At 53.8% G+C, this 259706-nt stretch overlaps 72 protein-coding genes and 1 non-coding gene across 73 annotated transcripts; 43 read left to right on the plus strand and 30 right to left on the minus strand.

Annotated features, from left to right (window-relative positions):
- Positions 1–332: 332 nt before the first annotated feature.
- MYCTH_2297450 (uncharacterized protein) lies at positions 333–2441 on the plus strand. The gene has a single exon (XM_003659853.1). The coding sequence runs from the start codon at positions 520–522 to the stop codon at positions 2215–2217; it is 1698 nt and encodes a 565-aa protein (XP_003659901.1). The 5' UTR covers positions 333–519; the 3' UTR covers positions 2218–2441.
- Positions 2442–3411: 970 nt separating this feature from the next.
- MYCTH_87116 (uncharacterized protein) lies at positions 3412–4083 on the minus strand. The gene has a single exon (XM_003659854.1). The coding sequence runs from the start codon at positions 3988–3990 to the stop codon at positions 3832–3834; it is 159 nt and encodes a 52-aa protein (XP_003659902.1). The 5' UTR covers positions 3991–4083; the 3' UTR covers positions 3412–3831.
- A 118-nt stretch (positions 4084–4201) lies between these two features.
- MYCTH_2055988 (uncharacterized protein) lies at positions 4202–4372 on the plus strand (the record flags this gene model as incomplete). The annotated part of the gene is made up of 1 exon (XM_003659855.1): positions 4202–4372. The coding sequence occupies one exon, from the start codon at positions 4202–4204 to the stop codon at positions 4370–4372; it is 171 nt and encodes a 56-aa protein (XP_003659903.1).
- Positions 4373–4675: 303 nt separating this feature from the next.
- Positions 4676–6423, minus strand: MYCTH_2297454 (uncharacterized protein). Its single transcript, XM_003659856.1, has 2 exons — positions 6097–6423; positions 4676–6022 (listed from the first exon to the last, which is right to left on the minus strand). Exon 2 carries the CDS (start codon positions 5977–5979, stop codon positions 4786–4788), a length of 1194 nt encoding a protein of 397 aa, XP_003659904.1. The 5' UTR covers positions 5980–6022; positions 6097–6423; the 3' UTR covers positions 4676–4785.
- A 956-nt stretch (positions 6424–7379) lies between these two features.
- Positions 7380–8773, plus strand: MYCTH_2297460 (uncharacterized protein). Its single transcript, XM_003659857.1, has 3 exons — positions 7380–7548; positions 7638–8630; positions 8728–8773. The coding sequence occupies exons 1-3, from the start codon at positions 7521–7523 to the stop codon at positions 8751–8753; spliced, it is 1047 nt and encodes a 348-aa protein (XP_003659905.1). The 5' UTR covers positions 7380–7520; the 3' UTR covers positions 8754–8773.
- Positions 8774–9912: 1139 nt separating this feature from the next.
- On the plus strand, positions 9913–12852 carry MYCTH_2297462 (uncharacterized protein). The gene is made up of 7 exons (XM_003659858.1): positions 9913–10223; positions 10299–10352; positions 10419–11037; positions 11104–11294; positions 11349–12108; positions 12165–12314; positions 12381–12852. Exons 1-7 carry the CDS (start codon positions 10095–10097, stop codon positions 12659–12661), a joined length of 2184 nt encoding a protein of 727 aa, XP_003659906.1. The 5' UTR covers positions 9913–10094; the 3' UTR covers positions 12662–12852.
- A 383-nt stretch (positions 12853–13235) lies between these two features.
- MYCTH_t35 lies at positions 13236–13309 on the minus strand. Its single transcript has one exon. It is a non-coding gene; the product is annotated as a tRNA-Asn (tRNA).
- Positions 13310–13404: 95 nt separating this feature from the next.
- MYCTH_2297465 (uncharacterized protein) lies at positions 13405–17200 on the minus strand. Its single transcript, XM_003659859.1, has 2 exons — positions 13854–17200; positions 13405–13717 (listed from the first exon to the last, which is right to left on the minus strand). Exons 1-2 carry the CDS (start codon positions 16836–16838, stop codon positions 13673–13675), a joined length of 3030 nt encoding a protein of 1009 aa, XP_003659907.1. The 5' UTR covers positions 16839–17200; the 3' UTR covers positions 13405–13672.
- A 608-nt stretch (positions 17201–17808) lies between these two features.
- Positions 17809–19940, minus strand: MYCTH_2297467 (uncharacterized protein). Its single transcript, XM_003659860.1, has 2 exons — positions 19282–19940; positions 17809–19190 (listed from the first exon to the last, which is right to left on the minus strand). The coding sequence occupies exons 1-2, from the start codon at positions 19821–19823 to the stop codon at positions 17849–17851; spliced, it is 1884 nt and encodes a 627-aa protein (XP_003659908.1). The 5' UTR covers positions 19824–19940; the 3' UTR covers positions 17809–17848.
- Positions 19941–21105: 1165 nt separating this feature from the next.
- Positions 21106–22955, minus strand: MYCTH_2107377 (uncharacterized protein; the record flags this gene model as incomplete). The annotated part of the gene is made up of 2 exons (XM_003659861.1): positions 21106–22691; positions 22940–22955. The coding sequence occupies 2 exons, from the start codon at positions 22953–22955 to the stop codon at positions 21106–21108; spliced, it is 1602 nt and encodes a 533-aa protein (XP_003659909.1).
- A 1124-nt stretch (positions 22956–24079) lies between these two features.
- MYCTH_2297469 (uncharacterized protein) lies at positions 24080–25212 on the minus strand. Its single transcript, XM_003659862.1, has 2 exons — positions 24636–25212; positions 24080–24524 (listed from the first exon to the last, which is right to left on the minus strand). Exons 1-2 carry the CDS (start codon positions 24909–24911, stop codon positions 24153–24155), a joined length of 648 nt encoding a protein of 215 aa, XP_003659910.1. The 5' UTR covers positions 24912–25212; the 3' UTR covers positions 24080–24152.
- Positions 25213–25332: 120 nt separating this feature from the next.
- On the minus strand, positions 25333–27499 carry MYCTH_2107379 (uncharacterized protein; the record flags this gene model as incomplete). Its single annotated transcript, XM_003659863.1, has 3 exons — positions 25333–25685; positions 25965–26431; positions 26493–27499. 3 exons carry the CDS (start codon positions 27497–27499, stop codon positions 25333–25335), a joined length of 1827 nt encoding a protein of 608 aa, XP_003659911.1.
- Positions 27500–28435: 936 nt separating this feature from the next.
- On the plus strand, positions 28436–29788 carry MYCTH_2123570 (uncharacterized protein; the record flags this gene model as incomplete). Its single annotated transcript, XM_003659864.1, has 4 exons — positions 28436–28622; positions 28652–28844; positions 28989–29397; positions 29603–29788. 4 exons carry the CDS (start codon positions 28436–28438, stop codon positions 29786–29788), a joined length of 975 nt encoding a protein of 324 aa, XP_003659912.1.
- A 396-nt stretch (positions 29789–30184) lies between these two features.
- On the minus strand, positions 30185–32389 carry MYCTH_2297473 (uncharacterized protein). Its single transcript, XM_003659865.1, has 3 exons — positions 31270–32389; positions 31048–31217; positions 30185–30981 (listed from the first exon to the last, which is right to left on the minus strand). Exons 1-3 carry the CDS (start codon positions 32213–32215, stop codon positions 30358–30360), a joined length of 1740 nt encoding a protein of 579 aa, XP_003659913.1. The 5' UTR covers positions 32216–32389; the 3' UTR covers positions 30185–30357.
- Positions 32390–32787: 398 nt separating this feature from the next.
- MYCTH_2297476 (uncharacterized protein) lies at positions 32788–34620 on the plus strand. The gene is made up of 2 exons (XM_003659866.1): positions 32788–33088; positions 33237–34620. The coding sequence occupies exons 1-2, from the start codon at positions 32844–32846 to the stop codon at positions 34483–34485; spliced, it is 1494 nt and encodes a 497-aa protein (XP_003659914.1). The 5' UTR covers positions 32788–32843; the 3' UTR covers positions 34486–34620.
- On the minus strand, positions 34621–36163 carry MYCTH_2297477 (uncharacterized protein). The gene has a single exon (XM_003659867.1). It carries the CDS (start codon positions 35872–35874, stop codon positions 34756–34758), a length of 1119 nt encoding a protein of 372 aa, XP_003659915.1. The 5' UTR covers positions 35875–36163; the 3' UTR covers positions 34621–34755.
- A 675-nt stretch (positions 36164–36838) lies between these two features.
- Positions 36839–38009, minus strand: MYCTH_2313891 (uncharacterized protein). The gene is made up of 3 exons (XM_003659868.1): positions 37894–38009; positions 37570–37632; positions 36839–37504 (listed from the first exon to the last, which is right to left on the minus strand). The coding sequence occupies exons 1-3, from the start codon at positions 37894–37896 to the stop codon at positions 37322–37324; spliced, it is 249 nt and encodes an 82-aa protein (XP_003659916.1). The 5' UTR covers positions 37897–38009; the 3' UTR covers positions 36839–37321.
- Positions 38010–38253: 244 nt separating this feature from the next.
- Positions 38254–39441, plus strand: MYCTH_2297479 (uncharacterized protein). The gene is made up of 2 exons (XM_003659869.1): positions 38254–38538; positions 38601–39441. Exons 1-2 carry the CDS (start codon positions 38474–38476, stop codon positions 39328–39330), a joined length of 795 nt encoding a protein of 264 aa, XP_003659917.1. The 5' UTR covers positions 38254–38473; the 3' UTR covers positions 39331–39441.
- Positions 39442–40000: 559 nt separating this feature from the next.
- Positions 40001–45244, minus strand: MYCTH_2297482 (uncharacterized protein). Its single transcript, XM_003659870.1, has 4 exons — positions 44524–45244; positions 43323–44262; positions 40563–43245; positions 40001–40497 (listed from the first exon to the last, which is right to left on the minus strand). The coding sequence occupies exons 1-4, from the start codon at positions 45106–45108 to the stop codon at positions 40287–40289; spliced, it is 4419 nt and encodes a 1472-aa protein (XP_003659918.1). The 5' UTR covers positions 45109–45244; the 3' UTR covers positions 40001–40286.
- Positions 45245–47757: 2513 nt separating this feature from the next.
- MYCTH_2297483 (uncharacterized protein) lies at positions 47758–52560 on the plus strand. Its single transcript, XM_003659871.1, has 4 exons — positions 47758–48132; positions 48198–48582; positions 48635–48917; positions 48972–52560. The coding sequence occupies exons 1-4, from the start codon at positions 47875–47877 to the stop codon at positions 52510–52512; spliced, it is 4467 nt and encodes a 1488-aa protein (XP_003659919.1). The 5' UTR covers positions 47758–47874; the 3' UTR covers positions 52513–52560.
- A 948-nt stretch (positions 52561–53508) lies between these two features.
- On the minus strand, positions 53509–54449 carry MYCTH_2297485 (uncharacterized protein). The gene is made up of 2 exons (XM_003659872.1): positions 54210–54449; positions 53509–54138 (listed from the first exon to the last, which is right to left on the minus strand). Exons 1-2 carry the CDS (start codon positions 54303–54305, stop codon positions 53530–53532), a joined length of 705 nt encoding a protein of 234 aa, XP_003659920.1. The 5' UTR covers positions 54306–54449; the 3' UTR covers positions 53509–53529.
- A 315-nt stretch (positions 54450–54764) lies between these two features.
- Positions 54765–56354, minus strand: MYCTH_2132318 (uncharacterized protein). Its single transcript, XM_003659873.1, has 3 exons — positions 55895–56354; positions 55293–55820; positions 54765–55230 (listed from the first exon to the last, which is right to left on the minus strand). The coding sequence occupies exons 1-3, from the start codon at positions 56165–56167 to the stop codon at positions 55057–55059; spliced, it is 975 nt and encodes a 324-aa protein (XP_003659921.1). The 5' UTR covers positions 56168–56354; the 3' UTR covers positions 54765–55056.
- Positions 56355–56582: 228 nt separating this feature from the next.
- Positions 56583–59201, plus strand: MYCTH_2297489 (uncharacterized protein). The gene is made up of 4 exons (XM_003659874.1): positions 56583–56912; positions 56980–57937; positions 58120–58646; positions 58707–59201. The coding sequence occupies exons 1-4, from the start codon at positions 56679–56681 to the stop codon at positions 58950–58952; spliced, it is 1965 nt and encodes a 654-aa protein (XP_003659922.1). The 5' UTR covers positions 56583–56678; the 3' UTR covers positions 58953–59201.
- A 128-nt stretch (positions 59202–59329) lies between these two features.
- On the plus strand, positions 59330–67084 carry MYCTH_92074 (phosphatidyl inositol 3-kinase-like protein; the record flags this gene model as incomplete). The annotated part of the gene is made up of 7 exons (XM_003659875.1): positions 59330–59969; positions 60028–60659; positions 60708–61012; positions 61061–63737; positions 63786–64257; positions 64315–64795; positions 64846–67084. The coding sequence occupies 7 exons, from the start codon at positions 59330–59332 to the stop codon at positions 67082–67084; spliced, it is 7446 nt and encodes a 2481-aa protein (XP_003659923.1).
- Positions 67085–67821: 737 nt separating this feature from the next.
- MYCTH_2297494 (uncharacterized protein) lies at positions 67822–69729 on the plus strand. The gene is made up of 6 exons (XM_003659876.1): positions 67822–67940; positions 68157–68298; positions 68373–68477; positions 68548–68623; positions 68686–69503; positions 69558–69729. The coding sequence occupies exons 1-6, from the start codon at positions 67925–67927 to the stop codon at positions 69565–69567; spliced, it is 1167 nt and encodes a 388-aa protein (XP_003659924.1). The 5' UTR covers positions 67822–67924; the 3' UTR covers positions 69568–69729.
- Positions 69730–72026: 2297 nt separating this feature from the next.
- On the plus strand, positions 72027–74691 carry MYCTH_2076744 (uncharacterized protein). The gene is made up of 3 exons (XM_003659877.1): positions 72027–72846; positions 72902–73707; positions 73814–74691. The coding sequence occupies exons 1-3, from the start codon at positions 72294–72296 to the stop codon at positions 74036–74038; spliced, it is 1584 nt and encodes a 527-aa protein (XP_003659925.1). The 5' UTR covers positions 72027–72293; the 3' UTR covers positions 74039–74691.
- Positions 74692–74762: 71 nt separating this feature from the next.
- On the minus strand, positions 74763–77203 carry MYCTH_2142129 (uncharacterized protein). The gene has a single exon (XM_003659878.1). The coding sequence runs from the start codon at positions 77196–77198 to the stop codon at positions 75129–75131; it is 2070 nt and encodes a 689-aa protein (XP_003659926.1). The 5' UTR covers positions 77199–77203; the 3' UTR covers positions 74763–75128.
- An 802-nt stretch (positions 77204–78005) lies between these two features.
- MYCTH_2297503 (uncharacterized protein) lies at positions 78006–81103 on the plus strand. The gene is made up of 3 exons (XM_003659879.1): positions 78006–79250; positions 79339–79806; positions 79866–81103. The coding sequence occupies exons 1-3, from the start codon at positions 78537–78539 to the stop codon at positions 81039–81041; spliced, it is 2358 nt and encodes a 785-aa protein (XP_003659927.1). The 5' UTR covers positions 78006–78536; the 3' UTR covers positions 81042–81103.
- Positions 81104–83209: 2106 nt separating this feature from the next.
- On the plus strand, positions 83210–85395 carry MYCTH_2297507 (uncharacterized protein). The gene is made up of 3 exons (XM_003659880.1): positions 83210–83611; positions 83665–84056; positions 84143–85395. Exons 1-3 carry the CDS (start codon positions 83340–83342, stop codon positions 85078–85080), a joined length of 1602 nt encoding a protein of 533 aa, XP_003659928.1. The 5' UTR covers positions 83210–83339; the 3' UTR covers positions 85081–85395.
- A 576-nt stretch (positions 85396–85971) lies between these two features.
- Positions 85972–90454, minus strand: MYCTH_2297512 (uncharacterized protein). The gene is made up of 6 exons (XM_003659881.1): positions 90032–90454; positions 89934–89969; positions 89613–89871; positions 88318–89518; positions 87771–88256; positions 85972–87709 (listed from the first exon to the last, which is right to left on the minus strand). Exons 1-6 carry the CDS (start codon positions 90252–90254, stop codon positions 86069–86071), a joined length of 3846 nt encoding a protein of 1281 aa, XP_003659929.1. The 5' UTR covers positions 90255–90454; the 3' UTR covers positions 85972–86068.
- A 651-nt stretch (positions 90455–91105) lies between these two features.
- Positions 91106–93814, minus strand: MYCTH_2297515 (uncharacterized protein). The gene is made up of 2 exons (XM_003659882.1): positions 91841–93814; positions 91106–91788 (listed from the first exon to the last, which is right to left on the minus strand). Exons 1-2 carry the CDS (start codon positions 93660–93662, stop codon positions 91331–91333), a joined length of 2280 nt encoding a protein of 759 aa, XP_003659930.1. The 5' UTR covers positions 93663–93814; the 3' UTR covers positions 91106–91330.
- Positions 93815–94058: 244 nt separating this feature from the next.
- On the minus strand, positions 94059–96070 carry MYCTH_2297516 (uncharacterized protein). The gene has a single exon (XM_003659883.1). The coding sequence runs from the start codon at positions 95578–95580 to the stop codon at positions 94351–94353; it is 1230 nt and encodes a 409-aa protein (XP_003659931.1). The 5' UTR covers positions 95581–96070; the 3' UTR covers positions 94059–94350.
- Positions 96071–96641: 571 nt separating this feature from the next.
- On the plus strand, positions 96642–98033 carry MYCTH_2297518 (uncharacterized protein). The gene is made up of 3 exons (XM_003659884.1): positions 96642–96763; positions 96905–97031; positions 97114–98033. Exons 2-3 carry the CDS (start codon positions 96918–96920, stop codon positions 97426–97428), a joined length of 429 nt encoding a protein of 142 aa, XP_003659932.1. The 5' UTR covers positions 96642–96763; positions 96905–96917; the 3' UTR covers positions 97429–98033.
- On the plus strand, positions 97987–99098 carry MYCTH_2313899 (uncharacterized protein). Its single transcript, XM_003659885.1, has 4 exons — positions 97987–98031; positions 98179–98430; positions 98543–98601; positions 98655–99098. The coding sequence occupies exons 2-4, from the start codon at positions 98188–98190 to the stop codon at positions 98950–98952; spliced, it is 600 nt and encodes a 199-aa protein (XP_003659933.1). The 5' UTR covers positions 97987–98031; positions 98179–98187; the 3' UTR covers positions 98953–99098.
- Positions 99099–99450: 352 nt separating this feature from the next.
- MYCTH_2297526 (uncharacterized protein) lies at positions 99451–100547 on the plus strand. The gene is made up of 3 exons (XM_003659886.1): positions 99451–99503; positions 99661–100143; positions 100227–100547. The coding sequence occupies exons 1-3, from the start codon at positions 99495–99497 to the stop codon at positions 100254–100256; spliced, it is 522 nt and encodes a 173-aa protein (XP_003659934.1). The 5' UTR covers positions 99451–99494; the 3' UTR covers positions 100257–100547.
- A 2569-nt stretch (positions 100548–103116) lies between these two features.
- On the plus strand, positions 103117–104669 carry MYCTH_2313902 (uncharacterized protein). Its single transcript, XM_003659887.1, has 2 exons — positions 103117–103545; positions 103640–104669. Exons 1-2 carry the CDS (start codon positions 103279–103281, stop codon positions 103718–103720), a joined length of 348 nt encoding a protein of 115 aa, XP_003659935.1. The 5' UTR covers positions 103117–103278; the 3' UTR covers positions 103721–104669.
- Positions 104670–106955: 2286 nt separating this feature from the next.
- Positions 106956–108457, plus strand: MYCTH_2313903 (uncharacterized protein). The gene has a single exon (XM_003659888.1). The coding sequence runs from the start codon at positions 107086–107088 to the stop codon at positions 107935–107937; it is 852 nt and encodes a 283-aa protein (XP_003659936.1). The 5' UTR covers positions 106956–107085; the 3' UTR covers positions 107938–108457.
- Positions 108458–110647: 2190 nt separating this feature from the next.
- On the minus strand, positions 110648–113512 carry MYCTH_2297532 (uncharacterized protein). Its single transcript, XM_003659889.1, has 2 exons — positions 112944–113512; positions 110648–112826 (listed from the first exon to the last, which is right to left on the minus strand). Exons 1-2 carry the CDS (start codon positions 113201–113203, stop codon positions 111497–111499), a joined length of 1590 nt encoding a protein of 529 aa, XP_003659937.1. The 5' UTR covers positions 113204–113512; the 3' UTR covers positions 110648–111496.
- Positions 113513–113684: 172 nt separating this feature from the next.
- Positions 113685–114250, minus strand: MYCTH_2115472 (uncharacterized protein; the record flags this gene model as incomplete). The annotated part of the gene is made up of 4 exons (XM_003659890.1): positions 113685–113801; positions 113881–113934; positions 114015–114058; positions 114121–114250. The coding sequence occupies 4 exons, from the start codon at positions 114248–114250 to the stop codon at positions 113685–113687; spliced, it is 345 nt and encodes a 114-aa protein (XP_003659938.1).
- An 810-nt stretch (positions 114251–115060) lies between these two features.
- MYCTH_2076770 (uncharacterized protein) lies at positions 115061–116273 on the plus strand. The gene is made up of 3 exons (XM_003659891.1): positions 115061–115156; positions 115278–115607; positions 115780–116273. Exons 1-3 carry the CDS (start codon positions 115145–115147, stop codon positions 115861–115863), a joined length of 426 nt encoding a protein of 141 aa, XP_003659939.1. The 5' UTR covers positions 115061–115144; the 3' UTR covers positions 115864–116273.
- Positions 116274–117003: 730 nt separating this feature from the next.
- MYCTH_92091 (uncharacterized protein) lies at positions 117004–122199 on the plus strand (the record flags this gene model as incomplete). Its single annotated transcript, XM_003659892.1, has 3 exons — positions 117004–120873; positions 120940–121551; positions 121738–122199. 3 exons carry the CDS (start codon positions 117004–117006, stop codon positions 122197–122199), a joined length of 4944 nt encoding a protein of 1647 aa, XP_003659940.1.
- A 719-nt stretch (positions 122200–122918) lies between these two features.
- MYCTH_2297538 (uncharacterized protein) lies at positions 122919–125744 on the minus strand. The gene is made up of 3 exons (XM_003659893.1): positions 125677–125744; positions 123350–125607; positions 122919–123220 (listed from the first exon to the last, which is right to left on the minus strand). The coding sequence occupies exons 2-3, from the start codon at positions 125505–125507 to the stop codon at positions 123087–123089; spliced, it is 2292 nt and encodes a 763-aa protein (XP_003659941.1). The 5' UTR covers positions 125508–125607; positions 125677–125744; the 3' UTR covers positions 122919–123086.
- Positions 125745–128328: 2584 nt separating this feature from the next.
- On the plus strand, positions 128329–129253 carry MYCTH_2297541 (uncharacterized protein). Its single transcript, XM_003659894.1, has 3 exons — positions 128329–128534; positions 128591–128775; positions 128836–129253. Exons 1-3 carry the CDS (start codon positions 128485–128487, stop codon positions 128991–128993), a joined length of 393 nt encoding a protein of 130 aa, XP_003659942.1. The 5' UTR covers positions 128329–128484; the 3' UTR covers positions 128994–129253.
- A 169-nt stretch (positions 129254–129422) lies between these two features.
- On the plus strand, positions 129423–130614 carry MYCTH_110717 (uncharacterized protein). Its single transcript, XM_003659895.1, has 4 exons — positions 129423–129518; positions 129667–129793; positions 129948–130121; positions 130184–130614. The coding sequence occupies exons 2-4, from the start codon at positions 129742–129744 to the stop codon at positions 130411–130413; spliced, it is 456 nt and encodes a 151-aa protein (XP_003659943.1). The 5' UTR covers positions 129423–129518; positions 129667–129741; the 3' UTR covers positions 130414–130614.
- MYCTH_2297544 (uncharacterized protein) lies at positions 130575–132200 on the minus strand. The gene is made up of 3 exons (XM_003659896.1): positions 132124–132200; positions 131765–132039; positions 130575–131683 (listed from the first exon to the last, which is right to left on the minus strand). The coding sequence occupies exons 2-3, from the start codon at positions 132030–132032 to the stop codon at positions 130737–130739; spliced, it is 1215 nt and encodes a 404-aa protein (XP_003659944.1). The 5' UTR covers positions 132033–132039; positions 132124–132200; the 3' UTR covers positions 130575–130736.
- A 506-nt stretch (positions 132201–132706) lies between these two features.
- MYCTH_2297548 (uncharacterized protein) lies at positions 132707–133874 on the plus strand. The gene is made up of 3 exons (XM_003659897.1): positions 132707–132892; positions 133090–133233; positions 133395–133874. Exons 1-3 carry the CDS (start codon positions 132842–132844, stop codon positions 133683–133685), a joined length of 486 nt encoding a protein of 161 aa, XP_003659945.1. The 5' UTR covers positions 132707–132841; the 3' UTR covers positions 133686–133874.
- A 321-nt stretch (positions 133875–134195) lies between these two features.
- On the minus strand, positions 134196–135180 carry MYCTH_2297550 (uncharacterized protein). The gene is made up of 3 exons (XM_003659898.1): positions 134918–135180; positions 134545–134747; positions 134196–134393 (listed from the first exon to the last, which is right to left on the minus strand). The coding sequence occupies exons 1-3, from the start codon at positions 135036–135038 to the stop codon at positions 134217–134219; spliced, it is 501 nt and encodes a 166-aa protein (XP_003659946.1). The 5' UTR covers positions 135039–135180; the 3' UTR covers positions 134196–134216.
- Positions 135181–135701: 521 nt separating this feature from the next.
- On the plus strand, positions 135702–136565 carry MYCTH_2297552 (uncharacterized protein). The gene is made up of 3 exons (XM_003659899.1): positions 135702–135920; positions 135990–136155; positions 136266–136565. The coding sequence occupies exons 1-3, from the start codon at positions 135829–135831 to the stop codon at positions 136470–136472; spliced, it is 465 nt and encodes a 154-aa protein (XP_003659947.1). The 5' UTR covers positions 135702–135828; the 3' UTR covers positions 136473–136565.
- A 739-nt stretch (positions 136566–137304) lies between these two features.
- On the plus strand, positions 137305–139604 carry MYCTH_106442 (inorganic pyrophosphatase-like protein). The gene is made up of 3 exons (XM_003659900.1): positions 137305–138488; positions 138556–138953; positions 139049–139604. Exons 1-3 carry the CDS (start codon positions 137981–137983, stop codon positions 139391–139393), a joined length of 1251 nt encoding a protein of 416 aa, XP_003659948.1. The 5' UTR covers positions 137305–137980; the 3' UTR covers positions 139394–139604.
- A 467-nt stretch (positions 139605–140071) lies between these two features.
- Positions 140072–142065, plus strand: MYCTH_2297559 (uncharacterized protein). The gene is made up of 2 exons (XM_003659901.1): positions 140072–140583; positions 140746–142065. The coding sequence occupies exons 1-2, from the start codon at positions 140254–140256 to the stop codon at positions 142006–142008; spliced, it is 1593 nt and encodes a 530-aa protein (XP_003659949.1). The 5' UTR covers positions 140072–140253; the 3' UTR covers positions 142009–142065.
- A 758-nt stretch (positions 142066–142823) lies between these two features.
- On the minus strand, positions 142824–143589 carry MYCTH_2037236 (uncharacterized protein; the record flags this gene model as incomplete). The annotated part of the gene is made up of 3 exons (XM_003659902.1): positions 142824–142947; positions 143098–143250; positions 143396–143589. Coding segments are annotated over 3 exons (471 nt in total), but the record flags the coding sequence as incomplete, so codon positions are not given.
- Positions 143590–144327: 738 nt separating this feature from the next.
- On the plus strand, positions 144328–144869 carry MYCTH_2297565 (uncharacterized protein). Its single transcript, XM_003659903.1, has 2 exons — positions 144328–144597; positions 144667–144869. The coding sequence occupies exons 1-2, from the start codon at positions 144512–144514 to the stop codon at positions 144827–144829; spliced, it is 249 nt and encodes an 82-aa protein (XP_003659951.1). The 5' UTR covers positions 144328–144511; the 3' UTR covers positions 144830–144869.
- A 772-nt stretch (positions 144870–145641) lies between these two features.
- On the plus strand, positions 145642–145992 carry MYCTH_2107416 (uncharacterized protein; the record flags this gene model as incomplete). The annotated part of the gene is made up of 1 exon (XM_003659904.1): positions 145642–145992. The coding sequence occupies one exon, from the start codon at positions 145642–145644 to the stop codon at positions 145990–145992; it is 351 nt and encodes a 116-aa protein (XP_003659952.1).
- Positions 145993–146066: 74 nt separating this feature from the next.
- On the plus strand, positions 146067–148074 carry MYCTH_2297568 (uncharacterized protein). Its single transcript, XM_003659905.1, has 2 exons — positions 146067–146167; positions 146366–148074. The coding sequence occupies exon 2, from the start codon at positions 146570–146572 to the stop codon at positions 147977–147979; it is 1410 nt and encodes a 469-aa protein (XP_003659953.1). The 5' UTR covers positions 146067–146167; positions 146366–146569; the 3' UTR covers positions 147980–148074.
- Positions 148075–148386: 312 nt separating this feature from the next.
- Positions 148387–150123, plus strand: MYCTH_2297570 (uncharacterized protein). Its single transcript, XM_003659906.1, has one exon. The coding sequence runs from the start codon at positions 148722–148724 to the stop codon at positions 149862–149864; it is 1143 nt and encodes a 380-aa protein (XP_003659954.1). The 5' UTR covers positions 148387–148721; the 3' UTR covers positions 149865–150123.
- Positions 150124–151510: 1387 nt separating this feature from the next.
- Positions 151511–153536, plus strand: MYCTH_2297571 (uncharacterized protein). The gene is made up of 3 exons (XM_003659907.1): positions 151511–151700; positions 151776–152845; positions 153044–153536. Exons 1-3 carry the CDS (start codon positions 151627–151629, stop codon positions 153376–153378), a joined length of 1479 nt encoding a protein of 492 aa, XP_003659955.1. The 5' UTR covers positions 151511–151626; the 3' UTR covers positions 153379–153536.
- Positions 153537–153902: 366 nt separating this feature from the next.
- On the minus strand, positions 153903–156220 carry MYCTH_2031554 (uncharacterized protein; the record flags this gene model as incomplete). The annotated part of the gene is made up of 4 exons (XM_003659908.1): positions 153903–155679; positions 155738–155850; positions 156094–156143; positions 156202–156220. Coding segments are annotated over 4 exons (1959 nt in total), but the record flags the coding sequence as incomplete, so codon positions are not given.
- Positions 156221–157996: 1776 nt separating this feature from the next.
- On the plus strand, positions 157997–160155 carry MYCTH_2297573 (uncharacterized protein). The gene has a single exon (XM_003659909.1). The coding sequence runs from the start codon at positions 158213–158215 to the stop codon at positions 159875–159877; it is 1665 nt and encodes a 554-aa protein (XP_003659957.1). The 5' UTR covers positions 157997–158212; the 3' UTR covers positions 159878–160155.
- A 1-nt stretch (position 160156) lies between these two features.
- Positions 160157–162105, minus strand: MYCTH_2297574 (uncharacterized protein). The gene has a single exon (XM_003659910.1). It carries the CDS (start codon positions 161737–161739, stop codon positions 160258–160260), a length of 1482 nt encoding a protein of 493 aa, XP_003659958.1. The 5' UTR covers positions 161740–162105; the 3' UTR covers positions 160157–160257.
- Positions 162106–162894: 789 nt separating this feature from the next.
- Positions 162895–165771, plus strand: MYCTH_2297575 (uncharacterized protein). The gene is made up of 3 exons (XM_003659911.1): positions 162895–163151; positions 163220–163678; positions 163756–165771. The coding sequence occupies exons 1-3, from the start codon at positions 163112–163114 to the stop codon at positions 165612–165614; spliced, it is 2358 nt and encodes a 785-aa protein (XP_003659959.1). The 5' UTR covers positions 162895–163111; the 3' UTR covers positions 165615–165771.
- A 10855-nt stretch (positions 165772–176626) lies between these two features.
- Positions 176627–177959, plus strand: MYCTH_2297579 (uncharacterized protein). The gene is made up of 2 exons (XM_003659912.1): positions 176627–177406; positions 177465–177959. Exons 1-2 carry the CDS (start codon positions 176747–176749, stop codon positions 177846–177848), a joined length of 1044 nt encoding a protein of 347 aa, XP_003659960.1. The 5' UTR covers positions 176627–176746; the 3' UTR covers positions 177849–177959.
- Positions 177960–183532: 5573 nt separating this feature from the next.
- Positions 183533–183691, plus strand: MYCTH_43545 (uncharacterized protein; the record flags this gene model as incomplete). The annotated part of the gene is made up of 1 exon (XM_003659913.1): positions 183533–183691. A coding segment is annotated over one exon (159 nt), but the record flags the coding sequence as incomplete, so codon positions are not given.
- A 2221-nt stretch (positions 183692–185912) lies between these two features.
- On the minus strand, positions 185913–187800 carry MYCTH_64299 (Lipase, GDSL-like protein). The gene is made up of 7 exons (XM_003659914.1): positions 187583–187800; positions 187148–187522; positions 186937–187094; positions 186700–186878; positions 186540–186631; positions 186240–186482; positions 185913–186172 (listed from the first exon to the last, which is right to left on the minus strand). Exons 1-7 carry the CDS (start codon positions 187789–187791, stop codon positions 186127–186129), a joined length of 1302 nt encoding a protein of 433 aa, XP_003659962.1. The 5' UTR covers positions 187792–187800; the 3' UTR covers positions 185913–186126.
- Positions 187801–189802: 2002 nt separating this feature from the next.
- MYCTH_2297587 (uncharacterized protein) lies at positions 189803–191588 on the plus strand. Its single transcript, XM_003659915.1, has one exon. It carries the CDS (start codon positions 190075–190077, stop codon positions 190624–190626), a length of 552 nt encoding a protein of 183 aa, XP_003659963.1. The 5' UTR covers positions 189803–190074; the 3' UTR covers positions 190627–191588.
- Position 191589: 1 nt separating this feature from the next.
- Positions 191590–193657, minus strand: MYCTH_2297588 (uncharacterized protein). Its single transcript, XM_003659916.1, has one exon. The coding sequence runs from the start codon at positions 193431–193433 to the stop codon at positions 191838–191840; it is 1596 nt and encodes a 531-aa protein (XP_003659964.1). The 5' UTR covers positions 193434–193657; the 3' UTR covers positions 191590–191837.
- Positions 193658–193765: 108 nt separating this feature from the next.
- On the plus strand, positions 193766–195178 carry MYCTH_2297590 (uncharacterized protein). The gene is made up of 3 exons (XM_003659917.1): positions 193766–194151; positions 194223–194432; positions 194503–195178. Exons 1-3 carry the CDS (start codon positions 193927–193929, stop codon positions 194932–194934), a joined length of 867 nt encoding a protein of 288 aa, XP_003659965.1. The 5' UTR covers positions 193766–193926; the 3' UTR covers positions 194935–195178.
- A 352-nt stretch (positions 195179–195530) lies between these two features.
- Positions 195531–198722, plus strand: MYCTH_2297591 (uncharacterized protein). Its single transcript, XM_003659918.1, has 3 exons — positions 195531–195996; positions 196238–197676; positions 197786–198722. The coding sequence occupies exons 1-3, from the start codon at positions 195894–195896 to the stop codon at positions 198569–198571; spliced, it is 2328 nt and encodes a 775-aa protein (XP_003659966.1). The 5' UTR covers positions 195531–195893; the 3' UTR covers positions 198572–198722.
- A 1111-nt stretch (positions 198723–199833) lies between these two features.
- On the plus strand, positions 199834–203192 carry MYCTH_2297594 (uncharacterized protein). The gene is made up of 2 exons (XM_003659919.1): positions 199834–200335; positions 200396–203192. The coding sequence occupies exons 1-2, from the start codon at positions 200245–200247 to the stop codon at positions 203017–203019; spliced, it is 2715 nt and encodes a 904-aa protein (XP_003659967.1). The 5' UTR covers positions 199834–200244; the 3' UTR covers positions 203020–203192.
- Positions 203193–204221: 1029 nt separating this feature from the next.
- MYCTH_2297595 (uncharacterized protein) lies at positions 204222–206330 on the minus strand. Its single transcript, XM_003659920.1, has one exon. It carries the CDS (start codon positions 206026–206028, stop codon positions 204460–204462), a length of 1569 nt encoding a protein of 522 aa, XP_003659968.1. The 5' UTR covers positions 206029–206330; the 3' UTR covers positions 204222–204459.
- Position 206331: 1 nt separating this feature from the next.
- Positions 206332–206903, minus strand: MYCTH_2297596 (uncharacterized protein). Its single transcript, XM_003659921.1, has one exon. It carries the CDS (start codon positions 206573–206575, stop codon positions 206351–206353), a length of 225 nt encoding a protein of 74 aa, XP_003659969.1. The 5' UTR covers positions 206576–206903; the 3' UTR covers positions 206332–206350.
- Positions 206904–211756: 4853 nt separating this feature from the next.
- MYCTH_2142157 (uncharacterized protein) lies at positions 211757–215498 on the plus strand (the record flags this gene model as incomplete). The annotated part of the gene is made up of 3 exons (XM_003659922.1): positions 211757–211779; positions 212113–212123; positions 212295–215498. The coding sequence occupies 3 exons, from the start codon at positions 211757–211759 to the stop codon at positions 214577–214579; spliced, it is 2319 nt and encodes a 772-aa protein (XP_003659970.1). The 3' UTR covers positions 214580–215498.
- A 983-nt stretch (positions 215499–216481) lies between these two features.
- MYCTH_2297601 (uncharacterized protein) lies at positions 216482–218411 on the plus strand. Its single transcript, XM_003659923.1, has 4 exons — positions 216482–216609; positions 216704–216958; positions 217034–217327; positions 217450–218411. The coding sequence occupies exons 1-4, from the start codon at positions 216599–216601 to the stop codon at positions 218369–218371; spliced, it is 1482 nt and encodes a 493-aa protein (XP_003659971.1). The 5' UTR covers positions 216482–216598; the 3' UTR covers positions 218372–218411.
- Positions 218412–222160: 3749 nt separating this feature from the next.
- MYCTH_2052439 (uncharacterized protein) lies at positions 222161–222430 on the plus strand (the record flags this gene model as incomplete). The annotated part of the gene is made up of 1 exon (XM_003659924.1): positions 222161–222430. A coding segment is annotated over one exon (270 nt), but the record flags the coding sequence as incomplete, so codon positions are not given.
- Positions 222431–259706: the final 37276 nt, after the last annotated feature.

Here is a 259706-nt window from a genome sequence, read left to right on the forward strand (position 1 = left end):
TTGACTGGAACGTCCCAAGCAGTTCTCGCCCACCCGTCAATCCCCAGTCCCGCGCGCGCAGCCTTCTGCAAAGCTCCCCTCATCATCCCACACCAAATCTTTCTCCAACCCCCAACCTTTTTTTCCCCCTTCCAGTCATCGTTCATCTTGCGCAGCTCCTAATCTGTACCTGCACCCAAAGTCCTCCGCCCGGTGTCTTATTGCGCCCGCCCCTCAGCGTCGTCAGTTATCCTTCCTACTCGGCTTGGGCTCCCCTGCCGCGCGTTCCAACCGAAGAGCACCGATTCCAACAAAAGCACGGCAAGAGCCCTCATTGCCCTCGCGGTACTTGACATCCTTTCTCCACCAGTTGTCGCGCACTGCTGCGCGTTCCCACTCGTAACCCCCGAACCTCGTCTCCCGATCAGCGCAATCGTCGCAATCGTCGCAATCGTCGCAATCGTCGCAATCGTCGCAATCGTCGCAGCCAACGACACAACCCATTTCCTCCACTGCGCAGCGCTGCATGCGTCGCGAGGCATGAACGGGGATAACAACCCGCCGAGTTCGACCACTGGCGCGCCAGCCAACGGCTCGTTTGCCGCCCTGGCGTCGAGTCGCGCGAGTCCCTTCCCCGCGACCACCGCCGCGACGAAGACCACAATGGCCGTCCCGGCCTATCTTCCCCCGGCGCAGGCCTACCGCCCGCCTGCGTCTTCTCAGCCGGGCTACCCGCCGTCACTTTCCAATGCCAATTCCTTTGATCGCGGCACCAAAAAGTCTCTGGGCACCCTGCAATCCGCGACGCCCCCGACTCTCTCCTCAGCGCTGATTCGTAACCTCCCGCTCAACACGTCGGAGGAGTCACTGCGCTTGATGATGGTTTTTTCCAAGGATTTGGTCGATGTCGAGGTCTTGCCTGTTGAACAATCCGCCGATGCCGGTTTCCGATCCGCGATCCTCAAGTTCAAAAGCCCGGCGGGCGCACAGGAAGCCAAGAACATGCTCGACGGGAAATCCAACATTTCGAACGATGCCGAGATGATTGTCGAGATCCTCGGCAGCTCGAGTCCCACGGCCCTGGGCAAGCGATTTTCCAACGACGCCATCATGTCCGCGGGCGCTCCCAACTCGAACGGCTCCGCGACTCCATCTGCTCCGTCGTCAAGACAGACATCGCGGTTCAACGGGACGTTCCAATCGCTGGACAAGATCACGCCTCCTCTGAACAACAAGTTTGGAGATTTGACCGCGCACGAAGCTAGCGCCCCCTACCATAACATCTTCGGGCCGCAATCGCCGATCGGAAACCATCTCGCCACCGGCACGCAGATGACCAGCAAATCGCTGATCGATTCTGCCGAGGACGATGAGACCAAGGAGCTGCTCAAAGACCCCGTCGGCTTTGCCGAGAACGGTCTGCAGCGTCGACAGACAGCGCCGCAGCTGCCGATATCCCGCATGGCGAACCTGTCACTGAACACCACCCCGAGCCCTGCCGCTACACACACTCCGATGGGGTACTACGGCCACGCCGGCATGGGGACACTTCCTGGAATGCCAAACACGATGTCGCCCACAGCAATGGGCGGCCACGGCACAGGATACAATGCCCCGATGCCCCACCGGATGAATAACTTCCCACCAGCGAACCCGGCCGACCAGAACCCGCCGTGCAACACGCTCTACGTCGGCAACCTGCCCCTTGACACCTCTGAGGAGGAGCTGAAGGCCATGTTCTCGCGGCAGCGTGGATACAAACGCCTCTGCTTCAGGACCAAACAGAATGGGCCCATGTGCTTTGTCGAGTTTGAAGACGTCACCTTTGCGACTAAGGCCTTGCACGAACTCTACGGACAACCGCTCCACAACAGCGTCAAGGGAGGCATCCGCTTGAGCTTCTCCAAGAACCCTCTCGGTGTACGATCAAATCAGAACCAAAACCAAAACGGCGCGGGCGCCATGGGCAGCGGCATGAACGGGATGCACTCCGGGTCCGCCAGCGGATTCACCACAGCCAGCGGCCCTCCACCCGGATTGAGTGCGCCTCCAGGTCTCTCCTCGAATCGTGGTGGATACCCGCCATCGACCGGCCTCGCCACTGGCACCACCAGCATGTACGCCCCTCCCAACATGTCAAACGCACCTGGCAACCCATGGGGCGGTGTGTACAACGGAAACGGCCCTGTGATGGCCGGTAATCCATCGGCATTCCCGCCTTATATGATGGGGCGATAACCTAACGACGCGTGAAAATTCCTCCGTCGTTATAGCTGGCCATTTCCTATCTTCCGGCTTCAGCTGGTCAGGGCCGTTCACTCGATCATTCACCGATCCACCGCCCAGAGGCTTAGGCATTGTTCCCTTGAGATTCAGCTCCAGACCGAGCTTGACTCACTCGATATCCTCGGTCCGAAACTGGGGGTACTTTATCTTGTTTCTTCATCAGTCATTTGTTTTTTTATCTTGTTCTTCTTTTCTTTCCTTTTCTTTTTTCTCTTTTTTTACTCTGCGCACGTAATGATTCCCAGGTTTACGACGATTTGTGGGTCATTTGGTTGGTTGCATTTGTTGGCCTTGTGACGGGGTTTCGCGGCGGGCATCAAAGTCTTAGAGTCTACTTTCGTTGTGATTCCCCTCTGGCATTGGGACGGATCGCAGTGGCCCCCTAACCCTTCGTTGGGTCATGGTCACGCGGCTATCATCTCGGCTTGGTTTCGCACATACACAAATCATGGCAAGCAGGGCGCAAGGTCATGCAGGAAGGCGAAAAGAGGGGGGTTATATTATATGGCCTACGGCGTCTCGTCGGTTTGACATCACTATCATCGTATCAGAGGCGAGCATCGAGCAGCGATACACATCCCTTGGGAGGTTCATCGGGGGTCTGTTGGAGTTTTGGTATCAACCGCAAAAATGGTCGGAGGAGGAGGGAATCTTTTTTTTAGCAGCCGGCAAGCTAACGCACGGTGTCATAACTCCTGACCAACACATACGGACTCGGGTCACCGCGGCTTCCTCCCGGACCTTAATGGTGGTACGTTATGACCATGTCACAACAGCACGTCGGCGAAGGAAGAAAAGGAGAAAAAGAAAAAAAAAGCAACGCCGTAAGGAGTCATCACCACGAGAGGGGCACGCACAGGGACAGGCAACACACATCCGGGATATACCAGCACAAAGATTTGGGAAGGAAGGACTGATACATCACTGGCGCTTTACAAGCTTTCGGCAAAAAGGGATTGCATCGTGGGTTTTCTTACAAGCTGGGCTCGGTTCATTGTTCATCGGGGTCCGGTCAGGTTCGCATTCGGATCTGGGCATTGCACCCCATTCCCTTGTTTTCCTATTTGTTTTTTTGTCCTCCATACCCTCATTCTCCATTACGATCTTCAACAAGGCCGGCTTTTTCTTGTTTTTGTTTTTCCTTGTTGTTGACTTTCAATTTTTCTCCATGCCAGCAAAGCTCCCAGGGTCCGCGAGGTTGGCTCGACACACCTTACCCCTCGCCAGAAGCCCCTCGGCTCCGTTCTGCAGGCCATGGCAATGTACCTGGACGTTGCATGTGCCTGACTGGCGATTCTCTTTTTTTCTTGGTGGGTTTCACAGCGGTGGTGCCTGGTTGGTCCAGTTACTTTATTTCTTGTCATCGTCATTGTGGTTGCTTGCTGATATAAATGGTTCATTGTGGTCGGATCCAATACCTTGAGAATTGCGTGGGCTGTGTTTATTTGGCTGGGTTTAGTGGGATATTCTATGGAGGCGCTGGAGTTCGTTTCCTGACCTTGGATTAACCATCGGCTTGGGGGTTCCGGCTGCTACTACCAGCGCGAAAGCTCCCGGAAGCCGGAATCAGAGTGTATCCGGTGCTGGATGCGTGCATGGATGGCCGAACCATCGCTCGACGTTCTTGTTCTCAAGTGGCTCAAGACATGCTCCTGGAACAGGGTTGGGGGTGGGTCCGTCTGTTGTCGCTCTGCTCGCGCTTGATGCATCACACAAAGCACGCATCGTTTCCTCTTTTGTTTCTCTTGTTATTTTCTCTTTTTGGTCGCATAGTAGCTTACGGAGTGGTTTGAGATTAATCGAGTCTTTGCCGTGCCCAAACACGTCAGCCAAGTGACTTGTTTGACGTCCGTTGGTTTCACGATCAAGGGTCAGTCTAGTCTCAGCGGTGTTTGGCGGACTGCTTTGCCGTGCATGACACGGAACGGTGTCATCCATGGCAGAAGATTGCCAACACCAACCAAACGAGAGAGGGCATGCGAAGACCAACAAGAAGCGCAAAAAGACATACAACACTCGGCATTCGCTGGTCGTCACCGACCCAACTACTACTCGAGCTCTCGCTAGCTTAACTCGGGGAGAGCGGACGGGATCCCGTGCTTCCTAGCGGATATGGTCGTATGTACCAGGGCTGCCGTAGGACAGAGTTGATATGGCAGGCGTTAGAGAGTTTGGAGGGGCTTCTCCGAGGATATGGACCGAGATCTGAGCAACCCGAATCGTCCCCTGAATTCCTAGGAGGTGGAACACAAGTCTGGCCAAGGAATCCATCACACAAGGAATCCCGGTACCTTCATTGAAACCTCAAAAGGAGTTTGCCAAGACCCACGAGATGCGCATTCGAGGACTAACGAAGGGCCCGAATCAACAAGACAAAGCGGACCAAACACAGCCCATGGTGTCAATCAATCAATACGGGAGATCAGGGCGATCTTGAAACTCGCCAAATCCCTAACTGTCGGGAATCATCCGATCTATCTAACCCTGGAAAGAGGCGGCTAAGCAACAGCAGGTGCAGTCTTACTTCCTCCTCTCCCTCGCCCTCCTGCGAAACCAGACCTCCAACAGATCACCGACGAACCCGACCCACCCCCTGACTTGCCTCATCAAGTTCAGCACCGCCAAGTACCTCCAGACGAAGGTCTCGACTCGCGCGTAGTCGTGCCCGTACATCTCCCAGACCGCCTGCCTCCTCTCCCCCGGCTGCTCTCCCAGCCCCTCCACCACCCGCACGCCGGCCCCCCCGAGCCCCCCCTCCTTCCCCTCCCCCGCCTCGCCGCCGCCGCCGTCCGCGTCGACGAGCCTCACCTTGGGTCCCACGCACAGGGCGCGCCCCCTGATCTGCCGGTCGGCGACCAGGCGGGTGGCGGCGTCGACGACGTCGGCCGGGTCGGTCTGGCCCGCGCCGGCGAGCAGGGCGACGGCGGAGCCGGGCAGGATGGGCGTGTCGACGAAGTAGGGCGCCAGCGCGTTGACGCGGACCCCGCGCGTCGCCCAGGCGGTCCCGCGCAGCGCCCGGAACATGCCCACCACCGCGTGCTTCGACGCCGTGTACTCGGTCTGCCCCGGCAGCGGCAGCAGCCCGGCGATGGAGGCGATCAGCAGGAGGTGGCGGTCGCCGTCGCGGTCGCCGTTGTCCCGGCGGCCGTCGTGCTTCTTGCGGGGGAGGTGGTGCAGGGCCAGGTGGGCGGTGTACATGACGCCGGTCAGGTTGACGGCGAGGACGCGGAGCGGGGGAGGCGGGGTGGAGGCGTCGATGGTGGCGGGGGGCGCGTCGAAGAGGGTCGGGGGCGGGGAGGGGTCGAGGAGGTTGGCGGACTCGGCGATGCCGGCGCCGGCGACGACGGCGTCGAGGGAGCCGGTCGGGGAGAGGGAGACGGCGGTCTGGAAGAGGGCGACCTGGTCCGTCCACGAGGTCACGTCGCAGTGCTGGTAGGCGATGACCTGGCCCGGGGCGGCGGACGGCGAGGAGCGCAGCTCGGCGACGAGTTCCTCGCCCAGGCGGTCGTTGATGTCGCCGATGACGATGTGGGCGCCGTGGCCGGCCCAGTGCCGCGCGAAGGCCGCGCCGAGGCCGGACGCGCCCCCCGTGATGAGGATGGTCCTGCCCGCTAGAGCGGACGGGTCATACGGCTTGGAGCAGTCCACGGGAGGTGACTGGCCTACCACGTTGACCACGCTCCAGGGGTCGTCGTCTCTCGGAGGGGTGATCATGATGATGATGTTGGTGTGCTGATCTCGGAGATGTTGTTGCTTTCTGGTTCACTATCAGCGAGCCGAGTTGATGATAGTTTACACTTTTCAAGTGTGTTTGGGGTACTGGATTTCTACCACTTCTTAAGCTGATGGGTTTTCCGAACCTTAATCCGAGGAATCCTCCCGGCCTCGTCATACGCCTTCTTTCGCTGGGCAAATTGGTTGCTCAGCTGAGACACGCGGTATCGCGTGTCCCGTCCCGTGTGTACAGGAAGATCGGATAAACAGGCGCCGGTGCCAGTTCCAGTTGTGAAGCGGACTGGACCTAGATCTAACAACAGCAACAAGACGTTGGTGAAAGTTCAAGTGGGAAGACAACACTGACGAGCGGGCTGGCATGTCGGAGCCGGGGGTCGATTTCGGACTAACTAGGTACTGTACATACATAGTTATATTGTTATGCTGTACATACATACTCCGTACGTACTGTACTGTACATAGTTAATTGCCAATCCTTGCTAGCCCCAACAAGCCAGAATCGATGGGAGCTGAAGTGGCTTGGGAAGCTTCTCGGCGCTGTCTGGGCAGACCAGCGGTATTTGCCGGTCCAGAACACCACACACCCTCGAGTATTGAGTAATTATTGTCTGGCAGCATTGGGAGTCGGGGATTCGTAGCAGTTGTTCGATTCCAATTCGCCGGGTCCCTTTCGCATCGGCATTTGTTGGGTTGCACAGAGGTGGTGGCAGGTCATGCCAACACGCTGCACTATCTTCTCTGCGAAGATCTCAAAAGAGGTTCTGAACAAAGAGGACCAATGAATGGCTCGGTTGGTGGAGCCCGAGTATAAATTGACTTGGCGACCGCACGCTCCTACTACCCCTGACATTATCTGGCCTCCCACGCGGTGTTTTTCACCAGACTCAAAGAGACTGCTGTGGCTACCGTGCAAGGCCAAGACGCGTGGGATCGGTGTCGGAAACGGCTTCGACGACATGGAGAAACCTCGAAATGAACACCGGTATCCCACCTCTCGCGTTCAATAATTTTGCGACGAGCATCCTAAAACCTCTCGATCTCCGGTTCGGTGTGTAGGCTCATTTTGCTTCATTCTCTCTTCCATTCTATTATTATTTTAGCGCCTGTATTCAGCAACGCCGTCATATAAGAAAGGATAGGTAACAACCTGGAACTTGATGGGGCCGGAACCAGATGCGCTGGGAGCGATCGTCCTGGCGGACACTCTGGAGACACCAGCCCTACGGTACCGCGGGTGGACCTCTAGCGTTAGTGTACCCAGGCTCCCCTGCAAGTGTTGGGCTCCTTGGGGCCTTGGAGCGCAACCCCACGGGCTCCACCCCCGGCTCCGATGCCGGGCGGTGGCGGGGCATGAGTGACGCCGAACAAAAAAGTCGGGGACGCACGAAGATCACACATTGGGCAAAGACTGACTCACCTCTATCAAGATATATTCCCTCAGCTCTCCCCGTAGTTGGCAGCTCGTCGCGCGAATACCACGGCAGTCGGTAGAGGAGCCCAACAGACGGACGCACACCAAAATGTCACAATTGCCCGTAAAGAATTGCGGTACGGTGGCCGAGACAGCGACTTTCTTGCCCCGCTAATTATAGTCTATCTTCCCGGCGCAAGTCCGCGCTGACATGCCCCTTTGGCAGGTGTTCTGGGCTGCACCGGCTCGGTAGGGCAGCGCTTCATCCTGCTGCTCCAGCAGCACCCGTCCCTGCGCCTCGTGGCCGTCGGCGCGTCGTCCCGGTCGGCGGGCAAGAAGTACCGCGATGCCGTGCGGTGGAAGCAGGCGAGCCCCATCTCACCCGAAGTCGGCGACCTGGTGGTGCGCGAATGCAAGGCGAGCGAGTTCGCCGACTGCGACATCGTCTTCAGCGGCCTCGACAGCGACGTCGCCGGCGAGATCGAGAAGGAGTTCCGGCAGGCGAACCTGGCCGTCTTTTCCAATGCCAAAAACTACCGCCGCGACCCGCTCGTGCCCCTCGTGGTGCCCACCGTCAACCTCGATCACCTCGCCCTGATCCCGCACCAGCAGAAGACGCTCGGTCTGAGAAAGGGCTTCCTCGTGTGCAACAGCAACTGCGCCGTTATCGGCCTCGTCATCCCCTTCGCCGCGCTGCAGGCCAGGTTCGGCAAGATCGATACCGTCTCGGTCGTCACCATGCAGTCCGTCTCGGGCGCCGGCTATCCCGGGGTGAGCAGCATGGACATCATTGACAACGTGGTGCCCTTCATCCCGGGCGAGGAGGACAAGCTCGAGGCGGAGGCGCGCAAGATCCTGGGCAGCATCAACGCCGACGCCACCGCCTTCGAGGCGCAGGAGACGCTCCGCGTCTCGGCCGCGTGCAACCGCGTGCCCGTGATGGACGGTCACACGGTGTGCGTGTCACTGCGCTTCGCCCAGCGGCCGCCGCCGACGGCCGAGCAGGTCAAGGAGGCCATGCGCAGCTACGTGTCCGAGGCCCAGCGGCTGGGCTGCCCCTCGGCGCCCAACCCGCCCATCAAGGTGTTTGACGAGCCCGACAGGCCGCAGCCCCGGCTGGACCGCGACTTGTCAAACGGCTACACCGTCAGTGTCGGCCGCGTCCGCGAGGACGAGAGCGGCATCTTTGATATCAAGTTTGTTGCCTTGAGCCATAACAGTGAGTATCTCGACCCGCAAACGCCCCGGCGCCCCCCCGCTGACGTTGTGTCTAGCCGTCATCGGTGCTGCTGGCTCATCTATAATCAACGCCGAAGCCGCCATTCTCAAGGGTTTTGTTTAGGGGCCGAGCGTAGGCTCATTGAACGCATCCAGCGCCGGCGTTAGTTGCAAATGCTAAAACTTTGGCGGTCGTATATATTTAAAAAAATGCGCGCAAGGATACGGATAGTTGCTGTGTTGTTCCCAGAATATGTCCAGTTCTTGCAAACAATCTTGGCGTAGTTGTACAGACATACGTCCGTACATACACACATACACACATACATACAGGCTCCGAGAACGGTGCGTTGTCGTGGTCCCCCCACCAACAAAACCCCTGCTTCGTGGACGCCAACAGCAAGGGCCATTTCGAGACATTTACGGACGTATTCCAGACGCTTAGCCCACTCTCGTAGAGTGTCAGACATGGTTGGTTGAATGGCGGCATCCTGCATACTCGCATACTCGGTACCCGAATTTCGGTCAGCCGTTCTCCAAGACGGTTTGCTTTTACTTTTGTAGTAATTAGTTCGCGGACTTACCTGACGATCGGGCTAAGCGAGGTGGACGGAGAATGCGAGACAGCTGCTGTGGATGCTTAGACAGCTCTCTCGACACACGTTCACTCCTTTGCATGCATCAGCTTCCGAGGATGGACTCCGGCATAACGAAGGCGCACTCGCTACCGCCATCCCAGTATAGCCCTTACTAGGGGCGCCAAGTAGAAGCTCCAAAGCAAACTGAATGATCGCTCTTGGAAATCGCATGTTGGCCCGACATAGGAATTATCTTTTTTTTTTTTTTTTTTTTTGGGGGGGGGGTTCAAGAAGAGCCTCAACACAACAATAGCTCGCGCCAAAGAACCGTCCACTTTGTTTTCTCGGGTCTCTCGACCTTCGAGGCACTGTTGAAACCGCAGCTGTTCATGCCAACTCCTGAAACCTCCTGGGGGATAAGACACCGGGGGGGTTGTATTACTGTGTACTGGTATGATTCAAAAATCAGAGTAATGGGCTGGCTAATTGAAGTTTGGTATTTTTGTTGTTCAACTTTACCGGTTCTGGCAGGCGTATGCTTATACAATACATTGGGACAGAGTTAACAAGGAAGCTTGTAAGCTATGGAGCTGTTGTTGTAGTGGAGCCGAAAGCGACTGGAGCAGGTATGTATGTACATACATACATACATACCTTGCTCTAGTGTACGCAGCTCCTTCCCCACTCATCATCCATTGGTCGCGTGGCCCCTGGCTCGTGTAGAGGGGTACGTTAGCACTTCGTTCACCTTGTTAGCCCGTCATGCCCGATCCCGAGCCTGGAAACTCGCGCCCCGGAGCACGACTTCGAACTTTCAGGATTCAACACCAGAACCCCGCGCATTGCAGTCGACGGTAGTCCACCGACTACTCGGGCTTGCGAGCGCCATGTCCACTGCGGAAACGGCGGGGGCGACGACCGCCGTCGCCCCCGAAAATGGAGCCACATCTCAGCCAACACCGGCGCCGTTGAGCGAAGAAACTAGGGCGCAAGTGCAGGAAGTCCTGAGCTCAGAGGTGTGTGCATCTGACTGCATCTGACTCCGACCGATTCCTCCTTCCATGCATGCGCTTACACAAATTGCCTGATAGATTGGCATCTCGGTGATGCTCAACCGCCTCAAACAGAGTATCGCCTCGGCAAAGGTACCGTTCACTCTTCCCAGCTGGTACCCACCCTTCTCTATGCCGCTGCTGACCTCGGGCCGCTAGGAGTTTGCGCAATTCCTCAAGAAGCGGGCGACCCTCGAAGACGAACATGCGAACTCACTCAAGAAGCTATGCCGGTTGTCTCAGGACAACATGCAGCGGGGCGAGCACCGGGGCGGTACCTTCGGCAAGGCGTACGAAGAGATGATGGCGGTCCACGAGCGCATGGCGGAGAACGGGATACAGTTCGCCATGTCACTGCAATCGATGGCCGAGGACCTGACCGAGCTCGCCCTCATGGCCGATAAGTCCAGGAAGGGATGGAAACAGAGCGGCCTGGCCGCTGAGCAACGCGTCGCCGAGCTCGAGGCCGCGATGCGCAAGTCCAAGTTGAAATACGACGGCCTGGCGGAGGAGTACGACCGGGTCCGTACCGGAGATACGGCTGGCCGCCAGGGCGGAAAGATGTTCGGCTTCAAGGCGCACAAGTCGGGTGCTGGGCACGAGGAAGATCTGCTTCGGAAGGCTCAGGCGGCCGACCAAGACTATCAAGGCAAGGTCCAGGTCGCATCGGCGGAGAGGAACGAGCTGGAGACCAAGACCAGGCCGGAAACCGTGCAGGCGCTCCAGGATATTGTGAGGGAATGCGACTCGGGGTTGGCGTTACAGATGCAAAAGTTTGGTATGTCGGTCTCGCATTTTTTTTTTTTTTATGTACGTGATCCGCTGACCAAGCTCTCTCTCTCAGCGTCCTTCAACGAGAAGCTGGTGCTCAGCAACGGTCTCTGCATTAGCCCTCTCAAGCAATCGCCCGACGCGCGGAGCTTACGCGAGAGTGTCCTCGCCATTGACAATGACAAGGACCTGAACGACTATCTGAGCAGCCAGCACTCCAAGATGCCGCCCAGGACAGGCCCGCCCAAATATGAGCGTAACCAAGTAAGTCCCATTATTCCTGTGACGAGCTCTCCCGGCCGTCACTGACATTCCCAGCTCCTCGACTCCGCAAATCGAGCCACGATTCCGGCCGCACCGGCCGGCAGCCATAACCCGTCACAGCAGCAAACTTCGAATGCCGTGCAGCCACCGCCGTCCGGCATCTTTCAGGGCGCTCGATCAAGCACCTTTTCTGACGCGGCTGTTCCTTCGACAAACCAGGGGCCCATGGGCCACAGCTATAACCAGAGCATGGGCTCCCTGCCATTGCTCGGTGGCCCGCCGCCACCCTCTCAGCCGCAGCACGAGAGAAGTTACAGTCACGGAAGCACCATCAACCAGAGCAACGGTCCCGGAAGCCAGCAGTACCGCGGCCCTGGCGCGCAATCACACCAAACTCAGCCTTCCTCCTCAAGGTTCGATGGCTCCTTTGGCTCCGTCACCTCCCAGGGACCGCCGCAACTGGGGGCGTTATCTTTCCAAACCCCCTCTTCTCAGCCATCACAGCAGCCCTCTTACGTACCACTGCCGTCGCAGCAAGGCAGCTCAGCCGCGAGCACGTCTCAGCAGACTTCTGCGATGGTGCCTGCCCAGGCGCACTTGCAATCTCCGCCGCTAACTCCGCACGTTCCTCCGGCCCGCCCCGTATTCGGAGTCAACCTCTCCACGCTCTACGAGAGAGATGGGCTGGCCGTGCCAATGGTCGTCTACCAATGCATTCAGGCAGTCGATCTCTTCGGCTTGAATGTCGAGGGCATCTACCGCTTATCCGGCTCGATGCCGCACGTTAACAAGCTGAAGAATCTCTTCGACACAGGTTCGTCGCGTGTCTCCGTCCCTGCTCGCTGTTCGCACACGGACTAACAGTAGCAGATTCGACTTCTGCCAATCTCGACTTCCGCAATCCCGAAAACTTCTTCCACGATGTCAACAGCGTCGCCGGCCTGCTCAAGCAGTTTTTCCGTGACCTGCCCGACCCTCTGTTGACGAGGGAAAGCTACTTTGCTTTTATCGAAGCAGCTCGTAAGTGCTAGTGCTCGGCCCGCTGCCTCGTCCTGGCGCACGACAGAGCACTAACGAAGGTGACAGAACATGAAGACGACATCGTCCGGCGCGATTCCCTCCACGCCATCATCAACAATCTTCCCGACCCCAACTACGCCACCCTGCGGGCCCTGACGCTGCACCTGCACCGTGTCATGGAGAACGCGTCAACCAACCGGATGAGCTCGCAGAATCTGGCCATCGTGTTTGGCCCCACGCTCATGGGCACCGCGCCCGGGTCCAGCATGTCAGATGCCGGCTGGCAGGTGAGAGTGGTGGATACCATCTTACAGAACACGTTCCAGATCTTCGATGATGATGATTGATTGGCCCAAGTTCCAAAGGAGGAGACATATTGTTGGGTAGCGGCTAGTCTGTAACATGATGACCTGGTTCAAGAGACATGCCGACGAGCCAGAGGGTGTGGGTTACCTAGTCAGGAGCGGGCGGCGGGTTGAAGCTTTCCGTTGGGAACATACAAGGCTTTGGCAGGTATTGCGTGCAATCATCATTTGTTTATTTACCCGGGGGGGGGGGGGGGGGGGGAATAACTTCAAGGGGCGAAGTGGCGATAGTGCGGGAGCTTGTAAGTAAGTAAACTAGTTTACCTCAGTAACCTCCGCGAACCCTCCCAGTCTGGTTGGTGCAGTGCCGAGCTCAGACGACACAGCGATTTTGTCCCTTTACCGCAAGTTGCAAGCGAGGCGTCTAAGCACTGCTCTCTGTTACATTACTGCCTGTAAGTGTCCTTCCAACGAAGCCGACCCAGCGGCGAATTAATCGACAAGCCGGCTAAATGAAAATCAAAAAGAGAAAAAAAAAAAGAACATCAACGAGGATTACGTGCATTCGTGACCCTGATTGTTGTTGCTTTCGGGCAAACAAGAAAAAAAACCGAAGCTCCTCCGGGAAGGCTCGAACTTCCAACCTCCTGATTAACAGTCAGACGCGCTAGCCAATTGCGCCACAGAGGATGCTACCCAATTGCTTGATGATGATCGGCCGGTTCCAGTTTGTTTATCTCCAAAGATCTGTCAACTTTGTCGCATTGCCCTCGCTGCTCGGTTGGGGCCGCTCCGTTTGTTGACATTCCTGGTTGATCGAAGCTCACTCACACTGAAGCATTGATCGGTCACCACGTTAGAGCGACAAATCTAGGGCAAGTGGATGCCCAACCATGGCAGCAGGACTAGCAGAATATTTTGCCCACGGAAAGCATCAAAACACACACACACAAAAAAAAAATGGCGATGTTTTGTATTTCCCACGCGTGCATTATGTCTAAAATAGCAAAGTCCCAATAAGAAAGAGAGAAGATCCTCAGAGATAATGCATTTCTACATTGGGGCCTGCCACCTCAGATTGATCTGTTTCCTCTTCACCTGCGATATCGTTAGCAAACAAAAACATGACACACAACTTGGCCCAGGACACGGGAGACAAAGGGGAAAGAAACCAAAACCAAAAAAATAAAGGACCAAAAGAAGAGAAGAAAAAACCAAAGGAAGGAGGACTTACCACCGGCGCCAGAATGATTACCCCGACCAGCAAGGCCAAGACGGTCCCGACCAGGGCGACCTTGTTGAAGCCCTTGCCTAGGATGTCGAAAAGGAAGCTCGGGGCGACCCTGGTGCCGAAGACGTCGACGCCGTAGGCCAGGACGAGGCTGGTGCTCTCGACGACGGCGGGGGTGGCGATGATGCGGTCGACGCCGAGGACGTCGCGCTCGTGGGTGACGACGGTCTTGGGGTCGACCTCGATGGCCGGGTGGTAGCGGATCAGGCCCTCCTCGGCCTCGGCCGGGGTGGGGTCGCGGCCGACGGGGCGGCGCGGCTCGAGGACGGCGCGGGGGATGCCGACGATGCCGTGCAACTCGGGCAGGTAGGCGAGCACCTGCCGCGACGTGATGCCCTGGCGGGTCTGGGTGACCTGCAGCGCCGAGATGGGCGCGCTCAGGACGTACGACTGGGACGTCACCGCGGGGCGGAGGACGCCGTCCGCCGTGGGGACGTCGACCGGGCCGATGGAGGAGTAGGAGCCGGCGGCGCCGAGCGGGCCGCGGTCGTTGGCCTCGGTGCTCTCGTAGAGGTCGGCGACGAGGATCTGGTAGCCCCTGAGGGACTGGGCGGCGTTGTCGCGCAGCGCGTACTGGCCGAAGTAGGTGCAGACGAACCAGTTCTCGGCCATGGCGCACTCGATGGGCTTGGCGAGGTCGATGCCCTCGTACTGGGCCGAGTAGAGGATCTGGCCTGAGACGGTGTCGAGGAGATAGACGGTCAGCGTCTGGGCCTTGTCGTTGACGGCGGCGGCGACGAGCGTGTTGGGGTTGAGGTACTTGTACTTGACGGTGCGATCGCCGAGGACACGGCCGATGGAGGCGACGACGTCGTGGGCCGGGCGGGTCGCAATGTTTACGATCCTCTGGCCCTGCGGCGGGGAGAAGGTCCACGAGGTCGACTCGTACGAGCTCGTGCCGTTGGCGACAAAGACGACGCCCCTGAGCTCGCCTGCGGCGCCCCGTGTCACCACGGTCTGCCTCGGGGCCTTGTAGACGTGGAGGTCACCAATCTTGCCGTCGCGCCCGATCCGGATGAGTTGCTTGCCAGAATAGGTGTCGACCAGAGCGGTAGCCTGAGTGGTGGCCTCGGGGCTGGGGCTTTTCGCCTCGATGATCTCGCCAGTATCGCCCTTCAAGACGACGAAGTCATTGTTGGAGCCGAGGATGGTGACCTCGCCCGTGGATTCGTGGGCGTAGATTCCCTTGACGTCCCACTTGCTGGCCTTGGGGATCGTAAAGGCCCGCTTGTGCCACACCACTCTGCCGCCGTTGCCGACATCGAGAGCGTAGAGCATCCCGCGCCTCGTGGCCAAGACGGCCAGCTTGTGGAAGCCAAAGCTGTCCCGGGCCAGCTTACCGGTGGTGGAAGGCACATCCTTGCCGAGGACGCTGCTCATGAACCTCGACGGGATGCTGTCGATCCAGGCCGGGAGGTACTGCAAGTCATTGATGTGGCGCTTGACTCGGTGGATGTAAGCCTGCACGGGGTTGCTGTGCGCCTCGACCTCGAGCGACCTAGCCAGGTCCTCGCTCTCGGGGATCTCGGCAAACGTGGCCGCAACTCCCCCGCTCATGCCCTCGTGACGAGTCCAGGCGGACTCGCCGTTGCGAATCAGCACCCAGTCGTCCAGGTCGGTTACCGCCGCTGCCCGCACCGCGTAGCTGTCCCCCGAACCGCCGCCCTTCTTGACCACCTCGGACACTGCGTGGACGACGGCGGCAGCATTCGGGTCACCCGTCTTCAGCGTCCAGCGCCCGAGCACGCCGTGAGACTGCGACGACAGCAGAACCACCTCATCCTCGGTGATGCGGGTGAAGTAGACGTTGGCGCCGTCGGAGCTCGTGGAAAAGGCGCCGGGGCCAGGAAGAAGCGGCAGGCTGTAGGCCTTGGAGACGGCATTCGTCTTCAGATCGACGTGGAAGACCTCGCCGCGGTGGCCGGCGGCCGTCTTGCTGTGGACCAAAAAGTGCGGCTGCGACTGGGCGAGGTGCGGCGCGTGGACCTCGACCTCGACCGTGTCGGCGGGCAGGGGAAACTCGTGGCGCGTCTTGGTACCCAGCACGTTGACCCACAGCGTCCTGCGGGCGTGGTCGGTCCAGGCGACGACCGGCGCGGCCGAGTTGGCGCCGACGAGCACGACGTCCTGCCTGTCGTGCACGTCCGCCCTCGACCCGACCGTCATCTCGTCCAGCTTCCTCCCCGTGACGGGATCGAGCACGGTGACCTTGAGGCTGTACGCTCCGGGGGCCCCCTTCAGGCTGACGACGAACACCTTTTCCAGGTTGGTGCTCACCTGCAGCGGCAGGTCCCCCGTCACCTCCCGAAACTCCCACACCACGCTCCCGTCCTCGGCGCTGAGCCGGCGCGCCACCGTCGCCGCGCGCTCGCCCTCCTCCGACAGCACCAGCACGTCCTTCCTGCCGGGCCCGCTCTCCGTCAACTCCACGACCTCCAGGTCCCTCACCACCTCCACGCCGCCGCCGCCGCCGCCGCCAAGCCGCACCCAGAACTTGTTCCTCCCACTCACCGCGTCCCACGCATGCACGGCGCCGCCGTACGCGCTGACGACCCACCCTTCCCCCTCGCCGGCCCGCATGAAGCCGCGGACGCCCCTGCCGCCGTCTTCCCGAGTCCGGCCGCCCGGGTCCGCGTTCGGTCCGCCGGATCCGGATCCCGATACCGACTGCCGCCAGACGACCTCGCCGGTGCCCGGGTTCACGGCGCCGAGGACGCCGAGGTCGCTGAGGGTGTAGAGCAGGCTGGCGCGGTCATCGCGGCGGGGGCGGTGGAAGAAGGTGGTCTCGCGCTGGGGCAGGCCCAGAAGCTGGTGGTGGTAGTCGATGTGGCCGACCTCGTCGCGGAAGACGGCCTGTGCGCCGGGGGCTTGGAGTAGGAGGAGGGTGCCGAGGGAGCAGAGGGTCGGTAGGAGGTGTGGGGGGCGCATGTTTCCTAGCTATATCTCTCTTCTTTTCTTTTTATTTTTTTCCTTTTTAAATCTTTTCGTTTTCTTCTTCTCCCTTACTTTTGGGATAGGTCTCCTGGGTATTGGCGGCCCCGGGGGGGCGGAGAGGGGGAGGGAGCGCAAGCCGAGGCGCGCTGACGGGCGATTCGAGGTCTTGCAACTACTTTAGGTTTAGGATCGTAATTTTCGTTTCGTGGGCCATTGATCTGCCAAAGCAAGCAATATGGGAGATGATGGTTTTGGTTTTGCGATGTTGAGTGGCCGGCCTTATCGTTGGCGATGGGATGGGAAAGCTCGAGCTTTGGGGAAGCTCCGCTGCGGTGGTAATGGGAGCTCCAGCGAGAAGAGGTGACGTTAAAACAATTGGAAGGCGTTGCCGGTGCAGCGTCTCTGTGCATACTGCAGCGGAAGGAACCCCTGCCCGAAAGATGTCTTGGCATTGCCACCAGCAAGGAACTGATAGTGTTACCCCCGAAACCGACCTTATCCTAGCGTAGTCGCATTCCGTACCACGCAAGGTCCCAAAGTCAAATTTGTTTGAAGGCCACATACAAAAGGAGAGAAGACGCAGGTTTTGAAGCCCAGTAGCTCTCAGGCAGTTGCTTGTCTGGACGATCTCCCCACAGCCGTCGACGCGGAGCTGCGCTCGCTTTTGGAAGAAACGGCCATGAGAGCATTGATTGTTTGAGATAATTAATCACGAACTGCGCAGGACAAACGCGAGACACAACAACCGAGTTCTCTGGATTTTCCAGCATTCACACTTTCATGTACTTTATTATGTACAGTACCTGAGAAACGGGCCCTACACATTACACACAGGATATAATAAGCCCAGGTCCTGTCCATCGCCGTGACAGTATCTAAACGCGCCCGGCGAAGAAATGGCCACCTGAACTCCCTTCGACTCTGGTGAGAAACCAAACTACGGAAAAAGAAAAAAAGAGGCCCACAGCCCTTCATCGGGCCCCTTCCCTGGCCAGCCCTTACACTCAGACCTCCCCTTCCTCTTCCCGCTCCGTCCGGACCTCGCCCACCTTGACAGGCACGCACGCCCACGAGCACGCGACGCGCAGGAACGGCACCAACACCATACCCCCGCCCTCGGCCCCCATCCCCATCCCCATCCCCGCCGCGGCCGACGGAAACCCGGCACCGGCGGCGGCGGCGGCTGCGGCGGAGGCGCCAGCCGTCTCCTCGCCCGCCTCTCTTCCTCCTACTCCTCTCCCCCGCCCCTCCGCCCCGTCGTTGTCGGCGCCCTCGCCGGCGACCGCGGCCGCGGCCGCCGCCCGACCGACGCGGCGAAACTCGACCCACAGCGCCAGCGGCATGGCCGTGTCGCGGCCGCAGACGGCGCAGCTGGCGCCGCCCTCGCGGCGGATGTCGACGGCGCGCTGGACGGCGCGCGCGAAGTAGCGCGGCATCCAGGACGGCACGAGGTCGGCTCGGCGTCCGGCGGGGTGGAGTTGGCAGTCGTGCGCGTGCGCGTGCGCGTCGTCGTCATCGTCATCGTCGCGGCCCGTCGCCGCGATCGAGGCTGTGGCGCACGCGCGGAGGGCGAGCTCGAAGAGGGACCTGGGCCCCCTGGCGCCGCTGCTTCTCCGTCGGTGTGGGTCTGCGGCGAGGAGCATCATGTCGCGGTAGATGGGCTTGGTAGGCGTGGCGAGGGCGGTGAACGGTTCGATCTCCAACAGGGGGGCGGCGGGGTTTTCGCCTTGCTCCCGCGCCTGCGACTTCTCTGGCGAAGGCGCGGGGGGGTTGTAGAGGGATGGAGGAAGGGTGAACGGGGTGCAGGCGTTAAGCGCGCTGTCCAGGAAGTGGACGGGCGTGCGGGCGTAGAGCTCGGTGGTCACGCCGGACCAGGTGGGCTGGGGTTTCGCTTCGGCCGGTCGGCCGGGGAAGGTGAGCCGCTCGTACTCGGCAGCGTGTTGCGGGTTGGCGGCGGCGGCGGTGGCCGCCGTCGCCTGGGGCTGCCAGAAGCGGTTCGGCTCGAATGCGAAGTTCCGCATCTTGCCGCCGCGACGGAGGAGGGCAAGCAGCTCTCCAGGGAGGAAGTTGAGGAAATTCTGGGCGATGTTCAGCGTTTCGAGGTTGACGAGCTTGGCGATCGCCGGGGGGAGGGTCACCAAGCGGTTGGCGCGCAGGCTAAGGACCGTAATGTTCTCGACGTTGACGAGGGCGACGGGGAAGCGGCGCAGGCGGTTGTTGGAGAGAAAAAGCTGGATCTCGGGCTCTCTCTGCTCAAAGGCCACATCCCTTGTCACATGTGGGATGGGCACGATGTTGGAGAGGGACCGGATCTGGTGGTCTGGAATGGTCTCCAAGTCCATGCCGCTACGCACCAACAGGCGTTAGATACCGTTGTCGCTGAGCTAGAGTCCCTCATCAGGGAGAGAGAGGGCGTTGGAACGATGCAATGACTTACGAGAGGTCAACCTGCTCGGTGCCGGTCTCGACGCAAAAGTCGATGGCGTCCTGGACTCTCTGCTCCAGCGGCGAGAGGCGCGGCCGAACCGAAGGAGGCGGCATCGCCGTAACGCGAGGTCGGGGAGCCGCGAGTGGTAGTCTCGCGGCGGCTGGTTCGAGGTCGAAGCCGTCGTCGGTGTCGGTGACGGAGCCTTCGGTACCCATCCAGACGCCGCTGTCGAGCTGCCTTCGGAACTCGCGCTTCTGCGGCTTTGGCGGTTTGGTGCCGCGAGGCGGAGGGTAGCGCGGCTGCGTCTCGTCGCCCAAGGCCGAGTCGGACGATGCGGGCTGCTGGTCATACCAAGTGCCCACGTACCTGCGCTTGCGGCGCCCGAGGGTCTGGTAGTTGTCGATGGCCGGGTCGTCATCGCTGGAGAAGAAGGCAGGATCGCTTGATGAGGAGTGTGGCGGAGGAGGAGGAGAGTCTGGCCGACGGCTCCGTTTCTTTCTGTCGCCCGCCTGCAAAGGGGGAAGAGGAGGGAGCGTGGGTTCGTCAGCCATGGCTGCGTCTCCTCCTCGCCTCTTTCATGTACTTCTTTCTTTCTCTCTATTCCTCTCACAAGTTCTTCCCTTTATGACTGACTGACGATAAACCTGGCACTGTGTGTGGGCCTATGAGAATTCAATAGAAGAATGTAGCCGCTTGCGACTGGTGGTGGGGGATGAACGGATGCACAACGGTGGGACTCGAAGCTTGGGCCGAGATGCAAGCACCTCTCTGCATGCGTGAGATGTGTCAGAAAGGAAAATATGAGTCTGAATGAAACACATCAATTGACAATTGAAACGACAACCTGTATTCCGTACCGACTACACACGTAAGGGTAGTACAGGGACAATTGATGTTCCGGCTGTCAAAAAGTTGAAGAAGAAGAAAAGAACACGCTCGTGGAGATTATTTTCGAAGAAACACCAAAGTCGCGTCAGTCGCGTACTTCGAGGCCAGTTACTCCGTACCTATCGCGACTTGGGTCTCGACCCCACTGGAGCCGTTCTGGTCTTGGCAAAACGACCCCGGCCACTAACTTGGCTCAACCTTGGCGCTGCTTGGCAAGCTGTGTGGGGTCCAAACTGCCAATCCTGGATGCCGGGCCCGAGAGTCTCGCTCGTTGCAACCTGACCATTGCACCTGGCATCTTTAAGCCTATTAATTGCCTTATTCGGTAGCTACTATACGCACGGAACTACTCCGTACACAGGAGTGTATATACTGTACCTCTGTATGTATGTACAACGCTCGCTGATGCAGCACTGCGCAGTACTAGTGATAGAAGTTTACCCCAAGACCTTCTCTCTTCCATTCGGAAGACCTTAATTACAAGCTGGCTTAGCCGCACTACCAGTGAGGGAGCGATAAAAAAACCGTACATGTTCAAGATCCGGCAGGCAATGTTCACGTTAAAGCTCACGCGAAAGCAATGGTGCGAGTTCTTCGGATCAGGCCCAATTCTGCTCTGTTGTAGTGGTAATTTGTTCGTGACGTGTCTGCATCGCTGCATACCAATCTCATGAGCTCTATGCTTCTCTCAACGCGCTCCAGACTAATTACCTAGACTAGACTAATTACCTACGGAACCAGAAAACCGATATCTCTTGATGTAGCAGCGTGAGAGATAGAAAGGACCCGTCGATGAGTAAAACCAACGGAATGAGGCACCGAGAAGCCCAATGCCAGTGACACTTCAACTCCAAAAGACGCCGGTTTTTCATAATCATTTATCTCTTCAGAAAGACCTCATGAATCTTGGGATGCGTAGCCAAGTCGCCGACCATACGGGACGCCTCACATGGAATCTCTGGAGGTTGTTCTGATCCTCGCGGCCCTGGCAGCGGCGCTCTGACCTCTCTCGGTTCTCTCGTAAGCGAGTCGTCCGGCCAGCAGCATCATGTCCGTCTCGTTGTCTCCGCAGGTCTCCTCCTCCTCTTTCTCTTTTTCCTTTCTGCTGTTGTCATCGGTTCTGTGATCAGCGCGGCCGGCCTGTTCGGCGAGCTCGGCGAGCCGGGTGAGCTCCGCGTCGTCGACGGAATCAAAGTCGTCAGGCGCGGTGGCTTCGGGCCCTTGGAGAGACCCAATAGTGACCTCGGCAGTTCTGATTGGTCGCCTCGCGGGCTTGACGGGCGGGGCGGCCTCGTCGTCGCTGCTCACGATGAAGATCGGCGCGTAAGGGCCGACGGCCTCGCCGGCCAGCTCCGGGCGGGCAGGGCGCAGGAGCTCGTCGTCGCTGGTGAGGTCGACGAGGATCTTCTTTCTCTTGGTCTTGGGGTCAGGGGCGGCCATGACGGCCGCGGCGTTGGGGTCGGCCACGGCGCGGGCGCGCTCCTCCATGATGAACTTCTCTTTCTCCTTCCTCTCGCGGGCAAACTGCCGGGCCGAGTTCTTCTTGAGCTGCCGTATCTGTGCTCGAGCGTTGGCCGCCCTCTCGCCCTTGTCCTGGTCGTCGGCGGTAATAATAGCGGCGCCGGCGCCGGCGTCGTCATCGTCGGCCGGCTCGGCGCCGATGTCGACCATGTAGCCGCAGCCGCCCATCGTGTTCTTGCCGTTCCGACCCTTCTCGCAGACCAGGACGGCCTCGGTAAACGGAGCGACGTTCTTGTACTTTTTGAACAGGCGGCCCTGCATGCATTGGGGGCAGCCGAGTCTCTGCTGGGGTGTGTCCCGGCCGGCGCCTCTATCATCATTGGCGCGATTGCTGAAGGCTTCGGAGGCAGTAGTGAGCGGGCGTCGGCGCACCGGCTCGGGGTCTTCTTCATTCTCATTTTCCTCCTCGCTTCTTTCTTCCTCATATTCAATGTCATATTTCCCGTTCCCGCAACTGACAGTACCTCTGCCGATGCCATCACGACTCGCATCCAGGTTCACGCCACCACTGCCACTGGCGCTAGAACCGCGAGTGCGGCCCTGACTCTGTCCCTGACGCCGGTTCCGGATAGCCGCGGACGCGGAGCTGGGGGCTGCCTGCGGGGGAGCAGCCGAATGCTCAAGATAGGACTCCGGGTCCAGAGCGGGATCCGACTCAAGCACCTCGGAATAGCCGCAACCGTGGTTGGCGCGGTCGCTGCAGACGAAGCGGAACTTCCCCCTGTGCACCGACTGGCCGTACGGGTTGAAGCGGGAGCGCACGCGGCGGCCCGTCCCGCAGCGCGGGCAACGGCCATACTTCCCGCCGCCGCGGTTGGTCCTCCCGCGCGGTTGGCCCGGGACGGGAGGGTCGGCACCGGCACCTTCAGCGTGAGTCGTCCCGGCGACCATACGATGCTGATTTTGCTTGTAAGGGCTCTCGCCGTCCGAGCTGCCATCCTCGTTGTTGCGATCGATGCGGCCGGTGAGGACGCCCTGTCGGGGGAGGTGTGGGGAGGGCGGAGAGGTAGCTGGGGGAATAAGGTCAGTTAATTAGCTAGAGGCCTAGTCTGCTTCTTTGGAATAGCACATTGAAAAGAAGAGAAGGGCAAGCTTAGGATAAGCTGCTAAGACCACGAGGACTGGAGGCAGAATATGAAAATCCAGGCTGGAGGAGGAGAAGGAGGAGAAGAGGGAGGAGGAGGAGGAGAAGAGGGAGGAGGAGGAGGAGAAGAGGGAGGAGGAGGAGGAGAAGAAGAAGATCATTGCGAATACTCACGCTTGCGAGAGATCATCGTAAATCGGAATAGACAACCGATCAGGGATACTGGAGAAGTTGAAAGAACGGAAAGGTGCTCGGCCTCTTTGCGAGGTTGATTCGGGGTTTATGTGAGTGATGGAAGATCGAGAACATGTGGTGCGAACGCCCATCCGCTCTGCCACTGTGGCCAGAAGGCGCTTGCCTTTCTGGGGACGTTGGCAACTTGAAACTGTAACAATACCGGATCAAAGTTGTTGAAAATTGCCAACCCTGGACGATGAATGAATGACAATGGAAAGCTGAGCTTGTCGTGTCTGCTGTGCTGCTGTCAAGAAGTGGTTCGAGTACTGAGCAAAGGAGTGGCCAAAACAGAGATTTGTAAACGGCGATTTGGTTGCAGTGTTTGGATGCCTGGGGAGTAAGAGGGGAAGGAGCAAGACTGTGACAACCCCGTGATGTGGGATTCATTGCTAACAAGCTCTTTGGTCCAGCTAAATAATATATATTCTACAGCACATGCCTCTTTTCCTTACATTGTAGCAACAAAGATTCTTCGAGTGATGGACCTCGGTCAAGTCGGTACAGAGAGAGGTGATCAGGCACTGTCCTCATGTTCCAAGCTAATTACTCACCCAATCACATAATGACATTCTTTTAGATGATGATGATGGCTGTGGCGTGAGTCACTGCAAGTAGCCTGAGGATACTGCCATTTTGTCTCATTACCTCGCTAATGACTTGAGGTGGCAGGAGTGGCAATCTAATTAGTGCATGCGTGGCCTAAGTTATAACCCTGGCAACCGCATTTCCTTGCTTCCTTGCCCGGTTTACTTTTTGAAATGGCACAAGTCCCGGACCAAGGCCCCCAGCTTCCTCACCATCCTCCTCCTCTTCTTCTTCTCGTCCGCCGTAGCGTTCCTGTCGTGGCCAGCTTGATGATATCGTCGGAAACCGAGCCGAATTCCTTCCAGACCTCGAGCTACTTGTTCTCGAGATTGCCGGTTCCGATGTTGGCAAAGGCCTTGTCCTCGATCTGGGGCGCCGACTCGCCGTGTGCCAGCGCGGCGCCGATGCGGAAGACGTAGTCGGGCGCCTGGCGATACGGCAGCGAATCCTTGGCGCTCTCGCCGAACTGGTCGCTCGCCGAGCAGAAGATCAGTATCTTTTCCCTCACCCCCTCTCTGATGGCCGCCTCGAGCTCCGTGATGGCAGCGGTTTCCGGGTCCGGCGGCTACCTGGTCGCTCCCAGGTCGCGGTCGTCATGCTGCTCTCTCGGCTTCTTGCTCTTGAAGGTCCACGAGATGGAGATGATGTCCAACCCGCGCCGGATGGCGCCCCGGATCGCCTTGGCCGCGCTCTCGGCAAAGATGGTGCGGTCGCCGTTGGGCAGCCGCTTGCTGTGGACTCTCAGCACCTGGACGGAAACCCAGGGGTTGATGCGCGCGATCATGTTGGCCATGACGGTGCCGTGACCGTCGGCGGAGCGGTGCCACGGATTCTCCGCGTGCCCGCTCGGCGGGTAGTAGCTCCTACCCCTGGCGGTGACGATGCCGTTGTAGGTACGAAGGTGATCGATGTCAACCCCGTCGTCGATCAAAGCGAGCTGTTTCGTGCGAACGCCATATCATCAGTAGACCGTCCAATCTTGCGAGTTCGCTTGCTGCCATGGGCCTCTTGACAATGAACTCGTTATATTTTTTTCCCCCGTGCTTACCTTGATCTTGCTGGGTTCCTCTATTTTGACACCAATCTCTCTGAGTACAATCCCTAGCGATTTTCTAAACCTGTCCATCGTCGTGACCCAGACGTGCTGTCTCTGGGCTATGGTGAGCGGGCTACTTTCGGCTGGGTTACCAGTCGCATCGCTCTGCTCTTCGTTGCCGGTTTGGTTAGCGACCAGCCACTTCAGTCTCCGAGCGACTTTGACATCGATTCTCCCCCTGCTGTTTGAGGCGAGGTCGTTTTTGAATATTTCGATCATCTTATCCATTCTTGCGGCACTCTCTAGTCCCTGAAATCCTCATGAGCATCATCATTTGATACGATCATTGATGTTTATATCATATCTCTAGGAAACCTTCGCAACCACGCGCTTTGGGCGAACTTGGGTCATGAGCATACCGGTGCAGCATAGAACTTGAGGGTCTACAGCTTGGTCAGCCTAGGGAGACCGTTGGCACTTCCCTAGCCCTTTAACATTGTCTGGTTCCCGCTCCAGTACAGGTTGACATGTTCGACTTGCGGCGCGGCGAAGAAAATGACGTCTGAACTCAGGTCGGGCTTCCGCCAGTCCCTGTAAGGCGAGGCCATTGGTAAGTATGCATGTACTCCTGGCCTTGCTAATTATGCTAACCTAACCGGACAAGTAGGCAGAGGTCTTTTCTAGCACCGAAAAGTAAGGAACGGTGCTCTCACCAGTTTTCCACCAGGATCGGCTCCCGGGATTTCTGCCTCTCTTCGGCTGGGGCCTGGTTACGCCACGAGGAGAAAACGATGGCGGTTTCACGACCCTGCGGAAGCTGAAGGGACTCGATACCCTTGAGGGCCAGCTCAATGGCCGCGTCGGTGTGTGCGGGCGGCTTCAGGTCATCGACCTGCAGCCGGAGGATGCGTTTCACACCGCACTTGGACAGTTTGTCAAACACGCTGACCAGGTCGCTGCGGCCCATGTTGGGGTTCTCGCGTGGTTCCTGTGCTTGCTCCGTAAGCCCTCCGTTCCGGGCGCGTCCCGGGGCTGTCGCTGCCGCCCTGGCCATGGTCCAGGCTGGGAATGTAGACGTAGGACAGGGTTTTCTGGAAGCCGCCCGCCGACATGCGCTCAATCAGGGTGATGATGCTGTCGGCCCGACTGTGACCCGATGCGTCGAAGTAGAGATTGATGTCTGGTTCCAACCCAACCAGCACAAAAACGGCCAGGTTAGCGCAACCGGAGCATTCTAAGCACGCTGTATTCTCTTTCGCATGTCGGCCTGGCTCTGGGGCCCTCAGGGGGAGGGGCCCAGGCTCTGCACGAGAGTACAGTGAGAAGGAATGGACAACCCACCAGAAGCATCCTTGCCGTAGATCAAATCGCGGGCTTCCATGTCGGGCCGATTGCGGATGTAGTGCAGCTCGAGAAACTCCTGGATCTTCAGGTAAGCCCCCGGCTGTTTCTTGGTAGCACCGGCTGCTGCGTTGTTTCCCGTGCCAGTCGACTTGACCATGACATTCTTTGCTCCCTTGAGATCTATAGGTTGCTTTTTCTGAGACGTCATTGGGGTCACTGGCGGTGGCGGTGGCATCCTTTTCAAGTCGCTCAGAAACCCTTCTTTGGTCCCGTCAGCTATCGACATGCGACGAGAGTTACGGCCCTCGAGCGTCTTCTTGATATTGCTCTTGCTGGATGACACAGTGCCGCCATCGACGGTTCTATCTCCTCCTCCTCCTCCTCCTCCCTCCAGTCCGGTGTTGGACCGGCCCAGTTTCACGATCCAGTGCGAGCTGTCCTTGGGGTCTTTCCACGTTGTTGGGCTGTCGGTAGGTCTCTCTGTAATTTGTGGGGTAATGGGGGCGCTGCTGGAGCTTCTGGGACTTGAAGTCCGTTGATAAAGCGACCCGTTTTGGGTCCGTGGAGAAGGCGGACGGCGTGATGATGGTGGTGGTGGCTGGTGCTTCTTGGATCCCGTCACGGTCCTTCTTCTCGCGCTTTCTCATCTCCAGAAGGCGGCGCCAGATGCGTTGCGCATATGTTATTGGGGATTCGTCATTGTTGCTGAAGGCTTTGTCGGCCTTCATGAGCGTGTCAGCTTTTTCCACCATCTTCGTGAACAGGTCGACGTAGTCGTCGCCCCGGCAGAGGCACTGTCGGGAGTCGGCCGCATAGTGGATGGGCGTGTTCCCGTCCTTGTCCTTGGCAGCCAGCATTTCGGCCGTCGCCAGGGGGACGAGCTCCTGCGCTCGTGTCAGGACTCTTTTGGCGTCGGCCTCTGTTCTGCTCCTCGGCTTGTCGTCGGGCCAGGTGAAGATGTGGTGCAGAGCGTTTTGCCCGTCGCCGTCTTGGTCGGCGAGGAGAGCTGCCAGGTGTTCTGTTGGGCAGGACTCCCTGATCTGCTGGACAAAGCCGTCATTGTCGCGCAGCTTGATGGCTACCTTCAAGATTGGCTCCTCTTTCCTCTTGTCCTTCTTCTCTTCCTCCGTCTCGGTCTTGTCCCAGGATGCGAGGTACTCTGAGAGGAAATCGCGGATCATGGGCCTTATGATCTCGTCAGGAAACTTGTCGTAGCTGTCGAGTACGTAGTTACTGACCATGATATGCAGCGCCGTTGCTCGGGTGGGCTCCGCACCTCTGCCCATTAACAGTGCCTTCTTCTTGTACGGTTCAAGGGGCTCTACATCGCTTGGCCCTTGGCTGTCGTCCCACGTGCGTAGTTTTCTTTCGAGGAGGTCCATGACGTCTTTTAACTGACGCCCCAGCTCCCACGCGAGCCATACTGCTTGGTCGCTGTCCTGGGCTTGTAAGGCGTGAAAGCCAGCACCGCCGCGGTCGTCTCGCTCCTCTTGATCTGATAAAGACATGTCAAGCTCATCCTCGTCGTCCATATCATAGACGACTTCGTCAACTCGTTCCCCGCCATATTCAGATATGTTTTTTGTTGGCGAAGCGTGCTCCTGTGGATAAGCACAGTTAAAACTGGAGAGAGAGGTGGGAAGGCGGGACGGGATAAGTGAATGCGGGAGTGTATGTACTTGACAGCCAACTCCTCCTTCATGGACCAGGCGAGTAATGGCTAATAAGTTTCAGTGCTGAACGCTTGCTGGGAAGTGGTCGCAGCTGTTCTGCTCCTATTACTGGAAAGGCGCAGGTGCAGATTGCCACCATTGACAACCTATTCCCAGGCGGAGAAACATTCCCTCAACATTCCTTGCCCGATCACCGGAAGCGAAGCGACGGGGCATCGGCCAAAAGTCTGGGTAATCTGGCGGGAAATCGAGTTGGGAGAGGAAGTGGTGGTGGGGGAGGTGTGGGAAGGGGGAAAGGTTGGGGTTCGGTAGGGGGGGGCTAAATACATACATGTACAGTACATACAGTACATCGCCCGTGCATAACATGTATGCATATGCGTGAGAGGGGCGACGGGAAAAGAAGCAAGACCGTGATAGCCACAGCCTAGTGTATGCCCAACCAACACAGTGGCTGTGGGATGTAGCGCTCTGAGGAACTTTCGGGTGTGACAATATGCTTTCCCCCCCCCCCCCCCCCGGGGCAAAAACCCTCTTCCTCCCTTTCAACTTCCCCTGTCAGATCCAGAGCTTTCTGCACCACCACTTATCTGGATGCAGCTGAACGGGAAGCGTGCGTGCTGGGAAGATAAAAGAGACCCTGCCACTTGGCTTACTGGGTTGTCGCCTGCTCCGGAGCAGCTGTCTGAGAATTCGGCCAGACCGCTTGTGCCACTTCTTCTGGGACTGCTCGTGAATAGCCGTGCGTTGGCATGACAGAAATTGTGGACGAGTCCGAGTTTTGGATGAACAGCGATGAAGAGGAAGAATAAGACGACCGCGACGACCAAGGGGCGGCTGCAAGTTCGCCCGATCCTACCTACTTCCGGCTCAATCTGGAACGGATTGGACAAGAAGGAGGTAAGCACGCGTAAATCCGGTCCCTGGCCGGCGGCCCTACCAAGTCCCGAGGGCAACGAGGCTGACGAAAATGGGGCATCCCGTATCACTTCTCCGCGCCCCTCTCCCCAGACTTCCGAACCAGCAACACCTCCGGGAAGAAGCAGCGCGACGTGGTGACGGGATACAGCTCCGGATCCAGGAGACGGCCGGCTTTCTTTGTCGGCTGCGAGGCCAAGGCTATCGTTCACGGCACTCTCAGCCGGGTGTCGGGCACTCGGTCGACGCTGCTCGTCTACGGCTTCTGCTTCTTGTCGTACCCTCGGTGCGGATCAAGAGGGCGCGTATTCACTTTGAGTTTCGGAGCAAGACGGGCGTCGCCGGGGCAGGGCCCCTGGTCCATGAGATAGCCCCCTTCGCCACGCACACAATGATGCAGACGACTGCTTTGGTGACCCGCGCGGGGGAGTTCTTGGGAGGGCTGTCGGGTTGGCGGCGGCGGCATCATTGGTCAGGCGGGCGGCAAGTTCGCGAAGACGATTGAGCAGACCGAGACGTACGCGGCCGAGGTGACGGGCAATCGGCCGCCGGACGAGTGGGGGAACCACTTTGAGGCGTCGTGGTCGCTCAAGGAGAATTCGTCGCAGCCGAGCGGGATCCGCTTCCTGCTCGACCACGCCGCCGTCGTCCGCCTCCTAATCGAGAGCGGTGCCGATGCCCGTGTCGAGTGCGGGCTCTATGACGGAGACAGAGACGCTATTGAGTCTCTCAGCCCGCTGACCCTAGCCCGCCGCAGCAGCTCTGCCTACGAGGTAGTCAGCGCCCTGGAGGTGCTCCTCCAGGACCTCCGCCTGGATAAAGATGATGCCGGCAAGCCTGTTTGTCGATATACGGTTGCTAGCGCTAGATGTGACGTCTGCATGGCTGTAAGTGTCCGCACCCTCCATGGTTCTTCTTCCCATTCGTTCGTCCTTGATCTTCTTTGCTTTTTGTTTCCTCATTTTCTGCTTTCACGGCACTGACGCACACACAAACACCTGCTCACCATCCTCTCCTGCCCAGGACATCCTCGGCTACTGCTAGAAATGCACCTCCTGCCCCGACTTCGACGTCTGTAGCAAGTGCTACCCCACCATAAAGAAATACCACCACGGCGGTATCTCGGACGAGGACTCGCCATACGAGTTCCGTCGCGCTCCCAGGGACGCCAACGGCGAAGGAAAACGGTATTTCGAGTGGCGATGCTTCAAGGGTGAAACTTGGGCCTGAAGTCATAGCTCGGCTATCCTCTGACTCCCCAAGATACACATCGTATCTGGAGTGTTGCATTCTTCTCTTTTTGGCCAAACCTTTAGGCTGGAAAATGCCCATCTTCGCGTCATCCACGGTGACTCACCTTCCTGAGGTTGCGGTGGTCAAAATCTTATGAAAAAACTTGATTACACAAGAGGAAGCTGCTTCTGTGCCATTGTGGCCTAATTAATACCGAGTACTTTCTGAGAACTCTATGAAACTCTCTTCGTCACAAATTAACTGGAAGGAGGAACCGGCCGGCTGGTTTAAGTGCAGTTGGACAAAATGGAATGGTCACCTGCAGCAGGGCTCTTTTGGAAGACTGATTTCAAACATCAGAAACAGAATCTACCACTGACCACACAGGGACGCATTATCTTTGTCCGGTGATAACATGTCACACACAGGAGTCTATTCCTAAGAAGACCTTTATTTACTTCGCACGCTCATCATCACAAGCCATATCACATGACAGACAGATGCGGAGCCTCAGCGGCGTAGCGCTAAAACGGGGACAAGGAATAAGAAGAAACCTAGCCCTTTCCTTACGGGAGCAGCCTCTTCGGCGTCCGGGGGTAGAAAGCCGCGAGATGGACGCTGGGCAGGTTCAGGTACCACGCCACCACGCGGTCCAGGCCGATACCTCCGCCGCCGTGGGCAGGCACGCCCGCCTGCCTGAAGATGTCGACGTACTCCTTGATACCGGGGCTGGCCGGGTCGATGCCCTTGGTGCGGATGCGCGCCTCCAGCTCGACGGGGTCGTTGATACGCTGCCCGCCCGAGCAGATCTCCTGGCCGCGCATGAACAGGTCGTACGCGTTGGTCACCTTGCGGTTGGTCGGGTCCTCCTTGGCGTAGAAGGGCCGGGCGCCCTCGGGGAACTTGTCGAGCACGTAGAAGTCGGTGTTGTATTTCTTGCGAATGATGGCGCCGAGCGCCTTCTCCTGCGGCGTGCTCATGTCCTCGTCGTCGCTGACGTTGCGGAACTCCTCAGGGCCCTCCTCGCGGAGCAGCTTCTGCCCTTCGGCGAAGGTCAGCCGGACCTCCTTGCCCGGCTCCGGGAGGAGGAATTCCTCGGCCGGGTATACGGAGCGGACGAGCGCGATCTCGTCGCGGCAGCGCTCCTTGATCTCGCGGAACATGTACAGCAGGACACCTTCAAGCATGTACTATGCGTTTTGTTTCAGTGGGCCCGCCGAAAAAAAAATGGTGAAGGGGAAAGGTCTCTATCATACCACAACCTCGTGATAATCCTTCTTGATTTCCATCTCCATATCAAGACCAGTGAACTCGGTCATGTGCCTCGGCGTGTTGGAGTTCTCGGCTCTGAAAACAGGGCCAATGCTGAACACCCGCTTTCGCCCGCCCGCGATCTCAATCTGCTTGTAGAACTGTGGAGATTGCGCTTGGGGCGAATCAGCACAAGTCCAGAGAGTGTAAGAACGCAAATCACGTACCCAAGTAGGCGTCCTTTTCGAAGTAGGGCAAGCGGAACACATTGGCGCCGCCCTCGGACGCGGCGCCAATGAGGCACGGGGGCTCAAACTCCTTGAAGCCGTGAGATCTGAGGTAGGAACGGTATAGCTCCTTCATCTCCGCGCGAATGTCGGCAATGGCCTGCTGCACGGCCGATCGCTTATGCATGACAATGTTGTCAAGATGGGTAAGCATGGTGGCAGCCGGGATGCCCGGGCCCTCGCCGGCGATGCTGAGCTTCTCAACCTCCTGCTCGACGGGCGGCTCCTCGTCACTGAAGTTGGCGATCGGTCGGTTCGCCGCGGCAAGCGTCATGCCCAGAACGTTCGGCGCGGCGGCGTGGACGAAGCACTTGGTGATGTGCAGCTCGTAGTTGGAGACGCGGCAGCTCTTGACGGGCTCGAGGGGCTTCTGGACCTTGGCCTCGACGACGACGAAGCTCTCCGGGTTGATAGCGCCCACCCACTTGACCATCTGCCGACTGACGGGAGTGCCCTCCGGGTTGGCCGCCACGACACCCTGGATCGACCAGTTACCCTCCTCGCGCAACTCAACAAAGGCCATCTTGGCGCCCTGCATGCGTGCATTCTGGAGCCAAGCGCGCAGCTCGACCGTCTTGCCCACATGCTCCTCGCCGAGGGTCTTCAGGTTGATCTCGATCACGTCAGGGGAGAGCTTTGTCTCGTGAGTCTCCTGGCCGTAGTTGTCTTTGGCGAGATCTTCAGCCTGGGCCGCCGAACTGGACGCTGCAGCCGCAGCAGCCCGTTCGGCGGCGCGGCGAGCCTTCTCTGCCTCCTTCTTGGCCTTGGCTTCTGCCTTCTTGGCAGCCTTCTTGGAGATGCCGCCTTCCTCACCAACCCCGGCAGCAGGAGCCGCAGCTGGAGTCTCCGCCGGAGGGGGGGTCGCGTTCGCTGCAGGGTCAGCCATTTTTGGGTCGATTGGGGTTTTGAAGGTGCTCGTGGTCTCTCGGACGCGGAATCGGTGGGGAGCGGTAGGGTTCACCAAGAAAGCCGTGTAGTCTTGCACCTCGAACGTTCGTGCGAGTCGAGTTTGACGAGTCACCGAAGATCTCGGCCTGGAACGATACCAGGTTGAGGGGCACGCATCTTTTTGGCGGGGCATCGAGGGGCAGTTTCTCTCGCGTGGTATCAAGCCGAGCAGCGAGAGGAACCCTAACCCTGGGCGCACAAGCGTATGCCTCTGAACACACGCATGTTCAGGCGAATACAATTAAATTGAGCATGTTTCTGGTGTTAATTGACATGCAATGGACATCATTGAAAGCAGCCAAGGTCTGCACTGAGTCAGTTTTTTCAAGAGAGCCAGGTGAAGATATCGCTACCTGCAGCACTTATTTTGTATCCGTACTGCGAGTAGTTTTGAACTAAGCGATAGGGATCTATCGAGGTGCACCACGCGATAACGATATCCTTCTAAGCGATCATGGCGTTGCTCACGAGTCGCGACCCAGCAATCCAGTTTCCCGAAATGGGCCAGAACTTAGATGAACAAAAGTGCATGATCCATCAAAGAGCCTTCGAAGGTATCGCTCATGATGGGGTCGAAGCGCGATCACGATGCCGTCGCTGCTGACGATAGCGAGCCATCGCAGTCGTCGAGCAAGAGGCGACGCGAGCAGCAGAGCTTGAGGCCGAAACAAGTAGAAGGCAAACCCGATCCTACTTACGGTCAGCGTGCAGCATTCCCGGGGCTCGACGACGATGATTCTGCGCAAATATCCGATGACGACTTGGAATTCGAGGAGAACAGCGACGCATTAGCCTATTTGAGAGCTGTCCGGTAAGTCTTACTTCCCCGTGTTGCAACTGCACCCGTCATCAATCCAACATCTGCTAAAACAACAACCATTCTGCCCGCTTCTCAGCAGACTGATGATGAAACAAAAGCGCAGAAATAGACGGGTAAGCTAATGGTAAGTATCTCGCAGACAAGAAGCCAGCGGCGTTCCCCACGTCCTAGTGGCCCCCAAAGTCGGGCCACAGCTTCCTCCCCACCTCCAAGGCGACGACGAGGTCGACCGCAGCATCTACGCCAACGGCGTCGGCGACTCGCGAGGCTACTACCACGACGGCGCCTACACAGCGGCCCCGGATCCCGACCCTTCCGTTGACTCCTCGGACGAAGAAGGCGAGGTCCTCTCCGCCACCGAAGCCGACCGCGTCGCCGCCCGGAAAGCTGCCCTCCGCAAGGCCTACTTTGCCTCCCTCACGCGCCAGTTCCTCGCCCTCCGCGCGCTCCTGCACCGGACCCCGCCGCCCGCCCTCGTCGCCGCCCTCCCGCGCGACCACGGCACCGAGGTTGGCTCCTTCGGCGCCAACTCGTGGACCTTCCGCGTCTGGACCAGGCGCATCCGGCACACGGACCCCCTGCCGGTGCAGATCGCCGCGCTGAACCGGCAGAGCGTGCTGAAGCTGCTGCGCGTCATCCTGGGCGGCAAGTTCATCCGGCGCGGGTACGAGCTGCGCGAGCGGACCAGCAGGTGGATCTGGGCGCTGCTGGCGCGGCTGCCCGACCGCGGCGAGCTGGACTATGCCGAGGTCGGGTGGGTGCGCGAGCTGGGCAAGAGGGCCGTGCTGATGATGATGAGCATCGCACAGATGGAGGCGCTGAAGGAGGAGGTGGACGGGGACCTAGAAGGGACCATTGAGGGGGATGAGGACGATGATGACGATGGCGACAAGGACGACGACAACGGCGGGGAGGGATTCATCGGGGATATGGTGGTTGATGAGGATGGCGAGAGCGGTCTCGCCGGTCCTCTGCCGACCGAGTCCAAGGCACGCGCCAACGTCGCGACTAATAAGGTCGAAGAAAACAAAGATGGAGAGGTGGAAATGAACATAGACGACGGGGAAGTCACCGATGACGACCAGCCAACAACTGCTGGCAACGAGGACCTTGAGGCCGACATCGCTGCAGCCAAGGCCCGACTGTTGGCGCGCCTTGAGGAGGGGAGTCCTGAAGTACAACAGGACGAAGAGCTGCCAACCCCTGCAGATGCAGACGCAGGTCAGCACCAACGGGGCGGGGACGGTGAGAATAAGGCCGCCGTATCTGAAGGGACCGATCCGCAAGTTAACCTGCGGGCGACCCTGAACATGATACTCACGGTGGCTGGTGAGTTTTACGGGCAGAGGGACCTGCTCGAGTTCCGGGACCCATTCCCTGCAGTGTAAGTCAGGAACCACATTTGTAACTCTTTGTCTTTACATCAATATCGCATGTCAGCTGCGGACCACGACCGCATGTACGACCTTTTTTTCTCAAAGGTGATTTATCGTTCATCTAACGTTCAATTCACTTGCCCACGCTATTAGTTTGTAAGCGTACTCGAACAGTAATTAAAATTGAAAGTGCCCTTGCCTTTGCCGTCTTCATACAAGTTAGTTTCGCGAGACAACAACAGAAACGCAATGCTAGAATCCCACCAAACAGCCGCCTCGTAACTATGGTATAATGCAACTTCTTCCCTCCGCCCAATGAGTCGTCCCAACCAAACCAAACAGTAAAACGCCATGTAACGCTGCAAAATGCAACGAGTCCAGATGGGGCCACCGCCAACCAATTCCGTCAGTCGTACCGTACCGCCCAGCCCGGTAATGATCCAGTGAATTTCCCTTCCTCCCTTCCTCCATCTCCATTCTCAGATCCCCAGCCAACCCGTAGTCCAAGAAGGCCGCCTCCTCAAAGTCATTACCGTCCTGGCCCCCTTGCGGCACCGACACCATGACGTTCTCCTGCCCGACATCTCCCGGGCGCTTCCTGCCCGCCAGCTTCTGCTTCGACCGCCTCGGCACGGCCAGCACCCGCGCATTCTCCCACAGCCCCGCCGGCGGCACCAGGCTCCGTGGCGAGATCTCCTCTTCGAGGAGCCACGATTCTTGGCTGTCGCAGCTGAGGCGAGTGGGGCCGCGGTAGGGGAGAGTTGCAGCCTGCGCATCGTCGGCGGCTTCTTCCTCGTCCGAGGTGAAGAAGCGTTTGCGACTTGGTAGTGCGGCGGCGGCCGTGGTGGTGGCAGTCGAGATGTTGAGAGACCTGAAGCCAGCTGTCGTCTGTGACGAGGCTGTGCTGGCGACCGTGTCTTGGCTGCTGGTTAGGCCGGGGACGGAGTCGAGGTCGTTGTCATCGGCAGCAGTTGCGGCGCCGTGATTGTTGCTGTAATAGGCGGGTTGGTAGGCGAGGCCGCCCACTTTGTTGAGGCCGCAAAAAGGCTCGAGTTCGCGTATTGTCGAGGTGAACGTCGTGCTGGGGGTAGTTGTCGTTGAGCGGGAGTTGGCGGAGCCGCTGGTGCTATCTTCGGCCCATAGCGTGAAGGCGCTGTAGGCACCGCCTGTCTTGTAGCCCTCGGGAATGGCTTTGCGGACGCGCATACCGACGTTCAGGAGGTCCGTTTGAATTTGCGGCGGGAGAGTAGGACCACCGAGGGCCCCGTGGCTCACTGGTTTCGAAGCTGCATCGGCAGAGGCGGCCGAGGAAACGGTCCTTGGGAAGAAGGACGTTATGGAACGCTGCGAGGGATCGCTGGCTGCGCCGGCAAATTGCCGCTTTGTGCGAGGACCCGTCATGTTTGGAGTTGCTGGGGTTGTGGGCTCGAAGCTCAGTAGCTTTCTTTCGTATTGGGGAGTGCCCTGGGATCGTAGGGATGCAGAGGTTGTGGATGGGCTAGCTGCGATTGCAGGCTGACGGAAGGAAGCAAAGAGAGGCTGGGGCGAGCTGCACTGAAAGGGAACTGACCAATTTGGGAATTGGGCGCGTTGGGGTCGAGGTGAATTAAGGCGCGAACGACCGTGTTTTGACGCGTTAATTGGATTTCCGTGCAGATGATTGGTTGGTTGTTCAAGAAGCAGGGGGCTGGGGAAAGGCTACACTATACGAGTAGTATAGTATTGCGTGGAGGTACCCGGCAGATCTTGACACCGCAAGGAGCGGAACATGGCCAACTCTCTCAATGCGCAGTTGAAATTCGATTTTGAGCACTACACACCGCCCCAGTACATACATAAGGATTCTTGTTTTCTGAGGGCTATATTCGTAACAACTCCCACATACTGTTACAGTGTGTTGCAATTCTGTTGGCCGAGATTCTGCTGAAACCAACACCGCTGCCCCTTGTCTTAGAGTTTGTACCTGCTTGAGATTGTGCAAACACATACGGATTACGAAAGTGCGGAATTCGACTAGTGCGAGCTTTCGAGACCTCAGACCCCAAACGTGGCCGCTTCCTTGCATGAAACGGACATTCTGGCACAGCTACGGAGTAGTTGGCCCAGAGTTAGCCTGGTCTGTCGCAAAACATTCCCAAAATAAACTCTCCGCCGTCCAACTCTCCACACAAGCGGAGCAAGCTGGGTGCTACGAAACATCAGAACAAGGACGCACTGCTCGTCAAAATCATTTTCCTCCCTCATGAGAGAGGCTTCACACAACGGTCAGCCAGCTCGTCCGGGATCGCTGAGCATCTCTGGGAAAGGGAGAAGCGGTCCAGCTGTGCCGCAAAGTCACTATCATGTCAATCTGACGCTTCGAGAGTGGTCATGGAATCTCGTCAATTTGTCGTCGCGAAGCAACAACGATCCCCCAATTTTGTTTCTGCAAACTGCACCGAGCCTCTCGGCAGCCCTCAGCGATCCACGTCCTCGCGTTTAGAAGAGCCTTGCCACCCGCCCGTGGCACGACAGTCTAAACACTTGTGAAAATGCTTCTGCCAGCGATCCTCCCATGCAGTATCACCTGCCTATACAGCAAGAAGACAAGACGAACGATCGGAAAACGCAGATCGAGAGAAAGTCGAAGAAGTCGATGATGCAAGATATCCGGACCCCAAACGCCCTCCCAGGTTGTTGTGCGGGGTGAATGTTGGCGAATCCATCTTCTATCCGCAAATGAGATTGATTTGACGACCGAGAGTAATGTGTTCTAGACGCCCAACTCGAACCAGCCTTGCAGATACCGAGGTGATCCCATTACCATGTCATGATGCCCAAAGAAAGAAAACAGCCGCGTGCGAACCGCTTACTTCCTCCGGAACGAGCAGCCCTCGGTGAGCCTGGCCTTCCCGCCGGTCGGCTGGCAGAGGACAGTCGTGCAGCCCTGGCAGATGACGACGGTCTGGGCGTGTGAGAAGACGGTGGTGATGGTGAAGCAACCCGGGCACTTGACGTCCATGAAGAAGGAGCGAGGAGAAGGCACAAGGGTCTGTGAAATGGAATTGTCAACATTGCCGGCACAAGGGCATTGCTCTTAACGGGTTTGTCGCGTACCTTGAGCTTGTGCTTGCGGGCCTCGGCGGCCGGGCTGGGGTTCAGGAGGTCAACGGCGAGAACCTTCACAAAATCATCCGTCAGCACGACGCCTCGCTCATGATCGCATTTTTCGTTTGCCCATCGATGCCCCTCTTTCCTCTGCAAAACAATCCGTATCGATCCCAAAACTCAGGCTGTTTGTTGATGGATTCCGATATCCGGCTCCAAGTTCGGCCTTCCAACACTGCATGGTGTAGATGCAGAGCTCGTAGTATCGCGGGGGGGGGGACATCGAACGCGCAGTATCGTGGAAATTCAGCAGAGGACCGGCTCCTTACTTACCATCTTGACTAACTATTTCCGAATGTCGAAAAGACGAGCGGTAGCTTGATTGATGAAATCTGGATGGAGTTGGCGGCAGACTCTGGCTCGTTGATGGTTGCGGAGGGGATTTTCAGGCGGACCCAGCGGGAACGAAGTTCGAGAGGCAAAATTTGGGTCTGTGAGGAGCAAAAGGCAAAATTGGCTACCTTCGAAAGCGGCCTGTTAGGGCTTGCTCGCGTGACCAATGAGATGTGGCTCTACCCCTGCCCTGCCGAGCCAAAGTGGAGTAACCTCTCGGGCAGTGAGCGATTGACTCAAGGTGGGGTTGATCAAGCATGCAAGAATGGGGTAAGTTATCTGCGGCTGGGTAGCGGAGCCATCGTGCCTTACGTACGCCGTACTCACCTTGCAGACGGCGCGAGAGTGTTTTCTGACGACATCTTCAGGCAGCAGGATCCGATAACCTTTGAGCCTGAGCGCCGTTAGGATCCGGAATTGAGAGGCGACCTCAACCCACTTAAGTGCACTTCGACAAACGAGAAGATCCACAAGCCCGGTCCCAGCATAATAACATATTCCTCGAGAGGGGCCCCTCACCATGGCAGCACCCGTAGACCAACGGATCGCCGTTCCCATTGATGACCCCAACGCCGACACTGAATGGTCAGACCGGGCCCGTTCGCGTCTCAGTTGGCTCTCCGATATTGACGCGATCACTCACACAGGAATGACATTCTCCGCAAACACGGCATAATCCCGGAGAAGCCGCCCTCCCCTACCCCGCTCATCGAGGAGGCCATTCTGGAAGCGCGCCGGCTGGCGCACAAGAACCGCCTCGAAGGCAAGGACCTTTCCGACCTCTCGGATCTCGAAGACGAAGAAGACGAGGCCTTTCTCGAGCAATACCGCCAGAAGCGCATCCGGGAGCTCTCGGAGCTCCGGCAAAAGTCGGTCCACGGCTCCGTCTACCCCATCTCCAAGCCCGACTACGCGCGCGAGGTGACCGAGGCGTCGCAGAACGGGCCCGTGCTCGTCAACCTCACTTCGTCGCAGGGCAGCAACGTCGAGTCGCGCGTGCTCTCGGGTCTCTGGCGCCAGGCGGCGCGCGAGTACGGAGACGTCAAGTTCTGCGAGATGCCCGCCGACAAGGCCATCGAGGGCTATCCGGAGCGAAACTGCCCGACAATCCTGGTCTACAACAAAGGTGACATCGTCAAGCAAATCGTCACCCTGGCGACGGTGGGCGGGGTGCGCATGAGCATGCTCGATCTGGACAAGATTCTCGTCGAAGTGGGCGCGGTCAAGGAAGATGACTTGCGAGTGGTCAAGCGGAGGAGGGCAGCGGAGGATGCCGAAGAGGAAAACGCCGCGGGTGGCAGCAGGGGTATCAGGACTAGTAGTAGGGTTGCGGCGAAACGAAATGACGACGATGACGACGACGATGATTGGGACTGAGCAGCCGGCCCGTTGGGACTGGGTGACTCACTCGGCGCGAGCTTACCCCGTAAGATCGCGGGCTCGTTCCAGAGAGCGCAGGGCTAGCCCGGCGCAGTCCAGCCGAAGCGGAGAGGCGGTCTCAACTGTATCAACTGTGTCCATGTGCTCGTTTGACTAGTGGGTTTCTTCCTTCCCGAGTGAGTTACCCTGCTGGGAAGACGTGCGGCAAAGCGATTGGCACTACGAGCTTGTCCAAATTGTCAGGCCGCTCTTCCTGTTGTCAAAAGGGGGGGCGTGTTCGACAAGTTCGCCCCGATACAGCCACGACGGCTTCGCTGAACTGGGATTTAGTCCATCTCCATCCCTGCCACCGTGGCGCTTCGCATGGTATGGTCCGGCCATACTCGGCTCACAAGGATAGCTAGCGAAAGCTAGAGCACAAGCTGGGCGGTCCCGTTTCCACCCAGCTGCGTGACATATCGAAAGGCGTTTGTTAAGTGGAATCGCCTACAATAGCTACCACATTTGTATATCTATTGGAACTAGAAGCCGGTCGCGCCTATTTATAACGTGGCTAAAGCTGGGAAGAGTAAGGTACAACAACTCCGCGCCTTGACATCTACTTAGGACGAGCTAGCATGCCTCAATCTCCAACGTTGACCACCCAACGAAAGACAGAGAGGGATTGTTGAAGGTATTAGATTAGTGGGGGGTCGTAACTGTGTCAGAAATAATGTCACTGTTGAGAATCCGGAAGCCAACCCGAGCATGCTTCCCCTCTCGTTATACCCGAAACGCCTCCAGGTATATATACACATATATATATATATATCCCGCCAGAACCGTGTATCTCCCAAACGCCTGAAGCGAACCAAAGAAGAGCCAAATGAGACTGCGCCCTTGCCAACCTAAAGGATATGGGGAAAGCATGTGATAAGGGAGGAAGAAAGAGAAAAAGTGAAAGAAAGCAGTGCTCAGAACGGCCCAACCCGCTCGTTGCCACAAGTGTACAGGCTGACATGGTTATCGCCGCGGGCGGCACAACCTAGGAGCATACGGTGCGGGTGGAAAGCAGTGGCCGCAAGCGGGGCAGCTTTGTGGCCCAGGAACCCTGAATAGGGCTCTAGGCGAGTGATTTCATGCCCATCAAAGTCGAACACCTTGACGAGGTGCGCAGAAGTACCGCTAATCAAACAGTTAGTCGCCCGAAACTCGTAAGCAGAAGTTCGGTGCTCCATGGTCACACTTACATGGCAAACACAGGTAAATGCTCATGCGTGCTGGCCGTTCGGAGCACGTCCTTGGTTGTCTGGAACGTCTTGAGGGGCTGCTCCATGCGAATATCCCAGAGGTTCACCTTGCCGTTGCGGCTCGCAGACAGTAGCTCACGTTGACCGCCGCGCTGCATATGCACCGAGCGCACCCACTGCCTGTTCTCGTCCTTCCACTTGCGGACCATCGACTCCTGCGGCTTCAAGCGCGTGTCGAAGACGCGGACGGCGCCGTCACCGAAGCCTGCGACGAAGATGTTGCCCGTCATCTGATCCGACGTCAGCGACGTCACGCAGGAGCCCGATCGCGCTGGGATTTCGTGTGTGCACATCTCGTGGCCCGCGTTCCAAATCCGGATGACTCGCTCATCGCCGGCCACCAGCACCTGACCGTTGACCTGCTGCCACTCAAACACCATGCCGGAGTTGACATTGGAAGGAACCATGTGGGTTAATGCGCGCCACGAAGATGCAAGCTCCACGCCCTCATCGCTGTCGTACTTGTTATAAACACGGATGACGCCATCCGATGAACCGGTCATGAGGAGTGCCTGGTCGTCCTCGTTGATGAACCGCATGTCGGAGATCTTGGAACCTTCTGGATTGCCGTTCGAGAAGCGGCTCTTGCGGGTATTGGTCTTCCAATCCAAGATGGTGACAGTGTTCCCATCGTCGGCAACCGCGATGTGGTTTTCAAATTGGTGGAAAGTCATCTTCGACGGCTGTGAGCCAGTTACGATGACTCCCGCCTGACTATTCCATCTGTGTGTCCTGGCGTATGTTTTTTGAGGCTGAGTCTCTCTAAGAACAGCTTCGTTGCGAGACCGCCGCCAGAGCCGCTCATTGTACTCGTTGCTTCCTGGTTCTTCTGCCTCGGGTGCCTTCATTTGAGGTTCTCGGAAGTACTCGGTTGACCATTCCAGAAAAGTGCTGACCAGGGGAAGGGTGGGCGTCTCCTTGGGGTCGCGTTCCTTGTAACCCGCACAGAGCGGCTCGTTCGCAACATGATAGTTTGATGGCGGCGCAGCCTGGTCGTGCTGCTCCGGTGGTGCGTTTTCGAGGCTCGGTCCCTTCCAACTTCGCTGAGAGAATGACCTTTGCAATCCGGGAGTTGCGGGGAGTGTTGGAGCATTGGAGGATGCGTCCAGCGTTCCCATAAGGGGACCAAAAAGGTAGCTTGCGGTCCGCTTGAGAAGTCCGGGAGACGGCATCGGCTGCGCCGCCGCGGTACGGCTGCCCGCCACGGTGGTCCTCTGGCTCGTGTCGCCTCTCGACACTTTCCTAGAGCGGCGAAGGATCTCGTCCATCAGAGACTGCGCTTGAGCGCCCACAGGAGAGTGCAGCAGCGCGTGGTGGACATAGTCCATGATTATGGTGGCGTCCCTTTGTACCTCCGGGTGGGGATCGACGCTCAGGATGTTGATGTGCTTCCAGCATGCTGCAAACACCGAATCGTGGGCCACGCCAAACGCACTGGGCGAGATGGTGCCGTCCCGCTCACGGTTCTCGCGCCGCGCGTAATGGAGACCCATTTTGTGGTCCAATCCGTCCTCCGGGGGAGGGAAGAGCTGGTACTCCTTCTCCTCAAGAAGTTGCTCGTAGGCAGCAACGAGGAACTTATTCTCGTAGCGGAGAACAAAGTGTGAAAAGAAGACAAGTAGTTCTTTCCGAACGATAGGGCTGCTGTCCGTAGCCAGCTCTAGCATGGCCCAAGCAATACCCTCTTCAATCCTGGCCACTTCATCGGTGAGGTCGGGGATGCCAAGAAACGTGGTCATGGCGTGCGCCATCGCGGCGCGAACCTCGGGGCAGTGATCCTTAATGAGGTAGGAAAGCTTATGGTGAGCGTTCTCCCGGATGCCCCTCCACTTCGCATCGGGAAGATCACTCCAAAGCTGACTGATGCAGAGACAGGACCATTGACGTAGTAGAGGATTCTCGGGGTGCTCAATATGATGAAGGCAGTAGGTCATGATGTCGGTTGAGTTGCAGACAATCTGACCGGGCTTGAAGCCCTTGCAGAGCATCGCCAAGATGAACGCGCACATGGCCTTGTGTTCGTCCAGGACGACAACGCCAACGACCGGGAACGTCTCTTGTGGCTTCATTATAGCCGCAAAATAGGTATAGCCGTTATCCTTGATAAGGTCTTGCTGGCACGAGATGTCGACAGCCAGCACGCGAGTCCAGATGAAAACCATGACTGGCTTGAGTTCTTGCGCGGCCGATTGCAGCAATTTGAGCACGTAAGGAAAGATGCCTATGCTCAGTGCCAGCTGTACTGCCCAGGGGCCGAGGTCAAGGAATCTGCCCAAGAGGATCAAGGCTCGTAGTCGATGCTGCTGGCTGAGGAGGACTTGGAGGACCACGGGAAGTTGCTCTGGGGGCTTCTGCGAGACGGCATCCCCCCTTGTCAAGTAGATCTCGAAAGCTGTGAGCTGTTCTGTGAAGAAGGTCGAGTTGACGTACTCGTACGGGATGCCCTCTTGCTCCCTCCGTTCCAGCATGGGGAGTTGCGCGAGCGCCATGTCAACCGCGAGGTCCCAGCTCTCCCAGAGCGGGTGCCGGCGGGTGTCCGGCAGCTCAGGGTAGGACTTGGGAGTACACCCATAGACTGGCATGATGCGCTGTGCCAAGAGGAAGTTGCGGAATAGAGCCGCCACTGCAAAGGCGTTCAACGGAGTTAGGAGAGCACAGGAAAAAAAAAAGAAGGATAACTTGGGAGGAAGAAAGGCTCACCCATCAAGTCTTGTCGGAAGAACTTGCGAAACAGCGGACGCGGGAGAGTTGTCCAGGCTATGGTATCCGTAATGGCCGTGAAGATCCAGTTCAGCTCTCCCAGGGGCGTCCGTCGTTCCTGGAGCCTTCCCGGGAGCTTCCGAGCTCTCTCAGGGGTGATATTGGTTTTGAGCGGGTTCTGTAGTACAAAGAACCAAAGAGCCATCTCAATCGGCGTGGTCAAGCAGCAAGTAAAGAGATCGGCTGGCAGCAGGGGATTCGTCGGTAGGTTCTCCTTGGAGTCGCAGGCCGCCAGATGTATGTAGGGGCGGTAATTCGTCTTCTCATGATTCGGATCCTTGAGCATCTGCTCCTCCTCTTCTTGCTCATGTTTCTCGACGAACTTGTGGTAGTTTCTGAGGATGTTCCCCGCCTCGGAGCAATCCCAAACGAAAATCGTGGGAGCCTGGAGCCACTGCTGAAGGTCATATAGCGAAACCGGGATATACTGGGTATAGTTTTTGTTGAAGACCCAGATCTCGCCAGAAGCGGTCGGCTTGGGCACTCCATGCCCGTTATAGTGGAAGAGAACTCGTTCATCCTTGGCGTTCCGGCGAAGGGATATGCAGAACTTCTTGGTCTCCTCGATCGACGGGTCGAGGTATTGCTTATAGCGAGTTCGGAGGGCGAGGTTCTCGTATTGAGCCTGCAGAGCTTTGCCAATGTTTTCCAACGCTTTGCCGACTGGCGGAACGGTTGGGTCCTGCCAGGCCTCTAGCTTGGCTCCGGGTGTGGTTCGCAGCTGGTCTGGAGGCTCAACGCCAATGTTCAGGCAGACGGCAATGGCAGCCGAAACCGTCTTGAGCCGATCGCGCATTCGCCAGTCCTGAAGTTCGAAGGCCGGTGACTTGGGCTTCCCCGTCGTCTCATGGCGTTTGTCGGTGAAATACATGTACCAATTCTGCAAAGGCATCAGCCCCAAGACTCAGGCTGTTTCCGGATATGTTTTGGGCCGTCGACGTCGGCACCCGCTGCCCTGAGAGGCAAGGCGGGGGAACAGTACCGCGAACCACAGCAGGCATGGAGCGCTCTGGATTCATCCAGAATTCATGCAGGGTTGACGCGGAGTTAAGTATGCACTTGCAGGAGTCAAGGTGCATTGACCGACAAAATAACATCCGCACCCCACGGTCGCGCTCCCGGTAACTGAAATGTCACTTACATTGGCGAGTTGAGCGATGATGTCTTCAGACAGGTAATGGTCCTCGAATCCATGCCTGGCGCCCAGGTCGTAGTACTCTTCCTCAACATTGTCGTCGGCCTCGTCAAAACGCGGGCGGTGCTCACTCTTGGATCGAAGCAAAGGAGGTTTGGCTGGCCTCGTGGCAGCAGAGCGATTTCCTTCGACTGGTCCGGAATCGGCACGGTTGTTTGGGACCGCAACCTGATTGTCCCCAGGGGCGCTGGACGGGCGGTGCGTGGAGGCGGGGGTCGGGGACGTGACCGGTCTGTCATTTGCGAGCGGCTGTCCCGGCCGCGCCGGAGCGAGCGCGGGAGCATGCGCCGAAGAAGCACCATTCATGTTCTTGTTGGATTGCGACGATGATGCCGCTGCCGATGTCGATGCCGACGCTTCGGCGTACTGGGCCTGGAGATACGACATGGCGTGCGTCGTCTGTCGAGAGAAGGAGCCAGGATGTCGGGACGGTGAGGACGCGGCAAGAGTGGCGGCTCTCGAGAATTGAGCCGAGGCCTGCCCTCGGCCGAGTTGGGCAGGCTGCGGCACGTCGAGGGAAATGGCCGTCATGGTTGACTAAAAAAGGCAGGAAATCATGATCCAGCGACAACTCGGCCGTACTTCCTAGGTCGAATATGGTCGCTGGCAGGAGCCGACGACGGGCCCGTCTGTTCGCGGTCGGAAGTGATAGGAGCGGCAGTCGCGGAGCGCCAGAGAAATCAACACACAGGCATGAAGAGCATGGAAAACAACTCGTGCATCATTGCCCAGTCTAAAGGCCTGAAGATGTGGAGTGGATTGCCGGCGCAAGGAACGGCGCGACAAACCGATGCGAACCAAGAATGGGTGGAGAGACTGAGATGGCTCAGGTTGACGTCGTTCAGCGCGCTCGGTCTCGACTCCGGGCACGACAGCTCAGGTGTGCGCGGCCTTGGCTCGCTGCAGCGGGTGTAGTGTAACCCGAGCAGACCGCCCGCTCCTTACCCCAAGGCCCCCCAAAAAGAGTGGACCTCACCAACCCCGCCAGTGCCAACAGCAGGGTCCGTAGTTCCGTACACTGCAGATACTCCGTACGGATTACGGAGATCCCAAAGCCTCGCAAGCGCCCGACCCCAGACAATTAGCAGCACGTGACAACTTAGAAGAAGTCGGTCGCATTCGCCCACCAACTTCAACGACAAGTCCACACTGCATTGGTCGACACGGAGAGGCGGAAAGTTCGCTTACTGCGGTATGTATGAGGAACCTCCCCCAAATGGGCGCGGCTGATGCAGACGGGATGGGAGGGAGCAGCCAATGGGATATACGGATGATGAATGCCCGCACTCGACAAGTACTGTACATACATTATCCGTACTACCGAAACGCTCTGCTCCCCCTTTGTTGTCAAGTTGCCAGCAAAACCTCTAAGGCTGATTGCTGCCTTGATGAGTGCCCACAAGCACATGTTTAGAAACGTATGCATGGTGTAAATGGTCAAGAGGAGGCGAGAGATTTATGTACCTACGGCGCGTGGAAAATATATATAGGAATAGGCGGACGAAAGCAATGGCACAATCAATGAGCTTGGGAGGCCGGAAAAAAAACCTCTTTATGAGACTTTGTTGATAGGCACCTTCGAAGGGATGACGGAGTGATATGTATGTATTGTACGGACGTACATACTGTACATATCGCAGTACAGGTAGTCTCTGGACAATGCTAGGAACACGGATTTCACGTCTACATTATCGGGGCACGCGCGTACTCCGGATGTTCTGTCATTTAAGGTTGCACCACGCATTTCGCTAGCGTGAAACATGAAACAACATGGGGTCGAATGGCACCTTGTTCGGGCTTGCGAGGCAGCAGCACCTGCTGGGCGGGCAAGCGATAGATCAACGCTTGGGCAATGTGGGCGGAAAAAAGGTGAAGATTCCTGCACGGCATCCACAATGCTACGGGGTATGCACCAACTTACTCGTACATTAACTATGTGACCTCTTCGATCCTATATCGTTATTTCCCTTCTCTTTTCCTTTTTCCCCCCCAAGAAGCAGCGAAGTTCATCGTGTTCACCTTCCGGCATCATGTTTCCAGGCGCTTGGATTCTGTTGGGGCGCCACTTTCGCCGTCGCGGATCCTCAAAATGGGGATGATGTGCATGAGCAGTCACATTGAAGGAGAGTCCGTCGCGCTATCAGATGCGTCAACCGAAGACAAAAATTTTATACATGTTCTCGTTCCAGATCATGTGTACGTCCTCCGTAGTCTATACATGAAGTGAAAACGGCACGACATTGCGGATACACAGTGTCTATGTTGTACACCGGTGTGCTTGGGAATCAGCACTTCCAATTATAGAAACTACCTCAGCCGCGCAGTGGCTGCGAGACGGATGTTGCAGAGTGTGTACGGAATACGCAACATCTCAAACTACAAGTATGGTTGTGGTGTCACCCGTAGTATGTTTCAACAGCGCCTCGACTGCGCCGAGATGTTGCTGAATGTGCTGAATGTGCTGGGGAACGCCGAGTGTTGAGTGGCCGGGAGAAGGGTGCTTCTTGGAGAAGCTGTAACCCCTGAATGCTGCTTTCTGCCCCTTTTCGCTCATGCCAGGCGAAGTCTTGAGGCTAAAAAATGCTGTGATTGGCCAGCCGCTCGGTTTTCTATGAGGCGGCAGGTGCTAAGGCTTCATAGTGGTCCGTGGTCTGGGGCCCACCCTTTCCGTGCCCCGAATCCCCCCCATGCCTGCCGCTCTAGTGTAACTTGCTACATTGGCCAAGGGCCTTGAGTGCTGCTGGGCCTTCAGGCTTCCCAGCTCGAAATCTTTCTCGGACAGGGCGCGTTGAGCTTGCCTTCGGCATCCATTTACACTCCCGCGGGACTAGCAGTCGGTGCTCGCGACAGAAACAACCGGCTTTGCGGTTTTGATACCAGCTTCCCTCACGACGTGCGTCATACATACCCGTTTTTTTCCCGTGCTGGTTACTCCCTCTGTGGTCACTGGCCAGGGGATCCCCCTCATCCGAAAAAAAAGACAGGAGGTTGAACACCAAACAAACTCGGACTGCCTTGCTGCTGCGCCGACTCCACCGCGAAACCGATGCTTTCCCAGCCATCGCTATACTCGAGCGCCGAGTCCATTGCCGACATCCCTACGCCTCCCGTGTCGTAGCCGTCTGCACCATCCTGCCATAAGACGTCACTGGGCGGCTTTGCGCTCTCGTACGGTCAGCTGAGGAGCGCGCGCTTTCTCCCAAGGTTCCGCCACCAAGGCCCATCCGACATCGCAAGGAGCCTGCCGTTAGCTCTGCGAGACCCGATTGCCGAGCGAGCAATCCTTTCCGACCCGTCATGGCATTTCTCTTCAAATCCAAGAAGCACCAGGACCGGGGACTCTCGAGCCGAGATGGATCGCAGGGCTCCGGGTCGGCGGGGGGTGCGGCAGGCCGTGTGAGGGAAGAGAAGGGATCTCGATCCACGCCCACCGGCAGTCTCCATTCGCTCGACAACGATGGAAGTATGGGAAGCCCAGATCAAGCGTACGCCCGCCAGAGAGGTCAGAGTCTGGATCGACAGCCGCAACACCAGCAACATCCAAACGAGCCGCCGGTACGGGTCGCTTCTTCCGCCAGGTCTATCGACATGGAACGAATAACTGACATATCATCGTTTAGTATCGCAATGGCACGGCCCCGCAGTTGGCGGCAAACCCGAACGCTTCGTTGTACCCCTGGTCGCAGCGAAGGTTAACCTACACATCATCGCACCCGAGCCCGTTTCCGAGATATGGTGCTGCAGTCAATTCGGTTTCGTCCAAGGAGGGCGACATCTATGTGATGGGCGGCCTGATCAATAGCTCAACGGTGAAGGGCGACTTGTGGCTGATCGAAGCTGGTGCCAACATGGCTTGCTACCCGCTGGCAACCACCGCCGAGGGACCGGGCCCGAGAGTCGGCCATGCAAGCCTGCTGGTGGGCAACGCATTCATTGTGTTCGGAGGAGATACCAAGATCGAAGAAACAGACGTCCTCGACGAGACTCTTTACCTGTTGAACACATGTAAGACACGGTCGCAGTTCCTCGGTGTGACGGACTTGCTAACGCCGCTCAGCGACGCGGCAATGGTCAAGAGCGCTACCTCCCGGGCCACGGCCCTCGGGTCGATACGGCCACTCGTTGAATATTCTTGGCTCGAAAATCTACATCTTCGGTGGCCAAGTGGAAGGATATTTCATGAACGATCTAACCGCCTTTGATTTGAACCAGCTGCAGAACCCCAATAATCGTTGGGAGATGCTGCTTCCCAACAGTGACAGCGGGGTCCAGCCTCCGGGAAAGGTACCGCCAGCAAGGACAAATCATACCATGGTGACTTTCAATGACAAGCTGTACCTGTGAGTATCTTCTGATCACTAATGGTCAAAGGATTGTTGACTAAGATCGGCCAGGTTTGGTGGCACGAATGGGTTCCAGTGGTTCAACGACGTCTGGTCTTACGACCCTGTGACAAATACGTGGTCACTGTTGGATTGTATTGGCTACATTCCGTGTCCACGGGAAGGTCATGCGGCAGCGTTAGTCGACGATGTCATGTACGTCTTTGGAGGCCGCACAGAGGATGGGTCGGATCTCGGCGACCTGGCTGCGTTCAGGATTACCACTCGCCGCTGGTACACTTTCCAGAATATGGGTCCGTCTCCCTCGCCAAGGTCTGGACACAGCATGACTACGGTCGGCAAGACGATCGTAGTCGTCGGGGGGGAACCGAGCTCTGCAACGACCGCGGTCAATGATTTGGCGCTTGTGTATTGCTTGGATACTACCAAGATCCGCTATCCAAACGACTCCGGGGCTGCACCGAGGACCAGGCGACCCAGTGATGTCTCTGCCTCGACATCTGCCAGGAACACGCCCTCACGCGACGTCTCCAACGGCCCGTCCGATACCAGGAGGCAGACTGGAGTTCCCAACGCTCCCAGCGGCTTCCGGTCCCCAACAGGCGATTCCGGTGCACCGAACGGCCAGCCTAACGGCCCTTCCAGGCTTCCGAGATCGACAGGTCCCCCAGCGCCTGCTGGCCCGCCGCCGCAGGGACAGCCACCAAAGCCGAATTCCAATGCGGCGACATCCCGACCGAGGACATCCTCGTTGGACCGTCAAGAGCAATCGCCTACTTCCCCCATAGCATCCGCTGCCCCACAACAGGTCTCAGCGCTCCGTGAGGCTGAGAGCGCCGCGGTAAACGGCAGGCGCACTCCTCCCACACAGAATCCTCCGCGATCTTCCTCGAGGCAAGCAGAAAATCAGCCCGTTGATGCACCTAAAGCGAAATCATCCAAACAGGGACGAAGTCAGGGATCTGTTGACAGCTCGACCGAGCCCACACTCAAACAGGCGGTGCCGCGCCCCTCCTCTCCTCCACCTCCTAATCGGCAACCTAGCAATCCTCTATCTCGAAGATCTTCTACCAGAAACTCCCAGACTGTTGCTCTGCTCAAGGAACTTGATGCCGCCAGAAGTCGAAATGCCTGGTATGCATCAGAGCTGGAGCTGGCTCGCAGGGCTGGGTATGTGCCGAGTACGTCGCTCAGCCCGGTCCTCGACAACCGTGCCATGGAAACGTTTGACGACGAGGATAAGCCACTCATCGAAGCGCTGCTCGCTATGCGGACGGAGCTGGCCAATGTCCAGGCTTCCGTCGACAAACAAGCCGTTCTGGCGGCTAAGCAGATCGCTGAGGCGGAGAGGCAAAGAGACGCCGCGATTCAGGAAGCCGTGTACGCCAAGGCGAAATTGGCCGCACGTGTAGGGGGGAGCGCTAACAGCACGCCGCGGCTTGACGGTGAGCAAGACGTAGACGACAGGGTTAGTGAGATTAGCAAGAAACTTGCGGTCGCGCTCAATGCCCAGAAGGAACTCCAGGATCAGCTGGACCGTCTCAGCACCGAATATGAAGCCGAGAGGAAGGCGCGCAAGTTGGCGGATGAGACGGCCAACGCGGCACACAAGAGGATGGCGGACCTGGAGAACTACAGGCAGCAGAACGCATCTGAACTTGAGCGGCTTAAGGCTGAGCTGCACTTGTCCCAGCGGGAAGCGCGGGAGCAGTCCGTGGCCGCCGCGGAAGCCGCGGCCTCCGCGGAGATGCTTCGAGTTGAGAAGGAGGAGATTGAACAGAAATACAACGAGGCGGTGGGAAGCTCCAAGGAACACGCGGAAACCTTCGCCAGCTTGCGGGGAGCCGTAGCCGCTTCCGCCGAAACCAAGGCGCTGCTGGAGCGGAAACTCGACGAGGAGCGGGCGCTTCGGGAAACGGTTGAAACGAAGCTTAACAAGCTCAAGGCCGAGCACGAAGCGCGGACGGCGGAGCTGGTCGCCGCCACCCAGCGCCTACGAGATGCGGAGGAGCTGGCGGAGCAGCACGCCAACGAGGCGCGGCTGCACCGCGAAGCCGTGATGGCTGGTCTTGAAAAGATCTCGATGAAGGATACGACCAAGTCGGATAAGGGCGAGAGCGAACGGATCCGCACTCTTCAGAGTCAGATTGATGCCGCCAACGCCTTGGTCAGAAAGTATCAGCAGGAAGCGGATGGAGCAGCGGACAAGTTACGGGGCGCGGAAGAACGCATCGCTGGACTGGAAGCATACCAAGAACAGGCCAGCCGTGAGGGCGTGTCGATTCGTCGGCAATTGCAGAACGCCCTGAGGGAAATCCAAAGCCTCCAAGCCGGGAACTCGGAGCTCAAGCAGCAATTGGCCAAGCAACAGCAGGAGACCAATGCGCTGCTGATTCAGTACAACGCCCTGAAAGAGATCCTCGGCGAGAGAGGGATTTCGCCGACCGCAGCCGTGCGATCCCGCAGCAGCCCGCGCAACAGTCCACGCGAGGGGTCTCCTGAGCAGATGCGTCTGCGTGAGCTGGAGCAGCAGCTCACTGCCGCACGGGCAGCGCTTGAGGAGACAAGAAACCAGGCCGCGGCTCAGGCGCAGGAGTCGGAATCAACATACCGCGACAAACTGGCGCAGCTTGAGAACGACTATCAGTCGGCTGTGCATTACGTCAAGGGCACCGAGAAGATGCTGAAGCAGCTCAAGGAGCAGCTCTCGCGCTACAAGGCTGAGAACGCCAAGTTGAAGGAGCAGCTGGTCGAGTTAGAGGAGAGGCTCGAGGCCGAGCCCTCATCCCCTAAAGGCCAGCAGGGCGCCGCAGACTGGGAAACGCAACAGAAGACCTTGAAAGCAGAGGTCGAAAGACTTCAGGCAGAGCTCCACGACACGGCATCCAACCTCGAAGAGCAACTGAAATCGCTTCGGCAGGAACTTGCCGACGCCCAGCGCGAACGCAATGCCACCCTCCAGGACAACGAAGAGGCGAATCGCCGTCTAGAGGCTGCCAAACGCGACCTAGAACAACTTCAGCAAGAAAATGCGCTGCTCGAACGCCGCGCCCAGGACGCTGAACAGAAGGTCAGCACACTCCTTGACCAAGTCGAGCTCTCGGTCGACAACTACCGCCGCCGAAGCCGACAGGCCCCAAGCGTCAATTCGGAAACCACCGGCCTGGGCGGCTCCGGCCCCGCCAACGGCAACGGCGGTAGCAGCGGTGGCAGCAAACACCACCGCATTCCCGGCCACTTGCGCCAGGAGTCCACCGCCAGCGAGTCGGAGAGCCTCTACGACCCCTCCGCTCCCGGCGCCCATGGAGATACCTCTCACCTTAGCCTGGGCGATGCCCGGAACAGTGCGGCGCTGGACAGCCTGGCCAACGAGCTGGAGACTCTGCGCAGCCACTGGGAAGCGACTAATAAGAACTACCGGCTGAGCAACACGTTCGACTTTGACGCCAACCCGGTGACGGCGGCCGCGGCGGCCAACGCGTCGTCCGGGAGGAAAGATGAGAGTGGGGCTGGGCTGGGGCTGAGCGAGAGTCTGGCGGACTGGAGGAAGAGGCTGGATGAGAGCCATCCGGATACTCCTGGTGGGAAATAGGGCGGGCTCTTGTTCGACGACGGGTTTGGCTTGACGAGGGCGTGGCGTCTTTGTGCACACGACGGTGTTTTGCAGCCAGGCTTGAAGAGTGTGTACTACAAACACCTTTTTTGGGGGAGGGGGCCCATCTTGTTTTGACCTCTCGCTGGGGTGGCTGAGGAATATTTTTCGTCTCTTCCTTTTTCATTCTTCTTTCTTTTTCTGACTGAGCCTTGGGCCGTCGACCTGTTTCCATCTCGTCGTCTTGTTTCAACTGACTTGAGACACGCACGCATTTTGTCAGACGCGTTTTTTTTTTTTTTTACCTGGCTTATTTCTCTTTTTCTTCCCCGCCTTTTCTTTCACTCTTTCATTGAGCTTTGCGGGGTGTACACTGTGGAAGCTGGGCTGGTTACCTACAGGAAAATGCTCTTAATTGTACCCATTTAGTGGTTGCTGTGTGTCTGGATATATAGGCGGCCCGTTCTCGCTGTTGCTGTTGGAGACTCGGGCAGTGGGTGAGGAATGCTGGATGAAGTCAATGAGGGCGAAACAAGGTCATATCCACTCGTTGTTCTGGCAGTTGCCAGCAGGCTTTTGCGACGTTCGAGATAATATATACCACTGTCTCTTCCGCTGTGTTTCGGACTTGAGGGTTCTGATGGCTACAAGTCGTTTCGCTCGCAGGTGTACGCTTTGGTCTTAACAGAACAGAGACGGGCTAGAGTTGTGCAATGACTAGAACTACATTAAGAAGACATGCTTACTGTTAACAACTCCGCAGTCTCGGGTCCTTGGATACATTGCCTTCATCTGGTGACTGTCGAGTCAAACAAGTGCGACCCTTTGCTTACGAAAGTCTACGTACATATATATATACATACACACATGACTGATGCACCTGACCGGTTGTGGGTGAACCCTACCCATCCTCTAACCCCACTCAGTACTGCTGCTTTTATAGCATGTTGCAAAACGGCAACGTCCAGACCCTGAGGTTGCACAACCCTTGTCATCTCGTCCCAGATGCGTTTTCAGCTACTGCCCCGTCACCAAGCAGAGGTAGATGCCCCAGCCCAACCCAGCCAGCGCGCCCACCAGGCTCCTCGCCTCCACGCTCGTGACGAAGACGTAATTGACCAGGCTGACCAGCGGCCAGAAGCGCCAGCCGGCCTTGGCCAGGTCCCAGAACTCGCCCTTCGCCTTGGCCCAGACGCTGGCCCACGCGACGTCCCGGTACCGCACCGCGTCGCTGCCGAGCAGGAACCCCAGCCCCAGCCCGCCGAACCTCGCGTCCCCGTCCCCGGCGGCCTCCCTCGCCGCGTAGTGGTGCGCCATGCCCTGCCGGATCCCGTGCATGAACAGGCTGAAGAGCACCGTGTTGGCGGCCATGCCGACCGTCTGGTCGAGCAGCGTCTTGACGACCGTGTTGCGCTTGTTGAGCCGCGGTCTCGCCTCGGCGGCGGCGGGGGCGGCGCCCTTGGCGTCCTTGGACCCCGCAGCAGGCGCAGGCGCTGCTGACGCGGATGGGCCGTAGGCCGGGAAGGTGGACTCGAGAAAGTCCTGCCAGAGGAAGTTGGGAGGCGTGGAGAGCAGGGAGAAGAGGGCGTATTGGAAGACGGGGATGGGGTCGATGATCAGAGGGGTCTGGGTGTGAATGTCAGAAGGGGAATTGGGATTACCGCGGGTTGGATACCAATGCTGGGGAAGAAACTCACGCCGGTCTGGTGGGCTGTGATGGCCTGTGCGAGAATGTTGGAGATGGCGGAGATGATTGCTGTTTGGATTGTAGCGGACACAATTGGGGGCGCCATAGCTGCTTTACTTTAAATGCTTTGAACTCTCTTTTTGGAGAAATCGATTTATTATTCTCTGCTCGACTGTGGTCTTGCTGAAAGTGACACCAGGTAAAAACAGTGCGTGATCAAAAAGGTTGATTGTTGGAAGTGTGTTTCAGCTTGAGACGGGACTGGTGTTGTTTAAACATAGCCCCGCGGGATCACTGTGCTTGTATTATATGTATGTATGTACATACATACATACATACATACATACGTGCAGTACAGTACGTGCCGCACGCAGTAAAGTACCTGACGACAGCGTAACATTGGACCCACCCTGTAGTTTAAGCGGATGTGCGAGTGGTTGAGCCCAAAAATGGTAAGGATTGAACTTGGGACGCCGAAGCAATCTTGCAGTCGCTAGTTGATCACAACCCGAACAAAGGGTAGCCTCGAGAACTCTGGTAGTCGAATAATGAGTTGAACCAGTAATGCAGTTACGGAAATTCTTTTCTTCCTTTATTTGACGAGAGTGGAAACATGATAACATGATGTTTCGATCATCTGCACTTATCCTCTTCATATGCCCCCCTCGGCAAACCGTCATGACAATCGTGGTTAAATCTTTGGTTCAAGTGTGCTTCTAGGCCGTCCATCTCACAGGCAGCAATAGATACTGATCGCGCCGGCCTGTGCCCGCCAGAATTCGCATCGTCTTAGCGAGGCCTAGCCTAGCACTTCCCAACGCACAGCTCCCATGCTCCTTATTCACCGAACCAAACAGCTATGACCGGCAGAGGATCCACATAAAGAATAGCTGCACAATGTAAGAGTAGAAGAAGAGGAACTGGGTCCGCTGGTTCCTCTTCGCCCGAGAATCGAGTGGGTGCATCGTCTGCATGGGGCCCCGGTTGTCGTTATTGTTTTCCGGCAGCAGCACGTATTTGAGAGACCGCATCTGACGACAGTGTTAGAGCTGCGACACTACCTAGCCTGGCAGCTGGCACAACAAAGACTTACCAGGAAAAGGGAGTTTGCCAGGAAAGTATAGATAAACACAGTCCACCCAACCCAGCCGCCCGTCCCCTTGCCGCCGTTGACCACCTCAGCCACACTGATCGTGACGATGACGCCGACAAACTTGTATCCCGAGTAGGCCACAAGGTCCAGCAGCTGCGACTCGTTGGAGATGCTCAGCAGGTAGCAGCCCAGCTTCAGCCCCAGAATCTCCACGATCACGGCCACCAGCGCCGTCGTCGCAATGTACCCAAACAGCTCCGGCTGGAACTGGCCCTTGAGCCCCGAGATGAGCGCCTGCAAGAAGATGTACGTCACTAGCGACATGACGGGGATGTACATGTCGGGGCTGTTGATGTCGTCGCGCGGCGGCAGGTACCAGGTCTCCTGGCCCGAAGGGCCCGTGGCCTGTCGTCGAGTCCACGGCTTGTGCCTCCAAGGAAAGAGGACGAGGAACAGCTTGTTTATTACGTACGAATTGGTGACGATGAAGTAGTGCTTGAGCGCCGAGACGTTGACGAAGCGGTTTACCTGGCGTGGTTGGCTGCGCGTTAGCACGGAAGCAGCACGACGAACGGGACGTGTAGGCCCCGGCGGTCGCTCACGTTCTGTTCTATGTATTCCTGGCCCTGCCTGAATGCGCTTTGGCCGAACTGTGTTGCTAGCTGCGCGGCTGGGTCGTTGATGAAGTTGCCATACTGCCCAAACATCGTAGGGCCGGCCGAAGGCGCCTGTTGTTGGGGGTACGGGCTGCCGTCATAGCCGCTCTGTGGTTGCGATGCCGGTGGAGGCGGAGATCGCAGCTGGGGGACGGTCGAGACGTGTTGCGGCACCGGGTGGTGTAGAGGGGGGGACCGTCCGTAGGTTGCGCGCTGCATGGTTAAGCGACAACTTGTCGGATCGGATGCGTAGGCGCTGCGAAATCCTAGGAAACGACGCGAGGGATGTCGTAGTGGGCGGGCGAATTGATCGTCGTGACTGAAGTTCGACGAGAAAGTTGTGTGGCAGCAGTTCCTGTTCTTTGGTGGTGGTGGTTCTTGAAATGCGGCAAGTCGAGGTCCTGTTTCTGCGCAATGTGTTTTCAAGGGCTGCTTCCCAAGCAGGGCTGCCTGCAAAGGTGCATGCTAGGTGTCCAGCCCCTGTTGCAGAGAAGCAGCGGGCTTGGCAAAGCAGCAGAGTGCAGCCGGTTAAATCCCGGCGCTATTTACCTACTTGGGACTCGGAGGTTGCTGACGCAGGGCTGGGCTACGGATACGCCAATCACCGAATGCGATTCCCGGTTTTATGGAAGTAGCAGGGACCCGTATCTGGACAGGTTTTGAGATCTCATTACGCATCCCTGCGCCAGTCATAGCACCAACAAGTCCAGCACTCGGCCTGCGGTTCAGGATGTTGGACGCCTTCGAGATTATCAATACTTCGGGGGTTGTACTCTGGTCCAGGAGCTATGCGCCTGTTAGCCCCTCGGTGGTCAACAACTTCATCTCGGATGTCTTCATCGAGGAGAAGAGTACAGTCGCTGGCGCAAAGGACGGCGCATCGGCGGCCTCTAACCCACCGTACAAGCACGACCAGCACAGCTTGCGATGGACCTTCAACAAGGAACTCGGTATCATTTTTGTCGTAAGTGACGGCCTGTCGGAGGGGGGATATCAAATTGCCTGCTCTTCGCCCCTAACACCGGTGAAAGGCCGTCTACCGCTCTCTCCTGCACCTGCCCTGGGTCGATAAGCTTGTCGACAACATTAAAGCCATCTTCGTGAGTCTCTACGACGACCAGCTCAAGAAGCCGAATACCACAATTGTCCAGTGCGTCAAGTTCGACGAGTACTTCGACCAGCAGCTCCGAGAGCTCGAACAAGCGGGAAACAAGTCAGACGCGCGCGCGTACGGTGATGAGACGGTTTCAGGGAGTATAAAGGATGAACCTCCTCTGCCATCCGCTCTTTCGAACCATGCCAAGGCCCAGAACAAGTCGTCGGCCGAGTCCAGCCCGGTTCCGACGCCCAATGTCTCGCGCCCGTCGACTCCCAGTGCAAGCCACTTGCTAGTGGCCAAGCCTGGCCCAGGGGCCAAAATGTCGAGACGAGCCAGGAAGATGCAGAATAATAACCCGGTACCGCCCTCTTCAGGGGACGAAGCCACGGGGCGAAAGGGCAAGCCGGCCAAAGCTGCCAAGCGCGGGAGGAAGTGGGATGCCGACGGGTTGGCGGACGAGACCGACGATGTCCAACTCGACTACTCAGTCCACGCATCTACGACCGACAATGAAGCTGTTGCTGGCGGGAGGCCCGGTGCCGTCGAGGAGGTGGATGCTTCTACCTGGGGATCAAGGACAAAGGGGAAGTTCGTACTCAGGGACTTGGGCGATGAGGTGCATTCAATCCTGGCAGATGCCGAGGCTAAGAACAAGGCGGCAACCGAGACGGAAGCATCCACCGGCCTTGTCGGGTCGAGTCTAAGCGCTATCGGAGGACTCTTCAGGAACGTCGTTGGTGGCAAGACGTTGACGAAGCAGGATCTCGAGAAGGCCATGAAGGGGATGGAGGAGCATCTGCTCAAGAAGAATGTTGCACGCGAGGCCGCCGTGAGGTTATGCGAGGGCGTGGAGAAAGAACTCATCGGCGTCAAGACCGGAAGCTTTGAGAGTATGCTTTTTCTTCTTCTTCTTCTTCTTCTTCTTCTTCTTCTTCTCCTCCTCCTCCTCCTCCTCCTCCTCCTCCTCCTCCTCCTCCTCCTCCTCCTCCTCCTCCTCCTCCTCCTCCTCCTCCTCCTCCTCCTCCTCCTCCTCCTCCTGCTCCTTGAACCCCGCCGCTAACATCAAGACCAGGCATCAACTCTAGGATACGAAAGGCCATGGAAGCCTCGCTCACCAAGATGCTTACCCCCACCTCTTCCCTCGATCTTCTTCGCGAAATCGACTCGGTCACGTCCCCGCCCGCCACTTCGCTTCGCAAAGCCCGCCCTTACGTCATGTCCATTGTCGGCGTGAACGGCGTTGGCAAGTCCACCAACCTCTCCAAGATCTGCTTTTTCCTCCTGCAGAACCAGTACAAGGTGCTCATCGCCGCCGGCGACACATTCCGCTCCGGCGCGGTCGAGCAGTTAGCTGTGCACGTGCGCAACCTGAAAGAGCTAACCGCCCGAGAGGGCGGCAAGGTCGAGTTGTACCAGAAGGGGTACGGCAAGGATGCGGCAGCCGTGGCCAAGGACGCAGTCGCCTTTGCCGCCCAAGAGGGTTTCGATGTTGTGCTCATCGATACTGCTGGGCGGAGGCATAACGACCAGCGGTTGATGTCATCGCTGGAAAAGTTTGCCAAGTTCGCGCAGCCGGACAAGATTCTGATGGTTGGCGAGGTATGTTGTTACTTACATCGATGGTGCCTTAGGACTTGCAGAACATGCTAACGGGCACAGGCACTCGTCGGAACGGACTCGGTTGCGCAGGCGAGAAACTTCAACGCCGCTTTCGGGTCTGGCCGGTCGCTGGACGGCTTCATCATCTCCAAGTGCGATACCGTCGGGGATATGGTAGGCACTCTGGTTAGCATCGTACATGCCACGAACGTGCCGGTCTTGTTTGTTGGTGTTGGCCAGCACTATTCGGACTTGAGGAACTTCTCGGTCAAGTGGGCGGTCGAGAAGCTGTTGAGCAGCGCATGAAGTGGTTGCGGAGGGCTAAGTGGACATGAAGCGCGTCTAGGGTAGTTTGCACTCGGGATAGTCAACGTCTCCTCCCTGGCTAAGACATGAGCATGTATGCAAAGGTGCAATTTTCTGGGATGCAAAAGGATAGTTACCCGTGTCTCGGTTCTCAGGGGCAAGGGAAGGAAGGATAAGGGTTAGGGTTGTATATGTGGCTCTTTCCAATTGCTCTCTTTCAAATTGACTGTCACGTGCTTTCGTGCCTCCCCAGCTGCGTTTCAACCCCGCGAAACGCGCCTCTCCGTATGCTATCACAACTTCGCGTCTCTTTTCCTCCATTGCAGCAGCGACACGTCCTTGCTTCACGGCCGCAGCCCCAATGATGGGAGCGGAATATGGCTTCCGATTTGCATGGAAAACCGGCCCGTTCCGGTGACTATCAACAGCAGCAACAACCACAGCAGCAACATAATTTTGCCGATCTCAGCGATGGACCGCCGCCCTCAACTCTCGCTGCCCAACTCGTCCAAAACATCTCCACCTCGGCCTCCAAGTCCTCGCGGCCGGACGAGACGGCTGAATTGAAGCACATTTTTGCAACCATCGAGAAGGTAAAAAACGACCCGGGCTGCCTCACGACCCACGACGACCGCGTCGAGCATAACCACCTGCTTGTCTACGTTTGCGGCGGCGTTTTCCTCGAGGGCCTCAAGCCGGATGACGCTTTTGCGGACCGTGAGCGGCTCCGGACGGATGCGCTCAAGGCGATCAATTTCCTGAGGGTCACAATCAAGGAGACGCCGACGGTGCTGAAGCGAACTACCAACGGCAATACTTTCTTGAGGAGGGGCAAGGAGCCTCTTTGGGCGTGGATCCTGCCGAGGCTGCTGCGCTTGCTGGGACACAGGCGGTGTCTGGGGATATCCCGAGATGTTGAGGAGTTGTGCCGTTATGTGCTGCTCCTTGCTGCGGAACAGCCGGGTTTGTGGGATCTGGGAAGGAGCCTGATGGGGTACTTTCAAGCGAACCTCAGTGGTGAGTCCATTGGTCTTTTGTGTGCAAATACGTGGCTCTGACATGTCACTCTCTCCAGCGGTCATCGCAAGGTTCAAGCAGACATTGCCGGGTTCGAGCGAGAGCACGATCGAGATCAGGCTACCTCCGAGAGCTCTCCTCGACGCCCTGCCTGATGGCGCGGCTCGCGGATGCACCTACACCCTTCGAGATGCCGAACATCTTCTCCGACACGCTCTAAGCATTCTAGTAGTAATCAAGGGCGTAGTAGTGCAAGAGCCAGGATCGCAAGCTTCGCTGCTCTACGGTCAAGATACCGTCTGGTTCTTGGACGCTTTGCAGACACTCGGTGCGATCCTCATCAACTGGCCGACGCCGCTAGGTGTCAGTCTAGCTCCAGTGCTTCAGGCATCAATAGATGTGGTTGAAGCTTACAGACTCTCCCGCAGTCCTGACTCGGCACTCTACCACAAAGGATGCGCTACGTTGAGTTTGGTCTGCGCTAAATTCTTACGCAACCCTTCTGCGCTACTCGCCGAAGATGACGATGGCGTCTCTCTTCGACGAACTCTCTGCTTTGCGTTGATCCACCTCGCCAGCGCTTTGGCGGATCATGCGCCCACATCGCGACTCATCACCTCCGGGTTGCTTCCTCTTGCTCACCGTCTCATCTCCGAGAATCCGGTGATCGGAACGGGCACTGATGTCTGGGTACGGTTTCCGTGTCTCTCTCAATGTTTCTTTGCTAATGTTACGTAGCGAGCCGTTCAGCTCCTCACCGAGACAACGACCACCTCCCCACCAGAAGGCTCTGGAATCGAAATCGACCCCGGTAATTTCGTGGACAGCGAGCTCCGCTCTCAGGTGCAGAGCATGGTTCTTCGGCAAGGGAACGACCGAGTTAGGGGTCCCATTGCAAAGCGCAGAAAGGTTGATGATGGCGATGAGTGCAGAAAGGTTGATGATGGCGAGTCATCGCCATTGCTCGAGCTCAAAGGCCAACTCTGTCGTCTGGTCAAAGCTGATTCTAACAGCCCGTTGGATGCCTTGGAGACTCATATACTGTTTGTTTCCCCTGCCTTTCTGCTGAGCTTCAGCTGACCGGGGAACAGGGAACAACTCCCTCTCATGGATGGAGAGGACCAATGTCAGCTCATTGACCTTGTCTCTCGTACCGCGTGCGCTGCCGACAACACCTTAAAGCTTGTGAGAAGCAAACAGTCTCCGATGGCTGGCTATCTGTGCTCCTTTTGCTCTGAGACAAACCCGGACGTTTTCCCTGTTGCTCCTCGATGCGAACAACTTGCTGATATGGGAATATCTACCTTCAGCAAGATCATCAAGCTTCCGAAGTTCCTAGAATCCAGGCGGCTTCGAGTGCTAGCTATGATTGCTCTCCGACGTTTAGCAAAACACTCTACAACTAGCGAGTTTTGGGACCTGGAAAAATCTGGCCCAGGGCAATGGTGCCTTCAGTCGTTGCAAAGTTCCATCCGAGAACTCCGCATCGCCGCTGGGCGCACCCTCTCTGTTTTCATATCGGAGCCACCCATCCCCGGCTTCGACTGGGCAGTCCTGTCACGGAACCGGGCCAACGCGTTGGGTTTTCTCAAGTCAGTTTCCGAAAAGGGTGCAGCGAATCTGAACGAGACCTGCATTATGGCTTGGGCCCAGGTCGGGAAAGCTGTGTCTGTTGACGGACTCAACCTGGCTGTCATCAAACTGGTGGAGTACCTGGGGCACCGCAACATGATAGTGTCTGGCCTCGCCTTCAGCGAGATTTTGAACCTCGCCGAGTCCCGGGGGGAGACACCGGCACAGCTCTTTGAACCCTTCTGGGGAAACCTGGCGTTCTCCGTTGTCAAAGACCTGGTGACGAAGCCGCAGACGGCGCAGTTGGTTGCCGATCTAATGCAGATAAGCGTCTCGGACCTCTTGCGCATGCTGCAGAAGCATGCCTTGCCCTGGTTGGTCCTGACCAAGAAACGCGAGGTGATCCAAAAAATTGCCGAAGCACGCGGCGATAAAGAAATCTGGGAGACATGTATGGACGCCAACAACTTGCCGTCTATCCTGGCGCTTCTTCTCATTCAGGATGCTCCTGACATCGCTGCTCATACCATGTCCCTGCTTGGCCACATCTCTCCTCGCGTGAACAGCTTCGAGTTGGCCGAGCTATTGCGGACAGATCCCCTCCCAATCGCCCTGGAACTCTTCAAGGCTGCTGCTGATGCGAGTGAGGCACGCAAGGCGCGGGTAGGTCCGATCCGGTATGGCCGAGATATTAAGGAGACTAACAGCACCCAGGTCCGAGAAGCGCTTACTACAATAGCTCTGCTCTTAGCGGATCAAAAAGACAAAGACAAGAAAAAGAAATCTCAGGTCGTCGGGCGCTACCTTCAGCAACACGCCCTCGGCCTGACCGCTCGGCTCAGCGAGGTTATCAACGACCCCTGGTTGATGCACCCTCCAGTCTCCGAACAACGAAGATGCCTTGGGGCCATGGAAGAGATGATACGAGTCTGCAACTCTTTTGTGTGCATTGCTCGCCCACAGATATCGGCTTGCCTCATCTCTGCGCTCGCATCTGACGAGTTGCGTTCGGCGGCCTTCTCTTGCTGGGAAGTGATGCTCACTCACATGGAGGAGGCGGATGTCGAGGCGCTGATTGAAACGACATTTTTTATCATTGGCTATTATTGGAAGCTGTTCGACAGTTCGACCAAGAAGAAAGCCGAACTTCTGATCCTGAACCTTCTCAAAGACCACAGAGAATTGCTGGCTCACCACGCTCATTATCTGCCTTCGCTCGGCAACGTTGATGAGCTTGTCGAAATACGCCAGGCATTGGACAGACTTAAAGAACCCTTAGACAATAGGGAAGCCTTTGCTGTGTTCGCCAAGCGAATAAGCCATGAAATCCCCGGTGTGGTGGAGCAAGCGCTGGTAGAATTGTGTGCGTTCCTCGACAGGCACCAAGGCTACCTCCAGACGTCGGCTGTCAGCGAGCAGCCAGACTCGGTCATTGCGATACTGATACGCTCGCTTCTCGACTGCTCCGCCAAGTACAACGGCTGGCATGTCGAGATCGGCCGGTTTTGTGCCCAAGCGATTGGCCTCATCGGCTGCCTGGACTCGAACCGCTTGGAGACGGAACGCGAGCAGAAACAATTCGTTGTGACCCACAACTTTGAGGACGCCGGCGAAACCACTGATTTCGTGGCATTTATGCTCGAGAATGTACTCGTCAAAGCCTTTCTGTCAACTACCGACACCAAGTTCCAAGGCTTCCTCTCCTACGCGATGCAGGAGCTCTTGGGATCGACCGGCTTCAGAGATTCGTGCGCCGATCGTGGGCAGGGATCCAGCGAGACAATCTACAGGAAATGGCTGGCCTTCTCGGAAAAAACGCGAGAAGTGTTGACGCCCTTTCTATCTTCGAGATTTGTTGTTGCGCCCATGCCTCGGCAGGCGACGGAGTACCCCGTCTTCAAGCCTCGGAAGTCGTACGCGGTTTGGCTTAGGGCTCTTGTTCTTGACCTTCTTCGCAACGGCCAGAATCTCTTCAGCCAGACGGTTTTTGAACCGCTCTGCCGGCTGATCAAGGTTAAGGACCTTACAGTCACGGAGTTTTTACTGCCGTATGTTGTCCTACATGTCATTGTCGGGCAGGAGGAGAAGGACGAGTTTAGGAAGAAGATTTCTGCCGAGCTGGCGGCCGTGCTGGAGTACCAGCCCCCGGAGACTGCGTCCTACGTGGAAAAGGAAGAGACGAAGATGTTTTACCAGGTAATTGTTCGCGAATTTTCTTTAGGAATCTTTGCTGACTCCTGTTAGGCAGTCTTTCGCATCCTCGACTATTGCATGAGGTGGAAGCAGGTCAAACAGTCCCAACCCGGGCTTACGGAAAAAGGCCAAACCTGGATCAAATGGGTCGATGAAGTCATTGGTTCTCTCGATCCGGAGCTTATCTCTCAGCGAGCTGTGGATTGCAACGAATATGCTCGAGCACTCTTCTTCTTGGAGCCACACTTTGAGAACCGAGAGAAAAAGGCTGGAAAGGAAGAAAACGACCGCATATTGCAGTCTCTGCAGGACATCTACACACAGATTGACGACCCGGATGGTCTTGACGGCGTGTCGGCACGCTTGCAGCACATCACCCTGGGCCAACAAGCCCTCAATCATCGCAAAGCCGGACGCTGGACGGCAGCACAGACTTGGTACGAGATCCGACTGGCGGAATCTCCCGACGATGCAGATATTCAATTGGATCTCCTCACATGCCTCAAGGAGTCTGGACAACACGGTAAGCCCCTCCGGTGGGCATAAGACCTCCTTCTGTTACTGACTCCCGCGCCCGCAGATGTCTTGCTCAACTACGTCGAAGGCATGGCCGCAAACGCAAACACGGTGAACAGAATCGCACCGTTTGCTGTCGAAGCTTCGTGGGCAACGGGCAGATGGCAAACGCTCGAGAAATATCTTCGACTGTATAATGCTGGGGATGTCTCCGAGGTGTTCAACCTTGGCGTCGGACAAGCTCTGCTTTGTCTCAAGGATGGAAATGTGGATAAGTTCAAAGAGCACATCCAGATGCTTCGAGACAAGGTATCGGGTTCATTAACGTACTCGACTACCTCCTCACTGCGAGCTAGCCACGACGCCATGCTCAAGTGCCACGTCCTGGGCGATCTGGAGTTGATTGCCAGTGACAAGTTCAAAGGGGATGGGGACCGGCAAAGTGTTCTTCTGGCGCTCGAGCGGCGGCTTGAAGTTCTCGGAGCTTATGTGAGTGACAAGCAGTATCTCCTTGGGATCAGGAGAGCAGCGATGGAGTTGATGAGGTACGTGAAACAACCTCCCCTGAAGCACCAGCGTCTGCTAACGTTCTCAGACCCAGATTCACAAACGAGGATATTTCCTCCCAGTGGTTGTCCAGTGCGCGTTTGGCAAGGAAATATGGGTCCATGCATCAGTCCTTCAACGCGGTGCTACATGCTCAGCAGCTTGGAGACGGCTCCGCCATCATCGAGAACGCCAGGTTACTGTACAAGGACGGCCATCACCGCAAAGCAATTCAGATCTTGCAGCTTGCCATCTCGACCAACTCTTTCATCAACGACAGCTCCACCAGTGTCATTAGTGTCCCGCCGACGTCTAGCAAGGGACCGGAGGCACAACGCAGCCTCTTGACAGCAAGGGCTTACCTTCTCCTGGCGAAATGGCTGGACTCTACGGGCCAGACACATGCCAGCGCTCTTCGCTCACAATACCAGCAAGCGGCGAAGACTCACCCTCAGTGGGAGAAGGGGCATTATTACCTCGGCCGCCACTACAAAAAAGTCTTGGAGTCGGAGAAGGCTCTCACGCCGGACGATCAGACAGACGAGTACTTGACCGGCGAGACCGCCAAGCTGGTCATCGAGAACTATCTCCGCTCGCTCAGTTTTGGGACGAAGTATCTCTCTCAGACCTTGCCACGCATCCTTACTCTGTTTCTCGAGTTGGGCAGCCAAGTCGACAAGGCTCCTGATGGCAAAATCTCACTGTCTCAGGAGTTGCGAGACCGCAGGAAGATCATTCTCCAGGAGTTGTCCAAGCAGTTTCAAAAGCACATCACGCGCTTACCAGCGTACATATTTTACACTTCTTTGCCACAGATTGTGGCAAGGATAGCGCACCCACACCCCGAGGTGTTCAGGGTTTTGGAGCAGATGATCCTCAAAGTGGTCGAGAACCATCCTCGACAAGCGCTATGGAGCCTCTTCCCGCTCATGGCGGCGAACCAAGCCGGTGAGCGGCGGGCCAGGAGCTTCCATATCTTGAAAGCTGTCCGTAGTATCAACGCGAAGGGCGACGGCTTCTCCGAAGGTTTGGGGGTGCTACTCAGAAAAGGCGAGAAGCTGGCCGAGCAGCTATTGATCGCTGCCACCAATGGATCCTTCCCGAATAACAAGACGAGCACGGCAAGCATCACGAAAGATCTCAACTTCAACCACAAGTGCACGCCTTGTCCACTTGTGCTGCCGATTGAGGCTTGTTTAACAGCTACGCTGCCGACTCTAACGGACAATGTTCGAAAACACAAGCCATTTTCGCGCGACGTCATCACCATTGATTCGTTTCTGGACCACGTCCTGGTCCTCGGCTCACTGGCGAAGCCGCGCAAGCTCACCGCGCGCGGATCGGACGGCAAGCTCTACGGCTTGCTGGTCAAACCGAAAGATGACCTCCGCACTGACCAGCGGCTGATGGAGTTTAACACCCTCATCAACCGCTCCCTCAAGCGCGACGCTGAATCCAGCCGCAGACAGCTCTACATCCGGACCTACGCCGTCACGCCGCTGAACGAAAGGGTTGGCATCATCGAGTGGGTCGACGGCCTCAAAACGCTGCGAGAAATCGCAACCAAATTATTGACGTCGCGCGGCATCAAGATTGAATACAACGAGGCCGCTCAAATGATGAACCGGGCCCTCTTGTCGGACGCGAATATCCGCATCTTCACCGAGGACTTACTTGGAATGTACCCGCCAGTGTTACCCGAATGGTTCATTGCGCAGTTCCCAAATCCGTCGGCGTGGTTCGCCGCCCGACTCAAATTTACGCGCTCCTGCGCAGTCATGTCCATGGTTGGCACCATCCTCGGGCTGGGCGACAGACACGCCGAAAACCTGCTGCTCGAGGAGGGCAATGGTGGCATCCTCCACGTTGACTTCAACTGCCTGTTCGAAAAAGGGCTTCACTTGGCCCAGCCGGAGCGCGTGCCGTTCCGGCTGACGCACAACATGGAGACAGCGATGGGCATCTACCGCTACGAGGGCCCCTTCAGGCACTGCAGCGAGGTAACGCTGCGGATCCTGCGGCAGCAGGAGGAGACGCTCATGACCATCCTCGAGGCCTTCATCTACGATCCCACGCTGGACTTACAGAACAGTAAGAAGCGGCCTCAGAAGGGGCCTCCGCTCAACCCGACCCGCGTGGTCGAAACCATCCGGCGCAAGATCAGGGGCCTGTTGCCGGAAGAGAGCATACCTCTTGGCGTGGAAGGCCAGGTGGAGGAGTTGATTAAGCAGGCCATCGACCCGAAGAATCTGGCGGCCATGTATATCGGTTGGTTACCTTTCATGTGATGAGTTATTTGGGGCCCCCGGGGGGGGGGGGGGGGAGTTATTGCTTGATGATGATGATGGTCGTTCAAGGGAAACGGGCGGCCTCTTCAGAGCATCATTGAAAGGTCAAGCGCAACATGGGAAATTGGGATTGATTGATTGTATGAATTCATGATGAGAATGAATTTATAGGAAATGAAATGGATTTACGTGCAGGATGTCGAATTTTGCTGTTGTGATTCACAACAGAGGTCGAAATGAAGAGGAATCCATCGCACTGCAATTAGGCATGTAGTTATAGTATGTAGGCATGTATGTATGTATGTAGGCATGTATGTATGTATGTACAGTATTGTATGTATGTACATACATACATGCGCGGTAGTTATATACTGTACTGTATGTATGTACAGTACATATAGGTATTCACCGCAATGCTTTGGTTTCCTGCAGTGGGCAATCGATCCCCGCCAAATGCGGTAGTGGCAGTGAGGTCAGCGACCCTGGCAGGCTCGTTCATCTATCTCTCTCGCATCGCACTTTCCAGTCCCAAAACGAAATTTCAGCTGCTGCCCCCAGTAATGCATTATGATCAAATTTGTTCTCATTGAGGCTTGAAACACGTCCCTATTCTCAAGAGAGCGCAGCCGAGATTAAGACGGACCAGCAGAGTAACTAACGCGGCCTCTGTGGCGCGCCGCCACACACGCTTGGCCTTTCCAATTGACGCGGCGTCATCCACAAAGCAACGGGTCGAATTCTCTCTGATCTGCAAGCAGCTCCAAACCTATTAGTTTCGACACCGTTTTGTGAGAGGTGCTCGTTGAGAAAGCCCGATCATCATCAGGTTCTGCGCGCAAAATGTCTTATCGCATTGGTAAGCCTGATTTCATCCGGTTTGACGCACATGTTCAACCTGCGCAGCTCTCATGCTCCTCTCTGAAGCTCAAGCTTGGAGATGGACTCCAGCGTTAAGACGTCCAAGACTCCCTCCCGCAAATGATGGACTGGCATTGATCACCGCCAGACCACAGTAGCATTGACATGTAGTCAAACGTTGAGATGAAATTTGCGGCTAATCTTGTTTTTGCAGAAATCTCGCCCTCTGGACGGGCAGGCTGTCAGGTATCAGCATGCAAGAAGGAGGGCAAGAAGATTGCGAAAGGCGAACTCCGCCTGGGAAGCTGGGTCGAGTACAGGGAGCAGGACCGCGGCGGCTGGCAATGGAGACATTGGTACGCGCCCTTCTCCCGTTATAATCGTCGCATGTCGGTGGGAGGGAGGGGTATTGACGAATCTCTTCCACCAGGGGCTGCGTCTCTGGAGAGCAGGTTGTGCACATACAACAGAAGATTGGCAAGGATTCCAATGGCGAGTATAGGTGGGATGCTATTGATGGCTGGGAGGATCTGGAGTAAGCCCGATGCTGCAGTTCGCTGCTTTGCACTTTGGGATTGTATGCGCAGGATGCTGACGGCGAGCAGAGATCGCCCTGATATTCGGGAGAAGATCAAGCGAGTCATCAGGCAGGGCCATATAGATCCTGAAGATTTCAATGGCGTGAGTACCATGTCGCGTCCCGCCACTAAATCACCACAGATGGGCTGACGTGGGCAATCAAGGACCCCGAGATGAACGTCCCGGGGCAGAAGGGTATCCATCGGCGCCAGAAGAAGACCAAGACAGAGCCCGAAGCCGAGCCAGCATCAGGCGAGGAGGTCAAAGATGGGAACAAGGACGAGGCGGAGCGCGAGCAGAAGGGGGCCAAAAAGTCCAAGAAAGCGGGTTCTAAGCGCCATCGCGGAAAGACGGAGGTTGAGGACGAGGAGGCCGACGAACCGGAGCCCAAAAGACCCAGGAAAGCAACCGGCAAGCGTGGCCGGGAGGAGAAACATGAGCCAGACGAGAACGCCGATGAGCCGGCTCCGCCTGTCAAGAAGGCCAAGCGCGCCTCCAAGAAGGATTCTATGCCCGAGCCGGCGGCTAAGCCAGAAAACTCGAAAAAAGCAGCAGGCAAGGGCAAGGGTGGTGCCAGAGGTAGCGCTGCTCTCAAAGAGGAGAGTGAGCCCGAGCTCCCACCCGAGCCGACACCGGAAAAACCCAAGAAGGAAGGCAGAGGCAAGCGTGCCGCCAAGGTTGCCGTCAAGGAGGAGAGCGATGGGGTGTCAGGGGCCGAACCTGAGCCTGAGCCCGAGCCGGCCAAGAAGAAAGCTTCGAGGTCTAAAAAAGTAAAAAAGGAGGCCTCGGCTTCTCCTGAGCCCGACACGAAGTCTGGCGCCGGCGTCGCATCCACGTCTGCTCCCAAATCCGGTGCGTCTAAGCCAGGAAAAGAAGAAGAGGAAGAAAGAGGCGAGGAGAACACCGCGGCGAAGACCAAGAAGGGCCGCAAGGGTTCAGAGAAGAAGTCCGTTCCTATGTTGAAGGGACGGGCCAGAAAGGCGTAAGTACAGGAGTGAGACTGCTTGTAAGTGCTTTGCTAACCCACTGTTTGCAGGGCGGTTTGAGGAAGTGTAAACTCTCTACGCCAACAGCTTGATTCCCACAGGGGGGGATAGTCGCTCGATTGCTCCATTTCCTTCCGTTTGGTTGAGCTACCGAGGGGATTTTAGATCGGATAAGGCTCATCAGCTGTCCTACTCTGCAGCTAGCTGGAATGGGAGGGGGAGGGGGGTTGGGGCGGGGGGGTTCCTGGTGGTTCCTGAGGGCGGCACAGGTGCGGCAAGAACAGGCGTCTGTGTATCACAAAATATTGCAGCATGGGAGAACAAGCTATGCCAAGGGAGTGATAATGGATGGATTCACGTTCAAGGCTGTCCTTCTGTGGGCCTGTGTCGCTGTGGGCGGAGGGCAGCTAACCCTCGACTTGATGGTGTGCCCTTCGGCAACTTCACCGATTGCCCAACCAACTACCCCCACAACAAAACGGCTCAGCATGTCACGAAACTCGTCGGGTATATTCGAGCGTCTTCTGCTCTCGGCAATCTCGAAGGAGCCGGTAGGTAACAGATCCAGTGGCACGGGTTACATTGCCCTGGACCGCCCTGGACCTTGGGCTGGGTCGGGCCGGGAGTAGCGCATCTTGTGCCGCATCCATCAACCCCTGAGCAGCTGGATTTATCCACCACCAACGGGTGTTTTTTTGCGAGGCACAGGTCTCTCGGTGTCTGGGAGGTTTTTGGTTCCAATTTCCTCTCTTGCGGTGGCTTCTCGCTAGCGGCAATGTCGAGAATTCATGACAGAGCCAGGTGTATTCTTCTAAAGCCTTCTGGAGAACAGGAGACGTACAGTACGAGGCTGGAGCGGCCGGTCGCATGATGCTTGGCATTTGGTGTGATATGGGTCGGCAGGACTTGGGGCATTGCTTTCCCGCGATCTGATTGGGGGCACAGAGCTTGTGACCTGTGTGGTTTTGGGAGGGTAGTCTGCAGGCTCGTGATACGGTATTGCGTCACTGTCAGCTACTCAAATACTCAATTCTACCAATTCAGCCCATGTGAATCCCACACCATTTCTGGACTGCCTCTCACATCAGACCTAGCACAACAAGTCTGTGGATAAGGAAAAAAAGCCCCTTAGCCTAACCGACAACATCTCGGTCGCATAGTCTTGAGCCAGGTGACAATGGAGGCAAAATCCGACCAGGTTCTGCCAGAGCGCGAGGGTCCGCCTTGAAGGTAAGGATGCTTCGAGAAGGCACAGAAAAGTGGGAAGTGGGAAAGAATTGCCTCCTGCTCGCCCAGTAGGGCTCAAAGACCAGGCTAAAAACGGCGGAGGAATGTTTTTTGCCTGCTTGATTTTTCCTTTTGAACAGCCTCTCCCTCGGCCATGCTCACTTGGGTGGGTGACTCACTTGGGTGTGGGTGAGCCCGAGTCTTCTGGTGCTTGCCTAGTTGGCGTCTAGTGACACAAGTTGCCTGCGGCAAGAAACCAAGGCGCCAGCAACATGACACCCTCAGGCTCTAATCCGTTTTTGGAGCCCCCCACCAGACCACCAAGCAAACCACCAGGCCTGTTAAGGCGACCCTGTGTTCGCTTCGGCGGCTGTGGCACGCTTCGCAAGGAGTTCACGTTCGCGTTTGCAGCCACCTCGCTGCTGTCTGACCTTGTTTTAGAACTTTCGAGAGAGAAAACCGAGTCCTGGTGTGATTCGCACATGCTCGTCCCCGGCGGAGTTGATGTTTGAAAAATTCTGTTAATCTCCCTCTACTTGTATACACGGCGTGCTGTCGAGCCTTGGTGAAGCTGGCTATATGTAACTCGCGCACTGGATGTATTGCCCTTGTCTGCAGCCCTCGGCTCATAATACGGACGGTGCGCAGAAGGATCGTGCCAACAATTCGTCTGGTCTCAGCCCGTCAGCAAACTTGCACTTAGTACATAGTACAGTACGAAGTATTCCGCGCGCTAAACAGCTTCGCTGTTAGTGCACGACAGGCGCCGTCCTAGGGCGCAGGGATTGGCCTGCGATCCCGAGCAGCGGCTGTGGGATGACGACGTTGGTTTCGAGCCAATTCTGGTTCCGGAACGATTGGCCAGCTGCAGCAACCCAAGCAGGCCCTGAAACCTCACCGGGGCCAACCTTGTTCTCTCTGTTGCTTGTCTTAACGATCGACCAGGCGGCCAACAACACGCCCGCCCTGGATTTGATTTGGAGGTATCTCTCATACCGGCTCCCAACTCGCATCGTTGTGGCCCTTTTCTTAATACCGTCGGGGCCCCTGCAACATCAATTCACCCGCCCGCACCGCAATAAGTTCTGCATTCTACCAGACAGCGACCGTCCGAGACCAAAGTGACGGAGCAGAGTGGCGAGCACACAGAGGAGGCTGGTCTGCCAAGGTTCCTGGGTCACATTGGCTGCCCCGCCTTGGCTCCCGCACACGACTTCCCTCCAATCCCCAACCTACCTTAAACGTCACAGCCCCCCTCGACCCTCGACCGGGCTGACCCAAAGCTTTTCTACGCGCAGCCGCTCCTTTCTTGCGGCAAGAAGAAGAAGGACAACTCCGAGTGCTCCTTCTCTTCTTATTCTTCTCTTTTTCTTTTTTTTTCTTTTTGGAACAGAACGCCAAAGCAATAGACCGAGCTTAGGCAGCGTAGCTTGCCCGCCGACCTGCCCCGCCCTCTTCTGCCTGGTCAACCTGTCCACCCCGCCTGATTGCCGATCAGCAGCAACTTGGACTTCAATCCCCGGAAACAGTGACGAATATTGCCACACCAAACAGCAACCATGTCGAGAAGTCGAGTCGAGTTCGAAGAGCGCGAGCATTACCGAGAGCAGCCGCGCCGCGCCGTTGCGCGGGAGTATGACGACGTCGAGCTTCGCGTCCGCGAGCGCTCTCGCGAGCGCGTGAATGACCGTCTTCCATACTTCATGAGAGAGGAGAACAGACGTCCGGAGCCGGGCCAGTTGGTGCTCAGACAAAGAGAAGTCGAGACTATCGAGCGGCCCCGTCCGAGGTCACCCAGTCCTGTCCGTGTCACCCAACGCATAGTCCAGCGAGCCCGAAGCGTCAGCCCCGCCCAGAGGAGGGTGGAGGAGGAAGTGCGGTTTCAGAGGGTCGTGAGGGAACCTAGCCGTGGTCCTACTGAGAGGATCCGTATCGTTCAGCCACGCTCGCGGTCGCCCTCGCCGGAGGTGCGGGATCGAATCCGGATCGTAGAGAGGGAAAAGGAGCGTGCCCCAAGCCCGGCTCCTGCGCCGCAGCCTCCCACGCCCAAGGTTATTAAGGGGCCGATCATCGAGAGAGAAGTGATCACACACTACCGGGATATCGACCATGGTGAGTCGCACTGGCAGAGACATCTTCGAGGGCTCCTCGCGCTAACACCCGGCAGGCGTTGTGGCAGCTCCTCGTCCTCCCTCGCCTCCCCCCGCTCGCCATAATCGCGACACGGAGATCGACATCTACACGTCGCGCAATCAGACAGAAGTTGATATTCACAGGCACGGCCGTGGCCGGTCTGTTTCCCGCGAGCGGACATCACGTCGCGCGCTCCAGACCTGGGACGATGACGTCGTCGTCCAGTCAGACCGCAGGCAACTGCAGGTTGACATTGAGCATTGGAGGAGCACCTCCCGGGGCCGGCGTGCGCACTCGGCAGCTCCTCCGGCCATCGACTACGACGACGAAGCGCTCGAGATCACGCGCAAGATCGACTCCCGAGGCAGGATGGGCGAGGCCTGGAACGGCATCACCAAGGATTGGTCCATCATCGACGTGCCGCCCGGGACGGAGCGCGTGCGCTTGGACGGCGCCGGCGGCGCCTCGGCCGAGGTTACGTGGCAGAAGTACAGCGGCGTGCGTCGCACCAAGTTCATTCCCGAGCGCGACGACAAGAGCTCGGCGGTGTCGTCGTCGACTAGCCTCTCGGAGCTGCGGGCCCCTGCCGAGCGCGAGAGGCGGCTGAGCGTGCACGTGGTCGACAACGACCGTGCCGTGAGCAGGGAGCGCAATGTCGACGTCGAAAAGGTGACGGATCGTCGCATCACCATCCGTGGCTCGACGCCCCCGCCCCGCAACCGCTCCGAGACCTGGACCGAGATCACCAAGGACCTAGTCTGCCGGGAGGCAATCGAACAACTGAACTACGAGTATGAAGAGACCGACTACTTCTACTATATCGTCGAGTACCTATCCTATGTAAGCAAACCCCCCCCCCCTTTTTTTTTCCCTGGTGGAGTCCCTTCCCCCTTCTTCGCGCTTCTGCTGCCACGCACGACACGGACTGCTAACACCCATGGTAAAGGAGGACGTCGTCCGCCTCGTGAACCTGTCGGACCGCATCCGCGCCGCCCGGAAGGAGCGCGCCCGCGAGATTGCCTACGAGCGCGAATGGCGCGACGACTGGGATCATCGCAACCATCACCACCACCGCCGCCGCCGTTATTCGGTCGACTACGAGGACGACCGCGTCGTCGAGCGCGAGATCACCTACGAGACCCGCCATCCGGGGAGAGGGTATCGTCACTGAACGTTTCGTTACCCACAACCAACCTTAGCTCAACTCAGCCAACCAAAGTTCCCGTCTTGATTTGATCCGTTCCCTCTCCTACACCGCCATGGCGCTATCGCCCCCTCCCGACCCGGCCCCCGAACTGACTGGAAGCGTTCTGTCTGAGGCGTCTTTCTGATGATACGAAAACATGATGTGATGACATGATACGAACGATAGCGAGAGAGCGACGCGGTGCGTGCTTTTATGATGACGTTTTAGACTGTTGCTTGGTTGGGACGCTTGGACGTTCTTTTCTTCGGTCCTGATGGCAAGAGGATGCATATGGATGGGTTGATGATATGATGAGTGTTTTTTGGATTTTTTTTTTGTTTTTCTTTTCTTTTCTTTCCATTCCGCCCCCCCCTTATTTCCTAGCATTGTTCTTGGTCCTTTGTCCTGCATTTCCTTGATTGTTATTGCCCTCTGCTTCTTCTAATGAGCCTATGGCATGGGATTGGGGTTTTGCCCGTCCGCTGTCGCTCCCTTCTTGAGTAGCATGTTCGATCATGTTCCGTAACGACTCTGATGATCTAGACAAGAAAAGAATGAGTTTTGAACCGGGGCTGGATCGTGTCATGTTGGGACCTGTGGCGGACTCGAAAGAAGTGTTTTTTTCTTCTTCTTTTGGTTGATGCCGTAGTATCTTCGTGTCAAATAGACGCTTTGTGTTTTGCTACGCGTCTTTTGCTTGGATTGCAATCTCGTTGAACGTTCATTAGGCAACTATGGTCGGACCTAGTTCTTATGGCGGTGCTCCCTGTAGAAGCCCCGTTATGTCTGTGGTGGGACGGCCTGATATCCCACTTCCAGTTGAGATACTGTAGGTCTCACTTCCCTCCAGGGTCAACTCCTATCTAGTCGGACACCTCTAGATATCCAACCTTACCAACGTTACCTTCCTCGGAATTTATGACGGTCGCCGTTAGACTTTGCCCAAGTTGGTTCAAATCGAAGCGCCCAAAGACTCCCCGCTTGGTCAGGATAACGCCCTTTGGGCAAATTGCTGGATGAACCTGCTGGGCTACGCGGTTGCCTCTTCTAAACACTCCTCGGCCCGAGCCCCGGTCTACTCAACAGGGCCGTTACTGAGCACCTGCTTCACAACGACCCCTACGCTCTCTCCGGCCCCAGGCCACCTCCACTCCCTATGTACCTTCTTCGCTCCTCCTCCTCCTCCTCCTCCTCCCACTCCCCCGACCATCTCGCCCTCCCCGGCCGTTGGTTCCAGATAATCCGCCTTCACTCTCAGTTCCAATCTCCCCGCCCCCGCAGCCTTGTGGTCGCCGTCATGTTCCTCGCGTACAATGTCAAAGTGCACTCCGTACTCCCCGCCCGTATCCAGGTCGACGATGCCCTTGCCCAGGACGTCCATCCCCCACAGCGCCTCCCCCTCCCTAGGTCCTTGCTGCTGCCCTCCTTCCTGGTCCGCGGCGGAATCGTCCTGCGTAGCTTGAGCGGCAGCCGCCGCCCGCTGCCGCCCGGGTAGCGTCACCGCCCGTTCAAAGTAGGCCGCCGCGAGGGCGCAGGGGACGGCCTCGCAGAGGTAGGTGACCAGCTGGGGCAAGTAGAGGTAGTCTTCGGATGCGGCGGGGCAGAAGGCCGGGAGCGGGTTGACGGCGGTAGAGTGCGGGGGCTGGCTTGGCTGCTGGAGGGGCGGGAGCATAGAGACGGCATAGGATGCGCCGGAGAGGAGGGCCGGTTTGAGGAGGATGCGGAGGCGGGATGTCGGGGTGATGGTCAGGTCGAAGTGGACGGCTGGTGGCTTGAGGAGAAGAGTGGCGAGTGATGTGGAGGCTGGCGTGACCGTTCGGCTGTTTCCCGGAGAGAGGGCGAGGGGTGGCTCTCTCATAGCTACGGATGAAGCGACGCCAGCGGACCGGAGAACAGAGATGAGCGCCGTGAGGAATTCTGCGCACTTCTGGACAGACTGGCTGTACCGATGGTAGGCGATCAGGGGCCGGAGGATGAAGTAGGGAGGGGTGGGCCCTTTCTTGAAGGTGGGCTCGGATCTCTTGAGCTCGTTGACTCGGTGTGCGTTGGTCAGCAGGAGGCCTAGAATGACAGACACGGCATCCGCCCAGGCGTCCTGTGGTCCGGTTTGCTGTTCCGCCGTCGCGTCTTCCTCGCCGAGTGTTACGAGCTGGAGGGAGATGCTCGTTGCGGGATCCAGGTCGTATGTAGCCGTCGACTTTCCGATGCGGACAATGTCATCTAGGCCGCTGCGAGCTTCACGATTTACCTCGTACCACAGCTCCTGGGCAAACACGGTATCCCGCGATTCCTTGACACGATCCTGGAGCGGAGCGTCAGGAGGTAGAGGCGGTGGCAGCGACGACTTGCCGACAACGACCCCCTTCTCCAGTATCTTGACTTGAATCCGTTTCGAACCCCGGCCCATGACTCCGTGCTCCAGCCTGACGGACCCATCTTCGGCTCTCCTCAACGGGGCGATGCCGCTGGCTTTGAATTCGGGAGCGGTGTTGGAGAAGCCGAACTTGACCCCTAGAGTCTGTGGTTCGTGGGGCAATCGGAATGTCTGCCAGCCGCCTTCGCCCACGCCCAGCACCTCAGACCAGTACTTGGTTTCGAGGTCTATTTCTCGTTGTAGTCTCTTCGACGTTGCCAAAGCGGTATCTGCCGCCCGGTTCAGATCCATCAGACGTTTCCCAATGGACACCATCTTGTGATCGGGCACCCGGCTCTGCGCTACTGGGGTAGGAGCATTGAGCATGGTCGCGCCAAGCGTGCCAATTCCAACCATGTCTCGAAGCCCGGGACTTAGGGTGCTGACAGCCAGGGCGGGATTCTCTTTCGACAGGAGGAGCGACACGAAATCCAGGGCGAACATGGATATCTGATGGGTCTGGTGTATTGCGCGGAGTATCTCTTCGCGGGCGGCAGCGATATCCTTTGTCTCGGCGGTCTCACTGTCGGCCTCGGAGCCGTCACCGGTCATGTCGACATCGTGGTCGCCGCCGCCATTCTGGCTAGCCTCGAGTTCTCGACGAACATCGGCCCAATTGAGGGCCCGAAACCCGCCCGGTTGGGCATTGGCCCGTTGGATGAACTCGGAAATGGATCGCGGCCCTTGTTGCGGCGCCGTGCGCGGCTGTAATGAGAACGGTCGGTCGTCCATTGTGCGGTTTGCGGGGGTGGTGGTTTTGGCATTCAATTGATCGGGTGTGGGAACAGGAACGCAAATCCCACCCGAGACCCCTGTCGAAGCTCGAGACTTGCAGGCAGGCAGGTCGGATAGCGTTCCGTGGCCGGACTTCCGTGTTCGGCCCCGCCTTTCTGGCCGATAAGGGTAGCTGAGGTGGGGGCAGCTGTTGGGGGTCACCAAATCTCTCAACAGTCTTACTCTAGTAGGTTGCCGCGCGTTCGGTACACTACACAGTAGTGTAGATCCCCATACCCAGCATCCATGTCAGTGACGCTATTTGTGGATATGTCAAAGATAAAAGTTACACCACAACATACGCTATATCTGCGTACACAGTACAACACGTTTGCAGGATGAAAAGCGAGATACGCAAGGCTATCTTTGACATGAAAAAACTTCAAATCCCTGGATTTGTCATATCATGGCGTACAGCAGCATCGGAAGCTCACCTGATAAATACGGAATTGGACGGTGCACATGCTGTCTCTCAGTTGAGCTTGTTTGCGTAACTCGTTGCTTGTAGTGTACTACTCTGGTACAAGGGAGTATGGCTGAATTGAAACAGCCTTGCTGCAACCCCACCAAAAAGCCACACGGTTTACATAAGGAGCTATGTCATTGCGATGATACTGGATCCGTAAACCCCTCACAGCATCATCAAACCCCACCACAGAGCAGCCTCAGCTGGTCTTTTTCACAAAATTCTGTGCCACAAAACAAACAAGCCCCAGCATGGGAGCCAATTGTCCAAGGCGCCACGTTCGGCGTGAGAGATAATTCGCCGAATTGACCATTTTTGTTCCTACACTAGACCCTAGAAACACAGCAAACCAGCATCTCTCCAATTCCAATCTGCGGTTTCGGATTGTGCCCCGCGCTAAAGTGAACGATAAGATAAGAGCTTCTGCCCGAGGACCCACGAAGTCCGAATCAGGCCTCAGGTGGTGTTGCTTCTCATAAACCTGGTGCATGCATGTACGAGTACTGTACTGCGAACCGGGTACCGTCCTGGATTAACCAACAGTCCTGGAAGATATTTTGAAAGAGGATCAGGAGGGAGAAAATCCTGCTTCTTCAAAGCTTCGCTTCACCGAACGACCTAGGATTTACAGTCCCAGGCGAATCGCCTGGAGCATGCCCCTATCAAGTATAAACTTTCCTCTTCGGCCCGTCTCCGTCTTCGCATCTCCCTTCCGGGCCCTCCTTGCCTTTGTCGTCCTGTCGATTCCCATCACCGTCTTCTTCCGCACACCCCGAAAACTCGCCAATCGCCCTGCCCTCGCTTCACAGCCACGATCCGCGAGCACCAAAATGGCGGCCAAAAAGAAGATCGCCATCATGACGTCGGGCGGAGATTCGCCCGGCATGAACGGCGTCGTGCGCGCTTGCGTCCGGATGGCCATCCACCTGGGCTGCGATGCCTACTGCGTCTACGAGGGTTACGAGGGTCTTGTTCGCGGCGGCGATTTGATACGGCAGATGCACTGGCACGACGTGCGCGGATGGCTGTCCGAGGGCGGCACTCTGATCGGCACCGCCCGCTGCATGGCATTCTACGAGCGCGCCGGCCGTCTGGCCGCCGCCAGAAATCTGATCTCCCACGGCATCGATGCGCTCATCATCTGCGGCGGAGATGGCTCGCTCACCGGAGCCGATAGGTTCCGCGCCGAATGGCCGTCGCTCATACAGGAACTCGAGGACACCGGCGAGTACACCGCCCTCGAACTCGAACCCTACCGCCACCTCAACATCGTCGGCTTGGTCGGGTCCATCGATAATGACCTTTCCGGGACGGACGCTACGATCGGCTGCTACTCGGCTCTTGCGCGGATCTGCCATGCCGTCGATCTCATTGAGGCCACCGCTTCCTCCCACTCGCGGGCTTTCGTGATTGAGGTGATGGGGAGACACTGCGGATGGCTGGCGTTGATGGCTGGCGTTGCTACGGGTGCGGATTTTATCTTCATTCCGGAGAAGCCTAGAGAGGACAACTGGAGGGAGGAGATGTGCGGTATCGTCGAACACGTTCGTGCTCTTCCTTCCTTTCCTCTCCCTCTTTTCTTCTCGATTTCTCCTTGGTTTAGAGCAGTAGGGAGCTGACGCAGAGCGACAGCACCGGAAACTCGGAAAACGCAAGACCATCGTCATTATCGCCGAGGGCGCCATCGACAGGGAGGGCAACAAGATCACTCCCGAGATGGTGAAGGATCTGCTGGCCGACAAGAATGGCCTCGGCCTCGACACCCGGATCACGACCCTCGGCCACGTCCAGCGTGGCGGAACTGCCGTCGCGTACGACCGGATGCTGGCAACGCTCCAGGGAGTCGAGGCCGTAAAGGCTGTTCTGGAAGCCAAGCCTGACACGCCTACGTGCGTCATCACCATCAACGAGAACAAGATCGTCAGGAAGAACCTCATGGAGGCTGTGAAGGAGACAAAGATGGTGGCCAAGGCGATAGAAAATCAGGATTTTGACCGGGCCATGGGGCTCCGGGATACCGAATTCTCGGAGCAGTACAGGTCCTTTATGATGACGACGGCGGTCCAGATTGACCACAAGATGTTGCTACCAGAAAAAGAGGCAAGTACCTGTCTCTAAACTGAAGAGCAAGTTTTGGGACGTGCTAACAGAGCTCCAAGCGCATGAAAATCGGCTTCATCAATGTCGGCGCCCCAGCCGGCGGCATGAACGCCGCGGTTCGCGCCGGCGTAGCGTACTGCCTGTCTCGCGGTCACGAGCCGGTCGCCATCTACAACGGATTCGCCGGATTCGCCCGCCACCACGACGATAAGCCGCTGGGAGCGGTTCGGCCGTTCGACTGGCTCGAAGTCGATGGCTGGGCAAGCAAGGGTGGTTCGGAGATCGGAACGAACCGCGAGCTTCCCAGCGAGTCGGGTATGGAGAAGATCGCCGATCTGATCGAGCTCTACCAATTTGACGCTCTCTTCCTCATTGGTGGGTTCGAAGCGTTCCATGCCGTCTGCCAGCTGCGCAAGGCCAGGGACCAGTACCCTTCCCTGTGCATCCCCATCACGCTGCTGCCTGCTACCATCTCCAACAACGTGCCGGGGACCGAGTACTCCCTTGGCTCGGACACGTGCCTCAACGAGCTGGTCGAATACTGCGACAAGATCAAGCAGTCCGCTTCGGCCACTCGGCGCCGCGTCTTCGTCATCGAAACCCAGGGCGGCCGCTGCGGGTACGTCGCTACGCTCGCCGGTCTCGGCGTGGGCGCCTCGGCCGTCTACACGCCCGAGGAGGGCCTCAGCCTCGAGATGCTCGCGGCCGACGTGCGCCACCTCAAGTCCGTGTTTGCCAAGGACCAGGGCCAGTCCCGCGCCGGCCGGTTGATCCTCATCAACGAGAAGGCCTCCAGGGTCTACAACGCCCGCTTGATCGCCGAGATCCTCCGAGAAGAGGCCCACGGCCGGTTCGAGAGCCGCGAGGGCATCCCGGGCCACATGCAGCAGGGCGGTGTGCCCTCGCCCATGGACCGGTGCCGCGCGGTGCGCCTGGCCATCCGGTGTATTCAGCACCTGGAGCAGTTCGGCCGCAGCGTGCACAATCGTGTCAAGAACGACCCCATGAGCGCCACCGTCATCGGCATCAAGGGCGCCAGCGTCGTCTTCACACCAGTAAAGCAGGTCGAGGAGGAGGAGACCGACTGGCCCAACCGCCGTCCCAAAAAGGTCTTCTGGAAGGACATTGGGGAGATCTGCGATATCCTGTCCGGTAGGCCCAAGCACGAGCTACCGGAGCCGGACCTCAAGGGGCTCAAGGCTAAGGATGTGAAGAGGGGGATCGAAACCCTTTAACAAGGGACCCATGTCTTTACCCCCTTCCTCTCTGGGGAGGGGAGAGGAGAGGGTATGTATGAAAATGGGATTTGACTTGGGCTACGCGTGATCGTCCTGCGTGCTTTGGGGAGAGGGCAGTGGACTAGAATGTGGCCATGCGGCGTTGGCTGGCTGCTGTTTGTTCGGAAAGTTGTTGCTCGTCTTTGTCTTGCATTAGCCCACCCACGCTTGTACCCCCCCCCCCCCCTCTCTTGCTCTTGCGTATTGTCATCCAGATCGGGGTATCGAGGAGACGAAGGTGTAGGCGAAGTGTAGAGGACGGACAGTGTAGTGTAGGCGGATCCATGTAAAGTTGAAGACGGATACGGATACTTTTGAAACTTGAGAGATTCGACCTTTGGTCCACTCATGTCTCCGTTGCAAAGATAGTTACCCCTTAGTGTACTGTGTAAGATGGTGCAAGACAGCCCAACGGCTGATGTTCGATAATGCATTGCCCAATTGGGGCATTTTGTTGTCGAACCCCTGGAGTCGATCTACAAGTAGTCCATCTGTGTGGTTCATGGTGCAAGGACCCTGGATTGCGTTTCCCTTCCCATAGAGAGTACGGATTACACTAATAGTACTGTACATTCTTAATCCGTACACAGTACTCCGTACTCGTCACTGCGGCCTCGGGGGGTAGTACACTTACACAGTAATCAACCAGTCAGCCCCGAGGTTGTCGGCAGTTTTTACACGCTCACCGGAACTTGCCTGACAACTGCCGTCCTCTAAAAGAAGCATTGCGAATTCGGGCAGTCTGGGGCTGGTGGGGATGTTGCTCAGTAAGCGTCTTTCTTGGCTGGTCAAGGGTGGCCTGCATGGAGTTGCCGCCTGTTCTGAAGGCCCGCCTGTTAGGGGGCTACTGTGTAGCGAGCAGCTCCTTGAACGGGGAAGCTGTTTTTCGCGGAAGCTACTCCGTAAGCCTTCAGTTAGTGGCGAATCAGCAGGTACCGCCGAGCCCGGACGAAATGGCGGGATGCTGGAAGCCGCTAAACGATGCATTTCGGCCAATCGCCCACCGTCTCTGCTCGTTTAACTACTATGTAACCATCAGCCGGCTGTTTACAAATACTCTACTCCGTATATGCCGTATACGAAAATCAAGGATTTTCTTAATCCGTAGTGTACACTTAACCCTTACTGGAGTTAATTTTCGAAGTGCCGGAAGCGGTACTCTCGAGGACCAGGGCCAGTTTGCACCTTAGTTATTACAGAGTAGCCGTACACTAGTTCACCGTCTCGTTATGCAGGTGTCACTGCATATTCCGGGTTACAAGATGTGTTTCCAGCACAAGCCAAACCCGAACAAAATTCCATATTTCCCTCCCGTGACCCGAGGCGGAACGACCCAAGATCTGCACCGAAGAGGGCGGGGTACGCATACCTGCCTAATTACACCAGGTTCAGGAGTGATTCCGTCCAGAGTTGCTTTCGTTGAGACCCCAGAGTAGTAGTCAGCCCAGTGGAAAAGTCCGGAACTAACTCCGTGCAAGATGACCGTTGTCTCATGGGCTCCGGCCTCTTGCACCTTGCTCTTCCAGCCATTCAATATTCCCCCGTCGAATTTGCACACACACGAAACCGAAAGCTTGGTTCAGCCTCAAAGGGCCTGGAATGAAGAGGACAGGGGACGCGGGAGAGGTCCGTTGAGAGAGATCGGTGGAATGGAGTGCCACAGAGAATGGCTGCCACCGTCTGTGGAAGTCAGAACGCGCGATGAAAAAAGATGCCTATTCGGGCCTAGACAGCTGGATTTGCTGGCAGTCCTCTCTACGGAGCATTCAAACTGGCACTAATTGGGTATCTCAACGTATTATCGTCGCCAATGGTTCCAAGTGCGCTTTCCCCAATCGAACCTCGAGCCCGCACCTTATTTTCCTGTGCCTCGTTGTTCGAGTTCCTTTCGCCCCGCGCTTCTACTGCTGCTGCCTGTCTGCTTGCATCCTTCATATTCTCTCTTTTTTTTTTCTCGGACAGAATAGAAACAAAGCTTTCTGTCTCATGCCGGTAACGTCGCTCCTCGACAACAGGACGACGACCAGAGCCGATTTCCCTTGCTTTGTCGAATTACATATAATATTCATAAAGCAACCCTCCGCTTATCTGCTGGGCTTGACAGACGTCTCGAACAAAGACGGCGGTGCCTGAACAACCAACCGAGTCAGCCACACCCGGCCTCGCCGCGGGAGGGTTCCGTTAGGGGAGCCGTTGAGAGGCCCTGACTGGGTGCGCGATTCAGGCACTGGTGAGCTCGAGAATGGGCTGGTGCCAATGGCGCTGCTCGTAGGGAGACTGCTTCTCTTTCTCTTGGGGGCTGCCGTATCTCCGGCATGGGCAGGAAGTATTTCGGCTTGGTATACTGCATACGGACCGCAGGTCATTCTGGTCAATGACACGACCAACGAGATCCGCTACACGGCCTGTAACAGCAATGACAAGCCGACATACTCGTACATCGACGACTATTCGCTCACCCTCGACATCAAACCCAAGATTGGCACGCCGCTAACCGGAGTGGGTTGGTATGACAATACCATGACCCAGTGTGTGCTCGCTTCTCCCGTCGAACTGGCGTGTTGACTGACGGGCATATCAGAGCTTCGATCTGGTACCTCGACGAGACCAACAATATCACGAATGCCTTCTTCAACTGCAACATGACAACTGGCCAGTTTCTGCTGCAGGGAAACTGGACCGTCACCAGCGGCGCCCCGTCCGTTCATTCCAACTCGGGCTTGGCTGCTGTTGTCCTCGGCGCGGACACCGGCTACCGCGTGTACTTCCATGACGAAGACGGCGCCATCAACGAGCTTTTCTATAACCGCGATATCGGCTGGGAGTATTGGGGTCCCATCTCTCAGGATATAAACTCCCTGCCCGCCTTAGGTGCCGCATTCAGCGGCAGGGAAAACATCACTGTTGCCTCCCCGCGCGATGAGAGGAACATTGCGGCGACCCGGTGGAACAAGGATGAGACTTGGTATCGAAGTATGGTTTTACTCCGTCTCCCTTTTCCCCCCTTACTCCTCCATAACCACCTTCTTGCTGACTGAGCTGCTGACATTCGCCAACAGCCACCCTGCCACACCCGCTCGCGCTCGTGGGCGGATTCGCTACCGCCGAGACCGCCAGGGATGACATTTCCCTAGATGAGGGGACTCCGGCCAACTTCACGCTGCCCGCGTGGGACGGCAAGACTAAAAGCATTGGAGTCACCATTGACAATGTCTATACGCGTTTCCTTTGGTACATTGGCAATGACAGAAATCTCTACCTGCTGGCCAATCAGAACTACACTTGGGGCCGGCGAGCCAGCCAACCCAACACTGTCTGGCCCCAGGCCGACGACCCGAACGGTCATCTAGGCGTTGCCTACGACATGTTTACCAGCAGGGTATGGCTTTACTACTTTGTTCAGGATCGGCTTGGCGAGGTTAAGTATGCAGACAACACCTGGCAATCATGGTCCGCACTTCAAGAACCACCGCCGCTACCGACACCGTCCGCCTCGACAGATGACCCCACGGGCTCAGACGCCGGGCTGTCCACCGGTGCCAAGGCAGGCATCGGCGTTGGCGTCTCGCTGGGCGCGATTGCGTTCGCTACCATTATCGCCATTGTCATCCTGGCGCGAAGGAAGAAGCAAGCTTCAGAGCACCTGGCGGAGACTGAAGCAGGTTCGACCACTCTCGGTCCCCGCACGCCCGCAACGCCAGATGGTTCCCCAGCTCTTGCGCATGCGTTGGGAGCGCAGAAGTACGGCTATGACCAGAAGGTGGCACCGATACGAGCGCAGGAATTGCCTTCTGAGCAGCAGCTGCAACAGCTGGACGGCGCAACCCGATTGGAGATGGACAGTAATACCGCACGCGCGGAACTGGACCCCACAGCCAGGGGCGAGATGTACGCCCAGTCGCAACCTATATATGAGCTCCCTTCGCACTGGTCCTTCCATGAACAGCCGGCCGAACAACCGAAGCAGTGGCTCGAGCCCCATCAGCAGAGGCAATGAGATTGGCAGTCTTAGAGTCTCTGGAGGTGATGAGTGACACACACGGTCTGAGGAGCAAGTACTGAAAAGCGACGGAGTTTCTACTAGTATGTGCATTTCGCGTCTGTACTGGTGATTAGCGACTTGGATACCCAGACCAGGAAAGGCGCCTCGGCTTTCTGGTCCATTTCACGTATTTATGTTTTGTATTTAACAAACAACCTCTGTTTTTATCAAAAACTCAGTGATTCAAATTGTGCGTAGAACCGACTTGGATATTCTGCCTCGTCTCATTCTTCTTGGTAAGTTCGGGCTACCCAAGATGCTATTTGTGCCTCAAGTTTGCAGGGAAGCGCGGATCGAGCAACATCTCGCTCACAGCCCATGAATGGCTGGCGGCGAATGTACGCGGACTCTCTTCAGACCACAACCTGTACAAATGGGTCCGCCATTAAAGGGAACACCTTCAACCGTGGTTCAGGAAAACACCACGAGAACTTGGACTGAGTGTCAATCATGAGATGTGGCCAAGCTTTAACATTGTGGTTAATCATCAGCCAATACAGACGCCGCTGAGTACTAACCCAAACAAGCCAGAGGGATGATGGCAGCCAAGTTCAAGTCCTGGGCCATGCCCTGTCTTCGTAGCATCATGAATATGATACCCAGCTAGAACATGAGCGGTATCGCAAAGTCTTCCCCCCAAACAGCCCAACTCCGAACCCAGGATAGTAACCCCCCCCAATCCTCCAAGCCGAAGGCCCGTGCCACAAATCTAGAGCCATGTCGCCGAGCGCAAGGTCTCCATTCTCCATGACAACTGGACGTTTAGTTCTGAAACGAGCAAGCCATTACTCAAACAGCAATCCCGATGAGATACAACAATGGACAGGGCCCCTTGTCCAACATAGCCGAGGCGGGAGCCACAGTAGATGAGTAGCAAGACGAGCCTCGCTCGCCGCCATTGAAGGTGAAATCAACAGCACACTAACCACCACACATTGCACTCTCACCCCCTCGCCGGGTTAACCCCAAACAGATAGGCGAGCTCACGCTCACTCAACCTGCCGACATTCTTACTCTGGCCCTCATCGAGGGCCGCCTCCACAAGCTTCCGCTTGCTCTCCTGTAGTGCCAAGATTCTGTCTTCAACCGTCTCCTTGACAAGGATACGATGTACTTTCACCTCGCGTTGCTGGCCGATACGGTGGGCGCGATCGATAGCCTGCGCTTCAATGAAAGGGTTCCAGAAGGGATCGCAGATGATGATGCGGCTGGCGGCAGTCAGGTTGAGGCCCGCATTGCCCGCGCGCAACGAGACAAGCATGACGGTGCTGCGCGGGTTCTCAATGAAGTCCCGGACGGCCTCATCGCGCTGATTGCGCGACATCTTGCCCGTGTAACGGCAGTAGCGGAGGTTGAGTTTGTACTTGATCTGGCATTCAATCAGGTCGAGAAGAGTGGTCCACTGAGAAAAGATGATCGTCTTCTCATCGGTTTCCTGGATCTCCCGGAGGAGTTCAATGACCTGGGTGATCTTGGCCGAATCCTCCCAGTTATCACGAAGGTAATGCATGTACCGACGGCGGGCTTCTCGGTTCTTATCCGCGTCGTTCCGGAGCTGCTTCAGCATGTGGGGTTTGATTTCCTCGGCCGTGCGCTTGCCTGTCGCCTTTTCCTTTGCCTTACGGCGCTGTCTTCCCTTTGTGGCCGGCTTCCCAGAAGATTTAGCGTCCCTTTCTCCCAGAGGGCGTTCTCCTTTCTCGCCGTTCAAAGCCGTGGCAGCAGTGTCCAGTCCAGTGTCGGACTCGGCGCCGTCGATCCCATCGCCGTCGCCATCCTCGCTATCTGGAACAACAAAACCTGAAAGATTCCCAAATTGGTCCGCATCAGTTTCGGTCTCGCTATCAGATGTAAAGTCGTCATTTTCCGAGTCGGGAATCTCCGAGAGTTCGTCCAGTACACCGTCTTCGGCCTCGAGGGTTTCTGGTGCATGCACTTTCCGGAAAGCGGTAAGCGTGATGACCTTCTTTGGTTCGACCGGCCCACGGCAGACCGGGCATTTGGCGGCCCGGTTCTCATCACCCAACCTGATATTGTCTTGTGCCGTGTTCTCAGTGAGTGAAGTAAAACACTCAGTGCAAGTATCGTGGCCGCATGGAATGACGAGGAGCGGGTCCTCAACACCATCGTAGCATATCGGGCACTCAAACGCTTCGATGGCTTTGATGCGCTCAACAACCGTGCCATCCAACTCCCTTGCTAGAGACTCCATGTCGATGTCCTCAATGGCTGCGGCCGTAGACTCGAATTCTGTCAGGTGAGGGTGACAGCAGGCTTGTCTAAGACGTAGAAGAAGGACTAGGATATTGGAGTAATTCTTGCCGACGGTTCCCGCACGGAGGAACCTGTTGAACTGCACCCGAGACCGTGTCTCGAGGTCCTGATAAAATTGGCGCTCATCGTCGGAAAAAACAACGTGCTCCGAGTTCTCTGTCTTTGGTGGCAGTGTCAGAATGGGCTTGCCGTCAATCATCGAGTCCTTCATCCGTCTCAGCATCATCGCCTTGAGGACGGCTTGAAGCTGCCGCATAGCATTGTCACGCGTGTAGTCCGACACGTAGCCCTTTGCGCTCAAACCCCTAAATGTCTGCAAACGGATGAGAAACTGCCCATGAAGTGTTGCGGTGTGTACGGGGGGGACATCATACCCTCTGGAAGGTTTTGAAATCAGAATATGGCCGGATTCTGAGAAATCGGATGAGTGGGTACAATTCTGATACGCCGTTCATCATCGGAGTACCTGTAAGGCACCAGCGGTACGTCGCATTGATTCTGTGCACGGCCGTCGAGCTCTGGGTGTCTTTGTTCTTGATGCATTGAGCCTCGTCCAGGATGATGCGGTAAAATCTGCTCCGCGGGTGGAGGACTGGACATTTGTTGAACAACTCCATATCATCTTCCTCTCGATAATCGTCTGATTCATTGCGTTGCGCGACATGTTGGTTGTATCTCTTCCATTCCGCAGCTACCGATCCGTATGTCGTGAGTACGACATCGTATTTCTTCAGCTCGGAGTAAGGCCGCTTCTTGGAATAGAAGAGGAACGTGCTCAGCTTATGAGTGCTTTTCAACTTCTTCTTCACCTCAAGTTCCCATTGCTTGATGAGAGCGACGGGGCCAATAATGAGATTGGTCTGCAGAAGTCTTAGAACGTCCGCGTTCAAGTATGCATTCCTGACAATGAGCGCTACATACCTTGATGTTGTCGGTAGATGGCCGGGAGACAATCAAGGCAAGAGTTGAGATGGTCTTGCCGAGACCCATGTCATCTGCCAAGATGCCGCCCTTGTTTGTTCCCTCTTCCATATCTGACATCCATTTCAGTGCCAACTGCTGATGTGGATAAAGAGGGTACTTCATGGCATCGGGAGTTTCGCCGCGCTCCTCCTCGGGAACGTCCATGTCAGGCCGGATATTCGAGAGCAGCTTCTGGATATCTTCTTCTGTCTTCCTAGGGTCATTGACGTAGTCGTCGAGAAAAGTAGTGAGGCGTTCGTTTAACGGATTCCCGTGCATATCCGTCATGCTGTTGAAGTCATACTTGTTGACACGGTTGATGGTTTCGGCAAGGCTCGGACCAGAAAATGCTGAGCGCCCTGACAGAGTATAGTATGCGCCATTGCTCACATATCCTGGCCGGTTAGCGGCTGGGGGTGTTAGGCCCGATGAATAGCCGTTCAAGACACCCTGTGATGATCCGCTTATCGTGTGCAGTCGCTGGCCGATAGGGGCGGCTGGTGGCCAAAGGCGGCCTTCTTGCCGCGCCATGGAGGTCTGTCGGGCCAACTCAATGGCAGGTAGCCCAGAGGTGACATTCCGCGATGACGACGGCAACACAGGCGTGGAGGCCGCTGAACTGGAGGACCCAGGACGAGAAAATACTGAAGGAAGTGAAGGTAAGGACGGTCGGGAAGATTGAGGGCCGGCACCAATGGACGTTCGAGAAGTGGCACCCCCAGACGCATCAGTTTCGTCATCTGAATCAATATAAGTGACCGGCGTCCGGAGGGAATTCTGTGCCATTTCAGGCATGACTGCGGAATGTTTCCAAGGACGCCCGTCAGCGCTGCCCCCTGTCAAGTCGATTGGCTCCGCTTTGACTGATCTAGGCGGCCTCGCCGCCGGTGTCAAGCCCGGTTCCTGTTTGGTTCGATCCGGCACCCCCGACGCCCACGACGAGGACTGAGAGGATCTGTCAAGAATTCTGTTGAGGGCATTGTTTTGACCTAATTGAGATGGCGATGCGGAAGTCGGACTGTTCGGGTCTGGTGAGGCCCGCCCACTGAAGGCTCTAGCAATGGCGGCATCTCTATCCACCTCGGCCTTTACTTGACTCGCGCGCGCCTCCGCTTCTTTCTGTCGTTGAATGGCTAACCGCCACACATTGTCATCATCACTGAAAGACGTAGTTAGCATCTGTTGAGCCTCAGCGCGACCCCGTGGGCTTCTCATCTTTTCCCAACCCTCATTGGGGACTGGAACCAACTTACCAAGTAAGGTCGATGACCTGGTCGTCCGGAACATCACAAAACGCTTCAAAGGTGAAGTCGGACGGCCCAGGAGCCGGGGTAGGGGTGGTTCGTCGAGACTTGTAAGCGCTCCGGCTCGGCGAGTCTGCAGCGAGGTGGGAGCTACCGATAGAACGTTTTCGCGTTGGGATGCCCGAGTCTTGCATCTGTCCCTCTCCTAGACTCATATCTAACGAGCTGCTATTGCTGGAAGGTGTTGAAGTACTGTGGAAGCGGCCATCTTCTGGTTGTGGTCAGTGCTCGCCGCCGAGGTAGTTGAGGAATTCTTAATAGTAGCCGTACCCTCTTTGCCCTCCATAGTTGGGAATCCTGGTTGGTCTGCAAAACGCTCGGGTTAGGATATGCGGCTGCCAGTATCTGGGAAGTTTGGTAAATCGCACCTTTGCCCTTAGGTCGGGCAATCTGGCGCCTAAGGTTCGCAATCTTTGCCTTAACACGTTCTACCTCCTGCGCTACAGCGGGATCCGAATCATCAGGGAAGTCGTTGATGAGAGATGCTAGCACAGTTCGCTGAATGGCTAGCTCGTCAAGGAGGGCTGGGATATCGTAAATGGTGTGCGAAACGGTTGAGGACGGAGAAGAGTCGCTTGTCCTGGAATCCATGGCGCGCGGCGGTCATGCTGATGCCCCGACGAATAAATCCTGCGACCGCCGAGCTCGGCTGACAGAAAGCTGCAGTTATTGTAAAGGGCAGTGGCAAGAGACAAGGCTGCTTGGAACGGAGGCCTTGTTCTGTGGTAAATGGCTGCAGGAACACCGAATAATGCGTTCAGAGGGAACAGCACAAGGCCCGCTCGGAATCAAAGAGAGCCGTACGAGTTCCAGGCTGCTGAGGCGCTGTACGCGGCTTTAAAGCAGCGCAAAAAAGTGCGGGCCAGCCAGAAACAAAGATAAGGAAGAATTTAGGAAGAACACCAGGACCAAAGGGCGAATTTTCTGACCGATCAGTTGGGGTCCTGTGTAGTGTTGCCTGTTGGGAGTCGGACGCGGCTGCCTCGGTTCAATGTCTCGCGTTGGACAGAACAGGAAGGCACGGTCCACGCGTCAACGACTTGATCAAGAAACCACAGAGCAAGAATTACGCAGTAGGCTCGGGCCAAAAAATCGATTGGCGATGGCTGAGGCCAACCCGCTGCGCATTCAGACATGGATGCCACTTACACTGTCGCTTGACCGAAAGTGCAGGCCCGAGCCTCTGGTTCTCATTAAATGGATGCTCTCAAGAATGCACCTTCATCCTCCAAGCCTCGCGGAACCAACCGCAAATGGCACCCTGCCTTGCCCCACCCCGGCGCGCGCCTCGACATGAGATGCGCGACTTGCCCCTGGCGACTCCACATCTGGGTTCGCCGGACCACGGCTTGGCGGGGCGTGGTTTACTTGTAGTAATACTCTTGGTATCGATATGCAACACCGAAAAGTGGCATTGCTTTGGATTTCTTCTGATAATAAAAGACGGATCCCTCTCATTCGCTCTCTGTGACAACCGCGAACGCTCGTCATGACTGCGTGATGTGCACATCGAAACGCCCAAAGCGCTTTAGAAAGCAAAACTTAATGCGCCTGCTAAACATAACCAACACCAAAACTGTGACGCCACGCAGCACCCAAAAGCAAATGCCGCTTGTAAACTAATATACTATACACTGAAGAATGCATGCAAGCAAGCAAAGAATTGGCTATCCGGAGGAATTGTCTTTGCCACCATCCTCACCTTCCTTGCCGTTACCCGTCACTTTCCCCCACCAGGTGCTCACCTTTCCGGTGAACCAATCCCAAAACTCCTTAACTTTCGACTCGGCATTGTCGACGGCCGAGGAATCATCCTTGTGGTCGTCGTCATCGTCACTGTCACTTTCGCCGCCATTGTCCGAGCCCGAGGGCGCCTGGGTCGGCCGCGGCGGCGGCACCGGCTGGTCAACGCCAACGGACTTCGACGGGACGCTCGTCTGAGCGCTGCTTGTAGAAGCGGTTGAAATGGTGTGAGCCTCCACGGGATCGGCTGGCGTGTCCAGGCCGTCCGTGGCCGAGTCATCATGCAGCCCGATTGGCTTGAGGGGCAGCCGAAGGGTGCCGTTATTGGGCGCTGGCTCGATCCCTACGGAGTCGCACAGCATGTTGTAAACCTCGATATTTTCTGGCAGCGTTAGCACACGAATATGGGTTATTGCGGGACAGATGACACCTACGGAATACCTCGAGTTTGCTGTTTGGCTGGTGCGGGAAAGCCGGGCCACGGGCGATGAATATTGCCCTCATCAGCGGATGTTCATGATCATAGCCGTGAAGGCCCCTCGGATGATACACCGCCCCTTGAGCCTGTGCCTCTTTCAAGTTCATCTCGTCCATCTTGACCAGCGCCCAGCCCGCCTTAGGCACGATCCACAACGGAGCAATGCGCTGGTTGTTAGAAAAGTGATACCGTGCTGGCATGTCAACGTCGCGGAGGTAGACCTCGAGGTTGGGGTTCCCCTTCGTTTTCTCGATCAGCCCATTGTATATGTCCTTGAGATCAGCGGGATCTTTTGGCCTTAATCCGATCAGTGGCCAGCCGTCCGTGTGCTCGATCTTGCTCAGGTCCACCAGATCCTCGAGCTGTACCAGCCGGGAGACGTCCGTAGTCGCCATGCCATGGTCAGAAACCACGATGATATTGACAATGTCCGCCAGATGCCGTTCTTCTAGCCCCTTGAACAAGTCGTCCAGCATCTTGTCCACCTTCTGGATGGTGGACCGGATCTCAGTACTATTCGGCCCGTACTTGTGCCCGTCAGCATCGACGTTAGGAACATACGCCGCGATGATTTGAGGCCGGTCCGAGTCCGGCATGTCCAAAAACTCAAGAATCCTGTCCACCTTCTTCGGCAACAGCTCTTTTCCGTTGTACTTGTCCAAATACGTGGGGTCAACATTGAGGATGTTTGCCTCGCTGCCGGGCCACATGTGTATGGCGGTCTTGAGCCCTTGCTTCTGCGCTGTAACCCAAAAGGGTTCACCTTTCCACCACTTGGGATCCATGCTCCGCGAAGGGTCCGTATAATAAAACTCTTCCCGCAACATCGGGTCCCAGAAGCTGTTGCCCACAACGCCGTGGGACTCCGGGTAGAGCCCTGTAGCCATCGTGTAGTGGTTGGGAAACGTGACACTAGGAAAAGACGGGAGCATATAGAGGGGTGATACGCCCTCCTTAACGAGGGCGTTGAGCCTCGGCGTCAACCCCCGATTGAGAAAATCGGCCCGGAACCCGTCCAAGCTGATAATGATTGTGGTGGGTGCGAACATGGCGGTGCCGTTGCTGACGAGTTTCTGGCTATAACGCGTCGTCTTCCGATCCAGGGATACCTTCCACGCCACAAGGACGAGGATGGCAAAGGCGACGGCAATGATGGCGTAAAACAACACCCAACGGCAACAGTTGCGTTTTCGCTTCGACTTGGTATCGGTAACATGCAGCAAGTGCTTCCGGTCGACCTCGTCGCTATCCTCTCGTTCGCTGCTTTCGCCGGTCGAGCTGCCCTCCTTCATGCCGCCCTCTTCCATCTCGTACATGAGCTCGCCGTCCTCGCCGTGCTGTGCATCAGCCAGCAGCCGATCTCGCTTCATCTCTCTCCTCTGCCGCCTCGCCCGCCTCTTTTCTGCCCTAAGGTCGTCAACCGACTCGCCCGGCTGCACAGACGGGCTCCTCGACGACGATGGTGATACGTCACTGAGCCGCCTGGTCAACAACCTGAGCGGGTTGGGTATCGGCAGCCCGGAACCCCTACGCTGGCGTTCCTGCTTCCTCCGGTTTTCGATGACCAAGTGGTCCAGCTCTTCCTCCTCCATCAGCACCAGCCTGTCGTGCGCGCGGAGCTCGCGGCTGTTCCTCGCACGAAGCTGACGCTCGTCGTCATCGCTGTCGGTGTCCTGGTCGCTGCGAATGGAAATGGCGTCGGCGTCGTATTCGGAGGGCGAGAGGAGCGAGGGGTCGCGGCCGCCGACGGCGGTCGTTTTCAACGGCTGCAGCGACATTCTGGGTGGACGAAGGGCGCTCCCATTTGTCTGGGTATACGGACCTCGTTAAGGCGCCAATTGGTCAGTCAATCATGGCAGAGAACGGTGCGAACGGCGAGAGAGTGATAGCGAATGCCTTTGGTCGATGAGAAGTCGAGCGATGATAAGAGACGACCGAGTCTCACATAAGGATGCGAAGGCCACAGCTGATTGGCTTGAACCTGGCTGGTTTCATCATGTCTAGCAAGGGGTTCCCGGCAGGGATCCCAGAGGAAGTGGATACCCAACATCAATTGAATCCACCCAACTTCTAAGAACTTTTAGCCACCTTCTATCACCGGAAAGCTTGTTAAAACAACCCGGTAGTCAATGCAAATACAACCAGAGGAGAGAAAAAATGAAAAAAAAAAAATGAGAGAAGAAAAAGAGGAAGAAAGAAAGCACTAAAGAAAGACAGAAATCAGAAGGGGGTCAAAAACACGCAGCGCCAAGGCTTGCTCAGTCTGCTACGGGTCTTGACACCCAGCTGACAAGCCTAGGTACTTACTCTTCACCCATTTCCAGCCCTGGCCGGCCAGGCCAAAATTGATGGGTGGTGAGGCTCCCAGCTGGGTCGCCTGCACAGCTTTCTTCTCATCCTGCAGCGAGCCCATTCCAGCATCCCAGCATTCCAGCATAACCATGCTTCGATCCACCCGCTCTGCCGTCAACACCCACAATACCCATGATTCTCCTCCCACACCACGCCCGCTAAGACCTTCCCTCCCTTCCACCTCAGGCTCGGCACACACCCTTCCACGCGCTGCTCAAATACCACCTTGACCTCATCCGGAAGCGCGTTCCCCACGCTCTTGCAGCCCATCTTGACGAGGTCGCTCGGATTCCACACCACCACCTCCAGGAACCCCCACTGCCGCGCCTCGGCCACCGCCGCCTCCAGCAGCGCCGCGACGTCAACGCACGCGGTCTCGTCCACGGCCACGTCGCTTCCCTCCTCCACCTCCTCCAACACCTCATCCTCCTTCCCCGCCCCGCCCTCGACTCGGCTGTCACCCTCACGCGCCAGCCTCAGCACCCGCAGCCGCTTGTTGCGCCAGTCGTGAGACCAGCACGCCCAGGCGACGCCCTGTTGGGAGGGGAGCGTCACGGCGCCTACGGTCAGCGGGGTAGTGGCCATGGTAGTAGAGGGGAGGATCTTGAGCGCGTCGAACTTGGCGCGGGCGAGGTGCCAGGAGATCTGCGCGTAGGTGGGCAAGAAGCAGATGGAGGTGTTGTTGTTGTTGCTAGCGGCGGTGGCGGTCACGAGGGAGGTGAGGGTCCTAGTGAGGTGGGCAATGTCTTTCTGGCAGAGATCTGGAAGCTCGGAGAGGTTAAGAGGCCGGGTTTGCGGCCGCCGCGGCGGGGTTGAGGGGGTTGTTGATGGTGACGATGAGGTCGATGGGAGCAGGGTGAGGGTCGCTTGGTGGCTGGTGATGGGTAGCCAGCCAAGGCTGGCGTAGTAGCTCCGCCCGCTGTCGCTGTATAGCACGCTGCAGTCGCTGTCGGCGTCCATTCGCTCCTGGACGCGCCGGAGCAGGAAGGCGGCCATTCCCTGCCGGCGGTAGGTCGGGTTGGTATAGACGTTGGTGACGACGTAACCGTGGGCCTCGCGGACACGTCTCTCGGCGCAGTCGGCGATAAACATCGGCTTTCGCAATGTCTCGCAACTGGCAATCACCTGTCTGGGGTAACCCTTGAGGTAGAGCACCCAATATCGGCAGCCCCCATCCCGGTTGAGCTCATGTTCCGCCATGTGTTGCTCCCGCTCAACATAATCGTCGACGGACATAGGGGCCGCCCATTTTCGACTGCACAGCTCCCATGAGATCCGCCGCTGCTCTGGCGTAGCTTCGGCGAATTCTATGTCTGAGGCCGTGAGGCCCATTGGCTGAGCCATCGCTGCTGTTCGCTGGACCAGCGGCTTCGGATATTTCTTTGAGTGCTTGGGTTAGCAAGCACGAAATGCTGGTATGGTCGGCGAGGCCGTAGATGTCTCCTGTTGACGGATGTTGACACAACTAGTCTTCACGAACTCCTCCTCTCTCTCTCTCGGCATCGATCTGTGGGGTTGATGTGCTTTCCACATAAGACGAGATGAGGGGCGGTGGATCCCTTGGGGTTGCTGTTTCGAGTACCTGATGGTCCTGGCTAAATATGGAAAGAAGCGACTTAATGTTTCGCTTTCGAGGTTACTGTGAAGTAGCTGATCCGTGCTTGTGTATCGAAGAAGCTGGGTATCCGAGGTGTTGCTCCGCCTTGCTGTTGCGTATCCGACGTACTGTAACTGCTGTGGCTGGCCCCCCACCTTCTGGGGTTCGAGCTGCAGGCAAGGCTCAGGGTTGTTTCTGGCTTGCCCTTCTTTGTCTTTAGTTATATCTTTTTTGTCGGTGCCTGCTCGAGCATATGCAACCACATGGCAACCACGTCCTGCCAATCAGCAAGAGAACCGGACGGCTTCCAGGCTAGGGTGGGGCTTTCGCATCTGCCCATTGCCCTCGACTGAGGAATGCATCCCGTCCTTACTTTACACTACTATTGTAGGATAGTTGCGAGCGTATTATTTTTGTTTTCACAGCTGCAATGCCTACCTTGGTTGTACCAGGCATTTGGGTACGTTGAGGAGATCACAGAGAGTACCCAAAGCTATCAGGCGTTGACGAACCTCTATCTGATGCTATAACTGTTCGGAGCGCATAAAATCTCAAGGAGGGTTATACCACTTTGGTAGGTGACACGACTAGACATTACCTCGGCGTTTCAAGCAGAGAGTCTACTACCCGCTGCAGAGCAATACGTCAAACGGAGGCCCTCTAAGGGCAACTGATGGAGAATCAGATGAAGTCAATCTGGGGAAGATGGAGTCGATAATGTGGGTCACTAAGGGACTCAAGCCACCATGGCATAGGAGCCAGCCCCACCTTGTGTGGCTTGCAGCTCGGCCGTCGGAATCGGGACCTTGTGTTCCGCAAAATTTGGTCGAGCCCTGCCAATTACCAAGGCGCGCACAAAAATTGCCCGGTCTCGATATCGGCGAACGGCAGCGACACGGATTCTTTGACGGCACCGGAATAGCATCAAAGGTACGCCGAGCATTTCCTACCTACTTCCTTGTGACTCTAGACGACGAATAATATATTCTCGCCATTTTGCGCATATTGCACGATTTCAATCTCGCCGGCCCCCCCTGCGAACCAGTCAACTAACACGACCGACCGTATCAGAACGTCGACCAAAATGGCATCGATCGAGATCGGAGCGACAAGCTGGCGCCGCGTCCAGGTTGGCCGCGTGCTCAAGCTCGAGAACGGCAGCCTGGCGGCCATCGTCGAGATCGTTGACCACAAGCGCGTACGTGGAATCCGATCCGTGACGGGCCCGCCGGGGCATTGGAGGCTCGCATGAACGGAGAGACTAAACTGCTGAAATTTAGGTCCTCGTGGATGGTCCTTCCTCAGACCCTAAGCTCGCCACTCCCCGCGGCGTTGTCCAGCTCTCCCGGACTCTTCTTACCCCGATCGTTATCGAGAAGCTTCCCCGCGGTGCGCGCACGGCGGCCGTTAAGAAGGCGTGGGAGGCCAGCGGTGTGGACGCCAAGTGGAAGGAGAGCAACTGGGCCAAGAAGCAGCTTCAGCAGGAGCGCCGCCAGTCGCTCACCGACTTCGACCGCTTCAAGGTTATGCGGTTGAAGAAGCAGCGGAGGTTCGAGGAGCGCAAGGCTCTTGCCAAGATCAGGGCCGCGGCATAAAGGCAATCTGCTGCTTTGTGTTGGGGGAGCGTTTTGGTTCGGCATGGCTTTTCTGGGGGGGAAGGATGGTATTCTGGAACGGTCTGCATGAACATCAGCATTCGGGTTGCTGGGTTTATCTCTGCGTCGCTTTCGGAAGACCTGTATGTCACATCGTCAAGGTGACCGGCGTCATATGGAAAATGCGAAATTGAGCCTAAAAACAGCCAAGACCTACGGGCTGTTGTTGCCCATGCCACAAGCACAGCGCCGGTTGCGCGCAGCTGTGTGAGCTATCAGAATACGAAACCCTGGCGGACGCCGTGGCGACAAATATTTCCCTTCCGTTCTGCTTGGGTGTTCTACGCATGTTTCTTATTTAGTGAGAGTTTGACAAGTGTGAAACAGGTTGGTCATTGAAGATCCAGGCCCAGTTGCGCTGGTCGTTTTGTTAGGGAACTTGATGAAGACAATGATTACCTAATCGGGACTAGCGTCTGTACCTCTGCAGGTGCCGAACAAGCCCTACCTGAAAATTGGACCCCGAACATTTCTTTCCCACCACGACTGACCAGCTCCTTCTAACCCCCGCATACCCATTTTAGCGGCATTTCCTGCATCAATGTGAGTCCCGTTTGAGCATCACCAATTCCATGTGATTCCAGGCTCCCGTATTGTACAGGAAGCCTGGCCACTGCGGCTGCTGCAGTGGCTAAAAGCAATTGTGTTGTGTGCGGAGCGTGGCGAGCTGACAAAGTTGGACGGTGCTAGCTCTCCAAGATGGCCGAACCCCGCGTTGAGGAAGTCCCCGAGGAGGAGACCAAGAAGCCCACCGTCGAGGAGCTCGATGAGTCCTCCAGCGACGAGTCCGAGGCCGAGGCTGGTGGTGATACTAGCATTCCCGCTGGCTCGACTGCCGTGATCCACTCCCGCAACGAGAAGAAGGCCCGCAAGGCCATCGAGAAGCTGCACCTCACCCGGGTGCCGGGCATCACCCGCGTCACTCTGCGCCGCCCCAAGAACGTGAGTGCAACGGAAGAAGGGCTACGTGGCCTGAGCCCACCGGTGGGCGGGGCGGGAACTCGGTCATGGGCCGAGGGAGCAAGGGGACCGGACCGCTGACGGATATGGATAGATCCTCTTCGTGATCAACAACCCCGAGGTGTACAAGTCCCCCAACAGCAACACCTACATGTGAGTGTTTTACCGACGCCTCGTGTGAAGCTCGGAACTGACCCCGCCACTAGCGTCTTTGGCGAGGCCAAGATCGAGGACCTCAACGCCAGCGCCCAGGCCGCTGCCGCCCAGCAGCTCGCCAGCCAGACCGCCGAGCACGACCACGCCGGCCACGCTCACGACCACAAGCAGGAGGCTGCCAAGGAGGAGGAAGAGGATGATGGCGAGGAGGTGGATGCGGAAGGCATCGAGGACAAGGACATCGAGCTCGTCATGACTCAAGCCAATGTGTCCCGGAAGAAGGCCATCAAGGCGCTGAAAGAGAACGACAATGACATAGTCAACTCAATCATGGCATTGAGTGTCTAGTCTGGAGCGGGAAGCCAGCGTTGTTCGTGGATTTTCGGGTACATTCTTGGAAGCAAGAGGCTCTGCCAGTTATCGACATCGGTATCTGATGCTGGTCAGTTGACGACGACCATATTTGAGTCGTTGAATGGAAACCGTTGCGCAATTGCTCTGTCCCCGGGTGTTGATGCGTGTAATCCGTAATGCTCGCTGTTTGGTCTGCTTTTACATGTAGCGGTAAAAGAAGAGAGAGAGTGTGTGTGTGTGCTGCTGGTTACATCTGTTCATTAGTTGAAATCCATCGACTGAAAAAAAAAAAATTGCGAGATATCGAGCTTGAAGTCCATGATATTGCGTTAGATGGAAAAAGATTCCGTACCACACCCGCGTTGGCACCAGGTTCCCAGCATGGTTAGCAGGAGTCGCGGGAACCGGCCGGGTCATCCCGTAAGATCACGTGACCGTTCCTGGCGCCGGCAGAGGTTGCTTTGGATTCGGCAAACTCGAGCAACAACGTCCCTTGAACTCCCCCCACTCCAGACCACCGCAGAACCACAGCAACAATGGCCGCAGTAAGTCTCCCCAATCAATTGGAGCCTCTTTTCACGGTTTAGGGAACGGGCGTTTGGGGAATTGGGATGCGGCAGGCAGTTGGGCGCTGGCTAGGCTTTTGCGAGGTTGCCGGGCTGAGCTAATTTCGCGTCTCCTGTATTTCGCAAAATACTACAGCGAAGCGCAGCTCTCAAGGTCGACTGGGCCAAGATCACGACGTCGCTGGGCCTGCGCGGCCAGACGGTGGCCGGACTTCAGGCCTTCAAGAAGCGCAACGACGACGTCCGCCGCAAGGTGCAGCTCCTCTCGGAACAGCCGACCACGGTCGACTTCGCCTACTACCGCTCCGTGCTCAAGAACCAGGCGATCGTCGACGAGATCGAGAAGCGCTTCAACGCCTTCCAGCCCGCCACCTACGATCTCAACCGCCAGCTCAAGGCCATCGAGGCCTTCGAGGTCGAGGCCATCAAGAACGCCGAGGCCACCAAGGCCAAGGTCGACCTCGAGCTCAAGGATCTCGAGAAGACGCTCAAGAACATTGAGGAGGCCCGGCCGTTTGAGGACCTTACCGTCGACGAGGTCGCCGCCGCCGAGCCCAGCATCGACGAGAAGACCTCCAAGCTCGTGTCCAAGGGCCGCTGGTCCGTGCCAGGCTACAAGGTGGGCTTTCTTTCTTCTTTCCCCATTCATTTCGCTTCCACCTCGAACCCTTTCTGGACCGAGGATGCTGACAATGCCAACAGGAGAGATTCGGCGACCTCTCCGTGCTATAAACGATCCGCTGCCCGATTCCCCTTTTTCTTTGTGTACTCTAGCATTGTAGATAGCCCGAGCGCTGAGGGAGGGCTCCTGGCCGGAGGGGGAGGACAAATTTCACATTATTAATCGAACCGATTCCATTTCCGGCACGTCTGTTCTGTGTGTTGTGCGCCTGTCTAGCTAACCCCAGGCCCTCGCTCTGCTATGACTGCTTCTGACAACACCCTCGGCCCTCCGACTACCCTCCTGCTCTTCCCCATGGATTGAGCTTGATCTCACCCTGCTTCGGAACTGCTGCCGAGATTAAGGGAACTCTTTCGAGTTGACTTAGGATCAGTATGTCATTCACGATCCTTGCCGCCATGACTGAAAGAGAAACCGGAGATTTCGCAACAAAGCCCGCTATCTATTTTACCAAAGGGGACCTTGGACTGTTACAAACGGTTCGTCTTTAGTCCGGACTGGGGCTGTCGTTAGGGAGGACGAAGTTGCTCGCCAATAATTGAAATTGGAATCAAGCTCTGGGTGATGAATGATGAACCTCTACTTATTTCGGCAGGAAGCAGGAATGGGCGGATCGATTTGACGGTATCGGCCACTTTCTAAGGGGCATAACTGTCCTTCGCTGTCCCGTAAGGAGACCGCTGCTGGCTGGTGTGGATATCAGAAAATAGCGAGCATGACAACTGCATGCTGAGCGCTTAATCGTCTGGCTACCGGGTGGACGGCTGAGCTACCAAAGATATTGCTGGCGAACTCATTCTATTCCTTCACAAATATTTCAAGCGTGACGGGGACCTGAGTTTGTCTTGACTTCGTGCGGTATGAAAACTCACCCTGTCTCTGAGGCCCTAGCAGACGGAAGTGATTATCTCCGCAATGTCTGCGGGGCCTTTAAGGTTTTCGTCGCCAAGTCCCGTCTCCATCATGGAATGCCGGCTCCTGTTCCTAGCTCTAGGTCGTAAGGATCAGGCAGAGACCACAACATTCTTCGCTCAAAGTTCTCCGAAGCTGTTATTAGCGTAAGGGATGTCTTACAGCTCACCCATAACGTAGCATTCGTGAAATTCCTTGAATCTTCTTGCTCGAGTTGAACGAACGGTAGTCACCGGCCTTCATCTCATTGGATATAGAGGGAAGCTGATTGTGCAAGCCGGCCAAGACGTCGTTCCCGGCTCCCAGGTGTCTTTGAGGTCTTATGAGACTCATGGAAGCCTTCACGATCGCTTTTGCTCTGAGTTTCTTTTATGCTTCTGCGGGTTGTCTGGGTAGATGTTGTAACGAAGATACAATGGTCTCAGCCAAGGCAAGTGAATCGTTCTGCTGGTGAATCAATATCGTAAGTTTAGGAGGAGTGAAGTTGGCCTGGCAGGATTATAGTTCGAGATATGAGCAGTAGCCATGATCCAACCTCTGAGCATGACATTGACTGTTGTTTCGTTCTTGCTGCTGCTGTTACTAATCCCGGTGCTTGTGTGGCTAGCCAGTGGACGGACGGTGCGCATGGGAGGTAATCCCGTAGCAGGCATCACCTCAAATCAAGCTTGTCCACGCGCGCAGAAATGTGACTGCAAACAGAAGCCAGCACCATCAAGTTCATGCTAGGGAGATTGGTTGAGATTAACCTTGAGATGAACCAAAGATGCGAAGGATCGAGGGGCAAGGGAGTGTAGAGGCTTGAGGCACTCAAGCTGTGGATGGTAGAGCATGAAGCAATTAGTTGAGTACCGCAGAACAACTGCTTCGGCGTAGACAGTCTGGGAAGGGAGCCACTGGGAAGAGAGCCAGTGGACCACGGAAGGCGCTCCGGGTCTTAAGGTCATACGAGACCTTACGACCTTCCAGGTGACGGGCCGCCCTTTCAGGCCAGAACTTCAATGAATCTGACTTTTGATATGAATGGAAATGTGCAGAAAACTTTGGTAGTCCCCGTCCAAGAGGGTGTTTCTGTGGCCTCGAGACAATCCTTTGCGGCGCAGAGCGGCCCGAGGGGTTCAACTGGCATCTACTGGCATTTACTTCTTTGAACAAAACGGGCAAGAGTTGTCCTGGTTGCTTGAAAGCGTGTAGCACGAAATGCAGCAGTTTCACGCAAAACTAAGGGACACTTCAAATGGGAAGGCACAGCTCAAGTACCGTCGGTGCCCAATGAAAACTGCGTCTAGTCTCTCCGGACTAAAGCGCAAGCACTTGAGACCAAGAGGTTTCGTCGCCGTATTGGCCAGCTGGCTCTAACTCATTGGAGCTTTGATATGCTCGATATGACGGCGCAAACTTCTGGAGGTCGGCCATGATGGACATCCTAGAATCAGCTGAAGCCAAAATGGGCACTACATCGGGCGCCGTGTGGTTTGCTTGTAAGGCGCAACTTCGGTGGCGTTGTGGCCTTTGCGGCCATTACGGACAGAGGTTATTTGAAGAGACGAACTGACAAGCTAGCGTAGCGTAGAGAGAATCTGCGATGGGGTGCTACCTCCAAGTGCCCTTCGACTGCCCGAGCCTCCTGAGAGAGCCAAAACGACATGTCGATAGCCACACGTTTCGCAGGGTTGCTCCTGCTCGAGGCATTGCCCACACTTGTAAAGAGGCCCGAAACAGTAATTGGTGTCTTCCAAGATCCAAAAATTCAAGCGCGTCCGCACAAAGTCACGTTCCATGTACCCGGGTGACGTGAATTTCAACAATGCGGTGCCGAAGAATCAGGCACAGTGAGCGGTGAGAGAGCTTGCTCAAGTGGCTCTGAGCGCAAGCTGATAACTCGGAAAACCCTAACCCGCGGTCTTCAACAACTTCCGTGCCCCTCCAGATAGACCCACTCAAATCGCGCTCAATGCTTCCAATGCTCCCCAATGCCGCGCTGCATGTCAATCTCGACCGAGCTCCATTTCAAAATCACACCACAACAATATCGGCCCCAACCCGGTATATGACCTCGACTTCCCACAGCCCGCGGCACCTCAACACTTCGAGCAGAAAGCTTGATAAAATTCAAAAATAAAAAAGAACCGGCTGGGGAAAGCAAAGGAGGAAAGAACAATGGCAGTCTTTCAGAACCGCAAATACCGCTCAGCGGCAGAGTCCAACACCTTCGGGGCGCGCTACCGCGCCATGATGGCCAAGCGGCCCTTCTTGCTCTTCGGTCTACCCTTCATGACCGTTATCGTGGGTGGCTCCTTCGCGCTCACCCCGGCGACGGCGATCAGGTACGAGCGGCACGACCGGAAAGTCCGGCAGATGACGCGCGAGGAGGAGCTTGGTCTGGGCAAATCGGGCAGGAAGGTTGACATTCGGGAGGAGTACTACGTATGTGTCTTCCTTTACCTCCTTTTTTGGCCACTCCATTTCCATTAGCAAGCCGGGAGTGGCTTATTCGCTGACGTGGTGTTCTTATCTACAGAGACTGGCAGCAAAAGACCTCGACAACTGGGAACAGAAGCGAGTCAAGCGGCTCAAGGGGGAGAGCGACGGTATCCTGTGACGAGGCAGGCAGTGCACAAGTCACAAATGCGCGACCAGAGGCGATGGTTAGCTTTTCGATGCGCGCTGCCTCCTCGCACCGCCCGTCGGAGTGAAGAGCTTCCTTGCCTTCATTACACTACTCTCACGCAGGCTATACCCTTCATGATCTCGCATAAGCGCTAGCTCTCGTGTCTACACGGTGTCTCCCTGGAGGGAGAAAGAGAGAGGGAGAGAGAGAGAGAGAGACTCAAACTGCAAAACATTGGGTGTTGCGGGCTGCTGCATCGAAGAGAGGTACCTCCTCAAGCGACCACTAATCCTCTCTTTACCAGGACAAGCACGTCGGGATAGTGCACCCACTTCATTTCCGTTTCCTGTTCTCCCGCCCCCAGCAAGACAGACCAAGCCAGGTTATGCACACGGGCCCCGATTCGAGGCGCTGGCGACAAGGTTGATCGCATTGCTGCGACACGGGTCGGTATCACAGAAAAAAAACAAAGCGCATCGGAAAGCTGAAGCTTGTGGCGGTTCACATTGGGGGATCGGTGTGGAGAGTAAGCAGCGCAATCTGGGTACCACGTGCGTCAATGTGCACCCGACTCAGGGAGGTTGCATCGGGTCTTCAAAGCGGGGCAGATCTGTCATGGGTATCCGTACGTACAGGTACCTACTTGATAAGGACAATGAACGGGTCGGCATTTCGCGGCTGTCCGAGGCCGCCACGAGAGATCGGGGATTGTCCAGGCCCTAGAGCAAAACCACTGAGGTTCGAGATGTTGTTATGTGATGCGCTCGACGTGGTAGCGAGTCGGGGAGCGCATGACGATTTACAACCCACGGCGTTACAGGATGTTACGCTCAATTTAGCGGAATAGTGTTTGTTGTTTGCTTTGCCTGTGACCGTCACCAAGGATCCTTGGACTGACAGCGCTCGGATTCCTCGAGTGTTTCAGAGGGTCAAGTATTCGAGCCACAACGAGGCTTTGCGCTCGTCCGGTCCCGGATCCGTAGGAGTAAGCGACGGTAGTTGCTCGTTGTCACCCCGTCATACCAGAAAATCCGACTCTGTACTCGCGTCATGTGTCAATTCGCGCCGGCGCTGGCCGGCTCTTGGCACCCAAACCTTGAATATGACGTGTGTGTACTACAGTACGGAGCGATGGTAGAGGCAAGAGCGCCAAAGCTCTGTAACGGGCTGCAGCTGGGCCAATCTTGCGATGGAGCAGGGTAACTCTTGACCGATCAGAAACTGCGGGGTGGCTGAACCGTTGGACGACAAGGCTCAGGCCCGAGCTACTATTGGGACGAACAGGGAATCCTGGGGGGCCATCAACTACCTCGGAGTTGGTCGGTCCCAGTTGTTGTTTTTGACACCAGGGGCTGATATTCCTCGAGGCTGTCGGTGGTGATAGTGTCTTGTAGTGTAGGTGGGGTTCCTCGGCTCAGCCTGCCGCCTTCGGAGTGCGGCGACGACGGTTTGGGGAAAGTCCAGCTTCGCAGTCTTGGGCCTTGCCGTGTCTCGAAACGCAGCAGGAGCGGGTGCCAAGCACCTAACTCGACGCCACATATCGGGACAGCCGCTCCCATTCGCAGCGCCGGGCGCAGGATCTGCGGATCAACCACACAGCCGGGTTGCTGACAGCGCCCAATTTGGAACATACCAATCAAGCATGCAGCAGCTCACAGCGCCAGCTGGTCCGGTCCCGTGAGCAGATGCCGCGCGATGAAATAACTAAGGTCGGGGGTTCGGAGCGAGACCCGGTGAACAAATACGAACGGTTTTTTTTTTTTTAAAAAAAAAATCCCCCTTCCTCTGTGTCCATTAAAGCAATGCATCCCCAGATAAGGTAATTTGCTGAGTGTAGCTTCAAATGGCTATTGTGCCCTGTGCTGATACCTAGATCTCTGGGCCCTGGGGCGAGGGCCAGCAAGTGGGCTTTCTCCAGATTTTGTCCGATACAAATCGGGTCGAGAAGGCTGTGAGCCCAGGGCATCCCAAGCAACAAACGATCTCCAGTCTCGCTAGCTTCCTATTATCGTAAGCGTTGGTGGCGTTTTGTAAGTAGTACAGCTAGCACAGCCTGACCGAATTACACTACACTACGGATTAGCGTAGTGGAGTTGTACACTTGACTAGGGAAGTACTCTACACTACTGCTAGGTACGTAGTAGTGTACTATGGTTGCGAGCCAAAGTTTCACCCCCTGCACAGGTACCGACAGGGATCTCTCGGAAAAACCTCTCAGGCCTCTACCACCAGTTTTTCCTGCCTACGCGCGCCTGTCAAGCCCCCTGTTAATACCCAGACAGGGGGTCAAACTTACCCATCATACCTCGTAGTGTACACTACGGACTAGCTTAGCAGGCCGGCAAGGTTAAACCGTGCAATGGTTCCACAGCAGATCAAGGAGACCCACCCACCAGTGTCTGGGGCTGCTTGCTCAGCGGGGCCGAGTGATCTGCTTGCGGCGTCCATGACGTCGACGTGGCCACTTTTTGCGCAGGCAAACCCCCAAGAGGATCGGTGGGCTGAGGACGGCTGGTTGGCGGGTTAGCGTCGGTTAGTTTGTTCATCGTTTGTCTCAATGACGGAATGACGGCACAACGACCCTGAGACGGGGCTTTGTTTGTCAGCAGCAGCATATCAAGGCCGCGTTGGTACACTACGGGGACAGCCAAGTGTTGTCCGTACACGACCGTACACGATGGATTGTTCATTTTGACAGGTGTCGTTGTTTAGGATTGTTGATGAGTTGGCTTTGATCGTTGGGACACGACATCGAGTAAGCCGTACACACCGACCAGGCAGAGAGGACTGTACAACAATCGTGGGATTGATTGGGGTATACTTAAGGGTTGAGAACTATTATATCTCTGGTTGCACGCCCCTCCGGTCTCACCCCATGGCCACACCAGCAGCATGGCGGAGATGGTGTGCAGCTAAGAAACATCAGGTCACACCCCCAAATCTTGCCATCTCTGGACTGACGTAGTTACCTTAGCTGCTACTAGTCAGCCACATACTGCGCAGCGACCAGTAATCACCGAATCCTGTCCCTTTTTCAGCTTGGACCTTTGCTTGACCCTGCAAGGTACCACACCTTTTTGTCATCGCGGAGATCGGGTCACCGTTCGCCCAGGATATGGTCGTCAGGCACAAATAATCCTGGATGCGGGACCTGCATACTTACTATCATGTTCCCCTCCCCCTCCACTTCGTCCGGAGCCCCGTTCTGCCAGGACTTGTTAGCCTTCACCTCGCACACCAACACGGAGCCGTGCCCGTCTCGGCCAAATGCAACCGGCAACAGCCGATTGCCAGACCGAAAGTTCGTATTCCACGAGCCGATACATACCTGACTAGAAGGACATCGATCCCGCGTGATGTTGTGCGGCCTCCAGCCTACCTCGAGCAATCACCTCCACAGCTTCCTCCACGGTTTTCGGAGACACAGGAATTCTAGACAACACAGGAGCGACAGCAGCGAGCCTCTCGAGAACCAGAGCGAGATGCCTCGCCGCCACCAGCACCTCGCCAGCGTTGCCGGCTCGCCGGCCCGCCCATCGATCGATTCCACAAGCTCCCCCAGGACAGACTTGTCGATCGACTGGGATCCTCTACGGCTGCACCCGTCTCTTGCTCCGGCCCCGTCTGCGCCGCTCCGGGATGCCTTCAGCGAGAGCAGCTCCAGGCCGTACCTGCCACACGAGCTGCGGCTCGCCCGGTCCAGCCGAGCTGCTCACCAACCGCCGTCGTCTCCGCTACACGGCCGGAACCCGTCATCAGAAACGGTCATCTATGACGGCTTCAACTTTGGCTTCGACAACAGCGACAGCAACCGCAACCACAGCAGCAACAATAACAGCAACAACAGCAACTACCATCCCACCCCGGCCCTGACCAAGTTCACCAACGCCACCGCTCCTCACAGCGCCAGGAGGCGAGCTCCCTCGCTGACGCCCAGCGACGCCAGCAGCGAGTGCAGCTTGACCTTCAGCGGATCGTCGGCCGCGGACGACTCGTGGCCCGAAGAGGAGATTGGGCCCGGCGGCGGTCTCGGCCTCGCCCCTGCGCCCCCTCCCAGGCCCAGGCCACGGCCAAGACCGCGAACTTACGACGGCGGACCCGAAGACGCCGACTACTACTTCCGGCGCGGCGGGTGGAAGAGGCGAGGCATCGTCTTTGTCGACTCGGGCCCGACGCTCGCCGGGGAGGACGAGACGTTCGAGATTTGAACCATCTCTTGATTCTTTTATTTTATCTTACTCGATACCACTCTTTCGACCCTTCTTCTGTTGACTATTGTTATTCATTTTTCTTTATCGCTACAGCTGGCGAGCGTTTGCATTTGCATGGTACTACGGCCGGCGTTGAGGTCTCCACTACTACGGTTTCTTGGGGAGAGTGGGTTCTGGATCAGGGGGGCCTGGAGGTCTGGGTGGGACTTTGGGTTGCATGCATGGCTGCGGGAAGGAACACACTTGGATCAAGGCCCTTTTTTGCATCGGCATTCTCGGGGTTCTTTTGGTGGCGTTGCCGGAGTCATGGGCTGCATCACACTACAATACGATACCATGGGCAAAAAAAATAAATTGTCTTCTCTTTTTCACACACACTCTCGCTCTCTCTTTCAGGCTAGCCTCTTTAACGTTGCATGTATCAACCTACTTCCGAGAATTCGTGCAGCAGTTGGCGAAATACAAGCTCGGAACAGTTTTTTTGATCCGATCTGAATAAACCAAATTCGAAACAATCACCTCATGTGGTAACCTCTACTATACTCATCCCGATCGCCACCGGACGGAACCTCCGGCGTGTGTTCGCCTTACCTTTCTACCATTAATCAGCGCTACGAAGTTTGCTGCTCTTAAGACAAACATCCATGGCCAGGTCCAGACCCGGGGCTTTGGTCCCATCCGATCTCCGCGCAACCGGCTGGACCCCGCGGTAATTGCCGCTCTTTTCGGCGGCCAGATTGTCGCCGTGCTTGGCATTGCCAGAATCGGCCCAGGGTGAAATGGACCTACTATGTACGGATTAGTTAGAAACTCAACCCCACACTCAAATGTCACCTTAGCACGCTTCTTCCCTTTCCCATCAGCGCGCCGACAGGAAATGGTGGTATCACTCCACCTACACTATTTGTTGCGCATCTCTTTGCAGCTTTTCCTCAGCTCGTCACGGCAAGTCGTCACATCACAGCAGCTGGGAGGTCAAGTGGTTGCAATTAAGGGTCACGCGTGGCGGCGAGGAAATTGCGACCAGTGCCGGCTGATGACTCTTGCCTTGATTTTCCATTCTCCTTTAACACCGTCTCAGGTGATGGAACGCGATGGCAGCTCGTAAGGTCCTTCCTAAGCTTTTTGTTCACCGAGTCGATTGCAGGACATGTTTCCTCCACACCTCACCGCTCGACGTGCCGCCCGGCAGTGGTACTGTATGTACATGTTTCAGCCTTTTTATTCTGGAAGCTGGACACAAAGAAACGGGAAATGGGCCAATTGCCCTCAATTGTCGCACTCCAAAGCCTCCATGGCAGGCCCGACACCTTGCTCGGTTTTCCGCGTTTAGATCAAGCCACCACAACCAACACGCTGGGTCACCATTCATTGTCTTGCCGTGCCGCTTGGCTCCCCCACTCTACAGTGATGGAGTTGGACAATGAATACCTTAGTTACCTTTGGTACGGATTACGGTCCAGCATGATTTCCCTACTACATTGCCCGCCCAGTTCACTAGGCTCCTGCGCGGCCGAGATAATGACGAGGGGCGAGGGAAAAGGCCATGAATACACTACGGATGATAGTGTACGTACACTAAGGGACCTGATCCAAAGCAAAACTGTGCAGCCGAAGATCCTGATGCGGACCGAAGCAGCTGGCCAGTGCACACTAGCTTGACAGCCTCAGCGACCCACCAACGATGAGACCGAGTAATCGACCCACCGACTCCAGATTTCAACAAACCCTCGCCTCCTCTATTTAGCGAGAGACTAAACCTGTTCCTGTCTGCCGCGCAAACACCCCTCTCGCTACGAAGTAGTGTACTCTGTGATGGACATCCATCACCAATACACTACGGCACTAGTGCAATGATAGTGCGCACGACACCTGCAGGGACGCGGGGCTACGGTATTTGCAGTGAAACACAGCACACCGCAGGATATGGCCCAGTGGGTTAGGAGACGCACCCCGCGCTCGGGATGTCGAAAATGGAAAAAGCGATCCAAATTGTCGTCTCTAACCGCTGCGAATCAAGGAAAGAGTTGACGGGTGAACAGAGACATCACCAGAACCCCTCTGGCGCCGCAACCTTGATCAATGTGGTCAGTGCAAGACATGAGTTAGCTTCCTAACTATGTACGGAATAGTATAGTCCAGGGGACCTGTGACAGGTCAGGAATACCACAGGGGAAGCTCCCGCAACGAGATGAGAGCATGTAGGAAGCCGCGCATATATGTCATGCGTGTCTCGGGGCAACCGCGGGACCCCAGTTGTGAGATGTACTTCTTGGGAGATATCGGCGTTGCGTGATAGGTAGAGGGAGAGAAAGGGGAAAAGAGAAGCAGATAGGAGGAGGAGAGGAGGAGGAGGAGGTGGTGGTGGTGGTGGTGATGGTGGTGCAAGAAGGCCCAAGAGGAGGCAAAAAGCAACTCGCGGAATCCAGTTCACCCAGCTAACTATGGCGCCGTCCGCGCTCGATGGCCGGAAACTCGAAACCTAGCGGCACATCCCCTCCCCTCCCACCTTCGCTCGGGATTCCCAACTCCACCTCCGCCGTCAAGAGCCCCACCCCCACTCTTATCGAACCCTTCCCCCCCCATCGGACTCTTTCCCACCCACAAAGGCATGCCCCGGCGCCCTGGGCAAGGTGGTAGGTAGCCCATCCGCTCGTTAACCCCCCCGCCCCTCGTTCAGCGGCCGCGTCGCCTTGCTGACCAGCTACGGCGAGCAGTGAGCACGTATGTGTGTATTCGCGCTCCCGGCACCGTCAGTGGGCGCGGGTTAGGCGGCGGCGTGGAAAGAGGCGCGTCTGACTAGTCGGGCCGGAGCCCCGGGGCGCGCGCCGAGTTATGTACAGAATATGCTGCCACCGAAGGGGCGGCGAAGGGGGTAGGTCGGGCGAGCTGCCTTGGTGTTGTGCCTCTTGCGCATGTTTTTTGCCTTGCCGAAAATCCCCCCTTCGCTGACGTGCTGTGTGGATGGGTCTGAATTTCTGAAGTGCACGACATGTTTTGACAGCCCGAGCCGCCGATGGTTTGATAATCTTGGATTAGCAACACATTGCGCCCCGTGAATGACAAGGGACGCCAACTCCGCCTTGGTCAATTCCTTTCTTTGGGGCGTATCCTAAGTGGAAGCGACGCATCCGGGGAGTGACAACACCTCTCCCCTGCTTCACTCCATTCTAAGAACTGACTCCCGTGGTCGTCAGACACCGCGGTGTGGGACCACGCAGAAATCTAGACACAGATCGGTCGTGAGCCGGCAGAGTTCAAGAGGTCTGCGCATGCTTCATCAGGATACTTTCCATTGAGCCAGAGCTGTGCACTGGCTAGAAAGGAAAGGCCAACAACACCAAATATCCGGCTGCCTCCCTTGTCACCACTCCCTTGTCACCTAACCTTTCGAGCATCAGTCATCTCTCTTTTTTTCAACTTAGCTGAATTCAGCTGTCTCAGGAAGCGAAGTGGCGAACCAGGATATGTATATTTGTAATGATGTTTTCTTTTTCTCTATCCAGCCCCCAGACAGAGAATATCCTCGGCGGCAACCAGCGAGGCCAAGAACACTTCAACCGAGATTGACATCAAACGAGTCCGTCTCCCAGCCTACATCAGACGTAGCAGCTGGTGTTGGATCCCTAGAACCCTTGATACTCGACGTGGCCGGAGTCGGTCCGCCGAACGATGGCGCAGAGGGCGACGCGGTCGACGCCGCACACAACGCAGATCTGAGAGGGATCGCCGCCGGCTCCCTGAGTGTCCCGCTCTCCTCGGCCGACTCTGCGGCTTCCTCCTCCGGCCACTGCGTCGCAGGGAACGCGTCGACCGGCCGCCCGTCCCGCTTCCACACCAGGCCGTCCTTCATGACGAAGCTGACCTTCCGGAACGCCTTCGGGTCCTCTCTGGGGTCGGCGTCCAGGGCGACAATGTCGGCCCGGTTACCCTCGTCCCACCACCCGAACCGGAACCCGGAGGCGTCCCCGCCGCAGGCATGCCACCCGGTGTACGTACCGGCGACGAGCACGTCTTCCACCGGGATGCCGGCCTCGATCATGATCTCCATCTCCCTGCAGTTGCGGCCGTGGTTGAAGACGCCGGTGTCGGCCCCGGCCGCCAGCCTCACGCCCCGATCAAAGGCCTCCTTGACGGCCCTCTTGCAGCACTCAAACTTGTGCTCGTCGAACCCTTCCTCGGCCGTGCTAAGGGTGGGCACCCAGATGGTGCCCCTCCCCGCCATCTCGGCCACCATCTCGTCCCGGCACCGAGACGTGTCGGCGAAGATGTGCTCGACCGTGGTGACGCCAGCCCTGACTGCCATCAGCGCGGTGCTCGTCTCGGCGGCGTGGGCGGCCACGGGCACGTCGGCCAGCCTCGCCTCGGCGACGATGGCGTCCATCTCCTCCTGCGAGTAGAGCGGCAGCGCGGGGTTCCTCTCGCGGCGGTCGGGCGGGAACAGCAGGCGGCCGCCGGGGCCCTCGGTGTCGGGCGGGAAGCGCATCACGCGGCGGCGGTAGTCGGCGTAGAACTTGATGACGTCGGCGCCCTCGCCGACGCGCCTCCGGACGGCTGCGCGGACGGCCCAGACGCCGTCGGCCGGGTCCGAGGCACGCGGCAGGGTCAGGCCCACGGCGGACCCGCGGGCGAGGCGGTTCTCGGTGCGGATCTCGTAGCTGCCGTTCGAGGCGAGGGCCTCGGTGGCGACGAGCAGGCGCGGCCCGGGCGTCAGGCCGCGGTTGATGCAGTCGCGCAGGTTGGCGTCGGCGTTGCCCAGCGCCTCGGTGCCCAGGTCCCGGTACGTCGTGTACCCTGCCAGGAGGGCGGCGCGGGCGTGGTTGACCGCCCGCACGGTGCGCTCGACGGGGGACTCGTCGCGCATCTGGTGTGAGTGAAGACGTTCTCTAATTGGGTTGTGATCAGTCTGGTTCCAAGTAAGGATGGTGGAAAGGAGGATGGGGCGGGGGCCAAGCCGGTCCCCCCGGGTAAGGGGTAAGGGAGAATGGAGGAGGGGGAAGTACTTGTCTGAGTGCAGGAAGATGTGGGTGTGCGAGTCAACAAAGCCCGGGAGGACTACTTTGCCGCGGAGATCGATATCGTGCTCGGACAGAGGGCCCGGGAGATGGGAGCTGTCGCGTTGGTAAAGACGGGCAATGGCACCGGTTTTGGTGTTAACCTCAACCGAGACATTCTTCAGAAAGGACTTCTGGATGGGGTCGAAGAGGAGGGAGGTATGCACGGCGAGTGTCTCGCGAGAATTGGGATCATTGTTGGGAGGCATTGTCGACTCTCCCTCGGCGGAAACCTGTGCAACGGTCGAGGGAGACGAGGGAGGGATTGCCGGGTCGGGAATGGCTCTGGGTCTTGATTGAGTACCGGCACGCGAGGCGCCTTTTGACGAGGACCAGGAAAGGTCGGTGGCGGTCATGGTTGGACGTTTGGAGTTTGCTGCCCGCTTGGCGTTGTTGGTGACGTTGACAGGTATTCAACCAAAATTGCTTCCTTTGCTATAGGCCAGGAAAGCACACCCCGGCCGCAACGGCGACGTTGGCGGTGGTGCGCACCTTGATGGCCACCTGTTGGGGACCGGGAATTGGCCCCGCAGAGCTCTATCCGTGGTTGCCGTTGCCCTCACCGACTCAACGGTGCACCAACAGAGTACCAGCTCATTCAACCGAACTGATGGAAATGATCTCTTGTCATTTGGCACCAGAGTCATTTCATTACTTGGTAGATAGACAGATTCTCGTTCATGAATTTCATTACATCTTCTTGCCGGTCAGGCTCTGCCCCTTCTTCTTCATCAGCTCCTCATCCTCCGCTTGCAGCTCGGCATCGATCTGGGCGCCCTTTGAGGGCTCGTTTCCGTGCGCCTTGGCCTGTCCATTGAAAGTGATGCTGTCAGCTTTCTGTGCCCCGTTGCTGCTTACTTAGCGAGTGAAGGAGGACAGCACTCACCGGGAGCGTTGGGTCCTTCTTATGTCGCGACGTCTCGTGAGATTCCTCCTGCTGCTTCAACAACCCCTTTGATACTATTATCAGCCACAAGACCAGTCACTGAGAGACCGGGCCGGCCATGACTGTGTGCAGACACTTACCTCGGCGGCTGCCCGTTTCGAGAGTGATCTTTGATCCTCTGAGGGCGCATTGGTCAGTCACTGTCTGGGACCCCGGAGCCGGGGGTGAACTAGCACATACTCGAGTCGTTCTGCAGGTGCGAGTTTGCTGTCCCTTTGTTGCAACGAGTTCCCGACCCCGTCTCGGTGGCCTTTGGGTTGCGCTGGTCGCCAGCCTCGTAGACCTGCCGGTTTCCGACGTTTGACTGCATTATGATTTCTGAGGCGATGTACTCTCACTCTCAATCTGAAAAAATAAATAAATAAATAAATAAATAAATTGAATCGATTGCTGAATACTGGAGGACAGCTATCTTTGCCCAACACCATCCTTTTGTATCTCGCGAGATGCGAGAGCTCCCCTACTCTACGTCATCTCAATTCCTTTCCCCCCCTTCCCCCAGGCACAAGTGGAGAATGGAGCGGCAATCATGAACAGATGGACATCATACATGTTTCTAGAGATGCTTGTGCTGGCTGTGCCTTGCCAAGGAAGTTATGTAGACAATATGGCCCAGACAGATTAAAAGACTTTCTGTGCCTTATTCTGAAATGGTATATAGACATTTCACAAAGTGGCATGGTGGCTTGCAAGGCTTGGCAGTGAAGCAGTCACTCGGCCATCAAACTCTCAACCGAGCTAAAAGAAAAGAAGGGGATAAGAGGTTGATAGAGAACCGCTTTAACAACTCTTTAGCAACCATCTGAAAGAAGCAGCGCAATGCATAAATTGGTTCACATCCTGAAATTAAACGCCGGCACGGGTATAGAGTTTCGTCGTCGAGGCGCCGCAGCCTCCAAGTTCCATTGTTGTTGTAATAAGTGGAAAGAGGCTTCAGAACAAACTCGTAGCCAGCTCGCTGTGACTGAACCCAGCAGCAGGCAGAAACCGGACTGGCTGGGTGGAGCAATGTGGCCCAAGCTTCCTTGCCGGTTTGAACAGTGCTCGGAAGATGCCAGGCAGGTTGGACCTCACCTCGTAACTGCGCCGTGAACAAGGCAACCTCGAGAGGAGTGCATCGAAGCAGCGCCCCAAACACCATACCTAGAACTGCCCAAGTCCCTGGGAAAAAAATATAAAAGAGAAGTAGCATTGTTGCTCAAAGATGTTCCGATTTGTAAGGACCAAAAAAACATTTCATATCACACATCAACTGAGCCATTTCTTCATCATACAACAAAGCCAGTGTGTTTCCAGATTTGCTGACTCCGGTCCGACGTGGAAAACCACACATACAGCACAAAACGCTTGACATCATTACCCTATTCCATAAGGCGAGCTCGCCGGCCTCGGTGAGGCTGGCGGCAGCGCTGCGCCAAGCGTCGGCCGCCGCCTCGGAGACGTCGACCGAGGACCAGGCCAGCGACCACTCGGCGCAGTCGGCCGCGGTGCGGAGGCCCGAGTTCAAGCTCGAGATCACCGAGAGCCTGCCGACGGCTGACCAACTGCGCACCATTCTCGACTACGCCGGCAAGCAGCGCGTTGGCACCATCGTCAAGGGCGCCAGCGACGAGCAGGACGCGCTGAGGAAGTTCAAGGAGAACGTCGAGAATCTGCAGAGGCCGGTGGTATGTTCCAGCCTCTCTTCTATCTGCTTTCTTTCTTTCTTTTTTTTCTTCTTTTCTTCTTTTTTTTTCTCTCCTTTGCTCTCTGCCTATTCATTTTCATTGGCTCTGTTATTCCATTTGCGCCTCTCTTTCTTCCAATCTCCGTTGTGGCGGCTAATGATGCATTGTGCAGGTTGTCGACTGGAATAACGGCAAGGTCGCAGCCGGAGAGAACGAGTCGGAAATCTTGAAGATGCTCAACGACCTGCCGAAATAAGGCAGCCAGTCATGTACCACTGTTGTGAATGACCATTCTGCTTTCGTGGGTATCTCGTCTCTCATCCTCCTCCCTTTTAGGGCCTCTTTCTGTCCGCTGGAGAAGAGCTTGCTTCCTTTAATCCGCTGCTTCTCTCTCTTATCTCTTATCCCTCCTCATTGTACATTAACCTTTTGGTCGGTGCTCGTGGTGCTGCAAGAACTGTATGTTCTGTTGTTCTTGATGCAGAAGTGGCAAAAGGACGCGCGTTATTCTGCAAGAGGAGAGGTTGAGACTGTAATAGCGCCCTTGGGGCGCCGGAAGACGAGGACTGCATTGAGAATCCATTGGCCGATCGGAGTCGAGTGTTTCCTACTCGGCAGCGCGCCTGCTCACCCGGAATAGGAATGCTTGAAGAGTGTGGAATGGGGCTTCACCATGAGATAATCTCATGTCCATCGCATGCCGGCAATGCCAATGTCGGGGCGTGATCGAAGGTGCCCCCCCGTTGGTGAGGTTCTGCCAGGCCCGACTGGGTATGCTTTCGAGCCTGCACTCACTACCTTACTTGTTTTCTGCACCTTGACCTACTCTAGCCAAACTCCTCATTCATGAACAACACTAGGAAAAGCAGATCTGAGCTTACCTACAAAGCCTGGTTGTAGTAAACCCTTTTCAACCACAGCAAGCTGCAACTATTCTGCCCGGGGAGGTTGTTCCACATTCCCATCTCTCATTTCATCCCATCTTGTTCTCAATCTGCCCATCTGCCCATCCTCCCATTGCGCCCATTGGCATCTCTTCCCCCCTTCTTCTTCTTGTTCTTCTTCTTCTTCTTCCGCTCGTTTAGTCGCTCGCTTGGTCAACGAAATTCTACTCATAACCATTTCTGCTCGCTGTGGCCGAGGTGTTTCGAACACAAGATTGTCGGAATCGAGCCTCTACCATCGCTTTTGCCTCATTCCTGCTCTCCCATCAAACTTTCCGACGATACTTTCCGACGAAGGTAAGCTAGAGAAAAGAAAACGAGAAGGAGAGAAAAAAAAGAAGAAAGAGAGAAGCGCAAATAACATTCTCTGTGCCCCATCGTGGAAGCATTATCGCAGACATGCTCGCTAACCGCCCGCTCTCTCGTCCTACAGAGCTCTCGGGTCACTTGAGATGGCTCCTCCTGGTAGCGTTCGAGAGGTGCTGCTGCCTCATCAATCCAAAGTCGACTGGATCTGGGGCCTCGCAAAAAACGACATTGCGATCCCACAGCCCTTGATGGGTTTCTACTGGAACATGCCGCAGGATGCGCCTTGCATCCTCTCGCTCCCCAAAGCACGCCGCTGCTTCAAGCGCGGCGAGATCCCTCACGGCCGTCGTAGCGTGGCCTGGGACGACGGTTACGTCTGCGATGCGGCCGCTGCTCTTCGCGTCAGGCGTGGTCCTAAGATGAACACGCTCGTTCGGCCGAGGACGTGGGAGGACATGTACCAGTACTTTGACGCCGTCGATCTCTGGACCATGGGCGCCTGGAACCTCTGGCGGGTCGTCCATTTCGCATGCGACGAGAACGAAGGGGCCCCCGGCGAGCCGTCTTCCTCCAAGTTCGCCGCCTTTGAAGTCGTCGACGAGTGGGCATACGATTGGTGCACCCACGAGGAGCACCGCACTCGCCTAAGCGCGTGGGACGAGCGGTCCGATATCCTGTGCGTCCTGTCGCCGGCCGAGATCAACAATGTCTCGTGCTGCGGTGTCCAGGAGCTCTCGGCGCTCCGCGGGGCGCTCAGGTACTGGTCTCGTTTCTACAAGAACCAGTCCCGACAGGGGGACAACGGCCAGGGCGTCTCGGCCGTGTCGGCAAGCAGCAGCAGCTGTCAAGACGCTCAGGACTCGTCGCCTGCTCGCGCACTCGATGGTACGTACGAACTTTACCGGTTGGACTTCTTCTCCCCTCTTGTGTCGGCCCCTGAACTGGAAGCATATTATGGCGAAACCGAGATGGCTAACCGCGTCACAGATAATGACATCGCCCTCAGCAGGCCCGAGCCGAGCTCCATCGCGCCGACCAGCCGTCCGCGGCGCCGCTCCAGCTCGCTATCCCTGCCGCGCGCAAGCTCGCGCCGGGACGACGGCGAATATACCTACGTCGCGAACCCGGCCGTTGTCATTATGAATGGAACGACCGCCGCCAGGACGCACCAGCTGTCGTCCGGCTCTAGGCTGGCAGAAGCTCGCACGGGCGAGAAGCAGGGCAGGGGTCATAAGCATTCCAAATCCGGCCCGGCTCCCGCGGTTCGTCCGGCCCATTCGCTGGCAACGAGAGGCGCTGGCGTCGAGGGCCCAGGCCCCTCCCGGTTGCCGAGCAGCTCACAAAACCTATTCAGCCGGGCCAACGGTGCTTCTCGACAGCCGAACCAGCCGACCCAGCCGATCCCCGGCTCCGTCGAGGCCGGCATTGCCAACAGGACCGGCCACGACCCCCATCCACGCTCCCAGGGCTCCGGCCATCGTGCTCGCTGCCCCAATCACGGCCGCCGGAACCACGGCTCGGATTTCAGGTTTGCCCCCTGCTCTTGCCAGCAGTGCGTCGAGAAAGCGCGCAGCGTTCATATCGCACCCCTCGAGATAGGAGACATGTCCAACAGGGAGGCCCGGGCCGCCATCGCCGAGCACCTGAGTCAGTGGGGCCACGTGGAGGGCTGCGAGCTGAAGAAGTCCTACAGGGACAACTACTACGCCCTCGTCCGGTTCTCCAGCGAGGCCAGTGCTCACCTTGCCGTCCGCCGGTCGAAAGAGGATGTCCGCGGACACCCGAGGCTGGGATGCTTCACCATCTCCTACCCGCTGAGATCCAAGCACTTCAGGCCCGAACCCAGACCTCGACTGGGGAGCAGCGGAAGTCATCATTCCGCGGGCAACGGGAGCCCATCTTCGGGTGGCACCGGCAATCTCTCCTCGGCCCGGGACGGTGGGAGCCCTCGATACGGTGGTGGCTCTCAGGGCACACGGCAGTCGTTCTCACAAGAGCGGCAGTTGCAGCAGCGCTTCGGTCGCGGTTCACGCTCGCACCATCACCAACGGGCCGAGAGGGCACTCCTCTCCAGCATCAGGACGCCCCCCCGTCGGTCACTGAGCCACCAGTTCCCGGATCCGCCGCACCCGGCAGCCCCTGGGGCCAAGCGGTCGCACAGCATGATGCAGCCTGGTCAGCTCCAGCTCCAGCTCCAGTTCCAGTACCGGAACCAGAACCAGCATCGGCATTGGCCTTCATCGTCCGCCGGCACCTTCTCCGGCTCTCCCTCGTGTGAGAATGGACCCTGGTCCAGCCACCACTACCCTCGGGGAGCTCCTTCGTTCAACCCGCATCTCCCACCGCCGCCACTCCCGGGGCATTACGTACCACCACCTCCTTACCAGCCATTCTTCAGCAGCCCGTACCCACACCATCCCTGGCCGGACATGTCCATGCCACCCGCTGCGTCTTCGTACTATCCGCCCCTGCCCCCGCCTCCGCCCCCGCCTCCGCCGCACGCACAACACTATCCCGGTTCTGAGGAGGCGCGTCACCCCGGGTTTCACTGCGCCGCAAGGTCTCCGCAGCCGCCTCTTCCTCAACCGGCTTACGGCTGCGGCACTCAACCTCAGGGCCATTCCTCCCCAACCTTCTCCGCGCAGACAAAACCGCCTTCTGAAACAGAGGCATTTGGGAGCTACCCGATTTCATCCAACACCTCAACCCACTCGGCTCAGAGTTCTATCGCGAGCACAAGCGTCAAGGTCCGCCTGCCGGAGTTTCCCGAGGATAAGCACTTCCCGGACACCGTCCCTATCCTTCCGAGTCATAACAAGGTCAAGGAGGATAGTCCCGTCAGGCGGATCAATTTTGGTGATGTGTCTTCTTCCGAGATGGACACCGGGGGGCCCGCTCCCGTCACCGTCCCGGATCGTATCAGGGCGCGCCCGAACAGCTCTGTGAGGCGCATCACCTTTGGAGACTTTGGTCCCCCCGAGACGCCGGGGTCGACAACCGCTTCTCCCGCTGCTGCTGGGCGCTCAGAGTCCACGACGCCCACACCAGCAGCTGCTCCGGCACCCCCCAGCGCACCTCCCGCCGGCAGTGCAATGACATGCAGTGGCACTCAGGTCCTCACCTCGGACGACGACACCCGAGCGCCCAGAGGTCCCCACGCTGGGCGCACCCAGCAGCCGACTCCATCCACTCCAACCCAACAACAACAGTACATCAACGGATGCCGCGAACCCCACGTGAGCCACGAATCCAAGCCGGCCAACGCAGAGAACGATCATGAAAATGAAACGGGGTCTGAAGGGCAACTCGACAAACCTACCACACTCCCGTCTCGTCAGAACGTGGGGGACGTCAGGCTCGATCCCGAGTACAACGCCACCGTGATCCGCCGGCCGCCGCGCCATGGCCGCGTGTATTCTTCCTGGATAGGGGACGGATTCCCCCCTGTAGCTCAGCCGACCTATCCGGATGCTTCATCGCAGCCGCAAGCTGGAGGAATAAACGCCGCAACATGGCTGCAGGCACAGGATGAGACTTCGCCATCCCAGGCTTGGAACCCGGCCGTCGCACCTTTTGCGCCCGCCCCGCGACCTCAGCATTACCAGCATTACCGGCCTGGCGAGCCCTACATGTTGAAGCAAAAGGGCAAGAAGCGGAGAAACAAGTATAGGAACAAGTCCCGCCTCAGCTCCCAGACCGCAACTCGCTCGAGCACTCCCATCCCCGAGGCCGCGAACCACAACAACGCTCTTGCGCCCCAGGAGGCGGCCGCCGGCCCATCAGCCTTCGCCAACGGCGAGACGTCGGCCCGTTCGTCCCCGGGGCAGCACCAGGACACCACCATCCAGCCCCTTCTGCTTCAGAGCGGAGAGGACCACCAGCCCGTCGTACCCCAGCCGCAGCAGCAGACTCCGGGCGACGGCGGCATTGCCAACCACGTCGAGGAGGCGATTGACGGCGTGGAAACCCGCAACGGCATGCTGAAGCGGGACAGGAAGGGCAAAGGAAAGGCGGTACCGGCTACTTTGGAACGAGACAAGGACTACAACAATGACACCGGCAGCGGGGAGGCCTAGCAGGCCTCGCCATCTCGTGTGGCAGTTCAAGCCAGCAGCAAAGGCGGCGGCGATTGGCTGGATGAGCACGCCGCGGTGGGCAACGGCGGAGAGAGTAGCAGCAGCACAACGGGTAAAGGCTGGAAGAAGAGTGCCGGCCATGGCAGTGGTAGTGGTGGTGGCGGCAAGAGCTGGCACTGGGCCCGGAAGAAGGCGGCCGGTGACCAGAGCGGCGGCGAGAAGACGGCTCCTCCCCCGAGCGTCGGCGAGACAAGACAAGACGGCAACGCGGCGGAGAGAAAGAACGGCGCGGCTCACACCGTCAAGGAGCTCGCGCACGACACCGGCGAGGACATTACCGCCGCCGCCGCCGCCGCTTCCGAGGCCGAAACTGCCGACAAGACCGATACGACCAAGGACAACGAACCCGCCATCATTACCACTACCACCACCACCACCAACAACAACAACAACTACAACTACAACTACAACGCTGCGGCCTACGCCAAGAGAGCCGGCGCCGCAACCCGCCCGTCCGCATACCGCGCCAACGCGGGCGGCTCCCTCCGGATCCCCCGGCAGCGGCTCGCCATGCACGGCGGCAAGAAGCGACCGCCACCCGCGGCAAGGGGCGACGTGCGGGATCTCTTCAGGGACCACCACCGGGACCAAGAAGACGGCCGGGACCCGGAGGAGGAGAACCGGAATCGGGAGGACCAGGCGCAGCAGGAGTAGGGGTCTGACGAGCCTGCGGTGGCGCAAGGGACGGACGGGGAATCGGAGCTGTCGCTGCCGCTGCTGCTGCCGCCACCTCTGTTGCAGGAGCAGGAGGATCACGAGGAGGAGGATCACGAGGAACAGCAGGACAGAGACGCAGAAGCGGAAGCGGCGGCGGCGGCGGCGGCGGCTGTTATCACTGCTGCAGAGAAGAGCCGCGGCATTCCCGGAAAGAAGAAGAAGAAGAAGGGGACCAGCAAGAAAGGGAATAAAAAGAAGACGAAAGGCAAGAAGGGTAACAAGAAGAACAACCACAACAAGAAGAAGAAGAAGAAGAAGAGGCAACAAAAAGGAAAGAGAAAGGAACCGGCGAGCGACCTAGATGGCCAAGGCGAAGAGGGAGACATGAGGATCAAGAACTGGTTGGCCGAAACGCCGGGCGGGAAACCGCCAGCCCGTTTGCTCGTCGTAATGTTGTTCCTTTTGCTTACCGGTCTGGTCCAGATTGGCGCGTTGTGGGACTGGTTAGGGCCCGGAGGGCGAGCACAGGTGTCATTCCAATCTTGAAAAGACCGGGGTACCGGCAAAAGATGCGGTGTTTTTTTTTTTAATTTCTCTTTCTGGCTAGCATGCCTACTTCCAAGTGAGATTGGCATCGCCGAATCAACATATATCTGGCGTTGGGTTTTGGCGTTGGAGTTTTCGAGTTGGTGTCTCTTGTTGGTTTGGTGGTTGGGGTCACGACGCTATGCGCTGCGGAATGATGCTACCGAGGCTGGATGATCATGAGAGACCACGAAGGGGGGGAAGTTTATGACCGGATGTCTATAGATGGTGCTGTTGGAGTTTGAGAGTGGTTGGCCATGATTCCCGAGTGAGGTTTTCGATTGCTCTGCTCCGGAGTAGGGAGATTGGTCAGAGCTCTCTATTGGAGCACACGGCGAATGTATCTACAAGTATTCTTAATGCGGTTTGCCACATGGTATGGCGGAGGGCGATTTGTTTCCGTCGTCACCGTTCCGGGAACGCCAAGTGCCCCATCCCAGGGGTTGCAGCTTTACTATATTGTGCAAACTTTATTTATCCCTTTAAAACACACGCCAATTCAGCCTCGTTGAAACGCCATATTATGCCCCTTTCTTTCGTATTTACATCCTAGACATATAGACAAACAAATTCCCCCCTCTTGCTCGTCTTGCATCGAGGGCTCAACACTGCTGCTTTCATGACCGCATGGCCGCCTCCGCGGCTTGAGAATTTACAAGTTATGGCATTCCTCTCTTCTCGAGGAGGGAGATCTGGATCGGCCGCAACCAGACGCCGCACGCGGCTACCGTTGCCACTTTGCCAGCATAACTAGCCTCTTCATCACCACCCAACCGCTCATTACGCCCTGGCTAACCGTCACCTCCAGGGATGAGCAAAGCCCTACCGAGACGCGAACGCTCTGTCGCTTACATGACGGAGCACTCGCCCTCCTGCTGCTTCCCGATCTTGCTCCTGGATATCCTCTCTCGGGTGCGAGGGCCACTCTTGCCGGACCGCTTGAGGTCCTCTAATCGCTCTCTCGCCTTGGGGAAATCCTGGGCTGTCGCAGCGGCTGTCAGGATTGTTGCCCGGCTCGACCAAAACCCCGATATTTCGGGAAGTCATCAAAAAAAAGCGAGGAGGGGAAAAAAAAAAAAAAAGAGAGAGAGAGAGAGAGAGAGAAACTCACCAGCAGCTCTCCAGTACCACCTCTTCGCATCCTCCAGGTTCGCGGGCACGCCGATACCGACCTCGGTGAAGTAGCCCATCGCGTACTCGGCCTTGCTCAGGCCGGCCAGGGCGGCCTTCCTGGCCCACAGGTAGGCCTCGGTGTCGCTCTGCTGCAGGACGCCCTCGCTGCCGGTCAGGTACCAGCCCGAGAGGGCGAGCTCGCTCTGGTGCTCCTCCTGGACGGCGGCGCGGCTGTACCACATGATGGACAGGCGCGGGTCGATGGGGCAGCCGAGCAGGCCGTACTCGTAGGCGCAGCCGAGGCGGAACTGGCTGAACTTGTAGCCCAGCTCGGCGGCCTGCTTGAACAGCTGGAAGGCGTAGGCCTCGTCGCGCAGGATCACGTCGTTGGGCTCCGCGCTCTCGTACAGCAGCGCCAGCTCGTGCAGCGCGTGCGGGTTCTCGGGCGTGGCGCGCTCGGCCGCCCGCTTGAGCCAGCTGATGGCCTCGCGCGGGTTGCGCGGCTGCCCCAGCAGGCCCTTGAGCAGGATCATGCCCATCTTGTACATGGCCGGCGTGTCGCCGAGCGTCGCCGCCCGCTTGTACCACTGGATGGCCTTGAGCGGGTCCTTGCGCGTGCCGCCGCCCTCGTCGTTGCCGATCTCGCAGCACACGGCCGTGCGGTAGGCCGCCGCCGCGTGGCCCAGCTTGGCCGCCGACTGGTAGAGCGAGAAGGCGTGCGCGTTGTCGGGCTCGCCGAACAGGCCGCGCCCGAGGCAGTCGGCCAGGAAGAACATGGCGTCCGGGTTGTTGGCCTTCTCGAGCTTGCGGAGGATCTTCTGCGCGTCCACGAGGTAGCGTTCGCGGGACCGAGCGCGCGCTTTGGGGTCGGGGAGGTTAGGCACCAGCGCGTCCGACGCTTCGACCAGCCGCTTGGCCAGCCGGAGGGCCGTGGCTTGGTCCCCGGGGTCGTTCTTGACCGTGGCCCGAAGGTGCTCCAGTTCCTCGACGGTGACGGGTGGTTCCGCGGGCTGCGCCCCGGACCCGTTGGCCGCCTGATCAGGCGGCGGGCCTTGCTGGTAGCCCCCGGCGGGGGGACTGGTCGTATTGGCGCCGTAACCGCCGGGAGTACCACTGTAGTTCCTCACCGGCGGCGGCCGGTCGTTGAGGTTAACCACCGACCCGGGCATGTGCCCGGGACGAACGGGCGTGGGATGCGAGGGAAGGCTATCCGGGTTGTGGCCTGGTTGAGACGAAGGCTGCTGCACTCCGGGCCTGTAAGGCGCCGGACCTGGAGGCAATCCCTGGCCCGGAGCCGGGCCGGGCCCGGGCTCCTGGTGAGATTGTGGGCCGCCGGGCTGATGGGTGGGCAGCGGGGGGATGTCGCCGGCCATCTCGAACACGGCCGTCTGCGAGTTGCGCAAGTTGGGCTGAGACTTCGCCCGGGTCATCTCGGGGTGCCGGCCAGGACCGCGCTGGGCCAGCTCTTGCTGGATAGGCTGCATGTGCCGGTCTAACGAGTTCTTGGGGCGATGTGAGGGCATGGCATCGAAATCGGGGACGTCGGACGCGGCCGAGGGAGGGTTGTGGGCGGGATAGCCGTCATTGCCGCCGTAGTAGTCGTAGAGGTCGTCGACCGATGAAGGGCGGTCTTGACCGTAGCCCGAGTCATGCCCGGCTTCCTCTGGGCCATCCCGGCGTGCTTCTTGAGGCGGAGGGCCGTGGTTGTTTGGAGGATAGATCCTCGGCGGGGGCTGTCGCATTCCCTGCGCGGTGCTCGGTCGCTGCGGCACGCCGGGGCCGATAGGGCCCCTGTAAGGTGCGCTATCTGCCCGCATGAGAGGACCGGCCTGGCGCATGTCCATTTGATCTCCGGCCGGCATCGTCATGCTTCGAGGCGGAGGCCCGAAATTCTCCTCCTGGTAACCGCCCCCCTGCGGTCCATATCCGGGGACCGGAGGAGGGCCACGTCGCTGGTCGGGGTAGTCTTGCGGGTGGTACCCTTGCGGTGGGCCACGGGGAGGTCCCATCGGCCCGGGTCTCCCGTAGCCGTTTGGGGGAGGGCGCATGGGTCCTCTCTGCTGCTGCGGCGGACCGTTCGGTCCTCTCGGACCCGGCCGGTTTCCCGATATGTCCATACCTTCCAACTGCGCTACGATCTGCTGCTCCTGTTCCATATCTGACCTGCGCGGTGCGCCAGGAAACGAGGGGAAAGGGCCATTGAAGCCGGGATCGCCGCCGTTGCCTGGGCCAGGGCCAGCCATGGGCGGACCCCGACTTGCTGAGCTCATGTTAGCATAACCTCGTTGGTGAGGCTGGAGTGCCTAGACAGAATGCCAAACTCACCGCCGGGATCTGAGTGGGGAACCCTATCCCCTGGACCTGGCCGACCGCCACGGCCGGGAGGGGGAGGGCCTCGGCTGCCAGGGCCAGGAGGGTAACCGCCACCGCGAGGTGGATAAGGACCTCCCCGACCAGAACCGCTGGGGGGAGGCCTCATGGGGCCTTCTCTTCCACCCGGCATCGGTCGCCCGCCCCTTCCGGGCCCCGGGGGGCCGGGGTCGTAGTAGTCCTGCTGATAATAGTCTTGGTTGGGAGGAGGGCCTCCTCTTCCGTAGCCGCCGTCGTCGTACTGCCCGCCGTAGCCTTGATCGTAACCCTGGCCATATCCATTCCCATATCCGTCATAGCCGGGGTCATATCCGTCCTGATACTGGTCGTACTGCTGGGGCGGCGGTCCGTTGTATTGCCGCGGCGCTCCAGGGCCCGGGGGGTAATGTCGCTGCGGCGGAGGGCGCTGAGGACCCGGCCCTCCGCCGTATTGGCGCCCGCCACCAGCACCCCCATCGTATTGTCCGTTGTACGCCATAATGCCAGCGCTCCGTGCGGGTGTCGGTGCTGCCCTAGCTCCGAGACGTCTCCGAGAACCGGTCGCCGCAGCTGCAGATCGCGGCGCAATCGGGATCGTCCAAGAGCGCTGTCCTTGTGAGGTGAGCTCCTGAGCTGGTAGGTGAGCGCAATGCGTCTAGATAAGTCGCATGGCAAACGGCGCGTCTAGGCGAATTTAGGATGTCCGGTTCGAGTTGGCCGACCTGGACCCCGGTCTCGACAAATTCCGCCGAATGGTACGCGACAGCTGAGATGGAAGCGGTAGACGGCACACAAGGGACCGACAGCCGTGTGATTTGCGCAGCGCAACAGCACGAATGAAGGGTCGGGAGTCGTGATGGTGGTGGTTGTGATCGTTTATCGTTATCGTCGTGTTCGTCGTCGTTGTCGTCGTCGTCGCCGTCACTGTGATTGTCGAGGCGCGCTAATCGGGAGGTCAAGGCGCTGAGATTACGGAAAGAAGGGCGTGAAACAATCGGCTAGGCGCTAACTCTTAGCAGTTATTAACGGAGATGGTGAGATCGAAAAGGCATTGAAAAGTGCGGCAGTCAAAAGGGTCACAGCCCAGAGGCAAGGACTGCATTGTGCATTGTGCCTTGCTGGATCAGCTAAAAAGTCCGTTCTTCCGTTACAAGGGTCCATGGGCGCACCCCTCAGAATTGAATGGGGAGAATGGCGCGAGTGGGTTTGGGCAGCGCGGGGCCTGTTCCGGGGACCAGGGTTTGTTACACGAGCCAAGGGTCCGATACTCCGTACAGCCCTGTTTGAACATTGAAATACGGAATCCTGCGCCGAGTCATAGGCTGTGTTACGGAGTAGCCATGAGAGCGCCTTTTTCTCCTTGTCCATCAACAAGGACCATACCAGCAGAGAACGCATGGAGATCTAACTTTTTTTCGAGCCGGTAGTAAACTATGTTAGTATTGATGCTACCTGCCAAAGTTGGCATAGAATGAACAATTTTCTCTTTTGTTACCGACGATGTTTGATGCTGCTGTTCAGACCTCGTGCAACTGAAACGTGACTGCGCTGTCGGCTGGGCTGATATCCGAACAGTTGTGCGGAGTTACCCCTTATATGTATAACGTGCATAGTATGTATATATGTACGTACCTAAGTAGTGTCGGTAGGGTAGCAACAAGGCCCATACATAAACAAAACATTCAGGCCCAACAGCGGGAGAAGCTGCTGAACTATCCGAGATTATCACTGGGCTGACTTGCCCCGCGGAACACGGCAGACCTAATTCGTGTCTTTGCCCCATTTGCAAGAGGTTTTGTAGAGAAATTGCCGCTTCCCGTCTTTTGTACATTCACTGCACAGCTGAAAAAGGCCCAAGAGTTTCAAAGTGAGTTTCGAAGCTTTTTGTTGAACTGGCAGAGTTGCCCGACATGATGCGTATCAAAAGCTGTCCGCTGTTTGGCAGTGATTGGTTTTCTTCAGCCCCCGCGAATCTGGTACGCGCCGCTCTAAGACCTGGGACAGGGGAATACAGCAGCGCATCTGCCTGCAAGCCAGCGGCGCACGCAATGCTCTCACATCACGGAGTAGTTATGTCGACGCCAAACACGTAAGCCCCAGAGAGGACCAGGCCTTCAATACTGTTTTCATGATCGCCCTAGCCCGGCGTTTCAAGACACGTAACTATGTATCTGTGCCGATGCCTGGGTCCTTGTTTGCTCTTGGACTGGAGACACAACTTAGCCGGGTAGGGTCCTCAGCCGGCCGAACCTGGAATTCCGAGGAAGTCCCGATGCTCTCTCTCACGCTTGTTCGAGTCATGGGAAGGGAGTGCAAGGAAAGCCGCAGTTCACCCTCAGATTGAAACCTGTGTCAAATACTATAGGCGCACCACGCATCCTCTCCCGAGTCCCGAGACACGGCAGCCGTTAAAGACCCTGGATGCTCCGAGTTTAACGGGGATTACCGCGAGCTAGCGCGATTGACCTGTGAGGTAAAGTACCGAATGACCCGGGATCCACACCACCAAGCCGAACCAGTGTCTCCGTACCTTCCTGATGAATTCGGTGAGCCAGGTGTTGTCGGCTGCCCAAAAAAGTCAGTTCTGCGATACGCCGTAGCTTGGTTTCTGCCGCATCTGGCCGCCCTCGAGTGAGAGGCTGACCTCATCAACGAGAGGGTTCATGAAGCAGACCGGGAACGGCGAGTCTGGCAACAAACACGACCTTGGGAACAGCATCTCTGATTTCTTGTTCCCGTTGACATTGTGATTTGCTGAGGGGTCTAAGAGACACATTCCTCATTATGGCCAAGAAACCTGTCAACTGGTGGCTGTGGACAAAGATGCTCGTCGTGTGAGTCCCCGCATCGGCTGCAGGGAAAGCAATCAAGCTGCTGATAATGTGCACAGCGGCGGTGCCATTTGTGTCGGAGGTCCTGCTCTGACACGATGGGTGCAACCCACAGATGAGGAGCTCTTCCAGAGATACAACCCCGAGCTCAAGAAGCGGAGCCTGGAACGGAGGGTCGAGCGGCAGCAGGAATTCGATGATTTTGTTACGAAGCTTAAGGAGTACTCAAAGTCGGACAAGCCAAGTGAGTGCCGAGATGTTTGGAGGGAAGTGACCCATCATTACGGAACTAATTCAGGCATAGTATGGATCGTGCAAGCCGAGGCAGAGAAGGAGCGGGCGAAGCAGGCTTCCATAGCTGAGTCGTTGAAGTTGGCAGAGGAGGTCAAGGCCAGGAGAGAAGCAATCAGACGAGAGGCTGGGTTGCCAACAGAGTCAACTTCGTCCTCGGATACTAGGTAGTCCGGTCGGAAAGAGAGAAGGGGACGGTTCGGCGAGTGCGAGTGTACGATATGTATGTTCATTTTTCGGGCAGTAAAACGGGGCATCTCAGGGGCGAAAAGGGGATCCTGATGTGGTTCTCAGAGACCAAAGGGAGCGAACGAACAAAATCAGGCATTGCCAGGGCTGCACGGGGGCCAGCCTACTGTCTGGACGTCTGGTGCAATTGGGATTTGAGCATTAGTACACAAAGAAAAGCAAAATGTTAACCGTTGCTGTGCGTTCAACATTGCCCAGTCGAAGGCTGCCGCCGATATTCAGAAGCAAACACACCGTCGGCGTCTGTGCAAGGTGAGAGGTTCGGTGAGCGGGACGGTGAGCGGCTGTCAAAGTGGGGTAAAAGTTATTGCGGCAGCGAAAAATATCAGGGCCCAGGCGCGCACAATTTCTCCAACTACTGACGACCGGACACGGCTTAAGGTATCGCGGGCCTATCACGACATTCCGAGGTAAATCCAAGGACTGAATTTATCCCTGATTGACAGAGTACGTCCCCAGCCGCTTTTTTTTTGCACCTGCGACGGTTGTCTTCCCACGCCGCAAGCTAGGAGTTTGTGGGTGTGTGTGTGTGTGGTTGTGTGTGTGTGTGCACACCGGGCCGGAACCTGCCCTAGGCTGACTGATCAATCTCGAGCTCGAGCTTCACCGAGTCGCCCCTCCATCTCGAACCTCCCCACCAAAACCCCATCCCAACACACTATCCATCAACATGGCGGACGTTCAGGAACGGTTGAAGAAGCTCGGAGCTTCTGCTCGCATCGGTACGTTGCTGTTTCTCCAGCATCCCTCCCCCGCTCCGGATCGGCCGACTAACCCACCTCGCCGCCAGGGTATGTCTAGATCCGATCCCTCCGAAACCGCCTCGACGTCAGCGCATTTGACCGAGAGATTCTAACGAGCTATACTTGACGGACAGTGGCAAGGGTACTCCCCGGAGGAAGGTGAAGCGCGCTCCCGCGCGCTCCGCCGGCGACGACAAGAAGCTGCAGCAGACGCTCAAGAAGCTCAATGTTCAGCCCATCCAGGCCATTGAGGAGGTCAACATGTTCAAGAGCGACGGCAACGTCATCCACTTTTCCGCCCCCAAGGGTTTGTACAAGACGCTTATCGATGAACCGAGGATAGAATGAATGCTGACGGTCGGGCTGCAGTCCATGCTGCTGTTCCCGCCAACACCTTCGCCATCTACGGCAACGGAGAGGAGAAGGAGCTTACGGAGCTCGTTCCCGGCATCCTGAACCAGCTCGGCCCCGACTCGCTTGCCTCGCTCCGCAAGCTGGCCGAGAGCTACCAGAACATGCAGAAGAATGAGAAGGAGGCTGATGACGATGAGATTCCCGACCTCGTGGCTGGCGAGAACTTCGAGAACAAGGTCGAGTAAACGGCCCGATGTCGGAAAAATAAAACTCTTACCGCAATCTGGCAATTTCCTCTCCGCTGCTTTGTGTATGAAGGGACAGACACGAATTTGGTTTTTCCATCCAGGGAACAGGCGGCGTCTTTGGCGGTCTTCGTAAGTAGCATTGGCTCCAGAGCCCAGGCAAGGTGGGGGATAGGAAGGAGGGACATATGATCGATATCCAAAGATTCCACGGGGCTGATGAAGAGTATGTGACCATGTTGAAACGGAAGGGCAAATGGCGTATCTTCGTCTGGTTAGCCGCCAGGATGCCAGCACATGCACATCCGGAATTCTGGGCAGCGTCACAGACTAAAATCCTCGTCGCCGGTGTTCCTCAGCCATCCCTTCAACACTTCCCCCCTCACTTGTTCTTTCACTCTCCTCCTGCCCTCCAGGAGGTGCCCACCCTTGACCCCGTCATATGAGCCCATCGCCAATGCTTCCGAGATGACCTTGTCCCCCAGCGTGCCGGCAACCTCTACCGCCGCCGCCCACATCTTCCTCCGCGACGTCAAACTGGCCCCCTTCACGTCAAACCCCTTCCTCCCCTGCATAACCCCGCCTATCAATCCCTCCTCCACCTCCCCGCCGACGGTCCACGCGACAGCAAGATTGCTCGCCACAACTTTGATCTCCTCGCCTCGTCCTCCGCCAGCGGCCCCATCAGTACTCCTAGCCCTGATCCCCCTCCTCGAAAATTCAAACTCCCTCTCCGTGGCCTGCACCCGAAAGGGATGGAACCCGTACCCCGTGCCGCGCCACGCGGGCCCTTCCTTGTCGAGCCCCGCCATCCGGCCGTCGGGCGGCTCGGCCGAGAAGCAGCGCCGGCAGGCGGCGGGCGAGTGCTGCGACGCCGGCAGGACGAGGCTGGCCAGGTAGGCGCCGCGCGGGGAGACGAAGAGGGAGGCGAGCGAGGAGAGCAGCGAGGTGCACTGGTGGAGGGCAAGCTTGTCGCTGCACGACTTGGAGCGCGAAGGGGGCGCGTCGGCGCGCGACGGCTTGCGGCGCACGATGCCCAGCCGCGAGAAGAAGCCCCTCCCCAACAAGGTGGGCTCGGATGATGATGGAGGATGATGATGATGATGAGGAGGAGGAGGAGAAGAAGAAGAAGAAGAAGAAAAAGAAGGTGAGAGGGCGGTGGACGAGGAAGGGGATGCGGGAGAAGGAGAAGGACATAAGGGCGAGGGCTCTTCCCAGGGGGTGGCGTCGTCCTGGGAGGACATGATCAGTTCCATCGAGGCATCGCCGCCTGGTAGTGGGTGTCAGTGACTACGTAGTGATCACGGCGGGTAAGGGGGAAGGGGAGCCCGGAGGGGAGCGGGTAACGTACACGGGGCTTCAGAGCAATACATATGCAGGGTGAGGTCTTCACGCCATGCGAACGGTTGATGATGCCAAGGTCCGTTTGAGATGGGGGGTAGCTCTTCTTGAGTCCTCCGGCGTAGAAAGTCTGATTCTGCAGCATCGTCCCTAGCCAGGCGGTGGCATTCGTCCAGGATGAATCGGTTGAAGGCACGAATGGCGAGGACCTCGGCGTGCCAGTCGTGAAGAGCAACCCCGTTGGCCTGGGCCAACTTAGATGCAGGGAGACACTTCATGCCAGTGCTATACGGACCCCAGAGAGTGTTAAGCATATTCGTGGTTGCCCGAACCTCGAGTAGGAGTTCCCAATTCTTGGAATATACTCACGCCAGCGCCACGCATTTCAAAAACTTTGGACCTAATCACCAGATCTCAAGTCAGTAATGTTGAATTTGCACACCGAAGCCCCAGCTGATGATTGCCAGACACCTTTCACTACAATGCCGCTCAGGGGTACCCATTCGTGGACGCCATTGTCGCGGACAGCAGGTTTGCGCTTCGCTGGGAGCCTTCTGAACTCTTCCAGAACAGCAAGTGCTATCTCGTCCGCCTCGTTCGCCATCAGAACCTTGCGATTTTGGCTTCATTACCTGGGTGGTTGTCGGGGAGGGTACGCAACATTGAGAGCAGGAAAGTGCGGGAACTCAGTAAGGGTTAGGGTTGGCTGCGACGGAACATCATGTTGGAACCGCATGTTGGAACTTGTCGGTTGAGGCATGCTATATACGCTTGAACTTGTCTGTATTAGGCTATCTACGGAACACAGTCTTCGCTTCCGTAAATGTTCACTGTCAACCCGGAAAAGACTCTTCTGATTCTTCTCCTTCGAGGGATGAATGTGGGTAATGCAAATGTGGCTTGTACCTCGCATTACATGGCCCGTAGCCACGTTCTCAAAAAGTGGGTCTCTGTGGCTGACACCGCAGCCTATCACAAAGCAGCCCTATCCCACAACCTGCACCAAAGAATTTGGCGAAAATCGACCTGGAGCCTTGGAACTCAGAGGAAGCAACCCCGACAACGACAATCGACAACCACCGCCAAAATGAGGACTTACGACGATAGCTTCTCCGGCCAGCGGATCTACCCCGGCAAGGTACGAATTGACCATTCTTGCGGATCGAGACGGACGACGATTCTTCCCATCCCCGAGTCCCGCAGCGACCCGAGAGCTCCTCGCAAAGTCGCGAATGACGCCAAACGAAGACCGGGGTGGGGGATCTGTCGATGGAATAATTGGGAACTTCTTTTCGGCCGAGAAAGCGGCGATTCTGACCATGTTGTGCACTACAGGGTAAGCTGTACGTCCGTGGCGACAGCAAGATCTTTCGCTTCCAGAATGGCAAGTCCGAGTCGCTCTTCCTCCAGCGCAAGAACCCCCGCCGCATTGCCTGGACTGTCCTCTACCGCCGGCAACACCGCAAGGGCATCTCTGAGGTACGATTGCACCCGCGTCTATACGCACACACACATATATATCCGAGTTCCCGAGATGGAAGAGAGAGGGAGAGAGGCCTGGGAAGGAGCAGATGGCGATGACGACATGGAGGATATCCCGTAAGGGATCCATCAGAACGGCTCGCTGACTCCCCTCACAGGAAGTCGCCAAGAAGCGCACGCGCCGCACCATCAAGTCGCAGCGTGCCATCGTCGGCGCCTCTCTCGAGGTGATCAAGGAGCGCCGCTCGATGCGCCCCGAGGCCCGGAGCGCCGCCCGTCTGGCCGCCATCAAGGAGAGCAAGGAGAAGAAGCAGGCTGCGCAGGCGGCCAAGAAGGCCGAGAAGGCTAAGAACGCCGCCGCCGCCGCCAAGGGCCAGGCCGCCGGCCGCGTCACCAGCAAGCAGGGTGCGAAGGGTGCGCCGATCAAGGTCCAGGCCAAGTCTCGTTAAGGGGGGCTCGCTCTTTGGCGGGAGGGGTGCGTGTTCTTTCTGAGGCGAAAGGGAAAGCCAGGTCATGAGAGGAGCGCAATAGATGAAATGGTTATCTTACGGTCTTGCCTGTGGCCGGAAAGGGTAAAACGCTGGAGTCGGTCGGTACGGTACTCGGGTTTTCTTGCCTGCTCAACTCTCTTAAAAGGGTTTCTGCTCTCGCAAACAAGTTGACAAGAGCCAGCTTGTTTTTTCTGAACGGGGCCGGTTGCAATGGATCCTGCGTGACTTAAGGGGATTCAGGGGGGACATTTGCATGGGTAGCCTCACAGAATGCCGACTTATGCATTCGTCTTCCACAACACGCCCAGCGCGAGAGCAGATTTGGGCAGGGAGGAGAACAGGTGGTTTTATATGAGTGTGTGTTACGCGCGCGATGGAACGCAGCTCATCTGCCCCGACTTCAGGGACGCGCGAATCTACCTAATGACCTCTCCTTCCCAAGCTTAACCTCTCCATTTTTTTTCTTGGTTGTTTCTGTTTTTCCCCCGTTCAAAGCTTGGCCAAAACGGCCTCGGCCCCAGAGTTCTCAATGCTTCCCCGCTGGGTATCGATCGCGGCATAGACCACCTTGCCGTGGTCGATCACAACAGCGTACCGCCCAGTCCTGTCCCCGGACGCCCAGCCGATGCTCTTGCTGAACGCGGCGCCATCGTCGGAGGCGAAGAGCTGAACAAGCACCCCATCGTTAGCGAAACATTCAGTGCTTTTGACGTTATTCGGGGGAGCAAGGTGCCACAAAGAGTTGAAGTGAAAGAAAAGAAAAGCAGCCAGTGAGAGAAGGGGAGAAGGGAAAAGGGGGGGGGGGGGGAGAACGTACGATGGACTCGTCCTTGATGCCGTTGGCCTTGCCCCAGGCCGACATGACGAAGGCGTCGTTGGACGCGATGAAGACGATGCTGTCGACGCCCTTGGCCCGGAGCTTCTCCAGATTGGCAATGTACGACGTGATGTGCTGCTCCTGGCAGGTAGGCGTGAAGGCGCCGGGGACGGCGACCAGGACCGCCTTCTTGTTTTGGAACTCTGTGCGCGCGAGAGATCTTAGCTTGATTGTTCTTTTTGATGACCGGTAAGGTGACGATTCTTGGTATAGTCTTCAACCCCCCTTCCCCTAGCGCGTGCCGGTCAAGGCTAGGGAAGGGACTAGAAGAAGAGAGAGAGAGAGAGAGAGAGAGAGAGAGAGAGAGACATACCCTTGCTGGCCTCAAACTTGGTGGGCAGGCCGCAAGAAGTGAGGTCGAGGCTGCCCGTGGGGTGGATGTACGAGAAGGTCACACCCTCAGGGAAAGGGGAGCCGACTTCGAGAGGAGCCATTTTGTATGGATGAGTCTCGTTGTTAGTGGAAGTGCCTGGAGTTCACTTGAGTTGAAATTTGGCCGGGTTGGCGATGCCCCTGGGTGCTACGGGTTTGTTTATTATAGCGGGGTGGGTTGAATGAGGGGTCAATTCCTCTTGAAGGGATCCGCTTTTACTCCCGTCACATCACACCACCAAGCAAGCACGGCGGGGACCGTGGGACACGCAATGGATACATCACTCTCGATTGACACCTCTACGGACACTTCACAGGCGGTTCGTAGCCAGTGTTGCGCAATCGGTCACTTGGGTATGCAATCCTGCGCGACTCCGGTCCGAACCCGAGCCCCGCCTTTCCCACGCGAAAGACCCCGCATTACCAGAACATGCGAAGACGTTCGCTGCCCTTTGTTGATGGTTCTTGTAGCATCGGTCAATAAATTCCCCGGGGCCGAACGAAGTTTCGTCGTCAAGTTCGCCGCAAGTCGGCAACCCATTGTGACATGACAATCTCACTATGGCATCATTCGAGTGCTTGTCCTGCTGATTAAGCCTTGGAAACACCACGCCCTTCGCGGGCGTGGTGTGTCATTCTGAGGTGGGCCCGAATTTTGGAGACTCTCCTCTGGAGCGTAGTATATACCCACCCATCCATCCGTCGGGGAGTTAATCAAATGGTACTGTACAACTCTGCTTGTCACTACCTGACAACAACAAGGCCACGAGCTACCTCGAAGAGCTTTTCGTAGTTAGTTTAATTTTTAGGATCAGTCCTCATCAGTCCTCTTCGGCCATCGGTGTAACAGTTATGGCGACCGAGTCCAAGCCGCCCTTCCCTCCGTTCACGCAGGAAACGGCCCGGCAGAAGGTCAAAGCTGCCCAAGCTGCTTGGAACACCAAGTAACTAAGCCTTCGGTCACTTTTAATTTGCCATAGACCTCTTGGGCTGACCAGGGTTGTATTATCCAGAAACCCCGAGCTTGTCCAATTCGCCTACACCCCTGACTCGATCTGGCGCAACCGGGACACCTTCCTGCAGGGCCGGGAGGCGATCGTCGACTTCCTCCGCAAGAAGTGGGCAAAGGAAAGAGACTACCGCCTGAGGAAAGAGTTGTTCGCCTTTACAGACAACAAGGTCCGTTCCCTTTCCCCCCCACCGGAACAAAATAAAAACAAAACAAAACAAAAAAAAAAGAAAAAAGGAAAAAAAAAAGAGCCGGGACAGTTGAGTGACAATTAAGCCAGATTGCTGTCCAGTTTTGGTACGAGTGGAGAGACGAGACGGGCCAGTGGTGGCGGACGTACGGGCTGGAGGACTGGACGTTCGCAGACAACGGTCTGATGAAGAAGAGGCAGATGAGCGGGAATGATGTGAAGATCCAGGAAGATGAGCGGTGGTTCAAGGACGGGGTTGACGTTGACACTGTTGAGATAAGCGAGAAGCATTGGTAGGTTAGCAAGCAGTCGTCACTTACACTGTGTACTGCATATATGTATGTACATACAATACAAATGCGTGTCAATTTCACCTAAACTCGAAGTCTTGGGATTATATGTGAGGGTGCATTCGCCTACGGCATTTCTGTGAACGATTGAAACTAAGAAAATAATTGAGTGATAAAGAGTCAGGGCTGCATTGTCTTCGAAGCACACTTCATAGTGGCTGGGTTATCGAGGTCTAGGCTTCTCTCCCGAGATTTCGATGCGATGCAGGGTGTTGTGTGGCTTCAGGAGCCAAGAGGCCACTCTGCAGCCACTATCACTCCAGTGTAACTACCTATCTCGCCAACCGAACATCCACTGCAAGCGGCACATGTGTGGGTGAGCGTGGAGGCGCCGGGAGACAGATGCGGATAACTAATCCATATGCAATCTGTAATCTGTATTTCGCTTGAACTTGTGTAACTGCGTTCCTAGCCCAGACCCTGGTGGGTTTGGTCGATGGCTCCAACTTTGGGTGATGATGAGCTGGAATTGCCCATACATAAGGTACCTTCAGGGACCTAAGATCAGGTAAGGTAAGGTACTGCATTCCCTGAGATATGAATCTCGAACAATCTTCCAGTTTGGTGGCGTGGCGTGGCGTAACGCGCAGGACCCCATTCGCTGCCCCTTCCATGTTTGCTTCTCAGTTACCCTAGTGGGCAGGACGGCCCGAAACAGGGGTTCCAAATCCAGTACACTACACTACCACGGCGAGCATGGCTCACGAACCAGCTAGCTGGGGAGGGAGTTGATCTCGCACTGGGCCCCCTGCGGAAGCCGATCTGCTACGAAATTAGTTAGCTCAGATCTTTCCGGATGTTGCCTTCCTCCTCCCGACGCCGCGAAGCACGCGAATGAACCAAGCCCTATTCCCTGGCAAAGGCAGGGGTTGCGCAAAGGCGAAGGGAATGATGAAGCTGTCAGCTTCAATTGCAGCGACCTGTTGATTTATGCGGGGTTCTAACCCATGAGAATGGTATGTCTGGGACTCGGATCATCACTCTGGACGAGCTACCCTTGCTCGCACCTTTCCAGTCTACCACCACCCCATCATGAAAACTCGCCCTCGTCGTTCCGTCCAGTGTCTTCATGACGTTTTCGCCTCGCGGAAGACGCGGGAGCTAGTCCCATCCGCGACAATTCATGTCCAAGTTGTTCACTTCTTGGAAAAGCTCGAGAGCTCTGGGTGCTCCTCCCCGAAACCATCTTCGTGATCGAGACAGCCACATGGTCGAAGGCTTCTGAGGCGCGCCCCCAGCCCACGATCATCCTTGTATATCTGTCACTAGGGCATCATCAGATGGACACCCTGGCTTATCGTTTCTCGGGGTCCTCGTTCTGATCATCAACAAATATCAATCCTCCCGTCTGCGATCTCGCGCCGGTCTTCAACATGGGCCTTTTCCCACTCAGCTTTCGCCGCCCGACATCCAGTACGAGACCAAAATCCGCCGGAAGCCGGAGCCCAATTCACAATGGAGGCATATCGGGCGACCCCTTTCACCCCGTCGGGTTTAACCCCCCCAGTGGGATTCCTCCGGCGCTCAGTCTCGATAGGATCCTTGAAGGGGAAACGTGCTCGGTCTGTTTCCAGTGCACTTCCGACCCGACCCGGACTGACAAGTAGCCAGCCATGTACACTGTGCGACTTCATGGATTATCTCGTCCATGTTGAGCGGTCCGCGGAGAACCTCCAGTTCTTTCTCTGGTACCGAGACTATGAGCGACGCTTTGCCGCCGCCACAACGGCCGACCTCTCGCTTGCCCCCGAGTGGACCCAAGAGATGGAGGACGGGATCATCGCACGCCTCAAGAAGGAGCACGCCGACAAGATACGCAGGGCGTCAAAGGACGCCAGAGCCAATTTCGGAGGCGCCGACATTGAGAAGGGCAACGACAAAAGGAACGGGTCCGAGATGGTGGCGGACAAGTACCATCAACTAGCAACCCGGGCGTTCGCGTCAGCGGGAGTGAAGGATCCCCGTAAGTTCCTATCATGACCCGGCACTCAAGCCCATGCGTGACCTGCAAGCTCACCAGCTTCTCAAAGTCAGGATCCAGCCGTTCCGCAAGGAAGTTGACCGCATCATTGCCAACTACATTATGGATGGCGCCCCCCGCCAACTTAACCTCTCAGAACAAGAGCAGAAAACAGTGCTCCAAGCCCTGTCTTACACCACCCACCCGTCCGCCTTCAGGGTGCTCGTCCGCCTGGTCGAGGCCACGCTGCGGGAGCAGGCCCACCCAAACTTCATCCGGTGGAGCGTCTGCAACGGCAACCCGCTGCGCCTGACCTTTGCGTTAGTGCTGGGCGTAGCAACAGTCCTGGCCGGGGTCGCGGTGGCTGTGATTTTGACGCTTTCGGGGGCCGGAAGGGGCTACCGCGCGCTGGCGGCGATCGCCTGGGTAGCCGGGTTCGCGACCGTGATGGCCGCTCATAAAGGGATGGTACGTTGGCCAGAAAACAGGCCCCGGATGGCCGTCGTGTTTTTGTGAACGACCCTCGGGAGAGTACAAATAAAAGGGCTACTGACCAAGCACAGTGTCTCATCCTTCACGGCCTCCACCACCGACACATCCGTCCCTGGGAACTCTTCGATTCGGAACCCCGCGAGGACGACAGAGACGGAGACCCTATCGATGCCGCCAGCAGGCGCTCGTTGGATAGGTCTGGGTCTCACGGCAGCTACGAGGATGAACCGTGGGTGATCCGGTATCGGAAACGGCACATGCTACGCAAGATCTTCGACCGGGAGGTGCGGATCGAGGAACCCGCGCTGCGGCGCATTCAGGATACCATCATTGCGCGAAGCCTTTTGTTTGCCCTCATCTGCGCCGCCATTCTAACGGCGGTGTTTGTGGCCGTGCCGAGTGGTGGGTTCTTTTAATTGCCTGGAGGTATCAGACCTGCTGCAGTGCCCAAGATCGAGAATCTTGTCATTGCGATCTGGTCCCGACTTGATTCCAGCTGTTTTCCCTGATGTAATTTGGAGCGGGTGTATTTCGTGTCTCGGAAGAGCAGCGGCGCGAGTACGTAATTTGTTTTCTAAAAAAGGAATCAAAAGAAAAGAGGCACTTCAGCTAGAAAGCGGCCGTTTGAAACGGATCATGACGACTTGCGGAGACTGAGAAGAGGGTGTGAGTCCTGTGTAAATGGGAGGAGAGAGAGAACGAAAATGGCCGACACTTGTGACGGGTGGTTTAAGTACGACCAAAGCCCATGAATTCGTTCTAACAAAATGTCTCGAAGTTCTCACGAGAGGAGACGAAGGTAACTTGCAACGATTAGTGGCATGACTTTCAACTCCAGTCTGGACAGTGTCCTCCGCAGACGAAAGAAGACAGCAACCCAAGAGCCGTTAATAATTGGGGTCAGTGGGATGTCAACTGACTTGATTTTCCCCGGACCCTCCGAGTTGCGAGGGAGGATCGGCCAATCGGCGGCATGGTGGCTTCCAATTTAGGACGCAGCTTCGGACAAAGGGGGGAGGAGGGGCGCCCCATTATCGATAAAGTGCCTCAAAGCCGCGAGCACCCATGCTTTCCTCCACACGGCCGTTCGTAGCGTCCAGAAACACCGGGATGAGTTCTACAATGTAATTTTGAGCATTCCCTATTTTATAAGCCTTGGAGCGCACACGCGACCTGCCCGAGCCCGAAAATACCCACTCCAATGGACATTCCTATGAAGCCCCCTTGAATTACCTTGACCTATCCGCCCGCTTCCGACGGGCCGCAGCGATTGACTATGCCGAGCGAAGTCGACCAAGCCGAACCCCCGCAGCGGCCGCTTCCGGAAGAGGCCCGGGAGCAGCGCCGACATCAGCCAGAGAACAGTGCCGGGCCGCTCCCACCCACCGGTCGCCCACGCACCGCGACGGCCGACACCGCCGTGATTGACGAGACGTTGAGCCACCCGGGCTCGGTTTGTATCAATGTCAAGGGCGCCTTCATCGTCGACCAGGACACGGCGACCCCCACAACTCCCGATGGCCGCAGCGGATCTCCCGGCCGCCACGAAACGAAGGACATCCGGCTGCCCAACCACACAGCCGTGGTGAGCCATATCGCAGTTGATGTACGAAGCCCGTTTCAGCAACTCCCCGATCCCTGTTGTTCACTATTCTTCTTTTCTTTTTTCCTTTATTTTTTATTCTTCCATCGTTAGGCCGTTATGATGTCATTTGTGCTTGCTTATACCACCGCCCCGGGACTCGGCTAACCTTCAGCCTTTTCGCAGATTGGCGGCTCTCTTGCCAAGCTTGTCTATTTCTCGCGCGAGGCGCACTCGACCGAGCTTGGTGGACGGCTGAATTTTGCCAGTTTCGAAACAGAACGCATCGATGAGTGCATTGAGTTCATGCGCCAGCTCAGGGACAAGCACCTGGAACTCAATGGCGGCAGCGATGAGAGCGGCTCCTCCAAGCGGCCGGCTAGCGAGTTGTGTGTGATGGCAACGGGTGGAGGGGCGTACAAGTACTACGACAAGATCCGTGACGTGCTCGGAGTGGACGTGCTGAGGGAGGATGAGATGGAGTGCCTGATTATCGGCCTCGACTTCTTCATCAACGAGATTCCTCGCGAGGTCTTCACCTACTCCGAAGCCGACCCCATGCATTTTGTCGAGCCCTCGGAGAACGTCTACCCCTATTTACTCGTTAACATCGGCTCGGGCGTGTCCTTCCTCAAAGTGTCTGGCCCGCGCGAGTACCAGCGGGTGGGCGGTACATCCCTAGGCGGTGGCACTCTTTGGGGTCTGCTCAGTCTGCTGACGGGGGCGCGTACCTTTGATGAGATGCTAGAGCTCGCCTCCCAAGGGGATAACACCAGGGTCGACATGCTCGTCGGCGACATTTACGGCACCGACTACAGCAAGATTGGGCTCAAGAGCACGACCATCGCTAGTTCCTTTGGCAAAGTCTTCCGGAAGAAGCGGCAAGCGGAACAGGCAGCCGAGGATAGCGGCGGTCAGCGGCACAAAAACTACCGGCACAACCATCCGGATCACAATCCCTCCTCTCCCTCAGAAGAACATGGGAGGACGACTCCTTCCCCGGAAACCACCCATGACGAGTCCCGCCCCTTCAACGCCGCCGACATCTCCGTGTCCCTCCTGTATGCCATCTCCAACAACATCGGCCAGATCGCATTCTTGCAATCACAGATCCACGGCCTCTCCCACATCTACTTTGGCGGCTCCTTCATTCGTGGCCACCCGCAGACCATGAACACGCTCAGCTACGCCATCAAGTTCTGGTCGCGCGGCGCCAAGCAGGCTTACTTCCTGCGCCACGAGGGATACCTCGGAGCCGTGGGCGCGTTCCTCAAGCGGCAGCCCCGGAACTGGGGCCGGAGGGGCAGCTTCGAGGAGGTGGCTGCACCGTTGGAGTTGAGGCTGAAGGCCGAGAGGGGGAGGGCGGCCGAGTGGTCCGATGCGGCTGGTCCTGCCCAAGGTGATGTTCCCGGGAGTTTAAATGGCAAAGGATCTGAGGCGGTAGAGTAGCCTGAGCTTGCTGACCTTTGAGGGAAGCTTCTCCTCGTTGATATCCGGGTTTTCTTCTCTCTCTCTCTCTTTTTTTTTCCTCTTTTTATTGTTATGAAAACAACCCTAGCGAGCATGGCGTGTTAAGCTGATATCCTTTGTGAGATAGCGGAGTTTGGACAGCAGGAAGTTTTCTCCTGCCTGATATACGGCGATGGGTGTCTTCCGGGCCGCAAACGATAGACTTAGAAGACAGTGGAGGTAGCAGTATTATCCATCCGACTGGGCCATCAGTTCCCGGGTCGCTTCCTTGTTGAGGATGTGAGCCATCTCCATAACAGCCATCTATTTTTTGACCCATCGACTTTCTGTTGGACTCTCTTTTCGGGGCAAAGCTGGTTTTAAGGAAAAGACGGTGCATATCTCTTGGTGTCTACCTTCTCTTCGTAGATGTTGTGGTTCTCTGAGCACCGACCGACCGAACGAACCCCTTCCCACTCTATATAAGAACCCTTGCAGTGTCCTGCAAACACGGAGTAAGCTGCGCTTACTGAACCCCATGATTACACCCAAACAAGCTGCCGGTTGTTGTACACAGTTAGGGCCGATGGGTGACACAGGCCGCCTCTCCATCCCGCATCCCCTTTCTCGGACCTGGCTCCGCCTCTCCTGTCATTTCTCGGGGCATCCTGACCACCCCGCACTTTGTCTGTTGAGTCGGTTGAGCGATCCACGGCGACGAACTCCCCAACCATGAACAGAGAAACTCCTTTTTTGTTTTTGTCTCTCACACAATCATCCCAACTCAACGAAGGTCTCCCCATCTAGGACTTGGCAACAGCCGCCTCCTTGGCCTCCTCGACCTTCTGGGGCAGGCGCTTTTGCGACTGGTGCCAGATACCGATGCGGGTGACTTGGACGACGCCGACACAACCGAGGAAGAAGTTGACGGCCGCGAGGCTGCGTAGCATCGCATAGTGTTAGTACGTCCGTCGTACATCCACGGGAAAGGGAGAAAAAAAAAAAAAGAAGCGTGACAACCACCGAGCAGAGGCTGCCAATTGAAGAAGGAGGGGTCAGAACGGGGAGAGAGGGGAAGAGTAAACATACAGGTAGTTCTTGGGCTTGATGATCAGGCACCACCGGGTCCAGATCAGGCCGGTGCAGGTCAGCGCGATGTTCTGCGTGAGCGAGAGCTTCTCGGCCGGGCGGGTGAAGTCGGAGATGCCGGCGATGACGAGAGCCCACTTCATGATGGGGGCCCTGTCCGTTCCGACCAGCAGTGGTTAGCGATCTCATGTCTGCTTTGCGTGTGCGGTGTCTCTAGAGACAGAGGGGTGGAAAGATGGGAGGAGAAGGGCGTTGGGGCGCGCGGTTGGGGGGGGGGAGGGGTTAGGAAGGCGCGTACCAGAAGTGCACCGTCTTCAGTCCCACGGGGCTGTTCCACATGCGCTTAACCCACGACTCGGTCGTGGCGCCGGCCGTCGTGCTCTGGAAGCGAGCGCGACCGGCCTGGTGCTGCTGCAGCTTGGGGCGGAAGAAGAACGGGCGGGCGCGAAAGGCCGGCCGGGCCGCGCGGAAGATGCTGCTTGTCGGCGACATGGCGATTTGACTGTTGATGGTCTGGGATAACTACGAGCAAAGTCGTCGTTCCGAGCCGAAGAACTGGTCTCGGTCTCGTGATGGATTTGCGCGACGGCGCTCCGAAGGTGGCGGGTCGGCGACTTTCAGATATGAGGGAGGCGGACTCCGATCGTCGGACAAGTTGGCGAACCGGAATGTACAGCGTTGCTTCAGCGGGATGGGGAAAAAAAGGCTTTGGACAGCAAGTTAGTTCGTGGTCGGTGACATAATCACTATCCGTGAGAGCATGCGAAACATACAATGAGTGGAGAGTTTGGGAAGCTGTGCTCCGAAGTGCCTACTGCAAGCGCGTGGAAATTCTTAAATCGCACCGACAAGGATGGCTTCAATACCAAGTCCACGTTCGGTGATAGCAGCCCGCAATCTTGGTTGACGCTCGGACGCGTCGGGTTGTTGGGGATTCCGGGGGGGAAAACTTCATGTTTGCGGCCCACATTACTTGACATGGAAAGAGTTAGTGCGGTACTTGAGAGAGGTCTTATCCCGGATCAGAAGCACAGCATGACTATGAAACCGATGACTTCAATTTGTCAAAACTAGGTCATTTATGAGTATTCTAAGGGAATAACAAGTATATTTTTTTCTCAGTCAACCCGGAGTTATTATGTGGTGCTGGAGGGATGGCCTCAACGAATCCTGTAGAAGTAAGTCACTAACTTGTCAGATTCGGGGCCAAGATACGGATACGTATTCGTGCAGAAGTGCGGAAGACCTTGTCATATTGTTGGAGAGTCAGCCTCGTGCAGTCAAGCCCCATTTTCACCAGCCTCATTTGCAGCGCGATCAGGAAAGCCCGCTTCCGCTTGCCTCGGGTCCAGAACGTCGACGACCCAATTGACCACCGAATCCACGCCGGCCAGTCCGTCGACATACCGCTAAGATGTCGGGCAGATATGCTTTCGCCAAGGGTCTGAAGGAGCTGCGGTTCCTCTTTTGCCAAACCGGCGAACACAGCTCCGCGACGAGGTGCGTCACGGGCGCTCACAACTTCTCCCCTCCTCGAGCAAAGATGCTAACAGCTGTTTTTCGGCGCAGGTCCTTCCTCACGCGAGCTTACCCGATCATGAAGAAGAACAACCCGACGATTCCCATCATGCTGCGGGAAGCTCAGGGCACCCTTCCCCGGGTCTATGCGCGATACGGTCCGTCGACAAGTTGCTTCCGCGATGAGCCGTGGGACTTGCTTGCTAACAATTGAGGCAGAGTTTGGAAAGGAGAAGAGCGAGTCGTTGGAAGGTATGACAGAAGTTCTCGGTCGATCAGCACATGGGCTAACTGCGGCACCCCAGGTCTTACCGACAAGCAGATCGAGGAGACGGTCACGAAGCTCGTCAAGGAATGAGATGGAAAATTTCCGAGGTCAATGAAAAAGAAAAAAAAAAAAGGAGCGACCTGGTCGAGGCATTCATTCCTGCGAGCATAGCGCCGTATTCATAGGATCGAGACGCTGTACATATACCTACCACACCAACACTGCGCCCATCTGCCCGATTCAGTGCTTCGCCGCTGCACTTCTCCTTACCCAAGAGGCCCATCTCGAAGCCAGAAGCGCTAGTGACTGGCCAATGACGGGTCATTAAGCTTCTTAGCGCTGCCCTTTTTTTTTTTTCGAGTCTCTCCGCAGCCTGAGGGAGAATTGGCCATGCGCTTGAACGGTGGCGCTCAGTATACAGTATGGAAGGCAACGGGGACCCATTTGCATGCGTCCCGGAAACCATAAACTTTGGAAAGCCATGTTCTTGCTCGGATGAACAAGGTCAAAGTGATTTGGTCAAGGAATGTTGGGAGTCGGACGAACATGTTTGCTCAAGCAGCCACAAGGTTCGGATCCCGCTTGACCCTAACCCTGGCATTTGTGGCTTCAACGGTGAAAAGGGGGCGACCGAAGTGGGCGCTAAGGTCTCGTGAACGGCGAGGGTCCCCGCCGCCCCGTAATATCCGCAGGCAAATCTCATCAGCATTGTAAATCTTTGCCTTTGTTCACCTACTAGTACGTCCCGCTGATTCACGATGGCGAAGCTCTTTCGAAGCCGACACTCTGCTCTCAAGCCGCCCTTTGACTTTGACCAGTCGGCGTACTTGTCGCTCCTTGACCCGGCTGCCTCGGTCCAAGAACAGCCCCGGGAGCAATCCAGGGGCAAGATCGCTGACCCTCCGTCGAGGCCATGGATGGCCGCTGCGGAAAGCCGATCGTCCTGGGCTGCTGAACGGCTGCCGACGCGGAAGCTGGTTAAGGATATGAACGGGTCCGGCCCGCCCTCATCCTCTTTCGAACTCTCTGATAGCGACGCGGACAAAGAGAAGGGCATCGTCCGCCGACAGCTGTCAAAGTTGAAGGAGCTCTACCGGAGAGAAAAGTAAAGGTGACGATGGGAGGATGCCCGCGGCATCCAACGTCATCGTGTAGTGAGTGGTTGGGGGGGGACCCTTTGACACGGCGGTGTTACGTTACCCCGCCAGACCCTGGTGAACTTCAAGCAGGCGATGCGCAACTCGCCGGGTGCTCGAATACTTGACAGTTTCTTATTTGATCCCGGTATGTTGCTGTTATCTGGTCAGATCCTCAGATCCCGGTATAACACATAAAACCGGGAAGTCTGGGCTTGCTGCCCACGCCACTCTTTCAGACACCGGAAGCGAGGTAAATAAAGATGGTTTCGGAACCGCGCGGCGATACCCTGCCAAGACGGCCCCGCAGTCTAACTGCCGAACCGAGGAGTGTCCGCCTGGGCAGGATTTATTGCCGACCACCCGTCCGTCCGTCTTCTCCGAGACATCGGCCACCCGCATCCGAGAAGACAACCGCCGACCGGCCCGTTTTTTCCCGTGAGATTGCTTACTTGCTTTGGGAGGAACAGCAACTGAGGACTTTCTTTACTGCCCACCTGTTGTCCCCCCATAACATCGTCTGCCCGACACCCAACCCTCACCCCCTCCGATGCCAGCCTGGGCCCTCGCCCTCCGTTCCCAGTCGTCGGCAGGAGGTGGAGGCGGATGCGGGGGGGAAGCCGCCTTATACCTCGCCCTGGGCGCGGCCTTCGGCATCTCGACGTGCCTCCTCGCCAACACCCTCCTCGGCTTCTCCTTTGCTTCCTCCTCCTCCCCGCCGCCGTCAACGACCTCTCCCGCCAGCCACAAACCCGCCATCCCTTCCCCCCTCAGAACACACCTCCCAACCTTGGCCCCAGCCGCCGTCGCCGCCCTCCCCTACCCCCCGGACGTGCTCCCGGGCGGCCGGGCCGTCGCCACCCCGTACGGCACGATCCAGGTGTTCGAGTGGGGCCCCCCGCGCGGCGAGAAGGTGCTGCTGCTGCACGGCATCAGCACGCCGTGCGTGGCGCTGGGCGGCCTGGCCGAGGCGCTCGTCGCGCGCGGGTACCGCGTCATGCTGTTCGACCTCTTCGGGCGCGGCTACTCGGACGCGCCCGCCGACCTGCCCTACGACCTGCGCCTGTACACCACCCAGGTCCTGCTGGCGCTGGCGAGCTCGCCGCTGGCCTGGACGGGGACGGGGACGGGGACGAGCAGCGCCGCCACAGACGATGACGGGGGGGCGAGTAATGCCGGATTTCACCTGGTCGGGTACTCGCTGGGCGGCGGGCTCGCAGTGTCCTTTGCGCGCTACTTCGCCGGCATGCTGAAGTCGGTCGTCGTGATCGCCGGAGGCGGGCTCATCCGCGGCGAGCACGTGGGGTGGAGGAGCCGGGTGCTGTACTCGGCGGCAACGGCGAGGTGGGTGCCCGACGGGCTGGTGAGGTGGTTCGTGAGGAGGCGGTTGATGCCCCGTAGGACTGGCGCGGAGGGCGGGCAGGGGCAGGGGCAGGACGGCGCGGTCACGGAGACGGAGATGGCCAAGGAGGTGGTGGAGGTAAAGGGACGCCACAAGAACAGCGACGCGAGCGGGGGCCGGTCGTTCGACAACGCGGTGCTCCTGGCGCGGCGGCCGGAGCACACCGTCTCGTCGGTCATGGAGTGGCAGCTACGGCATCACGACGGGTTCATCCCCGCGTTCGTGAGCAGCATCCGGCACGCGCCCATCTACGACCAAAAGGAGGACTGGCTCGCGCTGGGGCAGATGCTGGCCGAGAGGAGGGAGAAGCAGGGCTGGGAGGACGACGCGGCCGACCGGTCGCCGGGGCCCGGGCTCAGCGGAGGCAAGATCCTGCTGGTGCTGGGGGCATCCGACCCGGTCATCGTGAAGGAGGAGCTGATCCATGACGCCACCGCCGTTCTGGGCGAGGACGGGTTCGAGGCGGTGGTGCTGGACGCCGGTCACGAGCTCGTCATGACCAAGGCCGACGAAGTGGCAGCCGTGATGACGAATTTCTGGGAAAGAACTACAAAATGAGAGAGAACTCGAGAGAGAAAAACTGGTTTTCTTGAATCTGTAGATAGAGGGGTTAGACGTGGCATAGAAATGAACATCACCGCTTTCGAGCTGGCATCGGTTTTTTTTTTTTTTTTTTTTTGCTGGGAGAATTCACAGATCCAGGACGGGTATCACTTTCAAGATGATGATGATCGAAATCAATCGAAGTCAAGACTTCTTATAGCAGTTGAATGGAGGGGGTTCTCAATCACGCGGGGTCCCGCCTTTGCTGGAAACTTGGTTCCGATAGCAACTTCCGCCCTGCAGATGCACTGAAGGGTACCTATTCGGCCACTGTAAGATCCGATTGGCCGCCCTAAGCGTGGGTGCAACCCACCACCCGCAAGGCTGAAAGAACTTCACAGCGATAAGGTTACTGGTGCCCATACATCCTCTGCCAAAACTTGCCTGCTCGGCCTCCATTTGACGAGCGACCAACCGACCGATCTACCGACCGACCGATTGCCCGACCAATTAAGCGCACCTGGTCGCAGGACAGGTCCGGGGAACGGCTTGACTCAAACAACAAACGACCCTCCAACAGAGATAAGGAAAAAAAAAAAAAAAACGCCGTAACGCCCAGGGCTCGCGCGCATAAAGCACATCGCACCCCTCAAGTTTCTTTCGCAAAGCAAGAAAAGAAGAAAAAGAAGGATAAGACAATAAGAAACAAGAGGGAGGACAGGAAAACAAAGCGAAACGAGACGACTCGAGAGAAAAGATGACAGCCCCGACGGTAAAACTCCCCGCCCCGCTCTTCGCCAAGCTCTCGCCGCACCCCTTCCTCCTGCGCAACCTCACCTCCGCCGCCGGCCCGGACCGCCCGCCCGCCCGCACCAACGGCCGCAGCACCCAGGAGACCCGCCCGCTGCTCGTAAAGTCCTCGTCGCTCTCCCACGCCCACGGCAGCGCGCTCGTCCGCCTCGGCGACACCACCGTCCTGTGCGGCGTCCGCGGCGAGCTGCTGCCCGTCGACCGCATCCCCGGGTTCAGGCCCGTCCCCGCGGAGGAGAGGAGGAGGGCGGCGGGCGACGACCGCGACCGCGACCGCGACGGGGACGGCGACGGCAGTGGTGTGGGGAGGGGCGAGCTCAAGGACTACGACCTGCTCGTGCCTAACATCGAGCTGGCCACGGGCTCGGCGCCCCAGTTCCTGCCCGGCGCCCCGCCGACCGTCCTCGCGCAGACCTTGTCCACCCGGCTGTACTCGCTGCTGCACTCGACCGGCCTGGTCGGCGTGAGGGATCTGAGGGTCTGGTCTACCCCCGGGTCAGGGCCGCAGCAGCAGAAGGGAGAGGATGTCAGGATGGGCGGGGCGGAGGAAGAGGGGGGGGGGCGAGAAGACGGAGACGTGGAGAAGGAAGAGGAGGAGGAGGAGGAGGAGGAGGACAGGGTGGTTGCCTACTGGGTGCTGTACATCGACCTTCTCTTCGTGTCCTTTGACGGGAACCCGTTCGACGCGGCTTGGGCGGCGGTCGTGGCGGCGTTGAGGGATACCAGTCTGCCGGTCGCGAGGTGGGATCCGGAGCGGGAGATGGTGGTGTGCTCGCGCACCGAGAAGAGGAAGCTCAACGTGACCGGTCTGCCGGTGGCGTGCACCGCCGCCGTTTTCGAGGAGAAGGACTTGGGCGAGGTCGGGACCGGCACTGCCGAAGGCAGGCATTGGTTGCTCCTGGATCCGGATCGGCTGGAGGAGAGCCTATGCCGCGAAACGATCACAATGGTGGTGGACTGCAGCGATGGGGAGACGAGGATCAAGAGCATCGAGAAGCAAGGCGGCACAACAATCGGGAGGGAGCTGATACGCGGCTTTGCGGGGATTGCGGGAAAGAGATGGGAGGAGGTCAAGGACGCCATGAACTGATGTCTGTGGGCTTGGATGAGATGATGGAACCTATGACTGGATCAAGATGGAGAAATGCTCTTGCCAGATGGCCCCGGAGCTCTCCTGGGCCCTGTTCTAGCAGCATGCTTGAATGCTTGACGACCTTCTTCTGTCAAGGGCTACGGTGTTGACAAGACGTGGGTCACGGTCACTTAAGAAGGGCCTGCCGGGAAGAAAGGTGGCTGTGAATCATCTGAGGATCCTGTCCTGGCTAGGAAAGGGAGGAGGCGAGCCTGCCGGGGGCTTGTGTTCACTGAAGAGCGCACGGAGAGTCCACGAATGTCTCTAGGACGCCCTTACCTGGGTTCCTTGACGCCGCCACCTGAATATCAAGACAAGTAGCGAGCGACATCCTCGTCGAACACTGGTTCAGGTTCGGGCCACCACCTCGCCTTAATACGGATGCAGAGGGACACGAACGAGCCAAGCCGACAGGCAGGATAGCAAAGGCAAGGCACAGGACGGGGACGGACTGCTGCTTAGTGCTCACCACCCGTCACAGAGTGGAAACGCCGGAAGACTGTGTGTGTTGACGGTCACAAAAAAAGTTGGCAGGCCCCAAGTTTCGAGTACGGGTTTCCCAACCAGAGCAAACATGTTGTGCGTGCCGCCGTTGTTGTCTAGTACATCGCACAACCGATTCCTTCTCTCCCTCCCAAAGACCGGTGCACCATTCTCCACGGACTAGGCAAGCTAATAGAACTGTTTGGATAATTTGGTATAAACCGGCCGGTACCCTCCCCATATGCCCACTACGGTAATCCCGGACTTTTCCTCTTTCTCCTGGGTTCGCTGCTTCAACTGCCTGCTCCTTTTAAGAGCTGTCTATGTTCTACGATATTGAAAACAAAGCCATGCCGGAGTTGGATGGCCGCCTTCCTCACTGTTCTTCACCCGCAAGTTTGCGAGCGAAAAGGCTACAAGTCATCGTAGTATCTCTCACATTTCCAATCCAAGCCGCATTGTGCTGTCGAGGTTATCGTCCGTTCCTCTCCATCTAGCCCAGGCCTGCGTTCGGTCGATGATACGGACTCTAACAGAATGCTCGGCGATATCGGTGTGCACTGATGGAGCACGGAGACCTGAGAGGCCTAGGACAGCATTTTTATCCAAGTTGCGTCTTCTCTCGAGGGAACGGCACTTAGACAGAAACCATGTGATAAAGACAGCAGAGAACTTCTGGTGCATAACACCTGTTTCAAATGGCAGCTGAGCAGGCAAAAAGTCATAGATGTCAGACTCGTATTGGTCACAGCAACAATGATTTGGACGAAGCCCCAAGGGCAAGGTCTTGTTGAGCTCGCGCGTTGATGTGTCAAACCTTTCGAACCGCCCTTACAGATCAACATTCCAGAGCAGTAGATACAGGAAGACAGAGTTGATCTATCGCCCAACTGAAGAGGTCCTAATGAAAGGACCTCAGCCATTCGCAAACGCCTTGGTTGTGAAGCAGCTATTGCGTGGTTTGTTGAGCGCCGTGTTTTTTCAAGAAAAGATTTGAGCGAATCTGCTGCCGATTCTGGGAGGTTTAGCACGAGAAGGTCCGTGCACACGAGCGGGCCGAATTTCTGCCGTACTAGTAGCTTGTTGCAATGCGGGTCCCACCTTCATTCAGTTCGACCAGACAAATTTTCGCTGCCTGCAACCCACCTCTTCCGCTTCGTTCAATTCTCGCAGTCTCTTCCACAACTCGGCTGCTCCAGACGGTCCTGCTCGCTACCAGGCGCTCCTCCATGTGAACATGGAGTCTCTGAGCGACGCCCTCTGGGATGTCGTCATCAGCGGCACCGGACTGCAGCAGTCGCTGCTTGCCTTGTGAGTATCGACGAGCTGCTGATGTCTCGGTTTGCCAATTCTGACTGACTTAGCTTTCTCTTCTTTCTCCTAAAGAGCTCTCTCGCGGTCCGGCAAGAAGATATTGCACATAGACCCAAACGAGTTCTATGGCGGCACCGAGGCGGCTTTGAGTCTTCAGGATGCCGAGTCATGGGTGGCCCGCATTTCGGATGGTAGCCGTGGTCTCTTCAGGTCCGCGTCCATTACGCGGCCCGAGGGCGCTTCTGGCTTGTCCCCGTCTCGAGCGTACTCGCTGGCTCTTGCACCACAGCTTATCCATGCGCGCTCGGCGCTCCTGTCGCAGTTGGTCTCCTCACGTGCCTATCGTCAAGTCGAGTTCCTAGCCGTGGGTTCCTTCTACATCTTCAACCAACCCCAAGAGTCGGCCCAGGAATCCGGCTTGGCCCGCATCCCGTCCACCCGCGAGGAAGTCTTCTCGACAACCGCAGTCTCGGCGAAAGACAAGCGGCTACTGATGAAGTTCCTCAAGTTTGTTCTGGATTATGAAAGCTCGCCGCAGCTGGAGACCTGGCAGGCATATGCGGACTCGCCACTGGTGGGTTTCTTGAACAGAGAATTCAAGATGGGCCCAGAGCTGCAGACATACGTTGTCACTCTCACTCTCTCACTGGATGGGAAGATCAGCACCAGAGACGGGTTGGCTGTCATCCGTCGCCATCTCTCGTCGATGGGTGTCTACGGTCCCGGGTTTGCCGCCATCTACCCCAAGTGGGGTGGTCTCTCAGAAATTGCTCAGGTTTCGTGCCGTGCCGGTGCCGTCGGCGGGGCCGTGTACATGCTTGGGACCGGTATCGAGACGATGGAAACCGCCGGAGACGAGGTCAAACTCCAGCTCACAAGCGGCGACGCCATTCGAACACGGATGTTGGTCCGCTCCGATGACAGCCCAAGCAGCAGAACCGGTATCAGCAGGCTTGTAGCCGTGGTAGGCTCGCCATTTACGTCTTTGTTTGAAGCGGTTGTGGAAGGCGCCCCCAGGCCTGCCGTAGCACTCATCGCCTTCCCTGCCGGTTCCTTGTCAACCGCCGCTGGTGAGGCCTCGGAGTACCCGGTCTATCTGTCTGCTCACTCCAGCGAGACCGGGGAATGCCCCTTTGGTCAGAGTAAGTTCCATTTCATGCCCGCGCATCCTCATTACCCCGAGTACATGATGACCTTCAAAATGAATACTTATCTACATTGTCTGAGCTTCGGCATTGACGTCAACAACCTCTGACATTCTGATGTACTCATCTTCAAAAGCACCTTTTTTTTGCCGATTTCTCCTCTGGCAGGATCAAGGCTAATTTGAAGGTCATTAGGTGTTTTGTATTTGACGACGCTTGCGACTGCTAATTCGAAGGAATTGTTGGAGCGGGCACTGGAAGCCTTCACTCATGTTGCCGGTGGCGCTGAAGCTCCTCAAATACTATTTCGGCTGCAATATGAGCAGCTCGCGGGCACGGATGTCACTTCCGTAGAGGGCTCGATTGTTACGTTTCCCACGCCCTCTCCCTCTCTTGCTTTCAATGACTCGGTGCTGGAACCAGTCCGCGAGGCTTGGACTAAGGTCATGGGCGAAGCCGCTGCGGAAGCACAGTACATGGTCTTTGAGGACCGAGAGGGTGCCGTGGATGATGACGATGTTTACGAGTAACGGACATGATGGTAAGAGTGGCCCTCTACTCACGCGCAATACAAAAAAGGTCATCGCAGAAAGTCAATTGAATGCCAATACGAAGCTATGGGTTGTAATTTTTCCCGCTGATGATGCACCGTGCCTCTTAGTACCTGTAAATTTCCCCGTTCCCATTACCTTCCCCAAATGAATCCTTTGATCTCTCTCGGCCTTGATGAACTTGGCGTATAAATTCCGAGGCATCCCTTTCCGGGATGCAGTATATGGCAAGAGTTCCCCTGTTCAGCGTCATCGCTTCGCTGAAGTCAGCGCCAGCAGCTTCTGGCTCAACACTATTTGTGCTCCACTCCTCCTGTTGGCAGTACCAACGAGCAATGTCATGAGCAGCGCTAGCAATCAGAATCTGGATGCCGCGATTATAAACGGGCATCGTCCGCACACGTCCTGTGTCATCATCTTCGGCACCATCGTCCTCAGTGCTCAACTCCCTCCACCACGCCCTCCATGGCCTCGGCATCCTCAACTGCGTCCGGCGGAGGCGCCTCCACCCCAAGCCGGATGGGTCCAAACGCGACATTGCCGCCCTGCCCGTCCTGCCGGACCTCGATCACATTCTTGGTAGCGAGCGACAGGACGTGGTAGAAGGCCTGTGCCACCACGGCGCGCGTCTGGTCCTCAGCTTGGAAGAGCGCCTCGAATGGCACCCATCTCTTTCTGCTATCGCTGTCGTCGGGTGAGCCCTTCTCGCGGGCGGCTGCCTCGACGTAGGCTAGGAAATTGCGGCCTTCGCGGTCCAGCGCGGCGCGCATCCGTCGAGATGCCGTTTGATACCCCCCCATCACGAGGTCTTGAAAAGGGTTGGAGGGGTGGGAACCGCTGCCGAAGCTGCCCGCCGGGCCGGAGTGTAACGGCGCGAAACCGTCCGAGTCGAGCAAGCGCTGCTGAGCGTCGTCGTTGTTGTCACTGAAGCGCTCGATCTCGGGGCCCGGGATGGGCGGGAGGAGAGCTCCTCGGCCGTGGAGCGGGCTGGCGCTGACCTGTCGGCTGGGTGGTCTGCTTCCCGCGCCCGCGCCTTTGACGGAGGAGCTCGGGACTTGAGAGGACGGTCGGTTCCAGGGCACGTCGGAGGATACGTCCGGGAGTGCAGACCCGGCGCGCCTGCCTACTTCTACCGGGGGCAGCTCGTCATCTCCGGGGAGAGGAAGGGCGTCATCGCCGTGTTGAGGGAGCAGGTTCTGGGCGTGCTCAAAGTCTTCCTCTTCTTCGTCGCTTAGTCGACGGCGTACGCGGCGCTCTGCATCGTCTTGTTCGAGATCGAGCGCTTCAAACGCGGAACGACGGCGGCCACGCGGCCTTTCAAGACTTCCATCGCCGGGATGGGCAATGACAATACCCAGAAGTCGGGCTTGCAGGCCATCACCAGCGAAGTGCGATGCCAGGGGGTGGGGAAACCCCGGAACGCCGGTCGGGAAGCCGACACCGGCGATGCCGCGGCCGAAAACCAGGTCAAAGGCGTTCTTGCGTGCTTCGGTGAGCGTGACGCTTAGCCGCGGCTGGCTTGCCTGCTCGGCGTTGTCGAGGTAATCGGCAGACCACGCCTTGAGTTCCTGCCGGGTGATCTTCGTTTGTTCGTCGGGCGTGAAGATCGGACGGCGCCGTTTGCGCTGGGCGCGCACTGGAGCCTGGCCGGAGCTAACTTCATCTTCAACCGCTACCTCCTGTTCCTCTTGTGCCCGTCGATGTTGTTTCTCTTGCGCTTCTTGCTGCTGCCGCTCCTGCTGCGCAGGAAGAGGCGGGTCCGAATGGAAGACATTGCCGCCGCCAGCACCAGCCATAATCAGATCACCTTGATCGTCAATCTGGATAAGTTCGTCTAGTTGGATGGCACCCGCATCTTCCTCCTGGTCTGGTTGTGGTAGTCGCGGCAACTGGGGCTCTTCCATAGCTGGCACGATGTTTCCTTCCGCGTCGATTTCGATGCCCCAATCGTCGAGTGCTTGCAGTTCCCGTTCCTCGTCACCAAATAGCATTAGATTCTCGCCTTCTTTACCAGGCGTCATTGTTCCTGCCCCGAACGGTTCTGTAATGATGCCGCCGCCACCGAATGGTGACTGCGAGAGATCGAAACCGCCGAGGATGGAGCGATTGGAACCGGAGAAAGAACCGTCTGGCTGCAAAGGCGAGAGTTGAGAAGAAGTCTTGCGCGAGGTCTGACTGATCTGAGGAATTATCAGATTCCCATCATCGTCAAAATGGAATGCAGGAAGATCAGGATTTGGATCGAACTCCGGATCGTCCTCGAGTATCAGATCCTTCCGCCTTGTTTCTGTTAGTTTCGGCAGCCACGTCAGAGCTATTAATTCATTGACAGACGTACTTTGATCTCCCGGCTTGAGGGTCGAGTGCGTTGTCGCTTCCGCCCAACGCCCGATAGAAAGCCCTCATGTGGGCTTGGACCCTCTCGGCGTCAGTCAGAACATACTGACACTGCTGCAAGTAAACTCGGGAGACCCCATAGAGGAGGCTACCCTGGAGGCGCAACGCGATGGGCGCGCCAGGCTGCAGGATGGTTTCGCATGCCTTCTGTACGTCGACCTCCTGGATGGCTTTTCTTGAGATCTTGCGGGTACTTGACTTGAGACCGAGCGTAGAAACCAGCCTGAACGGGGTCGCGGTTAGTACTCGGTTTCCAGCAACAACAACAACAACAACAACAACGACAACGACAACAACCGCATCTTCGTACCAGACCGTCGCCACGCCATATGCCTGGCTGGTGAGAACTACGTCTTTTTGTCAACGCAAAGTTTCTGCGAAGTCCAACTGCTGGAGTGTGCCTACTTTCATGACTGTAAAACATGGCGCGCTGCCCAAGAAGGAGTTGTTCCCCTGTTGAATCTCGCCCGAAAAAGGATAGTAAGTAGAAGGGTCGTCGAAAAGGGGGTAGAATAATAAGTCAAGGATGTTATGTACCAGCGGGGACGTGGAAGTGTAAAATAGAGGGCTAATGTGTTAGGCGGGGAGAAGGGGTCATGGGGTTCTTGAATGCTGGACATAGGGTGCCGAAACGCGTCGTGTGAATGAGAGAATGGCGTCGAGTTTCGCATGGCTGCTGGGATGATCCATAATACAGTATTGGAACTGCAGGAAAGGGAAATGGAAGCCGGGAAGAGATGAAGCCTAGAACGTATTCCATCAATCCGAGGCAACGAGGCACCCACGCGCCTCATCCCAAGTCGATCTCTCACCAGGGAAGGCGCGCACGACAAGAACTGGCCGTATTTCTGAGTCCACTGTAACAGCTCGATATCCCAGCCTGACAGGCCTTGTGCTAATTGAAGCTGGTAGGCCGAAAGGGAATCAGAATAAAGACTTTTTTCAACTGAATTACTCACCTCAGTTTGAAGGGAGACCCGTTGTGGACATTCTCCAGCGCACAAAGGACCATATCAGCAATTACTGCTTCTGCCTGTTCATTGCTCGTCGAGAACACATGCTGAAAGTCTCTAAATCTTCTACAACGGCGGTTGATAGGATTTCGCCTGGCCAAGGTCTCCTTAAACCCTTACTAGAGGCCCGAGGTTACATACTCTGGAGCAAGGTGGCAACCATCAAGTTACTTGTACTCGAACGAATTGTCCCAGTCCTGGCCAGTCTTTGGTTGGTTGGGCGAGTCCTGATCCAGAAACGATTTGGTCTGGGTATATGCTTGTGGGACAATTGCCAGGCAGACCGCTTGATTGAGCAAAGACTAAGGGGAGCGCAAGAGGAGAAGGTCATGCAACGGCCGGCGAACCTGTTGCTAGAACTTAGAACACTCTCTTAACAGGATAGAAAGCTGGGTGATCGTTGCCCAATACCCGTTGAAACCATGGTTCTCACATCGGTTTCGTCTCTCATCGATAAGATCAAGAAAGACGGCAGCAGGAAGGTTAGTAGCTGGATCCTGACGGCAAAAGAACCATACTCTTGTCAGCGAGCCGTTGAACATCGTGGATGCCCTGGATCGGGAGTGAGCTCAAACTACTTCAAAAAAGAAAGGCCTTCTCATCCCCATGCATTTATCTAGGCAATTGCGCGCTTCTAAAAGATATTAAACGAGTTGCCAGACGACGAAGCCCGGTTTGCCGGCATGGCTCGTGAAAGAGGCTTAGGGTTAGAAAGGTTCAGCGTATCTGCTTCCTACTTATGGCGTAGTAGTGAGACTCTCGATAACCGGGACACGTTCAAGGAATCATCTGCTGGTGGTTTTCATCAGGATTCCTCACTGTCAACTTTGGAGAACCGAGGGCTCTTCAACACAAAGGAAACCAAGCGGCTCTTGAGTGCTTCGAAGAGGAACATGAAATTGGTCATCGCTGAGAAGGCTTGTTCATGTTCGAGGCAAGGCATCGAGTTAATTGAGGTGGGTCCCGTTCGGCCGATCGAATTGCAAGGATGTGCCTGTGTGCCCGATCTTATCAATCGCCCGTTATCATTCACCCCACCATCTAAACCCCCACTCAGCTTTGTGCTCGCAGGGTGTGTGTGTGCGCGCGCAAAAGAGGGTCCTTCTGTAAGCATGGACTGATGACTTGATTTCTAGACCAGGTCGCGCCTTCAACTCGTTGTTACCTTGCTGAGACAGTCCGAAACACCCGGCTGGGCATTCCACTGAAGAACTGGTTTCCCTTTCCTTCGGCACGAAAGTCCGTTCCACTAGAAACACGATGCTCCAATAAGTGAACTTTTTTTTTTTTTTTGAGCCTCCACGGGTTCTCAGACGTCATTTATTTTATTATCGGTAATTTCACCGTCGCAAGTACATACACACTCAATTAGCGCGCCGAAGTCTCGACTTCGCCGTCAAAAAATGGCCTCCCCAGAAGACCTGGCCGCGCTTCCCGCCGAGGTTCGCATAGCCATCAAGGCCTCCTCGGACGACGTTCCCTTCCGGGCCCGCACCGCGTACACGCACCGGACCTGGGCGCGCACTTTCACCTCCCTCCCGGAGCTCTTCATCCAGCCCGAGTCACTGGCCGAGATCGAAAAGGCGGTCACGCTCGCCCGCCAATGCCGCCGCCGCCTGGTCACCGTCGGCTCGGGCCACTCGCCCTCGGACCTGACGTGCACCTCCTCCTGGATGCTCAACCTGGACCGCTTCGCCCGCGTGCTGCGCATCGACCGCGAGTCCGGGCTGTGCACCGTCGAGGCGGGCATCCGCCTGCACCGGCTCAGCGCCGAGCTGGACGCCGCGGGGCTGGCGCTGCCGAGCCTGGGGAGCATCGACGAGCAGAGCATCGCGGGCGCCATCTCCACGGGCACCCACGGGAGCAGCCTGTCGCACGGGCTGGTCAGCGAGTCCGTCGTCGCGCTCAAGCTGACCATGGCCGACGGCAAGACGCGCTCCTGCTCGGCCCGGGAGAGGCCCGAGCTCTTCCGGGCCGCGCTGCTCTCGGTCGGCGCGCTGGGCGTCATCGTCGAGGTGACCCTGAGGGCCGTCCCGGCCTTCTCGCTGGCCTGGAGCCAGGCGATCGACGCCGACGCGCGCCTGTTTGAGCAGTGGGACGACGTGCTGTGGAAGCAGGCCGAGTTCGTCCGGGTCTGGTGGTTCCCGTACACGCGCCGGGCGGTGGTCTGGAAGGCGGACCGGGTGCCGAAGGAGGACATCGAGGCCGGGCGGGCGAGGCACGTCCGGCCGCGCACCAGCTTCCAGGACAGCAGGCTGGGCTACTTCATCTACCAGAACCTGCTGGCCCTGGCCCGCTGGTTCCCGCGGCTGACGCCCTGGATCGAGTGGTTCGTGTTCGGCATCAACTACGGCTTCCGGAACGGCGAGAGCACGCGCGTCAGCGGGTGCCAGGAGAGCTACAGGGCCTTCCTGCTCAACTGTCTCTACAGCCAGTTCGTCAACGAGTGGGCCATCCCGCTCCACAAGGGCCCGGAAGCGCTGCAGCGGCTCGGCGCGTGGCTGAACCGCCTCCGGCCGGGCGACCCGGGATACGTCGACCACCGGATCCCCTTCAGCGCCGAGGGCTTGTGGGTGCACAGCCCGCTCGAGGTGCGCGTGGCCGACACGACCGTCAAGACGAGCGCGGAGAAGGGCAACCGCCCCTACCTGGACATCACCCCGGACGACGGCCCCGCGCTGTACCTGAACGCCACCATGTACCGGCCCTACTACCGCGACCCCACCTACGAGGCCACGGAGCGGTACTACCGGGCCTTCGAGTGGCTGATGCGCGACCTGGGCGGGAAGCCGCACTGGGCCAAGACCTTCTCCGTCACCCCGGGCGAGTTCGCGACCTGGTATGGCGACGACTGGCGGCAGTTCTGCAAGGTGCGGGACGAGGCCGACCCGGAGGGCATGTTTGTCGGGCCGTGGCACCGCAGGTACCTCCTCGGGGAACCCCCGGCGAGCGCGGACGGCGGCGAGTTGCAGAGGCTCGCGCTGGAGGAGGTCGGGTTCGCGCACGAGAAGGCAGAGGGCGGCGGCTTTGTCGTGTTTGGAAAGCAGAACACCGTCGTGCCGGCCTAGGAGATTGGTGGGATCTTGGGTTGCGCGAGAAACCTTCGTGGGCGAGGAGGGGTTGCTGTGGGAGTTTGGACATGATCAAGGGCGGCCGCTGTCTCGGTTTTGATAGACCTCGCAAGACGAACATACGCAGCATGTACATACGGAGTACTGCTCCATATCTGGGAGGCTCGATTTGTCGGGCGTTGGATTTTCATGTTCTAATCGCTGTCATGCACTCACTCGGTATGAAGCAAAGCAGCAGGTTGAAGTTTGTACCAAGGAACTCATGAACTCATCATCATCATCGTCGTCGTCATACATGCATGTTTGGATAAAGCGGCGTCTAGATCTCGCTCTCATCTACGCTATTATTAATCATGCTCAACCCCGATGGCCGTTCATCAGGCATCCAGCTTCAGCCTCTCCAACATTCTATCGATCTTTTCCAATAGGATCTGGTAGTTGATCGCATCCGATGCAAACTCGTCCTCCACCACCTCCCCGTTCAGGGTCCTCACTCCCCGAGGTCCACCACTACCACCGCTACCAGCAGCGGCAGCGGCAGCGGCAGCAGCTTCTTCTCCGCCGGTCTTGACGCCCTTCTCCGCCGCCGCCTCTTCCTCCTTCCCCCCAACCTTCTGCGCTGCCTCTTCGTCCAACATCTCCTCGAGGCCGTCGCCCTCGAAGCGCAGGCGGAAGCGCTCCGAGAGGAAGTAGCGGATGTCGTCGAGCAGCTCGATGGTGTCGGTCTCGTGCCGCTCCTTGATGCGGTCGGCGCTCTCGCGGATCAGCTCGGCGAACTCGGGCTCGTCGATGTAGTCCTCGAGCCGGCCGGCCAGGTACCGCGCGGCGAACTCCTCGAGGCGCTGCACCTTGAGGTCCCAGGCGGCGTGGATCACGTCGTAGACGTTGATGGGCTCGTCGACTTCGGCTGCCGGTGCCGGTGCCGGTGCCGGTGCCGGTGCCGACGCCGACGCCGACGCCGCTCCGTCTTGACCGGGGGTGGATGGTTGGTTGGAGTTGGACGGGTGGCTGTTGTGTGTGCGGTCGACCAGGGCGTTGTTGTTGCCGCTGCCGAGCGTCGAGATGGTGACGGCGGCCTTGGCCTTGAGCTTGTCGAGAAGGAGCATGTCGGCGGCGTAGAGCAGGTCCAGGGCATGCTCGAGGGGGCAATCGGCCTTTTCGGTGTAGAGGAAGAGGAGTATGATCTCGAGGACGGCCGGACTGCAGTCGACCTTGATGATGTGCAGGTGGTCTTGGTCGTCGTGGGCCTCGAGGAAGTCCGAGGAGAACATGGTCTCGAAGTAAGGGCTGCGGATCAGGAATGACTTGTGCACCGGGAAGAGGACGGAGCGGCCCCGGCGTTCCGCGGAGGCGTCGCTTGGGGCTGCGTGCTCGCCAGCTGGGCCGACCGGGATAGCGGTTCCGTCCGGGACGGCTTCCGAATCCGCGGGATTCTCGCCTTCTGCTTGATCATCTGCTCTCAGGAGGCAGTCTGCGAATATGAAGTTGTGGCGAGGCCATTTGACGTCGGCGGCCTTGCGGGTGTCGACTTCTATCTTGTTCTTGAGCACGGTGTTACGAAACATAGCTTCCACTTGGGCCTGGGCTCGGCGGACTTCGTCCTGGTGGCGCTGCCTCGCTAGCCGGCGGTCGTTGATGGACAGCACGGCCTCCCACAACTTGTCAAGCTCAAGCTGCCTGCACAGCTTGTCGATGCCCTTGAAGACGTCCTCCTCGGAGACGTCGCTCTTGGGGCCAACCAAGTCGCGTGGCAGGTCGCCGAGATAGAGGTAGCGCAGCACTACCCGAAAGGCCTCGACGGGAATGGCGTGGGGCAGCTTCCATGTCACCGTCTCGGGGTCGGCGGTAAACTTGCGCATGAAATATGGCGACCTGGCGGAGAGGAGGAACTTGTGCAAGTGGAAATCCTCTGCCGGAGCTGAGAGGACGATGTCGGATGTTGGGGGGTTGTCGCGGACCAGCAGCGACGAAATGTGCGAGGACCACGGCTGCAGGGGGTCTGCCGCCTTGGAGTAGTCGTATGACAGAAGCAGGTTCCGAATCTTGTTGTTGAGAGCATTGTAGACGGCCCGCTCCCGCTCAAACGAGTCGGGGTCAGCCAAGGCTCCTGGGGGTTGTGGTCTTTGTGTAAGTGCCAAGTCCCTCTCGAGCTGAAGGGGGGCAACACAAATCTACCTGATTCTAAGAGTAGTTGAACTAGCTCGAAATGACCACATAGGCTGGCCTATAATCGAGTCAATATCACGGGCAGTGTCCAACACCGGGCCCCGGGCATCCCCCGCCGCGAGAAGTACTCACAATGACGAGCGGGGTATAGTCGAACTGGTCCTTGGCGTTGATGTTAACGCCGGCTGAGATAAGTTCCTGACAACGTTTCAGATCGCCCCTACGGCATGCTTGCAGGAATTCCTGGAACTCTTGGGAAGTATCTAAAGGGTGGTCATTCCGGAGAACGCCTGTGCGGATGAGTTGATTGTCGGCTTTGAGCTTGGCCTCTAACTCGAATTTGCGGATCGCCATGTTCTATTCGAAATGTTGTTAATCGCCTGTCTACAGGAACATCAGGAAAGAGAGAAGGAGAGAGAAATAAGAGTATGTATGATAATAAAAATATATAACGGAAACCGAAAAAAAATATAAAATGAAGTAACGGCAAGAGTTTGTTAAACAGAAGATAGGTATCAGAGATATAAGTTTGGAGTTTCCGTTGTAGAGAACCTCTGGAATGGGCAAGTGCGCTCCGTCCTCAAGCTTAAGGTGGCGGCTCACTGAAAATGCCATACAGTGGCACTTCACAGTGTGCATACCCTATCATCACTGAGCCAAATCTGGGAGCTCGACCGGCGAATCCCGAGCGGGCTCGCAATTCTTCCCCATTTCCTCCCAATTCAGCGGCACCCCCTGCGTTATTGTGGGCCCACCTTTCCCAATGCGGACGGTTGCCTAGGCAGCGAGGGATTTGTTGACTCGTGATGCCAGGATTCTCCGAACGGCACAGGAGCAGTGAGTGCAACCAGACACTTTCCTCAACCGAGACCTACCTGTTTCCGCTTCTTCAACCATCGCCAATCCTTCAGCAGTCAGCCTCACAGGAGTCTTACTAACCTCGACAGCCACCATCTTTTTTTCTTTCTTGCCGATTTCCATTCAGCGCTTTCGTTTGCTTATGAATGGAGAGCACGGTTTGACACTGAGACGCTACTCCCTAATTGCGCTTCGAGGTTGCCCACCATGTCGGAAAGCGACAAGTACGAGGTGCTGGAAAAGATCGGTATGCACCCGCCGCCCACCCGGGAACACGGAGCACGCAGGCTAACAACTAACCACCGATCGGACCAGGCCATGGCTCGTTTGGCGTCATCCGAAAAGTCCGTCGCAAGGCCGACGGCATGATTCTCTGCCGGAAAGAGATCAGCTACCTAAAAATGTCCCAGAAGGAGCGCGAGCAGCTCCACGCCGAGTTCCAGATCCTGTCGACCCTACGGCATCCCAACATTGTCGGCTACTACCACCGCGAGCACCTCAAGGCGACCCAAGACCTGCATCTGTACATGGAATACTGCGGCAACGGAGACCTGGGGCGTGTGATCCGGAACCTGGCCGAGAAGAACCAATATGCCGAGGAGTCGTTCGTTTGGAGCATCTTCTCCCAACTCGTGACGGCGCTATACCGCTGCCACTACGGCGTCGACCCGCCCGAGGTGGGCAAGTCCATCCTGGGGCTTGGGTCGACGGCGAGACCAAAGCCGCCAGCCGGGGGGATGACCATCCTGCACCGTGACCTCAAACCCGAGAACGGTACGTGGAAAGCACCTGTCTCTCTCGTCTGAAAACCGCCTGCCGAGATCCGGCCCTCTTCTAATCGTTCGGCACAGTGTTCCTCGGCGAGGACAACTCGGTGAAGCTGGGTGACTTTGGCCTCTCCAAGGTGATGCAGTCTCACGACTTTGCCTCGACGTACGTGGGCACTCCCTTCTACATGTCGCCCGAGATCTGCGCCGCCGAAAAGTACACACTCAAGTCGGACATCTGGTCGCTCGGCTGCATCATCTACGAGCTCTGCGCGCGGGAACCGCCATTCAACGCGAAGACGCACTATCAGCTGGTCCAGAAGATCAAGGAGGGCAAGATTGCGCCGCTGCCGGCCATCTACTCGAACGAGCTCTTCTCCATCATCAAGGACTGTCTGCGGGTGAACCCCGACAGGAGGCCGGACACGGCCATGCTGCTCAACCTGCCCATCGTGCGCCTGATGCGCAAGGAGAGAGAGGTGCTCGAGTTTAACAAGACGCTCAAGGCCAAGGAGGAGTCGCTCAACAAGCGCATGCGGGAGCTCGACCAGAAGATGGCGGCGCTCGATCAGAACAAGGCGTCGCTGCGGCAGGAGATCGACTCTTCCCTCCGGAGGGAGTGGGAGGTCAAGGCCCGGCTGGAGATTGACCGGTTGGTCGCGCAGGAGATTGAGCAGCTGCAGAGGAAGTTCGAGCAGGAAGTGCAGCTCCGAGTCGAGATGGAGCTCCAGAACAGGATTAGGGACGAGGAGTCGCGGCACGACCTGGGATCCTCGGCCTCCAAGTCCGACTACCCACACTCGTCGATAGGGAGCAATGGGGCCGAGCTCTCGTCGACGACCGACATGTCCGAGATCTCTGTCGAGTCCCCCGACGCCTCCACGCACCCGCTCAAGAAGAGCGCCCGGACCCCGTTCACCCGAGCCCAGACCATGTTCGCCATGCCGCCCGCCGGCACGCCCATGGACATCGAGATGGCCTCGCCCTCGCCCATGACCATCGCCTCCTTGTCTCTGTCTCCGCGCCGTAACGCCGGCGCCAAACCGCCGATGGTCAACCCGGGCAACATCTTCGCCGCCAACCAGATGGCGGGCGAGCCCCGCTGGGAACCCGCACAGGACTCGGACTCGGACTCGGACGACGACATCCAGATTCCCTCGCCAACTCGCATGATCAAGTCGAGCAAGAACCCTTTCACCTCCAAGACCCGGCCGCAGCTGCACGCCCAAAAGTCGATGCCCGTCCACCGCCTACAGTCTAAGCAATCAGGGGCCGCGCTCCAGGGCAAGACCATCCCCGTCGCGGCCTCGACGCCGGACCTGCAGACCGCCGTTAGGACCACGGGCGGCAGCAACAGTCCCGGCCGGCGCATTAGCAAGATCCCGTCGGCGGCCAACCTCAGGATCAACAACGGCAGCGACAACTCCTCCTCTTCTTCCTCCGCTCCCGGGCCCCTCAACCACAAACCATCCGCCAACACGATGAACAACAAGAAGGAGGAGCAACAACAACAGCAACAACAACAACAGACAACCCAAACGACGGGTCCGCAACCGCCCGTCCTCAACAAACTCCCCACCGCCGGCGGCGCGGGCAAGAACACCAACATCCGCGGCCGCACCCTGGTGGAGCTCCAGCAGGCGCGCGCAGGGGGGCGGCCCATGAGCGCCGTCTACAGCAACGAGCTCGGCGGAGCGGGAGTGGTAGCGGCAGGAGGAGGGCCCAACGCGAGCCCCGTCCGAGCGTTCCGGGAACACGCGGCGGCGGCGAACCGCGGCGCGGCGCTGATGATGGCGGAGCCGGCCGTGTGGGACCCGGAGCGGGACGAGATGCCGAGCCCGTTCCTGGTCCGGCGGAAGCAGCCTGCGGCGGCGGCCGCCGGCGGGAATGGCGGTGGTGTTGGCGGCCTGGGCTTTGGCAGGGGTGACAGGGGCAGCGCGTGACACGCCACCTTCCCCCGATAGGGTAGGAGGGAGGTTGGTGGGTGGGTGATGGGGAAGAGGGATGGGAAAGAAGAGGGCGGGGCAAAGGGAAGGGGAGGACATACCCTCTTTCCCCTCCCTTCCATCCATCCATCCACCCATCCATCCATCCACACTTCCAGAGGTGTAGAGGTGTGTGTGGGGAGAGAGTTGGGGCTGAGGAACAGCGGCGGTCAGAGATACCCATTGCATTCTGGTTTTGGGCCCACACTCGTTTATATCTCCTTTTTCCTTGGATTTCATTCCCTTTGTCGACTTATGATAGCGAAGGATGACTACGACGACGACGACGACGACGACGATGACAGCGACGACGACGACAGCGACGATGACGGATGACGGGGGTTCAGCGCAGTAGGGGCCCATTTTGGCCGACGAGACTGTTGGAGCGATCTGCTTTTTTCTTCTCTTTCCCGCCTCGTGTCCTGGTGATCTTGGCTACCGCCCGAGGGGGAAAGGAAAGGGGAAAGCAAAGGGGAAAAAGAAGCGCTATAATCATCGTCGTCGTCATCGTCGTCGTCAGTGGTCATCATCATCATCATCAGCATCATTATCACCATGAACAACGACACAAACAACACAACAAAACAAAACATATCGCCGCTCATGGGGCTAGGGAATTCCTGGCTCACTCTTTCCTTTGTCATTATACGAAAGGGGCGTGATGGGCAGGACGGAGCAACTAGGAAACGGGGCGTTTTGGAGACGGTGTCTGTGTCTGTCTGGATGGGTGAATGGAATGATTTGATTTCTTTTTTTTACCTGCTTGGGGTTCCTCTTGTGTTAGATACAGTGTCACGCTATGGTTAGGAGTCTGGTCTTCCCAGGCTTAGTTAATCAGGTCAACTCCATAACTGCTTTCTCGCTCCCTGAAGTCATCGTGGTGAGTGACCAAACTGTTGCATGGCATGGTATGAGGACGAGGAAGGAGGCCGAACCGTTTTCGCTAGCTTCCCCAATCACTTAATTCGTGCTTGACTTGCATGGACTGCCAGTCCAGTGTCTAAGAAGGAAAGAGGGTGAGGGGTTCCTCAAGAGGGGAGATGGAAAGGGTCATTGCGCGAGGTAAAGTACGGAGTACGGTACGGAAAGGTTGGCCGCGGAACCGCTGGCTGTGTTGGTTCCCCTTTGCAGTTTACTTACTGTCCGTGTAACTAACTACACATGTATGTATGTAGGCATGTATAATATATGTAGTCCGTACATGTAGTTACATATGAATTCCTGTCCATGTGGGCCAGGGGTTGCTTTTTGGACCCTTTCTTTTTATTTTTCTTTATCATTTCTTTTCTGTTTGGGCATGGATGGCAAAGAAAGCCACTTGCTTTTTTGTCACCCAGTCAGCCCGGTCGGCTTGTTTGAACTTTCTGCATGTGACTCGTAATCCCCCCCCCCCCCCCCCCCAAATGCCAGTGCAGGGCAGCTCTGTTTGCAATAACATACTGTAAGTTGTGAGTTGTGAGAGGTAGGGAAGGGGGTGTTGGTAGTGGGGGGTGGGGGGTTGGAGGGAGGGGAGGAGGCCGGGTTAAGGGCCAGCCAGCCTTGGGATGCGAGTGCGGATTCCCCCCCAAGTTCGAAGTTCCCGTCTTGAGGGAGGGAAGAAGGAAGAAAAAAAAAAAAGACTTGTCAACCGTGTTAAATAGGATCAGTGCTCGGCATTCTTGTTGTTCTGACTTGCACGGGACGTCCCGTTCTTACCCTCCGAACCTGAACCACCCTGAGCTTTCGCTGTCTGTGATGATGGACAAAAAAGGGGGGGAAGTGGGAGAGGGGGAAGAGGTGAAGTCGGTCTGTCATGGCTCAGTCTGAACTTTGGGACCAAAAATTAAACACGCGTACTTCTTTACTATTGTAGTAACACATCACATCGGTAACCCAATCGATCACTTCGTGAAACGACCGGTCTGATAAGGATCCCCCGCGGCAACGGTCGCGTGTAATGTAAGGATGTATGTACTGTACATCCGCCCAACGGGCCAGCTGACATGTATGTACATACATCCATCCATTCATAGCTGTAGTTGGACATACATGGATGCGTACATGTACATATGTGTATCTATCACATAACACAGCAGCTCCGCGACGCAAGCCGATTTGAGAGTGGTTGGGGGAAGGGGGGGTTGTACGACACCCTGGGGTAGGAATCGAAGAAGCCGAAGCAGTCAAGCAAAAAGGATAAGGAGGATGATGACAAAAAAGACACGGCCGCCCCCCAGTTTCCAGTCCCCAGTCGCCAGTCGCCGCGTGCCCGCCAGTCGCCGCGTGCCAGCCAGCCACTCCCTCCTCATTGTGTGCCTGCTTGCAGTAGTGTAGTTGGTGGTGCATACGCGCGCGCAGTCAGTGGTGGCCGGAGCTGGATGGGAAAGCCATCCATGTGCCCTTGTCCGCGTTAACAACCGGCCGTCCATCCCGGTCTTTGCTTCTCCAGAGGGAAGAGGGTCGCCATCGAGCCGTCCAGGTCTCTGGTGATCTGCCGCCCTTCTCCGCAATTCCCCGCTTCATCCAGCCTAACACATCGATGGATTGTGGTGGTTGTGGTGGTATGTACGGATTTGTATGTACTGTTCATACACGTATGTTGTCGGTCGGCCGACGCGGACTGGGCTGTCCCCAGCTTGGCCGACGCGAGCAAACGGTGTACATATAACGTTACATACATTGTTCTTTGTTGAGCGACTGCTTTACTCCGTACACTACGCTCGAGCATGGTTGAGAGAGGGCGCTTCTGCCGGTCCTTCAAGGGGGAAAAAAAAAAGAGGACCTTACGGCGGCAACGGAGCGCGGAGCGCGGATCGCGGAGAGAATGACGAGACTTTCCAGGTGCTGCCACGCCATGCCGCGCAGCAGTTGAGACATGACAGAAACAGGGTCCGCGAAAGAGTGAGCTGCAGGCGGTCCCCGTTCCGGTCGGCAGAAGTGGAACTTTCAGCGCGCCACAAAACATGCAGCAAGGGAGGTCAGATCGGGATCTTCGTCAACCGTCTCCGGCACCCCATGACGCATTACAGCAGCATGAGTAAGTGAGAAACTGGAATCGACAATCACTGCCGTCCTCTCATCGACCCGGTCCGTCGCTGCATGCGGTCAGCCTTGGGGTTACCTTGTTCTATTGTTGTATGTATGTATGTACATACATAGCACTTGGCCAGTGCTTGCTTCGCTCGGTTCGTAGGGGGTTCCATTGATGAGACACCTCCCTCGAGTCCGAGCCCCTTGGCAGCACACCTTGGTAGCCGTGCTATGGTACTGTGGTGTGTGTAGTCCGTACATGCCTTATGACACAAGGAATATCCGGGCCGTGCCTTTCGCTTCTTGCTTCTCCAACCGCCTTGCTTGATGACTGTTGCGGGGGATGCAGGAGAGGGGAGGGGTTAGTTGGGAGCGGTGTCAACGCCGTCCGTCAGTGGCTGGCCTTGATGTTCAAGGGTTGTGCGAGTTCCATGCAGTGGCTGGGAAGAACTCCTCCACGCACAATCCAACGACATGTAAACATGTACTTTTTTTTTTGCCTTTAGCGAGACGAATCGAGCAGGTATGGAGAGCTATGGATTCAGGCGAGAGAAGCAGAATCGGCCGGTAGAAGCCATTCCTAAGCTCATCGTCCTTCTCCAGCTACAATTCTCCCGTCCACGGCCTTTGTGCACTGAACCGTTTGACATTGTCTTGTCAGGGTGGGGCCCGGGCAGTAGGAGGGGGGCTTGCATTGGCATTTCGCTTTTGGGCGCGGACAGGGGAGCTAAAATAAGGTGAGACATTTGTCGCAACGGTCAAGAAACGGCGAGGGTATTGTCCAATAGGAACCAAGAGACGCAGCAAAAAGCAAAAGTTGAGGCTGATGACCGTTTCGCACATCCCAACGACATGTGCCGGAGAAGATCAGCCCCGGCGGGGGGGGGGGGGGGGGGTTTCCGAACGCGCCGGTGTTGCAGCAATCGCCCCTGCGTCTGCGAACTGCACTAGTTACTTGTTTTTGCTTCCTGCCAAACAAATGAAGCCTCTTTATTACTCCGGACACAAAACACGACCTGAGCGCCGGCACATGGGGTTGTGAGGGGTGAGGGCTGGAACCGTTCCTGATGATTCGAACTAAATCTTCTTGGGAGATTTGGTGGCGGTGGTGGTAGTGGTGGTGTGACATATGCGGGCAAGCTCTGCAGCCCATTTCTGGATGCCGCCGGCCTGAGCTGTACAGTATCCGATCCGTACAGACTTGCTGTGTGCTGGGTGTTGGGCACTTCTCACATTCGTGTTTGCGAAACCTCTTTATGGATGGCAAGACAAGTACGGAGTACCTCTTCCATTATCCTTAGTTGAGGAAGCAGGCCATGACGGTGCGATGTTCCATTTGCAAAACGGCGATGGAGGAGAAGAAAAACCAACTCCGTGGCTGGAACTCGTGTCTCTGGTCCCGTCTGGTCCGCAAGGCTCGCCGCGTTGTTCTCGCGGTGCGAAGGGCGGAAGAGAAAGCCGAGTGACCAGCGTATTGGAAGCCGACCAGGTTCTGCTCTCGAGGGCAAATGACCGCTCGATCTGGAGCGAGGGACGAATGCATCTCGCCTGCTGGTGGTGCCGAAGACCCTGTGCGCTGGTTTTACTCTCCACTGCCTTGTTCAGCACGGCGATCAGCGCCGTCAAGATGCAACTCGGGGCTGTTACCTCAGCGTGGGATGATCATCCCGAGCCATAACTACCACACTAGTGGAGTACTGTAGTATGGGTGTGACGAAGTCCCCGGGGTTGGGGATCCTGGGATGAGGGGCCCCTGACCAACTTCGGCCGTCACCGACACCGCCCTTTCCTACCCCCCTTGTCCAACTTTAGCCCGCCAAGCTTCCAAGAACCGATGGAGGAGCGACAACTTCGGGGCTCGTGACGTTGGTGGAAACGGGAAGGAAGAGTCTAGATTGATGGCAACTCACGATGTCTTGCTCCCTCGGTGGAATCTTCACCCATCAGGCTAGCTATTGGCAGCCTGCCGCCACCGGTTTGCCATTATCCCACGGATTGGCGGTCGACTTTACGCGTTTTGTCCAATGTTTAACCGTCTTGTCGATCATCGACCTGTGACGATTTGCAGCAGGGTAGAGAGGTACGCAGGGTATGACTGCAGTGTTGGGAGACCGCTTCTTGGCTTGTCAACACAGTCATCGATACGTTGTCCCACAGCCGATGATGAGTAGTTTGTCGGTCGTGATGCCTCTTCGCAGGTATCGTCTGGCGCGACCTAGTCGACCAACGGAATCTGGGGGAATAACTCGCTCGCAAGCTCAGATTCTCCTGACTGGTGCCGTTCTGCCAAAGCGCATGTAGGAAGCGGGATTGGCGACACGCCGGTATCTGACCAAAGCGGGACACAATAGTTTACGCTCTGCATGCCTTTTTCGTCCGAATATCCAATGTCTAGCTGCCGTAGTCTGGTGTATGAACTGCGAAGGTCATAGAAAAAGCATTGCTTGGTTCATTGAAGGGGTCTCGTTTGCGCACTGCTCGCCGTTGCGATTGCCTTGTTCCGCTGCGTGCCACAGACAAGTAATCGACACTGAGGAATTCGGCGCGTGTTTGCAGCAATGAGCGATCGATCGATCATGCCCATCATCGAGCTCCAATCCCCATTACGACGGCCGCCCCATCACTATGTCGAAGGGAGCAACAGCTCAACCAGGAGAAGACCACACTATCACGTTCCCGTTCCCATGTGATGCTCCTTCAAGGCGCGTGGGTTGTTGATCGCGTGGAGAGACGCCACTGGCGGGCTTGAACAGCTGGCTCGTCGCGATAGGATACCTATCTTGGTCACAGTTGCAACTGTCATCCCTAGAAGGAAGCTCGATGAGGCGGTAGTGTTACACCGGGTTCGCCAGCGCTTTGGAACGAAGATCGATAATGGCACCCCCGTGTGCTGGAACCGCGCAAACCACCAAACCGGATAGTGCGGCCACAGTTTTACTATTTAAGTCATCTCGTTCGGCTGTGGTTGCCGAGCTGGTACCGAGAAGAGCACTATAATAGTCGCTATCTTTAACTGAGTCGTCGTTGGAATGAGATGAGCACAAGTAGGTGTCTTGGTTTTGGGTAGCGTAGTGTAAGTGTTAGTGGTTGAGGACTGCACGGAGGGGCCCTCCTTCGCTTGTCGCATTGTTTTCTTTGGGCTCAGAAGCACAGACGCTGACCGCACCTGGTGTTTTGACCTCCGTCTCGAATGAAGCAACGGGTGTGCCTCCCCGACGGCCCTTGAGATCTAACAGACAGAGTACACAGTAGCGTCGCCCACCAAAGGGTGACAACAGACGCAGTCCTCGGATCTCCCTGCGTTGATCGACGGATTCCACAAACTCTATTCCGCCCTTGAAGATCGTCTTGGTTGCATCGGAAGGGGGGCCGAAGCCTCCCATGCTCGCCACCTCGGACCAATTGGGGAGCTTTCTAGGCGCCGCAGACCAACTTTGGTCACCAATGTTAGCACTGCGGTTACATCATCGTCTTCCATCTTAGTGTACTTGTCAACAGAGATTTGGGGAACTTTGCGACTGCGCCGAAAGGACACTTTTCGAGGTCTGGTGCGTGTCCACGACTCTTGCTCATCTATTCCCACCGCACGTGACATGTCGGCAAGGAGCCTTCGTTGATATCTCGGGTGGATGTTCGGCGATTAAAATTTTCTCGAGCGGCCGGGATGCGCGGGACGGCAGGAAACTGGCGGTCTGTCGGCGGAATATGGAGTGCTGTCCACATACACAGTACATAGTATACCCGTTAGTATGCAAAGTAGTCTTCCAGCCAGTGGGGATGCCGCAAGGCCAAGATCCTGTACACTAATGATGAACCGATGTTTGGTAGCGGTGCACCAGACGATGGAGCCTGCGGCTGCCGCCTCCATCGTGACGGCGCCGGTAAATGCCCGGAAGAGGAAGGTGGTTAAAGGTCGATGACATGCGACCTCAGCGTGGCATATTTCCCGAACCCAATGGGTGAAAAACGGTTGCCGATCAGGCACTATTCCTGAAGGGGCATTGATGCCTTTCCAGAACTTACACTAAGCGAGCGGCGCTGATCCAACGCCTCGTCGATCGCCCGTGCGGCGGGTCACCTCCGTATGGTAACCGGTATTGTTCGCAGGGAAGAGCGATAGTTGAATGCGACGCTGAGCCCAAAGCGGGCAGTCTGATAGCCGTCAACAAGTTCCCTAAAGGCAACAGTAACGGGCTATATTACTCGTCTTAAGAACGGCAATCAAAGAGCGCCCGAAGTACGTCCGTACAGCCGCTCTGAGCTGTTGCCGCGTAAAGCTCGAGCCAAAACCACAACTTGAGTTTGATGGGAAGATACTTCGTCGGTTGATCTCCGGGGTCCAAAGCGGTCGAACGATTGCTTGACGGGCTCGAATCTTCTGGGCAACCCGCGCAGCCGTCATCGCTGGAAAGTGGTGGACCGAGGTGGTTGACCGGATGCGAGGTGGGACTATAATATAAAACGGGATCCGATTGGCTCTGCGCAACATTCTTCGGTGGCTTCTGTAGGGAAGATAATAGTGAGTGACGCTAAGCTCGAGCTGGACAGCATAACTATGAACGTGTGTGTGTGTGTGTTCCGTACAGTTTTCGAGCAAAGTTGCTGCCAAGTTGCTGTGCCGCAAGTTGCCGCAGAGTTGGCCGAAGAGCAGGCCTGGAACTTCGTCCGCTTGCGAAACAGAGCAACTGGAGAAATCGGACTGTTGAATGGGTCGTGGAGGCCACTGCAAGGCCATCTCCAGGCGGATACCGGGTCCATACCGGGCCTGGCCTACTCAAAATCCTAATCGCGGGGTTTTGCAACCCTCAGATGTATCTTTGGACAAGCACACGATGTACCAACAATGGCGGTCGATGACAGACTCAAATATGGTAGCAAGAGGCTTTAGTGGGCAACGAAACCAACCCCCCCCACCTCCCCCTTCCCCCAATAAGACAAGGAAAAGAAGAAAAATTAGGAAGGAAGAGTCTGTATTGTTGTACTCTGACAACAGCGATAGGCGGGAATCGTGGGTTCTTTTCTGCTGTCGAGTCAGAACCTTCGCTCTTGCCGTAGATGTATATGTATTGTACAGTACGTTGGTCTCTAAGGCACGTTGGAAATCGCTAACAAGGGTCCTTCCTCAGTGGATACCGGCAGCACAGCAAAAAACTTTGGAAGGGTCTATAACAACCACATATCACACCCAAAAGTCTCAGCATCACAGCCCCTTGGTCTTTATGGAGTTGTTTTGGCAGTCGTCTGTACTCCGTACAGCTTGCCCTTTTTCACGAGGGAATGAAAAAATGAAGATCTCGGGAACGGTGGGAGGTTGACATGTTAAGCAGCAAACTGCGGTTTCCGAGGGAACTGTCTGCAACTAATTGCTTGTCATCCCAAAGTTTCGCATGCCTGCCGATTCCTATCGGCGAAGACTAGATTTGTGTCTATTCCTTCTCGTGAAGGTTGCGGCTCAGGCCTGGTTAGCCTGCAGCGAGCCACGGATGTGGCAGGATGTAGCACAACAAGGCCTGGTTCGGGTGTGCTTCTTTCTCATTCCGGCCTCAGCAGGAGCCCAGAGCGATCCAAGCAAATCAAGCCTACAAGTTCCTTAGCATTATTCCATGGCCCCTGCAGCACGTCAAACACAGGACCAGACAAGCTTCTTCCTTTCCAGTCAACCCCAGTCAACAAGAGAACCATTACCAGTGATTGAGCCAGAATCCCTGAACCACGCGCTAATCCGTTGGCCAATGGTTTCCATACTCACACCAAATTGGGAGCTGAGGTGAACTCCGAGGATCATCACTCCTTTTTCCCGAACCCACCCCCCCGGGTGCTGCTGCTCCGTTGAGGAACGGGCGGGCTAGAAGAACAGAGTTTGCGCCGTGACGGCTGCCATCCCAGAGATAGCATTCAGTGCTAAGCCCAGCTGAATCTTTCCCGGCAGCCTTGCGGGGAGAACAGAGCGAAGATGGCAGCCAATGTTACTGACTGACGCGGCCCATGCCAGTGATGGGTACACTGCACCTCGCAGTTGTGGCGCCAGTGCTGGTGCTAATGACGGCGGTTATTGGGGATCGCTTCTGGTAAGGGGCTCCGAAAGGCCACATTACTAGCGTAAGCGAGGGTAACAGTACGTTGTATTCAGAACAATGAGAAAAGCAACACCAGCAACGGCCAGCCCACCGATGTCCACTCATCATTGCAGCGATCTCAGCCGGCCGTCGATCGTTGCAACTGCCGGTCTCCGAAAGAAACGTCGAGGTCAAGATTACCGTTCTTCACACGCCTGTACAACCACCGACCGCCAGTGGTTTCACCAGAGACGGGCTTCCTGCCTGATGCAAGACGCGCCTGCTCCTCCGTAGTGATACACTACAGTATGCCCTCCCACCTACGCAACCGGAAGAATGAGCTCGATGACGCAGCGACTCAAACTCAGCTGCACGCGAAAATGACAAAAGCTTGTTTTAAATCATAGAGATGGGGCGGGGTGTGGCGACGCGGCTCAGCACGATCATTACTGTGTAGAGGCTCGAAGAACACAGTGAGGATAGCCAGGAAATCGGTGACCGGCCGCTTAGAACTGCACGTTTCGTGATGGCAGCTTGAAGCTCTCACGATGAACGGCATAAGATTGATTCTGCCATCCGGTCACAGCACAAACCAATGCATGCTACCCCTGAGGTCTTAGCCATGATGCAGCACAAAACCTGGGGAGGCGCTACTCGTCTCAAGTTTGCGTCCCTTATCGTCCCTTGTGTGGCTGGCTCAGGGGCTCGGTTCCGGCCCCACAGCGCCCGAAGGCCAGAGTGTACGGAGTACTGCGGTACCTGTTGTATGTATGTACTCCGTACGAATTAACTAAGCACATCCAGTAACTACGTACCGAGTCGCCCTCCACAAAACCAGAGCCTGCGCCCGGCAGCAGCCCTTGTTTCGGTAAGTGGTCCGTGTGCGCTTGTTGGAACCGGCGCCCGGCACCGGCAGCCAGGGAAAGTGGGGAGGATAAATCACCTCTTCGAGTTAGCGTGGCAATTCGCAGCTCGCGCCCCCAGAAACGTACACCCAAAACTTTGTTCCTCGAGCTCTTGACATGACGAGTGTGCAAGAAATTCCGCGTGCACGCTCATTCGAGCAGCGCACACACGGAGTACCCCTAGGTGTAAGAAGGCCGCCTATTCCAGAGTCACCTGTTCAGCATCTCCCCGTGTTACTGAGCATGATGAGTCTCCGACGTTTGGACTCGGTCGATCAAAGGCAATCACGACGGTCGCGTCTTTGCCTCAGCGGCCCTCGGTCCGTTCGTTGTGCGTTGCTTCCGGCTGGTATTGACATGCAGAGCCGACGACAAAGAACCGTATGGGCCTCGACATTGGGCTAAGGCGTCAAATCAGGGCGTTCCGCGACGCACCCGGAGTCGGAGCCATCGCACCCTACTGCAAGGACTTGGTAATATTGTCGAACAGGAGGCGTCGAGTTGGGACGGATGTGCCATGTACCGCCCACACTCTCCAGAAAAGGGCCCTGGCGGGATTGGGGGTGAAGGGGTGTGTAGAGGACCGGGGGGGCGGAGGGTAGGTTGGCATCTTCTGATCATCGCTCGGCCTTGGGCCGTGGTCCTGGTCTGGCACAGCAACCCCAGGCCGCCGGTCAGACCCACCGGTAATTTCTGACAACAACCCGTGGTCGCCTTGGTCCCGGCGATCAACGTGTGGACTCAGTGTGGATTCCCACTAGATCATCCACAGATTCTCCATGGATGTTCTTCGGGAGATCTAATGGTACAAAACGCCCGGGCTTCCCGCCCCCTCCATCACCCCAAAAGCCACCAAGTCTCTTCCTCGTAACTGCCTAGTACTTAATCCAGCCCGCACGCCGAACTCCCACAACGAGATCTGTCGACTCGGAAAATCACAAGGAATTTCACACGCTCTGTATATCGGCCCGCTTATTCATCAAGGAGGATCGCGGCAGCCGAAGGCCCTGCCACTGCATCGCGCTTCGCCCAGCACCGGCACCAGCATCAGCATTGTCAGCAGCGTCGTAGTCTTGCCACAGCAGCTGTCCATCATCCCCTCCATCATCCCCCAGCAAGCATGGCAAGCACCATGGTCGCAACGCACTATGCGCCTGGGGCCCAACAAAGCCTCCATTACCCTTACATGCCACCGCCCTCACCGCCCATGGATGAGACCGCCAAGTGCTCGTTGCCTTCCATCTCAAACCTGCTCGGGCTTGCCGACCAAGGGTCACCGACCTCAGAAACGTCGCCCCAGTCTCAGCAGCAACCGCAACAGCAACAATGTATGACCAGTTCTTGGTGGGGGATGGGAATTCCGGAAACTGACTTTACCCCAGCTCAGGTAACCACGCCTGATACCAGGCCAAACTCTTCGCACTATGGCAATCCAGCAATGCTCCGGACGGGGCTTCCTCCCAGCCCGCCCATGTCCTCGGATGCCTCGTTTGAGGGTTTCAACTCGCCGTCGACCAGGTCGGTGAGCCAAGTGCCGAATAGTTCAAACTACTATTTCGAGACGACACCACCGCTCCCGGTGGAGGCCGATACGCGACAGATGAACGCCACTGCTGCGGTTCCGCGAGTCTCGGTCCAGCCCTCGACCTATCAGCCCCAGTTCGCCGGTTCTGCGTACGCGAGTCAGCCTGCCGTATCATCGTACTACTCTCCCATCCAAGCCGCAGGGCAATCCCAGACGCAGGTGTCCGGCCTCTATTATCAGCGGCCACTCCCTCAGGTGAGCCGTGATTCGCGCCCAACCCCGACGGGGGACCTCTTGCTAACTTTTCTCCTAGTCTTTCCCGCCCCCGCTGCCCATGTCAGTGACTCTGGCCCCGGCGACCGGCAACCCCTGGCAGCATCACCACTACATCGCTCCCTCGGCGTCGGCATCCTTCCCTCAGAGCCAAGACCGGTACATCTGCCAGACGTGCAACAAGGCCTTCTCGCGGCCGAGTTCCCTCCGCATTCACAGCCATTCCCACACGGGCGAGAAGCCTTTCAAGTGCCCCTTCCCCGGCTGCGGCAAGGCCTTTAGCGTTCGCAGCAACATGAAGAGGCACGAGCGCGGATGTCACAACTACGACAGCAGCAGCAGCAGCAGCAACGCCGCCGCCGCCGCCGCTACTACCACCAGTAGCGGCAACGGGAGCAACCCTAACAGTGGGCGCCGACCCTGATTGAAGCTTGAGGCTTCCTCGACCGTGGCGTAATCTGGACGAGGAGAAGACGAGTTACAAGGGGTTCACTCCATAGACGACCTCCCTGTTCATCCAGGACCCTGGCGGTATAGGGATATTGCAAGCCGCGGCAACCTAAAACACAACAGAAGAAAACCGTTTTATTTTTTAGTTTCTAATGTCTTTCATTTCCGGACGATCATCTCAACGGAGTCACAAAGGATGGACCATTACCTGCACGGCTCTGGCGCATCGAGGCAAAAATTCGGAGGCGGTGTTGTTTCGGGAAGATCTTCATGCGGTGCTACGGGATATGGTGGCAAAACAAAGGGGAATGGGGCTCTTCTGGGCAGGGTTAGTGCCCTCCCCAGAATGATACGGCAATTAACACGGCGCGGCGGCGGCGGCGAACCGGTTCAGGGGGCAAGGTGCTTCATTCTTTCCCCCTCTTTTCTCCAAAGGGTTGGAATGTAGAGCATTTACACGGGCGTTAGAGTCTCTGTGTTTTACTTTCTGGTTTGGCTTCTATTTCCTTTGTCGACATGAGGTATCCGACCCACGTCTGTCTCGCAGAGAGAAGACGTAATGTGTATGTATATAGATTTGGCGGGGCCGAGGGGAATTCGACTCGCCCACGGAATGACTTGTACAATCTCCTGGGTGCGCCATACAAATACGGGTGACACCGATGATGGACAAGATAGCGGTGTAAATGGGTCAAAAAAAATATGAAATGAACTGAGTCAAAACGAACTGAGTCAAAATATGTATCGAACACAGCCACGCGCGTTCCATGACACAGCATCATGTGTCGCATGGCGATCATGTTTTGAAACATGATTGTTAAACAGGGGACCTCCCAACCTGATTCGGAGAATACCTACCTGACAGGGAGAGACGAGAGACAGGTGGTACTCCGTGGGTACCTTGGGGACGGAGTAGTTCCGTGTACCCCTCCTCACACGCAGGCGAGGCATCTCTCGCAACGCTGCTCGTTAAACAAGACGAGGGAGCGATCACTTTTGAGTTGTCTGGAGGCGGAGATAATCTATCGGTGCCGGAAAGAGCCATAGTATACAAGATCCTTAAGTGTTTGTAACGTTATCTTTTTTTTTTTTTTTTTACATCAGCAATCTCGCAGGTTACCGTTCCCAAAATGCCGGTTTTTTAGAGATCAATGCTGTGCCGATTGACAATGGCGGCCTCCCGGCCGATCGGCTGCCCTTCATAAGGTAGTCTAGCAACTAACTCGGCAATTCCGCCCGCCATTTGATCACCGTCTGTGAGTACCGTACCTTAGATACACCTACCATACAGGTTAGTTCGGTAGTGCCGTGGACATGGCGAATATACCGCTACGCGACCAATACAGTGCGCATTGACCGATATCTCTACGAAGTAACCAAGCATGGATTTCATGCATCCACACCAAATCACCATCATCACCTCAATTCCCGATCTTTAGTTCGTTAAGGGGGAGAGGGGTTGCAGCCAGACCGCCTTTTTTTTCTTCTTTACAGGATGAGGGGGGAAAAGTTCATTCAGGCTTGCGGAATTGCAGGTTAGCCCCGGCGCCGCCGGTCGCAACGGATTCGAGCCCCTGGCCGGATCCCTCGAGATACCCCACGATACAGGGATCATCGCAGATCACCGGGGGACTACCCGGAATAAAGTGGATACGGAAATCGGTCACTTGCGCGACCGACCCAGGCTTTGGTTTCTGCACTACTCTGGTATTGATGGGTGCAGGCGAGAAAGAAGAAATGAAGAACGGGAACGAAAAAAGCAAGATGCCTAGGAAGGAAGAAAGAAAGATATAGAAGATTTACTTGATGACCACCCAAGTTTCTTAGGATGACGACAAAACGAAGCAACAGGGGGAAAGCGTGGCAGTTGAAACAACCAGCGAGTCGTTGTGGGGGAAGGGGCTTGATCCTGACAATGTGCGCGTGACTTTCCACACGCGCACAACACCGAAAAAGTGGATTTTCCTTCTCTGTCTGATGAAAGTGTCAGACTGTTGCACCGTGCACGTCTACCAATCTTTTCAAATAGCAGCAGGAGTTGTCGGGAGGTGACCATGAACGTATTCTTCATGGACAACGGTCTACACTGTGCATACGGAGTAGAGTACGTGTAGTGTATGAATGTATGTATATTGTACTATGTAGTGTACACGCGCAGCCGGGGATCTGCGCTCGGTGCTGCCAAAAACCATGCTCAATGTCCGTTGTGGTGGGTCGAGAACGTGCATCAGACACCCCCTTCCATCTCTTTTTTTGTCCCTTCGGCGCGCATCTGTGGGGTTCCCGTTGGCAAACTCTGGTCCGCGCGACACACGGCGGTCGTGGCAGTTGGTTGGGGGGGAAGGGGGGGGTGGGGTTCAGGCTTTCTGGCTGCTATTCTAGCGACCTTCTGGCGTGCATTAGTCTGCTCTATCCCCACCCGTGGCCCGTGTTCGGCTTTTTCTGGACTTCTTCGGATGCCTGTCCCAATTCTGCATCGTCGCTCGTCGATCAACTCTTGTCCAAGCTCTCCCGTCAGCGTCCGCGTCCGCCATTTCGACCATTCCCCACCCCAACCCACCCTTTCCTCTTGCCTGTCGGTCAATCACGTCGATCAGTTTCCAAGGATTGGTTAGCCGCTCCTGCCAAGACTCGATGCATGCCGCCCATCTCATTCTGAATTTGGAACCGTTTGGCGAGGGCAAAAGCAGGGGACTTTCGGTCTGCCGGAGAGCAAATGCAGGACGCACGTCGATCAGTGATCAGCGCGGCGCCCCACGCGCGCGCGCGAGCCACCTTTTTTTTTTTCCCTTTCTTCCCTCTGCTCTCGAGTAATCCGTTCAGCGCAATGGCGTGGCAATTTCGGGGGCGCTGCTTCTGCCGGCGCTGGCGCTGGAGCTGGGTGCGCTAGGTTGCTGGTTCCGGTTGCTGGCTGCTGATGTCATGATTTCCATCCTGACTAGGCGAGAAGCGATGGCCCGCTTGGCAAAGTCAAAAATGTCGGGCTCGGCGTGGGCCGCTTTTAATAGAAACGGTAAGTCTTTCGGCGCCGTATTACAGGATACAATATGTACAGTATGTACATTATACTGCAGATTACACTACGCAGCCCACTATACTTCGGTTCTTGTACAGGACGCAGTGAAAGTCGAACACAGACATACAGGCGTATAGACTCATGTACTACGGTGGCTCGGGTGGTAAGACGGATTACACTACACAGTAGTTGCTCTAATAGCTTACTTAGCCTCTGGCCGAAGTGGGGGCCAGAGGAGTGGGGGAGACGTCATTTGGGATTTTGGTTAGGATCATGGATGTTTCGTACGTACATCTCCGAAGTTCGAGACCGCAACTCCCGGAGATTGGGGATATGCGACTTGTCAGATTGCGAATCGTTTTCTGCTCCTTTTATTTCCACCTCTTCTCTTCCTCCCGCTTCGAGAGGACAACGGAATGATGTACCCAGAACGCCCATGATGGGAGCGAATATCGCACGTGGACACGACCAAACCCTCCGCTGTGCCTTCGCTTGCCTTCCTCGCCTTTCTTGCCTCACGATTGGTTTACGGATTCCGGGTGGCCGCCTGTGGCGCGGCGTGGTTAATGACTCGTGCAGCGGCCGACGGGATGTCAAAACCAGGATTTGCGCATAAATTTGCTTGACTGGCCATAGTAGGTGTAGTGTTCCCCACGGCACGCTACTGCACTAGTGTACGTAGTGTAAGTAAGGTAGAGAGGTATGTAGTGTACGAGTACTGTACATGCTGCGCACACGACTGCGTTTGGCGAGTCTAATGTTTTGCAATAGCCACTGTCCACGACGCAACCGTACCTACCCATTGGTAAATAAACCCACACCGGTCGGACGCCAGATCGATCGTTTCACCGATCGCCACAGGCCTAGACCCGGCATGCCGTCACCACCGGCACATCGCCGCCTAGTTTCCCAGGAAGCTATCTATTACTAGTGTAGGGCCAGCACCTTGAATTACAGAGTAGGGCATAGTAGCGGAAGATACTTTTAGAGGACATAAGATGCGACAGTAGGTATCCCAAGGTATTCAGTGCACTACATCGTGATAGCGTATATACACACTCGTATATACACACTTCGATGCAACGGTATTCCTAGATCGCAAGGCAGAGTCATGAGCTACATCACTATATACGGAAAAACTGATTACGAAGGATAACCATCAAGACAAACATCAAGAGTAGCGTGCGCCAGATATCGGTTAATGCCGTGACGCAAGCAAAAAGCGGGTGGGGCTTTGAGCGGACCGACCGACCGGCGGAGCAGTCCGAACGGTTCAGGGCCAAGTGCCTGAAGCTTTAATTACTGTGCCTAGTGCTTCGTGGGAAATGTGATGCGAATCCAAGCTGAGCAGAAGGCGCGCTCCCGCCCCGCCGGGTTCCGCATCCTTTTGAGTATTCCCCGGGGGATCGTCATTGGAATCATCCGCATCCGATGTGCTTCGCTAGGAGCCGTGGCAGAAGCTGAAACGATGGCGTTCTGCGTGGCGCCGAAAGGGCCCCCTCCCCCCCCTCCCCTTTCCCCTCCTTCTCCCCAGGAAGATCAGGGCGCTACGCTAGCCTGAAGCTACACTAACGACAAACAAGCACGGAGCGCACGTACCACACACCACTAAACCCGCCCGTACCCATGTCCCCGGGTCATTTGCTAAACCCATTTCTGCCATTTTCGCTCACTACACTACGCAGTAACTACTGCGTAGGGGGATCCTACGAATCTAACAAAGGTAGTCGCCGATCGCACGACTCGTCAACGCCGGCCGGGGGAGGGGAACAGGGGAAAGGCCTGTTGGTGGCTAGATCTTTCTTCTTATTTTTTTCTCCTGTATATTTTTTTCTCTCATTTTCTCCCTCCTTCCCTCCCCCCCGCTTTGTCTCGGCCCCGCCAGAAAGGTTCAGTTAACTACTCTACAATGGTAGTTAGTGAAGTCACCAATCTCGTCTCCTGTATGCATGTCTCAGACTTGGTTAGATATATGCCCTTGTGTCTTGCCCAAGCCGGACGGGGAAAGGCGCTAGGCAACCGCTACTAGTGTAGGTCACTAGGCCCTATACATATACACTATACACTACACTAAGACCAGTATACACTAGTGCACGGAGGTAGGTCCGACATTCTTGCCTTCCAATGGCTGCAGAGGATGGAAGTGCGGTTATTGCCAGGCAAGCGAACAATCGTCCCTCAAGCAAACTCTTCCCCAGTCCCCCCTCTTCCGCCCTGGCTTTCCCTCTCCTCCAACCACCAGTCTCAATGTGTGATGTGATAAGGATAAAAATAGGTCCTGTGGGATGTGACATGTGGCATGTGGGAAAATGAAATTACCTGTAGGTTGCACCGCAACCGGGAAAAAGACACACTCGACCTCCGAAAGCATGCAAATACTATGTACTCTACACTAATAGTATACTCTGTATGTACAAGTACTACTTACTAGTACTATTCCGTAATCTGTGCTTCGATCACCGCACTCCACTCGACCACAACATATGCCAAGTCGGATACAAATAAAACCGACCGACGGTCTAGTGTAAGCAACGTCGCCGATCGGATGGAGATTCTCGGATTCGGGTTTCATTTGTCAGCCTGTCACAGGATATTGTTGATTAATATTGCATGGATGAATCTTTGCTGACTGTGGGCCACAAAAAAAGACATACAACACCCGACATTCGCTGGTCGTCACCGACCCAACTACTACTCGGGCCCTCACGTGTTTAACTAAGGGAGAGCGGACGGGATCCCGTGTTTTCACGTGGGTATGGTCGTATGTGCTAGACAACATTGGAAATGTGATTCAAGTATGACGATTGCTGGATTCAAGAGAGAAGTTGGTAACTTGTTGCGGGAAGTCTCGACTCGGGATCCGGAGCCTGATTTCCCGATCCCGACGAGGCTGATCGACAGCCTTGCGCCTGATCGATACAAGTTTCGTGTACACGTAATGTACGGGGGGGAGTTATTATGTCGTTAGGTAAGCGATCGGATGGTGATGGTGAGTTGACCTTTTCTGTACGGATACACTTTCTTCCTTGTTTTCCCCGTCTTCCCCTTTGGGGCTCGACCTTAAAAGGGAGGCCAACGTGCTTAGACAGGGTTGGCGTTTCAGAGACGCCGCGCTAAAGCCCCAACAAGCCGGGTCGGCCGGCTGCCGAGTCAAGGGGCAACAGGGGGGGCCTGGTCAACATTACCAAATAGACTATATACCATACAGAGTACACTACACTAGTATTGTTTGCTGGCCCGTGCTTGCACACTAGTGTAAGTTTTACTACGTTAATGTAAATAACAGGGTTAGGGTAAGCAACAAAGAAGCAAGGTTTTGCGGGGCCCTAGTCTGGGAACCTCGCTCAAAAGAAGCCGAGATTGCAGTAGTGTACGGATTACGTGTTGTACATACATACACTGGAGAAGAATGTGGTTTGGGTGCACTTTCATACCTGCTTGTACTCTCTGTGGGTAGCTTCTCCAGAGCACGCCCACAGTAGAGGTTCGCCAGCCAACTTAACAGCACGACTTGCGAAATTATAAATTATTAACTGGGTATGCAGGGTACATTTTCGCAGTGGCTCACTGCTTAGGCGAGAGAAGAGAGAAGTCTGGAAGGGAAAGGCGTTTCTCGCGAAAGCATAGTTAGTGCTCTGCACCATGAAGAGGAACATCCAACTCGTCTGAATGTACGGATTACAAAGAGCTATTGAACGGATGGCAAATGGAGCTCGCAAGCTAAACCTGGCTTGTAGCGGCTGCGAAGACCTGCTGCTGTCACTTAATCCTCTGGCCAAAAGACACCTTCCAACCGCAGCAGCGACAAGAACAGACCAGGGGATCTCGACAGCGGCCCCGGAAGCATCTCCTGGTGTTCCGTGGTGAGGTGCAATTTGGAGAGACTTTGACATCAAACGTCAGAGCCCTGCCTCATCAATCTCGGTAGTCTCTAATTAACCAGGAGATGTGCAAGTTCCTTGCCCAGCAAAGAGTACAAGTCCTATATCGTACTAAGCATTTTCCGCCAGTGTTTAGTGTATGAAACGCCCTACACTACGGCTAAGCTTAAGAATGATGATCAACGCCCCTCAAAACTCGGGGTGAACGGTACCGAGCACTTTCGGCCCCCTCACCCCACCCCCCCGGCTGCGGCACGGGACGGAAGTTCCTCGACCGTTGTGTAGATCTGCAGTATGGAGTGGTCACTGCGTGGCCATGGAAAGCAAAGTCATGTACGGATTAGAAAGAACATGATGGCCGATTTCGCCGCGGGCAGAGTCGCTCATCACGCCTTGCTCAAGTCACATGTATCGACTGTACTTTGAGGACTCAACAGCCGAGAGGGAAAAATATAGAACAAATAGGACAAGAAAAGAAAAGAAAAGGATGAAAGAAACAGACGCGAAGCGAGTAAAAAAAGCTTGTTCTGGCCAGGCTCCTCACCACGGGATACCTCTGTTCATAGGTAGCTAACCCGTCCGAGTTTGATGCCCCAGGATTGAGTGTCTGTCAGTGGAGGGAATGGAGGCCGGACCCAGGTAGCCGTAACTCGGCTGTTCTTTTCACAGTAACCTGCCCATCACGTAATTCTCGGTTCTTGGGAGGTGGAAGCGCCAGTTGGACCACACACTCACAACAGCCACTCAAAGCAGTGGTCAGTTTAGAGAAGCATCTACCGTTTTGCTGTTTGTTTCCCCTGCTAGGTACACTGAGCCCTTACTGTACTTCATAGTCTGGGGCAGGCACTTTCATGAAAGCAATCCGCCCCTGGCAAAAGTATCCGACAGTAGGGTCTCGGAGCGCGCCTGGAAACCGAGGGGTCAAGCTCTCCAACGTGATGGGACCAGCTTCTCACAATATGTTCAGTTGATACTGGCTACTTAGGCCTACGATGTCGGCACCCAAGCGTGCTCATTGCGTAAACAATACCCCCTCTTCTTAATAGCAAGAGATCACGGTGACAGAGAGGTTGGGTGCACTCGGTGGTACACAATGTCAAGCGACGCAATACAACCCACAGAAGATTGAAGACGGGTAATTGGGTGTTGGTTCGCTCTGGTTCCTATCTCATCTAACTGGTCAAACACAAAGAGGACGGAAGCATCTAATCCCCAAGCTTTGGGCATCTCCGCTGCCTCCAGCGGCACCATTGACGTGCCACTCAACCCTGGCTATTACGATTCCGGGCATTGGCACTGACAAGTGCGCCATTTCCACTCCTTGGTCCATGTCCGACTGGCTATCGTAAGCTTCATTAGTAGTTCGGCTCGTCATTCCAGTACAGGGTCTCGTGGAATATCCTAACGCATCTGTCAGCCCCTCTAAAACATGATGAGCCATTGGGTGAGGGAGAAAGAGGAAACTCACTCCGGGCCGGTGGCATAAAAGTCCCACCCGAACTTGATACGAATGAACTGCTGCAGGTGACTGGCCACCTTGACGGCGCCTACATCAGTCGGGTGCCACAGCGGGCCAATGTCGTTGTGTTGCATGATGCCTGTCGTGTTGAAGTAGTGGACAAAGGGCTTTGCCCGTTTTCCGGTTCTTGATGTCTTTTTGGTGACGCCGTCGTAAATAATTGGGTTGCGGAGGTAGTCGTCCGAGTTGAACCTGTCCATGTGGTAAGCTGAGCTAACGTTGCTTGCGAGGTGCGCAGAATCTACCCACCACCGAACCATGTCATAGATTTCCTTGACCCAGCCATCTGGCGCATTGGGGAGGTAGGTGTTCCCGCTCTGGTAGAATCCGAGCCAGAGAGACTGCAGCAATGCCATGTAAGAGACTACGCTATGTGGGCTGCAAAAGACCTAGACAGTTGAGAACCCACCATGACTATGACCTGGGCCTTCGGCCACTTGCCGTGGATGCCCTCAATGATCTTTGTCAACGCATCGATGTAGGCCTCTGTCGAAACATTGTTCGCCTCATTCCTGTCGTTCGTGCCGATGTTGATGACGACAATGTCTGCAGCTGGGTGTTTCGCAAAGTCCCAGGGCTCTGGGTCGTCTGTGCCATGGTGTGTGAGAGTCGTCGCAGCGTCAGGAGGCTCGCGGAGCTGACTGACCGCCATGTATCACCGAAGCACGGTAGCTCGTATCAGAAGTATAAAACCACTGGTGTACCTGTCCACGAGGGTTTCCCCAACAATCCTGGTCTGCGGCGCAAATTCCGGGATACGCAGTCACCGTGAACTCGGTGTTGCCCAGGCCAGCTCCCAGGCCGCTTCCTGTCGTCAGCATCATATGCTGCGCACGAGCAGATCAGGACAACCATACTAGGCCCAACTTGACAACCCTTCGTACGTCGTGTACATGCCCGCGGCGAGGCTATCGCCAATTACCTCGATCCGGCGGCCAAAATCCGGGATCTTGACCAGCTTCTCCCCGGCGGCAACGTGAACGGAGTCGATTTGCACGCCGTATGCCCAATTCGACACCCGCATCTCAAACGTCCACGGGTTGATTGGGCCTGTCTCATTTGAACCCGGCGTTTCTGGGCTCACGAGGAGGTGAGTAGCCCCTGCTGTAATGTTGGTGAACATCCAGTCGAGCCCTCCAATGCGATAGCCGACGAGAACGCCATTATCCGTCAGGTTGCCAAAGGTGATGGCTACTGTCTTTCCGGTATAGCCAAACTTGATACCGGGGGCTCTGCCGGTGCGGTGATTAGCTTCCCGAATCCAACAGGCCTTTTCGGCGGTTTCGACTCACGACCACCAGGAGACATGTTTCGAGTCCCACCGCCCTTTGTACGAGATCTCGGTGGCATTGGCCGGGTACGTCGTAAACGAGTAGTCTGCCGGATTAATTCGAGTATCTGGGAAATTGGTCTTTCTTACTTGGCCATTCTGAAGAATGGTTGAAGATACTCGTGCGGCTAGGTTTAGGCCGAGGATGGCCAGGCTCGAAAACGACACCATGGTTGGTGACCGGGTTAAGGGCAGCTGGCCCGCCTCTTGAGCATCATGTTCGGCAGCACACGATATTTATGCGCGCTTTCCCCCCTACATTGCAACGGCTGTTCATTGATGGAAATATGCGAACGGAAGCAAATCGTAGGAGAATGCGGGGCTTGGAGTGGGAGCGCGGGATATCGGAGCCGTGCTCGATTTCGAAGCGGTTCTCCGTCCGTGATGGCGGCCGAGAGAATTGGCACGACTAGGTACCTGAGCCATATGTCCCCTCGGGAGCGAAGCGAGAATTCCCCAATTCCGGCAAGAGCCCAGCTCACTTGCTACCCACGCGAGAACAAATTAGTTGTCCCCATTCCACCGGCGGACTGTACTGCAGGAGCACCTGCCTACCGCGGTCAAGGAGCATTGTGGAAGCGACATCCGACTTAGGGTCGGACCTTAGGCTTACACAGGAATGCGGCGGGACCTGTATGCACGATGAAGAAGATCCGGAAGGCACACCTTTTACCGGGCGGAGGGGGCCTCTCCGGGACTCCACAAGTTGGTTGGCAAGTCTTCCTGAATTGCATCTGAAATCCTGTAGGCCAAGAACAAGGCCACGGCCTCTGTGTGTGTACGCATTTGCCCCAAACCCCTGGTAGTCGACCTGAGTTCATCTTATCAACATGCCTTCCAGCTTGAGCAACCCAGCCCTACAACACTGCGTTTCGTGACGTCGGGTGCGGCACTACGAACCGGGTTCCATTTTCGTTCCGCCCAGCCGGATACACGCACCTTCTCTTCCGATGGCGGCTCGGTTTGTGCTAAAAGTTGTGAGAGGCATTGGTGGCCGCAGTGATTGCGACTGGAAGCCGAAAGCGTACTTAGAGGCGGCATGTGGGGCCCGATATCTTCTTCATTGAGCGTCATCATCATCCAAAATGGTGTTTTTCAGAGGCTCACTTGAACATGGCAGCACACAATGGCGCGGTTCCGCTTCGATTTTACACTTTATTCCGTATCCCTGTCGAACCTTTGTGTGGGACTCGGTTGCCAAGTCTACGCGATGCCCAATGAGGGAAACCAGATGCAACTTTGCGGATGTCGGATGTCCATGATCAGCTCAACTGGCCATTCTCTCACGACTACTCACAGTCCAGAGTACACACCTCCCCAGTGGAAATTGGTGCATTATCACCGAGCTCATGTCACGATCGTCGAGCACAGCCCTCTCCGTTCTTCATCGTATTACTAGGACGGACGGACCCGTCGAACCTTGCGCGCGCTTCTAAACTAAAACTGCAGATTTCTTACTAGTCGTGTCGATCTGGGTTATCCTTTTGGCGCATCCCAGCAGTGGTGGGCTCCTCGAACATCCCGCTGTCACCTGATGCGTTGCACTCCCGCGTGGGGAAAAGGCGGTAATAAGCAACCACACCCCAGCAGCCGTCGCGAAGTCCCGGTTTTGAACATCCAGCCGAACTAGTGCTCCACCAAAAGCTGCGAGTGTCTCGGAGGCAAAGGGGAGCTGTCCCCGACCAAGGACGACCGAGATATCTTTCTCCACATAAGAATTGCTGTCGCGACAGTTTACGGAATACGGACGGTAGAGTGGGACACAGCGCAACACATGAATGACACGGCCGGTCGAGCAGCATTTTTGGATGCGTATCACAAGAGGGGGAAAAGGAATCCGGAACGGCCAGGCATCGCTGCGATCGCTCCTCGCGGACGCTCCCCGAATTTACCCTCTGCTCGACCCTCATCCAAGCGTTTCTATCTTCGAATGAAAACCCGCACAGCGCCCTCACGATTGCCCGTCGGCCAAGCTGTTATGGCATCGATGCAGTGATCACACTGCGAGCGGAACAATGATGCTGCACGAGCCCAAGACGTCGCCGACGCTCCAGCTTTCGGTGTCGCATTCGCCTCCGCCAGCAACCGGGCACCGGGTCACTGGGTGCAGCCATCGCATACCCCGTAGTCTTGTCACCACTTTACAGCCGTCATACCGCTTGGTGCTTCCGAGTCCGGGAGGGCGCAAGGTTGACCACAGTGTGGGTGCGGACATTGGCGGCGCCGCGTAGGCATCAGGAGCACACTGTACTGTCATAGCAGCCTGTGACCCCGCAGGCCGGGTTCAGGGACTCTCGAGGAACCCGGACGCCAGCCTGCAGTCCTCTCGCGTAGCTCGGTGACCCGGCAGGTATATCCAATCTAGAGCGGCAACCTCGCCTAGCTGCACGGACAATATCATCTCCTAGCCACCTATCCGGGACCGGAGCTTCAGCTCTTGGTGTCACAGCCGCCATGTCGTCGCAACAACCGGCTCCGGATGCGAATGCCGTGCCAGAAACGCAACTGGGCTTGACAGAAGATCAGATTGAACTCTTGCGACATGGGCAGCAAGCTGTGGCCGCGGCAGGTGGCGGGTCGACCTCGTCACGCGCGGCAAGCCGCGCTTCGTCGCAAGGGCTGCTACTGATGGATACCTCGTCATTAACCGCCCTGGGCCACCACTTCGACCGTGTCATGCAGTCGATACAGCAGCGGCTCGAGTACCTGATGGAGCAGTCTCAAATCGTGACACTGAGCGTCTACGACCACGCTGGAAACCTTATCGACAATGCTGACGCCGAGATTGCGCGGTACCACGACATCATGGCCCAGATTGACGAGCTCGAACTGGACTTTGACCGCATTGCTCAGATTCGCGAGATTGTCCGGGGGTTTCGCCAGAGGGCCGAGGAGTTGGAACGCGAGCTGGAGCGGTCCGGCAGCGGTAGCAGCTCGAGGCGGCCGGGGGGGTCGTCCCGCCGCAGCCATGGCCATTCCAGCAGTACCGGGAAACGTCGGTCCTGATAGGGCGTGCCAATGGCGAGATAAATCACGCCGCCTAGGACTGGGGAAGACGCAGAGCTATGGCACCTGGGAAGGCGGGAAGAGCAGCATTGGCTCGGCAGCTGTGAGCTCCTGGATATCATGCATCGTTGGATGCTCCGCAACTGGAAGAGAAAGAGAAACGCCCATGTTCACGCTGGTATACTATCCTAATCACACCATTCACACAGGGCAATAGGGAAGAAGAGGGGGGTGAAAATGCGTGGGAAACCCCATCGCGAAAGTCCACAGGCCCGCGGCTTGACCACAGCGGGGATCAGCGGGGATCAACAGGACCGCTAACTCTCCGTCTAGTCCCGCTTCTGACGAAGAACAAAGAAACAAAGCTATGTGACGAGGGAGGGAAGATCATCATAGCTTTTTTATTGAGCGGTTTGCATTCGACTTTCATGACGGCGTCCCAAGAAGACAGGATGGGCCTCGCGGCCGAATCAAGACGGGAAAAAAACAGGTCTCGCGGCCTTATGAATCTTCATTTCTTTTCCATTTGAGTTCTCTCTCCAGATCAGATGTATGGCTTGCTTTGATCTTTCGGCGGTGGTCGTTTACCTCTGGTTTCTCTTCTGGTCTGCAAAAAAAGTATGACTGATTTTACGTTGTTATGAAAGGGGGCATGATTCCATCTTTTCCTGCTCTTCTTTACCATATCTCTGATATGTTCTCTCCAGGCCCTCTTCTGTTCAGTTTATGAGACTTGGGTTCATTTCTCTCGCGTCTTTCACGAACTAGCACTGCACGCTTGAGAGCGACAGGATGTCCGACGTACGACGTACGACGTAAGAACACGGGACTGGTTGGTATGACAGCTGTTTACTAAATTTTGACGGGGTGTATATAGCATAGAATCTGAATGAATATGATTACTAGCATGATTGGCGCAGACTTTGCGATGCCCGAAAGCGATGATGACAGTTACAACAACATTTCGAGAGCCCCATCTGGCAATTCAGGATATCAAGCCCGATTGTTCATTCGTTGCATTATTACCTAGTTTTCCGGATCCAGTTACCGAGATCTTTCTTTCATAACCATAACTCCCTTGCTCAACTCCATTGCTCAAATGCGAGATGCCCAAGTTGACAGAACACAGCCTTTCCTATTCGACCCCCTCTTTCGGATTCCACCATTCCAGACAAAGACATGACGGTTCCGTTCCGTCCTGCCTGCCTGCCTCATGAGCCGTCCATCGCTCCGTCGGAGAGGACGATGACCCTGTTCCCCTCCTTCATCCGCCGCCGGAACCGGCCGGCGGCGCCGTCGCGCACGCGCTGCTCGGCATCGAGCATCTCCTTGGCCTGCGCCGCGAGCTCCTTGATGTCGCGCTTGACGCTCTTGGTGAGGATGGCGCTCCAGCCGTTGTGCGGCTTGCACTTCTTCTTGGGGCACATGTAAGGGAAGTCCGGATCGCTGCCGGGCATGGAGCTGGCGCCGGCCGCGGCGGCGACTGCGTTGGTCGGGATCGAGTCCGAGGCGGCTCCGTTCACCGCGGCGGTGCCGTTGGTGGTGCCGTTGGTGGTACCGTTGGTGGTACCGTTGGTGGTACCGTTGGTGGTGGTGGTGGTCGTTGTCGTTGTTGTCGTGGCGGTGGTGCCGAACTTGGACAGGGCCGCCTCGCCTTCCGGGGTCTGGAGGAACATGGCGAACTGGCGGGTGGCGCCGACCGTGTCGAGCCGCGAGTCGTAGCCGCACAGGTCCTTGGCGGTGCCCTTGCCGGCGGCGATGGCCGCCTCGCGCTGCTTCAGGGCCATCTCGATCAGCTGGAGCATCTTCTTGCAGAGGACGATCTCCTCGCCGAGCTGGTAGCGGGCCGTGGCGGACGCGGTGAGGAACTCCTGCTCCTCCGGCGTGAGCGCGTGCGAGGAGGCGGGCAGGTCCCAGAAGTTGGACGGCGTGGAGAACGGCGGGGTGCCGAGGCGCCAGGGGCGCGTGTCGTCTGGCGAGGAGGATGTGCGGGAGGCGTCGAGCAGGCCCATGAACTCCTCCTGGGTCAGCTCGTCGGCGTCCGAGCCGGATTTGGTTCGCGGCAGGGTGGCGATGAGCTGCTCCCACCAGGCCTGGCAGTGCTCGGACGAGCAAAAGATGCTGGGACGGGCCGAGTCGTAGATGCGCGCCGGATTGTTGCAGCCGGCAAGCGAGCACATCTTCTTGTAGCGCGTCGAGTACCGGCCGCCGTCGGTGCAGTTCGGACAGATGTACTTTTGTACCAGGTTCTCGCCCGTGTGCTTGTCCATGCCGATGCACTCGCCGTGGAACCAGTCCTCGCACCGGTCGCAGGCGATCATGAAGCGGTGATCGTCTGGGCCGCGGCAGAGGCAGTAGGGCCCGTTGTCGGACTCGCTCGAGTTGCCGCCGTCGCCGCAGGCCTGCCTTGCCGTGGCATCCGTCTTCGCCTTTTTGGTTCCGCCGCCCTTGGTCTTCTTGGCGCCGCCGGGACGCCCGCGTTTCGAAGGGCCCTTGACGGCGGCAGCGGTGCCCTTCTTCTTTTTGGTGTTGTTGTTGTTGTTATTGTTGTTGCTGGAAGCGACACTCTTAGACGCTGTGCTGGCTGCGCTCCCCACGGCGGCGCCGCCATCGTTGTTGTTGTTGTTGTTGTTGTCGTTGTTGTCGCCCATCTCGTGGTCGTTGCCATCGGCAGCATCTTGCGGAGCCTGACTATTGTCGGAACGAGACATGTCGGGCAAAGAATGGCCAGGCTCTCCTTCAGCCACCGGTTCTTGCTTGATTGGCTGAGGATCCTGCTGCTGCTGCTCGTCGCTGGCGGATGCCATTTTGGGAGTAAAGAAGGAGGACGAGAAGGCCATCATCCATGCGAGATTCGGGCCGGCACCAGCTGTTTTGTGAATCTCCAGACCCACATGGTAAGGCCCAGGCTTGTTCAAACAGGCATCACAGTCGCACAGCTGCCTTTGAACTGATGGATTAAACGCCTCGTAAGTTTCACGCCGTCGTGATTCTGTGAGGCACACGAGAGAAAGTGTGAGTTGAATAGAAGCATATTACTGTTCCCGCCGACTTGTCCCACATTCTCCTTGGCATGCACTTAAGCGGGTCTCGACCGATAAGCTGATAACTGCGGAGGCAGCACACACAAGTGGCGCGTGCAGGAGGCGCCAATCAGGAGATTTTGACAACCTGAGCTTACACTAGGCTTCCATTGAAGCTTGTACATCGCCGAAGCCGAAGAGGAAGCTTTCCGTCCGCCGAACCCGACCGGACCTGCTGTCCTACAACTCGACGACCAGACACACACCTTACACCACGATGTCGCAACCAGCAGCGGCGGCACGCGCCGCTCTCAGTACCGCTTCGAGAGCAGCACGGCGACAGTGCGCCCGCCCAATGTCGACAGTGCGAAGCCTACCGGCGAAGCGACCGACAGCTCCGAGCCCTGCCAGATCTCAGCTTCGGTCCTTACCCTGCCAGCCGACGGGGCAGCGGAGGTTTTTCAAGACAGTGGACGAGGCGAAGAGCCGGTACAGATCCGGGGTACGCAACCGCGCGTAATTGCGCTCTGCCGGTCGATTGCGCGGCACTCTGGCTAACCTGTTGGGGTGCAGCCCTTCTCATGGAAGGCCGGGCTCCTCTTCGTCATCACGGCCGCCGGCCTTGTGTGGTATTTTGAGAGCGAAAAGGAGCGGATGCAACGGAAGCGGGTCGCCGAGTCGACCAAGGGAGTGGGCAAGCCCAAGGTGGGCGGGCCGTTCGAGCTGATCGACCAGAACGGCAACAAGTTTACGGACGGAGACTTGAAGGGGCGTTATTCTCTGGTACGTCGTGTTGCGGCAAGATGGCGAGGCGCCCGTACGGTTCCCATGCTGACGTCTTGCTCTACTCCAGGTATACTTCGGCTTCACCCACTGCCCCGACATCTGCCCCGATGAGCTGGACAAGATGGCGCGCATGTTCGACCTGGTTGAGGAGAAGCGCCCCGGCTTCTTGACACCCGTCTTTGTTACTTGTGACCCGGCGCGCGATGGCCCCAAGGAGCTGAAGGAGTATCTTGTCGAGTTTCACCCCAAGTTTATCGGCCTGACGGGCACATATGAGCAGATCAAGGCCATGTGCAAGGCGTACCGCGTCTACTTCAGCACACCGAGCAACGTCAAACCCGGCCAAGACTACCTGGTCGACCACAGCATCTACTTCTATCTGATGGATCCAGATGGCGACTTTGTCGAGGCACTTGGGCGGCAGCACTCGCCAGAGCAGGGCGCCAAGATTATTCTGGACCACATGAAAGACTGGAAGGGAACAGTTAGGATGAACTGAGGCCAGGAGGCCAATGACTGTATTAGAATTGTATCATACACGCCCAACTTGTTCGATTAGTCCTTGGAAAAGAGAGCAACTTTTACGGGACTATTTTGTACCTGCAGTGCTGTGTACTCCGGAGTCATGCACTAATTTACCGTTCATGCGTGATGCTGTGAAAGACTGGGGAGTCTGCTATACATCTCCAAACTAAGCTGAAAACGAATTTGGTCTCCCTCTGTGTCTGCCCTGTAACCCCTGGCATTCAGGTTATCCCGCACGTGCGTCCCAGACGCCCGGTACGGTACCTTGAATCCGATAGGGCAGCTCAGGAGTGGTACTCTGCATGCCAAATCTAAGAGACAGGGTCCAACGGCATTGCAACGATAACTACATAGTACAGGAACACACATACGTCATTCCGTCAAGGAAAGCACGAGCCAAGCTCCGTCATTTGCACTTCACTCGGCCCAGATACAGAAACAAGGGCAAGGGAGTGAACAAGGGATGTGGATCCAGACCCACCGATGTAACCGCCAACCGCTTCCCCACCGAGCCCACGAGATCAGTTTCCCGACCGATACCTGCCATTTTCGAGCAAAAAAAAAAAAAAAAAAAAGACTTCAAATTTCTTCTCGTGCTGTAGCTTGCCTTTGATGCGATAAAACTTTTGGTCTCGTCTTATCTCCTAACAGACCAGTCTCATCCAGTGCCGCCCTAAGGTACTAACTAGCTACGAAGTACACGGGCACACCGGTAAACGCTTATCTCCTCTTCCTTGCGAGAACCGACCGCGCGGGGAAGAGCGAATACTAGTGACTTGGGCATCGAAACGTCCAACCTGCCCTGGGTACATTAGTAGTTTCTGAAGGACCCTTATCATTGTCGCGCACTGCATTTCGAGGCGTACGCGAAAAGAAAGGACCATCCTGCATCGCACCCTCGCTTCACTCCGCTGTCCGAGCCCATCTGATACCATGCCTGCACCCTCCCCAGGGAATTCAACCCAGCCAAGGCGCTCCGCCCTCAAGGCCGACGGCGAGGCCGAGCGGGTGTCCCCTCTCAGCGCTCCCGTCAAAGGTTTGTACACACATCTCGAATTGTTTCAAAACTTTCCTTCCCACCCCGGCCGAGCATGACAGCATCTCGACGAAGCGTATCATCTGCCCAGTCCCGCCGCGGCACCCTGAGATACGCTAACTCTTATCGGTCAGGGAGCACAAGCGCTTCGCCTGCCCAAGTGGGAGCTTGCTCGTCCCGCCCTTTCTCCCCCTCTTTTCTTGTTTCGTGGTCGGAGCGCACTTGTGTTAATACATGGCAGCTGTTCAGATCGCTGAGCCCGCGCCCTCGCCTGCTTCTCCCGATGACCTGCAGGTGAAGAAGCAATTCTCGGCCGGTGTCGCTGCGAAGCGACTCAGCGGACGACCCCCTCTTCCCGCCACCCCTTCGCGGCCTTCTACCCTCAGCCAAGCCAGCTCGGAAGGTGGCCAGAACTCGGCAGTCGCAACCTCTTCTACCGCCTCCGGAGAAGAAGTCCAGACCCAGCAGCCTCATGCTCATCACCGACACAAGCCCGATATGGTGACCGAACGGCTCCTGTCCCAGGTGGCAGAGTGGCTCGAGCGGGAGAAGGTCAAACAAGCCAGCAGGAGGTCCCGGCGGTCCCGCCTACGGGGAAAGACACCGCACAACGATGTCAGCATTCCGGTTCCCGAACCGGGGAGGCCCCGCGCCGATTCCATCGAGTCCGACTCGAGCGAGGCGTCACTGGACCGTCTGCAGAGGATCTTGGACGAGAGCATGGCCGCCCTGGGCTTGGGTTCCCTCACGCAACCTCTGCCGCGTTTGGGACGGAGACACCGAAAGAGATCGAGCAGGAACCTCGCCCGGGCCGCGTCGTCCGACACCGAGTGGCTCGACGACGACGTTGTGGTGCCCAGCTGCGATGCCTTCCTGGACAATTCAAAGACTCTTGCCTACAGCGGCGGCAAAGCCAGTGCCGAAGACGGGGCCTCCGTCTCGAGCCGTAAGGAGGAGAAAGAGCGACAGCACTGGATCACCTTCAAAAACGAGATAATCCGTCTGGCGCATACTCTGCGCCTCAAGGGCTGGAGGCGCGTCCCGCTAGACAGCGGCGAAACCATCTCGGTCGAGCGCCTTAGTGGCGCGCTGACCAATGCCGTCTACGTGGTGTCGCCGCCCCCGGAGTCCCTACTGCCCCGGGAACCCGGCAAGAAGCAGCCGGGAAAGGTGTTGCTGAGGGTCTACGGGCCCCAGGTGGATCACTTGATCGACCGGGAGAACGAGCTGGGAGTGCTCAGACGGCTTGCTCGGAAGAAGATCGGCCCCCGGCTGCTAGGCACGTTTCTCAACGGCAGGTTCGAGCAGTACTTGAATGCCACGGCGCTGACCCCGGGCAGTATGCGTGAAGCGGACACGTCCAGGCAGATTGCCAAGCGTATGCGGGAGCTGCATGACGGCATTGAGCTGCTCGAGGAAGAGAAGGACCAAGGGCCGGCGGTGTGGAAGAACTGGGACAAGTGGGTTGGTCAAGTCGAAAAGGCGGTTTTGTTCCTCGATAGACGGACCCTCTCCCATTCCCAGAACCCATCAAACGGCGCGTCGAAATCGCCGGGTTTCGTTTGTGGTGTGCAGTGGCCCGTCTTCAAGGCGCTCGTAGAGAAATATCGCCGATACGTTGATGCCTACTACGGCGATCCTAAGAAGATACGCGACAGGCTTGTCTTTGCCCATAATGATGTAAGCCGTCTCCCTTCCCTCCCTTCCTTTCCACTTCCTTCAACTACTAAACTGGGACGCTAACCACCCCCCTCCCCCCTCCCCCCCGGCGCGCGCCCACCAACTGCAGACACAATACGGTAACATCCTCCGCGTCCGGCCCGACGACCAAAAATCGCCGCTGCTCCAGCCGGCCAACGAACACAAACAGCTGGTTGTGATCGACTTTGAGTACGCCGCAGCCAACGTGCCGGGTCTAGAGTTTGCGAACCACTTTACCGAGTGGGCCTACAACTACCACGACGCCGTCCGGCCCTACGCCTGCGACACGTCGCGGTACCCGACCCCGGAGCAGCAGCGGCGCTTCATCAGAGCCTACGTGGACCACCGCCCGCAGTATTCCCGCGCTGACTCCCCAGCTGCTTCTGCCGGCGCCGCGGCCGGCTCCGCTCCCTCGCCGTCTGCCAGCAACGGGCTGCACGCCGTGCCGTCGACGAGCTCGATCGTCGACTTCATGTTGGACGCTCGCGCCCCCGCGGGCGGGTGGAAGGAGGAGGAGCGCAAGAGGGAAGAGGAGGCCGAGGCCAAGGTGAGGGCGCTCCTAGAGGAGACGAGGCTGTGGCGGACCGCCAACAGCGCGCAGTGGGTCGCCTGGGGGATCGTGCAGGCCAAGATCCCAGGGCTGGATGCGGCTGGCGGGGCGAAAATGCCAGGGAAGGAGGAGGAGGAGGCGGCGGCGGCGGGCGCCAATGGAGAGACGGAGAGCGAGGACGATGCCGAGGACGAGTTCGACTACCTCGCCTACGCGCAGGAGAGGGCCTTCTTCTTCTTGGGAGACTGCGTCTTGAAGGGACTGGTCAAGCCCGAGGAGCTCGGAGATGAGGTCCGGGGAAAGCTCAAGTTTGTCGAGTATTGAAAGCCGGGCGGCGACGGTTGATATGTCTTCATGAACAAACCGCAGACCGAAACGGAGGCGAAGTTTTTCTGGCTTGGTTATTGTGGTGAGATGCGAAGAGGAGGGAGAGAGAGAGAGGAGAGAAGGGTGGAAGACAGAACAGGCCGAGGCCAGCCAACGGTTGGACGGATGGGCTGTAACCAAGTGGAAGAAGATATGTCACTCATTGTACGTAGGATGTCGATGTTAGTGATATGTACTAACTTTCGAAGAATTCTCTTGAGCGGCCGTGGTCTGAATGTACGGAAGCGTACAGGTTCGGGATGATGCGGGCTCTTGGTCTTCGCAACACCATGCTGGCCAGGCGCAAGCCTACCATGCTAATGTGTAGCATGTGTTTCTCCCTGGCTCAGGTGCGGCTTGTTCGCATATATCAAGGCCGAATATCTCATCAACTACGGCGGCCGGTCCTCGGGTGCTCTGGGGGATCGCAAAGCGGCTGTCCCTCTACGGCCGTGCGGGGCTTTCTTTATGTACCTCGTTTGGAGTTTCATAAGTGCCACTCAGAGACATGATGAAGAGTTGGCAGGGAAGAATCCATCGGATCTCAAGATTCCCGGGACATGCCCCGTCTTCGCTGTGTAAGCCTCCTTTCCCTTTCGTTCCATCTTCCATCTTCAATCAGATGAGGTTCACAAAGTCCAGCCATTAGCCGATAACGGGACAATTTGGACGACGTTTTCAGCTTAATTAGCGAGTAGATTGGTCATGAAGATAGTAATCCGTACATCCTTTGCAGGTAACGTAACAGGTGGTTGTCCTTGAGGTTACGCGGAAATCAAAACATTTACGAGAGCGTATCGGAACCAAAACGGAGAGAACCGGCTCCCGTTAGGGAAGCACGGCCAGGATAGTAGGCTATAAGGGCCGGCCACAGAGCGGGACAGGGAACTCCCTTATCTGAGGACTGAAGAGTTAAAAAAAATTCCACGGAAAAAAAAAAGAAAGCAGCATTTGTGTCTGCTTTCTGATGCATGTAGGTCTCCAAAGCCAGTTCTTTTCATGTCCTTTTGCGGTTAAATTAATTATGGCCCCATCATTTGGAGGTTCAGCCCTGCCAGGGACGGCATGGTCCAAGTCGAGAAGAGCAGGGGTCATGGTGGTCCGGGCTCCAGGCACCGGTTCAGAGTCCCCACTGCACTTGTTCTTGGCAACAGCCCCACCCCCGCCAACTTTCGCACACTTTACTACAGTAATACAGTACCTTGCACATCAGGCGCTCGCTGAAAGTACTGATGAGTGACCGAGATGCATGCCTTGGATGTTTGCGTGAGCAGAAAGGCATCACAGTGCCGAAACAAAATGGCGCACAACGGCTCTTGAAAATTGAGCTTTGCGAAGCACCTGGCAGTGTGTTGTCATTATGGAGAGGGAACCGCTCCAGATCAGCAAAACGCACAACTTCAACGAGAGAAAAGCGGTGGCTGGTAGCCCAACCACCGACTCTCTTATCTCCTGCCCAACCTCGCACAAATCCGCCCGTGAACTATTCCTCTCCTTGTTTTGGGGCACGATACATTTTTTTCCTGCATCATCAATGCATCATCGATTCTTGTTCTGAGCTTTGGATGGGCAATTGACCGCGCAGCTCCTGTTCGTGTGGTGCCTGTCGCCGGCTCCTCGCACTCCGAAGCATGAACTCCGACTCGCACTCGCACTCACAAAACTATCGCAACTCACGCAATTCACACAGCTTCAACTCGGAAGAACATGTGGAGCAGCCTCGTACGTGTATGCTGCCCATCATCTGATATTAGCGCCGCTTTGCTCATGGCTGTGTGATAGGAACGCATCTGCAGCCTTCGCCCGAGGTGAGACCGGGACAGGATTCTCCGTCAACCGTTGATCCGTCTGCGCGCCACTTGCAAACGCAGACGACACATCAAACAGCCGCCCCTTACAATCAGTCTTTTCCGGCCATTCTGCCAGACGACATCTTCACCCCCGCCACCGTCGCCCGATCGTACGGGCCTCCCGTCATCATTGAGGGCCCCTACCGCCGCGTCCCGGAGATTCCCCCTTTGGCTCCGTACGAGCGGTCAGACTGGTCGACGTCAATGAATCCCGCTATGGCGACCGATTTCCGGGATGAGCTCGCCCGGCTCGACGGCGTTATCACCCCGGGCGTCGACAACACGCCCTTCATCCACTACGCCATCGAGGCTCTCAGCCGAGACCGGGACACTGGCTTCTCGGCTACCAACTCGGGCAGCCAAAGCTCTTCATCCGGGCCTGCCTTCGCACCACCACCACCGGGGCATGGTCCTCAGGGACATGGCCCTCAGTCCTACCAGCCCCAGCCACCACCACAACAGCAACCCCCTCCGGCCTCCGCTCCTCTATTGTCCCACCCTCCGGAGGCCCATCCCCATGCCGAGACCGCGCCGCCAGACACGCGGCTGCAGCCACTCACGCGTCCGTTCATGCCCGGGCCGCAGGAATCTGCCCAGTCGCTTGCCGAGAGCCTCCTGAAGAAGGGCTCGCGCCCGCCCCAGCCTCACGCATGGCGGCCCGTCGAACAAGACGAGCTTCTCGTCACCGGAAGCCACGTGCCACTGCCAACCTTCAGACCATGGCCGCTGCGGACTCCGGCACTCCTTGTCTTTATGCTCCTCTGCCTCCTCATGATTGCGGCTCTGATCCTGAGCGCTGTCTATTCGCAGCTTCACCAAGGCCTGCTAGAATGGGACTCACTCTACGGCGGACGGTACTTCCTCTTCCGCATTTTCCCACAGCTAATAGCTGCTCCGATGCTTCTATATGCGCAGCACATGGTTAGAACCATGTCCCGCATGATTCCCTTCGTGCGACTGGCGTCCAAGTCGGCCGAAGAGAGGGAAGGCGCCCTGTTCCAGGAGCTCTACCCCTCGTTCCTCTGGCCGCGCTTGGCCGGGCCGTGGAACGTCTGGGTTCCGGTTTTCGTCACCTGGCTGGCGAACTTCACCATCCCGCTGCAGAGCTCGCTGTTCACCGTCATCCTCGTGGAGCGGAGGTGGGTTTGGGCAACCGTCCAGGGCGTCGCCTGGACCCTCGTCGCGCTATACCTCGCCCTGCTAGCCTCGACCGCGATCGCCTGGCGGTATTGGTCCGGCCTGGAGAGCACCGGCGTCATCTGGGACCCCCGCTCCCTAGCCGACATTGCCGCCCTCGTCTCCGAGACCAACACGGCCGACGACTACCGCGGTACCCAGTTGGCCCGGAGCCGCGACGGCATCCGCTTCGCCCTGCGCCGCCGCGCCACCGACAGGCTGTGCTACTGGACCTGGAAAGACGGCCGCCACGGCCTCTGGTACACGCTCGGCAACCCCATGGAAGATGCCGACCCCCTCCTGCCCATCCCGGACCCGGCGACCGCACAGCGAATGCAACGCCACGACGAGAAACATCCCGACCACGACCCTTACCACAACCATGATCCCGAGGCCTCCAACGGCGCCTCCCGCCACCAATACGAATACCTCCCCCTCCCGCTACGCACCTCCCCGCTTCTCTGGGCAACCATCACGGCGACCGTCCTCGTCATCGCCATCTTCGTCGTCACTTTCCTCCCCTCCACCCGCCTGGAGAAGGGATTCCCCCCGAGGCTGCGCACCGCCCCGCGCGGGGGCGCCTTCTCCCCGGCCGACTTTCTCTTCGCCTTCCTGCCCTCCCTCCTCGGCATGCTCGTCTTCCTCGCCTATCAGACCTTGGACAAGCACCTGCGCGTCCTGCAGCCCTGGGCCGCCATGTCTTCTTCCCTGTCCCCGTCCTCGTCCTCGTCAACGACGACGACGACAAACCCGCCGCTCGCCGGCGCGCCCGCCGAGGCGAGCGTCCTCGCCGACTACGCGGCCTGCGCGCCGGGCGAGGCGACGGCGCGGGCGCTGCGTAACGGCCACTGGCGCGTCGCCGGCGTGTCCCTGCTCGCCGACCTCTTCGTCCTCATCCCCGTGCTGGCGGGCGGCTCCTTCATGGCCGTCACGCCCCGCGGGCGCGCGGGGGGCGGCGGCGAGGAGGAGGGGGGGGAGTGGGGCGAGGTGCGCATGTTCGCCAACCAGGTCGCGTACGGCATCCTGCTCGGCCTGCTGGCGCTGTACGTCGCCGGACTCGCGGTCCTGCTCCCGGCCCGGCAGGCGTTCCGCATGCCGCACGGCGTCACCTGCCTGGCCGAGATCGTCGGGTACCTGGTCAACTCCGAGATCAGGGAGGAGCCCGCGTTCAAGCGGTGCGTGAGCCGGCGGGAGATGGCGGGCAAGATGGGCGCCGGCGGAGACGCGCCGGCCGGCATGCAGACCCGGTGGGTGTTTGGTTTCGGCGACGGCGACGGCGACGGCGGCGTGGGCAACGGAGAGTTGGGTGTGAGGAGGGTGAGGAGGTTTACCGAGAAGCGGAGGGTGAGGAAGAGCCAGATTCGTCGGCCGTTTCTGTGAGCTGGCCCGGGGAAAAGGGGGCATCACGGATGGGGGCGAAACTTATGATGGGAAACGATACCAAAGGTGGTGGCACCTTGGAAAAAGATCAGTGATCTCTTGTCTGGCTTTATCTCTACCCCTTTATTTCGTCTTTCTCTCTCGATTTTTCTTTTTCTTCTCTTTTTTTCTCTTCCTTTTTTTTATGCATGGGCCGGCGCCGAGTTGTTGGGTGACGAGCTATGGATGATCATGATGAGTCCGGTTGGTGTTTGTCCAACCAACTTGTTCTAGAATAATGTATCATGACAGGGCGATATGGGGGGTCTGTGACGACTTAACCAGAATGACTACGACTGTGTATGTATGCGTATCGGAGATGGTGGGGTTTTGCAGGCTGTAGCAGAAATGGAACTGGGTTCTGTAGTACAGTACATACGGATCACATACAGCCAGACTCTCCACAATATGCACCAAGGGAGTATAATACCCTTCAATCCAATTTGCTGCTGTCTAATTGGCGCACGCTCAAGGCCAAGTCGTTCAGAGTCACCTGAGCAGGCTGTATGCATTCCGGAGTAATCCGTACCTGAAACGCCTTGGTGAGACATGAATCACACACATCATTCACTGCGTCATCTGTCTGGGGTGCCCATACCGGTGAGTGTGTGGGAGTGCCAGCCTCGTTGTGGACTGAGACTTGAGCATAACTCAGGGGCCACCGTCGGATAGATTGATGGGCTGGCGGACATTCTTTACACTAATTAGTTGCATTAATAGCCAACTTCCTGACGCGTATCTTGTCGCGAAACGAGTGAGTCGCGTCTGAGTCAGCGAAAGACGAGCGAAATAAGTGAGAAACCGCGTTTGGATATCGAAAGCCGCAGCTGGAACAATATCATTTTTGCCAACGGAGGCTATTCTAAGTGGAAGCGAATTCCATAACCTGTTCCCACCACCACTCTCTCCCAAGCAGCAGCCCATAACTCAGATCCAGGGCTAATCCAGAGGGGACTAACCCCCCTCCCCCCAAAAAAGAAAAAAAAAAACTAGATCTTAAAACACAATATATCATATCCCAAACATCTATCATCCTCATATCATCATCCGGCCGTAGCCATATCGCATTGTCTTTCCCCACACCCCTCCAGCCGACGCCATTGCCCTGCATTTAGCAGACCCTGTGCAGACCCGCAAGAGTAGAGGAAAGAAGAAGAAAAAATAAACCCCCTGTTGGAGAATCGGAGTAGAAGAGAAAACGGGAAGAAAGTAAAGGACTTTCCCAACCAGCGGTTGCCCGCCTCTTGATAAACAGAAAGACAGAGGAAGGACCAACCCATCAAGCAGAAGAGAACAGAAACAATCGGGAAAAGGAAAAGGTCAAGGTAGAAGAAGTGGAGGAAGGAAATGAAGTCAAGGATATATAGAGATATCAGAACAGAATAGGAGAAGACGGCCGAGTCAATCTCCTCCTTTTCTCCTTAGGATCCTCCCCCAGAAGAAATCTACCCTCCTCCTCCCCGCCTTTTGTCCCCCGTACCCCTCAACCCCTCCTCCCGGGCTAGCGCTACCCCTTGGCAGATCCATGCTCACAACTGCTCTCGATGCCGCGGCCTTGACGGCTGCAGTCGTGCCGCCCTTCCTGTACCCTGCCGCCGCATTCAGCTTCCGAGCTATGCCGATCCTTGCGCTGCCGCCATCGCTACTATCGCTGTCCTTGCTCTTGGCCGCAGAAGCTGACGTGGGTGGCCCCTCATCGCTCACGCTTCGCTTATGATCCGGACGTTGTCCGAGTCTCTTCTCCCGCCCGACGGGACTTGATTGATGATGACGGTGGTGATGGTGGTGACTGTGGTGAACTAGCCCGTGCATGAAACGGCGGGCCAAGTTCCTGGTGGACTCGGTAATGCTGGATGGCCGATCGTCCTCCCCGCCGTCTTCGTCGTCCGAGTCTGTTTCGAAGACGGAAATGTGCGGTGGCGAAGAAGAACGTTCCGTGGGCAAGGGCGGGAGCGGCCGGTCGTAGTAGATACCGGCACGGACCAGCGGTCTGCTGTTGGTGGAGCGGTTTAGAGGCTGATTTTGCCGTTGGGTGTTGGCTAGATTCGGGAGTGATGGTGAAGATTGAGCTGAAATCTCTGATAGAGAAATGTTGCGGAGGTTATTGTGTGGAGGAGAGTAATTCCTCACTTCGAAGGAGGAGCAGTTGGGGCTCTCCGAGGAGTACCTGGTCGAAGGGGATCCTGGTGGAGTTGGCCCGGGACTCCGGAGTAGCAAGGGTATTGAATCCGGCGAGCTCGCCGCGCTGGAACCCGCATGCCTTGAGCAGGGTGTTGTGGCCCTTGAGGAGCCCGATCTTGGCGTTTCTGTTGCGTTGTTCTTCCCGCTGGTGATGGCGGCCCGGGATCGTGGGGGAGATGGGAAGTCATAATAGAGCGGCGAGGTCTCCAGCCCTGGTGGTTGCCCATCTAAACATATCTGCAGTCGCGCGGGACTGCGCTTCGGACAAGGGTCGGTCGAAGGAAACAGAGAATAGCAGGCTTTTTGAGGAGTCCTTGGGGGCTGGAGCACTTGTTCCTGGCACGATGTAGCCACACGCCGAGCTGTCTCGTCCGTCTGGCTCCCCGAGTCCACCGGGCTACGCGTTGTTGGAGAGGAGTCTCCACGTGTCAGCGTAGGGCCTCGGGCTGTGACCTCGCGAGACCCAGCAGAGTCGATGAGCGCGGGATGGTTCGATTTTACCCTCTGATCTCCCCTCGCATGCCAGGAGTTCCATGAGTCGGCTTCCAATGTTCGAAATTGGGGGTCGTCCTCTACCGAGACATCAGAACCGTGGTCTTCCACCAGCTGTGGCGGAGAGGAGTCGGACCCCTGAGAGTTCCGAGCGGTCAAGTGCTGCTTTGGATAATAGTGAACCAAGTCTGAACGGGGATATGAGAAGTTGGCTATGTGCTGTCTCGAAATGGAATGCCATCGTCTTTCGTCAGCATCCTGGAAGTTGTCCGGCATAGGCGGCTTCATCAGCCACATGTTGATTGACACTCGATCCAAGGATGGAGATGAGCAGAGATAGAAGATGAAGCTGTTCGCTCCTCAAAATGGCCGCCAAGTAGCAATGATCTAGTCAGTCGATAAAAACTGAAGGAAGCAGGTAAACCTCGTAAACAGGTGTGAAAGCATCAAATGTTATATGCCCGTGCTTCATGCGTCCTGAACACGTATATACCGAGCCCCAGGAACTCTACAAGGAAGGCTAACGGACGGGAGCTTGGTCAGAACGCGCCCACTTGCACGATTGGTGATTGGAGGAGAAGGGGGGGGGGGGGGTAGGTGAAGAAGACATACATGTAGACTAATGCGAGAGATACGGTGGGCAATCGAGGAATGCCTTGAAACCCCCCATATGCCAGTACAGTAATGTGCTGATAAGCAGGGTGAGTGGCACACGGAGGGGCACAAAGGCGCAGCGAGGTACGCCATTGCATTGCTTTGCCCACTTCTTAGGTGGGCCGGATTCAGCGAAACGCAGTAGGGGCGCGTCAAAACGCGTCCTGAGATTGAGTCTGGCCTTGGCCATTGTCCGTGACCGATGCGTATGACGTAGTAAGAACGAGCGCCAGGCCGCCGAAGAAGCAAACTGTTGGATATCCCGGGAAGTATAGCCGGGTCGCCAGTCTAGCAAGCGCAGCGATGCGTTGCTTATTGGGCGGGCAAGGCTCAGAAAAGAAAACTTGCTGCTTTGGTGTGCTATATGTATTGATTGATAGGGTTGACAGAGTGACGGAGTAAAAGGAGTACAAAAAGTAACGATCACATATCAGGCGGAAAGCTGGAAGTCGAGGGCTGAGAAGCGCAACTTCCCTACGAGCCCCTCCCATTTTTACGGCCATAGGGCAAGTGCTAACAGCCATGTGAAGTTGGTCCATATACGAAGCAAGGGCTCAAAGACCTCTCTTTCCCTTTCTAGACTGGGGCCGAAGGTAGCCAAAACCAGCCAGTCCAAGACAGGCTGCAGTGAAGCGCATCCATCACTCTCTGATTCCGTTGTCCGATCTTTCAATCTCTAGTCGGAAAGTGGACCGCAGGAAGTGGAAGAAGGTGGGCCTAACACCCACTACGAGCATGGATAGCCAAGACATTCCGCAGTCGTGTCCAAGGCATTCCGGATTCAATACCCGGCTCTGGCACCAGAGGCGTCTCCAATTGCTTTTGTGGGCTGCTGTCTCGAACCACCCTTGCCTCCTCGTTTGTCGATCTCCCGGTGCTCCACAGATGCCAAGATTTGCCAAGAAAAGAGATCGACCCAATCGGAATCCGCTTGCGCCATGCAACAGCGATTTCAGAACTGCCTTGAACAGGATTCGAGACCAGGAAAGCCGTTAGGCATCATTCCATTGGGGATGACCTTGTTACTCTCGCATGAGGAACGCGCAGAAAGTTGCGGGTTATACGCATAGCAAGATCGATGTATGTCAAGCTGCTACAGCCCAAGTTTGCTACTTGCCGCCGTTCAGGTTGCTTGCTACGATTCTTTCAACCAAAGGGTGTTCCCGGTTGTTCCTGTGTTGGGCGGAATCAACAAGGAGACAAGAAGCATTTGCAGAGTAAACGTCGGACCCCTGAGAGTTTGTGCGCGTTCTTGCTACGGCTCGTGATTTCATGAGGTTTCTTCGTACCCCACCGATGCAGAGATCGGAACATGCCGTAGAGTTCGATCAGGTCCTCTATCCGGAAGGGGCGGACTTAAAACCTACAACTGCCAGAACTACATGCCATTGCTTCCATAGCAGGCATATAAGTCCCTAAAATACCTCGCCCTCCAATCTGGTACCTGCAGGCACCAGGTGTAGTGTATGTGCGAATACTAGGTGCTGTGTCTCCGGGTGCTTGTAGATCTGGGCCTCAACTGCCAACTGAAGTCCTGTTTGGGAGAGATTGCAGTTTCTCGTTCCCAAACTGGAAATCCACAATTTGACTTTTGTTCTCCCACCGCATCCCCACTTACTACTGCAGCTCAAGTAAATTACCCTGGTATTTCCTGCTTCTTCCTACCATTTCTTGTTTCTTCCCCTGACTTCTTCAATTCCTCACTAGCAACAGTCCGAGGGTTGACACCGCACTCAGGGTGGGCGAAGGGCTACAAGTACTCCGTACACACACTCACTGGAGCTACGGAGAAGCCAACAGCAACGTACAACGCCGACAATGCTCCAAGGAAACAGAATACCGAAAGGCCACGGCTATGAGTCACGGCACGGCCCCGATTACCAACCACATACCTGTTGATACGCAACGCCAGCCTTATAACTGGCCAAACGGTTTTGTATGATGTGCGGCCCGTGCTAACAAGATGGAGTATGAGATCGTCACATATAGGTCCTTGCTGCTCTCAAACCCAACATGGGCTCCGCAAAAAGCTAGTGCTGCAACCCCACCAAAGATCGCCTTTGCACTGTATAAGAGGGTACTATGCTACCGTCGACACATCTATCTCACCGATCCGGATGTCCCACCGGTCTGATCTGGTACCTGCGGGAATGTAACAATTCCCTGTGCAGTATTCAGCGAGTGAAACCTGCTCCACAGGCCCCGAGACCGGAAACTACGCCCTGACTGCCACGCTCTCCATAGTGTAGTCACCTACCCTATGGCTGCTTGGGTGGTTGAGTTCAGACACGTACGCCTCTATGAGGATGTCGCCTTTGACCTCGAGGATTTAGGAGCTACGCAACTTCGATATTCACACACCAAACATACCCTTGTTTTCTAAGGCGGAACGGTTCCTCGATTCCGTAGTCGCCCAGTACCTACTATGATCTGGAGACGGATGTCCGCAAGCACGACCTAGAGTCGTCACAGCCACCCGCCCCTCCGCCTCCGCGAAAAGTTGATGGAAACGGAGTGGACTGGGGGCCAGGCCACACACGGTTTGTCGCCGGAACTCCGAGCACTTTTTGATGGTTTGATATTGTGCTAAACTGGCGTGGAGCCGGGATAGTACGCACCAAGTCTCCCTCAAACGTCTGGCTAGGCGTGGGACCAATCGGTTCTCCGTACCCATCGCCTCGAACATGACGGAGCCCAGAGGCTGGTTGAGCGGATACAGCGTTGGTGTCGAGGCTGTGGCCGTGACCAGCCTGGCCTCTGCTGCCTTTAAGGCGTCACCAAGCGAGTAACTCATGTCTTCGTAGTTGGCAGACAGACAGAGCAACCTAGGAAGATGATGGTGACAAGCAAGTCAGCAGGGTTTAAAAACAGTGATGGCCCGACACACTAGGGGAACATATCTCCTCTCATTCCTCTCATACGACTGAACCTGGAGGGACATAGAGCCTGAGATCTCCACCATGACAGGAAAGTCCACGAAGAAGGCAAGCTTTACGTGACTTCAGGCGCCAAGGTTCAAGAGGAGTATAAGGTGAGGTCTCGATGTCTGAGTGCTACTGGCTTCGGCTTGTATGACTGAGATGAGGTGCTACCGAGATTTTCACTAACACTTGTCACCTTGGAAAATCCGGTCGTCATACATTAAGTTTCAATGTTTTCCAGCCATGGATGGCCACTCAAGCACTTGGCCGGAAAGCTCTGACTCTTAGACAGCCTACAAAGTAAATCATCAAGGGTTCACCTTAGGAACCTGGGTATTCAGTAACCCACTCTCAACTTGCGAGTTATGGCCTCTGCTCACGCAGGCACGGTTATTAGCAGATCTGCTCTAGAACCATAAGGTATGTTTAGTTTGCTGTGTCCGTGAGAGATCAATACGACGGAGGCCGCCATCGCAGGGCTTGGGTCGAATAATTGCTCTCAGGAAAAGCCTACGTCACAGCGATCGAGGACACTCAACTCAGCTGAAGGTAAGGTCATTGAAGAGTGAGAGACCACCGAGTCTTCTAAGTTTATATCTCCATTGGACCGTGTGAACGCCAACACGACTGGAAAGTTCGTGGCCGTATGCTGCAGATAGCTCTGCCTTGATTTACCTTGCCGCTGCTCGATACCGGAACCGTGGGATAATGTTGGAAAGGAGCCTCTTCGTGTATGAAACAATTTGCTTCTTGTGGCTGTTTGCTGACTCTTTGAAGTCGGGCAGCGAGTTTCAAAAAGAAACAAGAGGCCCGGACCAGGAATTATACCTTCCTTGGACATGGTGTTGCTTTAATCCAGGTGCAACGTCCGCTGTCGAGCAAGAAGAGGGGTTATATCAAGCGTCTCTAGGTTACATACATTGGGATATCTCCCCTTTGTGTCGTTGTTAGTATGCAACAGCTTCCTACTGTCTCGTTGTAAGCCTTTTTCTTTTATTTTCTTAACTTTTTTTTTATTTCTTTTCTCCTTTCAATAGTAGAACGCATCCGAGCATCGCATTGTGATCGCGGGGCTGCAGCCCCTTTGCTCACGCTGCTGGTGTTTGTGGTAAGAGAACCCTTCAACTCCCACCAAGCTTACTATTTCGCCGAGTGATCATCATTGGGCCGGCAAGGTGAGTGCAATGCCAGGCCAGAGCCAAGAACAAATTGGATCTCTGGTAGGGTTGAACCCTTGAGGCATTGAAGCCGCGAGGTATGTGCAGAACGAACAGGGCAGGAGCAAAAGAGGGTGTGAAGGCCCCTGCCGGAACCGCCCTATCGGGAAGGCTGGGATCTCAATCCAAGCTGCGATTGGTGCAAAGGGACCCATTGTTTCGTCACTCCTGTATGTACTGCCAACTCAGAGCTTTCCCCTCCTCTTGATCTTAGTCTTACACTAGTCACCCAACCCCTCTATTTTTTTCAATAGACGAGATTTTCGGGGTCGGTAAGAGCGATTGAGCGCTCAGCTACGAGATTGGCGAGGGAGATTGGCAAGAAGTATCTTTGACAAGCCGCTGTGAAGCTACCCAGGTGCCTGCAGATTCCTGACGTGAAAGGGCCTGCGTGGGAGCGACGCTGATTCTGCGTGGACTCGTGGACTTGGATACCCTCAAGATGGAATGCGCAAGGAAAGCACAGGAACCAGATCATCCGAGCTCCAGCGAGCTGATAATGCATAGAGGGTCTAGTATACGCTATTATACCCTATAGTCCTTTTTTTTATAGCGGCCGGGTCGTGTAATTCGTCCTGAAGGCAGGTCATCTGTGACCGCACTCCGTAGCCGCCGCCCCCCCCCCCCTCCCTTTCCCCCTCCTCCAACGCCAAATAGACTGTTAGGAGAACCACCGTTTTCCCTCGGTGTTCAGACCGCTTGACAGCAAAAGTAGAGATCGGAGACGGAGGAAGCTTAACGAACTCATCCACGACCTTCGTGTCCCTATCAGAAGATACTTAGCTCAGCTGAGCCAATCTAGGCCCGTGCACCAGTTAGCGCTTCATCCCCTGCCAGTTGCTTTGTTGTCGGCAAGTGCCAGAAGAGCTCAGCTCTCTTGACCGATCTTTCAAATTCGCCAGTCGCCCAATTTCAACGGCTCTAGCAACCTGTTGAGCTTCGGCCGGATTGAACCCTCGTTTCGCGCCATTGGAACTCGAGTATGCCCTGCGCCAGCAGCCAGGCACTCTATTTCCACAGTCATTCGTTTTAAGCATCGCGGCGGTGTCTTGTCGTGCTGCCGGGATAGCGGTAAGTGACAATTCCAAGCTCGGCCACGAGAGCTGGTCTGGCGGGCAAGCCAGCTAAGCATCGCGAGACCAAAAAAACGACAAGAGGTCCTGACAAACCTCCCGACAGCTTCACTCTCTCTTGTCGCAGGATCCGACACAGCCAGGCGCTAGATGCTTTGAGATGCCCAAGCAGTCACTCCTTTTGTATTAAATCGCATTTTTGCCGCTGCACGACCACCGACCTACTCCGTACCTGCAAGCGCTTAATGATTTGGCCAAGTCACTCTTGGTCCCTTTTGCCAGCCACGCACTTTTTCGAGTCCCGCCTCCCGCTTTTCCGCACAGCGCCCAATCACTGCTACCTCACTGCAACCTCACAAGCTTGCTCTTGCAAGCTTGTCGAAGGCCCCTGTGCAGTGCCCGAGAGCAGGCCTCTTCGCCCCATTCTTCCATTCAGTCCCGTCACCACCCAATCCTTGCTTCTCCGAAGAGGAAATCACGGGGGCATCCCTCCTTTCGTGTAAACACCCACCCCAGCATTTTCCAGGGTAAGTTGTGTTCGACTGCCCCCCGCTGCGAGGAGCATCCCCGCACACAACTGTGCCCACCGCTAGTATCTGACCCTGAGTTGTTTCCACACAACAGCAACCGGACTTTAGCAGCAGCAAATCCACGTCACCACTGCGCGTGGTGACTGTTCGCCTTGTCGACCACACCAGCGTTCGCTGGTGCCTTGGGAGACCTTGCTGCTGGCAGTCAAGAAGTGTCGTCCCCTCGTACCTCCAGCGAGTTTCACGGAAGCCCCATTACCCCCGTCCAACAGCGCCAGCAACGGACGCTTCCTCGCCGACAAGGCTCGTTGACCTCCCGACAAGAAGACAGATCGCCCACTCCATCTTCCCACCGCACCCTCCGCCGAACTTCTCGCTTCTCAGCCAGTTCCAGTCCGAGCCCCCGCCCGCCCGATCCCGCGCCGCGTCGAGTCCACCTCGAAGCCGCTACCCTTGGCATCACTCCGCGGCCCCTCTTCTCGACCCTCGGTGGAGCTGCACGAACTGCACCGGCCGAGCAAGTCTTCCAATCCTTCCGGCGGCAACTCTCCCAGGAGTTGAGCGACGATCCCGAAGAAGCGTCGACTGTTCAACCGTCCTCGTTCAACCCGGTCCCACAAACCCCCCTCCAGACAAGACCCAAGCCCCATCCGGCCGTCCGACTCTCCAAGCACACCAGGAGCGCTATCCTCTGGGCCCTCGAAGAAGCCCTTCGAAAACCCCATCCTTTCACTCCGGACCCCGTGGAGGAGAACGCTTCGATGGCAGATCTTCTGGGCGGCACCAGCGGCCCTGCCACAACCAATGGCCACGCTACCTCGTCTTCCCGTCCGACTGCGCCTCCAGCCCAGACGGGATCGCCACAACAAGTTATCCGCGGTCCCCGCATGATCATGCGCGAGCGGGCAGAACGTGAGGCCCGACAACGAGCGGAGCGAGAGCAGATGGAGCGCGCCCGCGCCGAGGAGGAGGCTCGGTTGCTCGAAGAGACACAACGCCGGGCGGCAGAACAGAGATCACACGTTGCTGGCGCTGTTTCGGGCGGCGACATAGCCGCAGACCCGGCGGCTCAACGCCGGCAACAGCGTGCGCAGGAGGCCCAGGCATCTTCGCGAGTCCCTGCCGGTATGCCTTCGGCTTCCGCGCAGCACCCCTCGGCAACTGTACCGCCTTTACGCCCAACGAGAGTCCCGGAGACAGCTCAGACACCGCAGAACTTTAGCAGCTCTGCGCCCCAGCCCGGTGTCAACGCCCCAGCACCTGCGCCGGCGGCGGGCGAGTCGTCCACCCAAGGCGCAGGTGCCGCCGGAGGAGGCACTACCCGTATCAAGAACACCTTCCCCCACGCCTTCGAGCGGTGGGAGGCTCTCTCGGCCCATTGGGAAGGCATGACGAGCTTCTGGCTGCGGCGACTCCAGGAGAACACAGACGAGGCCGGGCGCAACCCGATAAGCACACAGCTTTCGCGGCAGGTTGCCGATCTCTCGGCCGCCGGCGCTAACCTCTTTCATGCCGTTGTCGAGCTGCAGAGGCTCCGCGCCAGTTCCGAGCGCAAATTCCAAAGGTGGTTCTTCGAGACCCGTGCCGAGCTGGAGCGGCACCAGGAGGTCAACGCGATGCTGGAGGCTCAAATGGAACAAGAGCGACAGGCCAGGGCCGACGCCGTCCGCAAGGCTGCGCAGCACGAAGCCGAGAATGTGAAGCTCCAGAAGATGGTGGCCGAAATGCGGCGAGAATTGCTCATCTCCAAGGAGGAGGCTCGTCGCGCCTGGGAGGAGCTTGGCCGCCGCGAACAAGAAGAGCGCGATCGGACAGTCTCGCTTCAGCAAGGTCACCCGACCATTGTCGGCGGAGTGCAAGTCGTACCCATGACCCAACATATCCCGAGTCGCACTGCAAGCCGGCACAACCGGTCGGGCAGCCAGGCTGCCGACACGTCGGATTACATGGCCGGGCAAACGAGTCAATATCCTCCCGCAGCTTCGCCCTCGCACGGCGCACCGCAGTCGCCGGCCCCGGCGGGCGATCCGAGCGCTAGATACTACCAGCAGGGCGAAGCCAGCGGTCAGGAAGCCGGCGACTACGGTGCGGGCTCGGAGGCGGGATACAGTGAGGGCGAATATATGGTCGATGCGAGGGGAAATTATCTGAGAGATGAGCACGGCAACAAGATCCCCTTCCACAGCCCCTCCACTTCGCCGAGCAGGGGCAGACGGCCGGATGCCGCCGCTGAGGACTACGAGAGCCCGGCCTCGCAGGCGCCCACAAGCTACCCCCCATCTAGTTCTCACTGGGCTAGTCAGCACGCCGGCGTAGGCGACTACACGGGCCAGGGCTTTGCCGCGCCTGGCTGGGAGACCATGCCCCGTCACCACCACCCCACCCGGCTGAGCGACGTGATAGAGGAGGATGAGCGCAGCCGCACATCAATGAGCCATGCAAGTCGCGCCTGAGCCTTGCTCTTCTTGTATGCTTGCGTGCGTGCGTGCGTGCGTGCATGCGTGCGTGTCCTGCAAGATCGAGCATGGCGAAAGACGATCAAACATTGCACCTACCAAACCGGCGCGATGACATACAACAGGGGATCATTGGATTGCGGCTTGCGGCTCGTCGACTCGGCCATGTATCTCTCTATCGGCGGATCTCGGCTTTCCCCGGATGCATACTGCATCGCATAGCATCTCATCATCAGCAGGCGGCTTGTTGTGTGTTCAGCATGAGCATTTGTTTCTTTTTCGGCATTTGGCGTCTGCTCTTCTTATAGAGTGGCTGCGGCCACCTTGGCAAAGCAAGACCCTTTCTCGCCCTGTTGACCATGGATCCTCCGTCAGCTTCGTCCGAAAACACTTCCGCCCTGGTAACCTTCCGCCCAGCCGATCTGAGGCAGCTCGGTCTCTTCATCGTCATTGTTCGGTGTACGACGTTTCCTGAATACCGGTGAATGATACGGAGGACCGACAATGGAGGACGACATCTTTGCGAATACGACTTCGGCATCTACACTGCATATTGTGATTTTCTCTCGAGTCCGCGTTTCAAGTTCTTAAGCTGGTTTCTGCGCGGCGTTCGCTTAGGAGAAGCAAGAGATTGGCTTGGAGATTGCATGCATCATATCTTCTTCTTTCTTACATCTCTTTTAATCGCCTTTTCTCTTCTGGTCCGTTGCATCTGAGGTCTGCTGCTGGCATCAAGCTCGCTCTTTTCTTGGGCGAAGCTTCATGTGAGACCCGACAGAAGATCAGGAGGGAAAAGGCAAAAGTTCGACATCGGAAGTTATGGGGGTGTTTGGGTGGCCATGATGGTAAAGAACAGAACGCCTTGTTTCACGAATCGGAACGGAATAGACGACATCAGCACGGCATGGCATGTCCTACCTTTTTTGACTTGTTCGGAACGCCACGATTAGGCGGATCCCGGTTCCTATTCGATCGACCACCTCTCTCCTGGATGGCCGGTTTGTTACTCTGTCTCCATGGTGAGGCGTTGCGGAGCGGTGGTGAAGAGTCGGAAGTGGAGGACATAATCGTAATGTGGAGGACGGGGCCGTCGTGGATGTGTGGTTCGTGATGAGCAGCAACGTCGAGTCATGGGATGTCGGGGGAGGGAAAAACACTTTATCCCTTTCCCGGAGTACAACCTAGAAGCCGGAGAGGGAGGGATCCGGGCCGTCTTTTTGTACTTGTAGTGAACTTGATGGGAGATGGAATGAATGGGACGATTTTGGCATGTTATGCGCGCTTCAAGGTTAGAACCCCTAGAAGCCGGGTTCCGTGATATTCCACTTCGGTAAAATTGTTGCAGCTTGCCGAAGTTATCTCAAACCATCACCACCACCCGCTCGCTCTGGGCTTTTTTTGTCTGGTGCTCTCGGTGCTGATGGGAAGATACCTTACTGCTTACAGCCGCTTACATGCCCCAGTGGTGATTTTAATTGATTGACAATAACGTTCTCTCCTTACACTACAGCGGCAGTTGGTTCGGAAACGTCCGCTACCCAAGTACAGTAAAGCCAGGTGGGGCGGGACCCTAGAGGTCCCTGTACTCCGTACTGTGTAATCCGTATGTAGTGTATACTTGGGCTCCACCGCAGGCTTCGCCTGGCAACCTCGAGTCGGGCAAACAAATGGCAATCAACAACCTGGGCTCCAACTCTTCTCATTCGTTAGAGAACCCATTGATTCTGATTGAATTATTACTTTCCTTACATCAGGGTAATTCATACAGGCAATTGGGCTAACCCGATCTCTTTAACACGACTTTCGAACGCCCCTCGTGAAATATACGGCTTGGGGGAATTGAACGGGGAAGTTCCATTCCCCAACAGAGCGCGTAGAAGCAAACCGCCATCAATCTCGTTCGACATGGCGGGCGTTGCGGCTCCCATTTACAGGTATGTCTAACCTGGCGAACATTCTAGAGAATACCTCCATGGTTGTCACTTTCGGAGCTGTCTTGTCGAGCCAAATCCACCGATGCCGGCGCGGTCAGTGTTTTTTTTTTTTTTTTAAAAAAAAAAATACAATCAGCCATGCAACGCGATCGCGAAAGTCGGAGCCTCTTTCGCTAACTCATGCCAGGAACTCCCTCCGGGGGTTGACGACAACCGCACTACCAACACGTTGTGCTGCACGTCCCATCTCTCCCCGAGTAATACGGGGGTTGAGGTGCGCATCGTGCCTGAGCTCTGCTGCGGGCACGAGACGGCCTCTGACTGCTGCTCAGCTGCCGCCCACAAGGACCCGGGTTGTTGTCGGGCGGGCGAGAGGGTTCAAGACCGACGTCAAGGTTGGAGGTTCGGGTCTGGAGCCGCCTCCCTTTGCGTTTGCTTTTGAGTGAGCTTTTTTTTGCTTTCCAACCTCGTCAATTTCCGGTATCAGGTCATCTCGACCGACTGACCTGCGGAACAGCATCGACGGCGTCCTGCTTCACGTCGCCAAGCCGATTCCCGGGGCTGCTGAGGTGCTCCGGTTCCTGAACGACTACAACATCCCCTTCATATTGCTCACCAACGGCGGCGGCAAGCACGAAAGGGACCGTGTCCGGGATCTCAGCGAGAAACTGGGCGTCCAGCTGTCCACAGACAACTTTGTCCAGTCTCACACGCCCTTCCAGGAGCTTCTCGAAGGGCCGGACAGCCTGCGGGACAAGACGGTCCTGGTGACGGGGTCCGACTACGAGAAGTGCCGTTCCATCTTCAAGGAGTATGCAGCCCTGCCCCCCTCCGCTGAGCGCCACCTGATATAATACATATATATATATATATATATACGTCCACGGTGAACGCGTCATACTGATTCTGAGTTCTCCACCAATGCACCTGCAGATACGGTTTCCAAAATGTCGTGACTCCAGCCGACATTTTCGCCGCAGACCCGACCATCTTCCCCTTCCAGTCCGCTTCCTCGTACCCCCACCCGAGCCAGCCCCTCCCCAAGCCGCTCTACAACAAGCCGACCCTCGACCGGGCATCCCTCCCCTCACATCTCAAGATCGACGCCATCTTTGTCCTCAACGACCCCCGCGACTGGGCGCTCGACACCCAGATCATCACCGACCTCCTGCTCTCCCACGCCGGCTACCTGGGGACCTACTCCCCGCTCAACGGCAAGGGCAACGGCGACAACGGCGGCGGCTGGCAGCAGGACGGGCAGCCGCGGCTCTACTTCAGCAACGCCGACCTGCTGTGGAGCGCGGGCTACCACCTGCCGCGGCTGGGCCAGGGCGCGTTCCAGGCTGCGCTGGCGGGGCTCTGGCGGCGCATCACGGGCGGCGCCGCCGAGCTGCGGCGCACCAGCATCGGCAAGCCCTTCGCCGAGACGTACCGCTTCGCCGAGCGCGTCCTGGCCGCCCACAGGCGCGAGGTCCTGCGCGCCATGGGCCATCATGTCCTCCACTACCAGCACCACCACCAGCACCGACAGGATCCTCCCGCTGATCTCGCTCCCGATGGTGGCAGCGGCGGCGGCGGCGACAAGGGCGGGGAGGCGGCGCTGCGGCGGGTGTACATGATCGGGGACAACCCGGAGAGCGACGTCGCGGGCGCCAACGGGTACGCCAGCCCGGAGGGGACCGAGTGGGTGCCGGTGCTGGTCCGGACGGGCGTGTGGAGCGAGGCGAGGGGGGGTAAGCTGGAGGGGCGGTTCGAGCCGAGGACGGTGGCGGACGACGTGACGGCGGCGGTGAGGTGGGCGCTCAGGAGGGAAGGATGGCACCGTTGTGTGACGGAGGACGGGGAGCTACGGTGATGGGGAGCTTTGTGGTTCCTCTTTTTCTTGGAAAAGGGGGGGGGGGGTTTTGAGGGGTTAGATAACTCTTTCAGTGCGGTTTAGCGCATAGGATAGATATGGCGCTCGGAAGTTCTCTCCGTACCCTCCATTACCCTCCATCAGGATGACGATGGTAGTCTCCGGGGTGCAGCATTGGATATGGCGGGCCAGGTGTCCCCCCCCCCCAACAAACAAAAAGGAACAAAAAGGGAAGAGGGTTGGTTCTGAGCTTGCTTGAGTCTACACAGTTATCCCATGTACTGCTTTGTACGGCTACCTAGCAAACGCTTTTTGTGAGGATAGACTCGGGGAATGCATCGTTTGTATCGAGAAGTGTCGGAAGCTATGGAGCTTCCAAACGTATTAGCCACGCGTTCGCCACAGCGTATAAGGCGTCGTTGCCAACGCATTGGCCAGTTTCTTTGTCTATAAATATCAGTCGTTTTGTCTCCTTTGTAGATAGTTCAACAAGGCACTGTCTCCTTCGTACAGCCACCTACTATAGACTGCTTTCAACGCTCCCGGAGCTCCTACTACGTTCGGCAGTTATAAGCCCGGCGCCTTGACTGCTCCTCTGCCGACGTATCTTTAATATTAGTGGTAGCTTCTTTCTTCGGTTATAAACTCTCTTACCCTGCTTCTATACGTATTTAATGACATATCTGTCTATTATGTCTAAGACCCTAGTTAACACTTTTATACGCCTTATAGGGCCTAGTTCCTAGAACTTGTAGTATATTAAACCATAGTTATAAGCTGAATTCGCTAGTATATAGGGATTTGTTGACCTTGATAGTAACTATGAGCTAGATCTAGAAGTTCTGTAGTGCCTAACTTATAAGTAAGCTAGAGATAACCTTATCCTAGCTTCCTAGGAGTAACTCTAAGAGGGATTATCGCCCTTAATATCTATAGACTTAATGCCTTCTAATATAGCCGTTATAGCTAAATTCATATGATTATAAGACTCCTTTTATAAAGATATCATATACGTTATAGATGTTAGTAAGTAGATAGGATAGCTATAATGCTAGCTAATATATATTATAGATTCCAAACTTTATAAAGCTATAAAAGGGTATAAGAAGAAGGATATTAACCTTATTAGGGGGATTATCTAAGCGCTTTACTCTATACTTATACTATTTGTCATAATGCTTTATATAATAGTTACTATATAATATATAACTAGTCTTAATATAGCTAAACGTTCAGGAGTCAATCTATAGCGCTAGATTTATAACTTTAATGTTACCTTCTAGTAAGCTATCTAATATAATATTCTAGAAGTATAGGGTATATAAGGACTTTATACCTTTCTTAACACTATTACTATATATATCTTACTAACTTAGGTAGTAAACAAGAGGATAGAAATCAAGCTTGCTAATAATATAAGATAGCTACTTCTAAAGCTTAGTATCCTTATTATGATAGCTAAGATCCTAATTAATAATAACACATAACCTAGAGTCTCTCGAAAGTATAGAATCTTCTTAACAACTTATATACTAATACTTTCTATAGCTTAGAAGAGTAGTAAGGAAAGAGGCAGAGACTTATATAGAGACTCTTATAGCGGTTGGTAGCGTAATACAAGATATCCTTATAAGCGTCTAAGACATCTATAGGATTTAGTAGACTGCTACGTGCTTAAGTAAGCCGTCCATGGTAACGAGTAACGCTTATACCTTTCTAATAAGGAGTATAAGAGGATTCGCTAGGAGCTCGATAAGCTAAAGTAGGCTAGACTGAAAAATTAACTTATTACTAAGTAGAGGGAGCTATCCTATTCTAGGTAGTCAAGGGCAGGATACCCTAGCTCCCTTAATACATTAATTATTAGCCCTTAACTACTTAGTAAGCTCTTAACTTACTATAAGGTATTTAGTATAGTCGCTCTATAACGTTATCCTCTTTCGGAAAGCACTCTACTAAACTTATATAGTACGACCTACTTGGTTAACAATAAGAAGTTCCTTTTACCTAGGACATTCGTTAAGGTAGAAGATCCTAAGTTTGTCAAAGCGGGTATAATAACCTTTCCTATTAGTAGGAGGGGCACTTAGGTGATTAAGAACGTTCTAGATAGACTATATAGACTATATACTAAGAGCCTAACGCCTAAGGATATTACTATTGTCAAGATATTCTATATTAACATTATCTTAGAAGCTCTATTACTTAAGGTAGGCGCTTAGTACTATAGCTTAGACTACTTATTACATTTTAGAACACTAGAATATAATATTATTCTTTATAAGTTAGAATATAAGTATAATCTTACCTTCCTTGAATATAAGCTACTTTCCCACTACTTAAGCTTCCTAGACTATATCTTAATTAGTAAAGCAGGTATTATAAATATTTATATATCCTTATAGAATTGTCACGGAAATATGCATGCAGATGCCGCCTGAGCCACTGGCACGAACGGGCTAATCAAGCCAAAGGAATGATAGACTAATTAGGACAGGATCACGCTTAGCAAGAAATGATCCCAACAGAGGATCACTAGCTCACGATATAAGCCAGGTAAGCCAGTATAAATGATCACCACGACTGCTAGTAATCCTAGGAGTATATATGCATGTAAATAGTCACTCGTTATAGTGGACTCTGGGAGTTCACCAGTGGTAACAATCACAATCATAGTACTTATACCAAGCATTACTAATTACTATAAAAGGCAACTCTAGTATTGTTATAAACCCTTTGGCTTCACCGAATCCCTTAGACGACCTGCCTGCTCGTTACGCTCAATCCACCTCTGTCTAGACCCTTTTAGAAGAAGTCTGAGTTAGGTTCGTTACACGTTATTACCACTCCCTTTGTTCTATTATAGTTCAGAACGGAGGTGACTTCGACCTTGATATCGACATGGCTACTAACGTCACGGCCGAACAGCTGCTCGCTCAGCTTGGTCAACTCTAGTAGCGGGTCTAGGAGTTAGACTAGAGAGATAAGGCTGCTTAAGCTCGAATTAAGGAACTCGAGAACCGCGAAAAGTATTTATAGAAGTTAGTTAACGAGGCCTACGCCAAAATCGAGGCACTCGAGGGCGCCAAAGCGAAGCGTATTAAGATCGAACTACCTAGCAAATATAGAGGAACTAAGGAAGATCTTGTAGGATTCCTAATAAACCTCTAATCCTACTTCTGGCTTAATAATAACAAGTTTCTAGATAATAAAGCTAAAGTCCTTTATATAGCTACGAGACTAGAGAGTAAGGCACTTAGATAGTTCGAGCCTACATAGAATGACTATCTTACTAAGGAAGACGAAGACGACCGAGACGCGTTTATATAGGCAGTCTTCCGATCTTATAACCGTTTCGAAGAAGAGCTTTAGAAAGTTTTTAGTGATAAAGACGAGAAGATTTATATGTAAGAAAGACTTGCCAATCTCCGATAGACCAAGTCAATAGCCTCTTATGCTATATAATTTAGATAGGATATACTCAAGTCTTAGCTTAATGATAAGGCATTAATATAATTATTTTATAATGGCTTAAAGGAAAAGGTTAAGAACAAGCTATATAAGTACGATTAGCCTAAGACTCTAGACAAATATATCGTATAGGCTATTAGGATCAATAATCGACTCTATATACAAGAGTAGTAGAAACAAGGTCAAATAAATGGAACTACGGTTAAGGCTAATAATAAGAAAAAGCGAGTATACGTTAGTACCTCGTACAGGACGTACCCTAGAGCTATAGATATAGACGTAGTGTAGAAGTAGGACTAGAAGAAGACGACCAAAGACAAGTCTAATGTTACCTACTATAACTACGGAAAGAAAGGACACTATAAGCAAGAATGCCAGAGCCCGAAGAAAGAATGGAAACTAGCCCCTAGAAAGGAAATTATGGCTATCGACGAAACTACTAAGGACGTTATCGAAGTAGCGGCCACAAGCTACGAAGATAGGGATAGTAATACGGACAGTTTCGGATATAATGGCAATAGTAAAGACGAACAAGCACCGTACTCCGAACTAGTCACTACAGACCCAGAGACAGGTCTTGCCAAATAGGACACGGCAGGAGAGTACGCACTACCAATTTCGATTCTCCTAGCCTTGAGTTAGTGGGGTTTTATAGTTACGTAGAGGTAGGATAGATCGTAGACAACCGATACCTAAGGAATCGAAAGACCTAGACCTAATATTCTATTCTTCTAAGAACGAATCGAATAGTACCGTAACGAAGTTTTCTAACTTAATATAGAACTATGTAAACGGGATAGGCGTTTGACTTGACTTGCCTAGTAGAGCGATAAGATAAAGGACGAAATGAGGGAACTCTAACGTATCGTAGAAGCTATTAAAGGAGAACAGCCTATAATATATAATAGACCCGATAGCTATACCAAGTATCTTGATAACTAGCAACTTAGTAATGATGTATAGAACCTAGAATACTAGTTTATACGTACGAACCACAGAAAAGACAAACGTACGTAGGAAAGCTACTAGAAGAAACACTCCTATCTTAGCATTAGAGTACCTATAGTCTACGTATAGTGGGAAGGATTTGGAAAAGAATTCTAATACCTCCTAGGCGACGCTACGCGACTATACCCTTAACACGAGGTATATACGTAAGTGCCCTAGTTCTAATGTATGGCATATAAATGCCAATATCACTTCTATAACAAATTTAAAAATAATCACTAGCTAACCTGACAAGGAAATAAGGATAGAAGCTTATGCCCTGTAGAATAGGTCTACGATATAGGAAACAGAGCGGCCGAATTGCTCTAAGAGATCGAAGCCTACGATCTAGAAAGCATCATAATAGTTCTAAAACAAGCCTAGCCTAGGCACTACAGAACGGGACGAGACATATAGGACTCGTGCTAGAGCAACGATTACCTCTATTATATAGATAAAAAGAAATTGCAAATTCGGGAGCTTTAGACGAAGCTATAGTATATATGACGGAAAGTAGAACGGACCTAATAGTAGGAAGCTATAAGCACTTAATGGCTTACGGAAATGAGCACGATTGACGAAGCTGCTATTAGCTAAACAACCGAAGAGGTTAACACTAACCTGGGAAACGGGTTAGGGCCCTTCGAGGGGCCCGAAAACCATTAACGCCTATATAATGGCGAGTGGTAGCATAGTATAGGAGGGACTAGCGTAAGAGACTACTATATCGAGACCTCCTAGTAGAAGCATAGGAAATCGCCGTAATCTTTGGACGATAGCAGCAAGACAAGTGGCTATAGACAATAGCATAATAGAAACAGCACGAAATGCTCGTACTAGTAGATAGTGGAGTAGAGATAAACCTGATTTTACTAATACTTGTAAATTAGCTACAGATACCCTAGAGAATGAAGCAGAAGTATAGCATAGTCAAAGGGCTATTTCTAATATAATAGGTATATAGGGAGACTAAACTAATTAACATTACTATGGTAGGGAAGATTATAGTAATCGTATTTAGCATTATAGATATAGGCAATGATAAAGATATAATATTAGGGTTACTATAGTATGAAGATTACAACCCGGATATTAGCTAGAAGAATAGTAGCTACCTATAACCCTAAATGGAGTCATATTCGACTAGTGAGATAGGGAGCATGCAAGGATCACGAGCAGACGATGCTCAAAGGAAGGCATGTCCTATGGATCTACCGTAAGAGACGGACAGTAGCAGGTAGACCATTATAGACTCTAGAAGAGGTAGTATAACGACATCGATATCGTAATAGGAAGAACGAGCTAAATCGCTAATAGCTGTTCTCTCTATTAATGAATGTAGAGCACTGTAATTGGAGCAGTAGGTTAAGATAGGAGAAATCGCTAGCATCGCTATAGACGGAACTAAGTTCGTATACTATTAGAAAACCGAGAGACAAGACAAGACTAGGGAAGTACCGAAGGAATACAAAGGACACCTAGCATTCGAACCGAAGCATCTAAAAGGACTACCAGAACACGGCCTATAGGATTACAAGATCAAGCTTAAGGAAGGAGCATGACTAAAGTTCTTTAAGATTTACTATACGAGCTAGATATAGAACGAAGAACTTAAGCGATATTTAGAGGAGAACCTTTAAAGAGGATATATCTGCCTGTTGATATCACTAGCAGGCTACCTAATCCTATTTGTGCCTAAGAAAGATAGAAAGCTATGGTTATATGTTAACTATTAGTAACTTAACGAACAGACTATGAAAAATCAATACCTGTTACTACTAATCTTACGGCTCTAAGATTAGTTAGTAGGAGCCTAATATTTTACGCGTCTTGACTTGCCATCGGCCTATAACTATATATAGATCAAAGAAGGCGACGAGTAGAAAACGGCCTTTAGGACACCCTATAGCTACTATAAGTACCTTGTCATGCTATTTAGACTTATAAACGTGCTAGTAACGTTCTAAGCCCTGATTAATCAAGCTATCCGACCCTTTCTTGACAAATTTACAGTATGTTATCTCGATAATATACTTATCTTCTCTAAGACGATAGACAAATACCAGAAGCATGTAAAAATAGTATTAGACATATTATATACGTATAAGCTATTAGTTAACAAGGAAAAGAGCAAATTCTACGTTAGGAAAACGGTGTTTCTAGGATATAAGATATCCCTAGGATAAATTTAGATAGAACCTTCAAAAGTTAAAGCTATCAAGAATTAGCCACGACCAACGTCAGTCACGGAAGTACGAAGTTTCATCAGATTTACGAACTTCTACCAGATGTTTATTAGGAACTTTAGAGCGATCGTACGACCTTTGTACGAACTTACTAAGAAGAACGCTAAATTCCAATGGGAAGAGCGATATAAGTAAGCATTTACGTAGATCTGCAACGCCATTACTAAAGATCTAGTACTAGTACTACTAGACCCTAAGAAGCCATTCGAGGTAGAAACGGACACTTTAGACTATACCATCGGAGGACAATTAGAATAACGAGACAAACAAGGGAAGTTATATCCTATAGCCTTCTTTTTAAAGAAGCTCGACGGACTATGCCTTAATTATCCGATCTATAATAAGGAACTACTTGCAATTGTTAAAGCTTTCAAGGAATGGCAACTATACCTTAGTAGTACGATTAAACTAGTATAAGTGTATACGGATTATAAGAACCTACGATACTTCACGACGACAAAGGAACTCAACAGACGACAAATACGATAGGTAGAATTCCTCGCGGAATTCAACTTCGAGATCTGCTATAAGAAGGGCAAAGAAAACATACAAGTAGACATTTTAAGCCGACGAACAGATCACACGAAAGGACAAACGGAAACAATACCACCGTTGTTTAAGGAACGAACAGATAGAACGCTACATTACGAAACGTAGATACCTATAGAAGATGATCTGCTTAACTCGTTCCTCGAATGCTATATAATCTTTCGAGAGGAAAGGATTAACGAGGCATAGTATCAAGCAGCACCCGGACCAGTAGTACCTGACGGAGTAGAAGAGAAAGATAGGAAACTCTGGTACCGAGGTAAAGCATATATCTACGACAAGGATCAATAGCTATAGATGATTTGAGAACTCTACGAGTCGAAACTCGGAGGATATAAAGGAGTTACGAAGACTGTCGTATAAGTCAAGAAACACTACGACTTTCTATAGTTAACGGCACGAGTTAAGGAAGTCGTACGGAGCTACGATATCTACAATCGAAGCAAAATAGTACGATATAAGCTATACGGGCTACTTTAGCCACTGCTAATAGCTAACAAATTATAGAGCTTGGTTACGATAGACTTTATTACAAAGCTGCTAGAATCTAAGGACACGGCCATAAGAGTAATCTACGATAGTATTCTTACTATAGTAGATTGCCTGACTAAGTAGGCATACTTCTTTCCCTATAAGGAGTCCTAGATAGCAGAACAGTTAGTAGACATAATCTATCGGTAAGTTACATTAGTACATGCTTGGCCGCAAGAATGGATCACCGATAGAGATATGAAGTTCGCGTCGAAATTCTAGTAAGCGTTAATACAATGATTAGGCGTCAATAGTAAACTATTAATAGTATATTACCTATAGATTAACAGGCAAACGGAACGATTAAACCAAGTTATTAAGCAGTACCTCTGTTCTTATATTAACTACTAGCAAGACGACTAGGTCATGCTATTACTAATAATATAACTCGCCTATAATACGATACCGATAGAAACGACTAAAGTTACACCGTTCTTCGCAAACTACAGATATAAAGCAAACCTTAGGCAAGGACCAGAGGTTATAGTGCCAAGAGCAGTAGTCAAAGCAGAACAGATATACGCATTATATAAGAAGCTCAAGAAGGAACTCGAGTTTGTCAAGACCAGAATAAAGAACTATTACGACAAACACAGGCTCGAGGGACCTTACCTAGAGAGGGGAGACAAAGTCTACCTAATCGTACGAAACTTACGAACCAAATAACTAAGCGCGAAGCTAGACTTTAAGAAGGTCGGACCCTTTGTTATCAAAGAACGAATTTCGACATCTAACTACCGACTATCGTTACCGTTATCTATGTAACTATAGACGGATGTTTTTTATATTTTACTCCTCGAACCAGCACCGAAAAACGCCAAGGTTGCTATATATATCGAAGCAGAAGATAAGGAAGAAGAATAGGACATTAAAGAAATTCTAGATTTATGTATCATTAATAGGGAACTATAGTACCTAGTTAAATGGCTTGATTTTAGACTAGAAGATAACTTATAGGAACTAGTTAAGAACTTGAACTGCCCTAAGAAATTAGAACAGTTCTACCAGCAGAACCTGAATCGACTATAGGCACTGGCTTAGACAAAACAGCCAAGTCGGCCTCTGACAAATCTAGGCCTAAAGAAGACTAGTCAAACGGGACGTTAGTACCTTAGGACCGTATATTACTAATAATACATGCTTCGGACTCCCGCACCCTCCGTTCTTCTGCCTCTATTTCCTCTAGAGACTGTATACCTCGACGAAACAGCTCGGAACCCCGCTCCTTTAAGAAACGTTTCTAGCAACGAAGACAAGCTAATCGACCGATAGCTATCTAAAGTTAAGTCTGAAGAACAAAAAGGGCCTCTTTAGCATCGGCCTCTTCTTGTTTTACACGCTTTTGTTTAGATATAATCTTCGTTACTATAAAGAATTAGCTACAAACATTAAGGCAACAAACTAGGTTACGAACAAGCAGACGCTACGTCGGAACCATCGCAAGAATGACCCCGACGTACGTACTTGCTATAGCAAGAAGAGCCTGACGCCATGCGATAAGCCAAGTTCTGCTTAAAACACTACGAACATGGTATGACGTCCACGCTAGAAGAATCAATAAAAGAAGCAAGCGTGGCGTGCTGTTGGGATTTCGAGGATCGGCGCTTAGAAACATGATCTGCCATCTTGTTAGTCACTAGCAGTACGGGAAAAGGGAAAAATTACAAGGTATACATGGAAAGGATGTTAGCGCTATTTGAAACGGCCTAAAAGAGGGCTTTCGGGTTGAAAGCCTTGGAGGGAGGGCATCGTGTCACGGAAATATATATATAGATGCCGCCTAAGCCACTGGCACGAACGGGCTAATTAAGCCGAAGGAATAATAGACCAATTAGGACGGGATTACGCTTAGCAAGAAATGATTCTAACAGAGGATCACTAGCTCATGATATGAGCTAGGTAAGCTAGTATAAATGATCACCACGACTGCTAGTGATCCTAGGAGTATATATACATGTAAATAGTCACTTGTTATAGTGGACTCTGGGAGTTCACTAGTGGTAACAATTACAATCATAGTACTTATACCGAGCATTGCTGATTACTATAAGAGGCAACTCTAGTGTTGTTATAAACCCTTTGGCTTTACCGAATCCCTTAGACAACCTGCCTGCTTGTTACGCTTAATCTACCTCTGTCTGGACCCTTTTAGAAGAAGTCTGAGTTGGGTTCGTCATAAGAATGTGTTTGCTACGTATAGTAGAAGGTCTTAGACGCGAGCATTACCTACCGTAAGAGAGGACACTAAGGATCTTTAGCACTTAAGAGCTAGCTACCTTGGACTAGAAGCGTTAAAAGCGCTTATTAATAACGCTAGAAACGTCTATATCAAGGGGATAGCACGTATTAAGTATGAGAGCTATACTTGTACTTATATAAGTAAGGTTATCTCTAGAAAAATACTACCTAAGTAGAAGTCTATATACCCGTTTTAGCAAGTAACCTAGGATCTGTTTAACTATTCTAAAGCAATTAATGGATCGTAATAGCTACTTATAATTGTTAACGAGTATAGTAGGAAGCTCTTCCCTTTCTTCCTAATGACGAAGTTGCTAGACTAGATTATAGGAGTTATCTAGAACTTTAAGAGCTAGGTAAGATGCTAATATAGGCTTGCTATCTATAAGATTAAGCAAGATAACGATATTACGACGATTAATTTAGTAGGGCGCATACCGACGTGCTACTAGACTTAGGCTATAGAAAGTAGTATTAATCTTAAACTCTTACCTTCGTATACCTATAAGCCTAACAAACTAGCAGAGCAAGTAAGGCAAGAACTAATCTTATACTTAATTAAGATGCTTAACAGTATAAATCTACCTATAAAGCTCTAGTCAGAAAGTATATAAGTGGTAGTATACTTATATACGATAAGCTTAAGCTATACTTACTCGTTTAGAACTCCTAACGAAGTGCTTTATAGCTAGTTTAAATGGTATTTTTGCTAATATAAACCTAGCTTAATAATTATATTAACTAGTAACTTATACCTAGACTAAAGTAATATCTTTATATATAAATTCCAGGCGTATATTCTCTATAAGGATAAGGAAGCTAAGTAGTATATAAAGAACTTTAAGGTACTATTATATAGGCTAATAAGGTATTTTATAGGATATTACATATCTAATATCTATTGCGTTTAGATACCTAAGCTCGATAGGGTCATTATAACTCGTAACGTTCACTTCAATAAGAAGACTTTCTACCATCTAGGTAAAGAATAGCCGATAGAGTCGTCGTTAGTAGTAGTAAGCTAGGAAGTTAATCAATTTAATCTTAGTAAAGATTCCTAAGATACCGACTTTCTCTAGGAAGCGTTATAATAGACCTAATAACTAGTAGAAGACTCTATTATAGTAACTTAGCTACCTCTATTGTAAGAGAGTCCGGCGGTAGACTAACCTCTCTAACAGGGTCAAGACTCGAGGGTAAGGGAGCTCTCTAATACGTAGCCTACAAGCAAGTAATCAGTTCTAGAGACTTTTATAGCAGAGATATAAGCAATAGACAAACTTACTAAATAGATAGAGAGCTTTAGAGGACTCTTAACCCTTGAATATACGCCTAAGCCCTTAGTAACTTGCCCTACGCTAGCTAGTAAAGGGGTTATCTACTAGGAAGTAGGAGGGTTTAAATTAAGGCCTTCCTAGTCACTAGCTAGCCTACTAGATGCTAAAGAGAGTAGGGAAGCCGTCAAATCTAACGGAGGAATGCCTTTTATAGAAGAATCTAGCACGTATAACAAGTGGACGTGTCACGGATAAGCACATAGACGGCCTAGCAGGCTATAGCCAGGACGCGGGACATTCCAACAGCTAATCACTTGACAGACTAACCAGAAGATTATCACCGCCAAGACTAAGGTCTTTACTAATAATAATAACATGTCACCGTCAATAACACAGAATTATAGAGTAAAAAGAGAAATAGCACTAGTAATAACTATTAAAGAGAGACAGACAATTATATATATATAGCTAGCTAGTTACTCATTAGGTAGACTCTAAGAGTTTACTAGTAGTAATAATCATAATTACAGTACTTATACTAAGTATTGCTAATTACTATAAGAGATAACTCTAGTGTTATTGTAAACCCTTTAGCTTTACCAAATCCCTTAGATAACCTGCTTACTTATTGTCACGAGCCAACCATATACCGCGACCCGGTGGGGCACAGAAGGCTGAATGAGCCACCAATCAAGAAGGGCACGAAGCGAGGCTGACACAAGATCGCTAGGGAGCGCAGGCTACTACAGGCGAACAATTGCCAAAAGGGAAAGATAGCAGAGGATAGCTAGCTACCAAAAGCGATCCAAGGACAGGATAGAAGGGGACTATAAGCGATCGACAGAAGTATATATACATATAAATAGTCACTTGTTATAGTAGACTCTGGGAGTTCACCAGTGGTAACAATCACAATCACAGTACTCATACCAAGCATTGCTGTTTACTATGAGAGACAACTCTAAGTGTTGTTATAAACCCTTTGGCTTCACCGAATCCCTTAGACGACCTGCCTGCTTGTCCTGCTTCACCTACCTCCGTCTAGACCCTTTTAGAAGAAGTCTGAGTTAGGTTCGTCATACGTTGTTACCACTCCCTTTGTTCTGTCATAGTTCAGAACGGAGGAGACTTCGACCTCGACATCGACATGGCTACTAACGTCACGGCCGAACAGCTGCTCGCTTAGCTTGGTCAACTCTAGTAGCGGATCTAGGAGTTGGACTAGAGAGACAAGGCTGCTTAAGCTCGAATCAAGGAACTCGAGAATCGTGAAAAGTACTTGTAGAAGTTGGTCAACGAGGCCTACGCCAAAATCGAGGCACTCGAGGGCGCTAAAGCAAAGCGTATTAAGATCGAACTACCCGGCAAATACGGAGGAACTAAGGAGGATCTTGTAGGATTCTTAATAAACCTTTGATCTTACTTCCGGCTTAATGACGATAAGTTTCCGGATGACAAAGCCAAAGTCCTCTATATAGCCACGAGACTAGAGGGTAAGGTACTTAGATGGTTCGAGCCTATGTAGAACGACTATCTTATAGAGGAAGACGAAGACGATCGAGACGTATTTACACGGGTAGTCTTCTGATCTTATAACCGTTTCGAAGAAGAGCTTCGGAAAGTTTTCGGCGACAAAGACGAGAAGATTCATACGTAAGAAAGACTTGTTAATCTCTGATAGACTAAGTTAGTAGCTTCTTACGCTATATAGTTTAGATAGGACATGCTTAAGTCTTAGCTTAATGATAAGGCGTTAATGTAACTGTTCTATAATGGCTTAAAGGAAAAGGTCAAGGACAAGCTATATAAGTACGATCGGCCTAAGACTCTAGATAAATATATCGTATAGGCTATCAGGATCGATGATCGACTCTATATACGAGAGTAGCAGAAACAAGGTCAAATAAATAGAACTATAGTTAAGGCTAACGACAAGAAAAAGCAAGTGTACGTCAGTACCTCGTACGGGACGTACCCCGGAGCTATAGATATAGACGCAGCGTAGAAGCAGGACTAGAAGAAGACGACCAAAGACAAGTCCAATGTTACCTACTATAACTATAGAAAGAAAGGGCACTATAAGCGAGAATATCGAAGCCCGAAGAAAGAATAGAAACTAACCCCTAGAAAGGAAATTACGGCTATCGACGAAACTACCAAGGACGTCATCGAAGTAGCGGCCACGACCTACAAAGATAAGGGCAGTAACACGGACAGTCTCGGATACGATGGTAACGGTAAAGACGAACAAGCACCGTACTCTGAACTAGTCACTATGGATCTAGAGATAGGTCTTGCCGAATAGGACATGGCAGGAGAATATACACCGCCAGTTTCGATTCTCCTAGCCTTGAGGCAGTAGGGTTTTATAGTTACACAGAGGCGGGATGGATCGTAGATAACCGACACCTAAGGAATCGAAAGACCCGGACCTAATGTTCTATTCCTCTAGGAACAAATCGAATGGTACCGTAACGAAGTTTTCTGGCTTAACACGGAACTACGCAAACGGGACAGGCGCTTAATTCGACTCGCCTAATAAAGCGATAGAATAAGGGACGAAATAAGGGAACTCTGACGTATTGTGGAAACTATCAAAGGAGAACAGCCTATGACATACAATAGGCCTGATAGCTACACTAAGTACCTTGACGATCAGCAACTTAGTAACGATATATAGAACCTAGAATACCAGTTTATACGCGCAAACCGTGGAAAAGACGAGCGTATGTAGGAAAGCTACTAGAAGAAACACTCCTATATTAGCACTAGAGTACCTACGGTCTACGTATAGTGGGAAGGATTTAGGAAAGAATTCCAATACCTCCTAGGCAACGCCACGTGACTATACCCTCGATATAAGGCACATACATAAGTGCCTTGGTTCTAGTGTATGGCGCACGAATGCCGATATCACTTCCGTGACAAATTCGAAAACAATCACTGGCCGACCTAATAGGAAAACAGGGACGGAGGCTTATGCCCTGTGGAATAGGTCTACGATATAGGAAACAGAGCGGCCGAATTGCTCTAGAAGATCGAAGCCCGCGATCTAGAAAGCATTACAATAGTTCCAAGACAAGCCTAGCCTAGGCACTATAGAACAGGACAAGACATATAGGACTCGTGCTAGAGTAACGATTACCTCTATTACGCGGACGAAAAGAAATTGCAAATTCGGGAGCTTTAGATAAAGCTATAGTATGTACGATAGAAAGCGGAACGGACCTAATAGTAGGAAGCTACAAGCACTTAATAGCTTACGGAAATGAGCACGATCGACGAAGCTGCTATTAGCCGAACAACCGAAGAGGTTAGCACTGACCTAGGAAACGGGTCAGGGCCCTTCGAGGGGCCCGGAAACTATTAACGCCCGCGTAGCGGCAAGTAGTAGCACAATACAGGAGGAACTAGCGTAAGAGACCACTATATCGAGACCTCCTGGTAGAAATATAGGAAATCGCTGCAATCTTTGGACGACGGCGGCAAGACAAGCGATTATAGATAACAGCACAATGGAAACAGCACGAAATGCTTGTACTAGTAGATAGTGGAGCAGAGATAAATCTGATTTCGCCGACGCTTATAAATTAGCTACGGATACCCTAGAGAATGAAGCGGAAGCATGGCATAGTCAAAGGGCCATTTCCGACGTAATAGATATATAGGGAGACCGAACTAATCGATATCACTATGGCAGGAAAGACTATAGTAGTCGTATTTAGCATTATAGACATGGGTAACGACAAAGACATAATATTAGGGTTACTATGGCATGAGGATTACGACCCGGATATTAGCTAGAAGAATGGTAGCTACCTACGACCCCGAACGGAGTCGTATTCGACTAGCGAGATAGGGAGTATACAAGGATCGCGAGCGGACGATGCTCAAGGAAAGGCATGTCCTACGGATCTACTACAAGAGACGGACAGTGGCAGACAGACTACTACAGACTCTAGAAGAGGCAGTATAACGACATCGATATCGCGATAGGAGGAACGAGCTAAATCGCCGATAGCTATTCTCTCCGTCGACGAATACAGAGCACTGTAATTAGAGTAGTAGGTTGAGACAGGAGAAATCGCCAGCATCGCCATAGACGGAACCAAGTTCGTATACTATTAGAAAACCAAGAGATAAGACAAGACTAGGGAAGTACCAAAGGAATACAAAGGACACCTAGCATTCGAACCGAAATATCTAGAAGGACTACCAGAACACGGCCCATAGGATCACGAGATCAAGCTTAAGGAAGGAGCACGATTGAAGTTCTTTAAGATTTACTATACAAGCTAAACACAGAACGAAGAACTTAAGTAATATTTGGAGGAGAACCTTCAAAGAGGACATATCTACCTGTTGACATCGCTAGCAGGCTACCTAATCCTATTTGTGCCAAAGAAAGACGGAAAGCTACGGTTATATGTCGACTATCGGTAACTCAACGAACAGACCGTGAAAAACCGATACCCGTTACCACTGATCTCACGGCTCCGAGATTAGTTGGTAGGAGCCTAATATTTTACACGTCTTGACTTGCCATCGGCCTACAACCATATACGGATCAAAGAAGGCGACGAGTGGAAAACGGCCTTTAGGACACCCTATGGCCACTATAAGTACCTTGTTATGCCATTCGGACTTACAAACACGCCAGCAACGTTCTAAGCCCTAATTGATCAAGCTATCCGACCCTTTCTCGACAAATTTACGGTATATTATCTCGACGACATACTTATCTTCTCCAAGACAATAGACGAACACCAGAAGTACGTGGAAGTAGTGCTAGACGCGCTATACGTGTATAAGCTATCAGTTAACAAGGAAAAGAGCGAATTCCACGTCAGGAAAACGGTGTTTCTAGGATACGAAATATCCCCCGGACAAATTCGGATAGAACCTTCAAAGGTTAAAGCCATCAAGAATTAGCTACGACCGACGTCAGTTATAGAAGTACGAAGCTTTATCAGATTTACGAACTTCTACCGAATGTTCATTAGGAACTTTAGAGCGATCACACGACCTTTGCACGAACTTACCAAGAAGAACGCTAAATTCCAATAGGAAGAGCAACACGAGCAAGCACTTACGTAGATCCATAACGCCATTACTAAAGATCTAGTACTAGTACTGCTAGACCCTAAGAAGCTATTCAAGGTAGAAACGGACGCTTTAGACTACACTATCAGAGGACAATTGGGACAACGAGACGAACAAGGGAAGCTATATCCTATAGCCTTCTTTTCAAAGAAGCTCGACGGACCACGTCTTAATTATCTAATTTACAATAAGGAACTACTTACGATTGTCGAAGCTTTCAAGGAATGGCGACTATACCTTAGTAGTACGATTAAACCAATACAAGTATATACAGATCACAAGAATTTACGATACTTTACGATAACAAAGGAACTTAACGGACGACAAATACGATAGGCAGAATTCCTCGTAGAATTTAACTTCGAGATCCGCTATAAGAAAGGTAAAGAAAACGTACAAGCGGACATTTTAAGTCGACGAACGGATCACATGAAAGGACAAATAGAAATAATACCACCGTTGTTTAAGGAACGAACAGACAGAACGCTACATCACGAAACGCAGACACCCGTAGAAGATGACCCACTTGATTCGTTCCTCGAATGCTACGTAATCTTTCGAGAGGAAAGGATTAACGAGGTATAGTATTAAGCAGCACCCGGACTAGTGGTACCTGACGGAGTAGAAGAGAAAGATAGGAAACTCTAGTACCGAGGCAAAGCGTATATCTACGATAAAGACTAACAGCTGTAGATGATTCGAGAACTCCACGAGTCGAAACTTGGAGGACACAAAGGAGTCATGAAGACTGTCGCACAAGTCAAGAGACACTACGACTTTCCATAGTTAATGGCACAGGTCAAGGAAGTTATATAAAGCTGCGACATCTACAACCGAAGCAAAATGGCACGACATAAGCTATATAGGCTACTTTAGCCACTACCAATAGCTGACAAACTATAGAGTTTAGTTACGATAGACTTCATTACGAAGCTGCTAGAATCTAAGGATATAGCTATAGGAGTGACCTATAACAGTATTCTTACTATAGTAGATCGCCTGACTAAGTAGGTATATTTCTTTCCCTATAAGGAGTCCTAGACAGTGGAACAGTTAGCAGACGTGATCTATTGGCAAGTTGCATCAGTGCATGCTTAGCCGTAAGAATGGATCACTAACAGAGACACCAAGTTTATATCGAAGTTCTAGCAAGCGTTAATACAACGATTAGGCGTTAATAGCAAGCTATTAACGGCATATCACCTACAGACTGACAGACAAACGGAGCGACTAAACCAAGTTGTCAAGCAGTATCTCCATTCTTATGTCAACTACTAGCAAGACGACTAGGTTATACTATTACCAACAGTATAACTTGCCTATAACACGACGCCGACAGAAACGACCAAAGTCACACCGTTCTTCACGAACTACGGATATGAAGCAGACCTTAGGCAAGGACTAGAGGTCATAGTGCCAAGAGCAGCAGTCAAAGCAGAACAGATATACGTACTATACGAGAAGCTTAAGAAGGAACTCGAGTTTGTTAGAACCAGAATGAAGAACTACTACGACAAATATAGGCTTAAGGGACCTCGCCTAGAGAGGGGAGACAAAGTCTACCTGATTACACGAAACCTGCAAACCAAACGACTAAGCACGAAGCTAGACTTTAAGAAGGTCAGACCCTTCGTTATCAAAGAACGAATTTCGACATCTAACTACCAACTATCGTTACCGTCATCTATACGACTACGGACGGATGTTTTCTATATTTCGCTCCTCGAACCAGCACCGAAAAACGCCAAGGTTGCCACGCACATCGAAGCAGAAGATAAGGAAGAAGAATAGGACGTCGAAGAAATTCTGGATTCATATATCATTAACAGAGAACTGTAGTATCTGGTCAAATGGCTCGATTTCGGACTAGAAGACAACTCATAGGAACCCGTCAAGAACCTGAATTGCCCTGAGAAACTGGAGCAGTTCCACCAGCAGAATCCTGACCGGCCACAAGAACCGGCTCCAAAGCCCATTCCCCAACAGAAAAAGAGGGGAACCTGCTAGAATTAGGACTAGGATCTAACCCGATCGACTCCCAATCAAGCACGTCAAAAGTATCTAACGCCTAAGCCTGACCTATGAGGGTCTATGTCTCCGACATCGGCGGAGGAGTATCTGGTTCTTCCTCTTCTTCCAGACGAGCTACGCCACGACGAAAAACTTCGGTACCACGATCGTACAGGGATTACTATAAACGACGTAATCGACTCAAACGGCTTAGCGTCTGAGCAAGTAGCGCCTCGGTCTTAGCAATCTCTTTCGAAACCTTCTCCTGCTCTGACAAATTCGAAAGGACTAAGAGAGTCAGCAACCTAGGACTATAAAGGGAAATAATAAGGAACCTACGGGCATCTGTAACGTTCGGACCACTGCACTTCTTGCCCATGCGAACACAGTTTTGACACTTGTTTAAACCCTCTATCATTACATAACGCTTTCGCGGCTTCGTATTCTAACAACGCTTGTAAGGCATAGCGACCTCATAACCCTCTCGCTCAATCTTAATCGTAATAGCATGTCGTTCGCGTTTGAGATCGCGACGATTCCTAGGAACACGATTAGCTATGGCGAAAGGAAGTTAGCGGAAGAAGGACGTTACCTACTAGAAAAAGGGGGTGTTAGTAGTATTTAAAACAAGTCATAAGAAGCTTTCAAGTCAAAAGCCCTAAAGAGGGGGTATCGTGTCACGAGCCAACCATATACCGCGACCCAGTGGGGCACAGAAGGCTAAATGAGCCACCAATCAAGAAGGGTACGAAGCAAGGCTGACACAAGATCGCTAGGGAGCGCGGGCTACCACGGGCGAACAATTGCCAAAAGGGAAAGATAGTAGAGGATAGCTAGCTACCAAAGGCAATCCAAGGACAGGATAGAAGGGGACTATAAGCGATCGACAGAAGTATATATACATGTAAACAGTCACTTGTTATAGTGGACTCTGGGAGTTCACCAGTGGTAACAATCACAATCACAGTACTCATACCAAGCATTGCTGTTTACTGTGAGAGATAACTCTAAGTGTTGTTGTGAACCCTTTGGCTTTACCGAATCCCTCAGACGACCTGCCTGCTTGTCCTGCTTCACCTACCTCCGTCTGGACCCTTTTAGAAGAAGTCTGAGTTAGGTTCGTCACACTTATCTCGCTCAATCTACCTTTGTCTAAACCCTTTTAGAAAAAATCTAATTTAGGTTCGTTATACGTTATTACTACTCCCTTTGTTCTGTTATGGTTTAGAACGGAGGTAACTTCGACCTTGACATCGATATAGCTACTAACGTTACAGCCAAATAGCTGCTTACCTAGCTTAGTCAACTCTATTAGCGAATCTAGAAGTTAGACTAGAGAGATAAGGCTGCTTAAGCTCGAATCAAGGAACTCGAGAATGGCGAAAAGCACTTATAGAAGTTAGTTAACAAGGCCTATACTAAAATCAAGGCACTTAAGATTGCCAAAGCGAGCCGTATTAAGATCGAACTACCTAGTAAATATAGAGGAACTAAGGAAGATTTTATAGGATTCCTAATAAACCTTTGATCTTACTTCTGGCTTAATAGTAATAAGTTTCTAGATAATAAAGCTAAAGTTCTCTATATAGCTATAAGACTAGAGGGTAAGGTACTTAGATAGTTTAAGCCTATATAGAACGACTACCTTATTAAGGAAGATGAAGACGACTAAGATATATTTATATAGGTAGTCTTTCAATCTTATAACCGTTTTGAAGAAGAGCTTTAGAAGGTTTTTAGCGATAAAGATAAGAAGATTTATATATAAGAAAGACTTACTAATCTCTAATAGACTAAGTTAATAGCCTCCTATATTATATAGTTTAGATAGGATATACTTAAGTCTTAGCTTAATAATAAGGTATTGATATAACTATTCTATAATAGCTTAAAGAAAAAGGTTAAAGATAAGCTATATAAATATAATTGGTCTAAGACTCTGGATAAATATATTATATAGGTTATTAGAATCGATATTTGACTCTATATATAAGAGTAATGGAAACAAGGCCAAATAAATAGAATTATAGTTAAGGCTAACGATAAAAAAAAGCAAGCATATATTAGTACCTCGTATAGGACGTACTCTAGAGCTATAGATATAGATATAGCGTAGAAGCAAGACTAGAAGAAGACGACTAAAGATAAGTCTAATGTTATCTACTATAACTATGGAAAGAAAGGGCACTATAAGTAAGAATATTAAAGCCTAAAGAAAGAATAGAAGATAGTCCCTAGAAAGAAAATTATAGTTATCGACAAAACCACTAAGGACGTCATCGAAGTAGTAGCTATAAGCTACAAAGATAGGGGCAATGATATAGATAGTCTTAGATACGACGGTAACGGTAAAGACGAATAAGCACTATACTCCGAACTAGTCACTATAGACCTAGAGATAGGTCTTGCCGAATGGGATATGGCAGGAGAATATATACTACCAATTTCGATTCTCCTAGCCTTAAGGTAATAAGGTTTTATAGTTATATAGAGGTAGGACAGATCGTAGACAACCGATACCTAAGGAATCGAAAGACCTAGACCTAATGTTCTATTCCTCCAGGAACAAATCGAATAGTACTATAATGAAGTTTTCCGACTTAACATAGAACTATATAAATAGGATAGGCGCTTGACTCGACTTACTTAGTAGAGCGATAAGATAAAGAACGAAACAAGAGAACTTTAATATATTATAGAAACTATCAAAGGAAAACAGCCTATAATATATAATAGGCCCGATAGCTATGCCGAGTACCTTAATAACTAGTAACTTAGTAACGACGTATAGAACCTAAAATACCAGTTTACACGTACAAACCGCGGAAAAGATAGGCGTATATAGGAAAGCTACTAGAAGAAACACTCTTACTTTAGCATTAGAGTACCTATAGTCTATATATAATAGGAAGGATTCGGGAAAGAATTCTAATACCTCCTAGGCAACGCTATACGATTATACCCTTGATACAAGGCATATATATAAGTGCCCTAGTTCTAGTATATAGCATATAGATGCCAATACCACTTCCGCGACAAATTCGAAAATAATCACTAGCTGACCCGACAAGAAAATGAGGACAGAAGCTTATACCCTATAGAATAGGTCTATAATATAGGAAACAGAGCGGCCGAATTGCTCTAGAAGATCGAAGCCTATAATCTAGAAGGCATTACGATAGTTCTAAGACAAGCCTAGCCTAGGTACTACGGAATAGGACGAGATATATAGGACTCGTACTAGAGTAACGATTGCCTCTATTACGTAGACAAAAAGAAATTATAAATTCGGGAGCTTTAGATAAAGCTATAGTACGTATAACGGAAAGTAGAACGAACTTAATGGTGAAAAGCTATAAGTACTTAATGGCTTATGGAAATAAGCACAATCGACGAAGCTGCTATTAGCTAAATAACTAAAGAGGTTAGCACTAACCTAGGAAATAGGTTAGGGCCCTTTAAGGGGCCTGGAAACTATTAACGCCTATATAGCGGCAGGTAGTAGTATAGTATAGGAGGAACTAGCATAAGAGACCACTATATCGAGACCTCCTAGCAGAAACATAGGAAATCGCCGTAATCTTTAGATGACGGCAGTAAGATAAGCGACTATAGATAATAGCATAATAGAAATAGCACGAAATGCTTATACTAGTAGATAGTAAAGTAAAGATAAACCTAATTTCGCTAATACTTGTAAATTAGCTATAGATACCTTAGAGAATGAAGCGGAAGTATAGTATAGTCAAAGGGCCATTTTTGATATAATAGGTATATAGAGAGACCGAACTAATTAATATCACTATAGTAAGGAAGACTATAGTAATTATATTTAGCATTATAAATATAGGCAACGACAAAGATATAATATTAGGGTTACTATAATATAAAGATTATGACCTAGACATTAGCTAGAAGAATAGTAACTACCTATAACCCTAAACGGAGTCGTATTTGACTAGCGAGATAGGGAGTACGTAAGGATCGCAAGCAGACGATACTTAGGGGAAGGTATATCCTATAGATCTACTATAAGAGACAGATAGTAGTAGGCAGACTACTATAGACTCTAGAAGAAGTAGTATAATAATACTAACGTTACGATAGGAGGAACGAGCTAAACCGCCGATAGCTGTTCTCTCTATTGACGAATATAGAGCACTATAATTAGAGTAGTAGGTTGAGACAGAAGAAATTACTAGTATCGCTATAGATAGAACTAAGTTCGTATACTATTAGAAAACCGAGAGATAAGATAAGACTAGGGAAGTACCGAAAGAATATAAAGGATACCTAGCATTTGAACTAAAGTATCTAGAAGGATTACTAGAACACGGCCTATAGGATTACAAGATTAAGCTCAAAGAAGGAGCATAACTAAAGTTCTTTAAGATTTACTATACGAGCTAGATATAAAATAAAGAACTTAAGCGATATTTAGAGGACAACCTTCAAAGAGGATATATTTGCCTGTTGACATCGCTAGTAGGTTACCTAATCTTGTTTATGCCTAAAAAAGACAGAAAGCTACGGTTATATATCGACTATCGGTAACTTAACGAATAGACCATGAAAAACCGATACCTATTACTACTAATCTTATAGCTCCGAGATTAATTAGCAGGAGCCTAATATTTCACGTGTCTTGACTTGCTATCGGCCTATAACTATATATAGATTAAAGAAGGCGATAAGTAGAAAACAGCCTTTAGGATACCCTATAGCTATTACAAGTACCTCGTTATGCTATTCGGACTTATAAACACGCTAGTAACGTTCTAAGCCCTAATTAATTAAGCTATCCAACCCTTTCTCAATAAATTTACGGTATATTATCTTGACGACATACTTATCTTCTCTAAGATAATAAACGAATACTAGAAGTATATAAAAGCAGTGCTAGATGTGCCATACGCGTATAAACTATTAGTTAATAAGAAAAAGAGCAAATTCTATATTAGGAAAACGGTATTTTTAGAATACGAGATATCCCTAGGACAAATCTAGATAGAACCTTTAAAGGTTAAAGCTATCAAGAATTGGCTACGACCTATGTTAGTTACGGAAGTACGAAGCTTTATTAGATTTGTAAACTTCTACCAGATATTTATTAGAAATTTCGGAGCGATTATATAACCTTTATACAAACTTACTAGGAAGAACGTTAAATTCTAATAGAAAGAATAGTATAAGCAAGCATTTACATAGATCCGTAATACTATTACTAAAGATCCAGTACTAGTATTACCAAATCCTAAGAAGCTATTTAAGGTAGAAACGGACGCTTTAGACTATGCTATCGGAGGATAATTAGAATAACGAGACGAACAAGGAAAGCTATATCCTGTAGCCTTCTTTTTAAAGAAGCTTAATAGACTATATCTTAATTATTCGATCTATGACAAGGAACTACTTGCGATTGTCAAAGCTTTCAAGGAATGGCGACTATACCTTAGTAGTACGATTAAACCGGTATAAGTATATACAGATTATAAGAATTTGCGATACTTTACGACGATAAAAGAGCTTAATAGACGACAAATACGATAGGTAGAATTCCTTACGGAATTTAACTTTAAGATCTGCTATAAGAAAGGCAAAGAGAATATATAAGCAGACATCTTAAGCCGACGAACGGATTATACAGAAGGATAAACGGAAATAACATTACTATTATTTAAGGAACGAATAGATAAAATACTATATTACGAAACGTAGATACCTATAGAAGATAATCTACTTAACTCGTTTCTAGAATACTATACAATCTTTTAAGAAGAAAGAATTAACGAGGTATAATATTAAGTAGCACCTAGACCACTAGTACCTAATGGAGTAGAAGAAAGAGATAGGAAACTCTAGTATCGAGGCAAAGTATATATCTACGATGGGGATTAACAGCTACAAATGATTCGAGAACTCTATAAGTCGAAACTCGGAGGATATAAAGGAGTTACAAAGACTATCGTATAAGTTAGAAAACACTATGACTTTCTATAGTTAATAGTATAAGTTAAGGAAGTTATATAGAACTACGATATCTATAATCGAAGCAAAACGGTACGATATAAGCTATATAAGCTACTTTAGCTACTGCTAATAGCTAATAAACTATAGAGCTCGGTTATAATAGACTTTATTACAAAGCTACTAGAATCTAAGGATATAGCTATAGGAATAATCCATAATGGTATTCTTACTATAGTAGATCGCCTAACTAAATAGGTATACTTCTTTCCCTATAAGGAGTCCTAGATAGCTAAATAGCTAGCAGACGTAATCTATCGGTAAGTTATATTAGTATATACTTGGCCATAAGAATAGATTACTAATAGAGATACCAAGTTCGTATCGAAGTTCTAGCAAGCGTTAATATAACAATTAGGCATTAATAGCAAGCTATTAACGGCATATCACCCGCAGACTAACAGACAAACGGAGCGATTAAACCAAGTTATCGAGCAGTATCTCCGTTCTTACGTCAACTACTAGCAAGACAATTAGGTTATACTATTACCAACAGTATAACTTGCTTATAATATAACACTAATAGAAACGACCAAAGTTACACTATTCTTCGCGAACTACAGATATAAAGTAGACCTTAGGCAAGGACTAGAGGTTATAGTGCTAAGAGCAGCGGTTAAAGCGGAACAAATGTACACACTATACGAGAAGCTTAAAAAGGAACTCGAGTTTATTAAGACTAGAATAAAGAACTACTACAATAAATATAGGCTTGAGGGACCTCGCTTAGAGAGGGGAGATAAAGTCTATCTAATCGTACGAAACTTATAAACCAAACGACTAAGCACGAAGCTAGACTTTAAGAAGGTCGGACCCTTTATTATTAAAGAACGAATTTTAATATCTAATTACCAACTATTGTTACCGTCATCTATATGACTACAGACAGATGTTTTTCATATTTCACTTCTCGAACTAGTACTAAAAAACGCTAAGGTCGCTATATATATCGAAGCAGAGGATAAAGAGGAAGAATAGAACATTAAAAAGATTCTAGATTTACGTATTATTAATGGAGAACTATAGTACCTAGTTAAATAGCTTGATTTTAAACTAGAAGACAACTTATAGGAACTAGTTAAGAATTTAAACTGCCTTAAGAAACTAGAATAGTTCTACTAGCAGAACCTAGATCGACTAAAGGAAAACCTAGGATAGAACCAAAGATAACGCCCTAGTTAATAGCATCGATAGCATTATTAATCTCTGACGAGGGTATAGTAGGCGCCTCTTACCGCTCTTGCCGCTTAACTGCCTCTAACTTATCTAAGGTCGACAGACTACACGCTACCATATCAGCACCTTTCTTTACTAAAAACTTCTTCTACTAACGAAGATGCTAAAGCCATATAAGCTTTTTAGATAACTCGTACTAGGCTTCTTTTAGATAGTATTAGGATTTATCTATCTTAAGTTTAGTACGACATTTAGCATCCTTAATATAACGCTACTCCTAGAGAATATAATCTATTAAAACGAACATTAGGAACTATACTTAAAAAAAAAAAAGGGGAGACAAGCTTATAGGAAGAAAGCAAGATGCTAGAGCTATCGTAAGAACGACCTTAACAAATATAGGTCTTATAACGCTTTATATATGTGATCATTTTGCAGACAAGGCCTTATAATACGTACTAAGAGCAAAGTATAACGATAAAACCGTTCTTAGCAATGTTCTAAGCAAGGGAAGCATAGTAACGTATAGAATACGACTTCTATTTCTTTATCGGCATTTTGTTAATATAGCGACTATAACTTAGAAATAGCAAGAATGTAGTACTTATAAGCGAAGAGTGTTAGTACTATTTAAAACGGCCTAAGAGGGCTTTTAGGTCGAAAGCCTTAAAGGAGGGGCGTCGTATTACAGATAAGTATATAGACGGCCTAGCAGGCTATAGCTAGGACACGGGACATTCCGATAGCTAATCATTTGACAGACCAACTAGAAAATTATCACCGCCAAGACTAAGGTCTTTACTAGTGATAATAATATATCACCGTCGATAATACGGAATTACAGAGTAAAAGGAGAAATAGCACTAGTGATAACTATTAAAGAGAGACAGACAATTATATATATATAGCTAGCTAGTCACTCGTTAGGTAGACTCTAGGAGTTTACTAGTGGTAATAATTATAATCACAGTACTTATACTAAGTATTGCTAATTACTATAAGAGATAACTCTAGTGTTGTTATAAACCCTTTGGCTTTACCGAATCCTTTAGACGACCTGCCTGCTTGTCCCGCTCAATCTACCTTCGTCTGAACTCTTTTAGAAGAAGTTTGAGTTGGGTTCGTCATAGGACGGAATAGCTAGGAGCTAGGGATGGTACTACCGATATATTATACCTGGCTAGACTAGAGGAGTGGAGCGTTAAGTAAAGTCTGGATTAGCTAACGTATCCCCTAGAAGGTAGAAGCAAAGGAGAAGCTATTTGGCAACCCCCTATAAGGAGAGGTAGAGGCAGGAGGAGGGCTTATAAGCCTAAAGACCCTGTCTAGTTAAGCGAACGGCTATAAAACAAAAAGAGGGTCAACTACTACTATTTCTTTATCTACGTAACGAAGGAACTCTAGTAATAGTTCTATAAGACTTACCTGCCTAATTAATAGGAAGCTTATCTAGGAGACTAAAGCTTTCGAATAATATATATAGTGTTTACTACCGCTATACGATAGAAGGATACTACGTACTTTAGAGCAGCCCTAAATAAGCTATATTAGTATATCGACGATCTTACTTATGTTCCTACTAACTAATAAGACCTATATAACTATCTATTAAAACAATAGTTTAAAGACACGGCTTATAGGGAGATATATAACTTAGAGAGTAGGGGAATGTAGAAGATTATATTATACGAGTAAGTAAAAGCACGACCTATCCTGTTAAAATAGGTCTTTACGTATAAGTTTAATAAGGATAGTTTCTTAGAGAAATATAAGGTAAGGATCTATATATAAGGAGATCTATAAGATATTAGCTTAGTAGAAAGTATATATATAGCTACTCTAGCGGTATAGTCGTTCTATATAATGATAGTAATTGCTATATATTTTGACTTAGAAGTTAAGTAGTTTAATATAGCGTAAGCGTTCCTTAACGCTAAACGACCGGAAGACGATCCTATTATCTATAAATTACTAGAAGGATTTAAGTAGCTAGGGAAGTATATAGAGTTACGAAGAGCTCTGTACGGCTTAAGAGACTCGCTACTCTTATAGTATAAGGAGTTCTATAAAACGCTATTAGATCTAAATATAGAACTATTAGGCAAAGAGAAGTGCCTCTTCTTAAGCTATAATAAACGAGTCATCCTAATCTTCTATATTAACGACTTCTTAGTCTTCTTTTATAAAAGTAACGCTATAGCGGCTAAGCGTATAATGGAAGAAATTAAAGCTCGATATAACGTCTATAAGCAGGGTAATATTAGTTAGTTCCTTGGCATTAGGGTAATTCGAGACCAACCTATATATAAGATATAGTTAGTCTATAACCAATATATTAGAAAGGTAGCAAGAAGATATAGGCTAGACGTGCCTAGTGTATATAAGCTAACTCCCTTAAGCTATAAAGAACTTAAAAAGTTTGAAGGGAGCATTACTGGTATATAGATTAAAGAGTATTAAGAGCTTGTTAGATTAATCCTATACTATATAGTTATATTACGTCTAGATATCATATATACCTATTTAGTTGTCACGAGCCAACCATATACCGCGACCCGATAGGGTGTAGCAGGCTAAATAAGCTACTAATCAAGAAGGGCACAAAGCAAGGCTAATATAGGATCGCTAGGGAGTATAGGCTACTACGGGCAAACAATTGCCAAAAAGGGAAAGATAGTAAAGGATAGCTAGCTACCAAAGGCAATCTAAGAACAAGATAAAAGGGGACTATAAACGATCAACAAAAGTATATATATATATAAATAGTCACTCGTTATAGTAGACTCTAGGAGTTTACTAGTAATGGTAACCTACAATTATAGTACTTATACCAAGCATTGCTAATTACTATAAGAGGCAACTCTAGTATTACTATAAACCCTTTAGCTTTACTAAATCCCTTAGACAACCTGCCTACTTGTCCCGCTTAATTTACCTTTGTCTAAACCCTTTTAGAAGAAGTCTAAGTTAGGTTTGTCACACGTTGCTATCACTCCCTTTGTTCTGTCATAGTTCAGAACGGAGGTAACTTCGACCTTGACATCGACATGGCTACTAACGTTATAGCCGAATAGCTACTTGCCTAGCTTGGTCAACTCTATTAGCGAATCTAGGAGTTAGACTAGAGAGATAAGGCTACTTAAGCTCGAATTAAGGAACTCGAGAACGGCGAAAAGCACTCGTAGAAACTAGTTAATAAGGCCTACACTAAAATTAAGGCACTCGAGGGCGCCAAAGCAAGCTATATTAAGATCGAACTACCTAGTAAATACGGAGGAACTAAGGAAGATCTTGTAGGATTCCTAATAAACCTTTAATCCTACTTCTGGCTTAATAACGACAAGTTTCCGGACGATAAAGCTAAAGTTCTCTATATAGCTACGAGACTAGAGGGCAAGGTACTTGGATAGTTTAAGCCTATATAGAATGACTACCTTACTAAGGAAGACGAAGACGACTAAGACGTATTTATATAGGTAGTCTTTTAATCCTATAACCGTTTTGAAGAAGAGCTTTAGAAGGTTTTTAGTGATGAAGATAAGAAGATTTATATATAAGAAAGACTTGCTAATCTTTAATAGACTAAGTTAGTAACCTCTTATACTATATAGTTTAGATAGGATATACTTAAGTCTTAGCTTAATGACAAGGCGTTGATATAACTATTCTATAATAGCTTAAAGAAAAAGGTTAAAGACGAGCTATATAAGTATAATTAGCCTAAGACTCTAGACAAATATATCGTATAGGCTATTAGAATCAATAATTAACACTATATATAAGAGTAATAGAAATAAGGTCGAATAAATAGAACTATAGTTAGGGCTAACGATAAGAAAAAGCGAGCATATGTTAGTACCTTATATAGGATGTACCCTAGAGCTATAGATATAGACGTAGTATAGAAGCAGGACTAGAAGAAGACGACTAAAGATAAGTCTAATATTACCTACTATAACTATAGAAAGAAAGGGCACTATAAGCGAGAATGTCAAAGCCCGAAGAAAGAGTAGAAGATAGTCCCTAGAAAGGAAATTACGGTTATTAACAAAACTACTAAGGACGTTATCAAAGTAGCAGCTACAAGCTATAAAGATAGGGGTAGTAATATAGATAGTTTTAGATACGACGGTAACGGAGAAGACGAACAAGTACTATACTCCGAACTAGTTATTATAGACCTAGAGATAGGTCTTGCTAAATAGGATACGGTAGAAGAATATATACCACTAATTTCGATTCTCCTAGCCTTAAGGTAGTGGGGTTTTATAGTTATATAGAGGCAGGATAGATCGTAGACAACCGATACCTAAGGAATCGAAAGACCTAGACCTAATATTCTATTCCTCTAGGAACAAATCAAATAGTACCGTAATAAAGTTTTCTGATTTAATACGGAACTACGCGAATAGGATAGACGCTTAACTCGACTTGCCTAGTAGAGTAATAAGATAAGGGACGAAACGAAGGAACTCCGACATATTATAGAAACTATTAAAGGAGGACAGCCTATAATATATAATAGGCCTAATAGCTACGCCGAGTACCTTGACGACTAGTAACCTAGTAATGATATACGGAACCTAGAATACTAGTTTATATATATGAATTATAGAAAAGACAAGCATATATAGGGAAGCTACTAGAAGAAACACTCTTACTTTAGCATTAGAGTACCTACAGTCTACGTATAGTAGAAAGGATTTAGGAAAGAATTCTAATACCTCCTAGGTAACGCTATATAACTATACCCTCGATATAAGGCATATACGCAAGTGCCCTAGTTCTAATGTATAGTATATAAATGCTAATATTACTTCTATGACAAATTCGAAAACAATCATTAGCCGACCTGACAAGGGAATGAGGACGGAAGCCTCCGCCTTATAGAATAGGTCTACAATATAGGAAATAGAGTAGCCGAATTGCTTTAGAAGATCAAAGCCTATAATTTAGAAGGCATTACAATAGTTCTAAAATGAGCCTAGCCTAGGCACTACGGAATAGGACGAGATATATAGAACTTATACTAGAGTAACGATTACCTCTATTACACAGACAAAAAGAAATCGTAAATTCGGGAGCTTTAGATAAAGCTATAGTATATATAATAGAAAGCAAAATAGACTTAATAGTAGAAAGTCATAAGCACTTAATAGCTTATAGAAATGAGCACGATCGACAAAGCCGCTATTAGCCGAATAACTAAAGAGGTTAGCACTGACCTGGGAAACGGGTTAGGGCCCTTTGAGGGGCCTGGAAACCATTAACGCCCGCGTAGCGGCGAGTGGTAGCGTAGTATAGGAGGAACTAGCGTAAGAGACCACTATATCGAGACCTCCTAGCAGAAATATAGGAAATCGCCGTAATCTTTGGACAACAGTGGCAAGACAAGCGACTATAGATAATAGTACAATAGAAATAGCACGAAATGCTTGTACTAGTAGACAGTGGAGTAGAGATAAACCTGATTTCGCTAATACTTGTAAATTAGCTATAGATACCTTAGAGAATAAAGTAGAAGTATAGTATAGTTAAAGGGCTATTTCCGATATAATAGATATATAAAGGGACCAAACTAATTAATATCACTATAGTAGGAAAGATTATGGTAGTCGTATTTAGCATCGTAAATATAGGTAATGATAAAGATATAATATTAGGGTTATTATAATATAAAGACTACGACCTAGACATTAGCTAGAAGAATAGTAGCTACCTACGACCCTAAACGAAGTTATATTCGACTAGCGAGATAGGGAGCACGCAAGGATCGTAAGCAGACGATACTTAGGAGAAGGTATATCCTACAGATCTACTATAAGAGACGGACAATAGTAGGCAGACCACTATAGACTCTAGAAGAAGCGGTATAATAACACCGACATTATAATAGGAAGAACGAGCTAAACTACCGATAGCTGTTCTCTCCGTTAACGAATGCGGAGCACTATAATTAGAGTAATAGGTTAAGACAGGAGAAATCGCTAGCATCGCTATAGATAGAACCAAGTTTGTATACTATTAGAAAACCAAAAGACAAGACAAGACTAGGGAAGTACCGAAGGAATACGAAGGATACCTAGCATTTAAACCGAAATATCTAGAAGGACTACCAGAATACGGCCTATAGGATTATAAGATTAAGCTTAAGGAAGGAGTATAACTAAAGTTCTTTAAGATCTATTATATAAGCCAGACTTAGAACGAAGAACTTAAGCGATATTTGGAGGAGAACCTTCGAAGAGGATATATCCGCCTATCGATATCGTTAGCAGGTTACCTAGTTCTATTTGTGCCTAAGAAAGACGGAAAGCTATAGTTATATATCGACTATCGGCAACTTAACGAACAGACCGTGAAAAACCAATACCTATTACCGCTAATCTCATAGCTCTAAGATTAGTTAGTAAGAGCCTAATATTTCACGTATCTTGACTTGCTATTAGCCTATAACTATATATAAATTAAAGAAGGCAATAAGTAGAAAACGGCCTTTAAGATACCCTATAGCTATTATAAGTACCTTGTTATGCTATTTAGACTTACGAACATACTAGCAACATTCTAAGCCCTAATTAATCAAGCTATCCGACCCTTTCTTAATAAATTTACGATATATTATCTTGACGATATACTTATTTTCTCTAAGACAATAGATAAATACTAGAAGCACGTAAAAGCAGTGCTAGACATGTTATACGTGTATAAACTATTAGTTAAAAAAGAAAAGAGCGAATTCCATATCAGGAAAACGGTATTTTTAGGATATAAAATATCCCTAGGACAAATTCAAATAGAACCTTTAAAGGTTAAAGCTATCAAGAATTGGCTACAACCGACATTAGTTATAGAAGTATAAAGCTTTATCGGATTCATAAACTTCTACTAAATGTCTATTAGGAACTTTAGAGCGATTGTATGACCTTTATATAAACTTATAAAGAAGAACGTTAAATTCCAATAGAAAGAACAGCACGAGTAAGCATTTACGCAGATCCGCGACGCCATTACTAAAGATCTAGTACTAGTATTACTAAATCCTAAGAAGCTATTCGAGGTAGAAACAGACGCTTTAGACTATACTATTAGAAAATAATTAGGATAATAAGACGAACAAGAAAAGCTATATCCTATAGCCTTCTTTTTAAAGAAGCTCGATAGACTATATCTTAATTATCTAATCTATAACAAGGAACTACTTACGATTATTAAAGCTTTTAAAGAATGGTAACTATACCTTAGTAGTACAATTAAACCGATATAAGTATATATAGACTACAAGAATTTACAATACTTTATAATAATAAAAGAGCTTAACAAACAACAAATACAATAGGTAGAATTTCTTACGGAATTTAACTTTGAGATCTGTTATAAGAAGGGCAAAGAGAACGTATAAGCAAACATCTTAAGCCGACAAACGGATTATACGGAAGGACGAACGGAAATAATACTACCGTTGTTTAAGAAACAAACAGACGAAACGCTATATTACGAAACGTAGACACCTATAGAAGATAATCTACTTGACTCGTTCCTAGAATGTTACGTAATCTTTCGAGAAGAAAGGATTAACGAGATATAGTATTAAGTAATACCTAGACTAGTAGTACCTAATAGAGTAGAAGAAAGAGATAGGAAACTCTAGTACTAAGGCAAAGTATATATCTACGACGGGGATTAATAGCTACGAATGATTCGAGAACTCTATAAGTCAAAACTTAGAGGATATAAAGGAGTCACGAAGACTATTACACAAGTTAGGAAACATTATGACTTTCTATAGTTAACGGCACGAGTTAAGGAAGTTATATGAAACTATAATATTTGTAATCGAAGCAAAACGGCACGATATAAGCCATATAGGTTACTTTAGCCACTGCTAATAGCTAACAAACTATAGAGTTTAATCACGATAGACTTTATTATAAAGCTGCTAGAATCTAAAGATATAGCTATAGGAGTAATCTATAATAGTATTCTTACTATAGTAAATCGCCTAACTAAATAGGTATACTTCTTTTCCTACAAGGAATCTTAGATAGCTAAATAGCTAGCAGATATAATCCATCGGCAAGTTACATTAGTATATGCTTAGCTATAGGAATGGATTACTAATAAAGACACTAAGTTCGCATCGAAGTTCTAACAAGCGTTAATGTAACGATTAGGCGTCAATAGCAAGCTATTAATAGCATACTACCTACAGACTAACAGATAAACGGAGCGACTAAACCAAGTTATTAAATAATACCTCTGCTCTTACGTTAACTACTAGTAAGACAACTAGGTTATACTATTACTAATAGTATAACTCGCTTATAATATAACGCTAATAGAAACGACTAAAGTTATACCGTTCTTCGTAAACTACAGATATAAAGCAGATCTTAGGCAAGGACTAGAGGTTATAGTGCTAAGAGCAGCAGTTAAAGTGGAACAAATGTACGTACTATATAAAAAGCTTAAAAAGGAGCTCGAGTTTGTCAAGACCAGAATAAAGAACTACTATAACAAATATAGGCTTAAGGGACCTTGCCTAGAGAGGGGAGACAAAGTCTACCTAATCGTACAAAACTTATAAACTAAATGACTAAGTATAAAGCTAGACTTTAAGAAGGTCAGACCCTTCGTTATCAAAGAACGAATTTTGACATCTAACTACTAACTATTGTTACTATTATCTATATAACTACGGACAGATATTTTTCATATTTCACTTTTCAAACTAGTACTAAAAAATACTAAGGTTGCTATATATATTGAAGCAAAGGACAAAGAGGAAGAATAGGACGTCGAAGAAATTCTAGATTTACATACTATTAATAGGGAACTATAGTATCTAGTTAAATGGCTTAATTTTAGACTAGAAGACAACTTATAAGAACCTATTAAGAACCTAAACTACCCTAAGAAATTAGAACAGTTCTACTAGTAGAACCTAGATCGACTAAAGGAAAACCTAAGACAGAACTAAAGACAATACCCTAGTTAATAATATCAATAGTATTATTAATCTCTAATAAGGATATAGTAGGCGCCTCTTACTACTCTTACCACTTAACTGCCTTTAACTTGTCTAAGATCAATAGACTATATACTACTATATTAGCACCTTTCTCCACTAAAAACTCCTTTTGCTAATAAAGACGCCGGAGCTATATAAGCTTTTCGGATAACTCGCGCTAGGCTTCTTCTAGATGGCGTTAGGATTTATCTAGCTTAAGTTCGGTATGACGTTTAGCATCCTTAATATGATGCTACTCCCAGAGAATACGATCTACTAGAACGAACATTAGGAATTATACTTAAAAAAAAAAAAAGGGAGACGAGCTTATAGGAAGAAAGTAGGATGCTAGAGCTATCATAAGAACGACCTCGACGAATATAGGCCTCGTAATACTTTATACGTACAATCATTTCACAGATAAGGCCTTGTAACACGTACTAAGAGCAAGGTATAACGACAAAACCGTTCTTAGCAATGTTCTAAGCAAGGGAAGCACGGTAACGTATAGAAAGCGACTTCCGTTTCTCTATCGGCATTTTATCAATATAGCGACTATAACGTAGAAATAGGAAGAATATAGTACTTACAAGCGAAGGGTATTAGCACTATTTAAAACGGCCTAAGAGGGCTTTTAGGTCGAAAGCCTTAAAGGAGGGGCATCGTGTTACAGATAAGTATATAGATGGCCTAGCAGGCTATAGCTAGGACGTAGGACATTCCGACAGCTAATCACTTGACGGACTAATCAGAAGATTATCACCGCCAAGACTAAGGTCTTCACTAGTGATAATAACATGTCATTATCAATAATACGGAATTATAGAGTGAAAGGAGAAATGGTACTAGTAATAACTATTGAAGAGGGATAGATAATTATATATATATAGCTAGCTAGTCACTTGTTAGGTAGACTTTAAGAGTTTACTAATGGTAATAATTATAATCATAGTACTTATACTAAGCATTGCTAATTACTATAAGAGATAACTCTAGTGTTATTATAAACCTTTTGGCTTTACCAAATCTCTTAGATAACCTGCCTGCTTATCCTACTCAATCTACCTTTATCTAAACCCTTTTAGAAGAAGTCTAAGTTAGATTCGTTATAAAGAGACAGATAGTAGTAGACAGACCACTACAGACTCTAGAAGAGGCGGCATAACAATATTAATATCGCAATAGGAGGAACAAGCCGAACCGCCGATAGCTGTTCTCTCCGTTAACAAATACGGAGCACTGTAATTAGAGTAGTAGGTTAAGATAGGAGAAATCGCTAGTATCGCTATGGACGGAACTAAGTTCGTATACTATTAGAAAACCAAGAGACGAGACAAGACTAGAGAAGTACCAAAAGAATACAAAGGATACCTAGCATTCGAACCGAAGCATCTAGAAGGATTACTAGAACATAGCTTATAGGATTACAAGATTAAGCTTAAGGAAGAAGCACGACTAAAGTTCTTTAAGATCTATTATATAAGCTAGATATAAAACGAAGAACTTAAGTAATATTTAGAGAAGAACCTTTGAAGAGGATATATCTACCTATCGATATCGCTAGCAAGCTACCTAATCCTATTTATACCTAAGAAAGATAGAAAGCTACGGTTATATATCGACTATTAGTAACTTAACGAATAGACTATAAAAAACCAATACCCGTTACTACTAATCTTATAGCTCCGAGATTAGTTAGTAGGAGCCTAATATTTTACACGTCTTGACTTGCCATTAGCCTATAACTATATATAGATTAAAGAAGGCAACAAGTGGAAAACGGCCTTTAGGATACCTTATAGCTACTATAAGTACCTCGTTATACTATTCGGACTTATAAACGCGCTAGTAACGTTCTAAGCCCTAATTGATCAAGCTATCCGACCCTTTCTTAACAAATTTACAGTATATTATCTCGATAATATACTTATCTTCTCTAAGACGATAAACGAACACTAGAAGTATATAAAAGTAGTGCTAGACGTACTATACGTATATAAACTATTAGTTAATAAGGAAAAGAGCAAATTCCATATCAGGAAGACGGTATTTTTAGGATATAAAATATCTCTAGGACAAATCCGGATAGAACCTTTAAAGGTTAAAGCTATTAAGAATTAGCTATAACTAACGTTAGTTATAGAAATATAAAGCTTTATTAGATTTGTAAACTTCTACTAGATGTTTATTAGAAATTTTGGAGCGATCGTACGACCTTTGTACAAACTTACTAGGAAGAATGCTAAATTCCAATGGGAAGAATAGTATGAGTAAGCATTTACGTAGATCCGTAACGCCATTACTAAAGATCTAGTACTAGTATTACCAAATCCTAAGAAGCTATTTGAGGTAGAAACGAACACTTTAGACTACGCTATTAGAGGACAATTAGAATAATAAGACGAATAAGAAAAGCTATATCCTATAGCCTTTTTTTTAAAGAAGCTCGATAGACTATATCTTAATTATCTGATCTATAACAAGGAACTGCTTGCAATTGTTGAAGCTTTTAAGGAATAGCGACTATACTTTAGCGGTACGATTAAACCGGTATAAGTGTATACGAATTATAAGAATTTATAATACTTTACGATGATAAAGGAGCTTAATAGACGACAAATATAATAGGTAGAATTCCTCGCGGAATTTAACTTTAAGATCCGCTATAAAAAGGGCAAAGAGAACATATAAGCGAACATCTTAAGCCGATAAACGGATCATACAGAAGGACGAACGGAAATAACATTACTATTATTTAAGGAACGAACAAACGGAACGCTATATCATGAAACATAGACATCTATAGAAGATAATCTACTTGACTTGTTCCTAGAATATTACGTAATCTTTCGAGAAGAAAGAATTAATAAGATATAGTATTAAGTAGTACCTAGACTAGTAGTACCTAACGGAGTAGAAGAAAGAGATAGGAAACTCTAGTACTAAGGCAAAGCATATATTTACGATAGGGATTAATAGCTATAAATGATTTAAGAACTCTACGAGTCGAAACTCGGAGGATATGAAGGAGTTACGAAGACCATTATATAAGTTAGGAAACACTATAACTTTCTATAGTTAATGGTATAAGTTAAGAAAGTTATATGGAACTGTAACATTTGTAATTAAAGCAAAACGGCACGATATAAGCTATATAGGCTACTTTAGCTACTGCTAATAGCTAACAAACTATAGAGTTTAGTTATAATAGACTTTATTATAAAGCTATTAGAATCTAAGGACACGGCTATAGGAGTAATCTATAATGGTATTCTTATTATAGTAGATTGCCTAACTAAATAGGCATACTTCTTTTCCTATAAGAAGTCCTAGATAGCTAAATAGTTAGTAGACATAATCTATTAGTAAGTTACATTAGTACATGCTTAGCCGTAAGAATAGATTACTAATAGAGATACTAAGTTCGTATCAAAGTTCTGGCAAGCGTTAATATAATGATTAGGCATTAATAGTAAGCTATTAACAGTATATCACCTACAGACTAACGGACAAACGGAGCAACTAAACTAAGTTATCAAGTAATATCTCTATTCTTACGTTAACTACTAGCAAGACGATTAGGTCATACTATTACCAATAGTATAACTTGCTTACAATATAACACTAATAGAAACAACTAAAGTTATACTATTCTTTACAAACTACAGATATAAAGTAGACCTTAGGTAAGGACTAGAGATTATAATACTAAGAGTAGTAGTTAAAGCGGAACAAATGTACGTACTATATAAAAAGCTTAAAAAGGAACTCGAGTTTGTCAGGACTAGAATAAAGAACTACTACGATAAACACAGGCTTAAGGGACCTTGCCTAGATTGCCTAGAGAGGGGAGACAAAGTCTACCTAATCGTACGAAACTTATAAACCAAATGACCAAGCATAAAGCTAGACTTTTTAAACACAGGCTTAAGGGACCTTGCCTAGAGAGGGGAGACAAAGTCTACCTAATCGTACGAAACTTATAAACCAAATGACTAAGCATAAAGCTAGACTTTAAGAAGGTTAGACCCTTTATTATTAAAGAACGAATTTTGACATCTAACTACCGACTATCGTTACCGTCATCTATACGACTATAGACGGATGTTTTTTATATTTTACTTCTTAAACTAATACTAAAGAATGCTAAGGTTGCTATATATATCGAAGTAAAGGACAAAGAGAAAGAATAGGACGTCGAAGAAATTCTAGATTTATATATTATTAATAGAGAACTATAGTACCTAGTTAAATAGCTTAATTTTAGACTAGAAGATAACTTATAGGAACCTATTAAGAACCTAAATTGCCCTAAGAAACTAAAGTAGTTTTACCGGCGGAATCCTAACTAGCTATAAGAACCGGCTCTAAAGCCTATTCCCTAACGGAAAAAGAGGGGAACCTGCTAGAATTAGGACCGGGATCTAACCTAATCGACTCCTAATCAAGCACGTCAAAAGCACCTAATACCTAAGCCTAACCTATGAGGGTCTACGTCTCCGATATCGGTAGAGGAGTACCTAGCTCTTCTTCCTTCTCTAGACAAGCTACGCTATAACAAAAAACTTCGGTACTACGATCGTGTAGGGATTGCTATAAACGATATAATTGACTTAAACGGCTTAGTATCTAAGCAAGTAACGTCTCGGTCTTAGCAATCTCCTTTAAAACCTTCTCCTGCTCTGACAAATTCGAAAGGACTAAGATAGTTAGTAACCTAAGACTATAAAGAAAAATAACAAGGAACCTATAGGCATCTATAACGTTTAGACTACTATACTTCTTACCTATATAAATATAGTTTTAATACTTGTTTAAACCTTCTATCATTATATAATGCTTTCGTAGCTTCGTATTCTAATAACGCTTATAAGGTATAGCGACCTTATAACCCTCTTGCTTAATCTTAATTATAATAGTATATCGTTTACATTTAAGATTATAACAATTCCTAGAAATACAATTAGCTATAGTAGAAGGAAGTTAGCAAAAGAAGGACGTTACCTACTAGGAAAAGGGGGTATTAGTAATACTTAAAACAAGTCATAAGAAGCTTTTAGGTCGAAAGCCCTAAAGAGGGGGCATTATGTCACGAGCTAACCATATATCACGACCTAGTAGGGTGTAGCAGGCTAAATGAGCCACTAATCAAGAAGGGCACGAAGTGAGGCTAACATGGAATCGCTAGGGAGCACGGGCTACTACGGGCGAACAATTGCCAAAAAGGGAAAGATAGCAGAGGATAGCTAGCTACCGAAGGCGATCTAAGGACAGGATAGAAGGGGACTATAAGTAATCGATAGAAGTATATATATATATAAATAGTCACTCGTTATAGTAGACTCTAGGAGTTTACTAGTGATAGTAACCTATAATTATCGTACTTATACCAAGCATTGCTGATTACTATGAGAGGCAACTCTAGTGTTGTTATGAACCCTTTGGCTTCACCGAATCCCTCAGACGACCTGCCTGCTTGTCCCGCTCAATCTACCTTCGTCTGAACCCTTTTAGAAGAAGTCTGAGTTGGGTTCGTCACATTAGTACTCTCTTAATACCTGACTAACCTAGGACTAGACTACTTGTTAGAGGTATAGTAAGTAGTAAGATATCTATTTAGGAGCTCTTACCTATTAATCTAATATAGAGGTAAGCAAGCGCTAGAAAGTCTGACGCTTGTAATCGCTAGAGACGCTTTATATATAGATAATCTAGATATACGGTATTTATTATAGGGATATATCTTCTTTCTATTTAGAAGTCCTATTACGTAGAAGGCGTTATACTAGGATATTATTATAATATCGAGCACTAAAGTAGAACTTCTAATGCTCTCCCTTATAGTAAGAGAGGCTATAGCATTTAAAAGGCTATTTATAGATATCGGTCTTAAGCTTAGGGAACCCTAGAACATTTACTACGATAATTAGCAAACTATTTAACTAGTAATAGCTAAGAACGAACACATTAACATTTGCCTATGGTATATGGATATCTATAATATATAATTATACTAGGAAGTAGTAAAAGAAACGTTTAAAGCTATATATCTACTAACTAGTTAGATACTAATAGATAGGCTTACTAAGTAACTTAGCTAATAAGCTTTTAAGCATTAGGGAGCTCTCCTTAATCTTTAAGATATTAGTTATAGGCTTATATAACTAGGGGGTAGAAAATAAGTTAAATTTACTAAACAAAATACCGCCTAATACTCCCTATCTACTATTATTAGTGTAACGAACCCAACTCAGACTTCTTCTGAAAGGGTCTAGACGGAGGTGGATTGAGCGTGACGAGCAGGCAGGTCGTCTAAGGGATTCGGTAAAGCCAAAGGGTTTACAACAACACTAGAGTTGTCTCTCACAGTAATCAGCAATGCTCGGTATAAGTACTGTGATTGTGATTGTTACCACTAGTGAACTCCCAGAGTCCACTATACGAGTGACTATCTACATGTATATATAATCCTAGTGATCACTCCTGATCACGGTGATCGTAAGTGATCGCATGGTGGTGATCACCCTGATCGCTAGTGAGCGTAGTGATCACTATACTTCCTATGTTATAATTAGTCCTTCCGTTCCTTCGGCTTGATTGGCCCGTTTATGCTAGTGGCCTAGGCGGTATCTGTATATATATTTCCGTGATACGATGCCCTCCCTCTGAGGCTTTTAACCTAAAAGCCCTCTTTTTTAGGCCATCTCAAA

Source organism: Thermothelomyces thermophilus, chromosome 1, assembly GCF_000226095.1.
Source record: "Thermothelomyces thermophilus ATCC 42464 chromosome 1, complete sequence".
In the NCBI taxonomy this organism is placed as follows: Eukaryota; Fungi; Ascomycota; class Sordariomycetes; order Sordariales; family Chaetomiaceae; genus Thermothelomyces; species Thermothelomyces thermophilus.

Coding starts and splice junctions, on each gene's coding strand:
- MYCTH_2297596 (XM_003659921.1), bottom strand. CDS start 206,575: ATGGCCAAGGCCAGACTCAATCTCAGGACGCGTTTTGACGCGCCCCTA.
- MYCTH_2297469 (XM_003659862.1), bottom strand. CDS start 24,911: ATGGATAAGATGATCGAAATATTCAAAAACGACCTCGCCTCAAACAGC. Junction 24,525..24,635: donor AGGAACCCAGCAAGATCAAG/GTAAGCACGGGG, acceptor CGCACGAAACAG/CTCGCTTTGATCGACGACGG.
- MYCTH_2297507 (XM_003659880.1), top strand. CDS start 83,340: ATGGCGCTGCTCGTAGGGAGACTGCTTCTCTTTCTCTTGGGGGCTGCC. Junction 83,612..83,664: donor TATGACAATACCATGACCCA/GTGTGTGCTCGC, acceptor CGGGCATATCAG/AGCTTCGATCTGGTACCTCG. Junction 84,057..84,142: donor GGATGAGACTTGGTATCGAA/GTATGGTTTTAC, acceptor ATTCGCCAACAG/CCACCCTGCCACACCCGCTC.
- MYCTH_2297573 (XM_003659909.1), top strand. CDS start 158,213: ATGGCCTCCCCAGAAGACCTGGCCGCGCTTCCCGCCGAGGTTCGCATA.
- MYCTH_2297462 (XM_003659858.1), top strand. CDS start 10,095: ATGTCCACTGCGGAAACGGCGGGGGCGACGACCGCCGTCGCCCCCGAA. Junction 11,038..11,103: donor GTTACAGATGCAAAAGTTTG/GTATGTCGGTCT, acceptor TCTCTCTCTCAG/CGTCCTTCAACGAGAAGCTG. Junction 12,315..12,380: donor TGCTTTTATCGAAGCAGCTC/GTAAGTGCTAGT, acceptor CGAAGGTGACAG/AACATGAAGACGACATCGTC.
- MYCTH_2132318 (XM_003659873.1), bottom strand. CDS start 56,167: ATGCAGCGCGCAACCTACGGACGGTCCCCCCCTCTACACCACCCGGTG. Junction 55,821..55,894: donor AGGAATACATAGAACAGAAC/GTGAGCGACCGC, acceptor CAACCACGCCAG/GTAAACCGCTTCGTCAACGT. Junction 55,231..55,292: donor TGGCAAACTCCCTTTTCCTG/GTAAGTCTTTGT, acceptor CACTGTCGTCAG/ATGCGGTCTCTCAAATACGT.
- MYCTH_2297518 (XM_003659884.1), top strand. CDS start 96,918: ATGGCATCGATCGAGATCGGAGCGACAAGCTGGCGCCGCGTCCAGGTT. Junction 97,032..97,113: donor AGATCGTTGACCACAAGCGC/GTACGTGGAATC, acceptor GCTGAAATTTAG/GTCCTCGTGGATGGTCCTTC.
- MYCTH_2297538 (XM_003659893.1), bottom strand. CDS start 125,507: ATGGAACAGGAGCAGCAGATCGTAGCGCAGTTGGAAGGTATGGACATA. Junction 123,221..123,349: donor GTGGTACTGGAGAGCTGCTG/GTGAGTTTCTCT, acceptor CCGCTGCGACAG/CCCAGGATTTCCCCAAGGCG.
- MYCTH_2297587 (XM_003659915.1), top strand. CDS start 190,075: ATGTCGTCGCAACAACCGGCTCCGGATGCGAATGCCGTGCCAGAAACG.
- MYCTH_64299 (XM_003659914.1), bottom strand. CDS start 187,791: ATGGTGTCGTTTTCGAGCCTGGCCATCCTCGGCCTAAACCTAGCCGCA. Junction 186,632..186,699: donor AGGCCCAGGTCATAGTCATG/GTGGGTTCTCAA, acceptor GCATTGCTGCAG/TCTCTCTGGCTCGGATTCTA. Junction 186,173..186,239: donor TTTTATGCCACCGGCCCGGA/GTGAGTTTCCTC, acceptor CAGATGCGTTAG/GATATTCCACGAGACCCTGT.
- MYCTH_2297548 (XM_003659897.1), top strand. CDS start 132,842: ATGAGGACTTACGACGATAGCTTCTCCGGCCAGCGGATCTACCCCGGC. Junction 132,893..133,089: donor AGCGGATCTACCCCGGCAAG/GTACGAATTGAC, acceptor TGTGCACTACAG/GGTAAGCTGTACGTCCGTGG. Junction 133,234..133,394: donor ACCGCAAGGGCATCTCTGAG/GTACGATTGCAC, acceptor CTCCCCTCACAG/GAAGTCGCCAAGAAGCGCAC.
- MYCTH_2297526 (XM_003659886.1), top strand. Junction 100,144..100,226: donor GGTCCGTGCCAGGCTACAAG/GTGGGCTTTCTT, acceptor CAATGCCAACAG/GAGAGATTCGGCGACCTCTC.
- MYCTH_2297595 (XM_003659920.1), bottom strand. CDS start 206,028: ATGTGGCTGATGAAGCCGCCTATGCCGGACAACTTCCAGGATGCTGAC.
- MYCTH_2297575 (XM_003659911.1), top strand. CDS start 163,112: ATGTCGGAAAGCGACAAGTACGAGGTGCTGGAAAAGATCG. Junction 163,152..163,219: donor CGAGGTGCTGGAAAAGATCG/GTATGCACCCGC, acceptor CGATCGGACCAG/GCCATGGCTCGTTTGGCGTC. Junction 163,679..163,755: donor TGACCTCAAACCCGAGAACG/GTACGTGGAAAG, acceptor CGTTCGGCACAG/TGTTCCTCGGCGAGGACAAC.
- MYCTH_2076744 (XM_003659877.1), top strand. CDS start 72,294: ATGTCGAGAAGTCGAGTCGAGTTCGAAGAGCGCGAGCATTACCGAGAG. Junction 72,847..72,901: donor CTACCGGGATATCGACCATG/GTGAGTCGCACT, acceptor AACACCCGGCAG/GCGTTGTGGCAGCTCCTCGT. Junction 73,708..73,813: donor TCGTCGAGTACCTATCCTAT/GTAAGCAAACCC, acceptor CCCATGGTAAAG/GAGGACGTCGTCCGCCTCGT.
- MYCTH_2297590 (XM_003659917.1), top strand. CDS start 193,927: ATGTCGCAACCAGCAGCGGCGGCACGCGCCGCTCTCAGTACCGCTTCG. Junction 194,152..194,222: donor AGAGCCGGTACAGATCCGGG/GTACGCAACCGC, acceptor GTTGGGGTGCAG/CCCTTCTCATGGAAGGCCGG. Junction 194,433..194,502: donor TGAAGGGGCGTTATTCTCTG/GTACGTCGTGTT, acceptor GCTCTACTCCAG/GTATACTTCGGCTTCACCCA.
- MYCTH_2297489 (XM_003659874.1), top strand. CDS start 56,679: ATGTTGGACGCCTTCGAGATTATCAATACTTCGGGGGTTGTACTCTGG. Junction 56,913..56,979: donor AACTCGGTATCATTTTTGTC/GTAAGTGACGGC, acceptor CACCGGTGAAAG/GCCGTCTACCGCTCTCTCCT. Junction 57,938..58,119: donor CAAGACCGGAAGCTTTGAGA/GTATGCTTTTTC, acceptor CATCAAGACCAG/GCATCAACTCTAGGATACGA.
- MYCTH_2297512 (XM_003659881.1), bottom strand. CDS start 90,254: ATGGATTCCAGGACAAGCGACTCTTCTCCGTCCTCAACCGTTTCGCAC. Junction 89,519..89,612: donor CAGGTCATCGACCTTACTTG/GTAAGTTGGTTC, acceptor TACGTCTTTCAG/TGATGATGACAATGTGTGGC. Junction 87,710..87,770: donor ATTTCAAAACCTTCCAGAGG/GTATGATGTCCC, acceptor ATCCGTTTGCAG/ACATTTAGGGGTTTGAGCGC.
- MYCTH_2297559 (XM_003659901.1), top strand. CDS start 140,254: ATGCCGAGCGAAGTCGACCAAGCCGAACCCCCGCAGCGGCCGCTTCCG. Junction 140,584..140,745: donor TGAGCCATATCGCAGTTGAT/GTACGAAGCCCG, acceptor GCCTTTTCGCAG/ATTGGCGGCTCTCTTGCCAA.
- MYCTH_2297568 (XM_003659905.1), top strand. CDS start 146,570: ATGCCAGCCTGGGCCCTCGCCCTCCGTTCCCAGTCGTCGGCAGGAGGT.
- MYCTH_2297494 (XM_003659876.1), top strand. Junction 68,299..68,372: donor GGCTGGCAATGGAGACATTG/GTACGCGCCCTT, acceptor CTCTTCCACCAG/GGGCTGCGTCTCTGGAGAGC. Junction 68,624..68,685: donor ATCCTGAAGATTTCAATGGC/GTGAGTACCATG, acceptor TGGGCAATCAAG/GACCCCGAGATGAACGTCCC.
- MYCTH_2297483 (XM_003659871.1), top strand. CDS start 47,875: ATGGCATTTCTCTTCAAATCCAAGAAGCACCAGGACCGGGGACTCTCG. Junction 48,133..48,197: donor AACATCCAAACGAGCCGCCG/GTACGGGTCGCT, acceptor ATCATCGTTTAG/TATCGCAATGGCACGGCCCC. Junction 48,918..48,971: donor TTCAATGACAAGCTGTACCT/GTGAGTATCTTC, acceptor AAGATCGGCCAG/GTTTGGTGGCACGAATGGGT.
- MYCTH_2297550 (XM_003659898.1), bottom strand. CDS start 135,038: ATGGCTCCTCTCGAAGTCGGCTCCCCTTTCCCTGAGGGTGTGACCTTC. Junction 134,748..134,917: donor CAAGTTTGAGGCCAGCAAGG/GTATGTCTCTCT, acceptor TCGCGCGCACAG/AGTTCCAAAACAAGAAGGCG. Junction 134,394..134,544: donor GCATCAAGGACGAGTCCATC/GTACGTTCTCCC, acceptor GTGCTTGTTCAG/CTCTTCGCCTCCGACGATGG.
- MYCTH_2297460 (XM_003659857.1), top strand. CDS start 7,521: ATGTCACAATTGCCCGTAAAGAATTGCG. Junction 7,549..7,637: donor ATTGCCCGTAAAGAATTGCG/GTACGGTGGCCG, acceptor CCCCTTTGGCAG/GTGTTCTGGGCTGCACCGGC. Junction 8,631..8,727: donor TGTTGCCTTGAGCCATAACA/GTGAGTATCTCG, acceptor TCAACGCCGAAG/CCGCCATTCTCAAGGGTTTT.
- MYCTH_2297473 (XM_003659865.1), bottom strand. CDS start 32,215: ATGGCTGACCCTGCAGCGAACGCGACCCCCCCTCCGGCGGAGACTCCA. Junction 31,218..31,269: donor CGAAAAGGACGCCTACTTGG/GTACGTGATTTG, acceptor ATTCGCCCCAAG/CGCAATCTCCACAGTTCTAC. Junction 30,982..31,047: donor AGGATTATCACGAGGTTGTG/GTATGATAGAGA, acceptor CAAAACGCATAG/TACATGCTTGAAGGTGTCCT.
- MYCTH_2297544 (XM_003659896.1), bottom strand. CDS start 132,032: ATGAAGTGTCTCCCTGCATCTAAGTTGGCCCAGGCCAACGGGGTTGCT. Junction 131,684..131,764: donor GTATTGCTCTGAAGCCCCGT/GTACGTTACCCG, acceptor ACCCACTACCAG/GCGGCGATGCCTCGATGGAA.
- MYCTH_2297454 (XM_003659856.1), bottom strand. CDS start 5,979: ATGATCACCCCTCCGAGAGACGACGACCCCTGGAGCGTGGTCAACGTG.
- MYCTH_2297601 (XM_003659923.1), top strand. Junction 216,959..217,033: donor CCCTTTGCGTTTGCTTTTGA/GTGAGCTTTTTT, acceptor CCTGCGGAACAG/CATCGACGGCGTCCTGCTTC. Junction 217,328..217,449: donor TGCCGTTCCATCTTCAAGGA/GTATGCAGCCCT, acceptor ATGCACCTGCAG/ATACGGTTTCCAAAATGTCG.
- MYCTH_2313903 (XM_003659888.1), top strand. CDS start 107,086: ATGTTGTGCGGCCTCCAGCCTACCTCGAGCAATCACCTCCACAGCTTC.
- MYCTH_110717 (XM_003659895.1), top strand. CDS start 129,742: ATGGCGGACGTTCAGGAACGGTTGAAGAAGCTCGGAGCTTCTGCTCGC. Junction 129,794..129,947: donor CGGAGCTTCTGCTCGCATCG/GTACGTTGCTGT, acceptor ACTTGACGGACA/GTGGCAAGGGTACTCCCCGG. Junction 130,122..130,183: donor CCACTTTTCCGCCCCCAAGG/GTTTGTACAAGA, acceptor GTCGGGCTGCAG/TCCATGCTGCTGTTCCCGCC.
- MYCTH_2313891 (XM_003659868.1), bottom strand. Junction 37,505..37,569: donor CCCGCAAGCACAAGCTCAAG/GTACGCGACAAA, acceptor TCCATTTCACAG/ACCCTTGTGCCTTCTCCTCG.
- MYCTH_2313899 (XM_003659885.1), top strand. CDS start 98,188: ATGGCCGAACCCCGCGTTGAGGAAGTCCCCGAGGAGGAGACCAAGAAG. Junction 98,431..98,542: donor CTCTGCGCCGCCCCAAGAAC/GTGAGTGCAACG, acceptor GGATATGGATAG/ATCCTCTTCGTGATCAACAA. Junction 98,602..98,654: donor CCCAACAGCAACACCTACAT/GTGAGTGTTTTA, acceptor CCCCGCCACTAG/CGTCTTTGGCGAGGCCAAGA.
- MYCTH_2297476 (XM_003659866.1), top strand. CDS start 32,844: ATGGGGTCGAAGCGCGATCACGATGCCGTCGCTGCTGACGATAGCGAG. Junction 33,089..33,236: donor GCCTATTTGAGAGCTGTCCG/GTAAGTCTTACT, acceptor AGTATCTCGCAG/ACAAGAAGCCAGCGGCGTTC.
- MYCTH_106442 (XM_003659900.1), top strand. CDS start 137,981: ATGGAGGCATATCGGGCGACCCCTTTCACCCCGTCGGGTTTAACCCCC. Junction 138,489..138,555: donor AGCGGGAGTGAAGGATCCCC/GTAAGTTCCTAT, acceptor AGCTTCTCAAAG/TCAGGATCCAGCCGTTCCGC. Junction 138,954..139,048: donor TGGCCGCTCATAAAGGGATG/GTACGTTGGCCA, acceptor GACCAAGCACAG/TGTCTCATCCTTCACGGCCT.
- MYCTH_2313902 (XM_003659887.1), top strand. CDS start 103,279: ATGGCAGTCTTTCAGAACCGCAAATACCGCTCAGCGGCAGAGTCCAAC. Junction 103,546..103,639: donor ACATTCGGGAGGAGTACTAC/GTATGTGTCTTC, acceptor TCTTATCTACAG/AGACTGGCAGCAAAAGACCT.
- MYCTH_2297570 (XM_003659906.1), top strand. CDS start 148,722: ATGACAGCCCCGACGGTAAAACTCCCCGCCCCGCTCTTCGCCAAGCTC.
- MYCTH_2297591 (XM_003659918.1), top strand. CDS start 195,894: ATGCCTGCACCCTCCCCAGGGAATTCAACCCAGCCAAGGCGCTCCGCC. Junction 195,997..196,237: donor TCTCAGCGCTCCCGTCAAAG/GTTTGTACACAC, acceptor AATACATGGCAG/CTGTTCAGATCGCTGAGCCC. Junction 197,677..197,785: donor TTGTCTTTGCCCATAATGAT/GTAAGCCGTCTC, acceptor CACCAACTGCAG/ACACAATACGGTAACATCCT.
- MYCTH_2297465 (XM_003659859.1), bottom strand. CDS start 16,838: ATGCGCCCCCCACACCTCCTACCGACCCTCTGCTCCCTCGGCACCCTC. Junction 13,718..13,853: donor TAATCATTCTGGCGCCGGTG/GTAAGTCCTCCT, acceptor ACGATATCGCAG/GTGAAGAGGAAACAGATCAA.
- MYCTH_2297552 (XM_003659899.1), top strand. CDS start 135,829: ATGGCGACCGAGTCCAAGCCGCCCTTCCCTCCGTTCACGCAGGAAACG. Junction 135,921..135,989: donor CAAGCTGCTTGGAACACCAA/GTAACTAAGCCT, acceptor TGTATTATCCAG/AAACCCCGAGCTTGTCCAAT. Junction 136,156..136,265: donor TCGCCTTTACAGACAACAAG/GTCCGTTCCCTT, acceptor CAATTAAGCCAG/ATTGCTGTCCAGTTTTGGTA.
- MYCTH_2076770 (XM_003659891.1), top strand. Junction 115,608..115,779: donor AGAATCTGCAGAGGCCGGTG/GTATGTTCCAGC, acceptor TGCATTGTGCAG/GTTGTCGACTGGAATAACGG.
- MYCTH_2297532 (XM_003659889.1), bottom strand. CDS start 113,203: ATGCCTCCCAACAATGATCCCAATTCTCGCGAGACACTCGCCGTGCAT. Junction 112,827..112,943: donor ATCTTCCTGCACTCAGACAA/GTACTTCCCCCT, acceptor CAACCCAATTAG/AGAACGTCTTCACTCACACC.
- MYCTH_2297565 (XM_003659903.1), top strand. CDS start 144,512: ATGTCGGGCAGATATGCTTTCGCCAAGGGTCTGAAGGAGCTGCGGTTC. Junction 144,598..144,666: donor GAACACAGCTCCGCGACGAG/GTGCGTCACGGG, acceptor TTTTCGGCGCAG/GTCCTTCCTCACGCGAGCTT.
- MYCTH_2297594 (XM_003659919.1), top strand. CDS start 200,245: ATGAACTCCGACTCGCACTCGCACTCACAAAACTATCGCAACTCACGC. Junction 200,336..200,395: donor AGAACATGTGGAGCAGCCTC/GTACGTGTATGC, acceptor GCTGTGTGATAG/GAACGCATCTGCAGCCTTCG.
- MYCTH_2297479 (XM_003659869.1), top strand. CDS start 38,474: ATGGCAGCACCCGTAGACCAACGGATCGCCGTTCCCATTGATGACCCC. Junction 38,539..38,600: donor CCCAACGCCGACACTGAATG/GTCAGACCGGGC, acceptor TCACTCACACAG/GAATGACATTCTCCGCAAAC.
- MYCTH_2297579 (XM_003659912.1), top strand. CDS start 176,747: ATGGCAAGCACCATGGTCGCAACGCACTATGCGCCTGGGGCCCAACAA. Junction 177,407..177,464: donor ATCAGCGGCCACTCCCTCAG/GTGAGCCGTGAT, acceptor CTTTTCTCCTAG/TCTTTCCCGCCCCCGCTGCC.
- MYCTH_2297516 (XM_003659883.1), bottom strand. CDS start 95,580: ATGGCTCAGCCAATGGGCCTCACGGCCTCAGACATAGAATTCGCCGAA.
- MYCTH_2297482 (XM_003659870.1), bottom strand. CDS start 45,108: ATGACGGCCATTTCCCTCGACGTGCCGCAGCCTGCCCAACTCGGCCGA. Junction 44,263..44,523: donor TCATCGCTCAACTCGCCAAT/GTAAGTGACATT, acceptor ATGCCTTTGCAG/AATTGGTACATGTATTTCAC. Junction 40,498..40,562: donor CATTTACCTGTGTTTGCCAT/GTAAGTGTGACC, acceptor CTGTTTGATTAG/CGGTACTTCTGCGCACCTCG.
- MYCTH_2297574 (XM_003659910.1), bottom strand. CDS start 161,739: ATGCGCAAGTTTACCGCCGACCCCGAGACGGTGACATGGAAGCTGCCC.
- MYCTH_2297485 (XM_003659872.1), bottom strand. CDS start 54,305: ATGGCGCCCCCAATTGTGTCCGCTACAATCCAAACAGCAATCATCTCC. Junction 54,139..54,209: donor TCACAGCCCACCAGACCGGC/GTGAGTTTCTTC, acceptor ATTCACACCCAG/ACCCCTCTGATCATCGACCC.
- MYCTH_2297541 (XM_003659894.1), top strand. CDS start 128,485: ATGGCCAAGAAACCTGTCAACTGGTGGCTGTGGACAAAGATGCTCGTC. Junction 128,535..128,590: donor TGGACAAAGATGCTCGTCGT/GTGAGTCCCCGC, acceptor TAATGTGCACAG/CGGCGGTGCCATTTGTGTCG. Junction 128,776..128,835: donor CTCAAAGTCGGACAAGCCAA/GTGAGTGCCGAG, acceptor ATTCAGGCATAG/TATGGATCGTGCAAGCCGAG.
- MYCTH_2297450 (XM_003659853.1), top strand. CDS start 520: ATGAACGGGGATAACAACCCGCCGAGTTCGACCACTGGCGCGCCAGCC.
- MYCTH_2297571 (XM_003659907.1), top strand. CDS start 151,627: ATGGAGTCTCTGAGCGACGCCCTCTGGGATGTCGTCATCAGCGGCACC. Junction 151,701..151,775: donor CAGCAGTCGCTGCTTGCCTT/GTGAGTATCGAC, acceptor TTTCTCCTAAAG/AGCTCTCTCGCGGTCCGGCA. Junction 152,846..153,043: donor GGAATGCCCCTTTGGTCAGA/GTAAGTTCCATT, acceptor GAAGGTCATTAG/GTGTTTTGTATTTGACGACG.
- MYCTH_2297515 (XM_003659882.1), bottom strand. CDS start 93,662: ATGTCGCTGCAGCCGTTGAAAACGACCGCCGTCGGCGGCCGCGACCCC. Junction 91,789..91,840: donor CAGCAAACTCGAGGTATTCC/GTAGGTGTCATC, acceptor TAACGCTGCCAG/AAAATATCGAGGTTTACAAC.
- MYCTH_2297477 (XM_003659867.1), bottom strand. CDS start 35,874: ATGACGGGTCCTCGCACAAAGCGGCAATTTGCCGGCGCAGCCAGCGAT.
- MYCTH_2142129 (XM_003659878.1), bottom strand. CDS start 77,198: ATGGACGACCGACCGTTCTCATTACAGCCGCGCACGGCGCCGCAACAA.
- MYCTH_87116 (XM_003659854.1), bottom strand. CDS start 3,990: ATGCGTGCTTTGTGTGATGCATCAAGCGCGAGCAGAGCGACAACAGAC.
- MYCTH_2297588 (XM_003659916.1), bottom strand. CDS start 193,433: ATGGCATCCGCCAGCGACGAGCAGCAGCAGCAGGATCCTCAGCCAATC.
- MYCTH_2297467 (XM_003659860.1), bottom strand. CDS start 19,823: ATGGCTGACGAACCCACGCTCCCTCCTCTTCCCCCTTTGCAGGCGGGC. Junction 19,191..19,281: donor ACCGAGCAGGTTGACCTCTC/GTAAGTCATTGC, acceptor GTTGGTGCGTAG/CGGCATGGACTTGGAGACCA.
- MYCTH_2297503 (XM_003659879.1), top strand. CDS start 78,537: ATGGCGGCCAAAAAGAAGATCGCCATCATGACGTCGGGCGGAGATTCG. Junction 79,251..79,338: donor TGTGCGGTATCGTCGAACAC/GTTCGTGCTCTT, acceptor GCAGAGCGACAG/CACCGGAAACTCGGAAAACG. Junction 79,807..79,865: donor TGTTGCTACCAGAAAAAGAG/GCAAGTACCTGT, acceptor CAGAGCTCCAAG/CGCATGAAAATCGGCTTCAT.